General features: G+C 40.4%; 6 protein-coding genes across 21 annotated transcripts in view; 3 read left to right on the top strand and 3 right to left on the bottom strand.

Annotated features, from left to right (window-relative positions):
* ABCB1 (ATP binding cassette subfamily B member 1) overlaps positions 1 to 41782 on the bottom strand; it is a 59468-nt gene extending 17686 nt beyond the window's left edge. The window contains exons 1-18 of one of the 3 annotated variants that reach the window (XM_048510753.1): positions 41608 to 41627; positions 41081 to 41178; positions 37006 to 37060; positions 33495 to 33636; positions 29115 to 29205; positions 24737 to 24928; positions 22394 to 22565; positions 21808 to 21932; positions 20547 to 20718; positions 18389 to 18502; positions 15561 to 15671; positions 14827 to 14952; positions 14112 to 14315; positions 10802 to 10972; positions 8322 to 8483; positions 5964 to 6146; positions 4988 to 5134; positions 2891 to 2995 (exon numbers count right to left, since the gene is read on the bottom strand). In XM_048510753.1, the coding sequence (XP_048366710.1) occupies positions 2891 to 2995; positions 4988 to 5134; positions 5964 to 6146; positions 8322 to 8483; positions 10802 to 10972; positions 14112 to 14315; positions 14827 to 14952; positions 15561 to 15671; positions 18389 to 18502; positions 20547 to 20718; positions 21808 to 21932; positions 22394 to 22565; positions 24737 to 24928; positions 29115 to 29205; positions 33495 to 33636; positions 37006 to 37060; positions 41081 to 41142 (2334 nt within the window). In that variant the 5' untranslated portion in view covers positions 41143 to 41178; positions 41608 to 41627. Of the gene's footprint in view, positions 1 to 2890; positions 2996 to 4987; positions 5135 to 5963; positions 6147 to 8321; positions 8484 to 10801; positions 10973 to 14111; positions 14316 to 14826; positions 14953 to 15560; positions 15672 to 18388; positions 18503 to 20546; positions 20719 to 21807; positions 21933 to 22393; positions 22566 to 24736; positions 24929 to 29114; positions 29206 to 33494; positions 33637 to 37005; positions 37061 to 41080; positions 41179 to 41607 lie in introns of all 3 variants that reach the window. The other 2 variants (XM_048510755.1, XM_048510754.1) reach the window with 2 other exon arrangements.
* Positions 41783 to 62028: 20246 nt separating this feature from the next.
* Positions 62029 to 95313, top strand: RUNDC3B (RUN domain containing 3B). 3 transcript variants are annotated; one of them, XM_048511238.1, is made up of 11 exons: positions 62029 to 62378; positions 66115 to 66230; positions 67206 to 67339; positions 68838 to 68923; positions 70124 to 70210; positions 70822 to 70902; positions 72357 to 72525; positions 73914 to 74071; positions 87785 to 87931; positions 93125 to 93246; positions 93491 to 95313. In XM_048511238.1, exons 1-11 carry the CDS (start codon positions 62275 to 62277, stop codon positions 93634 to 93636), a joined length of 1350 nt encoding a protein of 449 aa, XP_048367195.1. In that variant the 5' UTR covers positions 62029 to 62274; the 3' UTR covers positions 93637 to 95313. The 3 variants fall into 3 exon arrangements, with proteins under 3 accessions (XP_048367195.1, XP_048367194.1, XP_048367196.1); XM_048511237.1 differs by having other exon boundaries at positions 70121 to 70210; XM_048511239.1 differs by lacking the exon at positions 87785 to 87931 and having other exon boundaries at positions 70121 to 70210.
* A 4225-nt stretch (positions 95314 to 99538) lies between these two features.
* Positions 99539 to 118019, bottom strand: SLC25A40 (solute carrier family 25 member 40). 3 transcript variants are annotated; one of them, XM_048510761.1, is made up of 11 exons: positions 117882 to 118019; positions 114244 to 114343; positions 112123 to 112182; positions 111566 to 111672; positions 110078 to 110145; positions 108683 to 108807; positions 106980 to 107153; positions 105648 to 105757; positions 104473 to 104554; positions 103063 to 103143; positions 99539 to 100186 (listed from the first exon to the last, which is right to left on the bottom strand). In XM_048510761.1, exons 2-11 carry the CDS (start codon positions 114332 to 114334, stop codon positions 100068 to 100070), a joined length of 1017 nt encoding a protein of 338 aa, XP_048366718.1. In that variant the 5' UTR covers positions 114335 to 114343; positions 117882 to 118019; the 3' UTR covers positions 99539 to 100067. The 3 variants fall into 3 exon arrangements, with proteins under 3 accessions (XP_048366718.1, XP_048366719.1, XP_048366720.1); XM_048510762.1 differs by lacking the exon at positions 117882 to 118019 and adding an exon at positions 117473 to 117833; XM_048510763.1 differs by lacking the exon at positions 117882 to 118019 and adding an exon at positions 117760 to 117833.
* Positions 117989 to 137786, top strand: DBF4 (DBF4 zinc finger). Of its 2 annotated transcripts, XM_048510759.1 has the most exons (13): positions 117989 to 118131; positions 118479 to 118575; positions 121854 to 122029; positions 122468 to 122662; positions 123103 to 123153; positions 123763 to 123832; positions 123944 to 124020; positions 125934 to 125964; positions 126146 to 126188; positions 127393 to 127524; positions 131298 to 131409; positions 132835 to 132959; positions 136658 to 137786. In XM_048510759.1, the coding sequence occupies exons 2-13, from the start codon at positions 118530 to 118532 to the stop codon at positions 137682 to 137684; spliced, it is 2085 nt and encodes a 694-aa protein (XP_048366716.1). In that variant the 5' UTR covers positions 117989 to 118131; positions 118479 to 118529; the 3' UTR covers positions 137685 to 137786. The 2 variants fall into 2 exon arrangements, with proteins under 2 accessions (XP_048366716.1, XP_048366717.1); XM_048510760.1 differs by lacking the exons at positions 117989 to 118131; positions 118479 to 118575 and having other exon boundaries at positions 121900 to 122029; positions 122518 to 122662; positions 136658 to 137735.
* Positions 137787 to 142093: 4307 nt separating this feature from the next.
* Positions 142094 to 264371, top strand: ADAM22 (ADAM metallopeptidase domain 22). Of its 8 annotated transcripts, none has more exons than XM_048511214.1 (32): positions 142094 to 142447; positions 142856 to 143016; positions 166259 to 166335; positions 197742 to 197808; positions 208468 to 208550; positions 211974 to 212037; positions 213076 to 213145; positions 214788 to 214858; positions 216212 to 216286; positions 219876 to 219947; positions 220371 to 220537; positions 221308 to 221392; positions 222445 to 222535; positions 222899 to 222950; positions 224444 to 224543; positions 228561 to 228632; positions 229437 to 229529; positions 230428 to 230508; positions 230702 to 230752; positions 230880 to 230943; positions 232035 to 232140; positions 233698 to 233820; positions 234201 to 234369; positions 235636 to 235738; positions 237786 to 237876; positions 239091 to 239108; positions 242490 to 242684; positions 245779 to 245879; positions 246733 to 246799; positions 257192 to 257278; positions 262713 to 262836; positions 263438 to 264371. In XM_048511214.1, the coding sequence occupies exons 1-32, from the start codon at positions 142369 to 142371 to the stop codon at positions 263456 to 263458; spliced, it is 2880 nt and encodes a 959-aa protein (XP_048367171.1). In that variant the 5' UTR covers positions 142094 to 142368; the 3' UTR covers positions 263459 to 264371. The 8 variants fall into 8 exon arrangements, with proteins under 8 accessions (XP_048367171.1, XP_048367170.1, XP_048367176.1 ...); XM_048511213.1 differs by lacking the exon at positions 257192 to 257278 and adding an exon at positions 249653 to 249739; XM_048511215.1 differs by lacking the exon at positions 257192 to 257278 and adding an exon at positions 249653 to 249739 and having other exon boundaries at positions 142095 to 142447; positions 142859 to 143016.
* A 9456-nt stretch (positions 264372 to 273827) lies between these two features.
* Positions 273828 to 288358, bottom strand: part of SRI (sorcin) — a 16686-nt gene continuing 2155 nt past the window's right edge. For both annotated transcript variants that reach the window (XM_048511222.1, XM_048511221.1), the window contains 7 exons: positions 285062 to 285145; positions 283548 to 283617; positions 282901 to 282944; positions 281448 to 281595; positions 280572 to 280685; positions 277398 to 277456; positions 273828 to 276321 (listed from right to left, as the gene is read on the bottom strand). In XM_048511222.1, the coding sequence (XP_048367179.1) occupies positions 276295 to 276321; positions 277398 to 277456; positions 280572 to 280685; positions 281448 to 281595; positions 282901 to 282944; positions 283548 to 283617; positions 285062 to 285145 (546 nt within the window). In that variant the 3' untranslated portion in view covers positions 273828 to 276294. The remainder of the gene's footprint in view (positions 276322 to 277397; positions 277457 to 280571; positions 280686 to 281447; positions 281596 to 282900; positions 282945 to 283547; positions 283618 to 285061; positions 285146 to 288358) is intronic.

Below are 288358 nucleotides of genomic sequence, written 5' to 3'. Positions count from 1 at the left end.
TTTCTACAACAAAGCTATGGTCTATGGCAGGGGTCGGGAACCTTTTCCCCTCAAAGAGCCATTTGGCTCACCACCAAATTTGGCTCACCACCAAAGAGCCATTTGGCTCACCCCCCACCCACCCACTCGCTTGCCCCCCCCCGTCCCGTCCGGCTCTCCCCGCCCGACTTGCTGCAGCTAGCCCTCCCTCCCCTCCCCCCGCTTACACCTTGGGCCTAGAGATGTGTGCCCGCAGAGGCGTCACCAGGGCAAAGCGCTTAGGCTTCGCCGAGGCCTTCCCACCTCGAGGCTTCAACCCCCCCCCCCCCCCCTTGGCACGCCACCCACTTCACCTAATCCAAGCTTGAGTTCTGATGGTGCTTTTGCAGGGTGGCCGTGCTAGCACAGAGATAAGAGGGGTGTGTGTGAAAAAATGTGGAGGCTGCCATCCCCCCTCTGCCCCATGGAGTGGGGCAGTTTTCCCTGCTGGGGCAGGAGCTCCCACAGCAGGAGGCAAAGTGGCACCGAACAGGCCACCACCGGGCCATTCCCCTCTCTGCCCCCCCCATGGAGCAGGGAGCTGAGCCTTCTTCTCTGTGGGGCAGAGGGGTCGCTTGGCGCTCCCGGCTCCTGTGGCAGGAGCTAGAGGCCTCAGCTCTTTTCCCAGAGGACACTTCCTGAGAGGGAGAAAAGGGCCAGCAGAAGCTCAACTGGCTTAAGGGTTTGCTCTTTTTTTAAGCCAGAAGTGGACCTTTCTCCCGCTTAAAAAAAGCAAGCTCCATAGTGCGAGGCTAGAAGGCTTCCAGCGCCCCTTTCTCTCCTTGTAGAGGGACTTCCTGAGAGGGAGAAAGGGCGCGTTGCAGCCTCTAAGCTTCGGCGCGCTTATGGGAGCTTGCTCTTTTTTTAAGCTGGAGAAAGGGACCTTTCTCCCGTTTAAAAAAGCAAGCTAGCGAAGGCTTAGAAGGCTTCAGCCTTTCTCTCCCAGAGGGACTTCCTGAGAGGGAGAAGAGGCGTTGCAGCCTAAACTTCGGCTATGGGCTTGCTCTTTTTTTTTAAGCTGAAAGGGACCTTTCTCCTCGTTTAAAAAAAAGCAAGCCCACTCAAGCCCAGCGGAAGCTTAGAGGCTTCAGCGCCCCTTTCTCTCCCAGAGGGACTCTCCTGAGGAAGGGAGAAGAGTACGCCAGAAGCTTCTCTAAACTGGAAGTCGGCATATGGGCTTCTCTTTTAAGCTCGAGAAAGGACCTTTCTCCGTTTAAAAAAAAAGCAAGCCTCATAGTAGCCGAAACTTAGAAGGCTTCAAAGCCCCTCTCTTCTCAGAGGGACTTCCTGAGAGGGGAGAAAGGCGTTGCAGCCTCTAAACCTGGCAGCTATGGGCTTGCTCTTTTTTTTAAGCTGAAAGGGACCTTTCTCCGTTTAAAAAAAAAAGCAAGCCTGCACTAGCTGAGAACTTAAGAGGTTTCCTAAGCGCCCCTTTCCCTACTCTCCCAGAGGGACTTCCTGAGAGGGAGAAAGGCGTTGCAGCATACAAACCCGGCGCTATGGGCTTGCTCTTTTTTTAAGCTGAGAAGGGACCTTTCTCCGTTAAAAGCAAGCCCATAGCCGAGCTTTCAGCTTCAAGCCCCTTTTACTCTCCCAGAGGAACTTCCTGAAGGGAGAAGGAGTGCAGCCCTCTAAACCAGCTATGGAAGCGCTCTTTTTTTAAGCTGAAGGGACCTTTCTCCGTTTAAAAGCAAGCCTATAGCCAGGCTTCAAGCCTTCTCCCAGAAGGACTTCCTGAGAGGAGAAAGGCGTTGCAGCCTCTAGGCTTCGTGGGAGCCGCCACTGATGTGCCCGCCCTGCGCTTCCTGCAGAGGCGGGCGAAGAGTGGCCCGACGGCTCGGCCCTGCCCGTCGCCGCCGGGAGAGCGCCCACCCCCGCAAGCAGCGCGAGGCGAGGCGGGAGCCAAAGCCCGATAATGTCGCCCGGCCTGCGCCGGACCCATGCGGGCTACAAATATGCCCGCCCTGCTTCCTGCAGAGGCGAGGCGAAGGCCGGCTCCGCTCATGGAGCCGCCAGAACAGCTGGGCGGTGAAGAGTCGCGTCGCGGCCCTCCCTTGAGTCGCAGGTTCCCGACCCCTTTCCCGACCCCTGGTCTATGGTGTCTAATAGATGTGTACCAACTTATAACTTATTGCACTGAGTACCTGATGAAAATAAAATAAGAAGAGTTGGATTTATGAGGAGACTCAAAGGGTCTTACAAACTCCTTTCCCTTCCCCCCTCACAACAAACACCCTGTGAGGTAGGTGGGGCTGAGAGAGCTCCAAAGAACTGTTACTAGCCCAAGGTCACCCAGCTGGCATGTGTTGGAATGCACAAGCTAATTTAGTTCACCAGATAAGCCTGCACAGCTCAAGTAGCAGAGCAGGGAATCAAAACCGGTTCTCCAGATTAGAGCGCACCTGCTCTTAACCACTATACCACACTGGCTAAAAGGTGTCTAATATTGTTCAGGTATGCATTATCAGCTCTCAGAAGTTAAGCAGGGTCAGACCCGATAGTAATTGGATGGGAGACCACCAAGGAAGTCCTGTGTTGCTATGCAGGCAATAACAAACCGCCTGTGTCACTTGCCTTGAAAACCTTATGGGCTCGCCATAAATTAGCTGTGACTTGACTGCACTTTCCAGCACCACCATGCAAGCATAGGAAGAGTCTACACAATGTTGTGTCTCAAGGTGCTGTCTGAGGGGCAACAACGGCACACATGTTTATGGAACTGCACTTCTGTTGTCTATGAAACCTTCCTTAAAAATTGCTCTAAAATTATATACATTAAAAGTGTTATTTTTCATTTTGTTTCCAAAGCAAATATGAATTAACATCTCATGACTGCAGCCAAATACTGTAACAGCAAAACAATTAAGCCTACCTGAAGAAAAAAGGTGACGAAGGAAATGATCCCAAGCATTAAGAAGAGCAGTGAGTAAAAATTGGTCTTTTCTCGGACAACGCCTTTATCAGTAATCGCAAAAACCTACAAAACATAGCTTTGCATTATTTAGTGAAATATAAATATTTGTATATAAAACTGTGATTTATTTTGTTTTAGGGTTGGATCCCATCACTTTTTCCACTTGTGGAAAAGGGAGGAAAAGGATCCTCCTTGACCACCCAAAAAAGCTCTGCTGAGAATCACAGCACCTGTGCTATCCAAAACCATCTGACCCAGAATTTTTAGTAAGAAGAAAATTGAGTGAATGGAAGGAGGGAGACAGCAGGTCAATAGCATGCTAGCATCAAGTTGCCTCCTCCCTTATTACACTTCCATGAACACTACAGTCTAGTTATGACCTTGATTGTGTGTGAGTAAAATTGGATATGGATAAAATTGGATACAGACCCTCAAAATGGATACAGAGCTATGTACTGCAGCCCAGTATCTACTGTACCAGGGTCAGGCTGTCAGCTGTAGTGGAGTGAGAAAAGACTGACAGGGGTCTGGAAATTGCCACTTGAAAGCCTAGATGTCCCGATTCCGCTGACAGGGAAATTCTATCTAAGATCAAACCAGAGTTTGTAAAGAAACTGCACCTTTAATCCAGGGTTTCAACCTCCCCACCGCAGCTATAATGTATTCAGCGAAGACATGTAGGCCCATCTCGGATTCCAGAAACGCAGCAGTTGCCACCACCATGCAATCTCCTTTGCAAAATCTCTCTGATGATTGGCTGGGCGTTAAACTGTGTTTTAAAGGTAGCGAGTTTTCTTTGGGGGGGGGGGAACCTGAGGTTAAACTTTCACCTGTTCCACAAGGATAAACATTTAGGTGTTTAAGCGGTTTTTCGCTCGTTTGGAAGGGTGAACGGTTAATCGTGTAAGCGGGTTTTCGTTATGCTAGCGCTCTCCCCACCCGACACCGGAAAGAGGCTGCATGCTTTGTCGCTCAGCATGCTGCGCTGAGAGCTGATTGGTTGCTAGACTTGCGTCACACTCCACTGCAGGAATTTTAAACACGGATTGGACCCCTGTTCTTACCCACGAAACTAGATCAAAAGCATGCTAAGGAAAAATGTTGTACTTGCAAGCAGGTTCTGCTGGGATGTGGGATAAGGGGGAGAACGAGCGGCAGAAACAGGATGAATGAGTGGGGAGGTATTCCTGAAACCTGGTTATTTCACGTGAGTACCACGCAATTAATTGTCAATGGGGAATCGACCTAAGGCCCGGCCATGGGTTAATATGGCCCTGTGTTTTGAAATAAGGCAAACAAATAAATATTTCATAAATTCTTTATCTTGCTTATGAACATTTCTGTATATTATGCTGATGTTCCCTCTACTGACATCATGTAATAAAATAAAAAGAATATTTCTTTAAAAATGTGGCTGTCATCAGATCTCCTAAATCATGTTGAATCTGGCCTTGAGCTTTTAAATACAAAGTTTTCCCTTAAGGAACAATTTTGGATACAGTTGCTAACATTAGTGACAACTGAAATATTCTACACTTAGCGTTGACAGGATATAGCATGAGTTAGCTGCAGGAGTTCGTGGGGTATAGTGTTGTGTGTGCCTTTATGTTACTTCCTGGAAAACCTGAAAGTGACAATGGGTAGCTCTAGGAATCTCCAGAAAATCAATGGTAAAATCATAACTAATACTTTTATGTTTTCAGTGGAAGTGACATCACAGCTCACACAACACCAACATTTCTAAAACAAATCTGCCACTGCCACTTGAAGCAAGGCAAGGAGAAGTCAATCTATGACTACCAATCTTGATCCTCCTTGATCTGAGATTGCAAATGCCTTAGCAGACCTGGCATCTGGTGGGTCACTGCCAAGTAGCAGAGTGCTGGACTAGATGGACTCTGGTCTGTTCCAGTAGGGTCTTTCTTATGTTCTTAAGGCAGGCAATGAGTGTTGCCAACAAAAGGCCTTCCACCATATCAGGAGGCCCAGCAACCCTATTATATTAAAAAGTAATTTTGGAATCCATATTTAAAATAGAGGTTTCTATATACTCACCCCTATGATTTCAGAAAATATTATTGAAAATCCTGGCTGCAAAGCTCCATTAACGATAGCAGAAAGTGTTCCCACCAAAAAGTAAGGCCATTCAGATTTATTCAGCTTCATAATCTTCAAAAATGAAACTGGAGGCAGTTTTTCTTCCTAAAATACGAGTATTTTTTTAGACATGTCATCAATAATACCTCTTTCTGCCACCTGTCCACAAATATCTCGAACTGTAATTGTATAATATGATGATTATGTTGAACCAGAAGACTCAGAAGCTAGAGCTTTTATGTTTTCAGTAGACTTTGAAAAAAAAATCACATAATGCATCGAGGCAAGAAAAAAACTGGTTTTAAAAAGACATCGGGTTGGATCCAAACTAAATTTTCAATTTCTATTGGTTTGCTCTTCCACTGCAGACCCTCTTCATTATGTTGCGGAGATCAGTGAGCTTCAGTGGGCGGGCGGGCGGGAGGGCAGGCGGGCGCAGCTGGGATGTTCCATTCAGCCTTGGGAAAATATAGTCTGGAGCCAATTCTTTGTCAGAGACACTGTCTTCAACAAAGAGAGACTTGCAAGAGAGAACAGTTTAATGGAGAGTGGCTCCACACTTTGCACAACAACAGTGTCTGTCAGGGTGTCACCGCAGCCTGCTACAGCAACTCATAAAGTTTCAGCTACAGATGCCCATTCTTAAACATAAAAGCATGGGGGACTCCCTGCCCAGTCCATGTCCCAAGGCAAACTCAATCTCTGTATGAAGTTGGACCCCATTCTAACAAGAGCAGGCTACTCTTGGGATAGAAAGATAAAAAATATGGCTATAAACACTGGAGGACAAAGAACTCTACAGCAGAAGAGCTTGTGAAGAAAATAGAAGTCAAGAACAGGAAAGAAGGAAAAGGGGACCAATTAAAGACAGAGCAGCGCAAAATGCTGACAAGTCATGGCATGTGTGCCACAGTAATAAAACCAAACTACTTACAGGGTCAACAATTTGCACCTCAGGATCCTCATCCTCTGCTTGTGACTTTTTGACACTTCTACGAGTCGAACGTCTTCTCACTCCATTCGATAGAGCACTTTTGGATGATTCTGCTGATAAGCTCCTTGAGAGATTGGGCTTGCTCTCATCCAGCTCTTCCGACTGAACTTCGGTTTCAATTGACTGAACAAGGCACAGAGTGTTGGAAACAGATTTAAATTTCAAGTATTTGCAAATGCTGTATGTTTGTAGAACATGATTCAGGGGTTTTACGCATCACAAATTAAATTGAACAAGTGGGGACCTGCAAGAAACTTGCAAGGAGGGGATGGTACCTCCATCTTCGTTTCCTCCCCTCTTCCCCTACTCTCCATCCTGCCACCCATTCTCTTCTTCTCTCTCTTTCTGCTCCCCTACCCCAGTTTCTTTCTCTCTCTTTCTGCCCCCTTACCCTAGCTCTCTTTGTCCCCACCTACATCAAGCCTCTTTATCTTTCCACCTTCCCATCTCAGCATTCTCTGGTCCTCTCTTTTTGCCCCCACCCCCGCTTTACTCCAGCAGTCTTTCTTTCTGTCACCCCACTTAAGCAATCCATTTCAGCCTCCCTGCCCCAGCTCTCTCTTTCTCACCCCTCAGATCCATTCTTGCTGGCTTACCTGAAGCTGCTTCAGGTGGGTGCAGCGAGGCCTTATCTGCCCCCCCTCCACAGACTCATTCTTCCACCAGGCCTGCTGTGCTGCCCACCACTGCTGGGTCCCATCGCACCTCTGGGCTGCCCCACCTAAGGTAAGTGCATTTTCTGCACTTGCACAGAGAATGCTTTTTTATTTTGGAGCGGGAATTCAACCCCCCTTTTTTTTTTTACTTTTCAGATTTTTCGGCAGACCTAGGAAGCCCCCTAAGTCTTCAGAAACATCTGGTTGGAGTGAAAGTGCCCTAATCTGTGGATTTATGCATCCGCAAATAGGAAGGCACACTTGGGAATTAGATATATAGATGGGACTAAGATTGTAATTCATATATCACCAGTACCACTGTCAAGCCTCTTTTACATGGGCAAAGCTGGTAGCAGAAAATATGAATGACTGATCTTGTCTTTCAGTTATTTTGTTTTGATAGATAACAACAGCATTTTCAAAACAATTGGCTGTATCTCAAATCCTAATGATTCAGCTTAGCCCAGAAATGGAGAAAATGCTCCAGAAGGGTGAAAAGCCTGACCCAGCAGCATAAATGATGATGTTTCAAAGGCTTGCTTCACATAATAGAAGGGTTCAAAGAGATAGAGAAGAAATCTTTGCAGTTTCCCAAGTACAGGTGAACATTTCACCTGCAATTCAAGAGCTACTGAGGCCTTTCGTGTATGAGCAGGGCTGGTCTTAGGAATTCTATGTCCTAAGGTGGCCTGCCTGAATGCCCACCTGCCCAACCCACCATGCCCTCCCTCAGCCCAGCCCAGTTGACTTGGGGCTCACGTGGGAACTGACAATGATTTTCACAGCAGATGAAAGTTGGTAGGTGGGAAATTGGGTCAACCAGTCTGAGACATCACTTCTGGGGATTCTCCAAATCTTTATGGTAAAGACCACTGGAGGAGAGTTTCCTTCCAGATTCAGATGCAATTCCTGCCCACTTTCTTCTGCCAACCCACCCAGTACTGGCAGCCAAGCGAGTTCTGAGCAGCCTGTCCAGTCAGCTGGCTGCAGCATATCCCAAGGTGTCAACAGCCTGGCAAACCACACAGTGGTGCTGGGACCAGATTTACTGTGAGGCTACCCACTGTTGGTGCTGCTAGAGTCCTACCCTCTAATGCCCTATGGCTACCTAGTAGGTGGCCTTCACCTGTGTATCAGCCTGGACTTGCAGTAGTTTATGTACAAGATATATACCCCACCCCCCTGCAAAAATTTTTACATATTAGTTCGATTCCAGACAGGTTTTTTCCCCATTAAATTTCACTCAATTTCCCTCCTTACTACAGCTCCCATCCCACACAGCTTTTGTCCACACAGGTCTCATGATCTCCAAAATACCCCTTGTGGTGGTCAAGGTCTGCTGTGCAAAGCAAAGAACAGTGATACCCTCCTAGGTTCATTGAAGTCAGTGGGCTTAAAGTAGGCAATTCTGCTTAGGATAGAAGTGCTAAAGAAAGAATAAGTTGAGTGTTAACCTGTTCTGATTACTTAGCATTATCTTTGTTTTAGAGGGGACATTAAATCTTTGTAATTCTTCTTTATACGTATGCAGAATTCACATACATGTTTAAGCACAAGAAGGGGTATAACAGTTTCATGACACAAGAAAAGGTCTACATTTAAGAGAGGTTTAACTTCTGCAGAAAAGAGAGGAGATGGATACCTGCATGCTAACAAGTTTGAAATAAACTCCTTCCTTCTTCATTAGTTCATTATGGGTCCCTTGTTCTGTGATGACACCATCTTCAAAAGCAGCAATGAGATCTGCGTTGCGAACCGTAGATAAACGATGGGCAATGACAATAGTTGTGCGACCCTCCCTGGCCTAAAACACACACACATAATTCAGTGCAAATGCCCATGCTTTCATAAGCTCATGGCTCAAACTCTACAGTGTTAGTACACTTTATAAAACTATTCTGTTCACTTAACACAAAGGGATTACATTTGTCAAAGCAGTAGGGAAGTCATGAAGTCAAGCTTTCTACTTTTCCAAGGCACTAGGACCCAAGTAGAGAATTCTAGAACAAAAAAGTTCAGAAAATGGTGGATTAATATACAATTCTATTGTCATCTTCCAGTGGAAAAGAGTATAACAATGTTAAAATACCAGATGCTTAGAAGTAATCCAATGCTTTTTGGATTACTTTGATGCAATGACACTATAACAGCACCAATCAGCAGGCTTTTTTAGCACAATCTTGAGTTGTTTTCAACCACACTGGATTTCATGAATATTCTTTCTCAAGGTAACTCTTCAAGACATCAGTTTATTATTAAGGTTTTTACCTTTAAAATTATGTAGTGCTTACGAGACAGTTCTTGATATTAAATGCTTAAACCAGGGGTAGGGAACCTGCGGCTCTCCAGATGTTCAGGAACTACAATTCCCATCAGCCCCTACCAGCATGGCCAATTGGCCATGCTGACAGAGGCTGATGGGAATTGTAGTTCCTGAACATCTGGAGAGCCGCAGGTTCCCTACCCCTGGCTTAAACTCTTTTGTAAAAGGAAACAGAACTGAATTTGCTATGTAATGTAAATCAGTTCTATTGTATGCTTAATGACCCCTTAGCACCTTGAGTGTAAATAAGCTCCGAAAAAATCTCTACTTTGAAATTTTGAATACTAATATGAAAATACTAGTCTATGTATGTTCTAAAAATATTGTACATGCTGTATCAGCAGCTATCCATATCTTCCTAATCTGTATTTCATTTTGAACAAGTATTATTAACAAGTAGGAGTCTTATTAAGAGATTGATAGTTTAGTGATTTATTTTAAGAACAACTATGGTTAAGAAGAATTTTAAGTCTTTCAATGTATTAATAGTTTACTGGAGTCTTCGTCCAATTGAAGTGTAATGATGTCTGTCACAACTCAGTTTCTGTCACAACTCAGTCATGAAAGGGTTATGTGTATGTAAAGAAGTTGCCAAGGTCACTGTTTTATGACCTATATTGATTGGCCACTGGTCAGCGAGACTACCTTTGCTTTCATGCTGGCAAGCACAAAGCCAAAAGTTATAAAGTTAACCCTGTTTCTTTATTTGAGCAGATAACAAACTGACACGATGTGACTACAAGGAGATGTCAGATGCACAGCAAGATGTAACCAAGTGTATAGTAATGTAGATATGTAACAGGAAAGAAAGGATTTATTATTTTATTTCCACATAACCCTCCCTTATAGTTAAGCTCATTTATATAAAAGCAACTGAGAATCCTGTCTCTTCTGTTTTACTCTATTAATATATATCAAATTGCCTACAAAGTGGCATGTTCCTTGCACCCTGACCTCAACAGTCCAGGCTAGTCTGATCTTGCCAGATCTCAGAAACTGAACAAGGTTGGCCCTGACCAGTATTTGGAAGGAAAACTGCCAAGGAATTCAAGGCAACTGTGAAGCAGAGACAGGCAATGACAAACCACCTCTAAACATCTCTTGCTTTGAAAACCCTACAGCAGTGGTGGCGAACCTATGGCACGGGTGCCAGAGGTGGCACTCAGAGCCCTCTCTGTGGGCACACGTGCACAGAGTTCATCATGTGATAATAATGTAATTATTTCAGGGAGATTATTAGCATTAAACCTAAGACCAAGTTTAAGCGCTGTTAAACTCCACTGTTAAGCGCTGTTAAACCCCACTGATTTTCATGCGAAGAACTAAAGCACGATCCTTTACCTGGGAGTAAGCTCAGTTGCTGGCAATAGGGTTTGCTTCTGAGTAAACCCTCCTAGGGTCGTGATTCACCCGTTTGAAGCGTTGCACAGTTGCTTCAAAGCAAAGCCATCGACTACCACCAAGCTTACTCCCGAGTAATGAACGCCTTGGAGCCAACCGTTTTTTATACTAAAACCTCAGCATTCATGTTAAATTGCCATGTTGGCACTTTGTGATAGATAAGTGGGTTTGGGGTTGCAGTTTGGGCACTCGGTCTCGAAAAGGTTCGCCATCACTGCCCTAAGGGTTGCTCGAAGTCAGTTGCAACTTGACAACGCTTTCCAGCAAGGCACCAGAGAAAGGCTCCAACATTACAGGAAGAGAACCTTTGATTCCTAGCCTACTTCTGCTTTTGAAAGCCATTTAAATCTATTGCTAATATTAAGTTCTTTATATTTACAAGCATACAGGAGACAGACCTTGTCTAGGGCTGCCTGCACCACTGCTTCACTCTCAGTATCCAAAGCCGACGTTGCTTCATCCAGCAATAGGATCTTGGGATTACGAACAAGGGCTCGGGCAATTGCGATCCTCTGCTTCTGACCTCCACTTAGCTGGGCCCCTCTTTCTCCAACCACAGTTTCAAATTTCTGCAAGATACAATCAATTTTCTTTATAAATGTTGTTGTTCCTGAGAGAAGTCAGGTTAGGCTGAGAGAGAATGGATGGCCTGGGATCACTCAGGGAGCTTGACAGGAGAGTACAGATTTGAACCTTGTTCTCCCTTAGTTGTTGTTTGACTCTTTGCTCTCTACATCACAACTACATCTTAACGGGAAAAATTAAAACGTCACCTTAGTTTTTAAAAAATGAGCTATGTGGGGAAAGTGTGGCAACCTCGATTGTTCTCAATGTACAATATTTCCCCAAACATTACCCAGGTTATTGGAATACAGCTTCTTAGTCTTGCAGAACTAAGAGAACTAACAGGGAATCAGATTGTATCAGAGGAAGCCATTCTCTTTTCAGAAAGGGTAAATCATGCTGTGTGTGAGAGAGATATTTTCAGTCCCTCATTCTGTAGTAAAATTTAATTCAAATGCTGTGAGTTAATTCTAAGGCTTGAAAAATCTGAAGGGAAAGCAAGAGGTGAAATATTCCTTTCCATATAATTATCAGGCACTAGAGTTACCACATGAATATATTCTGTGAAACATCTTGAAAGTCTATCATATTTTACAAGCATTAAGTATTCTGTGACAAACTGATATATTTTCTAAAAGCCAATTACCATTTGTGCTGAATTTGAAAACACCTTAATAGCCTTTCCCTATGCTGACTTTTACTAACTGAAGTTGTTAATCAAATCCCATAATTTATTTGTTAAACTTTAAAAAAGATTTCTTGCATGGTTATCTAAGGTAAAATATAGAGAGAATGAAGGGAAGGGGATCACCCCAGTTCCCTAAACTGGTTCACTTAAACATTTATTTTGAAGTGGAACAGGATGGGGCAGCTAAAGATAACCCCCATAAAGGTTATCCTACTATGTAAAAGTCCAAGGTGTTTCACTTTTTAAAACAGGAGCTGATGGGAAATGTAGTTCATGAGCATACTGGAGGGCCAGACCCCTGCGCCTCCCGGATACTCATGGACTGCATTTCCTATCAGCCCTCGCTTTGGGAGACACAACTGAACATATCTGACTGCAACACTCAATTCTTCAAATTGCAAGGGCTGCTGGAAATTGGACTGCATTACCATCTGGGAGGTACAGGGATCTGGCCCTTCCAGATGGTAATGCACAATAATACCCATCAGTCCCTGCAACTTGAAGAACTGAGGCTGCCAAGTTCTGCCAGTTTCTTTACAAACAGGAGGGGGTGCCATTGCTAACAGATTTACAGTATTGCTGTCCACAACCTTTGAGCTAAGCGCCCTTTTTTCCTAAAAGTGATGCTATTATTGTAGGCTACATTGCTCCAGAAACATTGCTGAATGCCTGAAGGGCAAAGGGGGTGGGTGAAGCCAGGTGGGAGTGGCTGGAGAAGCCTCTATTTTGCCCCACTGTGAGGAGAGTGGGAGAGACCAGGGGACAGACCGCGCTACATTCTCCTGTCTGCAGATAAAAACCAAACAGCTGAGCACTCAACACTATCTTTGGCCTTTTAGCTATTTTTTCATTAAAAAAAACAAAAACCAAGGCCAATCCACATAAACCCAGCAGAAGGAAAGACACTTTACCAAGTGCCACAAAAGCCAGTGACAACTGCCTCCCCCCCCCCCCCCCCCCGTTCCCTGCAAAACTTTCCCAGCAGATTCAAAACCAACCCTTCAGATCTTTAACTGCTTATTTCTGGGAATTCTGAACAAAACATATACATACTTTGGCAAGTGCAACAGAAACAATGCCAAACCACAAAAGCCTGTGACAACTACCCCTCCCACTTCCTTCCTGTTCCCTGCAAAACATTCCAAGCAGGTTCAAAACTAACTTTTAACATCTTTAACGTGATAGAGACATTACTTCCACACATAATGCCACATCCAAAAAAGCAGTGAACAGCAGCCAAGCAAGCTGATGTTAAATGCCACAAAGCCAACTGTGACAGAACAAGACAGCAACAATGCACTGAAGAAGAAAGAAATGCTGGGCTTCAGCATTTGCAGGATGACTGATTTGGAGAGATCTCGACTTCCTGCTCCCCCCCCCCCAACCAACAGTTTTCTAGATCCCGTCGGGTTGTTTTGCACGACAGGCTTTATTGCTGTGGTGTGTGTGTGTGTCTGTATCTCCACCCTTGTGATCCGCAGTTTTTACACCATCATTACACACTATTTGATCTATAGGGCAAACAGCTGCTCCCCAGGGCCACAACAGGTCAGGAAAACAGGGTAATGCAGTGGGTGTGCAATGGTCCTAATCCAAACGTGCTCTATTCACACTTGGGAACTCCCAGAACGTGTCTAATTGAAAGTCCTCATGAACTTTGCAATATATGAATCAGCTGTTAGGAACTCCCAGTGCACATCTGATTGAAAGTCTTCGTAGTAGCTAGGAGGACCATAACCAGTGGTAGGATTCAGCAGGTTCACACCACTTCAGCAGAACCAGTTGTTAAAATGGTGTTTGTAAACAACCAGTTGTTAAATTATTTAAATCCCACGACCGGAACCAGTTGTTAAATTATTTGAATCCCACCCCTGACCATAACATGTGAATCATCCATAAATCCATGGAATTTGAATATTCTGTTTGTTATTCTTGCCCTAATTTTTCTTACTTCTGGTTGTTACTCTCACCTATGTTGAGTTTTTGATTATAAGTTCCTCTTTTTGGCCCTGTCTTTTTGGTTATTACTGGGAAAAGCAACATATGTCTTGACCTGCACAGCCTAGGATAGCCCATCCTTGTCAGCTCTTGAAAGTTAAATAGGGTCAGCCTTGGTTAGTGTTTGGATGGAAGACCACCAAGGATGTCTAGGGTTACTACACAGAGGCAGGCAATGGCTTGAAAGCTTTCACGGTCACCATATGCTAGCTGTGATTGGATTGTACTTTCCACCATCAAAGCTCCAGGTTGATAACGCTGTATAAACAGAAACTAAATCATTTTAATATTTAGGCTTCAAAAACCTCGCATTGTCAAATTTTATCTTAAGTTACAGGAAACGGTTGAGATTTTTAAAAACCAAGTAGGATATTAACATACTTCATTCAACTCATTCATTTAGAACATTAGAAGAAGAAGAAACCCAAAAATGTGATGACATAAATAATTTTTCTCACATCAGGCAATTTCATGATGAAGTCATAGGCATTGGCTTCTTTGACAGCTTTTTCAATCTCTTCCATGGTGACATTTTCCCGACCGTATCGTATGTTTTCTGCTATTGTGGTAGCAAACAAAACAGGTTCCTGGTTCACAACGCCTATAATCTCCCTGAGATACCTTAAATTCAGAGTCTTAATATCCTGTCCATCAATGGTAATCTAAAATGAAACAAAAATCAAGCAGCTGAATCTCAACTGATGTTTTAAAAACAACATATTAAGTTATTGAGATAAGAAACTGGTAACTAAAAGTTAAATGAACATCATGAATGTAGAACCCAGGTCACTAAAAATTATATAAGACAGGAGAAGCATTTAGGTAAAGAGGAGGGTGAGGCGAATCAAAGAGAGGTTAGGGAATTAATCACTACTGGCATCAAAATTTCTGATTCCCTCATACTGGAAAAAATAACACCTTGAAGCATGAATAAACATCTACGGTCCTTTACATGAGTTGCATTAAGGCCAAACTAGCAACGCTCAAAAGCAGTTCCAAAAGAAAGATCTCAATGTCATCTATACTGAGTATTTAATTGCTTAAAAAGATACACCTCTGTTTTTGATAATTTACCCATAGTCTGAAATTTCAAGCTACTGCTGTCATATCAGTGTTAAACACAAAAGATCAGAAGAATTTCAGTGAGCACACAAATTGGATTAAATAGCTTACCAAGCCTTCCTGAGGATCATAAAATCTCTGTATCAGTTGGACAGTTGTGCTTTTCCCACAACCGCTGCTGCCCACCAGAGCTACTGTCTGGCCACTATTAACATTCAGATTTAAGCTTTGTAACACCTAAGTGAGAAAACATAAAAATGAACTCAATTATTAAATGTATCTACAGTAAACTACTTTGCAAATATGCTATGCCTTTATCATTTAGAAACATGACCTGAACTTGGATAATAGATAATTTCAGACATAACACAGAGGAGCACAATATATTTGTGTATATTACATAAGGGCCACTATCCATTCTGCAGGGACCTCAGAGGGGTTCTGAAGCAGCAGTGAACAGCATCTTCATCCCTGGAGTTGAACCCTAATCTCAGTGCAAGAGAACAAATTTTTCATCGGTGCTGGAATCACTATTCTGAATCTAACAAGCAGCTGCCATAGTTCAAGGTCTCACAAGGTTGGCCAAGTTGACAGAAAGCTATTCAGTTGAGTGGAGCCTAAATAGCATTGACCCCTAGGCCACACCCCTGCAAGATGTTCAACATGTACAAAGTGGTTCTCTATTACCATTCAACTCCTATACTATATACCCGTAGATTACTTACAGCTGACCTTTATTACCCACCTTAAATGCAGTCAGAACTGTGCACTGATTCTCTCTTCAATATTTGGGGGGGGGGGAGGGGGGTAAGCAGCAAAGCAGGAAGCCATACTTCTTACAGTACCTTGACATCTGGCCTTGACGGATAATTGAAGCAAACATTTTGGAACTGCAGGTTTCCTTTAATCGTGTCCGGTTTGTAACCAGTTTCTGAAAAACTGTCAATTTGAGGTTCCTATATCAAAGGAAAAAAAATGATACAAAAATCCAACTTGGCCAGGTCTCTTGTGCAGCAATTTGAAAGCAAAGCAAAATCTCACTTGCAAAATTCCACTGATCTTCCCATTTCACAGATAGAACATCTAACCAGATAGAGCACCTACACAGATATAGTCATGCCGATGGCCCTTTTGTGTCCTGGCCCTTTCCACATGCACACACAGTGCTGGAAAAGTATATCAGTGGCCCCTTCCGCACAGGCAGAATAATGCACTTTCAATCCACTTTCATAGTTGTTTGCAAGTGGATTTTGCTATTCCGCACAGTTAAATCCAGCTGCAAAGTGCTTTGAAAGTGGATTGAAAGTACATTATTCTGCCTGTGCGGAAGGGACCAGTTTGAACCAGAACAGAACAGTTCATCCCCCCCACCCCCCACCATCTCCAGCCTCTCTGAAAAAAACAATGATTTCCTTACTCTCCTGGGCGCAAAGTTCTGGAGTTTACCCCGATGCACCCCTTTCTTCTCTGTACAGAAAAGGTAAAATGTACCAGAAAAAGAAGTAGGCAGGAAACCAAACTGCCCTTTCACATCCACACCAGGAATGAAGGAAACAAAGCAGAAGAAACTAATACCAGCTATGGTTAACACAATGACTTGTGCCCCCTCAGCTTCCACGCATCCTCCTTTCACAGTCTGGAGTTGGTGGCTAGTTCCTGATTTGCACTCTTATCCTCCATTCCAACCACAAATTTTGATTATAAACAGTTCTACACCCCAAAATAAGCCCGAATTACCTCAAATCATAAGCCAAATATGCATAACACAAATAAGACATCCTGGGGAAGGGGAAAAGGGCATTTTGGGGAGGAACTCCGCAGAGTGTTTTCCCCAAGACGTCCTGGGACACCTTATTTCTGCTCAAGCCGTCTTTTTTTGAAGTCACTTTTTTTGAAGTCACTTCAAGACATCTCCTCTTGCTGTGCAGAGCTCAGAAGGTGAGGAGTCGTCTTATTTTCCCCAGCCGACCATTAAAGCTCCCTGGACAGTTTCCTTCACCATTCACGCCCAACATTTCACGGTGCTGGAGGGATTCTCCATGCCTGCAGCTTTTTGCTTAAGGTTTTCCTGGGACATTTGCTCTGCAGGCTCCACTCCTAGGAGCCTTTTGAGCCTGAAAAGTACATGGTTGTACTCAGCTTGTCCTGCTAATTCCAGCAATATATCCTATTCCCCTTTTTAAAAATATCCATGAGCTGTCTTCAAAGGTATACAGACATGCCATAAAAATCAGCATGAATTCTGAAATTGTGTCTGTATAGCTTTGAAGACAGCTCATCAAAAAGTGGATATTGCTGGAATTGGCAGGACAAGCTGAGTACAAACATGTACTTTTTAGGCTCAAAAGGCACCAAGCAACAGAGCAAATAGCTTGGAAAAACCTTAAACAAAAAGCTGCAGGCATGGAGTATTCCTGCAGCACCACAGAAAGTCAGGCACGAGAGCTTTAAACTCAGGTAGGAGGAAATGGCAGGTGAGGGGAGGGGGAAGCCTCTTTCTACTTTGACATCTTTTTTGCCCGTGCTGTCTGACCAAAATATCAGGTGACAGTTTTTTTTAAAGACATCCCCAGGACATCTTATTTGTGCTGTGCATAATCAGCCATACATCCTCAGAACTTGGCCCTGTAAAATGATATACACCGGTTCCAGATTTGGGCATTCCAAAGGAATACCATTTTTTTAATTGCTTGGAATTCAACCTAATGGAATCCCTGGGGCATACCAATGCATTGAAACAGGCACAGTTGATAAGTGCAAATGTAAACAGAGTTACACTGGGTTGAAGACTGAACCGCATGTCACTTAAAAGAACAGTCTCCCCCAGTCTAAAACTGTGTAAATTGAGTGGTCTGACTATAATTTTGGGACGCAGAGAGCTTAAATGTCATCAATATTTGTGGCTGAAGAATGAGGTAACCATAAATGGCAAACAAAAAGCTACGAAGTATGCGCCAACCTTAGCCACTCATTCATTCCTCCATATATAACTCCCATTCTAACAGACACCCAGGATCCCACCCGCTATGTTACCCTCAAAAGCAAACTGCCTATAGATTGATCATTTCATGGCAGAGACCAGTCTGAGCTTTCTTCCCATTTGGCATCTTAGCCTTGGCATCTTAGCCAGTAGGTATTGACAATGAGTTTGCACAGCCATTTTTTGTGCATTAAGCAGCGATTAACTACAAATTAGATTGAAGCCATTAACTGTAAACAGAATTGTTAGAGTCCAAAGTATCAGTTTCATGTGGGCATGCCCAATAGAATTTGTGACTCCATGACTTGGAACTGCCTTATAAGCCCATTAACATTTTCCTAAACTCAGGTCTTGTGACTTTGTTGTTCCAACCCGCGATGTTCCAGGATACTAAGCAAATTTGGGATGGAAAATTCGCATTGAGGGACTGGCGTCAGTCCAGTTCTATAAGTTTCTCCAGGGATTTGTTAACATCTGCCTTATAAGTCACTGCTTGTGAAGGACCCCTTCGTTTCAAGCCTGAGGGAGATGGGAAACAGCTGCCATTTGGGAAGGCAGCCCAGTGTCTCCTGGGGTATTCAAAATCAGTATTGCTGTTCTTTGAATTTCAGCCAATGGTCATTATAATTTACTAATGCTGTCAGACTTTGTGGCTCTATGCAATTATAACTATGCTCTCAAATGGATACTTACATTATCAATAATGTTAAAAACTGCATAAGCTGCTCCTCTTGCATTAGCAAATGCCTCTATGTTTGGAGTAGCCTGGCCAATACTAAATGCTCCAATTAACACAGCAAAAAAGACCTAAACAGGAAATAATTTTCAAGGAAAAAAACAAAAACAAAAATGTTAACAAAGATTGAGGCCCCATATCAGGCAACTGCAATGAGGCTACATTTCAAGAAGAAAACAATGGACCTACCAAAGAACAGAAAAAATATTAAACCCTGTTTTTAATATTAAACCTTAGTCTTCAGTTCTGTTTAGAATGAAAAAGTATATACTAGAGATTCTGAAATGAGTGCTAAATTCCAGTATTTTGAAAACTGAAGAAAGATTCTCTTTCTAAAACCACATTTTGTACTACTTCCAGTTTAAAGGTCATACAATGCTTGGCAGTTGCACAGTGCCAGGAAACCATGTATCACTTTCCCATGAAAACCTTGGGGATGGGGCGGTATAAAATTTTAAATAATAAATAAAATAAATAAAAATAATTCAAGCAAGCTGGTTCCAGCAAACACAACAGTTGGCACTGTTGTGGGTTTTTTTGAGCTTTGGGGCATGGTCTGGTGGTCCTGGAAAACCCATAACAATCAATTGATTCCAGCTGTGAATGCCTGCGACAGTTCACATAGGGAAAACTTGTGCCTGTTCAAGGGTTCCAATCATCCCCAGTTGTCCTGGCCTTGGATCTGACAGGCTTCTACAATGGCTTGTACAATTAAGGCAATGAAAATGAGGGAAGGTACCTTCAGAGGAATCTATCCACACCCTTTGTTGGCTTTCTTAAATCACAAGTTACCAACGTTCCTATTAAGCCGAAATCCCTTCTACTAAAAATCTTATTATGAGACTAGCACTGCAATCCGAAGCAGAGTCAATGGGTTTAGAAGGGTGTGGTTCTGTACAGGGTTGCACTGTTAGAGAAGCTTTACATGCATTAATATTTTCTTAAATGTTAGTTTCAATACTGACAGGAAAAAAATTGTAAAATCATAGCTCAAATCATTTTTGGGAATGGTAACCTTTCAAGTTATGCCAGTACACAGGCAGGAGTCCTGTGGAGCCTCCCCATACCACAACATCCAGCTGCTTTTCTGCCATGCGTAACAACTTGAGTTCATGTGGACATTGGCACAAGGACCCAATTAACACAATGCTAGGCTGAACAATGGAAGGAAATCAGGGCATGTGTCAAAGGAGCAAGTTGGAACATTCTTGGCAACAGCAGGACCAGTAGGCTGAAGAAGTAAGTTCAGACAAGGTGAGAAAAAAATGAAGACAAGCCGACCAGGCGGGTACAGACACAGGAAGAGTCAGGGAGGGACAAGACAGACCAAAACAGAGTGAAACAAAATCTGAGCATCTGAGGTAGCCCTTATGCTTCCTTCAGAATAGCAGGTGTTGGGAGCCCATAAGGATGACATAGTAACTTTCAGGCAGATTTGACCCAAGAGCACAAACTGCTAGAAAGGTCTGCAATGCAGCCCCCCTTAGGGGAAGGGGGCTGCCTGAAAGCACAATAAAGCTCTTTCCCGGCACCTGTTCAGTTCAATTACTCTTGCCAGGAAAAACTATTTGGATATTATTCCTCTGATTATTTATTAGAAGGAAATGCCAATTGGATTTTTGTTTGTTTTAGCCACCTAGACAGAGGTTAGCTGAGTTAAAGCAGAACTGTCAACCAGATTGCTAGTAATATGAGTTTTCTTTTCACAGGATAGGATGGCATGGGACAGATCCATCTGGGATCAACCTAGATGTGCCAAGATGACCCAACATGTAAGAATTGTCTCCTCCCACCATCCCTGCAGCAAGTAGGGTGGGGATGGCCAATAACCCATAGAATAATAAATGTTGGCAAAAATCTAACATTACATTCTTGGCATTCCAAACTGTGGCAAGTAGCTATGGCAAAAAACCCTGATATATCAACTTAGAATAGTCAATGGTAAAGGTAAATATCAGGTTTCTATTAAATGTGGCATGACAGACAAGAGGCTGCCCTGTCCCTGAAGGAAAAATCAGCCACTCAGTTGAGCCCATTTATTTTGCTAAACCTCAACACCAAATGTAGTCATCTTTGCTGTACAAGAAAAGTACGCAGCTCTTCACTAATACTTACTGTAAGGATTTTCCCAATAGAGTAACCTTCATATAATACTAAAGTTGATCCATACCAGAAAGCAAGGGAATAAGATGCATATATTAATAAGAAAGCAAATCCAATGGAGATGTTAGCTGTAACAGCCTTCCTGATTCCAATATTTTTAGCATCTTCTAAATTTTTACGATACCTGAAGGGAGAAAAAAATTGGTTAAATATAATTAGCACTGGACAGCCAAATGCACTTTTATCCTAATTTTTATTTGTTTTGACTACAACCCCCATATAATATTTATTACACCTTTTTGTGTTTATATTATTTTAGCATCGGTCATCTATCATGTTATTCCTAGTAACAAATTGCAGCTCTCAGGATTCATTTAGTCTGTCCCAAGTGGGTCCCCCAAATAAATATCCTACAAAAAAGGTTTAGGGTCAAGAGATACACTTTCAAGCCATATTTCTTTGACTTTGGTGAAGAAATGAAGAAAATTATTATCTGATGCAGATGGCTGGCAGACTGAACTATATTCAAGGGTCCAGGGCAGGGGCTTTGTTATTCCTCACATCATGGGAAAGCACCAGATATGTGGTTTGTTATTAAAAGAGCCAGAAGATATGGGGACAATCATGGTCCTCTGTCAGGTGAGCACGTCCCTTTGCCTGTCACATTTTGGATCCAGATGTATCTTGGGTAAGATACCACCTGGTTACTCTGTACTCTCCCCCCCCCCCAAAAAAACCCCTATTCGGATTCATCAGTGGCCCAGTTTGTTATCAGTTCAAGTCAGAGACCACATGTAGGGCTCCAACTGAAGACAGAAGGCCTGATGTACCTTTGTGTGCACCTGCTCAGAGTCTTGGTGCTACACTGAGTAGGCCTGAGTCACAATGTGGAATGGCTTCCACTCAGCATTCTGGTGTTACACTAGGACAGCATGTGCTTTGGAAGTAAGTCACCTCTGTCCAGATGGCAGCCCCATTCTGGATACCAGTGTTGATCATACCTATACTGATCATTTATCTAGCATCTCTGAACAGCAGGTGACAAGTGGATGTCAAAGATTCCTATCCTTTAGATCTGCAAACAACTTTTGTAGACAACAGGAAATTCAGTTGAGAGTCTGGAAAGTCACATTTACACCCTCTGGTCTTTGGCCAGGTCCAAAGACCAGAGGGTGTTCAGTTTGAAACGGGTCAATATAGAGTACTGAATAATCTAAATGCACACAACATATATGGAATGGCCGTTTAAAATTAATAACACAAATTTCCTAACCTCTCAATTTCTTTCTTCTGTCCTCCAAAAGCCATTACTGTCCTGATAGCTGATAGAACCTCATCTGCTACGGACCCAGCTTTTGCATAGGCAGCAAGCTCTTTGCTGGTGAATGCAGAAAGGACCTATAGGAAACATAGTATTTCAGTCCCAGCATCCAAATAGTAGATGTAGTCTAGAGAATTGGCTTCATTACCCTACCTACATGGCATAATACCTCTAGCCAAAATCGAAGACTTTTGTTTAATTGTCAGGACCCAATCATTTAAGGCAATTTTACAGATTTTATGCTAACCAGTATAGTCTTACTTATATAATGAACTAGGAGTGAGAAATAAATATACCATGGGACTGTACTTTGTCTATCAAGGCCACCAGAAAAAATTGCTTTCAGCCTATATCTGAATCTCCATGTGCTAGGAGCACGGTGATGTACAAAAGATAGCATGAATAACTCACTTTTAAGGCAACTGCTAACTCACGGTGATGTACAAAAGATAGCATGAATAACTCACTTTTAAGGCAACATTTTTATAACCAAAAATATTGGTTGTGCATTTTACATTTCAATAAAAATATACATTACCTTTGCCCATATTGCAGCCGAGAGTCCTAGAACAGGACTGACTGCCAGTATTACAAGAGTTAGTTTCCACCCGCGAATGAACCCGACTATAATTCCTGTTAGAAATGTAGAAATTCCTTGGATTAGGATTGAAATCTTGTCTCCGATTCCTTCGCTGATTTTAGAGACATCACTTAAAAAAAAGAAGAAGCAAATTTAAGATGAATTGGTTAATGTGGTATTCAGAGGGTAGAAATATACATCCATACACACAATCCAAAGATACTTCCTAGATGTTCCAGTTGTATCACTATATTTGCATTCACATCCCATATGTTTGACTAAATGTTTATATAAATATTTCTGAATCTGAGGATACCACAATTATTCATTTTTGAAGCAGGCATAAATGTATATAAAAATTATCTTTGTGTGATCCATGCCATTTTAATATACGGTTTTTTAAAAATGTTTGGACTTTAGGGCTCAGGGAACAGGAGATCACTGATCATGAGCAATTGGTAAATTTGTGCATATATTATCAACTGCCAGAGTCCCAGCCCCCTCAGTGTGGCCTGCAGCTTGACTGAGGAAATGGATCGTCTCCTTACAGGTATGTGGTGGACCCAACAAGGAAGAAATGGCATATTAAAATCTCCCCTAATATAATAAAATGGTTTGTCAAGCTGTTAATTATATTATGGTTCAAAATATGGTTTAAAACAGCTCCCTCACTCAATCTGGCCTGCAGCAAGAGTGAGAAAGACCTGCAGCAGCCACCAAAGAGCAGTTGGGGAAGAAGCAGCCCTGCATTTCTAATCAATATTTTGGACTTTCTCCTCCCTTCTTTTACTACTGGGCTCTTTTGGTATTTGTTATTGTTCTGAGGGCCTTTCCCAAAGGGCACTGAAGATCCTCTATTATCTGACAGTGGTGTAGTGCCCAGGGGGTGGGGTGGGGTGGGGTGGGGTGGGGCGAGGTGGGGCAGGGGTGTTCAGGGGTGTTCTGGGATGGGGCAGGGCATGGCAGGGCACACACGTGCCCCGGTTGCAGTTTCCCCTTGCTACAGCTCTGATATCTGAGTTGTGCTGTATTCATAGCTACTATGATTTAGTTGTAATTGTAATTGTAAACTTGTTGCGTTTGTGTTAAAGGTTTGTTACCATGAATGTTGCTATCCTGTTGAAGTAGTTTCACAATTTAGCAAACCACAAGGGTGGTGTCATTTTATTGATTTTAAATCCCCACGTAGAGATTTATGTAACCAGCGATCTGCTGGGTTACCTTTACACTCAGTCCCTCATACAAAAAAATATATTTTCAGATCATAAAAGATGTATTAATGCAGCTGCAAATGGACTTCTCATATTTGCAATAATCCCCTTCTTTATTAAGAGTCGCACTTTACTATCTCTCCTAATTTTAAGACAAAACACACAGTATAGGGAGCTTACTTTAGAGCCCCAACATCTAAAATCTCATCAATATACAAGAAACTCTACTTTAAGAAAAATACACCAAACTAGGAAACGAAGGCCCATTGTGCATGGAATGCTTACCTTGGGGCTCTTCGGGATAGAGCTTCTGTTATGGACGCCTTTTTCCCCCTCTCACACTCACTGCGCAGCAGATCCCATAATCTCCACTGTTTGTGAGAGCAGGCAAAGAGCGACCTTTTCCTCTGTTTCGCAGGGAAGATGAAAGAAATGGCCCTGCATCATTCTTTGCTTCGGGCTTTTTGGCTTCACCCCACCTCCCTGGCTCTTCCTCCACCCTCCCTGATAATGAGGAGGGCTTTGTAAAACTTTATTTCAACTTTAAGCATTTATACCATGTTAGATCTATCAAAAATAATTATAGATCTAATATAGGAATATTGAAATACTAAGGAATATTGAAATAACAAGCCCCATGGCAGCGGCAGCAGCAGCAGAAGGATGAGTGTGTTTGTGTGTGAGGCTTCAGCAGAGTGTGGTCCAGGAAACTGCTTTGTCTCTTTCATTTGCGGGGGGGAATTATTTTTGGAGTGGGGCTACAATATCGATATAATTGCACTAACAGCAATATCAATATAACAGCAATTTAAAGGGCTTTAACACGGGTGTGTTAAGATCTGTGCCTTTAAGAGTGAGTTGATGGGCAGAGTTAAGAGAACCAGGAAAAGCAGGGCCCCAGGAGAATTCAGCAGGCAAGCCATGAAGCGGACAGCGGGGTATCTTCTTGCATGTAAACATGAGGATACCCACTACAACCCCACTGTGCAGCAAAGATCCCCAAGGTAAGTGTTCCATGCATAATGGATGAAAATTAAAACCAATAACTTCTGAAGAAAACATGATAACCAAGCATAAAATATATACTTACTCTATAAGTCGCGTATTTAGTTCCCCAACATCATTCATATCGAACCATCCAATTTCCTGACGCAAAATGGCATGGAAAAAATGTTTTCTAATTTTCTTGATCTGACGGCCCGCTGCCAGGGTCCAAAATGCAATTTGCACATAGGCTACAACAAGAACAGCAAACCCTATTCCCGAATAGTAGTATGCATGGCTATAAACACAAAATTGAAGAGGCAAAGTCAGAAGCAATGCGTTAATTCATAGCATGAGAGAGACAGATTGATTTTAGGAATAGTCTGTTTCATCTGTGAGCTTAAAAAGCAGACAGTACTTTTAATATAGACATAGACAAGTGTTTCCTCATGGAATGATATCATCTGATTCAGAACAAGAAGCTTCAATCAAAAAAACCAAACAGGGACATGCTAGCAAAGTACAGTCCTATGCATACTTGCTTGGGAGTAGGCCCTGTGCAATCAGTGGAGCTGACTTTTGAGTAAACTTGCATAGGAGCAGTTGACAAAAGCAAAAACAGGTACAAATCAAAGATGGCGGAGGGTTGGAAGACCAAGTCCTATGAGGAAAAGTTGAAGGAGCTGGGTATGTTTAAACTGGAGAGGAAATGATTGAGAGGTGATACGATGGACATCTTCTAGTGTCTGAAGGCTGTCCTATAGATGGAGCAGAGTTGAAGCATAGCTGGGCATAACAGCCAGCCCCATTGAAGTCTATGGTGGGAAAAGATTGGTGAACTTTGCTTCTGGGGACAAGGGGAGGGTTGAGAGAGTTTTGAGAGAACTCAGCCAGCAGGCTTCACGTGCAGGAGAAGGAAAACAAAATAAACCTTTTGGGGGCCCAAAAAATTGAACCTCCAGAAGCAAAGTTCACCAGGCCTGGATAATATTACCAGGAGGGCCTTCTGGAGCCACCTTGAAAGTGGTGCCTCTATCATCAAAAATGTGCAGCCTGCTTACACACTCAGAAATTCCCATTGGCTGCAATGGAGCCAAGGCACTGCAGAGCAGAGAATCTTGCGCAATTTCTTGGCATGCCTGTCACAGGTGCATTTTTACAGCTAGTGGTAACAAAATTTCAGGGTGTTATCCGGAGACTGTCCTGATGATACCAGCTGAATTTGGTGAAGTTTGGGGGGCAAAGTTATGGGGTAGCCACCATCTCCTGTTAGCTCCCATTGAAAACAGTGGGGAATGGGGCAGACTGAAATGCAAAAACACCAAAAAAAATGAGACGGACCAAAAATTTTCGGGTATACCCAAATATTCGGGTATATCCGAATATGTTATTTGTCTTATTCGGGTATGCAGATAATTTTATGCCTGAATAAATCTGAATTTTCTGAATTTCTAGGGTATTGAGCAAGCCTAGTCTGGAATACAGTAGAACACAACACAATCAACAAAAGGCCAATTGTTCTGTACTGGCCTGCATCCTAAATCGTCGAACAGGTGGTGCTTATCTGCAGATTCAAGAAAGCTGTTCCACAGTGTACATTACTAGAAGGTACATTACTAGAAGGTACATTACTAGAAAAGCTTGAGACTGAGCAGTGAAAGATTTAATGAGCCCGTGAGAAGAGATAGATAAAAGACCAAGATCAGAAAACTGGATTTGCTGCATACGTTCATACTGGGAGAGAAGCTCCGTGAAGGTTCAGCAAGGATGGGTGTGAAGAAAAAAAAAAGAATACTCCCAGCTTGCAGAAGCAGAGGAGGAGGAGGAGGGAGAGGAGGAGAAGGAACAGTTTGGATTTATACTCTGCTTTTATCAACTGTAAGGAGTCTTAAGGCAGCTTACAAGCTCCTTCCCTTCCCATCTAGTCCACAGACACCATGTGAGCTAGATGGCGCTAAGCGAGTTCTAAGAGAACTGTGACTAGCCCAAGATCAGCCAGTAGGCTTCATGTAATTTAGAAATAAACCTGGTTCACCAGATTAGAGTACGCCATTCATGTGTAGGATCAGAGAATCAAACCTGGTTCTCCAGATTAGAGTCCACCACTCTTAACCACTACACCACCTCTATAAAAATAATGGCACTACCACTGGGAAAACATGGGAATGAAATAGTCTGGAAAAGATGTTGTCATATGAGTGAAGACATAGTTGCAGAAAAGGGGTAGTGTGGAAGCACCTTATGATGAAGGTGCAACAGGATAATTTTTCCCTGTATGTATTTATATATTTAAGGATAAGATTTTCTGCATCCATGCCATTAAGTTTTATTCTATGTATGCAACAGTAACTAGTTTGCTCATATTACACAGTGATAACCCTACACCTCTTTATCTTTTAACTTGCCCTTTGTATGCCTGTGGACTTTTTTTCTAAACCACAGGAAACTGACCTCATTACATTTGCAATGATTAACTGATTTCATAGGCAAGCTGAGGCATGCCTTTCATTCAAGTTGAGTATTCCTCTGTCATGTGCAAGCATGATCTAGCTCTTTCAAAAGGATAAAGGGAAAACTATTCATCACATTTATGTGTAACAGATATTGATCCTGCCCTTTCCACGAGAAGTTCAGAGCGGTACGCCCAGTTGTCTCTTCTACCATTCTATTGATACAACAGCCTGGTGAGATAGATTAAGAGTGTCAGAGCCAAGGTCACCAAAGAACACAGTGAGAATTTGAATCAGTATCTCCCCGGTCTTAATCTGGCATTCTAATCCATGATACAGCACTAGCTCTCAGACGGTATGAATGGAAATAATTGTGCAAATTTCGCTTGCTATACTGGCATTCTCTTTACACCAAAGTCATAAGGAACCCAGAGAATAATGGGGAAAGCAAGAATTCAGAAGGGCTCATGAAATGAATATGAGTGGAAACTTGACCATTCTTTGTTTCTATGCCCTAAATACAATAAGATATGCATGAAATACATGAATTCCATTTTCTTGCAATGTTCTCAGTGGCCTGAGTGTTATAAGATACCCAATCTCCTGAACAGCTCTGATGTACTCTTTTGTGAAACTGTTGCAAATTTTATACTGGAAATTAGTAATTTTAACTGTGTTTCTTAAACTTGTTTTTGTTTTAAAATTTTGTCCTGTTTAATATGCCAATAAAGGCTTGTGTTGTTGTGTTGTTGTGTTGTTGTATGTGAGTGGAAAGAGGAAAAAGAACAAGGAGCAGTAGGAAAAGTAACATAGGTTGGGGGTGGGTGGGGGTGGAATGGGACAGCTAGGCCAATTCAAGTAACAGACACTTCACCCTTTAACACTCCCATCCTTATTGGTGGTTATAGGTTACTTTTGCCACTTGGAAACATATTCGAAGGCAGCAGTTCTACCGGAGGGTCATAGTACAAAGAACTGATAATCACATTCTTTCCTTGGATCAGGAGCCTAGCCTAGCTAGCTCTTTCATGGCTAGGTGTGGCACAGACCTGAAAAGAGCCATTTGGTTTGGTGGAATGACAAGGCATTTCTATATGTTACAACCACCCTTGAGCAGCTGCTGTCATCTACCATGCATTTCCCATTAGCTGGACTAACAAGCTAGTACTGAGAATAGCAGGAGTACATAAATTGATTTGTGAAGTATTTGTTTCAATGCAGTTTGCCAGTGCAAGCTCTGCTTTACCCTTTGCTAGTGAACCTTTGTCTGTAGAATATAACCACTTCCTCCTTGGAAAAGAAAAACAAGAACTCTGGGACATCCTCTTTGCAATCTAACTAGATCCCTCCATGATTTGTTTGAAAGAAGAAGAGTTGGTTTTTATACCGTGCTTTTCTCAAAGCAGCTTACAATTGCCTTCCCTCTCTACCCCCAACAGGTGTCTTGTGAAGCTGGTGAGAAAGTTCTGAGAAAACTGTGACTTGCCCAAAATCATTCAGCAGGTTTCATGTGGAGGAGGGGGGAATTAAACCTGGTTCTCCAGATCAGAGCTCATGTAAGGGAGAAAGGAATCAAATCCAGTTCTCCAGATTAGAGTCTACCTCTCTTAACCACTATGCCACACTCACTCTCAGACATGTTTGGAGACCAGGTTTTTCTCACTAAACATGGCAGTGTTTCAAACCTCCACATATTTTTATCTCTGTGGAGCAAGACAATCAAACGCGTACAAAGTACAATAGATTACATTTCCGCTATACAAACTAGATTGCTAAAAAGCTGTAAATAATGACCCAGTGACGCCAGTGAGAAAGTAGCTATGTCTCATACCTAATCAAAGAACTGTGCCATTGCATACATTGAAGAAAATATTAAATAAACAACCTGCAAGCTTCGTTTCTGCAAGGTTTTCCCACACATCAAACCTTCCTCCTGGTGGGCGACCCTGCCAGTATGGGCCTGATATTTTATTGCATAACAGAAGCAGCAGCAACAACAAAAAGATCAAATTGTCAAATAAAAAAATTAGGTACCTGGTCATTCGGTCTTCTAGTGACTTAAAAAAATCATTTATACTAATATTGCTCAGGGTGATATTGTCTAGAGTGATATTGTCCATGTTTTCTAAAGAGGAAAAAAAAGGGGAGGGAATGAAACAAATGCAACAAGAAAATATATAATCAACAACTCATTTTTTTGCTCATCCTGTGGTCCATCAGTGACTGGCCTCAATCAGATTCCTACTTCCCTGTTACATCACTACTTGTACATTTAGAAAGGTAACAGATCAATGACCTTTCTCCCTTGCATTCAGAATAATCCTTATTTTTCAGAGTAGTCCTTATTTTGGCCACTGAGTTCTTTGCACACCATTGTGACCTATTATTTCCAGCTGAATTTGCATTCGTCCGTCCATTTAAACCACAAATCCTCTATCACCATTTTCAAAAATTAAGCGGAGAACATAGTTGCACTTGTTACCAATCTTCACGATGGGCATCTCTGCAGTCACAGAGTGGGAAGCTCACTTGCACAGACCTGCTGCAGAAAAATGCAGAGGTCTAGGAATGAGAGACCCTTTCCTCTTCACTAACATTTTTTTCCTGCCTCTGGGGCACAAGATAATGGTTTATACCTCATTCATCAGCTTTCTTGCAGTTACTGAGGTAGCAACTTCCTTTGTCACAATGCTCACAGCAAGGTAAGAGGAAGGTGTGTGTTCATTCAATCAATGGCAGTTATTGCTACATACAACGTATGATTTGTTTCTAGTATTGATGGAGTCGTGTCTAATGAATGCTTTGACAATAGCAACAATGGCTGCGGGGTACAAAAAACAGCAGGAACAGTTTCTCTCTCTAGTTTTGTACGTATTCTCAATTATTTTGGGTAGGGGATGGAATGGAACTAACTGTGGCTTTAGCTAAAAGCTTATATACTTCATCAGTTACTTCTCCATAACAAGGAAAACTATAGGATCTAGACAGTACATATGTATGTATGTACTGTAAAGTTGCAACCAACCCCAGCAAGGGGCTTTCAAAGGAAGTGAGAAATAGAGGTAGTTTGCCATTGCCGTCCTCTACAGAATTCTCCTTGCTAGTCTCCCATCCAAGAACTGACCCTGCTAGACTTCTTGAGATCTGTTGAGACTGGGCTATACTCTGCATTCCCTCCCTATAGAGTATAGACTGTAAAATGCCAAAAGCAGGACCCAATGATTGCTGATGTATGTAGCTCATTTCAGTGTCCTAGGGTCTAGACTAGGGGTGGCCAACCTATGGCGCTCCAGATGTTCATGGACTACAATTCCCATCAGCCCCTGCCAGCATGGCCAATTGGGGCTGAAGGGAATTGTAGTCCATGAACATCTGGAGCGCCATAGTTTGGCCACCCCTGGTCTAGACAATAGCCACATGCACAAGATGTTTGCTGTAGCAAAGCATTGAATTTTTACTAGATACTATTGGGTTCACATTAATCAAGGCAATATTTGGAGATGATTCATATGAAGTTTCTGATTTGGAACTGGAGTCGGAAGAAAGTTTTGGTGGTATGTTGAGATTGATGTTGTGGACTATAACAGAATTAGTTAAGTTTTTATAATGATCTTCAGCAACCAAACATAGCTGCATAGAAAGCTGAAAAATTAAAAGGGGGTGATTTATGGCATTCTAGCTCCCTGCAGTTAGGAAGAAAATAAGTAGTACAGAACCCTGGAGTCTTTAGAAATAATTTTAGAAGATGCAGAATTTACCTCAAAGAAACTAAGAGTGGGAGAAATTGTTGGAGGAAATAGACAATCCCTGACTCCTATGAGCTCTAGAATTTTCTGCAGATAACCTCTGCAGGCATAGTTTCTATGTGTGACTGTAGAGACATCACAATAATTAGCTTTATATAGTCATCTATCTGCCCCAGATATCCTAAGGATTTCATTTGCTAATTCATCAAAGTTGTAGTTTTTTATACTGCATAGCTGTAATGATTTTCCTATCACAGCAATATACCCAAATTCTCTCCAATGCTTTCTTTTTCAGAAATGATGGTAGTAGGACTTCAGAAGAGTCTAATTAAAAGGTCATCTAGATAAAGAAATATGCAGTCCTCATCACAGGAAATACTTCATAATCAAGTAGATAAATGAAGATGGTGTGAGGAACCATCAATGCACTCTTGTGCACTGAATTGCCACTGAATTGATAATTATGTATTCTACATTCTATAGCATTAATTTACATTATGACATCTTTTGATAATTGGTAATTATGTATTCTACATTCTATAGCATTAATTTACATTATGACATTTATATAACCAATTAGTTTATAGAGGATTTATTTAGATATTCAGATACTGAGATTTAATTAGGATACACACAGCAAAAGAAAGAGATGGTACAGTCCTAAGCAGAGTTACATCTTTCCAAACCGATTGATTTGTAGAATAGTAGACTATTATACAGAGAAAGAATAGTAGACTATTATACAGAGAAAGACAGAATAATTTTCACCTAGCTCCCACCCTTTCTTTAAAGCAATACAAAATACAGTTTTGTTAAAAGGGGGTTGTTAAGAGAATAGCCACTCTTATCTTCCGGCAAACTTTCAAAAAATCATAAGAACAAGGGATCAATAGTGCCAACCTAAGTAGAGTTAAACCCATTTAAACCTGTTTGTTTCTATGGATTTAGAAACCTGTTACTCAGTTTAAGATTGTACTGTTAAACAGCAACTATTAACATTGCACTGTTGAACAGCATTAAGCTATACAGTCTTTAAATAAAAGCTTTCTGGGTAATAAAACCAAGAACAACTCAAAAGATTCCATATCCTAACAAAACAAACAGCTAGCTGTTTGAAGGGTGTTTTAACATTTTCACTTGAAACAGGATAATAAAAATGTTCACACTTGGCTTCAGATTCTTTGATTTTAGAAAGGCAGCTTGCAATAATAGTTAAAACATCCCCAGCTGAAACCAAAGATAAAATAGCAAGCCCCTAATCCTTTCCCCCTGAAAATATACTTTAAACACTTGAATTATACATTCAAATAATATTAGTACGTTTGCCAGTGGATACAGTGCTTAATATTAACTACTAATCAGAAGAATTTAGGCATCTCCAAACACCTCTGAAGTACAAGGGAGATTAAGTCTGATCCTACAAGTGTTCAGTGGGACTTACTTCCTAACAAGTGTGCTTAGCATCCCATTAAGTTCAACAGGAGAAAGATTCTTAGAGTTTTGTTCACCTTGCTGCAGTTCATTGGTATCTGTTTTGCATACAGTCCTATATGTGTACTTGGTTGGGCCACTTGGTTGGGCCACTGCGAGTAGCAGAATGCTGGACTAGATGGACTCTGGTCTGATCCAGCAGGCTAGTTCTTATGTTCTTATGTTCTTGGTTCAGTCCTATACATGTGTGCTTTGTTCAATGGGACATATTCCCAAATGAGCGGGTATCAAATTACAGCACTGAGAACTTTAGCTACAATTGTGATACTGTAGTTGACATTGTTTTCCTGTTCACTTTTCCCTGAATCAAGGGCACAATCAGTCTTGGGCAGTGGTGGTAGAGACCATGACCAAACTAAGCTATTCACTAAGCACTGTAGCTCTAAAGATAGCCTGAGTATATGCCACTCTCACGTATGGAATCCACCTATGATATGAAAGCAAGAAGTAAGATACTGTTGAGGCTGGGAACGAAACAAACATGGATAGGCTTTAAAAAAAGGAAGCCAGATGGTAAACTATTGAGTGATCATACTAGCAGGGCTATGCCTCTCTGGGAAGACGCCTTGAAGGAGAATATGAATGCATGTTATCTAAATGTTCAGTTGAATGTGTTTGGAAAAGTTAGAGCCAATCCTCAATCAGGGAGGAACTCTCCCAGCTGTGATGAAAATGATTGGAAAAAGTACAAGTCACAGCTGCACAGCTAGAGTCTGAGTTCTAGCGCAAATATCCTTTCTTTTTATCATCACTTTCATCTTTATTGATGTTGTCAAATATTTAGCCTTAATTGATCTTTTCTCTAAGGCCCCTTCGGCACACGCAAAATAATGCGTTTTCAAACCACTTTCACAACTGTTTGCAAGTGGATTTTGCCATTCCGCACAGCTTCAAAGAGCACTGAAAGCAGTGCATTATTCTGCATGTGTGGAATGAGCCTTAGGTTCCTATTGTACCATAGTATACAAAAGTTTCTGTGGAAGCTTTGGTCAAAATGAGATTGCAAAGGCAGGACTGCTTTCCTCCTCCTTCATTCTGGTCAGTGTTTCATATGCACTTGCAGTTTGAGTAGTTTTCATAGGGGTGATTTATCCATAAGATAGACTTTCATCCTTTTCTTTTCTTTTTTTTTGCATCATCGTACCATAAATCTCCTAGTCCATGGGACATCTCATACCTGGAGGCGTTCCTGAAGCAACAAAATCATCTGTCATATCTCCAAAAACAATCATCATGAGTGGAAGGCAAGCTCCATGTGCAGCGGCAAATAAAGTGCCCAGCACCATGAAAAATTTATCCAGCCCATCTGAGTAACGAAACTGAAAACAAAAAAATTCCATGAGTGAACGGACATGTTTCCATGATGATATATTTAAGTGTAGCCACTTACAACCACTAGCATATTCCTGTGGGTGATTACTGCGCAAATATTAATGCCACATATTAAATTAAAATCTACTTTTTTCTCCTATTCCACGACACTGACAGCCTTAAACTACACTGAACAACAGGGTTGCCAGCATCCAGGTGGGGGCTGGAGATCTCCTGGAATTACAACTGTTCTCCAAACTATAGAGATCAGCGTCCCTGGAGGAAACCGCTGCTTTGGAAAGTAGACTCTATGAAAATACCTCACTGAGATCCCTTCCCTATACAAACTCCACCTTCCCTAGGCTTCACTCCCAAACTATCCAGGAGTTTTCCAACCCTGTTAAACAAAGATCCATGACACTATCTAGTACTTATTGTGATCCCTGTCAGAGCTGAATTGGTGGAGCTGCAGGACTCACTGGGGTGAGAATAGTGGGCTATATTATGCAGGGGCCTCCACTCTATAGACCAGGTCAGCCAGAAAGCAGGCAGGTCAACAGTAACTTATTCCTTTGTTCTAAATTTATTTATTTATTTACTATTTTTATCCCATCCTGTCCTGATTGGAGTTTAACTCAGGGCAGCAAACAGGATATTGTAACATCCTGCCTTTCCCCTCACAGTGGTGGGAGGGATCAACTCCCTCTCCCTCTGCCTTCCTTAGATAGTGCTGCACTGTCTCTTTAAGTCCTGCCTGTGCATGCATGGCTCTGTGCACCATGCTGAATTTGCTCCTCCTCCTCGCTCCTGTGGCTGGCTCTTTAGCCTGCTCAAGGAGAACACCTCCATCTCCCTGTGTAATCCCCAGGCCAACCAACCAGTGGTGGAACTCAAATAATTTAACAACCAGTTCCAGTGGTGGGAGTCAAATAATTTAACAACTGGTTGTTTACAAGCACCATTTTAACAACCAGTTCTGCCAAAGTGGTGCGAACCTGCTGAATCCCACCACTGCAACCAGGGTTATCTCAGTCTAGTGGCGAAGTGCAATGCCTGCTGCACCAAACAGTTTCGGCAGGGGTGGTATTCATGTCCAACTGCCCCTTTCACCTCAGCCTGGCAAACTGTCACCGGCTCTTGCAGCAGGGTTATCTCAGTTCCTCAGTTTCCTTGGTGACAGCATTTTCTAGTCACACATATCATTCTTTAACAAGAAGATTATGTCATCCTTGTAATGTTTCTGGGTTCCAGAATAGAGACCAAAAAAATAATGAGTATTTCAGACAGCTGTATTCTAAGAAGCAACTCCAACAGCTTCATGCAAGCACTTCAAACTGATTAAACTGCCTACCTTAGGGACAGTCTTCAAATTAACACACTAGACTAGACTAATATAAGGGAATATCTTGAAAGTGTAAGTTCTATCACAACAATCCTGGAGCCACTAAATATCAGCCTGGTTGTCTGGAGTCACACTGTACTGAAAAAGTAACTCCAATTTAAAGACTGTGAATTTGTTGCTTATTAGCTGTCCCGCTGAGTTTTCCTCTAGTTACAGAAAACCTGTCAACAACACTTTATCAAATAAGTAATTAGAACACCACCACCACCACCCCTTTTAACAATGTTAAAACTCTAATGTCCTGATAGTTGAATTAACATTCCTTAGTTCTAAAACTAAGAAGATTCCCGCAACGTTGGTTCTATTGTACACAGGAATTTATTTAGTGTGTCCTTCCAGGAAAAACCTGTCTTTTGGCAACCTTGGTCCTGGCAGAGATCAAGTGGAACACACTTATTTCTGAAATGTTTATGCTTGTGGCTGATATTCTCTATCTCCTGTGCCTAGACTGAAAACAGTCAGTACTTGTGGTTTAAGTATTAGTCAGTGTTTATGTTATACAGACACATGTGAAAAGCAGACCTTGCAAAACTGCATGAAATGTAGTTTGCAAAATTTATACAACTTATCAAATGGTTGCAGACTGTGGCTTTCTTCATTACAGAATTTTAGTTGTTGGTTTGTTGGTTTTTATCCAAGTGCTACATGGACAGCATGTTTGGGACTTATTTATACACAATATTTAAATATTGGACCCAATGGCCCAATGCAGAAATATGATGACCACATTTAGTGTTGTCACCTCAGTTGGGAAAATCCTGGAGGTTTGGGGATGGTGTCAGAGTTTGGGGAAGGAAGAAAGTGGATCAGGGATGACCCTTTTCTCCAGAAAAACTAAGTTCCATACTCTGTGGTAACTGTGGGAGAACTCCAAGCTCCATCTTGCAGTTGGGAAACCTACCTAAATTGTGGTTAGGAGATCAAAAACATGTCCCCACCCCAGTGGCAGGGGGAGTGCGAAGCACCGGGCGTGTGCCCCTGCAGAGGCGTTGCGGGGTGAGGACGCAGGGCGCACACATGCCCTGGGCGCAGTTCCCCCTCGCTCTGCCCCTGCCCCCTCCACTTTTCCACAAAAAACCAGAAACAAAGGGAAGAGAGTATGACAGGGGTCTCAAAAGTGGTCGATACCAACCCTTGGGGGTTGATGGGACTATCCAAGAGGTCGATAAATGCCTAGGGGTCAAAAAGGTCATAACTGATAAACACCAGGGACGATTATGAACTTTGGGGTCAAAAACTGACATTTTGTACAAGAAATAAAAATACATAAAATGATACAATACATTTAAATTACAACTTTTTGATGCATGGCTGGTATGTAGCCCTGAAAAGACATTACACATTGTTATACACTACATGTCTTGACCATCTTTTATCCATCCAATGGGATTTTTCAGATCTCAGGCTAACTCTTAGCTCTCTCCATCAAATTTTCAACTTACCTTTGTAGAATGGTTCATTATTTAACCTGGGATGCAATTCCAGAATGTTTTTCCTCAGTATTAATTCTAATATTCACAGTTTTCTCATGCCTGCGAACACTTCAAACCAACCCAAATCACAAATGGCATCATATGCTTCGCTTTTGCAATTCCACTTTTGTTTTTAAAAATAAAATTTGATTGCCAGGTGGAGTGCAGCGCCTGGGATATTAATTACATAATCACAATTGCTGCTATTTTATACCTTCATACTCTTTATTTCAATATATTTTGGATGTGGTAGTAAATGTTTTGTAGAGGCATGTTTCATAAGCATATTGCTATTTCTTTATTTATTTATTAAACATGCCTGGGGGTCAATGAGGGATCAATGATTCCACGAAGGGGTTGATGGTCTAAAAAGTTTGGGGGCCTCTGGCGAACAAGAACCCTCAGCCAATCTCTTAACTGCGGTTAAGAATAAATCAGTACCACATGTGCATGGGACTTATATTTGTGATCATTGATTAAAGTTCAGTATGTAGATGGCTTACCATTGTAAGTGGGCTGACCATATTGGGTTTTTCTTTGTTTTTCTTTTTTTCACTGCTAAAAAGCACATGAATAGATTTTATTCAGATTTTGAATGAGAACATTTTTGGCCATTTACGCACTAACGACTCCCCGCAGGTTTGTAGCATTTCATTCCGAAGCTTTTTTCCCCTGGGGCGTCAAGAGATCAATTACCCACACCCCATTCTCCACTATTTCCTCCCTTTTTCTGCACAGCTTTTTGACTAGTCCCCATTATGTCAATCGTGTGTGTGTTTTAAAAAATGTGTGTGTGTGTGTGTGTTTTAAAAAATGCCTGCAGTTGAACAAACTCATCTGAACCTACACCTTCTTATAGGTTGCCAGCGCATGAGCACAAGGAGAGTCAAGTAATGGCCCCTCCATTCTGGATGGAGGGAAAGGGCATCATGGGAGGGAAAAAGTAGGAAGGAAGAGTAAAAAGAACCCAAGGCAGGCGTGGGGCACTTGTGCAAGTTTGGATTCCCAGCAAATTGGAAGAAAAGGTGGGGGTTTGCCTAAATCGGGAAGATTCGTGCTTTTGTCCATCAAAAGCGCAGCGGCGTTGGGATCATTGTGTAAGTGACAACCACAACTGGATAATGTAGCAAATATGCTGCATAATTGAAAATCTGTCCCAATGAAAAGGTAGGTTTGCTGCGTGGAGAAGCCCTGTGCGTAAATGGCCTTTAAAATATACATTAAAACTCCCTTAAGGCAGATATGATGCAAAATAATAATAAATTGCAGGTCATTCTTGATACATTTTTGTCATTGTTTCTAGAAACTACATTGTAAAAAAAGATGTCAAGTCAACAATGTGTGTTTTTAAAAATTCCGCCCTCCAAACTTTCAAAAACCGACATCTATATGGGACAAATTCAAAAACCTCCTTGCATTCTCGAGAGTTTACAGCTCATACTGGAACCAGGATGGCACAGAAGATGGGCCTCAAACCCACCATTGCCCATTACCTACAAAGGAGAAGGCCTCAACAAGGACCAGCTCAGCTATGCCCTGGCCTAGAAAGCATTCTGCCCAACCCCATTTACTTTTGTTATAGGCGATTCCTTTATCACAGACCTGCTCAACTCTACTCAGGGATTCTCTCTTGCCATATTTTCCTTCCTGTTCGTCTCCTCCTAACACAGATTCCGGTAGTATGCCTTTCTTTCCCAATTCTGGTTCCCAAAATCTTTCTTCAATTTATTTTACAGATTATTTATTTATTCATTAGAATTTTTTTCATTTCCCTCCCCTGAAAGGCTTAGGGCGATTTACAAACTCAGATAAAACAATACAGAGTTAAAACTACTCTACAATACATCACATCTAAAACATAATTGACATAAAACCATGAGCCATCAAACAGTCAATGCCTGTCTCTCTCCCTTTACCACAAGGTAATTTGGTTCAAGTGAAGGCCTTGCAGAAAGGATCAGCGAGTGGAGTGAGGGAGAGGTGGCGAAATGAAACTCAAGAAAGAGAGGAAAATTATTTTAAAAGGAAAGAAGATGGGAAAAGGGGAGGGGAAGGGGTGAGAAGGGGGTCATGTTTATCTTTACCTCATTCTGAACTGACCATTGGCCAGCTATGGGGCTTCCAGGTGCTTCCTGGCTACTGGTGGGGAGTCAGAGGACAGAGTTGCCATATCCAGATTGGGAAACTCTTGGAAACTTTGGAGTGGAGTCTCAGAAGGACAGTGATCTTAGTGGGCTCCAATGCCACAGTCCAGCCTTCAAAGCAACCATTTTCTCAATAGGAACTATAGTCTGAAGATTAGCTGTAATTCCGAGGGATTCCCAAGTCCCAGCTGGAGGCTGGTATCCCTACGCTAGTTTCTCTCAGGCTAACTTGCTTAATAGGGCTGCTGTGAGACTAAAATGAGGGAGGAAGGAGGTATTTAAACCACACAGGATATACTAAAAATATAAGACAGCTCATGTTGCATTTCCTTAGTGTTAAGGTCATCAGTTATTTCTTTTACTTTGTTTATCTGGTGGAAATCTGGAACCTCCAACACATTTAGAATGAGGGTACGGTATGCAATGGCAATTTATTCCATACTCTAAAGCAGTGATAGCGAACCTTTTCGAGACCAAGTGCCCAAATTGCAATCCAAAACCCACTTATTTATCGCAAAGTGCCAACACGGCAATTTAATCCAAATACTGAGGCTTTAGTTTAGAAAAAACGATTGGCTCCGAGGCATGTGTTACTCAAGAGTAAGCTTGATGGTAGTGGGTGGCTTTGCTTTGAAGCAACCGTGCAACTCTTCCAACGGGTGAATCATGACCCTAGGAGGGTTTACTCAGAAGCAAGCCCCATTGACAGCAACCGAGCTTACTCCCAGGTAAAGGATTGCACTTTAGTTCTTTGCATGAAAATCAGTGGGGTTTAACAGCGCTTAACAGGGTTACCTACACTGCTTCCCCAAAACTAGGTCTTAGGTTTAATGTTAATAATCGAGCCCAGCAGCCCAGGCCAGCCTAGATGTTTTGTGTGGGGAAACTCTATTTGCCATGCCCACAGAGAGGGCTCTGAGTGCCACCTCTGACACCCGTGCCATAGGTTCGCCACCACCGCTCTATAGTGTATGCATAAAATTTAACTTAAAATACAGGATATTATCCTCTTTGCATGATTTATTTAGGTTTAATTTATACCCTGCCTTTTTCCCCAATGGAAATCCAAAGTAATTTACATCATTTTAGGGGATGTATTAGTAGGACGCCATCGATATACCTGACGTTAGAACGCTGCATTTTAATGGGGTTGGTTTTAACTATATATAGAGCCGTTATTTAATGACTACTGATTTTATTGGGCTCGATCTACCGTTTGTTCACCGCCCTGAGCCCTTCGGGGGAGGGCGGTTTATAAATATAATAAATAATAATAATAAAAAAATAATAATTTGCCTCTCCACTTTTTTAGCCTCACAGCAACCCTTTGAGGCAGGTTAGATTAAGAGTGTATGACTTCCCCAGGGTTGCTCAGTGAGATTCTGTAGCAGAGTGGGATTTGAACCTGTGGCTCCCAGATCCTAATGTAATGCCTCCCACAAAACTGAAGAAAAATTCCACTAGATTAGAAAACAGGGCATTCTAAAATTCAGTGCTGCTTGCAAAGAAAGTAATCTTTCAGACCAAATGGAGGATAAAGTCTAGATTTCAGTAGCTTATGAAACAACATGCAACCTGATACCAATATTGCCTTCCTAGTTTCTCTCACGCTATTTGAGTTTGGTTTCTTTCTAACATACATATAAAGACTTGCATCATCTGGTTATTTCATTATACAGTATCCATAAGGCCATTTGCTCAGCTCAAATATTTATTAAAGTAAAACCAACAATGCCTTCCTCATTACAGGGCACAGATGGCCCAAATGTTTGCTATTAATTCCAATTAGAATCCATGCATTATTCCAGACTTGTCCGCATTTGGTAAGAGAACGCCCCCAAACCTGGCAGTGCTCCCTTTCATACATATATCCAACAGGCTTTGTGTGTTTAAGTCAGACAGAGATTTAACAGGCACAGCTTCACAACGGCAAATGGGGTGGTCAGAAGAACTGCAACTGTTGAAGTCACAGCCATCCCGCAATTATAAAGTCTACATCATTTAAAAAATGAGCACACAAATGGATCATGATGAAGAAATGAAAAACAAGCAGCTCTACCTCAAGAATTGCTCAACGCAACATGAAACAAATACGTACTATAACAGGACAAGATATCGAGAAAACAGGATGTCTCTGTTACAAAACCCAGAGGCTTGTCAAAAAGCAGTCAAGAACATAACAAAAGAAGCTACCACATTGACAACAGAAGGCATTGTGGACCGAGGTAAAATCTACCAAGAAGTCAGTACGTATTATTACATATCTATCTAAGATAAATTAATGAAACGGGGATACTGCAAGCGATTTTAACTCAATGTTAATGTATCTCCTATACCCCATGCATGAGCCAGCAAATCATACACGCACATACAAGAAACCCACAAAAGATGAACTCATCTGTTGATAATGGAAAAGGCAGGAAAAAATACTTACCTTTTACTTTCAGTCTCAGAAACATGATCTGTTGCAGCCATCGTGCCAACCTCTCCGTTCATTTGTGTATATCTGCAGCTTTCAGATGCTGTTTATATCTAACGAGATAATTGAATCTCTTAGGAAAATTAAATTATAAACCAACATGGGGCTTAAAGGAACATACTGTTATTATCTCCAAGGGTATTTTAAAAAATCAGAATGAAATGAAGATTTTTGAAACAATCCATAAAAACCTGACAGTAATTCTTGTGATTTAAAAAAAAACAAAACTATATGAGACACTCCTCACAAAGAGTTAAAAGAAGTGCACTGGAATATCAAGAATACTACTATAGAGTGTGCTTGTTTTGTAAGTGTCTAGAGGGATAATCTTTTTAGGTCTCCCAATAAATTAGTTTTGTAGAATTAATCACAGCTGAAGAAAAAATAAACAACTCCTCTCATCAGTGGCTGCCTTTACTTTGTTCTAGTCTCTAACACTGCACAGTATAGGTAAAGTAAAAATACTAAAAAGCATTACTTACAAAGAGAGGATGGTTCTCTTGTCCCTTCTTTTCTGAGATGTTTAATAGTAGTGGAGTGCTGCGGTAATGTGGCTTGGTGAATGTCTGAAGATGGAGCTGGATATTCACTCAGCTAAAGCAGTGCCAAATGGTTAAAGTAACAAATTATGTGCCAGGAGGTCCTATTCCCCTTGGACCTTGCCTTGGCCTCTGTGGGTTATGTTCATGTATAATAAACTCCACCTCCTGCAAAGCTAATGTTTAACAAAGCCAAACCTGTCACTTATGAACTCTCTCTTGTTAACCCCACCCTAAGAAAAAGTCCCTGCTGCTGCATGAAGGCATGTAAGGTCAGCATTTTCATCTTAAAATAAAAAAAGAGGTGCCTTTTCCTTTTTTGTTATTTTTAAACAGTCTCGTGTATTACAAAGAATATAATAACAAAATATTGTTTGGAAAAGCGGGTGTACAGAATAGATCAGGAGATAAGGGAACGGAAAGGAACCAAATGGAGTGAGGTAGAAGGAATGCACTAAGAAAAAGGTGGTTAAAATGTGTTAAAATAATACTGGTAAAATATATTTTTCTTAGCCTTTTTTTTGTTGCTGTTAAGTCTTTCAAAATGCTCCTTCAAATTATTTGGCAGAAAGAGAAGCAAGCCTTTATCGGCATAGAATTCAAATTATTTGAATGGTCTTTACTATAGACTAGGTTCATTATTTCCATTCATTCACAAATTTCTTTTAAACACTGCTTGTCTGAGAAGGGCACTAGATTTCCAATCACTTACCTCTCTTTCTAATGCAGCCAAATTCGTGCATTCAGTCCAATTTATTTTTCCTGTTTCTAGGGCCTAAATATCAACATGCACTAAAGGCACAATAAATAAATATAACCTAGAAATGCTGCAAATTCATTTCTAGGAATGAGTACGAATTAGTTTGTGTTCAGAACATAAGCCAAAACGTATGTGGCAAAAGGAAGCCTGATCCAAGATGAAGAATTCAGCTTACCAGCTCCAAATAGAAGAGGAGGAGGAAGAGTAATTTGGATTTATACCCCACCTTTCTCTCCTGTAAGAAGTTTCAAAGAGGCTTACAAACTCCTTCCCTTCCTCTCCCCACAACAGACACCTTGAGGCTGAGAGAGTTTTGAGAGAACTGTGACTAGGCCAAGGTCACCCAACAGACTTCATGTGTAAGCGCAGGGAAACAAATCCAGTTCATCAGACTGGGTCCATCACTCGCGTGCAGGAGCGGGGAATGAAACCCAGTTCTCCAGATCAGAGTCCAGCACTCTTAGCCACTACACCACAGTGACCCTCTGATAATAGCTTATCAGAAGTGTGATAAATCTCTTGGCTTTGTGTGGAGCCGAAAAGCAGAAGAGCTGTCAAACATGTAACAAGCTATAATTAGCTGGTGGGCTACACACAAGAAGCCTTCATGAAGGTGATAGTTGATGGGTCTATTAGTTAACAGCTTAATTTCAGCAGTAAGAAAAGATTTTGTCGTTTTTAGCATGTATTTGTACACCTTTTAAACATTAAAAAATTACTTGACTTGTCAGGCTCTATGCCAATAAAGGCTTGCTTCTAAGACTTGTCAGGCTAAAATTAATTAGCACAGCATTACATTTTCAACTGGTGCAAGCCGGATACTTTTAGGGAAGGACTAGCATAGCAGAAAGATGACAGCTTATGCTGCGGCCTCAGCTTCTAACATTCAGAGAAATGCTACCTCTATTTATAGAAGCGCACGTGAGTGATAGCTATCTTTATATGTAATAGCCAAGTGTGACTCCCATATCTGCACAGTGCAGCCCCAGGTTTTTTAAATATTTGAAGGAGTGTCATGTTGAAGATGGAACAAGCCTGTCTTCTGATGCTCCAGAGACTCAGGCGGATTCTGCATGGGCCAAAAACAGTGGTGTGAAAACAGTGTAAAAGGGTTTACACCATTTTCACACCGCTGTTTTTGGCCCATGTGGAATCCACCTCAGACAAGGATTACTGGGTTTAAGGACAGGGAAAGAAAGTTCACCTAAACATTAGGAAGAACTTCATTATGGTAAGGGCTGTTCGACAATGGAATACGCTACCTCAGAGAGTGGTGGAGTCTCTTTCTATGGAGGTTTTTAAAAAGAGGCTGGATAGTCAAATGTCAGGAGTGCTTTGATTGTATATACCTGCATGACAGGGGATTGGACCCGATGGACCTTGGTCTCTTCCAACTCTATGACTTTAGGTTTGCAGAAAAATACAGTTTGTTACAAAACATATTTGTAGACTGAATCTTCCCCCAAAAGTAAAGAGTGATGTTAGTGCATGACAGACATGGGAGTGAAAGAACTGAGAGTTTGGGTGGTACATTGTGTTGCCATAGCCAGAGACAGCTTAAAATCCTTGCGACAATGGTCATCTCAAGCAGGCAAGAAGGTAAAGGCTGTGGCCAACTCTAGCTTGCTTTTTCTGCTTGCTCACTTCCCTTCCCATTTTTCTACACTGGACAGGAATGCAAGAGTGAACGGGTAGGCAGGCAAGTGGCAGAGAGGAAAAGTGGGTGGCTGGAGAGAGGGAACAGAGAAGATGGGGTGGGAAGATTCTGAATCTGCAAGGGGAATAGTAGGGACAATGCAAGGAGAAGGATCAGTGGAGGGGGGCGGTGAAAGATCAAGCAGGCAGTGGAAACTGAAGAAGGCATGGTAAGCAGTGCCAATGCAAGCTGGGGGTGGGTAGGGAATTTCTTCATTCCACAAGTCCATCATTACCTTTCATGGTCATGAACTCTATAGGGTGAAAGGCATGTCATTAAGAAAGAATTTTTTTTCTTAACTAAAAATTAACAGGATATATTACACAACTAGATATTATATGGTACTTTTTATAGCTCAGTGTAATTTATATCCACATTGATGTCTTTAAACAGTATCAATCTGCCAGATGTTTGTTAAGACAATCTTTAAACAACTGAACTTTTGCATGTCACAGGCAGGAAGATGAGCAAGCCTACACAACCTCTTTTACAGAACTTGATTAAGCAACTTTAGTTATATTGCTTAAAGATGGATTGTAAAATTATTACCTGTATTAAGTTTTACTCCAAAAAGCCAGACACCTAGTTTCCTCTTCACACTTGTGCTTCTGTCACAATTGCCCTCCATGGTGGGAAGATCTGTATAACTTTCTTATAATAAGAAATATGAGCCATTCTAACCAATATTTCATTATATTACAACCAGTGGTGGGATCAAAAAATTTTAATAACAGGTTCCAATGGTGGCGCCGCTGCACACACGCACCTCCAGTTCCTATTGGGCAGAGAGGTTGCTTTAGTGCTCTTGGCACTCAGAAAAAAATTAGTAACCACTTCTAGAGAAGTGGTGAGAACTGGTTGGATCCCACCGCTGATTACAACGCAGTTATTCAAGAATAATGTTACAGAATTTCTGGTTAGTTTTGCTTTCTCATATTATGTGAATTCATGTGCATGCACATTATACCTCCTCTGACATTTGTTTATTTAAGGTATACACTGCATTTTTTTTGCTCACAAATACACTGCAATTTTTTTTGCTCACATGAAGAAACCAAGAACATGAGCAAAAAAATTATATGTAATACAAAAGTATTTGTCATTCCGACAAAGAAAATAAGAAAAGCAAAAGAAAATGTTCTACTGTGCAGTCCAGGGGGGTGGGAGGGGACCTGCATTGGAAGTGGTGGAAGGGTTGTGCCAGTGTATGTGCAACCAATGCCATGCTATGGCTTAAATCACCATCATCCAGTTGGAGCTGTTTCAGCAAAGTATATTCTTATTGCTAACTTTGGGAATCAGAGGAATGTTTACAAAGCTACTGCATCACAAATAAGGTACTTACTGCAGCTTCTCTAATCATGTTGCCGTAGCTTCGCAGACATCCCCCTCAAAATAAAAAGGAAAAAAAAACACATGTACGGGATCACTAAGCAAAACAAACAAAAAACTTTACACAGAAATTGTGTGTAGATGAGCTGCAAGCTGAGAAAACCTCTGTGGCGAATCTCTGCTGCAGCACACACAATAGCGCAGTGATGGCGAACCTTTTTGAGACTTAGTGCCCAAATTGCAACCCAAAACCCACTTATTTATCGCAAAGTGCCAACACGGCAATTTAACCTGAATACTGAGGTTTTAATTTAGAAAAAACGTTTAGCTCCGAGGCGTGCGTTACTCAGGAGTAAGCTTGGTGGTAGTCGGTGGCTTTGCTTTGAAGCAACCGTGCAACTCTTCCAACCTAGGAGGGTTTATTCAGAAGCAAGCCCCATTGCCAGCAACTGAGCTTACTCCCAGGTAAAGGATCATGCTTTAGTTCGCATAAAAATCAGTGGGGTTTAACAGCACTTAACAGGGTTACCTACACTGCTTCCCCAAAACTAGGTCTTGGGTCTAATGCTAATAATCGAACCCAGTGGCCCAGGCCAGCCTAGATGTGAGGGGGCATTCTGCTTGCACGTGCCCAGAGAGGGCTCTGAGTGCCACCTCTGGAACCTGTGCCATAGGTTCGCCACCACTGTAACAGCGGGTGCAGGCAGCGAAAATGAAAGTAACAGGTTAGAACAGAAGAAATAAAGCATTTCCTGGCTGCTTTTGTTCCCTCAGCAGGCAGGAAATGTCTTCAACCTGGGTTGGGGGGAAAACATCTCGAGTTTAGCAATTTTCAAAAAATATGGTTGAGAGAACTAGAACGTTTTGAAGCTGTGTGAACTTCTTCCCCAAAACACTTCTTAAACTATCCTAAAGACGTTTTATTTTTGCTGTGCAGAATTCACCTTCAATAACTCTTGGGTGCGGAAATCAGTTTATTGAACAGGATTGATAGCATACAACCACAACCCATTCTTTGCTGGAACTAATGTCAATACAGCAATTCTGGGTTAATAATCCTTCCCTTCCAACCCCATCCCTTGGAATCTCAGCAGGGTGAAGTAACTAGCAACATAGAGTTTGAAGAAGAAGAAGAAGAAGTTTGAATTTATATCTCCCCTTTCTCTCCTGTAGGATAAGGTGACCAGATGGTCACCTTTGTGATCTGGGACGGGGGAGGCGGCCGCATCAGAAGGCCGTGCGCTCCTGTGGCCACATGCGCATGCGCTCCTGCAGCTGGGCACGTGGGAGGCTGCCGCACTGCCTTGCGCCCCAGAAGGCAGTGCGGCAGCCTCCCAAAAATCGTGACCATTTGAAGAACAAGTTGTTTAAAGGCGGGACAAGTTGTTTAAAGGCGGGACGGTCCCGCCAAAAGCGGGACGTCTGGTCAGCCTACTGTAGGAGACTCAAAGGGGCTTACAATCTCCTTGCCCTTCCCCCCTCACAACAAACACCCTGTGAGGTGGGTGGGGCTGAGAGAGCTCTGAGAACTGTGACTAGCCCAAGGTTACCCGGCTGGCGTGTGTGGGAGTGTACAGGCTAATCTGAATCCTCCAGAAAAGCCTCCACAGCTCAGGCGGCAGAGCGGAGAATCAAACTCGGTTCCTCCAGATTAGATACACGAGCTCTTAACCTCCTACACCACTGCTGCTCATACTAAGCAAAGTGCGATCTTAATTGTCACCCCTTAGATAAGACGGGTGTTGCTCAGCTAGAAGGTGAGAAAGCATCTGCACGCTCAAAGAAAAAAAGAAAAACAAGACAGACTTCCTGGCCCACCCCAAAGATCCATGGCAAGAACAAGGGGAAAAACTGACCCCTTAACAGGTTTTCATAGGATCGTGACAAAATGTCCACAAAAATGCTACAGTGGACACCAAGATATGAAACTAACATTAGTCTCAATGCAACATGGATGCCTTTATTGGAAATGGAAAGGAAAAAAATTAACAAAATCTATCAAGTTTCTATTATTCTGCTTTATCAAAGTGAGCTTGGTAAGATACTTATCAGCAGAAATGAACTCCAGTTCACCACACAGAAACATGGCAATAAACCTGTATGTTGTACATTAATCTTTAATCAGGAAAACAGTAAATGTCATACTGAGCTCATCTGGCTAGCTTCATTTAGAATGTTTTCTTTCTCATATGATGTGCTGCATAAACAGAAAAGTCTCATCTGGCAGAATTTGCTTGTACCAGATGTGTCAGGCCTGTGCCCTTTGGACTCAGTGATCTAGAGTCCTCTAGCTTCCCTTATCAGTTTATTTGCCTCCTTCCACCAGCTAACAGGACCACCTACCTTGACAATATTCAGAGCTCTCCCTGAAAGAACTTCTTCATCATCTGAGGTGTTCCTCAGTGTGTGTTATTTTTTACTAGGGGGCTCCTGAACCCCTAAGCCAGTCTGAATGGATTTTTCTCTTCCTTCTTGAGAACAACATACCAACTCTTGTATCAACAGGAAGCCTCTCATTAGCTTTTTTTTTCCCCTCGAAAATCCCAGACTCTTTTGTCCTCATTTTTCCAGATCTCTGTAAGACATCTCAGTCCTACCCTTTCCTCAGGCTTCTGTTTATTTCTATGTTTTCAGTTGTGCTCCCTCTTCCTTCACTACTGTGGCTTTGGACCACTTGCCTTTAGCTTACCTACATCCTTTCTGTGCCTTGGCCACCCAGGTTCCCCTGTCTCTAGTTTTTTTTGTGATGGACTTTTACGACACCTGACAAATATAGGCCCTTTCCCCGCTTACCCTTTTCCGAGGGTTGCTGCGCGCAATCCCCAGCACGTGGCATCCCTGGCGCGCGCCTGGGCGTCCCCACGACCCCGCGCTCTGACCCTCCGCTCTGCGTGGGATCATCAAAAGGCGCCCTTTGAAAGAGCGCCAGGAATGCCTCGCGCTGAGGGGCGCGACAGCAGCAGCGAGTAGCGACAGCAGCAGCGAGTAGCGAGTAGCGCTCCTCGAGTAGCGCGGGGCTTAAGGTAAGTGGGGAAAGGACCATAGAATGATATGAATATTTCATGCCTTACCATTTCCTTCAGAATAAGGACTGTTTACATGAGCTCAAGAAATAGTAGCAAGAGGCTTTAACCCTATCACTGCTGCAACCATCTCCTTAGCAAAATGCTGATATTGTAATACGTTAAAATATAAAGAGGGTTTTCTATTTTGGGACATCACTGTTTTGATTCTTGTGAACTTATTTTTCAAGGTGGATTTTTACCATTTGCACCGCTAAGCAAGTGATATGAATGAAAACTACTGGGCTGTGCTAGAAACTACACATATTTGGAATCCTGATCAGGTAGAAAGACTTCATAAAATGCTTTAAGTAAAAGCAAATAAAAATAAATGGAAACAAGACTAGGCTATGCTTTTAACAAACTATTAATGTTATTACCAAACTGGAAATTGTTTGGCAAATTCAAGTTAGGGTTAAAAATGTAAATCCTTCAATTCACATACAATTTCACATTAAACTGAAAATGGTACCTCAACTGAGATAAATAAAATATGGCTTAGGATGCTGTCATCCAGTGGTAAAATCATGGCATGAGTGACTTGTGGCCATGGATTCACTAAACACATTTCTCATACTACCTAAAAATGAACAACAGGTATCTTCCCTATGAAGAGCTCCATGTACTCACATGTGATGTTCATATAACTGAATAGAGAAGGGGCGGAGGAGACCAGTTTTCCTCAGGGAAGCATGAAAAGCAAATGTACAAGTTATTCTGACACCCCATTGTCAAAATGGATCCTAACATCAGAAGCCATGCTCTTAAAACATAAAACCTGGTCTTTAGAGGAATCCACTGAACTCCGTGGGTTTGAACCTGTTTAATTTCAAGCAGTTCAGTTAAACTGCTTGTTTATGCATCTTTTATATGGCACATCCATTTTTCTCAACCCTGTTCCATCTTATAATCGAATACAGGACATCCCATTCCACACAGGATGTCTGTAAATTCTTTGTACAGCTATCAAAAATCTACTTTCCTGCAACTGAGAAATCCCAAGATATCTAAAGCTTTGAACTCATAGCTAAAGAAACGAATCATTGTTATCTTGAAACACCATGCAAACCAGCCTGTCTGTGTAACCTGCTGGGATTAGGAAGTCGTATTTATACTTAAATGCAACTTGTAGAAAAGCTGCTGATAAGCATTTAGTAGATCTGTTATGGGAATTAATAGCAAACATGACTGCAGTCACTGGAAACAACTGAGCAGAAAATTATTTTGAGATGATAGTTGATTGTGAAATCTCTGGGAGCCAGCAATGTAATGAAGTTTATAAGAAAGAAATGCAATTTATGGATAAATTGGACTCACTCACTGGTTTTATGTATTTCTTTATATTTACACCCTACTTTTCATCCATGACTGGTTCACAAAGCAGCTTATAAGAATTTAAAATTGTACATAGAGGTATAATATATTATTTACTCTGCACATTTTTATGCTGCCTCTCCAGATACCTGCTCATCATGTTAAAAAAAAAGTCATGGAACGGTAAATAATACAAATCAAAACAGCATAGCAATAAAACAGTAACTAAACTTTATTTTTATTTATTTTATTATCAATTTTATATGTTGCCCCTCCCCCGAAGGGCTCTGGGTGGTTAACAACATAAGACAACGAACAAATGGAGTACAAAATAAATTACAAACAAACAAACAAACAAACTTCCGGGTGAAGGTCCGGAGAAGCCACTCACTCGTCTGTGTTGGGAGCGACCTCAGACTCATTATTTTTTTAAACCATCTAAGGGGCAAAAGAGATTTCTTACCCTCATGAAAATAAAACAGTAACAAAGTTCAATAAAATTAATCCCTCATCCATAAAACCACCCCAGTTCACATATATAACAACAGCAGTCAATAAGTCGATAGCATCTCAGCAGAATAAAACAATCTGAAGCATAAAAGGCAGAGGATACAAGCTAAGATCATAAACCTACAACTAAAAGGTGGGATGAAAGTTCAGTTAAAGAAAGCAATGGACAAAAATCTTTGAGTCTGGTTAGCTTAAATACTAACAATGTAGATACCAGACAGGCCTCCAAAGACAGGAAATTCTACTTTCAGGGTACTACTGTTGAGAAAGAACTGTGTTTGGTCACCTCTCAGGCTGCTTCTGCACATGCAGAATAATGCACTTTCAATCCACTTTGCACCTGGATTTTACTGTGTGGAATAGCAAAATCCACTTTCAACAGTCATAAAAATGGACTGAAGGTGCATTATTCTGCATGTGCGGAAGCGGCCCCAGCTCACCTCACAGTTGGAGGCACAGAGTGTAGGCCTTAAGATTAAGATCTTTATTGGCAAGCTGGAAAGTAAAGGAGAATAATTATTAAATATCCCACTCCCAAGTAATGTATGGCTCTGCAAATGAACACCAGCACTTTGAATTGTGCTCTGTAACAAACAGGCACCAGGTGCTGAGTGTTCATGTTACCACGATTTGCCAGGTAACAATAAGTGGTTTCAGCTCAGCAACTTAATGAGGCGCAGGAAGCAGGCGTTCTTCAAAGCAAAGGGATTTTATTGCAGATGGTGGTCACAGCTCGATCAGGAGAGAATCGCGCTCTTGCAATGCAGTGCAAGAACTTTTATTCCCAAACTTCAAAAGGGGGCAAAGGGGAGGGGAGGGGAGGGGAGGGGGCGAGTCCCTCACCCAAAACACCAATCATGAAACAAAACAGTTTACAAAACAGATACAGTTACACTTTTCTGAATGGAAAACCCAAATCTCGCTGTCAGGCGCCTTCCCGCGGGATCTCGCAATGGTTCTGAATGGAAAGCAGATAGCGTCTATTGTCTGCCAAATCCAGATGGGCTTACTGCCACACCCAGCTATCTCCTATCAGGTGGCTGCACCTTTCAGTGATGCCCTAAGGCTGCCGCCTTGCTTTGCTGTAACAAAAGGAAAGTTCAAACTGTCCAATGGTGATTCCTGCACATCTTCCAACGGCTGGATGACCCTTGGGTGCTGGCAGCAGATTTGATTTGTAAATCCAAAGAGGGTCGTTGTCCTTATCAAAGGCTCGGCTGGGCATTGGTCTAAGCTGCATTCCAGAGCCAACTTCCTTGTCCCCTAATATCAGACCTTAACTGGCTATTGCTTTTACTATCAGACACAAATTTCAAAACTAACTTTTCTAACTTAAACATTAGGGAAACCTTAAAGGATAACACATATACTTATAGGTAAGACTTCACAACAACTTATTGGCATGGCTTTCTTAAATCTAACAATAACAAACCTTAAGCTAACTGAAGAACCTAGCAAAACTAACATCCTAAGCTGCAGGCATATCCTAAACTCAACTTAAAGGGGCATTTATTACATCCTAGAATGACACAAACACATGGGAAACCGTATAGCATTGGCACAATCAAACATATACATTCTTTGTGAACCTTATGAAGGCTTCAGAGCCAGCAGGTCTCCGCATCCGGGCATGGAGCCAGTGTAGCCAGGCAAGCTATCTTCAAGAAAATATTTATTTATTTTCTTGTGGCAGTAACATTCAGGACAGATCCAAGACATGGCTGCTGGCACTATTTTAGAGGAAGTTTTAGTTCTTTAGAAATTGTTATGAGGATGAGAGACAACGATGGTTGTAGTGGCACCAAACAATCTTGTCTCTTTCTCCTCCCCCTCCCCCACCTTTTCAAGAGCTGAAACAGTGAGGCTGTTTGGGCATTTTAAAAGGGTAGAAACAAGATCTCTTGTTGCTGCTGCATTGCTATTTTTAAACAGCTAATCTTTTTCTCTAAAATGACATTGGTGGTCACAGATTGGAGCTGTGTTTGCCACAATGTGCAGTTTGACAAATAGGGTTTGACACTGTGGTGACATCCTCAACTAAGAAGAAAAGTTGATTTTTACATCTAATTTTTTCTACCTTTTAAAGAGGCTCAAAGTGGCTTACAGTTGCTTTCGCCCTCCCGCCCCAACAGGCAACCTGGGAGGTAGATGGGGCTAAGAGCGTTTGAAGAGAACTGTGACTAGCCCAGGGCCACCCAGCAGGCTTCCTGTGGAGGAGCAGGAAAACAAACCTGATTATCCAGATTAAGGTCCTTCTAACCACTACACCACACTGGCTCTTAAACAGATGCCCATGGATTCCAAGTTGTGGTGAATGTAAGTAATATTATTTGCACAATACCGGGAAAGGGCAGGATATCAAATGTAATAAACTAAACTAATAAACTTGTGAAAGTGTTTCAGTGAATCTGTTTTTCTGGGTCCTCATCCTTAGATCCTATTCCTCTTAACACAGAAAAGCTCCACCAGATGGCATTATACAGGCGCAATGGTGACAATAAAGTGAGCTAGCCGTACCACCATTGCTGACACACGGTAGAAATAAAACACTGTAATATTAACTTCAAGTTTTCTACCATACGTACACTAACCATATTCCAGTTATTTCTTCATTGCAAGCTCAGTCAATTTAGGCATGTTCTGGTTTCTACAAGTGGACAGAGGAAACTCAAGAGTGATCATGTTCACCACCCATGCAATCTCCACATTCTACTGGTCCACCAGAGAGGGCTTGTGTGGAAACACCAACCTTGATTCCTGGAAAGTCCTCCAGAGACTTCTCAATTATTATATTCCTGGGATGGACCATTATAATCTGTTTCCTGTACTTGAGGAGGTTCTATGGAATCTGATCAAGCAGTAGTCAGTCCATGAAAAGGGCAAAGTGTGAAAATTCCCCCACTACCAAACCATGCACTTTGTCTCCAGAGAAAACCAACTGATCATACACCATGTTACATTTTTGCAAAGACTGGAATATTCTGGATCAGCTCCATGGCTGTCATGATACCCATAAAGACCTGAACCACTCCCATCAAGGTAGCCTTGATTAAGACATTGAAGAGTCCCAGGCCTTCATGCCTTGGCATCTTCAATGCCAAATCCAAGGCTACCTCCTTCTGTCAAGAGATTATGAATATTGTAGGAATTTTCTAGCCTCAACTAGCCTGTAGTCTCTGCCAGGGGCAGAGTACACACTCCTTCAGTCACTGCTTATCTCAAGGACAGTTCCCAGGATAGCTTAATTAAATCATCCAGCAGCAGAGAACAGTTGGGAGGGAATCAAGATTTTTTTTTGCTGTAAAGCCTAGTAAAAATCCCTTTTCCTTTCTTGTGAACTCAGTAGATTCAGAAATTATGTTTAATTGGGAAGGAGTGTACTATCTTTCCAAGGTCATAGCACTTGTTAGAAGGTATGTAATCATCTTCATTAATTTAAAGCAGCTGGAACTTGTCAGGTAGAGAGACTAATTGGAAAGGTTTTGTTTCAGGAGCATTTTACTTTCCTTTGTTCTGCTTTGCCTTCCACTCTACCTGAAAAGCTATTGGAGTTTTGCACATGAACTGACGATATTTAGTACCTTTTGCCAGCAACTATTTCTTTCTGGTTGATTCTCCAATGGCGGAATCGACCTAGGATAGCTGTTGCAATTTTCCTGGAACTCCTTATGGCTCCTGTGTCCAACTCATGTCTGTTCCAGCTCTGCCCCTTCTCACAGGGTGTTTGTTGGGAGGGGGTAAGGGAAAGTAGTTTGTAAGCCCTTTTGAGTCTCCTTACTGGAGAGAAAGCAGGGATATAAATCCAATTCTTATTCTTCTTATGAATGAATGAAAATCATTAATAATAGATGAAGCTCAAATGTAGCCAGATTCTGCCTTTGAATTTAAAATGCTGCTGCTACTTCATAATGTAATGCCAACACTGATGAATTATGGAATGGTGTTGCCAGTTATTGGAGCTTCAAGCATATTGATAGTTAGTTTCCATCACCAAAGTGGCTGTAGAATTACTTCCCCCCTAGACTTTAGCCTTCCTAATGAGGGAGTGCCACTGCCAGGTGCATGTACTAGACTGAGCTGGCATGATTCAGCATGATTGCCAGGTTATACACCAACTGGGAGGCTGCATCTAACCTGGCTGAAAAGTAAGCAAGAGGAAGGAATAATGAGTGGGCATTAAGATTTGGAGCTGCTCAGAACAGCTGCTGCTGTAAGATGCTCCCAGCAGCCAAAGGGATGTAAAAGACTGCCTTCATGCATATTGTGGACTGTTTTCTGTTCTGCAATTAAAGTATATTTATGTTGCCAATGTACCTTGCCTCACTGAGCTTCTTTGACTAACCAAACTAAATCAGCTAGCAGTACCTGAGCATATTTGTAAGTGGATCACAAGCTTCCTAACAGATAGGAAACAGCAGGTGAAGCTAGGAAAAATTACATCAGACACCTGTAAAATGAGCACAGGGGCCCCCCAAGGCTGTGTACTTTCACCACTTCTCTTCTCTCTGTATACCAATGACTGCATCTCAAATCCGATCCATCTGTTAAAAATAATAACTGAAATTTTGCAGATGATAACAGCAGTGATTGGTCCTACATTCGAGAACAACTGATATGAAACCGCATACAGACGGGAGGTTGAACAACTAGCCTCGTGGTGCCACTGGAACAATCTAGAACTGAACACACTTAAGAACTCGTAGAAATGGTGGCAGGTAGATTTCAGGAGAACCCCTCCCATCCTACCTCCGCTCACAATCCCAGAGAACACACTATCAATAGTAGAGACCTTTAAATTTCTAGGCTCCATCATATCTCATGACTTAAAATGGTCACCCTAATATCCAAAAAATGTCATCAAAAAAAAGCACAACAAAGAATGTTCTTTCTGCCACCAACTCCAGGAAGCTCAAACCTTGCCCCAAGGAGCTGCTGATACAGTTCTACTAGAGGAATCATTGAGTCTGGGTTCAAATACTGCACCCTCTATAACTGTGTGGTTTGGTTCTGCAACCCAACAAGATCGACACAGACTTCAGAGAATAATCAGAACTGCAGAAAAACAATTGCTGCTAACCTGCCTTCCATTGAGGGACCTGCTTATTACTGCGACGGGTCAAAAAAAAGGGCTGTGAAAATATTTACTGACCCCTCGCATCCCCTGGACATAAACTGTTTCCAACTCTTACCCTCTAAGCGTTAAGCTACAGAGCACTGCACACCAAGACAACTAGACATAAGAACAGTTTTTTTCCCGAATGCCATCACTCTGTTAAACAAATAATTTTCTCGATAATGTTAAACTATTTATTATATACTTATTATATAATTACTGCACTACTTTTTTCATCATTCCTATTACCCATCTCCTCCCACTTATGACTGTATGACTATAGCCTGTGCTGACATTTTATTTTATTTTATGATTTTACATTTTATGTTTTCATTACTACTGATTGTTTCCTGATTGCTTACTAGACCTATATGACAATCATTAAGTGCTGTACCTTATGATTCTTGACAAATGTATTTTTCTTTTATGTACACTGAGAGCATATGCACCGGAGACAAATTCCTTGTGTGTCCAATCACACTTGGCCAATAAAGATTCTATTCTATTCTATTCTATTCTATTCTATTCTATTCTATTCTATTCTATTCAAATCTATGAAACAACTCTTGCCTTTGGCAAAGCATGAAATAAGAATGTATTGTATTCTCTGAACATGAAAATATTTGGATTATATTGTTTTAAGCTCGGCCATCAGTGCTAGAAGGGGTGGGAAAAGATCAGATTGAAGTGTGATTATTCATGGCAATAAGTTTTAAAAAATAACTTGAATAATGGATTTTTTTGTGCTGTCAAGCCACAGCTGACTTACAGTGACCCCATTCAGAGGTGTTTTGTTATTGTTTAAATTATCATGACCCTGATATTACTTGGAGGTTGTCCACCCAAATACTAACCAAGGACATCCCTGATTAGCTTCTGAAAATGAAATGTGAACCACCTCTGAACATCTCTTGCCTTGAAAACCCCACCATAGGCTCCCATAAGTCAGATGTGACTTGATGGTAAAAGGGGGGACGGGGCGGGACAGGAGGGATGACGTGTTTCTCCAGGCCTCCAGTTGAAGCTCCAGTCTTCCACAGTCTGGTTCTCGTGGCTAAATACATCTCAGACAATTCCCAGGCTCTTTGAAGAAGCCACAGCAAGCTGCCCCATTGCTGCCTTTTACCACTTGTAAAATCTTCCTTCTTGCAAGAGTTTGGCAGCTGTTCAGCAGCTAAGGCAGTAACTTCTGGATCCCATGCTTTGCCCAGCTTTCCTGCACTTCCACCACTCAGCTCTTGTGGCTGTTTCTTACCTCTTCTGGACCAACATTGTATGGATGTAAAATCAGTGGAAATTGCTTGAAATTACTATTATGGTTGATTTCATGTGAAGTTAGGCGATATCCAGATGAACACGTAGGCACTTAACTTCAAGTAAATATGCATATGCTTTGGATTGTTCCCAGGGGCGTATTCAATCAAAAATAATTTACACTGAGTGCAGTGGGAGTTGCATAGTAATTGGGCATATGAGTTTAGCCTTAATCCTTTGAAGTTTAAATCCAACAATTGTATTTAACAAAAATCCAACAAGCAAATCCAACACTTATTGTAGACGCCATGGGAAAGTCAGCATTAAATACACAGAACTGACAGAACCTAGTAAACCAGGTCCCAGTAGGTGAGCTTGGAAGACATTCCTACTGAGTTCAACAGCATTTACTTCCCAGTACATAGAAGGGGAACATGATAGCAATCTTTAAGTTCCTGAAGAGCTGTCACAGGCAAATACTTATTCTCTGCTGCACCAAAGGGCAAAGCTTCATCTAACACGCTTACTTTACAGAAGGGTGTATATCAGTTAATTATTAGAAGAAATGTCCTAACAGCAAATGCAGTTCAATAGTAGAACGAGTTGCCTAGGGATCAGGAGTCCCTCTCAGAGTCTTCAGGGATAGGCTAGACAATCATCCGGCTGGCATGATTTAGCTTCAGATTTTCTGCTTTTCATGAGGGGAGGGGTTGGACAAGACCCTCCCCAATCTATAATATAATTCTATGATTGGAGCTGCCTGGATGTTTTCCACATACACAGTGCTAGTTGTTTCAAACAAAGTTGTCATGTAACTTGCTCTGTCTTAGTTCCCTGAGCCTCATACTAGTAAGATAATGATAATTTATACTGCGCCATCAGCGTGCATGATAATTGAAAACTTTCACAAATGCAAATAGTTTCCTTTTCAATTGATTAATGCAACATTAATAGATGCAAGAACAAAATGATGTAAATATGATAATTTTCAGTGACAGCAGGTTTACAGGTTACTTACAACATACTTGGTGGTGGAAAGCACTGTCAAGGCACAGCTTTCTTATGGTAACCATGTGAGCTTTTCAAGGCAAGAGAACCAGATACAAACTAGGGTTGACCCAGCTTAGTGGCTGTGATCTGACTAGCCAAGCCCATCCAGGCAGGGCATGCAACTTGATTACAATTTTTCAAAAATCTGTGCTTTTAGGATGCAGAGAACCGTTGATCAGCTAGATCAATTGATCCATTTTTAGTGTGCTAACCAATGTACATTAAGGCATGTTATTTATTGTTATTATTTTAAACATTTTATTTTTCCTAACTGGGTAGTGGTATTTTAAAAAGATGTATATGCCAACTGAAGAAAAGCAACCTTACCCAAAAACAGCATTAATTTGGCATTAATTGTTAAATGAGGCCACCTTGTGGCAATGTAAATGCATGTGAATTGAGATCATGTAGCTGTTTCTTTAAATTCAACAAATAATTAAAATAAGTGCTCCCGAGCTGAAACAGATAATGTATTCTGATCCTCTGCAGAGTTGGGTGCACCTCAGCCCATTGATTTTAAACAGCGATGCAGTTATATAGAGTTGGGCATCTAATTTTAATGGAACTTGCTTTCAATTAAATATGTTCAAGACTACAACTTAAAAGAAAAAAACAGGTTAGTTACATTTCATTAGTTCATAACATTATAATAACTATAATGGTACAGTCTGGCAGTAGATAGCTAGTCAGTGGTTTATATATTAATATAGCAGATAATCTGCCAATGGTATTATTTAAACTTCAAAGGAGTAAGGCTAAACTCATATGCACAATCACTATGCAACTCCCACTGCGCTCAGTGTAAATTATTTTTAATTGAATACGCCCCTGGGAACAATCCAAAGCATATGCATATTTACTTGAAGTTAAGTGCCTACGTGTTCATCTGGATATCGCTTAACTTCACATGACTCCATCACTGGTTGATATGTTAGATTCGAGTCCAGTAGCACCTAAGGGACCAATAAGAGTTCTGAGGGATACGCTTCTGAAAGTCAAAGCTCCCTTTGCTATCTGATGAAGAGAGATTCGCTATGTGATGAAAAATTTCTGAAAAATTTTGTTTGTCCCTACAATGCTACTGTACTCTTCTACTGCAGACCAACATGCTACCCTCTGAAATAATATTCCTGATTGATGTGACTATTAGACTGAAAATTGAACTTTTTAAAAATAGGCCAACTGCACGAAATTGTATACATAATCAAATCATAACTCTTTAAGATGGCACTATTTATTACCTATGTATCTAGCCCAGGCTAGCCTGATCTTGTCAGATCTCAGAAGCTAAGCAGGGTTTACCTGGCAAGTATTTGGATGGGAGACTTCCAAGGAACACCAAGGTTGCAATGCGGAGACAGGCAATGGCAAACAACCTCTGAACTTCTCTTGCCCTGAAGACTCTACAGGGTCACCATGAGACAGATGTGACTTGACTTTCAAAATAATAATATCAGAAGAGGAGGAGTAGGAGTAGTTTGGATTTATATCCCCGCTTTCTCTCCTATAAGGAGACTCAAAAGCGGCTTACAATCTCCTTTACATTCCCCCCACAACAAACACCCTGTGAGGTAGGTGGGGGTGAGAGAGCTCCGAAGAACTGTGACTAGTCCAAGGTCACCCAGCTAGTATGTGTTGGAGTGCATATAGGCTAATCTGGTTCACCAGATGAGCCTCCACAGATCAAGTGGCAGAGCAGGGAATGAAACCCAGTTCTCCAGATTAGAGTGCACCTGCTCTTAACCACTATACCATGCTGTCTCTCTATTAATTTCTCACCTGACCATCCATGACTATTGGGGAGGGGGGGAGAACTGATTTCATCTACTGTGCAAATATAAAAAGTCTCAAGGAAGAAGGGAATTAAACTCTACCCAACATATACTGTGCAAATACAAAAGTGGTCAACATACTACTGAAGTTAGGCACTGAACAGTAAAGATGAACTGATCTAAGACTCAGGTCACAAACAATAACAGCTGTCAAAAATCATGTTTGCCTGCTGAACATGTACACTGTGAAGTTCTCAATATGCCTAATGTAAGGACAGTCAAATAAAATGTCCTGTCCCATTTCTCTACCCACCACACTTCTATTAGTGAGGTAACATATAGCAGAACATCTGCAGAAGACCTTAGTGTACCCAGTGTCTCTTGTTACATTACTTTAAATAGTACTTTTGGCACCCAACTGTCTGGGGATCCTGCATCCATAGTCCATGTCAAAGTGATGAGTGCATACAAATATTCTTTAACACTTTAATACTATGCAGCAGAAGCACAGTGGCAAATTGTCACAGAGCTGTGCCTGGCAGTGGTGACGGCAACACTGACATGCTCCATTACCAGCCCATACAGGAACATCTTCTCTTCAGTGCAGTTAGGCCATCACTGGGGATTGGCATTCCCTAGGCCTGGAGCAGCCACAAAGGAACATGTGGGCCACACCAGCCTTGTCTGGACCACAGAATGCATCCCTATCCCCAGCTGGCTTTCAAACCTATTGTGACTGTATGAGAGTGTTTCTGTCCAAATAATTTCTTCAACTGTTTCCTACCTTCCACTGTTATTTTTTCTAACCTCTCAGATGGCAGTTCTTAATTGCTCTTTCAAAACTGCTTTTCTCTTCTCTGGAGAAAAGTGATAGGAACTTCAGCATTTCCAGAATGGGTGGGAAAGCAACTTTGGCAATGTAATTTTGAGAGGATAAATGGTAAGCAGGGAAAAATATCCCCATTCCTGCCTAGATTTGTTTTTATTTTTAGAATGTTTATTTTGTTTTTTTAAAACTTATTTAAAACTTTTAAATTCTTTTAACGTATGACGATGGATCTACTGATTGTAAATAAAATACTATTATAGAACTGCAATATGCAGGGGGAAACCCTCTACTGGGCCCTCTTTACTTGAGGCCCTAAGCATGTGCTTATTTCGCTTAATGGTTAGCACAAGGACTGCATGTAACATTCAAAATATCCACCTATATTCCCAGCCCCTGTTGTTGGTAGTTAAAAGAAGGCTGTTTATTCACAGGACTACTGTTCTGGTCAAACTCAAAATATGCCATCATGGTTAGGAGAGGAAAACAAGAACAAGGGAGATTCTGAGATAACTTATGGCATCTGGGGCTGATAGGAGCAGCCAAGCAGCAGGTTTTCTTAGTATGGTAATTGAAAGGGCATGGGTGGCCACAGAAGCAGGGTCTGCCTACTATCATTACCCATCTGTCTCCACCTGCTTGAGCCAACTGCCCCATGTCTGTTTACTCATGTACTTGGTTGGTATGACCTGAGTTCCCTTCTATTTGGGTTCAGAAATGGGAATTGGTTACTGAGATGAATATGAGAAAACAGACGATGAGGACTGCTGAACAGACCACAGGAACAAAAAACTCTTTCCTGTAGATGAGTGTATATGAGGGTGGGTTCAGAGGCATACTGAGGGGAAATGGTGCCTAGAGGCAACATTTGCTCCGGGTGTCCCCCCACTTCTCACTTATCTTTGCAAGCCGGCGGGGGAGGGGGGGAGGGAGGTGGAGGAGGCAGGTGCCCTGCGGCTAGAACTGCATGAAGTCCTGATTGTTGTATTGTGCTTTATAGAGCACATCTGTAGGCTGGACTATCTGAAACTGATCCAGTGATGAACTGGTATTATCTATTGCTCAGGGGCAGCACACTTGTAAACACATGGCAGCAGCTGTACATTTTAGATGGCCAGAGGGTATTTCATGGGCTACAACTTCATGCCCTGACCCATTTAACCTCTTCTCCCAAACATTGTCTAGGTAGGAAAATGGAAGGTTAGCAATTTCCTATCAAGCCTTCATAATCACCATCAAAAACTGGTAAGTGCAAGAAAGAGCATTTTGATATATGCTTTCACTTGCTGAGAAAATGCACTGCAGGCGTATGTGGGAGAGATAAATTATTCGGAATTATGACTCAGGTACCCAGCAGTATGAGATTATGACGGTGCGGTTGGAGAAAGAGGAGCGACTGACACAAACTGGGGTTGTGCATGGAAGCGCAGCTCTCCCTCACGAACCTCCTCCTCCTCCCATTCAGCCCTATTATTCCCCGTCGGCGGCCACCAACTCGCCCGGCCTGCGCACTCCCCCGCCTCCGGTCGCTCAGGACCTCTCCCCAGTTGACGGTTGTTGCCGTTAGGAGAACGCGCGTGCTCCCAAGCAGGCCCATCCCCACTTAAGCCCCGCCCTCGGGGCTTCTCCTGCCCTGCGATTGGCTGGCAGAGTGGCTGCTCTGCAGTCCCGGCGATTGCCGCTGAGGTGGTATCTCATCGGTGCAGCCGCCGATTGAGCGGCTGGAGAAAAGCGGAGGCGGAGAGCGAGACGGAGCCGCCCCCGCCGAAGCGAGCGAGTGCGGGCCCTTCATCCCGGCGGGACCGGCGACAGTGCCGAAGCTGCGGGTGGTTGCGGAGATTATCAGCCAGAAGCTGCTGAAGGGCTGGAACAAAGGCTCCGCCGGAGCCCCGCGGGCGGCTGCCCCGCTGTCCGTGGGCAGATGGCGTCGTTCGGCCTCGGGGGGCTCAACGCCGCTTCGCGGAGGAAGAGCGTGCAGTCCCGCAACGCGGCCGTGGAGAGGCGGAATCTCATCACCGTCTGCAGGTGAGCCAGCAGGAGCGGCATCTCTTTCAATCCGGAGCGTCCGCCTCCCCGCCCCTTGGCTCTGCCCTGGCAGCCGCTCGCGTGGGAAGGGGGTCTCCAGCGTCTCCCGCCCCCTGAGCTTGCAATGAGGAGGGGGGGAAAGGCCACAAAGGGAACGATTCGTGTCTGTCGACCAGTCTTGAGTGCGTGCCTAGAATAGGAGGAGCATCCTCTGTCCTTTCTGTTTTTCCATCCTGCGTGCCGACAATCTGCCTTTTTAATTGCTGTTTCCTGAACATCTGTATAAGAAAACTCTCTCACCAATTGCTTATTAGATCGAGGATCTGGCACATGCGCTCCACTGAAAAGTCAGGTGCTGTGACAGTTTCTAGGTTGGGATCCGATGTGCATAAATTGGTCCCTCCTCTTTCTGTGTTTCCCTACTCCTTGCATTCAGCATCTATGAACGCCAATGGAAATATGCTTATAGGCGCTGACTTTACATTTTTTGCATTTCTGTCTAAATAATGGGTTTCACCATGCAGCACCCCCCAGTTTCGTTTGAGAGAGTCTGTCTTTCCCTCGTTCTGTAGTTAATAGCTTCTTTGAGAAGAGGGGATTTCTGCCCAGAAAATGGCACAGGGTTTTCTATTCTGCTGTTCTGTAGCCCCTGCATTCTGGAAAAATCGGTCTGGCCATGCCTCTGGCAATTGTTTCAGTGATAGGCAATGAATATAAGTAGATTGATATGGTAGAGGCATATCTCCCCTTTCCAAGCCCATCAGATTTGAGGGTCTGTTAATCTCATTTATTACCTTTTAGCTAATAGCATGGATTGAGTGCCTTAGCTTCTGCATCAAGTAATCATTATTAATGCTCCTTTAGTTGGGCCTGGAGAGGCTGTGCTATTAGGGCAGTAGACATAGTTGCCAGGTAGGCCTGAATCGACAGCTCTTATTTTAAGAATTTGTCAGCATTATTGAATGTAATCTGTTACTCATAATGCTAGTCTGGAAGTGCAAAGAACTTGGCCACTTTAGCAAAACTGACTCTAGTATATAATACACTTTTGGCATGAAATTATAACGCTTATTTCTAATAATATATGCCCCATCTTTCAAAAAACAAAACTATTTGGAATCATCCTACATAGATGGGACATGGTTGCAAATGCTTTAACTGAGAACCACATCACATGTTTAAAAACAAACTTCAACAAAAAATAATGTGTGACAGTGTCAACCATGTAGGCACCTTGTGAATTGATTATGGCTGAATATTAGTCTTTAGGCTTAGTCTCCATATGAGACATATCTCAATGAATTTTCTTAATGCAGGCAGGTTGGGGGAATTTTGGAAAGTATGGTGGTTATGGTAGAAAGGGATAGCAGAATATGAAGTACCATTGTTAGAATTCTCAAATTGCATCATTTAAAAAATTGCCATTAATTCATCTCTGCACTTCAGAAACAGAACAGGTAATGCTTTAGGAACATGCACGATGCAGTAATATTTTGACTGGTTTGTCTTTAATTCAGTTCTTTATTTTAGGGACAGGGCATGATAATGGTTTAGGAACATGCATTATTTCCTGATTTATCTTTTATGCCAAACAACTTTAAACGGGTTTTGTGTGTAAATCAGAATGAGAGTAAGTAAAAGAATGTTCTGGGTAACTTGAAGAACCACGGTGTCGGTACTGTGAATTTCACAGGGCAATCATATGCCCCACAGAATTCAGCTACTATCATTTTCCTGTTCAGTTCTCTGTATCTACTTTGTCTTTGCCACTTTGTATTCATGTTAATTGGTTTGTGTAAATATGCCATATACTTTTAAGTTAACATCTAAAATGGTGTTAGAAGATTACACACACAATTGGCTCAAAAACTAAAATTTAAAAATTTACATCATAGATCTAATTCTCACATTCTGTTACCTGATTATGATTAATGAGTCTTCTTATACAACACTTTAATTAAGCCAGATAACACTTTAATTAAGCCCTTGCTTGGTGGCAAATAAAAATGGCACCCAAACGACAAAGCAAATAACACTACTGCTGCACATGAGAGCTCACTTCAGCCTGAAACGTGTACATGCATAGTAGTCACAACTACCCATTATTTTGTCTGGTTAGAGGGAAACAGTGTAGTGCTGTGTTTGCTGTATCTGCTGACTTGTAACTGTGAGTGAGAAAGAAAAAGAGAAGGGGTTTGGTTCTTTAGCTCATATTGGGTAAATGTAGCAGTTTATTAGGCATAATGGCTGTCATAGACATAGACCAAAGGTTGTATCTAGTGGCTTTGAACATATGGTTTGATACAATTATATTATTCATGTATAGGAAGTAAAATCCTAGAATATTTGAAAAGAACGTGTGATTTAGCTGGTGAAGTCAGAACAGACCATTGAACAACAACAGACAACATGTTAAGCATTTTGTTACTGTTTCCTTGTCAGTGGATTGAAAGTAGCAAGTGTCATGTAAGACAACACTGATTTTAAAAAAGAGTAAGGATCTGGGAAAGCATATTAATTGTCCTAATGTCAGCTACCTTTGAGACTGCTTCAGAAACTCCAACTGATCCAGAATGTAGTGGCGGGGGTTCTTACGGGGACCCTGTGGCAGGCACATATTGAACCAGTGCGCTGTCAGCTGTCATGGCTCTATGTGGAATACTGAATCAGGTTCAAGGTTTTGGTCCTTAAAAGTCCTTAACAATCTGGAACCTTCGTATCTGCTGGACCACCTGTCCCTGTATACCCCCCAAATAGCAGTTCACTGGTCAGAAGACAATTTACTGGTGGTCCCTGGCCCAAAAATCATCTGGCTGTCCTGAACCACAGCCTTCTCTGCTCTGACTTGTCTTGTCTTTCAAGTGAGAACCAGGCCCTGCAGGATGTGATGCAGTTCTGCAAGGACCTACAAGACTGTGATGTTCTCCTAGGCCTGTAGCTGAGGACAGCAAACATGTTCATTCTTCTGACCTCCCTCCTCTTTCCCTCCTTCCTTTTTTTGTTTCCTATTATTGTATTATTGTTTTTCATTTTATTAGTAGTTCCTTTTCCTTCTGGTTGGCTTCTCTTGTTATATTTGGTACCATTGAGTTTTATAAATAGGGGTTTTAATGCTGTGTATATACATATACACAGTACGTAGCACATAACTGGGGGTAAAGAATAGTCGAGGAAAGCACAACAACAGCTTGCCTATGAAATCACTGCTTGCAGTGGTACCCCAGGGTCAAACACGACTGAAGGAGAAACTTTACCTTTACCTTTGAAAGTTGGATAAATGGAATGGAATGATTAATATCTGTATGTCTTTTAGAAGACCGCCAAGCATAGATAACTTTGTACTGTGTTTAAAGGTATGATAATTAGTTGGCCAAGTATGTGAACCCTATGAAGGAGATGACTAACTAGTGATGGTGCATATAGTTAGCTACTGGGGAAATAGGATGCTAACTAGAAAAAAGAATATTGATCTGATCCAGCAGAGCTCTTATTACGTTCTGAAAAATTGTAAATATTTTATTTCCATGCATAACTTATACTCTGACAGCATGTAAGTTGTAATTAAACACTTTTCTATATTCAAATAATACTGAATTTTAATTTATCTGAACGATTTAAAGTGGGTTCTAAATTTCAGTGGAGAAATTTATTTTAATGTCAAGACTTGACTTTCCTTAAAATATTATGTGGTACTGAATGAGCAGATCTAAATAAAATATATTTTTTTCTGTTCCAGGTTTTCTGTCAAGACACTGATTGATCGTTCCTGTTTTGAAACTATTGATGATTCTTCCCCAGAATTTAACAATTTTGCAGCTATTCTGGAACAAATTCTAAGTCATCGCCTCAAAGGTATATAAGCTGCACTTTTATTAGTTTTGGGATCACAGGCTTCCCTTACAAAAGCCGCTGAGGTGTGCACTTGCAAAATTATAAATTTAGTTCTGTATTATAATTGTAGAAAGGTCATGATTATTATTTTCATTAAATTTATCATATTGAAATTTTCCTTTCCCATTCACGTCAGGTCAGTTGTCTGCCCATTATTTCCTTTGTGGGGAAGATGGCAGATTTTGTGAAGCAGCTATTTTTTACCAAATGGCACCAAACTTTCAGTGAAGCTAGTCCTCTCTCTCTCTCCTAAAGACCCCCCCCCCTTTCAGTTAAGTTGGACAAGTGGGTCCAATTTTAGGCCCCCTAAGAAGATAATGGAAAACATTTTATTGGGTTGGTAGTATCTGATTGTAAACTGGTGGAAGCCATGATAGCTAAACTGGGAAAAACCAGTGTGGCCAAAGAACTGCTTCTTGTACATTGACAGGAGTCGGTCCTCCTTCTGCTGAGAAGACAGAGCCTGCTTGAATATCTTCTTCTGAATAGATTTTTTCCAGAATAGAGCCAGCATGGTGTAGCGGTTAAGAGCAGGTGGACCAGTGGTTCTCAACCTTCCTAATGCCGCGACCCTTTAATACAGTTCCTCATGTTGTAGTGACCCCCAGCCCTAACATTTATCCAGTTTACAGATGGAGAACACTGATGCAGAGAGTCTTAGGCGACCCCTGTGCTGAGAAACACCTGCAGGGGTAGCATTGTGTATTGCTGTCCTACAGTTGTGTGCCATTACAGAATGGGGTCTCTTTCAGACAGAGCGCATCAGCAAGTTTTAGACTGTGTTGTTCCTTGGCTTTCAAGTTGTCATTGATGTTAAACTTTGCCATTTGCCTTAAAAGTAACCCTCTCCCAACGCAAGAGATGTATTCTTGACTCACATAAAATATGTATCAGTTTTAATAATTTCTTTCTCTTTTTCCCTGACAACTGGTTTAGGTCAGATCTCCTGGTTTGGCTATGAAAGTCCTCGTAGCTTTTGGGATTATATTAAGGTGGCTTGCCGTAAAGTTTCACACAACTGCATCTGTAGCATTGAGAATATGGAAAATGTTAGTTCTTCAAGAGCTAAGGTCAGAAAATTCTGCTCATGTACAGATAATGCTTCACTTGCTGTTGAAATAAAACGGCTATGAAATAAAACGGCCATGATAGTGTTGATCAATGCAAGCAACATCTATCTGTAATTACTGTCTTAGACTGTGAGACCTATTGACAGTATTTCTCTAACAGTTCTGGTAAACTTGAAACTTCACACTCTAGTTTAAATAAAAGATGTTATGTGGATTGTATTTTGGAATATAACTGCATTCAGTTTTTATTCCACTTGCTGTGGTGAACTATAGAAATATGACTTGTATACTACATTATTATTTTGGCAATATCCTGTAGATTTGATATTGTTACTGAAATGCTGTATTGTTTGCTTCAATTCCTAAAGAATAAGATATACAGTAGCAGGTGAAAACCTCTGTTGAGCTAGTTGTGGTGGGTTTTCCGGGCTGTGGCTGTGGTTTGGTGGATCTTGTTACAGTGTGTAACAGACTTCCCTCTGTGATACACCTCTGAAGATGCCAGCCACAGATGCAGGCGAAACATTAGGAACACGATCCACCAGACCACGACCACACAGCCCGGAAAACCCACCACAACCAGTTGAATCCGGCCGTGAAAGCCTTAGACAATCTGTTGAGCTAGTTGCTGGTAGTTCTGACGTATTTAACATGTTTAGTTATACAGGATTATTTGTCTAAAAGTAGTTTGACATCATTTGAAAATTTGCACGTGGACATTGGAATAAATTATTCAACTTATCAGAAATGTTGCAGAATATCAGTGTTTGAACTCAGAAATGTAGCAGATACTTTGCTTATACATATTACTAATCATAATCATCATAATCATACTTCTCAAAAGTGCTGAAAAGGGGATGAGTAATATCCATCAAAATAAAAGGATTCATAGGTTTTGCTCCAACATAGTGACATAAGTTTGTGTGACTAAGATGTGAGGATTGTTTTTGTATAATAAGGTGTACATATGTCATGTGTAGATACAGTGGAACCTCGGTTTTCGCTGCTAATCCGTCCGGCAACGGGCGGAGAAATGACATACTCCGAGGTACGCTGTTTGTGCATGTGCAATGCAAACAGCTCACCGGAGATATTCAAAAGTCGCCTCGGAAGCTGATGGAAGCCGAGGTGACTGCCAATCTCTGAGGTGACCAAACGACCAGGGGTGACCGGCGAAGACCGAAACTGTTGATCTCCAAGGGCAACGAAGACCGAGGTTTGACTGTATGTGTAAAATGTATTGCAATATGATATTGGGGAGAGGGGAGTCTGGATATGTGCATATATGAAATGCTGGTTGTAATGTTGCCATATGTGGGAATTGATTATGTATTGGAATTCTGATCATAATCGAGTGCTCAGCTGCTGTCCAGCTTGGCCCATATTCCCCTTTCTGCAGTCATTGTATGTCACCACTTACATATCAACTTGAACATTTAAAGTTCTGAAAACAGTTCAGTCTTAAAATGTGTAATTGATTCTATCTCATTTTTTTCAGGGGAGAGCTTGGATTAGGGTAGCACTCATGGAAAAACACTTGTCTGAATATATATCCACAGCTTTGAGAGACTTCAAAACAATCAGGTATTTATATCCTTTGTTAATAAAATATTAAAGTGGACCTCAAAACTCTTCAGTATAATTCTCTTGCTACTTATTCAAATATTGGGCTTGATTCATCAATTGAATTCTAGTAAGTGCCAGTTAAGACAACTTTCATTCGAGTATCACTTTGTATGCGGAATATCCCAATGAAAATCTGTTACTGTTACAACATGGCATACGAGGGAACCCAAGCACAAACTATGTATGCTGGTTGAGTGACTGCATTGAATCAATCATACAGAACTGCAACCTAGGCCCTTGTCTTGATTTCAAAAACAAACAAATCTGGATATTCAGTTTGGACTCCTACTGAGCAAATAACTGTAAATTCAATGTTGACAATATCAGACCTGATCATTGTTGTCCGTTTCTTGCTAACACCCACACTTTTTTTGCCATCAAGTCACAGCTGACTTATGGCAACCTCTGGTGGGGTTTTCAAAGCAAGAGCCATTCAGAGGTGGTTTGCTTCTGTGTCACAACCGTATTCCTGGGAGGTCTTGCATCCAAATACTTACCTGGCTCGACCCTGCTTCAACTTCTGAAATCTGATGATGAGATCAGACTAGTGTGAGCTATCCAGGTCAGGGCACACCCAGGTTAAACTATTGTAGTATGCACTGTGTGGGGCTGCCTTTAAAGACTGTCTGGAAACTTCATGTGAGGTTCTGGGATTTTAGGAGAGACAGATACTTCAGCTGCTTCTCTGGTTTCCAGGGATGGCTCAAATCATTCTACCTCCACAATTACGTGCCTTATTTTATGTATGTATTTGTTTATTTATTACCTGCCTTATTTTATGTATTTATTTATTTTATGTACTGTACATTTATTTCCCGCCCAAATGCCTTGGCCTATCTCATCTCACATCACCCCAGCTACAAAGGCATCAGCACAGAAGGGCAGATTGTCCTACCGTGTCAACCCTGTAGGAACCAAGGTATCTTCAGATGCAGGAATTATGTAGTCTGTTCTGGAACCAGGCAACAGTGGTATGAGTGGGGAGAACATCTGTTCCAGTTCCACAAGTGGCAACAAGGGTGGTAGCTTTTTTCAGTGCCACCCTGATGGATCTAAGGTAGACTCCAGAGCCAGCACCTTTGCTTAGCTTTAATAACTTGCATAATAAGAGTGACTGAATGCAGTTGTTTGAATTTAAAATGATTGTTTTTTTAGAAGATTCTATGAAGATGGAGCAATTGTAATGGGAGAAGAAGCAAACATGCTTGCTGGTATGCTACTGGGCCTCAATGCTATTGATTTCAGGTATCCCTTTTTATTAATGTGGATTTAAGTCCCAATTTTCCTTTGTGAAGGATTAATCTAGGAACAGGGAAAATAATCTGTCTGTTGATTATAATTCATAAAGATCATATTAAAGAATGTTGAAGGGGCAGAGATCCTCCCATACTTGACTGGCAGCCACCCAATAGGACAGGTGGCTCTTGATGATTGCGCTTCTTGCGAGATGCACAAATCACAGTCCACTTTTAAGACTGATTGGGTAGGAAGCCTGTGGCAATCTACTCTATGAGGGGAACTATTAAAAGGAAGGGAAATTGAGACTGAATAAAAAAAACCTGGCTGGATCTGGCCCCTTATCTCTTCAACCAGTGCTGCTTTGCTCTTTTTCTCTTGTCAATTATTTAGTACAGCCTAAGTCAGGGGTCTGCAACCTGTGGTTCTCCAGATGTTCATGGACTACAATAAAAAATTGAATTCTATCTTGGGGCATACATATCAATATGTTTAAAGGCATATTACAAAAACAAACTTTTTCTTGGAAGTAAAATAGTTGGGAATTGCATTTCAGTAGTCTAGATTCTAATCTGTTCTTTTAACTACTGAAAACTGTTACTGATTTCTTGCATTGTCAGCTTCTGTCTTAAAGGAGAAGGCCTGGATGGTAATTATCCAGCTGTGATAGACTATACACCCTACCTGAAATTCACCCAAAGGTAATTTTTTCATCTGGAAACTTCATCTTGGGGTCACACTTCAGTGTCATAGCTGATTAGCTGTCCCTATGTTTATCGTTTTGAAGTAGGTTTCCTGCTCTAATGCTTCCATAATGATCAGTTGAATGTGCTTCTTTTATTTTGTCTTTGGGCTTTGTGAGCTGTAAATACATCTATCAGGGAATTCTAGACAGCACTGAAACTTGTCTCTTTATAGCCTATTGTTATGCCTGTTTACATATTTTGACATTTGGTGAACCTGTGAGAAAGGCCAGCTTCTTTTGAATGGCAATGGAATCCAACTACAGTTACTTTCCATCAGAAAGGTAGCATGACAGCTTTTAAGCAGGCTCCTGGTGAAAGCCTAAGGAACTAGGAGGAATCTGCTTTGGAGTAACTCCTTTTATAGATGTAAATATTTCTGGTAATCTCTGTGGTGGTAGTGCAGAACTGGACACTGAGGATATGGAAAGACTCCACAGCCATTTAAAAAGATCAGACATTGGAAAATGTATATTTAGAGTACATTTAGATAAGACCATCATTTGTTTGATCTAATGAACCTCTGAAGTTTTGAGTACATACAGTTCAGTGCTGCTGCTTCTCCTTATGCTTAATTTATAGATTCACAATTTGCAACATGCTGAAGGTTAACCATGTGTAATGTTTTCTTTCTTGAACATCAACAAGGCTTTTTGTTTCAGATATATATTGTTAACAAAGTAATTTTTATTGTATAAAGGCATCACTCACAGTAAAAATCAAAATGCTGTTTGCTGCCTTTAATGGTGTTCTGAAGACTTGCTGCCTCAGCAGTGGCTTAAAAGTCCGTGCTGTATGTAAGTGCTCAAAATTGCGAACATCTCTGTCCAGTTAAAGGCTTTTAGGATGGGAGAGACTTCTGCTTGAGGCCATGGATCACTGTTATTGAGTGTTGATTGTATTGTGTTGGCTTGTATTCAGACATCTTGGCAAATTTACTGATAACTAGTGTACTGGACAAATACCCAAATACATTCTCCCTAGCTTATTGCCTGTGGTTGTCTCTACCTTATGTCACATGGTGATTGTAAGGGCAAAATGAAGGAAAGGGCAGGTAAATTGTCCTGAGCTCTTTGAAGGAATGGAAGGATAAAATGTGATAGGCTGATATGCCTTGTCATTCCTAATGATGGGGTCAGACCTGCTCTGTTTTTTTCATTAGCTATATGGCCCCTTCTGTGTTTTGATTCAAAATTAAGCAATGTTGAATTCAGAGTGCCTTCCTTTTACAAAGCAGAGAACACAGTTGGTTCCTCTTCGCCATGTCTGCAGCATGGTGGTTAGTGTGTCTATGAATGGACAGATGTTGTAATTGTATTAATGATTATCTGTCAAAGAACAGATGCATTTGGTTTCTAAAACAGCTAAATTCTATAGCAGGTTGTTTTTAGCTTTAAAATTTTGTCCCTCAGTTCTGACAGCATCAGTAGTGATGAAGAAGAACTAAGAACACTGGGCAGTACCGGCAGCGAAAGCAGCACCCCAGAAAATATTGGTCCTCTGTTTTTCTTAGATGAAAACAGCTGGTACAATAAATGCAGAAGAGTTGAACAGAAATATCAACTTACGTTGGAGCAGAAGGTACAAATGGCTGAAAATGTGTGGTCTTTGACATGCACTAATTTCAAAAGAAAACTTAATACATTTGATTTTAGAGATTTCATGATTTCATTTATCTGCAAAATACATACCCTGCCTTCCTGCCTCATCCAGCCTACCAAGGTGGTAAACAGATTGAAAATGTACATAATAAAAACAAGCCTTAAAAACTATTTTCCCCCACCCCCCGCAATATAATTTAAATCAAGGTAAAATGCACGCATAAAAACAATAATATAACATAGGAAGGGGAAGTAACTGAGGAATACCAAGTGAAAAAAATCTTTACCCATTGGTGGAAGACAACAGCAGAAGGAGGTAGATGAGTTTCCCTGGGGAGAAAGTTCTGGGGTTTGGAATTACAACCAAATGAGCCCTCTACTTGGTTATTACCTGCCTGATCTCACGAAGTGGGGGCATCTGAAGCAGGGCTTTGGAAGACGACTGTACTGGTTGGATGGGTTTGTAATAGAGTAGGTGGTTCTTCAGGTATGCTGGTTCCAATAAAGATAGGGCTCTGCATGTCAACAGTAGCACTTTGAATTATGCCCAGAAGCAAATTGGCAGCCAGTGCGGATGGCCAAGACTGGTGTGATCTACATCTCACAACATCCTCATTAGCATTTTGTACCACCTAAGGTTTCTGAGAATTTTTAAAGGGCAGTGCCTTGTAGAGTGCATTGCAATCATCCAATTTGGGTATGCACCACAATGGCCAGAATTTTTGTGCCCAGGAAAGACTGTAGCTGGCTAACTACTTGAAGCTGGTAAAAGTTACTCCTGGCCACATCCACCACCTGCTTATCTAGCAGGAGGTCTGGATCCAAGAACAATGTTTCTTCAATGGGAGTGCAGCCTCATCCAGAATGAGTGACCCCTTAAGTCTTGGATAACACTTTCTGGGACAGTGTTCAGCTAGGGGGAAAAGTACAGTGGCACCACCTCTGTGCTAGCATGTCTTGTGCTGATGTATCATTATAAGTAGTCCTCTAACAAAGGCTTTGCTAGCCTCCCATATAGTTACGTCAGAGATCTCATCTCTTGAGTTCACACTAAAGACAAATCTGCATGTCCCCAAAGCATTAAAGCTACTCCTTTTTTTTGCCAGTAGGTCATAGCTGACCAATAGTGGCTCCGTAGGGTTTTCAAGGCAAGAGACGTTCAGAGGTGATTTGTCGTTGCCTGCTTCTGCATCATGACTCTGGTATTTCTTGGTGGTGTCCCATCCAAATACTTATCAGGGCCAACAAAATTGAGCAAGCTCATTGCGACACTTTTTGCAAAGCAAATGAGAAATCTATTAATGTTAAAATCTTTGCTTGACTTTCAAGTTTGATAGTACCATAAAGAAAATATGTATGTGTTTTCAGGGTTATTTGGAAGAGCTAGTACGTCTTAGAGAGGCCAAGCTGGCTGAATCCATCACACAAAACAAGCTATTACATCAGAAAATAGAAGCTATTGACGTTGCCCATAAAATGGAAAAAGAACAGCTTGAATACATCATAGTGGAACTACAAGATCAGCTGTAAGTTATATGCAAAGCAAAAGTTTTACTAGAGAAATAATATTGTGGAGTTTTTTTTCCTGTATAAAGAACAGTTTGAATATTGAAGAAATTTTAATCTAGTTTAGCCGCCAAATGTAAAATCCTGTTTGAGATAAACATTCTTGCAGCAAATATAAAATTATTTTGAATGTGTGTTACCTTTTAAACTGACATATAATTAACAGAACAATTTGTTAATGTTAAAAAAATAGTATGTGCTATGTTTCAGTATGGAAAGAAATATTATTGGACTGAACCAATTGACTCTTTAAAAAAGCATAGTAAAACATTATTCTTATATATGATGACCTATGCTGCAAAGGCATTTCTCTGAATAAATTCTGCTAAATGTATATGTTTTAAATGTGTGTACATCCATATGTTTTAAATATATGTTTTAAGTGCACTCATAATGCATATAATTGCAATTTTATCTTTATGTGAAGGGCAGTGCATAGCCAGAGCAGAAGTATAAAGAAGTGTTTGGAGGGAAGGGAAAGGCATTTTGTAATATGGATATTAGAAGCCCTGCTAGAAATCTCCTAAATACAGAATCCTTCTGGACCTATTTACAAGGGAGGTTGCGGTGACTTGCACAAGTACTAAGCAGGCTTTACTAATCAGATATATTGGATATCACATCCTGGGAGAAAACATCCTGGGGAAATTTTTTTCCACATCCTGGGAAAACAGTTGGGAACCAAACTGGCACAAACCTATGAGCAAGAGCCTTTTGTGGCATACATTCTTCTGATGCAACAGCCTATGTTACTATGTGCAAATCTGCAAACTTTTGAGTAAATACTATCAGTTTGATTTTTAATATGGGTCTTCCATTCAATATGGGTCTTCCATTTTAATATGGGTCTTCCATTCAAGATGGTGACTGGTGCAGACATCCTGAGATCTTGCTCCTTTTAATTTGTTTTTTAATCTGATAAATTTTCTTCCCTGGGAAGCAAGAGACAGTCAGGAGGGTTCCCTTATATGAGGAGAACATTGTAAACAAATCATTGTTTGTTTTTTATCTCCTGAGCTTTAGTGGAATTTTAATTGAACAGTATGAAGATCTGATTGTTTCCAGTCTGAAGATAATTGACTGGACGCTATCAGCTTGTAGTAAGGCAGTTTATACTGAACTCTGCAATTTGAATTAAGGACACCAAGAGTTACTGCTGCATTGCAGCCATAGCTTTCTAAGGAGGCGAAGAGAATAGGAGGAAGGAGGAGCTGGGCTGGGCTGGGCTGGCAGTTCCCTCTCCTGTTACGCTGCAGGAGGACCACGAAGGAGAAGAACATAGTTGCTGAAGTAATCATAAAGCTGAGGAACAGCGGGTAGTTGGAAGTGCCTATGTGAGCCAGATGTGTTATTCTCTCCATCAGCAGAACAAAATTTGAGAGTTTTTTTAGCTTTTACAAACTGTGCCTACAATGTTCCAGTCTTAATCCTCTATTCAGTAATATCTGCACCAGTTGAAGGTCCTCTGAGTGATGTCCTGCCCTTTGATTATTTATTTATTAGATTGTTATACTGGCTTCCAGGGAGTCTGAAAAGTACTGGTTGCTCAAGGGACCCACTGTAGGAATTTACCATTCTGGCAGCAGAAACAGTGGATAGGATCTTTGGTTAGCTATCTGTGGTAGTATCCAAGCTTGATCATCTTATCCATTTAGCAATGGAACTTATAACTAATATTTGCAGCTGAGATATTTTGACATGTTGTGCCTGCTGAGGGATGTTCTGCAGTTGAACAGTGGAGTCGAATGGATTTTAATACTTCATCTACATTCAGGATAAATACTCTAATCAGCTAGTTTTGCAGCCTCATAGGATATGCCTGATTATCTATTGATTCAGTGGACACATCCCTGATTAGAATTCCAAATCTTGGGCCAAGTACCACTTGAGAACACTTTTTGGTAGCAGAATTCATCCTGGGACCTTAGTACAGTTACGCTTCTTAATAACTCCTTATTGACATTTCAACCATTCCACTATTACTTATTTTTCCATCTAAGAATTTTTTATATGTGAGTTTTGTTATGTTATTATCTCCACTATTTAGATTGGAAACTTCACACCTTCTAACTCTGAAACAAGAGATAAGTACCGAAGGGGTGCCTCAAAGTTATGTTGTACACCGCCCAGAGCCCCTGGGGATGGGGCGGGATAAAAATTTAAATAATAAATAAATAAATAAAAAATAGTGCTTTGCACCATAATCTAAATTGCTCCCATGCAGCCTAACCCCAAACATTTTCTTGATAGTAGTAACTCAGAGGAGATTCTAATACAGTCCTTATCAGCTTTTCGTGCTACTGATAAACAGGTTATATTCAGGTTTTGCTGATCCAAGGTCGTCTTATTGGATCCCTTCTCTTTAATAATGTTCATATCCTGCCCAAAGTCTAAATTGGAACACAGAGAATTTTTAAGACAGATTGATTTTTTTAAATGATTTGCCTTTTCATTGTCCCAGTTCTCATTATATTTTAGATGAATATCTAAATGCCACAATTTGTTCAGGACTATCTGATCTTATGGGGCCTGTCAATGATGAAATCACTGACCAGGCAGTTCTTTTAGACTGAATGCCACATTTATAGTGACATTCCAGATTGCTAGAATTATTATCCCTTCATCAGCTGCATAGTACTAGGTTCAGTATCTAAGGAGTCACATATTCAGTTCTTTCTTCTTGAGGTACAAGCACAATTTATGAAATTGTGCCATCTTTGTGCTTGATTCTTACATACTGTTCTAAGTTCAGTAGTAAGCTAGATGAAAGTAATCACTGCCCCCCTTTTTAAAATAATTTTATTGTATCATTTGAATATTACATTTTATATTAATGCTTTTCTTCATTCGTTTTCAAACAATACATTTTCCCCTTTTTCCCCCTCCCCCCTATATTTTTTCATAGTTTTATCAAACAAACAGCAGTAAGTTCATTCTTTGTAATCTTTTCTCCCATTTCTCCTCATTGACTCCAGCTTCTTTCATCCAGCCTGCGTATATGGTCCATATCTTCAAAATTTCGCCCTGTTTATCTTGCCACAGTTTATTCTTTGTTATTATTTCAAAAATGTCCAGTGTCACTTGTTCCCAGATGTATTCCAACCATTTCTGGATTGTCCATTTTTTCTTTTCTTTCCAGCCTAAAGCTATTGTTGAATGTGCTGCTTTGATCATTATTTTATACATATAGCTATATTTTTTATCTACCCTTCTACCCTCCATTACACCAGTGAACATTAAATCATTATTTATCCCAATATTAATCTTCACCAGTTTCTCGATATATAACATTACGGTTGTCCAAAATTTTTTCACTTCTATGTAATCACTGCCCCTAAGCTAAATGATTGACTGAGGATTGTAGCTCAGCATGTGTTCCATTAGGATCTCCGCTTGGTGCAAGTGGGGACCAGGGTTTAAACAAAGGAACTTTTGAGTGTCATCATTTAAAACAATTGAGAAATAACTCTGATGCCATTACCTGCTTTGAGGCCATAATTCAATTCCTTAAACCCCTGTTTGTTAACAATAAACTCTTTAAAATAACCTCATCTTCATGTCAAGGTTGTTTCACCAAGAATGTTGGACTGCTAGGAAATAATAGAGGTTTCACTGGCAAAAATATGGAAAAGCTCCAAACTACCTCATGCAGTTATGATCAGCTTATTAAAAAAATGTCTTAATGAAGAAATTCCGCTATGCAAACCTTCAGCAGCCAGAGTTAAGCTTAGCTGTTCAAAGTAAGAAAGTCTGGGTTCTGGGAACCAAAGTCATTAGTCTAGATAGATCTATTTTCTGGTTGGGATGCTGGACTATTTTAATTGTACAGTGAAGGTGTGTATGTATTTTAAAATGTGTTTTTAAGAGTTTTTTACATCATTCTTGATCTACATCATTTTTGTCATAGTTATGCATGTCCTTTTGTGTGTCATAACTGTAATGACCTTTGGCCTTATACAATAGATGTTACGTTATGCTATGATTTTTAGTATTTTTAGTATTTAAGTATATCAAGGACTCTTGATATACTTAAATATGAACCAAAATTTGGTCCTTGTAACATCTAGAAATATGATTATGCAGTAACTCAGATTCTTCTCCTGTTTCTGACTGATTCTTATTTCTCCATGTAGCAAAATTAGCTAGATTCCAGAACTGCGCTAGCTAGAAATGGAGATTAAAACATTATACAATAACAATATCCCTCATATCTTGAGGGATAGTAGAAGGTACAGAAAGCTCAAGAAGGAGGCACTCATTAAAAGTTTAATATTTGAATATTTAAACAGAATTAGATATGAAGGAAACCCTTCATGCGTACATTCCAACCACTTGCTTCGCTGCTTGGGTTCTGGATGAATGTTTTCTGTGTCACAGGGAAAAACTACTTAGGGAGCCTACAGGGAGAATAGGTGCAAGAAAGAGAAGGGTAAGTATTCATCAGTCCTAATACTTCTGTCCCTCAGAGCTCATTAGCAAAAACGACAATAAGCAATAAGATGCAGAACCATAGCAAGGAAACATTTAGAAATGTCTCAAAACAGTGATAAAATAAAAATATCTGGCTAAATACCATGACATATCAACTTAATTGCTAAGGCAATTTGTTGTTCTTTTTAAATGCTAGATTAAATGGCTTAACTTAGTTAGAGATCAGTGAAAATTCATAAAAGTCAGGCCAGGGCAGTTTGTTTACAATAATAGTGCAAAACTGGGGTTGATACTCTCTTGGACTGTTCCTCTTTTACTGGCTTGGAAATGAATACTTGACCATTCCCAGATCCATTCTTTTAATTGACAACATTTGTGAATAAGGAATTCAAAATTTTGAACAGGAGCTCACTTCGATTTAAATGTGAAGTTCCTCTTACTGGACCAAACTTGCTGTGTGGCTTTGTTGATATCAGCAACTGCATCCATAATTAATCGTGGGTTTTTTCAGAATAATGATTGAGGTCAGTTCCCCTTCTCAGTCAGCCTTGTCTCTAATATTAATGATGCTTTTGACTGTATGTGTATTGTTATCTTTTCACTTGATATTTCATAAGTGTAGATGTAGCAGTGGTTTTGTCAAGAATTCAATTAATGTGTCTATAAATTTCCTGCAAATTTTAGGTGTATGGCTTCTGAAAATTTCTCCTTTATGTGGGAATTGTTTCATCTGATGACTAGCATTGCTGTCACATCAGCTCATACCTCTTCTATTTTAGCCAGTGGTGGGATGCAGCAGGTTTGCTCCACTTCAGCAGAACCAGTTGTTCAAATGGTGCTTGTAAACCAACCAGTTGTTAAATGATTTGAATCCCACCACTGCCTACACCTGTCCTTTCAACAAAGAAGCACACACACTGGCAGTTAAGCCATCTTTAAAATGTCTGAAATATATGCCCCAAACAGTAACGCCACCTGTGACTTCAAAGATGTTTACAACATTGACAGCTAACTAAAATGTTTGTGTTAAAATATTTCAGCATTATAAAATGACTGGTTTGGTTGGATACTTCTAATTTCTTTTAAAATAATGTCTGATAAAGTTTGATAAAATTTGTTGTAATAATTCTTAATCCTTGATCTCTGACAATACAGTATGGGTTGCAGGATTAATCCTTCATTGTGGAGGATGCCTCAAACAGATATTTAGGGGTTTTTTAGGGAGCGGGAGATTAAAATGCAGCAGAATTTGTTTTGTCAGTGTATTTTAATTTTTTGAGAATTCTAATAAGAAAACTAAGCTGCATTCCTACTCATGCCTTCAAAACAAGATGCATAAACTACAGTTGGATTTTTAAATAAACATGCATATGACTGTGCTGAGAGTGACTTGAATTAGTTGCCCTAGAATGATGGTAAATTAAAACCTCTATTTTCTGAGGAGGCTGTTCTCTGTTGTTGGGATTTCTGTTGTTGGGATTTCTTTCTTTTTCAAAACTTATTTTAAAAGAAATTAGAAGAAAACATTATTACATAGAGTGACACACGTTGCTTACCTAAATCTATCAACATCTTAAACTTTTATCATTTAGCTTCTTGTTGTTCCAGACCTTGAGCTATTCAGTCCCAAAAAAGATTCCATTTCTTTCTATATTCTGTAGTTGACTTGCGTATCAGAGATGTCAACTTGGCTGTAGTTGCATGTTATGTTAGTCTATTCATTTTGTAAGATCCAGAGATTGTTCTGGTTTCCGTTTTGCTACAAATGCAATTCTAGCTTCTGTAACCATATACTTAAATTACTCATTATATAGACTCTTTGTACATTAATTTGCAGAATACTTAACAGCATACTTTTTAGGCCTAATACAAACTTAACTTTCATTATTTTTTAAATTTCATTATGAATCTTAATTCAATATTTTCATGTTTCTTACATGTCCACAACATTTGAAAAAGTTGCATCTGTATTTTGACATTTCTAACATTTTCCAATATAATTCTTATTAACTTTAGCAATATTTTTAGGTGTAAGATACCATTTAAATTTTTATAGCAATTTCCTCTTAACATTTGGCCTTCAGTAAATTTAATTTCTTTAGTCCAAAGACTCTCCCATTGATTCATATTGATTCATACAGACTGAGCATGGGGAGGATGTTAGCTCTAGATTTATAATGTTGTCTCCACGCCTTAGGTGGGGGAAGGGGAAGGAGAAGGGGGGCTGTCATCTGGTCGAAGCCCACCTACCCTGGGGGAGGGGAGGGAGGAGGCCTGCAGCTGGTAAGGATGAATAAAGGTTAAAGGAATTCCAGTAATCTGTAGAAGATATTGTGTGCTTCTAAGAATCTTGCAGTATAAACTTTCCTATGATGAATAATCTTAAAGCCATTTTGAAGAAAATCACTGTCATATTTGCTTTGCGTTTAGTATATTCCCTGTAAGAAGAGGGTCAGGATCAAAAGATTGAAAGGGCAAAAGTAATTCTAACATCAAAGATTAAAAGAAACCACACTGATAACTTCTGACAGATTGACCACTAGATTATGCTAGGTAAGGTAACATTTCCAGTGGCAAATTGCACATGTTAGCAAGATATGCGAATTGGTCATGTAAGAAGAACCAGTCAGTTACCATTCTACTAACTGGCTGGATGTTTTGAACTAACAGCCCAATCCGGGGGGTGAGGGGGTGTGGTGTGGGCCCACGCCAGCAGATTTGTTCTCCCTGGGGCACCTACCCTCCTCTGGTGGAGAGGCAAAACCCACAGCATTGGCGCAACGGGGATGTACTGGAGGTGACGTGATTCCATTCAGCCCAATGGAGGGCTTTCAGGCGACTGGGGTGTTCTTTTCTTTTTGGCTGCACCACTGTGCCACCTGAAAGCCCTTTGGGAGTCTCTAGATTGGGCTGCCTGAAAATGCACGTTTTTCTTGAGAAAATAACCTGTGGCTGGGTAGTATGAACTTCAGTGAACAATTGCTGGGAATAGCTGTATCTGATGCTAATGGTCATTGTCAAACTCGTTTGCATGGCAGTAACTGGATTTGAAGTGCCTGAGGATTTCATGAACAGAGGATAACATTCTGTAATTGAAACAGATGCTTAGCAACAGTTGCAGCTTGCTGTCAGTGATTAGAAAAATGCTTCATTCATACTTTTGTGTTTCATGATGAGACCGAATGATGAATGAGATAGGACAAATAGATGGAAGCCAATATAATGAAAACTACTTTCCATTTTGATCTTGACTACAACATGGTGGTTTAAAATTCACTGCTTATTACTGCAAATGTCCTGAATTTTTAAAATCCCTCTGGCTTACCTCCTTTGTTCTTCACAGTGGGTCACTAAACGCCATGACATTTGGATTGGTTCTGGCTTCCATTTCTATCTGCCTGAGGTTTTAAAATGAAATATGGATATGAGTCAGTGTGATGAAGAGATTTGAAACACGATGGAATTTAAAATTAAATGTGATTACATGAGTCGTTACTTGATAGGACAGCTCTTTACAAGATCTAATTCTAAGAAAACCGCCAGAGCTTAATGTTCAAAAATGTGCTCTCTACATAAGTAATATGAATCACAGTTCAGGGTGCAGGTATAGATCCCTATATTTTGGTAGTGGGAAGTTCTGTCAAGAGACAGCTGACTTAAGGCGACCCTGTAGAGTTTTCAAGGAAAGGGACATTCGCAGTTCGTTTGCCATTGGCTTCCGCCTTCTGAGAGAACTGTAACCGGCTCATGATCACACAGCAGGTGTCATGTGAAAGAGTGGGGAATCGAACCCAGTTCAGCTGCTCTTAACCACTACATCACGCTGTCTCTTCCTCATATTTTAACATCTTCATAAACCCGGCCCACTCGGGCAGCATCCACTGAAAGTGGCCCACAAGCACAAGAAACGTTGTTGTTGAATGTAGGTATTGCCAGGAATTTGCTGGACGCTGTTGCTCTGCTGTTGCTCTTTAGCAAGGGAACATCCTTTGCAACCATGTCCACAGTGTGTGTGTTTGGAAGTCAACCCTTTTGGCTGGAGTGAAATGTATTTCCAATTGCTGTGGAAATACCATAGTCTTAATTGGTGAAGTAATCAGCAGAATCAAATTCAGCAAATGCTTCTGTCAGTGATAGGTACGTGCTTCGTGAAATTAAACAAAATATTCAGTATGTTAAATCAACAGTGACTGTGTCAAACTATCTGTTGCATGTCATCAAATAACTACACTTTTAACAGTGCAGTGCAGTGCAGTGCATTTTATTTCTTTAAAATAGCAGAGAACTGAATGTTAAAGTTGCTTTCTGTAAGTGGTATTTAGATACACATACAGAAAACACTCTATCTGATGTTTTATATTTCTAACAAATTCAACTTTTGACTAACTGCTGCTTCTTTGAGCATCTGTTCCCTGAAGCTGATTTTTCACAGAAGTTTTTTTAGAAAAGACACTTTGCAGTGTTACTGTAATTTGTGCCCATTGATATTTATGTATTTATTTGAATTTATATCCCCATTGGGGCTCAGGGCGGGTTACAATATAAAAATATTAATTCTGTGCAAGATTTTATTGCTGGCCAAGGAAGGGTGATCAGCTGGTAGCCCCCCAGATAAAATTCACAGGACGCCAACATTTTTGTGCTGTTTACTGATTGTAGGCTAAGGAAGCAGAGACAGCATAGGGGGCAGATCCATGCCCTGGGCAGCATGCTTGTTGAACCCAACACCTGCCTTCCTCCTGCCTCAGTGCTAGAGGAACCAGGAGCAGCAAGTCAAAGGGAGCGATCTGGGTTATGGCCCCTAAATCGACCTTACCTTGCTGCCAGGTGGCATGCAGCAATGAGGCTCAATCCAGCCCCTACACCCCTTGCAAGAACCCCCTCTGATGGGGGGGCAAGCATGCAGACTCTGACCCCCACTTAAAGGAATCAGCCCCTATGTGCAATGTGCCTAGCTATGACAGAATAACACACTAATAAAGCCAAACCAGTAACAATAAAACAATGCTAAACTTTGTACAAGGAGGGCAGATGGGAAGAGCTGAGGAGCACGGAGCCAAGAGTCTGCAGCCCAGCTTGTCTGGCTGTTTTAAAAGACGTGTGTCCCAGCTCTGCTCATCAACCACATCACTCACCTGTGCTGACAGGTTTCTAACGGCCTGACCTGTGGACCGCACATGGCTGGTGGCATTCAGCCCTCCCCCCCCCCCCAGGGCAACAACGGCAGTGCAGGTAAGTCTTGTGACTTTTATTTATGAATTTCTTTCCTCTGGTCTGAAGTCTCCATAAAGATAAGGTCACATATTCCTTTCTAAGAACTTTGTCTATCTTTTCTCTGTATCCCTTATATAACTGAGAAATCACATATTTAGGGGAGGGGCCAGTGACTCAGTAGTAGAGGCTCAGGTAGTAGATGATATGAAAGATTTCAGTCTGAGATCCTGGAGAGGTACTGCCACTCTGAGCAGATAATATTGATCTTGCTAAGACCAGTGATTTGATTCGGTATAAGGCTGCTTCATATGCATTAAGAGTCTCCCCACCGTCTCTCATTCTATCCTGTGGAAAAATAATGACAGCAGTAATATAGGCTCCGTTGGTAGTGAACTGTGATGCTGACTTCTGAGAAGAGCACAGTGGAAAAGCTCTTCCTAGAAATGTCACAGTACAGTGACATTTAGAAAAGGTTATATTTAATTTTTTTCATGCAGTGAGTATAGCTGGGTCTGTATGCTTGGTTAATTGTGATAGTTAATATTGCTCCAAAGATTGAAGCTATTATGTTGATTTTAGGCTTTCTGTTACTTTCTCACACCATCTACTTGGCAAGCAGCTGAACCAATTTCAAACTCGATATTCACCGGAAACAGTTGTTCTTGTTTTTCTTTTCATAATGGAGCCAGCTAAACTCCTGGGTATTTCTGTAGACAAACCTGAGCTCAGATGTTTTCTTAGACTTCCATTGCCATGAAGATAGCTTTGCACACCCCATCCCTGATTATGCACTTTCTCTTTTGCTATGCTATCATTTATTTGCTTCTCTTTGCTGTTCAGGGTGTGTTAGATATAGCAGAGGTGCTGTTGATGCTGTCACTGATCTCCTGCTTAGCTTTTCATTAGCCAGGTGAAATGTAAGTTTATAACTCGATTCCCAATGAGGCTATCGTCACATTGTTTTTCTTGTGTAGGCCTACAGGGAAAGTGTTTGTTGCTTCAATGCTGCCTGGCAATATCAGTTTGCTAAATTGCTAGTGTGAGGGCGATGGGAATGGAAGAGCACGTGCATTGAGCATCCATGACAGTGTGTGCTTGGCTAATCACCTTGCTCACTGGTATGAAATCCTTTGAGGCTGCTTTTTACACCTCACCTGCATCAAGGATGTCGGTCAGCAGGTGATGAAAATTCGCACATATAAAGTTAACTTGAGAGGGCACAAACAGGCATATTACCATTGTTTAGGAACCTTATTCTGTACGTGCTCAGCCTACACAGGATTATGTTTAACTGTTTAGAGGCAGGTGTACATCTCTCCTATGTTCTCCCATACTTATTGAAAAAAATGCCCATGTAATGTCCCTAAGTATGTAGCAAGCGTGTGGGGTGGGTCTACCATGCTCCATAGCTAATTAAGGCTTCCTGTTTTATTTTCTTAAGTGCTTAGTTATTCTTCAATGTGTTAAACACTGCATAAAACCTTTTCTGGCAGGTGGATGTCACTAGCACTAATGATTTTCTTTCCAGTTTTGAATTGCTTTGAGTATTTTGGCTTACATAATAAGTGGTTGTCCCTTTCTGGACTGCTCTCTCTATATGTTTTGCCTATATTTAGACGGTTTAGTTCAAGTACCCTTGATGGCTAGTGTGGTCTAATGATTAGTTTTGAATACTCACTGGGGTTGTTATGAGGAGAACTATATCCTTGTGAAGTACAAATAAAGTGAAGGTAGGATCAAAACAGGATAATACAGGTTTTGCTTTTACTAATATATAATGGCAAATGCACATAGTAGAATTTAGTCGTCTAGTACAATACTGTGTGGAATTATTCCCACCATCCATGCTATGAAACAACTGTTTCTGCTGGCAGATCTAGTATACCATTTTACTGCTTCTTTTTACTATCTATATTTCATTTCAAAAGAAAAAAAGAGTGGGGGGGGGGAGGAGAAGGATTGTAAGAGTCATTTTTGGAATTTTACCTCAAGTATGAAAATCTCAGACTGGTACTGTTGATTCCTGGTAACGGTCTATAAATCATGAAAACCAATCTAACCCATTGTGTTTAAACAACTATGAGTAAAAATAACAAAGCACTCAGCATGTGTCTAGTCACAAGGTTCAAGACATAAGTCACTTAAGACTTTGAAAGAGGGGGTGGTAATTTCTACCAGCTTCCTTCTTCCCATTACACCTTCTTCCCACTTTGCTCCCTCTGCTGTTCTGAAGGTCTACTGATCCCAGGAACAAGCTTACCAGTGGCTCCAGTGGAAGCAGAAAGTGTCCTTTTTTGTGAGGTCCATAGATTGTTGGATATACCCAGTGGTGGGATTCAGCAGGTTCGCACCACTTTGGCAGAACTGGTTGTTAAAATGATGTTTGTAAACAACCAGTAGTTAAATTATTTGAATTCCACCACTGGAACCGGTTGTTAAATTATTTGAATCCCACTACTGGATATACCGAAACATATTTGTTGGGGTGTCAGATTTTGTGGACTGCAGTCTACTTCATCAGATTCATGGCATGTCCTCATTTTACATATGTGTATGTGGTATAGATGAACACAGCACACGTGTATGTATAGAGGAAAAAATTGTTAACAGTGAGACCAGAATTCTGTGAAATTTCCAGCAGCCTTAATTGGCAGTGGTCCTTAAGCTAACTTATCTTTATTGGGCAACCTTGGTCTTACCTTTTAATTGGGGATGTAATGAAAGTTGGCATCTACTTTCATTACTTTGGATCTACTTTCAACATTAACCATATTAAGTAAGTATGCAGACCTGTCCTGTAGTAGGCAAAATGTTTCATCTGATATTTCAAACACTTCTAAAGAACAGTCTATGCCTTGCAGATAGCTGTAGGTATCGCCTAGGGAAGCTGTGACACAAACAATGAGCAGTGGAAAACTAGGTTGCATTATCAGTGACTAGAATTCTGCTATCGTCATCTCCTCCATAAATCCATATTCAATCTCTGATTTCTCAATGTGTTGGGATTTTTAAAATATAAGCGTTCTAACACTCTGCTAACATTTAGTTAGAGGGCAGTTAACACACCACACACATCGTTGCATGGGCTCACATACATGACATTTGACATTTCAACAGATTTGGGTCGTCATGGTCCTGACAGCTCACTCCATAGAGAGGGGATATGTGAAGGAGATTACCCAATAGGAGAATTCATAGTACTGGTAAGTAATCCACCTGTGATTGTACAGTTAAGTTAAAAACATTCCCATACTTTTTTCCCCATTTGAAAGACTTTTCCTATTGCGAAGCATATAAACAATACTTTATAACTTCATTGGCTGAGAGACATGGTGACCCAACACAAAGTGGGCTTTGATCACGAGACATTTGTTCCATTTATGAGTAAATTGTTCAATACAGCATTAGTAATCTGTTTGGAAGAAGGTTACATAATATAATCTTTGAAGCAAAACTCTGAGAGCTCAGACTAATTTAAGTTTGCCGTGAAAATAAACGATTGGTACGTAGGTTGCAGTGCAGCAAAAACAGTTTTGTAATTTCTGTTCTTCTGTAAAGAGCCACTCCCCTGGTTGAAAGAAATCTCAGAGCTCTCCCACTGACTGCTTGTATGGGCAGGTCAAATTGTCTAAGAGTTCATAACATGGTTTGTTTCTCTGTAAAAACAGCATTGCAATTGTATAGACTTGTGAATTAGGCACTTAGAATTTGGCCTGATAGCTAGCTGAGAATCAAGCATGATAAATATTAGCTGTCTTAGAAGTAGTATTTAATGCCTTGCTTTAATTTCTACTTCATTTGAAATTGACCTGCTGGTGTCATGTAGCGTAATGGAAAGTTCTCACAGTGTAGTTCAATTTGACTCTTAGTCTTATGTATTGAAATTCTGATTGAAAAGTCTCTCCTAGGGAAAACAATGCTTAAAAAACAGTATGTTAGCTCACAGATCTTCCAAATACAGTCCTACTTTCTTTCTATGATTTTAAGACGTTACTTCTAATGGCATGAAATTCACTGTGTGTTCACAGAACTGTGCTAAAGAATAATGATTTAAGATCAAGACAAGAATTAACTACCCATCTCACCAATCAGTGGCCTTCCCCAGGAGCTCTGGATGTTAATGCTGTTGCCTTGGATACGCTACTTTATCGAAAACAAAATAAGCAATGGGATGAGTAAGTTGACATATTTGTGCAGTGCTCCTAAAATTACAGGAATTTAATTTTCCTTCCCTCCATATCGTTACCAAAATGTTAAGGGATTTTATGGATATTCATGGATACCTAAATATTAGTACGTATTGCTTGTGTTAATTTTTTACTGACATCCTTATCTTAAAATATAGCTACATAATAATAATAGTAAGCCTTTAAATAGCAGTTCCTATATGTTCAAAGAATCTGATGTATTTTCATAGTAACTTGAAAATAACATTGAGCTGTACTATGTATTGTCAAAAGCTTTCATGGCTGGAATCACTAGGATGTTGTGGATTTTCCGAGTTGTATGACCGTGTTCCAGTAGTATTTTCTCCTGATCTTTTGCCTGCATCTATGGCTCCCATCTTCAGAGGATCTGGTGGCCGTAAAGCAAGTGGAGTATATATACCTGTGAGATACCCAGGGTGGGAGAAAGAACCATTTGAAATTGTTAAAAGTGTTAAAAGGGGCAGTTAGCAAGTGTAATTTGCATGTGTTAAGTGGAAAATTCAACATTAACAATGATGCCTTTGGGATTCTAGTAGTGGTAACAGCAAAATTGCAGGAAGCAAAAAATGGATTGTAAATGAGTACTTATATGCACAGACAGCTATGCAAATGCCCTTACTAATTGATTATGCAACTTCAGTGTTACATACAAATGCTAAAATGGGGAGATTTTCCACTTAACACATGCAAATTACACTTGCAAGGTGCTGAAGTATATGCAGGACAAGCAGTACTTTAGGGATTTTGTACTACTTTTTCCCCTTCAAATGCAGTTACTGCTCCCTCCCACTCTTCCACTGCTGCTTAGCATCATGTTTGATCATTGTTAGCCACAGTTTAGGGCATATTAACTTTTCTAAATAAACTTTAAGAATGCTTCTAACAGTTACCATACCATTTACAAGTGATTGATGGTCCAGTTTAATGCTATTAGATTAAGGGAGCGGTCCATGATCCCGTTGCTCAGTGCCTAAACTCTGGTTCACTGAGTTAGCACCATTTCTGATTGTCAAGCATTGTTCATATAGGGACAAGCCTCAGTGTTCTAAAGCTCCTGTGCTTCCTTGCATCTCTTTCATGGATTTCTGTGGTAAACCGTGGGTTGTCACATGGTTTAGAACTCAGTGATTTGGAAAGAAGAGAGCAAACCATGGTTTATAATTCAGGCAAAACAAGCCAAAGCTTGCTGCAGAAGCATTTCCCCATTGTGCATGAGGAAGCATGTGTGCAAGCATGAAAATTTCTCAGGCTTCTATATGGAACATGATTATGAATGGTTATGACTAATGAATTCTGGATTTAGTTATAGCAGTGTTCTCCACCATAAGGGTAAACTAATTGTTACTTCACTAAGTAACACTTCACAGTTTGCCCTAATATCCCACTGAAGAAATCCTTAGCTTAGTTATCTGAGCAGTAATTTAACTTTAGAATGATGGTTTATTAAGCAGAAGTCTTCAGCTACAAGCTTTGCCAATGAAAGGAGTTTTTAAAACTGTAAAAAAGGTTTACTGTGTCTTTGTGCTGTAATTGCAATACATTTAAGGCAACAAATTTATGTTTTAAATTTTGAAATTCAGATCATCAGTGATACTTATCATTGTGAAAATCTGCTCTCACGATGCATTTTTATTTGTTTGAAAGGACACTAAGAATCTGCAGTAGAACACTATATTTGGCCTTGTGTTAATGATTGCTTGCAGAATCTACAGAATCTGGACAGAAATGCAGTCTTATGCAGCAAGAAGTAATTCTAGCTGCAGTTTGGCCATCTGACTGTGGTGGCTGGAAAGCGGGAGGCAGTAACTTTCGGAAGTTGTTTCCTGCATAATGCTGCTCATAGTTAGAATATTTCACAATTGTTGGGATAGCTTTAAATCTCACTATTTATATACAATTTATATAAGATCAAGATTGTCCAATAACGATGGTAAAGGCTCTTTCTAGTGTTGTTTTGGCCTTTCAAAGATTCATTGGGGCCTGACCTGGTGGCAGGACCTGACTTGCTACTATCTGATGTCCATGATGTCAGCTGCTTAATTTCCCATTGTGGAGAAAGGCGGGATGTAAATAAATAATAAATATAGCTGAAGAAAGTCAGGGACAGATAAAAGGTAGATTGGCTGGTGGATGGGAGGGAGACAAGGAAGCAGGAAGAGAGGAGAAGCTAGGGAGGCATTCAGGGAAAGGAAAGAAGAAATAGGGGAAGGGGAAAACAAGATACCTCACACAAGTCCTTGAGGGTCCTGCTGCTTGTTACCTTATGATCCATTACTGGCTGTAGAATATTTTTATATAATTTCTGCTTTTTTTAGGGGTGTTTTTTACATGGTTTCTTACTCTCTCACCTCTTCGTAGCATGAGTATATTCTTCCTTAAAACAACATTTCCATTTTGGTATTATTTTATTACAGACTTTTTTTTTTTACTATTTACTGGGCTATGTCAGGTTTTTAAATGGTACCACCATACTTATATCAAAATCTTTGTTAGAAGCTTTGTGGATATCATTAGCTACACAACTGTTCTTTCCAATAGATGCTTTGGAGATTTAGAAATGGACATTTTTGCCACAATAGCTGATGGGATTGTTGGGAACTTTCTCTTCCTAGTGTGAGGTTGATGCATAAAATTCTAGTAAAGAGATGAACAGTGGAGAGAAGAAAAGGCTGAATCATTCAGTTGGCAGGAGATTCCTGTTGGCATTGCTGAGCAGCAGAAATCCACCCTGACTCAGGGTGCTAAGATCCAGTGAGAGGTGGCAAAAATATATCCTAAGGATTCCAGCAATAAGCCCAGTGGCGTAGCTACCACGGGGAAGGGTGGTGCAAGTCATACCGAGCGCACACCTGGGGGCAGCAAAATGTATGTTTGATATTTTTAGCGTTTTTGCTTTGTTGGCCAGCAGGGGGCACAGTTTTTAGGATAGCGACACCAAAATTTCAGGATATCGTCTGGCGACACTCTTGCTGATACCAGCCAAGTTTGGTGAAGTTTGCTTCAGGCGATCCAAAGTTATGGATCCCCAGAGAAGGTGCTCCATGCCCCATTGTTTCCAATGGGAGCTTATAGTAGATGGGGCTACCTTTTGAGGGTCCATAACTTTGGACCCCCTGAACCAAACTTCACTAAACTTAGGTGGTATCATCAGGATAGTCTCTGCTGATACCACCCAGGTATGGTGAAGTTTGGTTTGGGGGTCAAAGTTATGGGCACCCAAAGGGGGTGCCCCCATCTCCCATTGTTTCCAATGGGAGCTAACAGTAGATGGGGATACCCTTTTGAGGGTCCATAACTTTGGACCCCTTAATCAAACTTCACCAAACCTGGGAGGTATCATCAGGAGAGTCTCCTAAAGATACCCTAAAATTTTGATGCTGCTAGCTAGCCTAAAAACTATGCCTCCTGCAGGCCAAAAACTGAAAAAACCACTAAAAATTAAAAAAAAAACAGACATGGGGAGGGCAGCAAAACTCCGATTTTGCACCGGGCTCCATTTTCCCTAGCTATGCCTCTGAACAAACCCAACAGATTAGCAGAGCTTTGAATATGGTGTGTGTGTGTGTGCATGGCAGTAGGTGAATGGGTCCAATGGAGATTGACAAGACTGGATATACCTGCATAAGTGTTTACAAAGATGCATAAAACATTTAAAATTCATAGAATTTGAATATCCTTTGGAATTATCAATGAAAAAGGACTTGGAAATTATATAATGATGTTAACACATTTGGATAATTTTGTGCTGGGAACTACTGTTTGTACTAAACAAATCCATTATGATGTTAGAAAATTTAAGTTATCTAGTTGGCATAAAGGATACTGATTTATTAATTTTTTTATTTTGAGGAATTCCAAAGCTTTTGCTGTTTTGCAAAACTAATTGTGTATTTAATAGTCATGGTATTTATACTAATACTTTGCTTCCTCTGTGATAGATTTCATTCTGCTACTTTTCTTGGCTTCTGAGATTTTAGCAGGCATTGCCACATATACTTTCAAATGTGACTTTGCAGGCATGCAGGTCAGAAACATGCTTGAATGCCAGCATGGTTTAGTGGTTAAGAGCAGGTGCCTTCTAATCTGGAGGAACTGGGTTTGATTCCCTGCTCTGCCACTTCAGCTGTGGAGGCTTATATGGTGAATCAGATTAGTTTGTGCACTCCAACACATGCCAGCTGGGTGACCTTGGGATAGTCACAGTTCTTTGGAGCTCTCTCAGTCCCATCCATCTCACAGGTGTTTGTTGTGGTGGTGGGAGAAGGGAAAGGAGATTGTAAGCCCTTTTGAGTCTCCTTACAGGAGAGAAAGGGGGGGGGGGGATAGAAATCTTGGTCGTCTTCTTCAAACTGTTCAGTGGAGTCTCACTGTGTTAACAAGTCACTGTAGCAGTACTTCAGAGATTTCAGATGCCTTCAGTAACACATTGGTTAAGTCTGCAAGAAACAAATAATCAGTCAGGGATGTTAAAGTTTTTTGAGCCTGTGGGAACCTCCTGACACAGTCTGCTAGCTGCTGCCACAGAAAGTGAATCCAGCCACAAAATGGCTGCTGCAACATACTTTCAGTCACATAGGAAAGATCCTTGCATTGTGGTAACAGTAACTGCCAAAGCAGCACTTTTAAAAATCTGTACAGCCACTTTAATCTCCAATGGCCAATCAGAAGCCTTGCTGGACAAAAGCCCCCCTCCTCCTTTGAAACACCAATTGGCAGATGCCAGGAGAGATGTTGGTGGGCATCATGCACCCACTGGCATCATGTTGGAGATCCCTGCAATACAGCATTATCTTGATAAGGAATTCTGATATTTATCAGTGAGGTTGAGGTTTCAGCCTTTGAACCAATGGGACAAAGTTTTAAGTCCTTGGCTATGCTGGAAGTTTAACTTCTGGATTTACACTGTTGTCTGCAATTTGAAGTTTCTCATGCATACTTTGTAACAGAACTACTATGTTCTTAATCAAGACCATTATTACAATTCTTTAAGGAAAATAATTTTTAAAAATTTATTTCTAACGTTGCACTTCATTTTTTTGTAGCGTGGTTTTTCTTCAGTAATTCCTCTAACAGAGAGGAAAACATATTAAATAAACATTGTCCTTTATATACTGTAATAATGAAGACACTAAATAAAACGGGTTATCATTGATTTTACAGAAAAAGTCTTCATAGCCTGGACCAGCTGTCTACAGATGTTAGCCCCTCTCAGACATCTCTGGGTCCTAGTCATTCCCATGATGGAGATGGAAAACAGGATGAATTAAGTTTACTTAACGAAGGTAAAGTAACTAGTTTAAAGCTAACTTTATTTAGAAAACATATCGTTTTCTATATCAGTATAATGAAGGTATAATAATACAATAATTAAAGAATACCTCTGTCTGCCTAGATGCTTCAACCAAAGTCATTGTCATTACCAGAAGAAGAGGAATGAGGGATGGATACTAAGTGAGGCTGTAATTGGTTAATGCCCCTTACTAATATGAAAAAATAACTGAAAAAAACCCATATTTTCTTAAACAGGGAAAGAAGATACTCCTTCATTATTTGGTCTCTGTGGCTCTCTAACTTCAGTAGCAAGTTACAAATCCCTCACAAGTTTGAAATCAAATGAATATCTTGCAAGTCCAACAACAGAGATGACAAGTCCTGGACTAACTCCTTCTTGAACCAGTCTACCTAGAGAAGACTTTTGTGTTTGTAATAATTTGGCATTCCATAACTAATCTGCCATCAAGACTGTTTAAAGGTCAGGCAAGTTTTTTTTTAATTAACCAATCCTTTTTGTCATCATCTAAAGCCCAGTGACTTACAGTTGTCCTGAAACAGGATACTCCAAGGTACCTGTCTGCTTACAATATTATTTTCAAATCAACCTCTGAATGCACAGTTAAGTCTGTAAATGACTCTTAAGAAAAAACAAAAACTGACAGAATCTGTTTTCATGAGTTGCTAAACTTCAGGGCAGAATATTGTACTAATTTACATATTTGCTAGGATGGTGTAAATCTTGTCAGGTAAGTGAAGATTTTCCAATTTACTATAAACATCAAAATATTTAAATTGTATACTATTAAGACTAATTTTTTTTAAAAAAATAATCGGATTACTTAGAATGCTGATAATCATTAGATCTTGGTTTGAGTTTGCATTATATCATAACACTGTTTTACTTGTGTCAGGAGAACCAGCAGTCTCTCTTCATCAGCTATCTGCACAGCTGATATACTGGCACAGTGAATCACTTGCAAAAGGCAAGAATGTGAAGATAGCATTTAAATTAATTTATACTTCTCTCTGCAAGTTCCCTCCCATAAACCTATATTGCCTCCTTCAAGAGTTTTACCCTTCTGAAAGCAAATATTAGCAGACTTTCAGGTAAATGTTCTTGCTGAATAGTTCTGAAGAACATTATTCTTGCAGTTGGTTCCATACTAAAGATTTTTCACCAATCCAGTAAACACTACATGATTTAAACAAAGCAATGCAAGACATAGGTTTCTTCACCAAAACTTTGCAGACTATTTTTTTTAATGAAGAAACCTTTCTAGAAATATGTTCTTTATTTTTGGTTATAGACAGTGACAACTTTGTAAAAGTTAATATGCACACAAAGCCTCTGTACTTGATGATTAAGCAAAATGCTTTATTGTGCCAAAGAACACCCATATGTTTTTTGTATGTGACAACATAAATTGAAACCTTTAATTAGAGCTTATTCTTGCACTACCAATTGAATTTGTTTTGGCAAAATAAGGAGATGAGCCTCCTGTAAGATTCGCTGTAACAATGTGGTTTGATTGGGAGCCTGTCTCTCCCATTGACACAAAGTAGTGGAGTTTATTGGATTGTGTATCTGCTGAGCTAAATTTTGAAACAAATGCTGCAGTCTTGCACTTGAATGGCCAGAGACTATATATTGGATATCTGCTCAAGTAACATGCATGATAATGCTCTTGTAAAATAGATACTTTCAAGAACATGGGGAACTGGGAACCTATACAACTGAGTTTCCTGAAATGTGTAGTTATACTGGTGGATTTGTATATTAATGTTTAAATGCTTCCTTCAGTCATTCATCAATCAAGAACCATGATATTGTCACACTGGTCAAATGAGTTGTTAATGCAGCCAGGGTGAAAACTTTTACAGATGGCAACAAAACGCTTCAATGTTTGTGTGAAGCCGATTAAGTCAATATTTTGTGCATGAGAAGTTTACTGTCTTGGTTCTGAAATCTTGCCAAGCACTCAGAATTAAAAAGCAGACAAACAAATTGTGCATATTTGTTGCCCTGTTCTGTTGTATCAATATGTTGCATGTGCATTAAACATTTTGTAATATTACTTTTGTAGCTTGTTTCTGTAATCAAGAAAATGTTTTATGTAAACATTATGTAAGGACCCTGTGCCACCAAGAATAGGCATCTTACAGGGATGATCCCAGGGTGGAACCAACTGTTTGGCTTCCAATACCTTTTGGCCTGGGAATGCAGCCCTTTGGCCTTTTTCCAATTGCAGACTTGTGCTACCCAAAAGAGTGGTGTAAGCCTTCACCCACCGTTTTTTTTTGCTGGCCAACTTTTCTTTTCTTGGCAGCTGTGCCACCAAATGCATCTTCAAAGTTGGTGCACTTGTGCCATGACTGGCTCCCGTGGCTCTTACCACCATTCCCTTTTGGATTGGGCTACTTGTCTCGAAAAAAAGAGGAGGAAGGGACTGGTAAAGGTACTAATAACTGATGCATAATTAAGGTTGAATAAAGAGAACTGTCAGCAGAAGGAAATTTAATTACTAATGCAAGTTCTTAAATATTTGGCCAAGGATTTACACAGACTAAGCTATTTCTTCTTGAACAAGAGATTTTGCACAGGAAGGAAAACTGCTTTTTGGATTTCTATTTCACTTTTAACTATCAAGCTGGAATGTTGAATTAAAAAACCCTTTCAGTGGGGAGGTGATCTTTGCATTCAATCCTGTTTTCTCCTAACCAGCTCAGATGAAACTATGGCTTTAACTAGGTTTAGTCTAGGTTTAGACTAGAGTAGGATTGCACTGTAAGGTAACAACCGGTTAATTTTTTGAAAAAAGACAACTTCAAAGTACAGAAAAGGGCATCATCACAGATGTTCAAATACAGAAACAGCTGGGAGAATGAATGCAACATTTTTATCAACATGCAATCTCCTATCAGGGAGGTAAATTGCTATTATCTTTAAAATCATGCAGTGCCCCATTCTGGCTTGTGCCTAGGCAAATTTTCAAATCTAACCGTTGTATGTACTGATAATTCAACACTTTCTGTTTCCTGTTTTTTTAATTCTAGAGTATTTATATCTTTATGAAAGTGTTCATGCTCAGAAATTGGTGGGACTGCTAGAAATGACAGAATGGCCAATTACGTACGAGGTGTTTGCTGCGTGGTGGAGGCGAATGTCTTCCGCAGCAAGATTTCTTGCATGGTTGTATTTTATCTAGCCCCTTTCGCTTTCCACTCTACCTGTAGCAAGCAAATCCACTTATAGCATACCGTATATACTCATGTATAAGTCGAATTTATCAGCACATTTTTAATGCTGAAAAAGCTCCCCTCGACTTATATGCAGGTCATTAAAAATTTTTTTGTGTTTTCACTTTGCTGGCCAGCAGGGGGCGCAGTTTTTATGCTAGAGGCTCCAAAATTTCAGGATACCCTCAGAAGACTCTCCTGATGATACCAGCCAAGTTTGGTAAAGTTTGGTTCAGGGGGTCCAAAGTTATGGACCCCCAAAGGAGCTGCCCCCATTCCCTATTGTTTTCAATGGGAGCTATTAGTAGATGGGGCTACCCTTTTGAGGGTCCATAACTCTAAACCAAACTTCACTAAACCTGGCTGGTCTCATCAGGAGAGTCTCTTTATGATACCAGCCAGGTTTGGTGAAGTTTGGGTCAGGGGATCCAAAGTTATTAGCCCCCAAAGGGGATGCCCCATCCCCCATTGTTTACAATGCAAGCTAATAGTAGATTTTTCATTTCTGATAATATCCCTCTTAAAATCTAAGTTGGGTTACATTTGGACATACAGATGATGATGAGGAATCCAGTTTTAAAGGATTTTAACTCTTGTGTTTTAGCTTGGTTGCTGGTTGAGCTAAGGTTTTTGTACTTTTAAAGTTATTGTTGATACCATATTGTTCTTGTTGACCCTCTTTTCCACTTACAGAGCCAGTTTACTGTTTTTCTTTGAAATAAATATTCAAAAACATTTAACCAACTGATGCCTCAATTGATGCTGTATTTCCCACCCTCGACTTATACCCGAGTCAATAAGTTTTCCCAGTTTTTTGTGGTAAAATTAGGTGCCTCGACTTATATGCGGGTCAACTTATACACGAGTATATACAGTAATTTAAATTTTGCTTCACTGCCAGAGTGGAACAGATTTGCCAGTGGGCACAGTTTTGTCCCGGACTGCTTCCCCCTCACCTTCCTCCCTGTTGCCAACTAGTCCCATTTCTTGTCCTGCCATATCATTTCCCTCCCCCCTCTGCATTTCTTTAGATCTAAAAGATCTTTTTATTAAAAAAATTAAATAGCCATATTGATTGATAAATCAATATTAATACTAACAAAGGTAAAAATAAGGCCAGTTGATCAGTCCAAACACCCAATTTGCCCCAGAATTTGATCAACAAATTGGGACATCTACAGTCTCGTAGTTTTATACGCAAGCAATCAGCAATTCTAGACCGCACTGTCAGGCAAAGTGTACAGATGCAATATTCAAGCCTTTTCTTTAATAGTTCACCTTTTTATGTTGATATATTGCCAATCTATTGATGTTGATCTATTGATAGACTGATATATCACTCTATTGATAAGATTACAGAAAAATTAAAGATTGTATTAAAAATTAAAGCATGCATGTGTGGTAGAGAACCCATGAAACATTGCCCCCCCTCCCAGGTGCAAGCAAAAAGCCAGCTGATGGGTAATGCTTGTCCCACTGCAAACAGGGCAGTGGGTAATAATGCTGAACATGCCCAAAACAAAGTCTCCGCGGCCAATTCTCTTTGAAGTTGCAGGAACCTCACCGTGCATAATCGACCAATGTTTAATTAATTCAAAACAGCCAAATCACGGTAGATAATGTTAATACTAGCAAGTCAGTAGTATGATTATTTAGAATGTCTGGAATTTTCAATAATTTTTAAAGCTTTCATCTGTTTTTCTAAATCCCCTTAAATTTACTTGTTCTCAGCCAATGAATGCTGCATAAGTTCTTTTGCACTAAAACCACAGACACTGGGAGACTGCATTGGCAACTTGATGAATAATGCTGTAGCTTTTCACTTCATAAATTCATACTGGAATAGCAATGTATAGTGTCCACTTGTTCTGTAGTAAGTAGTTTATTACATCTCCAATACTTACCACCAGCCTGAAGTACTACCACATCTGCCACATTTTCCAATTAATTCATTCAACACTTAGCTAGATGCAATCATCCACACACAAGTTATGTTCCAAAAGTTGAATTTAATGTTAAACATATCTCTGAAATAAAAAGCTTATATAAAACAAGTTTTCTCCTCCACTCTGGACAAGTATTTATCACTTCTAATTTCTAACCTGTAAAAAACGGAGTGAATGCTACTCATGTGAATAATTCTGAAACTTTTTATTAACTATTAATGATACCCACCTTTTAGCAACATTGGAATTGGCCATAGGTTAGAACTAGGAAGGCACTTAGAAATGAGGGCAAAATATATTCAGTATTATGCATCGCTGCATCACTAGTATGAGCTTACTACAATTAATTCTGAAATAGTTGTAGAACCGAGATATTTAGCACATCCCAGATAAATAACTGCTATCCAAAAGTTAACTTCTCTACCTGAAAACATAGTTGAATGTGCACTGTAACTGAATTAATCTTGATACAACATGGGTGTACTCATACGTTGACTGATCAATAGTGAGTTCAGAAAAACAGGCATTCCCTTTGCCTGGAAGTGCTATAATTCAGCTTTGACCAGACAGCCACATCTGCATTTGGTAGGGAAGTACATATACCAATTTGCCCAACAGGCAGTTTGCATGATTAGACCAGTTAAAGGCTAATGATCATGCATGAAATGGTGTGTCATTTTTCATTCTCGGAAGGAGCTTTCCCTAACTGAATACAAAAGCCAATTGACTCTTAACTACTACAGTTCTGCGGGTTAAGGGTAGGTAACAATATACAAAGAAAAATAAATCAATTTCCTGATGCAAATATTTTAAACACTTGTATAGTCTTGTAGGTACTGGGTACACAGTTCATGATTCTTCTTGCCTTGTTCATATAATACAGGTAGTCCAGATTAGTTAGACGCATGATAGTAAAATCATCAATTAAAGTAGGTTAAAACAGTTTGCCATAGATCAGGGGTAGGGAACCTGCGGCTCTCCAGATGTTCAGGAACTACAATTCCCATCAGCCTCTGTCAGCATGGCCAATTGGCCATGCTGGTAGGGGCTGATGGGAATTGTAGTTCCTGAACATCTGGAGAGCCGCAGGTTCCCTACCCCTGCCATAGATGAAATGGCAAGTGTTCCTTCAAGGGAAGAATTGACATTTTTGTATTATGGTAGCATTTTAAAATAAAGGAGTCTGGACTAGTATCTCTATGTTTAAAAACACACAGTTTGAAAAGTACTTTTGAAGAAAAGTGCTAAATGCAACTGAATTGTGTACTATTAGATATCTAGCTGCATTTTCTGAGCTAATTGTGAAACCTGAAAATAGGGGAAGGGGTGTAAACCTGGGCTATGCGAAGTAATAAAGTACAATTTTTGCATCGTGTCTGCAGATAACAGCAGCTACACTCCTCTGTACCTGTATTTCCCCTTGTACTGTGGATCATCAAGGTGTAGTTCCTTCATGCTGAGTTAATTCAGTGTGCAGGATTCTGGGCAGGGATCTGCACAGCTACCAAGTGAGGGTGCCTAAAGGCAGGAGTGATGGATAAGGGCCTTTTGAGCCATACTTTAAGACTCAATCTTTTCCCTTGCAGACCTTGTTCAGTGATCCCCTTTCTGCACACTGATGCTACCTGAAGTTTAGAGAAACATCATTAATGGTTATTCATGTCTCTTTCTTTATTTAATCTGCGGAAGAAAGACTTCCCATATTCATAGCTGCTGATCATTATGGCACAAGCAGGAGCAACTTTGGTCAGTCGTGGAACAATACCTACAGAAAGAAGAAAAATTTACTGGAGCTATTCAACAACAAACCGTGATAAAACACTAACTGGACAACGTTAAAATCAGTATATAGTAGAAATACTTACATTTCTTATAAGAGGACAGGTCTATCAGTGGCTGCTAGCCATGGCAATTAAAGGAAAGTAAACAGTGCCAGAAGGCGTAATCAGGAGAAGGCCTCAGCTTCTACACCTTGTTGTCGGCCCTCAAAAATAACTGGTGGGCCACTATGTGAGACAGGATGCTGGACTTGGCCACTGATCTGATCCAGCAGGGCAGCTCTTATGTTTGTACGCTATTCTTCCTCTCCCAGAAGTAAATGGAAGAGGCTATATTAGCTATGGGTCACCATCTGTATTAGGTATAAGTGCCATTTGTTATTTTATCTATTGTTTAATTAGTGTGCTGACTGTTATGTTTTAATTCATATATATTAATATTTATTGGGGTTTTATAGTGTTTTATGAAAATTATTTGTACACTGCCCAGAGCCCTTCAGGGGTTGGCGGTATAACTAACTAACTAACTAACTAACTAACTAACTAACTAACTAACTAACTAACTAACTAACTAACTAACTAACTATAGTCTTCTCAAGACCTCCCCGACCGCTCGCATGGGATGGTCCCAGGAGGGCGGTAGGCATGCACAGCCTTCGCACAGGCTGGCCGTTACCGGTCGCTTGTCTCTTGGCTTCCAGCTCGTCGCAGAAGCCAGGGGACACGCCCCCCACAGCCTGGAGTGACGGGCTCTGGAGCCCAGAGGTCAGGCATGTCCCCTGGCTTCATGCATGTCGGCTGTAGGAGACAAGGTAGGCATTCGGGAAAGGGGGAGGAAATGGCACCTTTCAGCCACTGCTGTTCGCACGGCAGTGGTTGGAAGCCGCTGTTTCCGAAATACCTCGCTCAGGGAGCGAGGTTCGGAAACAGCAGCATTGCACCACTGGGGAGTTGCGAGGCCGCTGCTGCTGCGATGCAGCAGCGGCAGCCGTGCGAACCCCTCCCCAGGGACGCTGTTTTTAGCGTCCCTGGGTCGCTGTATTCCGCCTGTGCGGAAACAGCCAAACTATTCTGAGCCCTGAAACTAAAGCCTAAAACATTTGATAATTATCTTTGTTTTGCTTGGAAATAAATACCATTTGAGTTCATACTTGCCCTTGAGAGAGCAGAGGAATGCAGCTCTAATTTTTTTAGTAGTCTTTTTTATTCCATATAGCTTGTTTCTGTTTTGAGAATAGATCTACTCTTACAGAACAATGTTCAAAGCCTTCCTCCACTCTAATGAATGTTCTTCCAACTTGAGTAGCTCTTTCTTTGGAGGAAAAGCCACAAGATAGAATCACAGAGTTAGAAGGGACCTCCAGGTTCATCTAATCCAACCCGCTGCACAATGCAAGAAATTCACAACTATCTCTCCAAACACCACCAGTGATCCTTGCTTCATTCCCAGAAGATGGTGAGAATTGTAGGATCCCTGGTCAATATGGCTTGTAGGAAACTTGCTTCTTGACGCTGAAATGGTGATTAGCATTACCCTGGTCATGTAAGAAAGGGCCACAAGAGCCAAGCACTGACACAACCCATCCTGTGCTCCTTCTCATGATCTAAGTTCACAGAATCAGCATTGCTATCAGATGGCCATTTAGCCTCTGCTTAAAAACTTCCAAAGAAGGAGAACCCAAAGATGGAGGAACACTTCTTAGAAGATGGTGGGATCTACTCCGTTTTTATTAAGGAGGAGACCAAATTTCAATTTGGGGTTGATTCAAATATTGCACTTTAAGTATTGCACAACCAAATCCTCAAACCCTCAAATCCTTTCCTGTGATTGTTTGCATGTATTGTGCATAAATGCCAAACAGTATCTAAGTGGCATAAAAAGAAACAGAAGAATCAAAAACAGTAGTGAAAACTGGGAAATTTACTATGAAATAATTAGTTACACTGTTAGCTCATCTCTAACCAACATAGTTGACTGTTTGAATTTTTACAGTTGATCATTCAAAAGATTTCTCACATGCTGGTCAGTTTCTAAAAATGAAAGTATAACTGTTGCTAGTTCTTGATAATTCCTGTTTAATTCTATTAAAACAGTATTCACTATGCTCTAGCTCTTTTCCTCAGTATTTAAGATGTTTCAGCTTCAGTATTTCTTATGAAAACTCATAATGTAAGCTGCTATAATTTGCTTAATGAGTAGGAAAAGAGAAGGTGGCTATAGTAGAGGTGAACTTCAACCAGGGACTTCAAGGCTTGTAGCTGATTGACTTGCCTTATTAATGTTCCTCTCAAATGGTTAAAGTATTGTGTATCTCCACAGTATGATAATTTTCTTTAGTTATTTTATATGCTAGTGTGCGTGTATATGTGTAAGTACCATCAAATCACTTCCAACTTATGGTGATCCCATGAATTAATGATTTCTCAAACATCCTATCATACAGCCTTGCTACAGGTTTTGCAGAGTTGTAGCTCCCTTTATTGAGTCATTTAATCTCAGGTTGGGTCTGCCTAATTTCCTAATGTCTACAACCTTTCCTAGCATTATTGTCTTTTCCAGTGAGTCTCATAAAATACATGTATAATTTAGTTAAAGGTAATATTTGATCAGAGCTAGCACCTAATACATCCTTGCCATAATAAAAATATGTATATCTCATCTCTTAATTCCTATAGAGTTCCCATCTTAAATCCAAACTTTCATTAGGCAACAGCTACTTCTGTACCAAAAAAGGTTTGCAACTAACTCCCCCATTTTAATAACTTTAGTTTCCGTGGTAGATTGATATTGCTTTGTACATAATACTACTACTATCAAGTAGGGTGGAAATATTTTTTTAAAAAAACTTTAACCAATACTTACCAACATATAAGCCAGTGAATCCATTTTTAGCAACAATTCTCTTCATTACTTCCCATATCGATGCAGGCCTCTTCTGTGATGCTAAGAAACAAAACAAAAAATGCTATAATGGTTGAAAGAAAAGTGGATGTACAATTAAATGTCAATGACCCTTCTGTCTCATCCTCACTGGGGTGGCAAATTGCATTGTGAAGCATTTATTATAGTGAGGGTGATTTCGAACACAAAACCATCTTATCCCATCTACTGTATATAAACTAAAATAATTCTAGAACATAACCATTAGCAATATTTACGTAATATATTCAAATACATAGCTTATTATACTGCTGAGAATACTGAAAAAAAACCCCAAAGTAACATGAAGGGGAGTTGGAGGGCTGCCTTAGGATAAGGGAATTGCCCACCTCCTCCCATACACACACAGATCTTCGATGAATTCCAACCAATGAAGAGGTAGACAACTGGTGGACTGGCAAAGTTTCACCCATATCCCCCCAGCATAAGTGATTACTCTTCCTGCCCTTCTCCCGCTGCAGGGAGGCAAGGGATGCCACCAGGAAGCTGCTGCTTATCCTCCTTGTCTTCCCACACCAAGGGGCAGTGGTGAGGTAGGGCAGAGAACTGCCATGTATCCTCTTTGTAGGGAAGCTGCTGACTGCCCTCCTAACCCTTTCACACCAATGCAACACAGCAAAGTGAGGTAAACAACTGCCACCTGTTTTCCTTACTTACTGGCAAGATGACAGGGTAGAGGAAAGAGGACAGCTGCTGCCAAGGCAACATTTTAAAAAAATCTGCACAGCCAATCAGAAATCTTGCTGGGCAAAATACCCACCTTGCCACACCTACTTCCCAAATACATTTGGTGGGAACCAGAAAAGGTGTGCAAGTGTTTTGGCACCTCGTTTAATGAGTAGGCTGGTCCTGGGTAGCTACTTTTTGCACAAACTGCAATTTCCAAATACAGTCACCCCTCCCATATTGCAACTTTCCACACTGCAGTTTTCCAGATCATGGGTGGAAAATCACAGCTCAACACAGCCATGGAGCCATGCTTATCTGGAGACCCGGGGAAGGGGGAGAGGCGGCAGTGTCGCAATGAGAGCTGATTGAGGCAAGTGCAACGCAAAGCTGTAGCCTTAAAGGGCCAAAAGAAGGAAGGGCCAGAGGGAGGGACAAAGAGCCCAGTCCTGGGGGCGGGCCTTGGCCTCAAAGCTGGTAAATTTTATGTGGTTGTACATATTGTAGGGGGGCACTATGCCCCTAACTCCCACATTGTGGTAATCTATCCATAGTGTTACAAAGATGTAGATGATGGTGAGAACTCTTCAGAAAGGGATTTATTAGGTAATGCATTAGATGGTGGATCTAGAAAAAAACATGCTGAGTAAAAGATTAAGATATTACCGGGTGTTGTTTCAGATTCCCAAATTTCCGTCTGTTTGTGTGTTTTTACTACATCAAACGGTAGTGTTAATAAAGCAGCAATCTGATGGAAGAATTGTATAACAGTCAAATCAAACATTTCCAGTACAGCCTCAGTGCAAGTATAAAATGCATACTGAACATAGGCTGGCTGACAGGTTTATAGTTGCCCTGTTAGCCACAATCTAGCACACAATTACAAGTAGTAATGTCCAATGGAACTGGATGGGACTGCCATTTGTGAGACAGAAAGCATAATGAACAGCAAATTTTACACTTTAAACAAAAAGGTGAGCCCGTTCCTGTGAAATTCAGTGCTTAGCCCAGAATCAATATATTTTATTTATTGTACAACCTTATGTGCTTATGTGTGAAAAGAAAGGAAAACCTGCAAATTGCAATATAGTATATGCATACTTCTGAGCAAATATGAATGGAGTGAACTGTTGAACTACTCAGTTGTTTAAAGCAGCTAAATGATAAACATAATACAAGACCTGTCTCAAAATACTGTTTTGCCACCCCAGACAACACTGCTATGCCTATACTTTAGCGATCAAGCCCCACTGATAACAATTTCCATTAATTTCCAATTTCCATTAATATACAGACTAAGGGTGACTCATTATTATGCACAACTACAATGTCTTCCTGAAAATAGGTACTACGGCTCCATTCTCATAAGATTTTTAAAAATACTTAAGTAAAGTCAGAAGCAGCTAGGTTGCAATCTAACATAATCACATTTCCAATTTCATGGGCTTAAACACTTTTGCGTGATTGTGTCCTAAAATGCACTATGTTTCTCACTTAGAATGGCCTTTAGTGTGTGCCTTTCTTTGCATGTATGGATCTGTTACTTCCATCGAAATAAATGGGAGTAGTCTGTGTATGCATGAATACTCTATGCACCTCTGAATAGCCATAGAGACCTGGATCATAGTGACTGCATCCAGTACAAAGAAAGGAATTCATGCTGATGTTCAATTTCAATGCTGATGTTCAATTTAAATGACCTATCTGTATGTTTAAGTGCTATTTATTTCAATAGGATATAGGCAGGCCTACTTTTCTTTCCATTGTATCAGTCTCAGGCTCCAATATTTTCACATTTTGAGTAAATACTTGCATGTATTTAGCATTTTATGGACACTTACTGAACCAGCTGCTGCTCCTGATGAGAAGGTTATCAGGAATGTTGCCTCATGTTTGCCTGATCTCTTGCACAACCTTTTTTTGAAGTATTCATAGTTACACCAATAGAGTGCTTTGGAGACAAATGGTACAATTGGCTAAGTCAAAAAACTGCGACAAGAACATGTTTTTAACAGAGGATAAGTTGAAAATGGAACAAGTACATTAAATGTCTAGTATTATTGTGTCTATTGTATTGTGTTTTTGTAATTAGAATGCTGTGTTTTAATGGGGTTTAGTTTTAATATGTACAGAGCCATAATTTAATTATTCCTGGTTGTTTGTTGAGGGCGGTATACAAATGTAATTAATAATAATAATAATAATAATAATAATAATAATAATAATAATAATAATAATAATAATAATAATAATGTAAGATTAGTTATAGCAAGCAATTTGATCAAAACCCTATGCTTTCATAAGTCTATTAAGTATTTGTCATATTCTCGGGACCGCATCTCCCCATATTGCCCTACAAGACTCCTCCGTTCATCGGAGGGGAATCTCCTAGCAATCCCTGGCCTGAGGGACATTAAGTTGGCTTCGACGAGAGCCAGGACTATGGCCCTGGCTCCAGCCTGGTGGAACAAGCTGCCTGATGATGACACAGCCCTGCGAGAATTATGTCAATTCCGCAGGGCCTGCAAGACGTGGCTTTTCCACCAGGTCTTTCCCAGCTAGCCAGCCGGATTGATTGAGCATAGTACAACAGCTTTGGTCTCCTTCGGTCTTCTGCTTGAGGCCCCTTATGTACAACATACAATAGCACAAGTCATAAGAAATTAAAAGCCAGCATTTTAAATCCAGCTGAATTATAAAACTAATGTAAAACGTGTAGCAGTTCAAATAAAATCTCATAAAACAGTTATCAGGCTAGAAGCAGGCTGCAAAACAATTTAGAAACATCAACCCATAATTTAAAACCTGGGTTAAAAAATGCTTGGCCAGTGCCCAGTTTTAGGTGCCATGTGAGACTAAATGAGAAGGGCATTCTACAGGCGCCACCGCTGAAAAAGTCATGTATCTGGATACCACCTGATCACTGCAGGTGGAGGAACACAGAGATGTTTGTGAGGATATTCATCAACAGGATGAACAGTACAAGAGGAGGCAGTCCTCCTCCTCCTCAAGTACCCTAGCCCTTCTAATTAAGAATCAGAATTCTGAATGGAATTTGGAGTCCTTAGCCTGCCAAATGGTCAGACTGGTTAAAACATCAAAAGAAAGGAAAAACCTGTACAGCACAAGAATATAATAAATAGGTATTTCTGTTGCTGAAAACCAAATCATACCTGAAAATGGAACATCTCTAAGAACAGTGGGACCCCATCCTTTCCAGAGTGAGAACCAGCCATTTTTGCTTACATTACTACTAATGCAAGCATGCAACTGTGTGTAAGTTAACCGGCGAGACTGCATTCTTGTCCTAATCAATTCAACTGGACTTATTACAGTCGCTGAACACACTATAATTAATAAAATAAGAGAAAGTACTTAAAAGATATTTGGCAAAAAAGCAGTTTCCCCATAGCGTTTATGAGACTATATTTCTTTCTGCAGTTTTTCACACTTTTAAAATGAGTAACCAATAATGAATAACTACATAATATGGATAGCTACTGGTTTAAACATAGCAAATTCAATTTTTAATAGAGAAAATTCAAAATGTTATGAAAAATTGTTTGCAATGCAGGTTTCAAACAAAAGTTTAACTTTAATACTAGATATTAAAGATGGGCATATGACTTTTCATCCCTCAAACAAATACTGTTTTTATTTAAAAATAGAATTTTCATCATATTCAAACCATGTAATCCTTTAATTTTAACAGAGTCCATTTCCATTTCTTCAGAAAGGGAAATAGAAAGGGGTTCAACTCCCCACATCTACATATCTCTTTTAATCTTAAAAATGTTCAACCCCCACTTGGGTAAATCTGATTCATGCAAACATGTTTCCTGCCGTCAAACTGTTTGAGCCTAAGATAGCAGCTGTCCCTCAACAGATGCTTTGTTCAGTCTCTGGAATCTTCATTTAAAGGATTTCAGATTACAGGTGGAAAGCCAATAGAATAGTTGATGTTCAGCTAGATTATCAGAGAACTACACCTATCAGTTGGGCAGCATGGCCAATTGGCCATGCTGGTAGGGGCTGATGGGAATTGTAGTTCCTGAACATCTGGAGAGCCGCAGGTTCCCTACCCCTGAGCTAGATGAATCAATGCTCTGATGCACTGTAAATCAACTTCATGTGTTTAGCTGTGCTCTCTTCTAGACAGCAGATATGAGTACTTCCATGGATGCCTTGGCAGTTTGTGCGTTGCACAACTGCAATGTTTCTGAGGCAGGTTAAGAAGTTACAGCTGGCCCAGAAGGTTGCTAACTAGATTTCTCTTTGTTTTTGTGTTGAAAGCCTACAGATTTGTTGTCTTGGAGTGCATATGCTAGTAACTATTGCTTTTAAAATAAAGAAAGTTCATAACTGTGGAGCTTTGTTGCTCTTTTATTTAGTTATTGTGAACAATTTCTCATTGCTGTTGGTTATAATTAATTGTAAGCCATTTCAATGGCCATGTTTTTGGCTGAGGTATGGAATATAATTGCAGATAACGACAACTATGCTTATTGTTAATCTTGATACAGACATAGCATTAATGGCTAGTGCTGAACAAGAAGGAAGGAGAAATTTGAGGATGCAAAAGCAGGAAGGAACGAAGGGCACTCTTCCTCTTAATCGTTGCTAAGGTTATGTCTGTGCTTGGTAAAAATCTTTAACTCCAAGGAATATAAACTATTTGACATTTGTTTTATGTTAACAAACACTACATCACATAACAAAACAGTAATAGTGCAACTTGACAGTCATGATGATTGGCATATAATACAGTTCTTGAGACAACTAATGTGACTTCACCCAACCCCTTCTTTTTAATCTGTATTAAATATAGAGCAACAGAAAAGATGCTGTATAGGATATTAGAGATCTTTTGACTCACGTCTGGCTATGCCACCTGCAATAAGTGGAATGTAGTCATTATCTTCTCCTAGTTTAGAAATGAAGGCATCGCGTAGTTGATCATAGCAGGTAAAATAAATTACTGTTGATGGAACTGACACTGCTCTAAAATAAATATAAATATTTAGTGAGGCCTGTCAATCATTTAAAATCTTTTTGGTCAATTAACTGTCTTCCCTTTAACCAATCAGCAACCAATTAAAATATTACAGTGATTCAGAACTATTTCAAATTACTTTTTTTGTGAAACATGTCCTCAAGTAATAGTCCTTCATGAAAAGATGTTTTGGTATCATTATAAAGTAGTACATTCCGCTGCAGATCTACTGCATTCTTTCAGCACTCCAGTGAGCAATATTTGTTTGTGAAAAAATGCAGCGCTTCTGGTAATATTATGACAAGATTGAATATTACACAGAACAAGTTTCATGGGCACTTTTTGGATAGCACCAGTGATAATTACTCTACCAAAATTCATTCTACCATGGACATTTCCTTGACGCAGACCATTTTCTTATAATTTACAACTTTTTACAAATTCTTTAAATGCTGAGTGTTCTGAAATATCTGGACACAAGTAATAATTTGCCCTTGAAATATTTTTTTTGTTTAAATACCAGCAACTCTTTCTCTTTCTTGAGTGTGATGCCGTGACAAGTCAGTAATAATCATAGCTGGAAATGGAAAAGTTTTCAACAAGTCTGCACAGAGAGAGAGACAGAGACAGAGACAGACAGACACACAGACACACAGACAGAGAGAGAGAGAAAAGTCTGCAGAGAGAGAGAGAGGCCCCTTCCGCACACGCAAAATAATGCGTTTTCAAACCACTTTCACAACTGTTTGCAAGTAGATTTTGCTATTCCGCACAGCTTCAAAGAGCACTGAAAGCAGTTTGAAAGTGCATTATTCTGCATGTGCGGAATGAGCCAGAGAGAGAGAGAGAGAGAACAAGGAAGGGTCTTTTAGGAGGACCTATTCTGAAGGAATATCGTTCTCCCCTTCCATTCATTTAGGTCTCCTACTATTACACAGATGCTCCTCCTGCCCAAAACTTAGCATTGAAAAAACATTCCCTTTCACACAGAATAGAATAATGCTCCTCAGACTGTGCCTGTGTGATGTACGTGGCCATAATCTAAAATTAAGTAATATTTTTTCTTCAGAATTATTTATATTCAGATGTTATCAGTTGGTTGAGAGACATACAAAGTTTTTAAATTTAATTTTAACAACACTAATTTTGCTATTTACTTCTTGCTTTACAATATGTACAAGTTTGTTTCTATCAGAGATGAGGAAGGTTAATAATATTGTTCCTGCATATACAGTAATAGAAATATACTACTCAAGACAACAAGAAAATATTACTTACAGTGATGGAGGCAGTCCACTCCACAGTGCTTTCGCACCTTCTCTTTGAACAATTTTCACAAAAGCATCCTAAAATATCCAAACACACAGACAGAAATAAATGGCTACAGATTTCTGCAAATTTTGTCGGTTGGTATGGTGGCTAGAAAATGGGAAAAGCTGCAAAAATACGTATGGTCAAAAACAGCCTGTCAGATATCTGAAGAAGTGAGCTGCCAGAAATGTTGCTAGTCTTTTAGATGCTATTGGACTCTTGCTCTTTTCTACTACAACAAACTAACATAGCTAACCATGGTGATTTAACTGCTTGGCACATAAATAGTGTCAACCTAAACTGAGTAATACTGATTCCTACAGACTTAAAAGGGTGCAGTTCTGTTCAAAACTGCATAGAAAGATGCTAGTCTTTGCAAATAATGTGGATAGTTTAAGCTGTGTAAAAATTAGGCTTCTTTGTGCTTAAAACTAGCATGTGTCCATATTTCTGTGGGACTAGTTTGTTTCTAACATTGGGGCTCAAGAAAAGTTTCCTAGATAATGACTATTATAACAGGAGGAAAATATTTGATTAGTATATTTACAAGACTGCCTTTCCCCTGAGCATGTCTGTAGTTACATAGCTGAAATAATGCCTTAATTGAATGTTTCAAAAACCATGGAATGGTGGCAGTCCAACTGTATCCTTGTCCCTTTCTTTCTTGTGACATCTAGGCTAACACAATGCTTGCGGCAATATTATTTCATTGTGCTCTCATTGACAATTGCCAGTGATGTGAGACAGGAGAAGGAAATCACCAAAGCAATAACAGCATGACATATAATGAATTTACCGGGACATTCCAAGGAAGAGGAGAAAGAGACACAAGGCAGTTTCGTGCCTCTCATGATGTCTACTGGAATCCCAGTCTAAAGAATCTTGCTTATCAAGAGAAAGCCAGCAGTCAGACATCTTTGTTTCAAATGGACACTGGGTGATCTACTTGGTTTATTGCAACTATACTGCCTTATAGCACAGTCATCTTGGATTGGGACGTCACAGAACCTGCTGTGAATAAAAATGCCTTTTACTTTAACAGCTCTAATCTGAATTGGTAGGCCCAATTTTGGGCAAAATATACCACAGGTAAATAAAACCATATACTTCCTCAAACTGGGCCTATCTTACTACCAAACGTGAAGCCTGGCCCAAGATCCAGAAACACTTGTCTCTTGAGTAAGTTACATTCAGCTACTCTATTTTTAAATGCAGGTTTGTTTTTATTTGAAGTAGCTTTCTGACTTTCAATCTTCTTTTTGAAAAACAGTAGTATCTCAAAACATAAGCAAAGTTTTACCACAGTAGTGAAAATGGTAAGTATTTAACATATGTGTATTAATTTCCTTTTTTGAATACAAAATACCTCAAATCTATTAAATTAAAATTTTTAATTCATGTTAATTTATATTACAAAGGTAATGTTTGTGGGATTGTGTATATATTTCACCTTACCCTCATGCCAGTAAAGTGCCCAGATGTCTTATGACCAGTTTTAGTGGCTCCATTTTCATAGACACAAACATGATCCGTAAGGCCATCAGTATCCAGAAAAGATTTTCCTGATAAAAGAATGAATAGAAGGCAATAAAGCTGACTTACATGCAGAGTTCAGTTGATAAGGGGAGGGGGGTAGAGGTATGATTTCAAGCACATTTTTATGTGCAGAAAGCATGGAGAAGACATCTTAAGGTTTATGTCTGAATTATATTTCTGATTTCCTTCATACACTGCTACTCTTATTTCTATGTGAAATGTGGTTGCATGTCAGAGGCACTTCATGAATATTGCCCAAGAAGGAACTGTTGATGAACAAATATGACTTCCCATTTCACTTTGCCACTTCATTCCTATATTAAGCATATTTTCACCTTTGATCACACAGAGTTAGTATCACTAACTCTGAATTAAACTGAACATGCATACACTGACTCTCATATATATGTCATCAATATTCCACACTTTCCCTGCACATTACCAAACTGTAAAGCACTACAGCTATGCAGAGGTACCTTTGAGGGATGGATTGCTCTGGACTTGTAGTCGGACTTTGACAACATCTAGGGGCGTCACTAGGGCAAAAAAATCCACATCATATATATTTTAAATGAATAATTTTCTTTACCTGCAAATATTAATGTGTGGCTCAAAATTTAAAAATATAACTACATGACCAAATTAGCATATGAAGTATAGTAGTATATCAGCATTACTATAAACACACTCCATAATATGTGGTTGAAGAATTCCTTGGAAACGAAGTCACAGCTTATTCAGGAACCAATATTCAAATATGATTAATAAGATAAATACTTTGTGTTATCTATTGATTTCCAAGTTCATCTTATGAGCACTTGCAACTGAAGGATTGCAATTCTAAGAACACTTTTCTGGGAGTAAATCCCAATGGAAAAAAAAGGGACTACTTCTTAGTAGACGTGTGTTGGATTGCTCCGTTGTCACCATTCTGAAAGTGGTTTTATCATAATTCCCAATACATAAAGGAATTATTTCCTTCTCAATAAGAAGCATTACACAAGAGTAAGAAACAGAAGCTTTAGAAAATTTCCGTAAGTGCAATAATCAATAACAACATTATACAAATTGTGCTAATTCAGATAGTATTTTGAGTTAGCCCTGCATATTCTTTCAAGATGGACCTTGCTGATGAAGATGTCTTTCCTCATGCACAGCAAGATCAGTGTATCTAATTCTGAAAGTGGCTGCTAGAGAGTGTATTGAAACACCTGTCCAACAAGGCCACAGACATGACAGGGCAATTTTTCTACCTTTCTGAGAAATCCCACATTTCCAGAAAAATTCTGGAAGTTTAATAAAAATCAGAGGGGTTTTAACTCTCCATGGAAGACTGCTATTTATCAATGCAAATGAAAAGGAATCTTGCAACATAGTACTGCAAGGTCTTGTCCACAATATTTGGGACTGCACAGCAATCACAGTAAACACAATTAGGATTGGGAGGTAAAGATGCAAGCAGCTGCTGCTGGCATGTTTCCCCATAAATTTCCTCCCCTGGTCAGCGGCTGTTCCCCTGCCAACACCACCAGGAAGTTCTCAAGTTTTGCTTTGTTTTTAGTTGGTAACTTAATATTGTTATACTGATGCAACATTACAACAATACAAGTAAAAGATCCTCTGAATTCCCAGGTTTCCATTTCTTTAAGCCTACAACTCTAGCCCCTTTCATTGCAGAGATATGTCTTTCTCTTATATCTCAGCAACAAAAGTGGCTAAAAACTTACTTTTCAGAGAACATCTTACTAAGGCCTCAAGCTTCGCGACGTTTGCGCACGCCAAGAGTGCGGGCGCGCGTAGGGCGCAAGCCCGCTCGCATGAACGGGCGGCGGAGAGGCCGGCGGCTGCAGGCGGCTCCATGGAGCCGCCGCTTCGCCTTCATTGTTTCGTACATGCCGAGTCGCTCGTTCATCGCTGCCCTCCCACCCCCTGGAGGTCGGAGGACAGTGTGGGCGGGAACATGCGACGCCCAGCTAGCACGGTTTGACGAGGACACCGTGGAGGGCGGAGACGGAGACAGCGTCTTCCCAGCGGCGTGATTCGCACCGCGCCGCCGGGAAGACGCTTCCTCCCCAACAACAACCCTTTAAAGGGTTGTTGTTTAGGGCGGCCTGAGGCCGCCCTGGGGGGAGGGAAGCGCATCCAGGTTGCCGCTGCTGCGTTGCAGCAGCGGCGCCTGTGCGAACGGCGGCCTGGGGGCAGCGTTTTTACCGCCCCCAGGCCGTCATTAATTGGCCGTGCGGAAACGGCCTAATATAATTATAATGTTGTATCAATACATCGATAGAGTTGTTGATTAAAAAACAAACAAAAAAGCCTCCCCAGTGGCCATTGTGGGGAAAATAGCTGCCCTGGGCAGAACCATGAAATTCTGAACTTTTCTTTCCACATGGTAACAATACAGGCTTTGCTGCTATCTTTCCCAAAACTTCAGCACAAAGAAAATTTAGGAAAATTAGAGGAAAGTCATGAAAACCCTGGGAAGTGCCCATGTGCACACGATCCCATGGAGAAAAGAATGTTTTTCAACAGCAGTGAATCGTAGGCAAATAACCTGTGTGGAAATGACCAAATTGAGTTCAAATATTGATTCTCACCCAAAAGAGATGTAATAACAGCACCACAACAAGAGGAAATTACTCGTTGATAAGTTGCGACTTTGTATAATCCATTTGCTTCGGGATCCATAGTTTAATCCTTGAAAATCATAAATAATTTTAAAAAGTAAAAACAGCACATTGCAGTTTGTTTTTAATACTCAGATCAAAAACTATAACATGTAGCATTATTAACCAGCAATGACCCTTTAACAATACAGGTCATGTTTATTATGCCATCAAATTCTGAAAACTGAGCATTTAAACAGCACACAACTAAAAACAGAATTTGTAAGTGGCCACTTTGGTCCACTGCCATTAACCCTATGCCACCAGAACTTCTTCAGGTCTTTTTTTAAACTAGCAATTGAATAGTGTTATAACAGTTTTAATTTGAAAAAAAATAGTCTTGCTGTGTGTATTAAGTACTGTCAAGTCGATTCTGTCTTAGGTTTACCCTATACATTAATGATCTCCAAAATGTCCTATTAGTAACAGCCTTTATCAAGTGTTGCAAACTGAAGCCCATAATTTCTTTTGTAGAGTGCATTAATATCATGTTGATTCTTACTGTTTTCTTGCTGCCTTCAACTTTTCCTAGCATTTTTTCCCAATGACTCTTGACTTCTCATAATGTGACCAAAGTACAATAGCCTCACTCATTTTAACTATTAATGACAGTTCAGGCTTCACTTCTTGTCTACGGTATCCATAAAATTATCCTCCAACACATTTCAAATTAATCAACTTTCTTCCTATTAGCTTTCTTTATGGTTCAACTTTTACACCCATACACAGTAATGGCATGAATTATCTTGACCTCAGTCACCACGAACACATCTTTACATTTAAGAATCTTTCCTAGCTCCTTCGTGGCTGCTCTTCTTAATCTCCTGATTTCTTGGATACAGTCTCCCTTCCGGTTGATGATGAAGCCAAGGAATGGAATATCTTTAACAATTTCAATTTCTCCATCATCAGTCTAAAAGTTATATAATTTCCCAGTACTCATTACTTTTGTTTTCTTGATGTTCAGCTGTAATTCTGCTTTGGCACCTTCTACTTTGACCTTCATCAGAGGTCACATCACTGTTTTCTGTGGTGTCATCTGCATATTTCAAATTGTTAATGTTTCTTTTACCAATTTTCACTCCGGCTTCATCATAATCCATAAAAACACCAAAACATTCATCATAATCCAGAAAAACACCAAAATATTCATAATACCAAAATAGAATCTAAACAACATTTACTGAAAAGTTTAAAGACCTTGTAAAGAACAAATTTGCATAACTAAGTTTAACTGAACAGGAACTGAAAGAACGATGCAATGAAATCAAAGATATTATCAAGGAAGAATGCACAAAGGAGCAGCAGTGGTGTAATGGTTAAGAGCAGGTGTACTCTAATCTGGAGGAATCAGGTTTAATTCCCCGCTCTGCCACTTGAGCTGTGGGGACTTATTTGGAGGATTTAGATTAGCCTGTGCGCTCCAACACATGGCAGCTGGGTGACCTTGGGCTAGTCACAGTTCTTCTGAGCTCTCTCAGCTCCGCCTACCTCACAGGGTGTTTGTTGTGAGGGGGAGGAGGAAGGGAAAGGAGTTTGAAAGCCCCTTTGAGTCTCCTACATGAGAGAAGGGGGGATATACATCCAACTCTTCTTCTTTTTCAAAGACTATTCCTGTAGCCAAAAGAAATTAAAAGTCTTGATAGAGGACAGATACAGCTTGTAAAATTGGAGATAGACAAGAAGCAAAAGTAAAAGGTGACAGAAACAGAGGCATAAGTGCAGTGGGTAATAAAGAACACTGACAGGAAAAACATTGATTTGAAATGGGATGCTGGAGGAGAGTTTTACAAATACCATGGACTGCCAAGAAGACAAATAAGTGGATTCTAGATAAAATCAAGCCTGAACTGTTCCTAAAAGCAAAAATGAGTAAACTGAGGTTGTTATACTTTCGTCGCATAATGAGAAGACAAGACTCACTGGAAAAGATAATAACGCTAGGAAAAGTTGAAGGTAGCAGGAAAAGAATAAGACCCAACATGAGACTGATTGACTCAAGGAAGTCCTCAGTCTGCAAGACATGCTCCAAGCTGTTAATAATATGATGTCCTGGAGATCAATAATTCATAGGGTCGCCATAAGTTGGAAGAGACTTGACAGAACTTAACACCTGCACACACATCAGAAGCAGGATCCAAAAAAGCTATTGTAAGCATTCCCAAAGAGGCTTCTGATTTCCCCTGCCCCTTGAACCCCAAATCTCCATATAATGTTATAAACTGCTTCTCCAACTCCTCTCAGTTTCAAGGAAAATTTACCTAGCAGAAGGGAGAACTGTTTGAGAAGTCTAAAACTCCCTAAAGCACATACATCTTTGGATCTAGGCCAACAGACAAAATAATTTCAATACAGTAATTCAATTTCTGTGAAATTTGCAGGCTTCTAAAGCCAAACACTACTTTGAACTAAATCCATGTTCTGACAAGTTTGCAGTGAAATAGTGAGATTTAGTGGACTGCTATTAAGATAGAGGTGCAGCCATATCAGTCTGCTGCAGCAAAACAAAACAGAACTATGATGGCACCTTAAAAGACTAGCAGCCTTTATTCTAAGTCAGAGCTCACTTCCTCACTTCCTTTATTCTGTAAGTCAGAGCTCACTTCCTCAGATCCACAAAAGCCCATGTTGGAATAATGTTGCTAGTCTTTAAAACAGACTTCAGTTTTATTTGTTGTTAGCACATGCAGTTACTTTTTAAGCATCAACAATACCACTCTCTGTAACTATTTCCAGATGTGAACCTGGACACCTGGGGATAAACACCAGTAAGGCAAACATCTGCAAGCAATATATTCAGTTGTCATGCTTCTAGTTTAATCGTCAAAGGATACTAGTTAACTGGATTTGGAGCCATTTAAACAGGCAGTTGGCTCACCAGAAATTAGCTCCATAACTTGAGTTCAATAGGGCTGGCTAAAACTAAGGTAAGGAGCAAACACCCACAAACAAATCAATACAAGTGAATAACTGAACACCATTTATATTTGAGGCGACTCAAAAACAAGAACACCAAAAAGAAAGTCTAAAGTTTTATTGCTTTTTAAACTCAAAGGGGAGAAAGAAGAGGCAATTAAGTAAGAGGAGCAGTAGCATCACATTCGATCACCTCCTCAGCGTGATGTTTCAAGAGCAAAAGTGAAAAATAAACAGCACGTACTGAGCAGAGGCTTCCAACTGGTTATATTACTACGCTTAAACTTCTCATGATTCTACAGTTCCACTGTTTTAACCGGCGTAAGGCGCTTTGAGCCACAGCGAGACAGGTAGGTTATAACTAATATAAATGTGCAAAAGGGATGGAGAGATGCCAGCCAGCACGGTCCCTTTTCTCAAGGAACAGCAACACCTCTTGAGGTAGCCCGTCAACCCCCATCGATTTCCTCCGTAAACCAAACCAAAACTCCCCTATAAGAAACGCTCAGGCTAGGAGGGACGCCTATTCACCGGCATTTCGTAACAGCGCCTCACTAACTCCCATAAGGCTGCTTAATTCTCCCCCTCGCCGAAGGCTGAAAAGAAGCCCCTCCTCAGACTCGCACCACTCTCCCCCGCTCTCGCAGCCCGACCTGTCCGAAGGGCTGATGCCGAGTCCCTGGCAGGCCCTTTGGAGACTCGTGGGCCCGCGGCCTGAGGCTCCTCCTAGGTGGGTGGCGCCGCCGCCGCCGCTCAGTCTGAGGAACTAGGCGAGGCCAGCCGCAGGAGCTCCCGGCAGGCCCGGTTGGCCAAAGGCGGGAAAGCGTGGGCAACTATGGCCGGGGGACGAAGATACTGAGCCCGAATGGCCGCGCCGGGCTCCATGAGTCCCGTTACGGTGGGGTAAGGAGATGGCGGCGGGGAGCGGAGGAAGAGGAGGAGGGTCGGCTCGCGCGGCGGGAACGCACATTTCGAACGCCAACCGTCCCTTTGCGGGCGGCGGGTTCGGAAAGGGGCCGCGGGGGTGGGGGGGAAGCAGCGCGGGACACCAGGCGCGGCCCCCGGGGGAGGACAGCGCGGAGGGGGGCGGACCGAGGTGAGTGAAATGTGGGGAGGAAACTGGGCTAGGGGGCCGCCGTGGAGAAAAGCACGAGACGGCCGACCCGGGATGTTCAGCTGGCTCCACCTCTCCCAGCAACCCTTTAAAGAGTTTTTTAAAAGTCAGTTCCAGTGACCTGTTTCCTCTGTAGGCAGTAACCGTCACGGGGAGGTGGGGAGAGAAAATGTGACTTCCCAAGAAAATGAAACCAAGTGGCTTGAAAAGCAGCAGCAAAGGACAGTTTCCCTGTAAGTATCTCGAGTCTTCTTTCATATTGAAATAGGGGAGCTTTTTCCTTAGGAGCGCTCTTTTTGCACGTTGGCTGGAGCACTTGTTCAGTTTTTATTTATTTCATGTTTCTGGTAATTCCTGGATAAATGTTAAGGCGGTTGTGTTGTGCTTGGTGAGAAGCGTGCCAGAAAAGAGCCGGTTTGCTTTCGTTCAGAGAGAAGCTCAAAGGTGTGATTTGTTTTTGTTCAAATAGTAAATAAGCAGCTAATTGTATAAAGTAGATCTAAATGTTTACACAGCTTATTCTCTGTATGGAAATTACACCTAGAATTAAAAACGCCTATGTGGAGCAGCTGGCTGCAATTAAGGCTTTAAATGTAGTTGCCTTGAAGGAAGAGTTGCTTTTGTGGAAACTAAAGTGATTCCCTTTCATTGTTCTCTTGTTGGTTTTGCCACTGTCCTAGGCTATATTTCCATTTAGTCCAAAAGTTAGGAAAAAACCACAGCTTTTGTTATTCGCTTATAAAGCACTTCATGATTGGGATCTGTACAAAAATTATAGTTAAATGAGCCCTTCAAATCATGGGTTTGTGATCTGAATTAGTTTGTTGGATTCTGTCACTATATTTTAATACTAATGTCAATTTGAGGCCACATGCTGTCCCAAAAAAGCAGGCAAAGGTTAGTTCTCAAGTAATAAACATCAAAAAGGCACATTGTGGCTTATGCAAAAAATAGTATTGTTAACTAAATTAGCAGGTAGTGTTGAGAAGCTTTAGAGACTTATATTTACATGCTTAGGGAGGTGGTGAGCATCCCCTCACTGGCAAACTGGTAGTGGTTGGTGAACACCTGCAAGGGATGCTCTGATCTTGCATTGAGCAGGGGGTTGAACTAGATGGCCCTTCCAATTTTATGATTCTGTGCTTTTGAGACAGACAGTGAGCAAGATGGCCTATTAGATTCTAATCTAATTTGCTTCTTAGATTAGATTCTAATCTAATCTAATTTGCTTCTTCTGTGTTCCTTAGAGTAGCCATATATTAAGTGGCTTCAGTGGTTAAAATGCTGGGCTAATGTCTTGAGAGACTTTGGTTTGAATCTTCACTATGCCATAGAACAGGGGTCGGGAACCCGCGGCTCGCGAGCCGCATGCGGCTCTTCCGCCGCTGTTCTGCGGCTCCAGGAGCCGAGCCGCGGGCCCCCTCTTCACCCGCCCTGCGAGGAGCAGGGCGGGCGCATCAATCGCCCGGCGGCCGGCAAGGCCGAGCTGCCGGGCCCCTCTTCACCCGCCCTGCGCGGAGCAGGGCGGGCGGATCAAGCGGCCGGCAAGGCCGAGCCGCCGGGCCCCTCTTCAACAAGCCCTGCGCGGAGCAGGGCGGGCGGATCAATCGGCTGGCGGCCGGCAAGGCCGAGCCGCCGGGCCCCTCTTCAACCCGCCCTGCGCGGAGCAGGGCCGAGGCGCCGGGCCCATCTATGCCTGCCCTGCAGGCGTGGGGTGTGTGAGCGGGCGGGGGGGGGCGAGCGAGCAAGTGGGCGGGGGAGCGGAGGGGGGGCGAGCGAGTGGGGGGTGGGGGGGAGCAGGGGAGGGGGAGCCAAATGGCTCTTTGAGGGGAAAAGGTTCCCGACCCCTGCCATAGAAGTTTGTTGAGTGACCTTGAACCTCTCAGCTTTGCCTACCTCACAAAGTTGTTCTGAGGATAAAATTGGCAAGGGATAAATCATATTTTGAGCTGCTTTGGGTCCTCGCTGGGAAGAAAAATTATTATATTTATATATAATAAACTAAAATATCAGGCATCACATTCAACTATGTGCATGAGCCCAAATTGTTGTTGGATTAATGCCCCAGTTGCTGGATTAATACCCCTTGCCGCAGTTCTTCTCGTGCAAAAAATAGCAGTTATAAAGTAACTCTTGACTACCTGCATCATACAAGTGCAGTTGTGTGGGCTAACTGGAGTTAGCTTCAGACCCCATTGGGATCCTAATCTGGTTTAGAACTCTGGCTAATGGGGAGGAAAGTAACTGTAATTAATTTGTACAACTACATTCATATATTCTTGGGAAACTTGACTTAGTTTTTACAGCGGTTCTTAAGGGAGGAAAGCTAATGACAAGCAGCGTTTATATAACCATGAACATTTCTAGATCATGAATTTTTTAAAATTTGCTTGCCAACAGGCACTTATATTTCTCATTTGTGACATATTCACAGGATGAAGAGGGAGATTCCATTTCAGTGTATAAAAATTCTCTTAGAACCAGAGAGGTTGGATAATTTTTTAAAATAATCCTGTGTAAAGATCAAGCTTGCATTCAGTTCACTGGAACTTCAAAATGTTGCGGGATTGGCATTAACTTTATAACTTCACATATCTATCCCCCTTCTGTGTGCGGAATGTAATGTGTGATCCAAGAGGTACTATGTATATATGAGTACAGAGTGTGCATATTTATGTTATTCCAACTGAGGTTCTTGTTATTTATTTACATTACTTTACTTATAGTCCACCTTTCTCACAGAGACTCAAGGCAGATTGCACATAATAAGTCGGTACAATCAACTATTGTAGTCAGCTTGCTGAGAATAAAGGGTAGACAACTGGGAAAGGCAATGGCCAACCATCCCATAAATCCCCAAAACCATCCTAGTAAGCGTCCTGATGTCACCTCACCACATGGGTCAGTAATGACCTGGTATTTGCACAGGGCAATGCATTTACAATCCATAAAATGGGACATTCAGTAGCCAATGCATTAGGATTTTAAAAGTTTGAAATCACTAGAAAGAACTGAAATATGACATGAACCTTAACATGACATATTAAGTGATATGTAAATTACAAAATAGGATCCTACTTACTTACAATAAGGTATATGCAGCAGTATAGACCACAGTCTCAGCCATTTATCCAAGTACGTCTGTGAACTATTTGGTGTAGTGTAATCCTATTCCCTGCATGGAGAATTCCCTCTTGAATTTTACATAGTTTGTGGAAGGCCAGGAGAGTATGAGCCATTCTGATCTCTTTGGGCAGTGGAAGCACAATGGAGAACGCATGTGTACAAGCATTGACATTGCTTAAGGAAGGTAAGAGAGCAGGCATGCAAGGCTGACACCTGCTGATTATCTTACATGCATGTATGAGAAGAAGATAAGCAGAGCCTCAATAGATCCAGTTTTTTTCAAAGATGTGGATTTGTGTCCCTCAGCAAAATGCATTTACTTTGATTATCATACATATGTGCAAACAGACTTCAGTCTTGATTAAAATTTCTTTTTCGATTTTAGGTGATATGCAAGGAAGAACAGACAGAAGTAGACCTCCCTTGAAAACTGTGAAGAAAGCTTCCACAAAATCAGATAAATTAAAATGCAAACCACTTATTGGGAAGGTGTTTTATCTTGATATTCCATCTAATATCCTCTCTGAAAAAATAGCGAAAGATCTTAAGGAACTGGGAGGTGTAAGTTCATATTTCCTTTTTTTTAATGAAGATTACCACAAACTCTGAGAAAGTAGGCTGTACTATTAAGCCACAGCATATGAAGTAAAGATTTTAAATTTTTCTGTTCATTCAAAAATTCATTGTAAAAGTGAAAAGATCCAGGTGAAATCTCTAGTCTCCCTTGAGACTGTGTCATGCACAGCCTAAAGACACATTATATTCACATTGTCCCTATCTAGTGAGAGACCCATGCCAGCCTTCACCCTTATGTTATTCACTCATAGCTCAAAGCCATGAGATCATCACATTAAGGTAAAGCTGTTCTTTTGTGTGTATGGGGAAGGGAAGCACTGTTGCTTATTAAATTGATGTCAAATGCTTTTTTATATCGATTTTGCTTTGTATAAAATAGTACAGTGAACTTCTAAAACAAAACTTTTTTGCATTTTTGTTTAGAGAGTGGAAAGCTTCTTTGGCAAAGATATCAACTATCTAATCTCTAACAGGAAGGAAGCAAAATTTGCTCAGACTCTTGGACAAGTATCTCCAGTTCCAAGCCCAGAATCTATATATAATGGAGGAAATAGTTCCCCTCATCCAAGTAGCAGAAAAGATAAGAATGATGGAAGTTCATTTAAGATGGTGGATACAGTAAGTCCTGTTCTGTCTCCTGAAGATTTTAAAATTAAGTGCACAAATATTTTCATTTCCCCCCCCTTTTTTACAAGTTAAAATTGCGTTCATCAAAGCAGAGTGATGCAAAGGATCACTAGGATGTGGTCACTCCTACCCAAGATGCACTTATCAGCGATAGAAAGTACCCTCAAATTGCAGCTGGTTTATGACAGCCCTGTAGGGCTTTCAAGACAGTATATGAACAGATGTGGTTTGCCATTACATGCCTCTGCACTCTATTAGGTTTCTCCCATCCAAGAACTAAGCAGGGCTAATCCTGCTTAGCTTCTGAGATCTGTTGAGATCAGGCTAGCTGGGCCATCGATGATGTTTAATTAGATTTCATTATATACAAGTAGTGTAAAATCTAATGTAATGTAAAATCTTTAATATGCATATATTTCTTTTTAAATAAGGTGCTCATGAGCAGAGGGAAATCCTTAGTTGAAAAAGCAATCAAAGAACAAGTAAGTATCATTAAATAATTTTATTTTCATTCTTCTTTCTTTGAGTACTCAGTGTCTTAAGTGGACATGATTATCAGCCCCATGCTTGGGCAAATAGCCATCAGATTCACATATGCACCTGGAATTTTTTCCTACTTTTTTGTCACTTCGTTTCTCACAGTTTGTCTTTTACACATATACCCCATTTATAACCTCTAGATTTCCCATCTTCATCAAGTGTCCCCTTCCTTCCCCCCTTTATCCATCCCTTCTTAACTTTCTTGTTTTATTCATGTTCTACATAAAAAATAAGAAAACTTGCAAAAAAATTTAAAATTTGAATGGTTCAAAAAAATAGGAATCAGATTTTGACCCTTGTTTTGCCCATCTACTTGTTTTTTCACTGTGAAGGGGAAATGGTAGTGGGCATAGTGCAGATATTCTAAAATATCGTAACTACTAAAAACAGCACACAATTCTTTACAGCAGCCTTGCTAAAACTAAACAGGCCTATGTCTGGTCAGTCCTTGGGTGGGAAATCACCTGAAAATACTATGTACATTGCCTTGAATCCTATGACGGAAGAAGGTGAGATGTACATGTTAAAAATAACAAACACCTGTCTTTCAGGAATTAATCCCTTCAGGTAGTATACTATCCAATGCCTTGAGCTGGGGAGTGAAAATACTTCATGTTGATGGCAAGTATTTTTTTTTTCCGGTTTGTAAACCATATTTTTTTATTTTGTCATTAACATTCTTTTAGGAGAAACTAGATACAATATTTTCTAATCTTTTTCCTTCTTAAATAGATATTAAGAACTATATCGATCAAAAGAAAAAAGATCTCTGTCTGATCAAGAAATCCAGCCCAGAAGTCAAAGATGCAGTAAGTAGACATCTATTTGTAGTCATAAAATAGTGGCAGAAAGCACTGAATCTAGGAATATTGACTAGAGGGGCAGCTCCTCTCTCCCCTGAAATTTGTTTCTGTTGAAAGATACATTAAGTTGTATCCAGTAGGTTTTTTTCTCACTAAAACTTCTAACTGACAAAGAAAGATGTAAAGAGGGGGTTGGAATGCTGGCAGTTAACTTTGGCACCTGTTATTTTGTCTTATCTGAGCTTGGCGTTTCTCCCAGGCTGGCCATCTAGTGTGTGAACCAAGCTGTATAGGCTAAAGTTCTCTTGATATCTGTCTGTACTTTTCATCTCAGTTCTCGCAAGGACTCTGATGAAGCTTGCCATTTTAAATAAAGATCTTTCTGTTTCTAAGAAGATTCTATTGATATGGTCTCAGTCAGATCCAACTCATTGTACTGTGAGTTAACTTCTGAACAGGTGATCCAGACTTGCAGAGAAATTTACCAAGCTGCAGGTCTTGCCTTCTGTTTGCTAAAGAGCCCTAGTGGTATAATGGTTAAGAGTGCTGGACTACTATCTGAGAGACCTGCGTTCAGACTTTTCCCATCCCCCTGCTTGTGCCATGGAAGTATGTTGGTCAGCCTGATCTACACCAAGAGTTGGTGTGAGGATAAATTGGAGATGAGAATGATTACGCCCATTTGAATGATTACTTCCATTTGAGCCTTTCTGGCAGAAAAGCCAGGATATAAATGGATTAATAAATACAATACTGGCACTTTCCTACAGCCCTGTCACTGTCTGTCTTCCACTCTTATTCTCAGACCTTGTGAATGGGTTGGCGTTCAAGTGACATATGCAGTCCCTTACTTATTGTTAAGGCAATAGGTCAAGGTTCAGTTCAAGCACATACAGAGCCCTTCATAGCCTCAACTTCTCATATCTGCAAGACCGCCTATGGTCTGTCATGATAGCTTCATTAATCTGAGCAGCACCTTCTGTAGGGGCCCAGCCTGCAGATGGACAAGATCAACAAGTGCCCATGTGCATACCTTCTCTGATAGGATAAATTTCTGACTAAACTTTGGCCCTTTCCACATGGGCGGTAAAGAGTGCCCCAGGGACGCTAAAAACAGCATCCCTGGGGAGGGGTTTGCACGGCCGCTGCATCGCAGCAGCGCCAGCCTCGCAACCCCCGAGCGGCGCGAAGACGATGCTTCCGAACCTCACTCCCTGATCAAGGTTTTTTGGAAGCAGCGTCTTCCAACGGCAGCGGTTGGAAGGCGCCATTTCCCCCCCTTTCCCGAATGCCTTATGTCCCCTCCGGCCTTCCGGAGCTTTGCACAGGCCAGGGAACACGCCCCCCTGCCCTGCGACTCCAGAGCTGTTGTGCAGGTCCCCTGACCTGTGTGACGCGCAGGAAGGCTGGAGGGGACGGTAAGGCGTTCGGGGGACGGCGCAGCCTCTGCACAGGCTGCACCGTCTTCCCCACCCCTACCAGGACCGTCTGTGCAAACGGTCCTGGGGGGGGGGTGCATCGGCGTCGTTTATGCCAACGCACCCCCACAGTGTGGCCATGTGGAAACGGCTTTTGTTACGATACCTTTGTTATTCTTAGAAGGTCTGTTTACGCTGATGTTTACTTGTTAATAGTCTGATTTGGCTGTTTCACCAAATTACTGTGCTTGTCCCCATTTTAAGTTTCCTAGCATGACTATGTCCAAGTTGTCAGTCTTTCAAATAAGGTGGAAAATCTGTATGAATCTTGTAAGTAAGGTTACATTTCTCATGTCCTCATGATTACTGGGAACAGTAGTTACCATTCTGCAACTCTCATTTTATATTTCGCTCCACTTTCTGTGCAATTAACTGTAAAAATTTGTTACAATTTGAGGCTCAGCAAATAAAAATGCTCACCCTAGTCTTTCTCCTAATTAGGAAAAGAAGTCTTCTGCTCAGAAAACAAAAAGTAAGTATTAGAGACTTGACTGAGACTATGTTGTCTATTCCATTAAATAAAAGAAAAATATTATTAACGAACAATTTGATATTAAAAAAGTGATCATTGCTTGTAATATTCAGTGTCAAAAGGAATGTGCATATATTTTGCTTATGAACAGTTTTTTACAGACTTCAATTTATTTGAACAGGTATACTGAAAAATCCTTTTCTGAAAGTAGAAGATAGACGATGGTAAGTGGTATTTTTCAGCAGGATTAATATGCATTCAGAAGTGTATTAAAGGTTTTCAGTGGTAATCTATTAAGTCATGCTGTTAAATATGTTTCTATTAATTAAGAATTACTATTAATTGTACTATTAAGAACTAAATATGTGTGCACAAGAAAGAAGGTAAAATGGATAATAGAATTGGGAGAATGGAAACTTAAAGTACATCAGATGTGTTTCCACACTCCTTCATTACTGCTGCTTGGGCTAGTCACAGTTCTTCGGAACTCTCTCACTCCCACCTACTTCACAAGGTGTCTGTTGTGGAGAGAGGAAGGGAAAGGAAATTGTAAGCCACCTTGAGCGTCCTTACAGGAGAGAAAAGTGGGGTATGAATCCAAACTCCTCTTATTCTTCATCATGTCATATATAGTGAGGTTATTGGATGGTAATATGCATCCAGTTTATCAGTAGGATTGCTCTATATGTCCTATGCAGCTGTTTAACCAGTTGGTTGGTCTCAAACATTGTATTGCAGCTGAATTGTGTTGAAGAAACATGTCTGTGCATTCATACACAAAGGACACAGTTTCCCAAAACTTTATATTGGGAGGAGGACAAGTAGAAAATGAGGAAGGAAAAATTGGAGGGCATAGCTGCTGTTTAATTTTCTCTTAGAACAAACTCAGTTGAATTATGAATGTTCCACCAACCTGGGTCAAAGGAGTTACACACAAAAGGCTAGAAAAGAAGTATGTGGAGGCAGTCTATTGTATGTTGTAATTGCAACTTCCCACATTCCTGGGTGAATGGCAAAAGCTTGTATGGGGTCTGAACTCTCTAAGGCAGAATGTGGCGTTGGCATAGAGAAAGAATAATAAATCTATTATTCTACTAATGCCATTTCGTGTTCATAGCAAATAACAATAATATTGAGAATGGAGCAGGGAGGGAGATAAAAATTGAATTACCTTTTAAAGTGCTAATGAATGTATGTATGCTTACCCTGGTTCCCTGAAAATAAGACCTACCCCAAAAATAAGACCTAGCATGATTTTTCGGGATTTTTGGAGGATGCTTGAAATATAAGCCCTCCAAAAATAACCCTAGTTACAGAAAAATAAGCCCTAATGCATCTTTTGGAGCAAAAAATATAAGACCCTGTCTTATTTTTTGGGAAACACTGTAGTAGCTCAGAGATAACTGTTTATTTTCCCTTTTAATCTAGTAACTACAGACCATTTTACTTGCAACTGTCCACCTTTCCAGTCGTCAACTATTCTAATCCAAATCCTTACAGTCCATTTGATGCTGACAAGAAGAATGTTAATGGCCAGAAGCAAATTCAGATGAGGCAAAGGTAAGTGAAGGGGACTAGGGTAACAATAGTGGTGCCCAATGGTAAAATCTGGTAAATTGTTAGAAAGGATGGAAGCAGGCCTGGATTTTTGGGAAAAACCCCACCACCTGCTAGATAATAGCATGCAAAAGTAGACAAGCCACTTTCTCTATTTGCTGCATACTTCTCTGAAATGAAATATCACTTTTGTTTCAGAGTAGGCGGAAGACTTACACAAGGTACAGACACAAAGGGGAATATGTACACAGGAAAGGAGTTTGGGGCTGGAAACTAAAGTAATCGAAGGGACAAGTTCAAAAGAGGATGGTCCTTGAAGGAAGATACAGAGTATGCCCTGAGCTGAGAAACCTATAAAAGAACTAGTGGAAGAAACAGATGCATGTAAGGGAAAAAATGGAGTAAGGCTTACAGTTGAAAAGAGAGAGAGGTGAAAGGCTGAAAAACTTTACTCATGCTAGATTAAAAAAGGGCACAATGCACTGTTGTGTGATTCTATGGACAAGGAGCTGAATTTTGAATATTGACTTGAATCAGCACGTCTTTTAACTTATTCCGCAACTGTCGATCTGGTGGCACTTTGCCAGTTTTATTTGTCCCAGACCTCAGGTTTTGAGTAGCCATGTATCAGGCAATCAGAATGTAATTGAACATCCTGTCCAATAACACTTTATGTAAAATTACATTGGTATAGATTCTTTCTCCACTCTAATGCAGTTTTTAATGGAATGCTTCTTGCCGAATTGGGCTTCCCCAATCCAGCATTGGGTCTTTTTCCAGTAAGTGAATCTTTCAGTCATATTTACAGTTACTTCAAAGTTTGGATGTCTGAGTAATCCCAGGAAGTGAATGAGAATGCACCAGCCTTTTTGCAATATTTATGTACTTTTTTGGCGGGGAACTGAATTTAATGCCCTATCTGGTCAGTATCCTCAATAAATCCGAAAGTAAAAAACGTAAGCCCTTGTATAGTTCAATTCCCTGCATGTAAAATATATCACTATTTTCTTACACTGCATGAAACAATTTTGCTGCTTGTATATTCCTCATTTCTCACTTGCTTTCCTAGTCTTTAGGAGAGAGGAAGTGACAGAAGACAAGCTAGCTCTGTATATGATAGATTCTTCATTTCACAAATTCCAGAATACATTGTTCAGATCCTCTACATATTTCCATGTCAGCTTGTTGCCTGCTTTTTGTTCCAGTGGAAAGAAGTTGCTGTTAACCACTGAGGAAAAGCAAGGTTCTAATTCCTGTGAAATTAACTGATTATCAGTATGTCACAGAATCTCAAGTGAGATTCCTACAAAAATATAGTGGCTAGGCAGTGTGTTTATAACAACTTGTGAAAATGCTAAATGGAAAATTGTACATGACTCTCATGTGGGAAATATTAATGCCATGTTTTATGAGGGTTTCCTTTTATACAGTAATTCTTACTAATTGATCCTGTACAATGTGATGAAAAGCACCAGGGAAGATATTTTAGCTTGAATGAATGTTGTACAGTGGAACCTCGGTTTTCGTTGGTAATCCGTCCGAAAAGAATCGATGAAAACCGGAACCAATGAAAACCGAGGCAAACTTTTCCATAGGAATCAATGTAAATCCAATTAATCTGTTCTAGGCACTCCAAAAAACATACACATTTTTGGTGAATAAACATAATGTTTAATGCTGAAAACAGTAACAAACAATAACACTAGGACCAGCTTCAGAGCCAGTGGACCAATGTCACACCAGAATGCTGTCCAAAGAGGTCTGTTTCTGACACCTTTTTAAGATTTGTCTGAAATGGGACAAGACATTGTCATTAAATAAGTTGCAGACACAGCCTGCAACAGATTTGTCTGGGCTGATTTTTCTCCACAAATCCCTGCACCTTACTGCAAATTGATGAAAACCGAGGAAATCGATGAAAACCGAAACCGATGAAAACCGAAGGCAATGAAAACCGAGGTTCCACTATATTTGTAGCCTTAGAGTTCTTAAGATCCCTTTCTATGGTGGAGAATTTACTGCTTTTTACATGGGTTCATAAGTATGTGAACTTTTTTTAACATCTAAAGTTAGCACTCTGAAACTGCTAGTTTTGAAATGTTTTCTGAATTCTAACTTCAGAGGTTTTAATTAGACACACTAGGATGCTCATACAGAAACAGAATTACTTCATGTGTACTTTACTCCTTCAGAAATAAATGTGTGAATTGGTCCTTTGTCTTGAAACTGATATTTGTAGTTTCATTTCTAGATGTGATATAATTGAGAGGGCTAGATCAGGGGTTGGGAACCTGCGGCTCTCCAGATGTTCAGGAACTACAATTCCCATTAGCCCCTACCAGCATGGCCAATTGGCCATGCTGACAGAGGCTGATGGGAATTGTAGTTCCTGAACATCTGCAGAGCCGCAGGTTCCCTACCCCTGGGCTAGATAGTTCTAACTTCCTCAATACACTTGGCCTTTGGCACCAGCATGGTAAAGTGGTTAACAATGATAGTTAGTCTCTAATCTGGAGAGCTAGGTTTGATCCCCCACTCCTCTGCATGAAGCCTTCTGGGTGATCATGGACTAGACACAGTTTCCTCTGAACCCTCTCAGTCCCACCTACCTTACTAAGGCCCTTTCTGCATGTGCCAATAAACATGGGTTAAGTGCGGGATAAAACCCAGGTTTGGGGAAAACTTCGCATGGATACTGCATCAGAATCTGGAGTCGAAGTCTGTACTGCAGAAATTTTGAATATGCTGTTGAGGTCCGTCTCTGTAACCTGAGGACATAACCTGAGAACAGCAGTGCTGTAGTAGTTAAGAGCAGGTATACTCTAATCCAGAGGAACCGGGTTTGATTCCCTGCTCTGCCACTTGAGCTGTGGAGGCTTATCTGGAGAATTCAGATTAGCCTGTGCACTCCAACACACGCCAGCTGGTGACCTTGGGCTAGTCACAGTTCGTCTGAGCTCTCTCAGCCCCACCTACATCACAGGGTGTTTGTTGTGAGGGGGGAAGGGAAAGGAGTTTGTAAGCCCTGTTGAGTCTCCTTACAGGAGAGAAAGGGGGGATATAAATCCAACTCTTCTTCTACTTTTTATTGATTAACATTAATTACAGAGAACAACTATTTACGCATATGTTGCCCAAACATAGACAGAATTTTAGCAACTAAAGCTTTAAACTAGGTGTAATTTGGACTCCAATATTGATAAAATTTGTTAATGCCAACTTCAGAAAATTTATCCTTGAGCATGGCATCACACTGCAGACCAGTTTTTTAATATCTGGACCTCCCCTGGAATCTCAGGACATTCAGAGAAAATGCATTGCAGAAAATTCCAAGATATGTTTTTTCCATATTCTATTCTTGTAGTAGCCTCTTGTCCAGAGTACAGGTTCTGCCTCAAAACTGTTGGATGCTGTAGTTTTAATTACCAATTTTCATGGTGTATCGTTTAGATTTTATTTTGTAAGCCATCTCAGGGAGCTTCCCTGGAGTGATAGCATATAATCTTTCCACAGAAAATAACAGCAACATTTCAAAGAATCAGCATTTACATTTAATTGCTACCAGGGGTTTTTGTTTTTTGGTGCTGGCTTATTTATCTTGATTATTCTTAGTACTTTGAAGCTGAGTGTATTAAGTTGGTCAGGTGCCCCAATTTGTCCGTGGTGTTATGTCATTAAACAAGATGATGAGACATGTTTGTAAACAGGTAGATGGGTCTTTGGCAACCATATTGTGGAATGTAGAATAAGAGGTGTTTTGTTTCCCTTTTGACTAGAAATCTAGCAAACAATGACAAAAAGACCATTCCAGCTCAGCTGCCTGCAAAACACAAGAAGAGAAAAGGATATTGTGAATGTTGTATGAAAAAGTATGATGATGTTCAGACTGTAAGTAACTGTCTTATTTAGGTGATGTGAATATGCCTAAATACTAACATTTTCCGAGCATTTGGGGACAAGTCTTTCTATCATTTTTTGCTTTTAAAGAAAAAAATCAGCATTTCGTTTTATGGATGTGTAACAGACTTTCCTCTGTGATACACCTCTGAAGATGCCAGCCACAGATGCAGGCAAAACAAGAACAAGATCTACCAGACCACGGCCACACAGCCTGGAAAACCCACAACCAACTTCTAAACTGAGATGTATTATTATTTTATGAGAAAATAACTCATTTAGTGAATGCTTAAAAAACTTTTTCCAGTTTGATATGTGATAACTGAGTTAGAAAATATAAGGAAGTTACAGCTGAAACAGTCACTGCTCATGTAAGGGTTTTATTTCAGGGATTTTTACATTATTGATAAAAACGAGACATAAAGTGCTAGATTATATTAAAAATTAGAATAAAACATAAATTATCAAAGGATCTTTGAGAATGGCTATGGATTCATGTATACGGAACATTTATTTCAGCTGACATCAGATAATTTTTTTTGAAAACTTCTTTTTCTGAAATTGCAGTTCCTATCTTTTCCAGAGCATCATAACATTATTACCAATATTATTAGATTTCAAGAGTGCAAAAGAAAACTCCTCCCCCACACACAATCTCAGCCTTCACCGGATTTTCTTTTCCAGCAGTGGAGAAGAATTATAAGAACTGGTTTCTTTTTTGGAGGGAGGAGGGTAAAAGAATAATGACAAGGAGATGATCATAGAGTTGGAAGAGACCACAAGGGCCATCAAGTCCAGCCCCCTTCCATGCAGGAAAACACAATCAAAGCATTCCCGACATATGTTCATCCAGCCTCTGTTTAAAAACCTCCATAGAAGGAGGGCACTCCACCACTCTCCGAGGCAGTGAATTCCACTGTCGAACAGCCCTGACAGTGAGAAAGTTCTTCCTAATGTTTAGGTGGAATAACTTTTTCTACCTAAAAATCAATAGTTGAAAAGATTCCTTGAGTAGAGATCTCTTTATTTTATGCCTATGCTGCATATGAATGGAGACATGTTTGTGTTGAGGTTTTTTAGGGAACAGGGGACGTTGTTTTGAAATAGTTATCTAAAAAATGGGTGACTGATGTTCGTGAGGGCGCAATTTAGCTCTTGCCCCAGGTGCCATTTTCTGTAGATATGTCCCTGTGTGGAAGCAAGTTGGCTTTGGTTGCTCATAGGTCTAGCCCCTGTGAGTCTTCTCTTAAAGGCCAAAGCATCCTCTGAAAGGGCAAGTTTACAGAAAGATTTGTCTTGCCCGTTGATGGCTACAGTCTCTGTATTTAAGTATTCACTGATTTGACCATGTTAAGAATTAGATGTATTGATTATTTTTTGTATGGGTGCTATCAATACATTGCTTGTTCTTTTCAGCATCTGGAAAGTGAACAGCACCAAGCCTTTGCACAAAGTTCTCACTATCAAGTTGTGGATGACATTATATCCCAGTTTGCTTGTGACTTTGTAGAGTTGAGAGAGAATACACCAAAAACTAAAAGGTAAAAATCTGATTTATGTAATCTTATTATGTAATCAAATAATTTTGAAAAAAATTAAAACAAACTGTCTTAAAAACATCTTTTGTTTGAAACAGTTTATTAATTCTTAGTACAAAATAATACAATTCAATCATTAGACGGCAAACAGTAGAGGCCTGCACTTCAGATGAATATTTTTTAGTTTAATTTTGGTATTTCAAAAAGGACATGATCATTGTTTTCTGGAAATTTTGGAAATGTTGCTATCATTTTAGGTAACTTCTTGGGTTTAGGAATATCTGTTACCAGTAGACTGAGCATCCAGCTCTAAGCCAGGTCTAATTCCAGAATTTTAAATGGTGGTAGACCTGGTCTTCAGTCTCAGGGAGATACATTTTGGGAATCTTGAAATTCTGAGTTTGCCTTGCTTTATTTCAGGGTACTTCTGAAATGAAATGGAATTTTAGTTTCAAATGAGAAATATCCAAATGTGCACCCATAGCAAACATTTTTAAAAGATCAAAGAGGGAGAGTTATGATGACCACACTCTCTTTTCCTTTGTGAATAAATATGTCATGTGCAAAATCCTTCCTTCCTTCCTTCCTTCCTTCCTTCCTTCCTTCCTTCCTTCCTTCCTTCCTTCCTTCCTTCCTTCCTTCCTTCCTTCCTTCCTTCCTTCCTTCCTTCCTTCCTTCCTTCCTTCCTTCCTTCCTTCCTTCCTTCCTTCCTTCCTTCCTTCCTTCCTTCCTTCCTTCCTTCCTTCCTTCCTTCCTTCCTCCTTCCTTCCTTCCTTCCTTCCTTCCTTCCTTCCTTCCTTCCTTCCTTCCTTCCTTCCTTCCTTCCTTCCTTCCTTCCTTCCTTCCTTCCTTCCTTCCTTCCTTCCTTCCTTCCTTCCTTCCTTCCTTCCTTCCTTCCTTCCTTCCTTCCACATTCCTGTTTCTTCCACATTCCTGTTTCTTCTGCATGTTGTACCTATGAGGTATTGTAAAAAAAAAAATCCTGGTCACAGCTACTTTCTTTACCCTAGTACTTTCATTTCTATATATGGATTGGTGGAAGAGTTTGGGGAAAGGCACCATCACAGTGGCAGTGCTAAGATTAGCCAAGAAAGATATCGATATAATATTTAATAGACTAAAGCAACCTTTGTGGTCATCATTGTCTCTGGACCTCTGTCTTCTGATACCTGTACTTTCACCCCCCAATACTACCTCCATTTTGCTGCCATTCATTTTGGCATTATACTGCTTCAGGTTATACCGATTTCCACACATCCCTAGATTTATGACTGTAGTTTGCTCTTCTTCCTCCTCCTCCCTGTTTTTTTTTTCAGGTTCTTTTGAAACTATCTTTACTTGGATCTTTTTCTGAAAGCCAGAAGCCTATTGAGGGGAAATGGTGCCCATAGGCAACACCTCCTCTGGGCACCCCCCCCCCTTTGCCTTTTTGCAGGCCTCCTGCTGTACCCAAGGCCTGTGGAGGACGGAAGGAAAGAGTGGGGCTCAGCTGTGGCCCAGGTGGGCACTGCAGCTGGGGCGCATGCTGTTTCGTTATATGGGGGGGGGGGGGGTGCCAGGCAGAAGGGCGTGCGCCCGGGGACATGGGTGACAGAATCTGCTGAAAGCTTATTCTGAGTCAGATTTTTTCTTATGTGTAAAGTTTATTTCTTTTTTGTCCACTCAACTTATTTTTCAATTACTGGACTGTTGTCATTCCACCCTCCATCCCCAAGATGAGTGGTTTCAGTTTTGATTGTTTTTTAAAAGGCTGTAAAATATCAATATATTGATATGGCATTGTAATGATAGTGTCAGCATGTTCTTTGAATTCCCAGCTTTCATTAAAAAAAGTCACTAGCACCTTTCCTCATGGAAATTTCCCTTTGTTGAAATGGAAGCTGGGAATTCAGAGAACCTTCTTAAACCATTATTGCAACACCATATTGATATTTCATGGCCATTTTTTTAAAAAAAAGGATGTGCTGTGATGCCACTGATGATGCCACTAATGACAACAGCCATCTCCCTTAAAACTTTTGATAACTTAAGCCATATGTTGAAGACAATAAATTGACCCCACAACTGAAAATGCAGAGGGGAAGGCACACATGTGGAAGAATGGTGTACAGATTCCAGTGATTGTGGACTGACTGCTAAGAAAATCAGAGTTAAGTTGAGCATGTGAAAAAGCCCAAAACTGGAAGGCTAAAATCAATACCCGTGCACACACCTATCTTTTCTGAGCATCTTGCTGTGCTAGACAGAGACTTTTCACTTAACGCTAAGGTGCTGTACCTGATTTTCATGTTTTCCTTCTTTTAAGAACAGTAAACAAAGGTTAAAGCCTAACTTGATGGTGGCTGGTCCCGGGTTTCTCTTGAGTTGTAAATGCAACCATCTCCCCACTGCCCTTATTAAACACAAGGCCATACTTAACCCAGCTTGACTTCTCCCTCTATTTGGGGGTGTGCAATATGTGTTCAACAAACAAATATTTGTTTTCATTTTGTTACATTTATCGCCAACCCTCCTGATTGAGGTCAGGCTCAGGGCAATGTACAAGCATTATTAAAACCACATGCAATTTTTTTAAAAAACCCAATTAAAATCCAAGATGGTGAAAACTTTTAGCCCATAAGCAATTTTGCCCAGCTTAAACACAGATTCCTCATTTAATCTGACAAGGATGGGAAATAAATGCTAAAGGGGGTAATTCTAAATAGCATTAGCATTAATGATGGCGCAGGTGGTACAGGGAGGTGGTACAGGGAGGTTGGCAGTTGGCATCGGGATATATGAGTGGCCTCAACCAAAGGCCTGGTGGAACATTTCCATCTTACAGGCCCTGTGGAACTGTTTAAGGTCCTATAGGGCCCTGAGGTTAGCTGATAGAGTTCCACCAGGCTGGAGCCCAGGCATAAAAAGCCGTGGCTCTGGTCAAGGCCAATCGCATGTCCTTGGGGCCAGAAGATTTTTTATTAGAGGACTGAAGATCTTCCGCAGGCAATATGGGGCAATGCAGTTCTGGAGATATGAGGGTCCTAGACCACTCAGGGCCATGAAGGTTAGAACCAATACCTTGAATCTGAATTGGAATTCTACCGGCAACCAGTGAGTAGTCTGACCGTTGCATCCTGCACCAGTGTTAGTTCCCGAGTTATAATAGTCTAGTCTGGAGGTGACGATCACTGTGGCTAAGTCAGGGCGGAATAAGTGGGAGGCCAGCTGCCTAGCCTGCCAAAGATGGTGAAAGGTGATTCTCCCCATTTTGGTGACCTAGGCCTTCATGGAAGGAGAGGACTCCAGAATAACACCCAAGGCTTTTAACTAATGTGGCTGGATATAAAGTTGCCTAGCCAAATTTTGGCAGCTGGAAATCCTCCACAGAACCACCCCGATCCAGCCACAGGACCTCAGTCTTTAAAGGACTCCATCTCAACCTGCTCTTTTCCAATCAGCCACAGCCTACAGCGCTGTGTCAGAATATCTGGGGTGGTGGCTGGCGGTTTGTCACTTGGTTTGTGAAACAATAGTTTGTCATCTGGCTTTCTATAGGATTAGTGGTGACTTGCCTCTAACAGCTTAGAGGTAAACAAAACTCTGGATTAAAGAAGTAATCTGTTTACACCTGATCTGTACTTCTTATGAACAGTTTTATTTTGTCTGTTACGTTTGAAGGTTCCTTTTGAATGTTTACTTTGTAACTTTCTTAATATTAGGAGGAAATGTAGTGTTGGACAGTTTGCTCCTCTTATTGGAACAAACACAGATGAACTGAAAGAACGACTGAAGAGACAAGACTTCCCGTTGAGATGGTACTCTCGGAAAAACATTAATATGCAGATAATGAAAGAAGATTTTCACCGCACGCAAATAAATAATAAATCTCCACACAAAAACTCTCCTACCTCTGAGCCTGCCTGTTCTGTCAAGTCCTGCCATACCAATTGCTTTTTTGAAGCAGCAAGAAAAGTCAGAGTCAATACTGAAGGTAGTAAAAAGCCAAAATCTTCAAATTTGACAGATGTTGCTTTATCTGCAAACTTGGTACAACTTCCTGTCCAGAAAGAAAGTAAAGCGTGTACAAGAACCTTGCCTGAAATTTATGAACATTGTGAGCCTCTGTCAAGACAGACTTTACTACAGAACTTTCCATCAAACCCACTACATTCTCAGATCCAAAAATCCCAGTTTGGTGAGAGGAACAATCCAGCAATCCCAAAGCGAAAGATGAATAATTCAGTTCGTCTGCCAGCAAAATGTTTGAAGAAGATAAATTCAAAAGCTGAAAAAGACCTTGCTATCCTTGATGTGGAAAGTGATTTCCAAAGAGAACTTTCAGTTCTTCTAGAGACAGAACCCCTTCCACTTAGTTTTCCTGCAGACAAAGAACCCAGCGAGTTGACAGACAACAGCTCATCTAACATAAAACTTAGTAGAAAAGTAAAAAATCCCATAGGGAGGAATAACAAAACAAATCAGAAACAAAATACAGAGTTATACTTAAGGAAAACTGATGAACCATCCATTCCAAAAGAAACAACAAATTTACACAGCTCATCAACACAAGCACTGTTAGAATTGTTTCAGACCAGTGATGCAAATTCAGATTTTGGGGGGTTTTCTAGTATGACAGAGAACAAAGAGTCGAGTCTGATAAAAGATACTTGGAAAGACCAGCGTACAGATGCTCTGTGGTCTTTGTTCTCTACTTCTGCCACCTCATCACCATTTATTGGATTTTAATGCTGCTTTATTTGCAACCATGAGTTTTGAATAAACATGCAAAATGAAAAATTTTACTTGAAAACTTCGTTTTGGTAATAAACTATATAGTGATTATTCTTATAATAAGCCCATATGTGCATATTATTCCAAATGTTGGTACGTATGTAAAAAGGCTGGGGAAAGAAGAAAGAAAATATACCTTTTTAAAATATCAACTAGGCATTAGAAATTTCCCTATCCTATGATGATTGGTTGTTAGTTTGGCGTATTTGAGGGACAGATGAGATTATGCAAAGAGGAGGCTGAAATTTACCAAAGGGTTTGCAGGAAAAAACATTGATTAAAAATCATTTTTGAGATAGGGAAGAAATTAAAAGAGCTCTCCTTGCAAGTTTTTCCTGCAGTGGTGAGACTTCTTGAGTAATTGGGATAGATTATTGACTGTAGTCTGTTGCAATCTCGTCTCATTCAACTTTTTTTTCTGAGAGAGAATTGGAAATACAATCTTGCCTCACTATAAAACATTCTTGTTCTTCTGGAGCAAACTCCACATTGTCGTTAATTTTTAAGATGAGTATCAAACAGAGTATTCATTTGCAGTCTTTCAAAGAACAGGGATTATTTAAAATCTTCAGAAAAAGTCCTGTGATTTACCTAGTTAAGGATCTTCTAAAAATGTAGCTGATACTGAAAGAATCTTGTTACAGGAGACATACTAGAATATTCCATTCCTATCTGTTGATTTAGAATGAATGCTCTCGATAATGCCTTTTAACGTTTGGACAATCTTTTTATGAATTTAAGCTGAAAATTTCAGTTTGGCAAATACTTCTACCAAAGAAAAAGGTATGGAGGCAAACAGTTCCAGGTAACGGTATTCACACTTAGTCAACGAAGCATTACATGGGGAAACAAAATATTTATAAGGCATCAACAGCTAGTGTGATACATCAAACTACAATTACCCTTCTACATTGCTGGAGTCAGGCACTCCTTGCAATTTTGGCCCTCTTTTCATACCAGAGAATAAGTGAATTTTTCTTTTCACTTTAAAAAATAAATTGTGTATATTCATGGTATTAAAAGATAAAATATGTTGTTATTATACAATACTATGCATATATTTTATGCATTTCTGAGTTTCTTCACTTTTTCTGCTGGCCTTCTGGTGTCACCTGCAGCTTCCACAAAACTCCCCCCCACCCCCAAATTCCCATTTAATTTCTTATGCTGACCCATGATGTATCAAAACTCTGATGTGCAAAAGTTGTGATATGGATGGGATAATTGTACTCATTAGACACAGTTGCTAGCCATAATTCTATAATTAAAGCAGATATAGTTCATGAGAAATGGGGAAAAGTAAAATGGGAGATAAGGCGCCGAACTGAAAAAAGTAGAATGGAGATGAGGGAAAGGAGAACTTAGGTTAGCAAATTTATAAATTATTCTTTTAAGGTAATTGATATATGAAATGGTACAGTTATCAGGACACACGAGGGAAAAAGTGCGATATAAAAAGGCAAGAGGGAAGGAGTGTAAGATGGCACACTTACCCAAAGTAACTCATTTCTAAGTCCATACTCAATATAGAAATTGAAGAAATTTAATGTAATTCCTTCAATAGATGTAAAAGGGTATAACTGATTTAGATTGCACTGTCAGTTGACTGCAAAGCACGTGGAAAGCTACGAAGATGGAGAAGGGAGATGTGGCCAGGCTGGTGGATGGGACCACCATCCAAACAGATGAATGAACAATAGTCAAAGAGGCTGAAGGTGAGGAAGGGGGGTGGAAACACCACTGCAATAGTGGGTAGATATGAAATCCAGGGCAACAACTGGAGTCCTGGCTGGCTCAAGATGTGGGGCAAGACATCTACTGGACAACAGCTTTCATTACTCCACAGCAAATCAAGACAGAGAGCAGAATATGGGCCCATGGAACTCCAAACCAAGCTTAAGGCAGGAGGCTGCTTTCTGTACTAAGGTATTAGAATTCAAGGGCACATGATGGCATTGGCAGGGAAACAGATTCTGTACTTAACAAGTAAAATTAAATTGTGTATTGGTCACAAAGATAGATGGCTTTAATGGGATTAGATAGATTTGTTGGAGACAGATCCAGAGATGACCAGCAGACTGTGATTAAAGGGAGCCTCCATAGTCAAAGGCAGGAAACCTTTAAATGTCAGAGCTAGGAGGGAAAATTAAGGAAAATTTTGGCTTCTGCTTGCTGTTCCCCCACCCACCGGGCAACTGGTTGGCCACTGTGAAACATGATACTGGACCAGCTGGGCCACTGGTTTGATTCAGCAGGGCTGAGGCAGATAAGAATGTATACATCTCAACTACATTTTCTTCAAGTCCTTGGACAGCAGTGAAAGAGGATTTTTCAGTGACAAACAGGACTGTTTGTTTGCAGAAAACCAGCTGAATACTTAAGCATCTACATACTTAATATTTGTTCACTGATATTCCAAAAGACTTTTACATATATTAACTTTTTAAAATACTATTTTAAACCTTATTTTATTCACTTTGAGCCTTGTGTGGGCTTGCAACTATAATTAACGCCAGTTGTCAACTTTATAAAAATACTATCGTATAATTCTCATGTAGGAGTACAAAATGAGTCATATTTGTACAAATCTTTCTGGTAAGGTGAGATGCTTATGGGTATACAATCTCTGCAAGATAATGCATTTTACTGAAGCCTTGCAAATGTGTGTCCTTTTTGAATAGATACAAGGCAGTCACAAAATTCAAATAAAAGAAATGAAATAATGAACTGGTGCTTTATTTTGTATTCCATTTAAGACTTGGATAATTCTTGCTGAAATTCTTGGATTTTAACATTACTGTATATGTAGTGTATACATGTGAGAGGCAAGAAAACTACCCATGGTTAATCGATACACTGATTGTGCAGATGTTTCTTCTAGACAATGCGACTATATTTGTTTTCTTCTTGTAAGAGAAAGAAACAGGTGGCATAATAGAGTCCTGTACTCACAAACTTGAAAATGAAATTAACACAGTAGAATGTTTTTCTAGTATATTGTACTTTGATCACATTATGAGAAGACGAGAATCATTAGAAATGACGACAATGGTAAGAAAAGTGGAAGGCAGCAGGAAAAGGCTAAGACCCAACATAGGACTGATTGGCTCTATAAAGGAAGGCATGGCCCTCAATCTGCAGGACCCGAGCAAGGCTATAACCATAAGACATTTTGGAGGACATTATTTTTTTTTTAATGTGGAGGCTGTTTCCAAGATCTCAATGGCTCACTCATGCTGCTGATTCTGGATTTTTTCAGAACTAGTGGGTTTAAAATCCAGCCCCTTCCAGGCTACCTGTCAAATTTAAGTTCTCCAATACCTGGGAGATGAGAGCTAAGAAAAACTTGCTCTGTCTACAGCCACAAAAATTATCAGCAATGTGTAGAGGCTCAACCAGAATGAAATGCCATTCCATTCGATTCATAGAATTTCTATAATTCCAGTTTGTGCTGTGCACAGATTCAAATAACTGCTACCTTTTGAAAATATGACAGGAAAATGGCCATTTTTCCCTCAGTCTCAGTAGGTGATGTGTCTAGGAATATTTACATCAACTATGTTCTTCTGAGCCCTTGCCCAATTAGAACTGAAGAGGCGAGAGGTAAGGTGAAATAAAAGAAATGTTTTTGCTGCAGCACCAATTTTCAGTTAGGCAAAAGTGCAGAATACAGTGGGGTTCCAGATTTTATGCAGTTAAGAGTGTCATAAAATTAGCAGCATCACTGGTGATATCAGATATGCCTTCCCTGCACATACTAACACGTATGAAAACCCAAGACACAGGTAACCAATGGATGGTCATTTAAAGATTAGATTGCTCTGGGTTTAAATTAACCAAATTAGAGAAGAACTTTCAGAATAAACATTTAAACATAAGACAGATGATAAGAATCTTTAAGGTGTCACAATCCTCCTGTTTATCATTTTAGGACAGTCAGAACAGCAAGTTTTAAAAACTGGCAATCTTAAAGCCAGGCCTAATTTAGAAATCTGAGAAAGGGAGCATTTGATTCTTGAACACTCCAAAGTGACCCTGAAAATCTTGTTGGTCTCTGCTACTTTTAGATGTTCACTAGAGCAAACCATAGTGTGTCCAGTGACCTACTTAAAATAAAGAGTTCCTCATTCTATAAACCCTTCTAATAAAGTCCTAATAGCCTGTTTGGTACTGGATTTCTTAGGATGAGCCCCCTAGGGCAGATTTTAAGCATCCTCCATGAAGGGAAGAAAAAGGTGTAAGCTTGAAAGACCCTCCGCAGGACTTTGACAACTACATTTCCCAGCTTCCTCCTGTCTTGGATTATTTATTTATTTATATATACATATTGCAGAGAGAGAGAGAGACCGAGCGCGCTCCTCGCTCGGCTATTGATACCTCGGCTCTAGGGCTGGCTGTGCATGTGGATGAGGCGAGTGGGGCGGAGCTTGCCGCCTTGAGCTACGGCAAAGCACCCAGTGCAGTAATCGCCTTGGAAGGCAAGCGAGCACAATGCAGCAGTGAGGCGGCGGCAATAATAATGCGCGGCCGCCGCTAGGAGAGGCAGGAGCGCCTTCCTCGCCACCATGCAAGCCTGCCTGTAATCCTGACTCTTCGCCGACGGGCTGGAGGAAGGAGAGGAGCCCCGCAAGAGTCAGCCATGCATCCCGGGGCTTCTCTGCTCTCCTTGATGCTGTGCGCCTTCGGGACGTTCTCTGGAGCTCGCTCCAGGCATGCAGGTAAGACCTCCTCACCTTGCCCGGGGATTGCAGCATCAGGCGCGGATGATGGGGAGAAAGGGGATGCATGATGCGTGGGCGGCTCGCGCTTAGCATTCCAAAATGCGTTCGGGGGACCCGACGAGATCGACCTGCATTTCGTGCGCGTGCGTATTTTTGTTTCTTTTTTAAAAAAAATCTCCTCAAGGAAACGTAATTTTTTTGGTAAACCATGAAATGACCTCCCCCTCTTCCCTCGATGTACCTCTCTCCTGAAGAGCCCCTCTTGCTTTCTGTCACTGCAATGGAAATGTAATGCCCGACTCCCACCCCTCCCGGCGCCTGGTCTTTTCTTTTTGGGGTGGGGTGGGGGTGGCAAATAAAACGCTTCCCGAAAGGCCGGCTCGTGACTTTCCCCTTCTCTCCGAGGAGACGCCTTGTTGACGGAGATGGAGCGAAGGGATGGGGATCGCTTCATGGAGCGGCAAAACATCGTCCCTTTCCGGCTGATCTACAGCACGGACCAAGGCAACGAAACTCAGCACGAGCTACTCAGCACCCGCATCGGGAGCGACTCGGGTGGGAAGCAGGTGAGCGGCACCTCCCGGGCTGCGGGTGGCGGCAGGTGAGCGGGAGAAGCCAGCCCGCTCGTTGCCCCGGAGACGTGCGCTTGGAGCAAGAAGCGGAGGCGGCGGCGGCGCCTTGCAAAACGCTCGCGCGGGTCTGATGCGCCACGCATAGAAATTGCAGGCGGAGGGGAGGGGAGGTCGCCAGCAGCACCCATGGACCCTGGGCCGTCCGGCTGGGTGGGGCTGTTTTCCCTGTCAGATGATGCTCTGGAAAGACCAAAGCACCAGCGCAGGAAGCCCTCATTGCCTTCTCAGACTGGGTCTTCTTAGCAACAGTATGACCTGAAAGGGAATTGTCACAGAAACAGACTATAGAAGCTGTTGCTGATCCAAAAGCTTCCCTGGGTGGAGCCGGTGTCTTTTCGCTAGCTCCTTAACAAACTTCCTCACAAAGGGGCCTCTGAATGTGGTGGATTTCAGGCGAAGTCCGTTTATCTTTAGCACTTAAGGGTGTGAACGTTCCAGAGTGCTTTCTAAAACTTGTTGAGGAATAGTTGCCCGCAACAATAAGTTCTGAAATCTCTCCACCTCATATCAGAAGTAAAGAAGAGATCAGGGTTATGTCCGTAAACTATTCAACTAATTTAATAGACTGTGGTCGACTAACCAGGCTTCTAAAGTAATGCTCAACGGAGTAGATGTGTTATAGAGTTGTGAAATGGTGTAGAAAACAAACCATGGTATATAATTTTTTCTGCTTTAATTTATTTGCAAGGTTTTAAAGGTATCTTATGCCCATAACTTTTAAATTGCGAGTCATAGTAAATAACTTCCAATCTTTCAGCTTTCAATTAGAAAATATTAATATCAGTATGATAGTCCAGCTTCTTTAAGAGTTTTGTGTGACCTTTATTCAAAACGTTTGGAACAGCTCATCAGAGGTAGACTGAGGAAAATCTGGTCCTGAACCCTCCCCACCCCAGTTAAATCCTGCTCCCCCCCGCCCAGGTGGGATGGAGAGAGAAAGAATCAGCATAGGCTGCGCCATGTACAGCTTGTCTGGGTACCTCCATATGTGTGTGTTATGGGGGGTCTTTCCATGTGCTACACAGATCAGGAAGCTGGGTGTAAATGGATACCATGCACAAGGTGAAGAAGAAGAGTTGGATTTATATCCCCCTTTCTCTCCTATAGCAGACTCAAAGGGGCTTACAAACTCCTTTCTTTGCCCCTCTCACAAACACCCTGTGAGGTTAGGTGGGGCTGAGAGAGCTCAGAAGAACTGTGACTAAGCCATGGTCACCAGCTGGTGTGTGTTGGAGTGTACAGGCTAATCTGAAGTCCCCAGATAAGCTTCCACAGCTCAGGCGGCAGAGCAGGGAATCAAGCCCGGTTCCTCCAGATTAGAGTACACCTGCTCTTAACCGCTACGCCACTGCTACTCCCTGTGGTGGTGGCGGCTAAGGGCTAGGCGGGATGCATCCTCACCCATGATTCAAAAGGAGCATTGGCTTGTGGCAGGAGCAGATCATACCCAGCCCCCCACCAACCCCGCAGCTCATAAAGTGATATGCGATGCAATAACATTGTAAAAATTAGCATACAAATGATCAGCACTAAACAAGTTGGGAGCATAAAAACTGCAGCTGTTTTCATGATATCCTTAAGTGATATCCATAAAACAATCCCCCAGGCTAAAAGTTTTGTCAGGTGACATACTTTCTGAGACAAGCCTTTGAAAAGAAATTTTTAAAAACGAATCGTGATATTAATTCTTTAGGTTTTATATCATTAGTAATTATGCATTCTGGAGCTGTGTTCAGTATCACTAATGTGACATGTGAACAGCATTGCACAGAATGTGTTTCTTTGGAAGTGTTCTCTGCAGCCAGTTCTACTGCCCAAAAGTCTTCATATAGTCTTCATGCAGAAGGTCACTCATTCAATCCTTGGCATCGGCAGTTAAAAGATGTCCTGTAGCAGATATTAGGAATGACTCTGTGAGACATGAGAGCAACTGTCTGAGTAGACAATACTGAACTAAATAGACCATTGATGGCTCAGTAAAAGTTAGCTTCCTATACATGCTGTAATGATGGATAAAGAATTATGACATAACATCCTCAAGCTGCATATGCTGTCCACACATTTCACTAAATGTGATCCTTATCCAGAAGAGCCAATGTGGTGTGGTGGTTAAGAGCAGGTGGATTCTAATATGGAGAACCGGGTTTGATTCCCCACTCCTCTACCTGAGTGGCAGAGGCTTATCTGCTGAAGCGGATGTGTTTCACACTCCTACATTCTTACTGGGTGACCTTGAGCTGGTCACAGTTCTTCAGAACTCTCTCAGTCCCACCTGCCTCACAAGGTGTCTGTTGTGGGGAGAGGAAGGGAAAGGAGCTTATAAGACACTTTGAGTGGGATATAAATCCAAACTCCTCCTCCTCCTCCTCCTCCTCCTTTTTAATATGGCTCATTTCAGAGTTTTGCAAGATTATTATTGTAAAGTAGTCTGAATATCCCACTTGGGGCTTGGGAGTTAAGCAGGGTCAGCCAGTCTGTACTTGGATGGGAGACCACTAAGGAAGACTGACATTGCTACACAGAGGAAGGGAATGGCAAACCACCTTTGCTCCTCTTTTTCTTTGAACGCCTCGTGGTTTGGGTCTCCCTACATAAGTCAGTTATGACTTCTTTTCTGTTGCTGTAATGTTTCTTTCAAGGTGACTGATGCAAACCAAGATCAATAATATACTCCTAAAAGAATCAATATATGCTTTCTTATTTGGTTTGGGCAGTTTCTTATGGTCTTTGACTTCAGCTCTCAAGGCCTGGTGAATTGTTTATACCTTCTGTAGTATGGTGAATTAGCCTAACATAATCTGCTCTTGATTTTCAGTCGCCCAGTACACATTTGTCATGTAGTTTAGCAAGATGTCATGTTGGCTGATGTGAAGAATATGCCTTTATCAAAGGCAATGATCACACCTCTGTTTTCAAAGATCTTCAAGCTTTTCATGCACTACTATGTTATTGTAACAGAAGCTGAAGATTGTTCCGTATAAACTGGAACCCGCAAGTCATTTTCTCTTTCTAAACTGTAATTGCCTTTGAAATAGGCTAAGCTGTATTATTTATCAAGTTACGAGTGACTGAAAGCATTTCGTTATACTTTGCACAGTCATGCTTTATGCAATATCTTCACATTTTAGATGTTACAAGAGATACATTAACTCAGAGATGTATCTGGTACACAGTTTTGAAAATTTGAGGAAAATCACTCTGCTGTTGTAGGTGCTCTTTACAAAAAGTCTGCTTGTGAAATTAAGCCACCACATTTACCTGAAAGGAAGACATGAACATACAGTAATCTCCTTGAAAAAAATATTATACACAACGCTTTTCATTACTATGTATAACTTGTGAATGTAACCTATTCCCCTGTTTTTTCCTTGGCTGCCCATCTCGGGGAAGAGGTGTGTTCCGTAATATTTTTAGTCTGTCGATGTAGTACATTTTTTCCTTTTTCATTATTACCTAGTAGAATGGATAAGTGATAGGTAATAGACTGGTAAAATCCCTAATGGAAGGAACTGATAATAGTGTCAGATACTGATGTTCTTTTAAAATTTGGGATATATTTGTATCTGGTCTTACATTACACCTGGACATGTTATTGTTCTACTATTAGAATTCATGAAAATTCTGGTTATCTCAGTCAAAAACATTTCTTCTATTAGTCTGAAATTTAACATGAAAAATCTACTCAGAGTATGGATAAATTTCAGAAAAGTTTGATTAAAAATTGAGTTTTAAAGTTTTTTAAAATTATGTTAATTTTTAAGTTTGCAGTTGTTTGTCTCCAAACTAAAAACATATATTCAATTTCTCGCATTTTTCTGATTTACAATCTGTCATATTCGCAAATGTTCCAAAGGTCTATTCATAAAGTTTCAAAGCATTTGAAGTAATGCTTCTACTCCTGTTGTCTGGCATCTCAGTTAAGATCCTGTTCTGAAACCCTGTTCTTTGAGGTGAGGTGGGTAGCAACCAGAGACAAGGCTTTCTTGGTGTTGGTATCTTGCCTTTGGGATGTCCTCTTCCATATGGCTTACTTGGCACTTACATTTCTCTCTTTCTGGAGCCAGGCTAAAACAATCCTTTTTATCCGCTTTTAACTAAAGGTTTCAAAGCATTCTTTTGAATGCTTTATTGCCTGCATCCTGGCAGAGGATCATTTTATCTACATAATCTTAGGCAGCTCAATATGGATTTTTTGCTGTTGTTGTGCACTGGTTTGTTTTAATGACATCTGCTCATTTTTAGTGGTTTATTTAATGGCCTTTGTTTTTAATGCATGTGTTTATTATCTTTGTTGTAAGCTACCTCAAGCTGGTCTCTGTAGAGGTGTGATATACATCGCAAAAACAAATTATAAAGTTCCCATTTCAAACATTCATTGCTATAAGTTTGAGTCATGAACATGTATGTGACTGAGAAAGTAAGCCATCTCCATGAAATGTGGCTCTTTCATTTAAAGGAGACAAGCCTGAACTGCAGTTAACAGAGCAAATTATTATTTGGGAGTTCATGCTGGAGGGAGAAGTAAGTGAAATAAGTAGGATTCCACCCAGCCCACTCAACTGATTCACATTTTAAAATTGTAATTAATATTTTTGTATTTCTCCTGTTTTTCCTCTCCTCTCCTAGCAACACACCACATGTTGTTCATAGGGGTCACCTAACTCTTGGCATCAGCATTTCTAAGATTAAGGGGATGGGGGGAGCGGGGGAGGGGAGGGAGGAAGGTATCAAAATTACTTCTATAAACTTTCTCTGTTCACAGTAGTAGAGGACCAAACTAAGCAAGGGCTTTTACTTACGACAAGTAGAGTGCAAGTCAAATTGGAGGGGGGGGGGGTTTAAGCCCTGGAAGTAGCATGTGGTTGTGTCTACGCGGGTGCCCATTCTGCCGGTGCAAGGAGCAAATACCCTGGTGGAGAGGCTATTATGCCAGTAGTGGGGGGGGGGGTGCTACTATGTAGTGCCCAACCAAAAAACTGCCACATAAGCTGGTGCCCCTCCACTATGGGAACCTATGTCGGCATGGGTAGGGGCAATCCAGGGACATTTCTGGAGGTGGTGCCAGTTTTAGTTGGCTTCCATAGGGCTGTCGGCCCTGGAACACCATCTACGCTTACTGGAGACATGCACCATGTTTTAGTAGCCCATTGGGCGACAATAGGGGTTTTCAGGTCATCCAGGGTGTTTTTTTTCCAAGCTCCCCATGCTGCCTGAAACCCATTAGGAGGTGCCCAGCTGTTCTGTAGTGATGTCATCCCTGGCCACTGCAGATCTACCCACCTCTTTGGATTGTGCTGGAATTGTTTGTTCATTGGATGGAAAGTAATTGTAGATGCTGTTGAATAAATATTTGAGAACTGACTGCTTTGCAGGGCTTAGGTAACTGGAGGTTATGAAATATATGGTGGGATTAGGTTCCTGAATTCACAGGATGATCTAGTCCTCAGCCTTGTTGAGCCAGTGGCAGTTTCAGAGTATTGAGAAAGGGTAGTGAGTGATATAGGAAATGTCTTCCATATTGGCGTAGGAGGTTAAGAGCTCGTGTATCTAAACTGGAGGAACCGGGTTTGATTCCCAGCTCTGCCACCTGAGCTGTGGAGGCTTATCTGGGGAATTCAGATTAGCTTGTACACTCCCACACACGCCAGCTGGGTGACCTTAGGCTAGTCACAGCTTCTCGGAGCTCTCTCAGCCCCACCTACCTCACAGGGTGTTTGTTGTGAGGCGAGAAGGGCAAGGAGATTGTAAGTCCCTTTGAGTCTCCTGCAGGAGAGAAAGGGGGGATATAACTCCTCCTCCTCCTCCTCCTCCTCCTCCTCCTCCCCCCTCCCTCCTCCCTCCTCCCTCCCTCCCTCCTCCTCCCTCCCTCTCTCCCTCTTCTTCTTCTTCTTCTTCTTCTTCTTCTTCTTCTTCTTCTTCTTCTTCTTCTTCTTCTTCTTCTTCTTCTTCTTCTTCTTCTTCTTCTTCATATTGATGGGGCCTTGAGATTGACCTATTACAGTAACTAATGTCATTTCTCAGAGATGCCAGACTTAAACAAATGTACCTACCAAATATATTGCTTTACTTTCATTCAGGATGACTTCATTTTGCAGCAACCCATTGAGAAACGTTCAGTAGTTTTCCTAAAGTCATGTCCAGGAAATGATTTGAACTAACACATGGTGCAGTTCCAAATCTTACATTCTAATCCCGGGGTCCCCAACCTTTTGAGCTTGTGGGCACAACTGGAATTCTAACATGGCACGATGGGTACACAATAAAATGGCTGTCGCAACATGGCTGCTGCAACAAATTGAACCAGTCACAATATGGCCGCCACAGCTTAACTTCATCATAGAGTGAAGATCTTGTGCTGTGGTGACAGCTACTGCCAAAGCAATGTTTAAAAAAATCTGCAGGCAATCAAATTTCCAATACTAGAAAAGGTGTCCATCACCTATTAGTACCTCACCGGGAACTCCTACCCTAATTAATATACCAGTCCATCTCTGATCTGTTCTCAGTGTATTCAAGAATTTCATTTATAACGAAGCACTCACTTAGTACACTAATATATAACAGTTGGATGAAATTTAGGGTTCTCTGCAACAATTCTTAAAAGCAAAAAAATAAAAACAAATAAACAGGACTAACAAAACTAACAGTCTGCTATTTGCTATTCTGGACGGAATCTTTTTTTTCCCACTAAATAAACTTCAAACCTATAAGTATACCAACATTTTTTGATATGCCAAGTTAGAATTTCAAGTCTGTTATTTATTTTTCTGTTCCTTAAAAAAATCAGGATTGCCTAAAATAATCTGGACTAGTATCTTCACTTCAGCTGAGATTTTAAGTGAAATTCCCTGCATTAGATCTTACTTAACTTTTAAAAGTTGTAAGTTCAGGATTCTAGCACAATCACAAAGGCAAAACTATTTTTCGCTATGGGGTAAGTGGATTTGTTTCAAGCACTGTGTTGTCTAATTTGGGACAAAGAGGAATGCCCTGCTAGCAGACTAAATGGATAGTTTTCTAGACTGTTGTCGTTTTGGCCCAGACTGATCTTTTGTTTTGCCCTAAGCTGCATGATAGATTTATTGCAAACTTAGGTCTGGGCTTCTTTTGGAGTCATCAGTTCTTTTCCAGAACGCTGAGAGGGACAAAAGAGAGCAATTAGTCCCCTCTCTCACTCTGCTCCCTATCAGCATGCACTTATATATACAACTTAGCAGGCAGAATCGACTCACTAGTGAGTGAGTGTGTGTGTGTGTGTGTGTGGGATGAATTAGCAAATTAACAATTAAATACCAGCTGGGGCACTTACAGAACATTTAAGAGAATCATGAGAAAAATGAGTAATACAATATGCAGAAACACGAAGAACCTGCAAATCTCTTTTCTATGGGAGGGAAACATGTAAAAGAACATTAAATCAAAATATGGAGACAGTTTGGAATCTATATTCCAAATGAAATATTTTAAAATAGAGATGCAGCTGAAAACATATATTATTTCTTGGTATATATTATTTCCCATATTCACTCCTAGAATACAACAGTGAACCAGGCAAATTTGAAAAGTAACCAGAAGTAGCTGTCTATCTGAAAGCAAAATTCTTTTTACAATTGCAAAAAATATAAACTGTGTTGTGGTGAAGCAAAGCACTACTGACATTATCATGAACTGGCAATTTCCAAGGGAAAAAAGTATATAAAGACAACTTGGAAACTGAACCTTATTCCCAACAAATATATAAAATATTGCAAGCCTTTAGAATCGAACATTAATTTTACTATAGAACTTTAGACTACCCCATAGTTTAGTAGAGAACCTTCTCCTGGAAAACCAAGACTAAACTTCTTTTCTCCAGGTCAAACAGACATTTCAGTAGTATAGTAGAGCACTTTGTATCATGATTACAAATGGTGCATATTTCAGCGTCTGACATTTTTGTGTCCATCTTACACTCACATGATCCCATTCACCTTGTTTTGTACTATCCCTAAGTTAAGCTCAGAAGCAAGGAGTTCTAATTGCTTTGAAACTTATGGTGTATCCAATAAATACAAATATGAACAAACTGCTGTAGTTGTGATGTGAAGGCTACAAATGCTTGAAGTTTTTCTGAAGATGCATTATGGCACAGCTCCTATTGGGTAGTCTGGTTTGGGATTGAACACAAATAAAACAGTCAGATTGGCTGTTTTATGATTGCAGGTGATCTCTGTGGCACCAGCTTCAGCCATGCGCTCATGACATAATTTTTGGTTGACTCCATCACCCTTGCTTAAAGGGAATGGCTGGCTGGAATGATGTTCAGTATTCACCAACACACAGTGAAAGCTATGGCAGTGACTCTTGTTGCCATGTACTGTGTTTCCCCGAAAATAAGACCTACCCCGAGAATAAGTCCTATCATGATTTTTCATGATTTTTGGAGGAGGCTTAAAATATAAGCCCTACTCCAAAAATAAGCCCTACCGGTAGTTGATAAGGATGGTGTGATCCAGCAGGGTGCTTCCTGCCAGTGAGGATGCAGCTTGCATCACACGTGGGGCTGCCGAGAGCCTGCCTTAATGAATTGTGAAGGTAGAAGGAGAAGAGTTTGGATTTATACCCCCCTTTCTCTCCTGTAGGAGACTCAAAGGGACTTACAATCTCCTTGCCCTTCCCCCTCACAACAAACACCCTATGAGGTAGGTGGGACTGACAGAGCTCAAAAGAACTGTGATTGGCCAAGGTCACCCAGCTGGCGTGTGTGGGAGTGCCCAGGCTAATCTGAATTCCCTAGATAAACCTCCACAGCTCAAGCGGCAGAGCGGGGAATCAAACCCGGTTCCTCCAGATTAGAATGCACCTCTCTTAACCACTATGCCACTTCTGCTCCTGGTACCGTATTTCCCCTAAAATAAGCCCTACCCGAAAATAAGCCCTAATTCATCTTTTGGTGCAAAAATTAATATAAGACCCTGTCTTATTTTCGGGGAAACATGGTACTTTGGTGATAAGGAGAGGGGGATGCATGCCTTAAGGTAATTTGTCTGAGAGCTGCCATTTCCAGAAAACATTTGTAATTAATGTTTTTGTGTTATCTCTGCTGGTTTTTTAAAAAAATATGTGTGTGCCTGTCATCAACTTTGGGATAAGAGTAATGACCTCCTCTTTTCTTACACTTTATCAGGGTTTCTGCAATTTGTGAGGTTTTGTTTTGGGCGTGATTATTTTGCTTCTGTAAATTATATCTAGTATCTTGTGTTGGGATAGAGTGGGGGAAGAGGGCAGCAAAGCAAGACAACAGTGTTTTCAGAGCATCTTCCTGCAAACTAAACACTAGTATTTGTTTGTCAATGAAGATTTGGAACAGAGATAATAGCTCAACAGCTCTGGCAGATAACATCGTTTCCAGTATCCAAACCCTCTTAGGTGATTTAGGAAACAGCTGAAATACGAAAATTAAACCAGGTAACCTTCATGTTAAGAAACATATGCAGTTCTTGAAATTTTGAACCAACAAGGGCAGTTCCCCCCCCCTCCCACCCCAAAACCTCTAAACAAATCCAATGTGGTATAATGTTTACAGTATTAGACTAAAATCCGGGTTTGAATCTCTGTTTGGTCGTGACATCTTCCTTGGTGACCTTGGGCAAGTCCCACACTGTCAGCCTAGCTTACCTCAAAGGGTTGCTGTGGGGATAAAATGAAGGAGAAGAAAATAATGGGAGCTTCTTTGGGTCCCATTGGGGGAAAAGTCAGAGTATAAATTAAGTAAATAGAATGTTAAGTAATTTAAGAATGTTAAGTAAATAGAATGTTAACAGTTAAAGACAGCTGGTTAAGAACAAGTATTGCATTAATATTGGGCCGTGTGTAGTTTGACATTCACTGTTGATGTCCACGATATGGGAGCAAGTGGTAACTTTCTGGCTCATAAAAAGTTTATAGTGTTGGCCTTGATTCCCTACTTTCCTATACTGAATAGTCATATTGCCTGCAACAAAACTTTTGGGCATAATTTGAATCTCATTATTGTGAATCAATTATTGTGAATCAATATTTAGATGTGGAATGTGAATGCTGTTCCCATATGCATAGATCTGCCCTTGTGAAGGGGAAAAATGATGCCAAAATATTTATGCATCCCTCAGCATGCAGCAAAGGACAATGCAATTACAGAAAAATGCCCTTTGATCACTGCTGTGCTGGGAAGCCATCCTTCGTATAGTGGTGCTGAGACATCATTCAGTGAGGCCTAATATTTCCACCCTTATAACCCATGTTATATGGGTTCCAAGCAAAGAAAATGGGTGCTTTGGGGTATATACTCTTATTCAGTGGTGAATAAATGCTGACTCCCAGAGGTTAATAGGTATTTTGCAGTTCTGCAAATATTTGGTCTCTACTCTGTTGCTTTTAGGAAATTAGCTCAGCTTTGCTCCTGTCTAAGACGGATTCCGCATTGTCCAAAAACAGCGGTATGAAAATGGTGTAAACCCTTTTACACCGTTTTAAACCCTTTTACACCATTTTCACACCACTGTTTTTGGTCCATGTAGAATACGCCTAAGAGTTATGGTGCCTTGATTTGCAAGCTATTTCATTATAATCAGTTGTGTTGTATAGTGGGGGAGGGCATAGATATCTAATGAAGAACAAGACATACCGAGTTGGGCCCTGGAGTGACCTCCAGATTCAATAAGAGGCAGTCATTTTTACGGGAAGAGGACGCTGCTTTTGGCATTCTGCTTTTTTGTAATAGGCATATATAAATTGAATGTTCACTGTGCTAGACGCAACTTATGAATAGAACAAATAAAATGAAAACGATACACTGATACCCAGTGCAAAATCAGCAGTGCATAGTGCAGTCCTAATATATAATTTATAACATGTCATGTGCGTAGTGACCCCTGAATTGCTCTTCCATAATCTTAATGTATATGAAGGATGGCAAATGACCATAAATGATTTAGAACTCAGAAAAAGCAGATGACAATTTTTTCAGACATCAGTTCTTACAGTTTATGAACTTCTTATATATGTCCTTATGTAAACTGCAGAGGGGGTAACAGCAGGCTTTAGGTGGCTTCCTCTAAACAGGCAGCTCAACATAATGGCTAACTGTTGGATGTGGCTGCATGAGCAGGATGTAAAGTTAGACCTCCACAAATGTGTGTGTATTACATGCCATCGAGTCCCTTTTGACTTATGGTGACCCTATGAATGAATGTCCTTCAAAATGTGCTGTCATTCACAGCATTGCTCATGTCTTGCAGACTGAGGGCCATGACTTCCTTTATTGTGAATCCATCTCATGTCGGGTCTTCCTTTTTCCCTGCAGCCTTGGAAAAAAAGAATGCTTGAGATAGTAAAAATAATAATGTCTGTTGCCTCAGTGCTTTTAGGTTTTGTGATTTGCTTTGGCTTTCCTTTGCCTCTCCAGTCTTATAGACATGTATAACAATTATTTGGAAAAAAAATAACACTTCACTGTGAACGATAGTATGTGCTTTGAGTTTTTCAGAGAAATGGCTGCTTACTGAGATTTGATAATTGACTCCTTTTCCCATATAATGTCATTGTTTCTGCACTTTGTGGTAAAATTGAGTAGCTGTACAGCCACACCCTGCTGCATCTTCCAACGCCTGCGCTCCAATTATTCCTGACCTATACAACATTAGAGTATCAGGAAAAATGAAGTTTGGTTCCCCCATTTGAACACCGGGGGAGGGTGGTCTCTTGGCAGATTTTTGTGTTTTTCTTCTCTCTTTTAAATCTTCCTTTACTGTTAGCGAGGTTACTGCATTACTCCAAAGACAAAGATTCTTTTCCAGCCATACCTTTACAGTTGTAATATTAGCTCTCCTCATTCTTACTTCAGTATTTTAGTGGTTTTTAAATATTTTATAAATGTGTTATCTTCAGATTTACCCATCTCTGGCATTCAGGACCTACTGAGGTAGAGATTCAAATAAGGAAAAATAAAATACAAGGTTTTTTGGTACCAGAGGAAAAAGAACAGAAATAATACATTTTTATCTTAATCTTGTCACAGGGTCTTTAACTTCAGAAAGAGACTTCCTTTTCCTGTGAGAATAAATCTGTAACCTTTTCTTTTATTTGTGTGCTTATTTATTTATTTTGCAATGTGGGGGTTCAGAGAGTTCAAGTCTAGAACATTGCTTGCTGTAGCTGCATTCGCTCTTCTGATTCAGCAGAAATGTCTGGGTTTTGCCTTGTTTACTGAAACTGTAAATTACATTGCTGAATTTGCATGAACTGCTTGATCATTGCAAAAACGTTGTTTAATCCTGAAATGAAGATCTTTGTCTCTATTTAAGTGTTCAGGTTAAAACATTTTCATTTAGCATGCAATCTAATGCATTCTTACTAGGGAGCAAACCCCATTTAATTCAGTGCTGCTTAACTTGCAAATGAAGATGGACAGTATTGGGTTATGCGAAAATTTCTTTGTTTTAAAGACTGCAGTTTTCTACACAAAAGTGGTTTTGCCTTAATCTTTACTAATGACACTCCAACACATTAATCTATTCTCATAACCAGCTTTATACTAATATCTGGCATGGCCTGAAAAAAGAGGCACACTGAACTTCTCCATTAATGGAAGTTGCCTTAAACACAGTGTGGTTTAGCACTCTACCAGATGCCTCTCATATTTCAGAACTTCTCTGTCTTTGCCTGGCCATGTCAGCACCTCCTGCCTATTCCCTCTCAGGGCTGCATTTTAGCATCAAGGAGGGAATTTCTGCATCCTGTCCTCATCTGTCCCTAGCCCTCCTTCACACTGGTCCTTCTTTTTAAATATGTCTTTTTGTCCTCCAGGACAGACGAAAACCACCTGGCATGTCTGTTCTCCACTTCTCTTAGCTGCCCTGCTCTGCTGCCTGCTCTTCCTCCACTAGAGCCCTTACATTCTCACCTATGTGTTCTTTGCTCAGTAAGACTAGTCAACGTTTATATGGAATCATGTATAAAAATCTTAGTTCATACAACTCTACGACAAGGGATGGAGAAAGAAGGCTGAGACATAAGACAGTATGTGCTGATGCTGGAAAATAGTCCTTTAAATCTTGAATTATCAGGTAGATCTGATAAGACAGTAGTGAACTGGTTCCATATGTCTTACAAATTGAGAGATATAGCAATGCTGGCCTTTGTTATGGCTTGCTGAATCAGCCAAATATGCCTTGGTTCTGAGCTGTTGCCCTTTCCTTTCTGAAACAAGTTCTGGGAGGTTGCAAGGGTATGACTAGGTATCAAGGTTTGCCATAGGATCAGTGATGGTCCAATCTTTTAAAATGTATTTACTTTATTATTTTGCCTGCTCACTGAATTATTCCAGTTCTTATAGTATCTTATAATAAGTAGTTGAGAGTCAGCGTGGTGTGGTGGTTAAGAGCTGTGAACTCTGATCTGGAGAACTGGGTTTGATTCCCCACTCCTCCACATGAGTGGGATACTTTAATCTGGTGAACTGGATTTGTTTCCGTGCTCCTACACATGAAGCCTGCTGGGTGACATTGGGCTAGTCTCAGAACTCTCTCAGCCCCACGTACCTCATAAGGTGTTCATTGTGGGAAGAGGAAGGAAAGGAGTTTGTAAAGCTGCTCTGACACTCCTTACATGAGAGAAAGGTGGAGTATAAATCCAAACTCTTCTTCTAGTTGACTGTATTTTTCTTCATTTGTACTCTTTTGTTTAATTAAGTTATACCCAGCCTTTCTTCCCAGTGGGGTTGCAGCACTCTTCCCTTTCTCCGCTTTATCCTCATAACCGACCTGTGAGGTAGGTAAGGCTGACCAAGAAGGTTTCAATGGTGGAGTTGGGATTTGAACCTGGCTCGCCCATGTCTTAGTCTGATACTTAATAAATCATGCCTTTTTAAAAGTAGAGTTGCCATCTTTACATTTATGAATGTATGCAGCTGCCTTAGACTGGGTCAGACCATTGGCAGCAACTGTTGGAAATGCAGTCCAGAATGTTCTGCAGGCAAAATGTGTGGTTTAGCCATGCTATTCCTGCCATCATTTCTCCTTTTGAATATAGGCCCAATGAGCTCAACAGTCATGATTATACAACCTGGTTGTCAAAAGACCTTATCTTCATTTTGTATGTAGATTTTGTGTTCACGTTATGAACTCCTTCCAGGATGACCTTAGAGAAACTTTGCCTATTGTCATTTTTTAGTCACAGACATTTATCCATTGCATTCATAAATGCTATTTTGAAAGACATTTAAAATGAGGAACTTGCTGCCAGAAGATGTAGTGATGGCTGCAGGAACAGAAGGCTTTAAAAAGGGATGAGACAGATTCATGGAGGTTAGGTCCATCAGTGGCTGCTAACCATAGTGACTAACAGGAACCTCCACTTCAGTAAACATCCAAATATCAGTGCCTGGAGGCAGCAGCAGGGGAAAGCCTCAACCTTAGTGCCCTGTTGTTAGCCCTCCAGAGAAACATAGGGCCGATTAACCATTGGCTCTCTGGCGTGTGGTGGTTCCGGAAGAAATCTTTGTGGTGTGCTGAGAGAGGAGGTGTTATCGGGGCAAGATTTCTCGTCCTGAGGTGCTTCCTCTTGCCCTGTATGTGCTTTGTGCTTTCCATGGGGAAAGCAAGATTGCTTTCGACTCAGCTTTGGGTCTGGTTTATATTTTTATCCTCCTAATAACTGCAGCTGAGGCAAAAAAAAAAGGTCTTGTGTAAACTCAGGGTGTGGTGTTAAGTGTAATGAAATGGCTGTTTTTTTGTGATTAAGGACTGGTCTTGCATAGAAAGTACTTTGAAAGTTCTTTGTGACAGTTTACGGTGAGACTTTTTGTACTTAGTAAATCAGTGTGACTTTTCTTGCCACCTATATACTTGAAATTATAATAAAAATGTCCCTAACTGATATGGGAAAATTTGCCTTTATTGTGAAGTGATCTACTTCATCTATACAGCAAGTTCTGTTGGACAGCTTTTGCATGGGGCATTTGTATAATGGCTTTCATGGCAACTGTGCACTAATTCTTAGCTACGTTTAAAGCGAACTTTAATATATAAGTAATTCTGCAGTACTAAGTTTATAATTTCCAGTGGGGGAAGCAATCTTGTTAAAATAAGAGGGTAAAGAATGTAAATTCATGTTTAACTTTTATAGCTATTGGATCTATATCAAAGCTTGCTGTAGCTTAGCCCTGCACCCTCTAGTGCTCTAGGCCAAATTATGTATGATAAGAACAACTAGGCAGAAAATGCCTTTGAACATGTGTATTTTGCTTACCCATAGCCCAAATATTTGAGATTGGCGACAACAGCTTCCACAGCTTCTGAGTACATTTGAGCCTTGAGCCTTGTTACCTGTCCGCTATGGAGTCCAAACACTGGACCCAACCCATGCTTCCAGCCATGAATATTGTCAGATAAAATCATTTGACTTGGGGTATTATTAATTAAAATACACTTATGTTTGTTTTGTTTTCCATAAATCTCAACAAAGAGATGAACGTATTCAGGATTTTTATTCCCTAGGGCAGAGATGGCCACCTTGGAGAATACTTTTCTCTCATATTAATTCCCCTGTATATTAAAAAGTTGAGGCTGATCCCTGCTTCGGGTTCTTTTGTTATTATTATTATTTATTTTATGGCAGTTTGCTGTTTTTACCACATGACATTGTACTCAAGGAAGTTCCCAGGAGGACTCCAATCCCAAACATTCTTTACTTTAGTAAGGTTGTGAGGACTAATTCTTGAGTTCTGAGCACTTCAAAGCAGTGAATAGAAAGAAGAATGGGAGATGTCCCTGGTGTATGTGTGGTGGGACCATGATTGGTTATTTGCACCATCTTTGGTTCTTTGCATTTCCCATTTTCTATTGCCCAGAGGAAGTATGCGCAGCTATAGTTGGAAGTTTGTGGTCGCTTTCCCAGAAAATTTTCCTCTCTGTTTTCCACAATCATATATGCCCCAACTTTCAGGAAAAAACACACATTAAGCAATACGATCTCTCATTCTTTGTATTGCAGGTCTAGTGCAGAAGGAACCTGGATGGCCTAGCCTAGATTTATCCTATCAGATCTTGGAAACTAAACAGGGTTGTACATTTAGATATGCCAAACTGAAAAAAAGGTGGAAAAAGCTGTTCTGACTGTTGTGTTTCAAGAATTCAGTTTTCACAGCTCAGTGAGGTAAACATTAAAATCCTCTTGTCCATCACAAGATTCTGCTCTACTGCTGGATTTCAGCTGTTGGTGAAAGAAAAGAAAACTGGGAATAAAAGTGGTGTGGCCCCTTTGAAATGAGCCTGCTTTGGCTACCCTCCAGTTGTTGTTTAAGGTTTTCTTATAGAGTCAGATTTCAAATGTATGTTATACATTTTTAATTCTTCTCCCACACTTCACAGGGGGCTTGTGTTGAGGAATTCTATCTCCAATTACCAGATGACAAAATATGGAGAAGTTGCTGTTTTAAGCTGAGGTAGCAACCAAAAAGGAAAATATTCCTTTTTGTTTTAATTATCAGAGCAGCTGGCAGATGCCCAGTTCAGGCTTTACCGTCTTAGCACTGAGGCTGTGTTGTGGGCTTGAATATTGTCCAAATTGGCTGAAAGCCTTTGCTTGGCCTGGAAAGACAACAGTGTATCCTGGACACAGTGGCACTTTTTAATGTTTACCTCATTAAGGCTGTGAAAACTGAATTCTTGAAACACAAAAGTCACAATCTACATAGCTGTGAAGTCTGGTAATATGAAATAAAACGATTCCCAGAGAAGAATGAGAGAAGAGTGAAAATAATTAGAAATGTGATGTTACCTCCTAGGAATCTGGAATGTTTTGGGGCTTTGATCCAGTTATTTAAAAAAAGGTATCAAATGAAGCTTCATTGGGGAAGTTTGCAAATAAGGTAAGAGGTCCAAACCCTTAAGAACATAAGAACGAGCCTGTTGGATCAGACCAGAGTCCATCTAGTCCAGCACTGTGCTACTCTCACTGGCTCACCAGGTGTCTTTGGGAGCTCAGGTGCAGGATGTGAAAGCCATGGCCTTCTGCTGCTGTTGCTCCTGAGCACCTGGTCCTGAGCACCCTTGTTTGACTTAGGCCCTTTCTGCACAGGCACTGAGGGGTGCTGCTAAGGCATAGTTTATGCCATGGAAAGACTCCCCGTAGGGACCGCTTTGCATGGACGGGGTCCCGCTGGAGGTTGCAGGCTATTCTTACGCTGCTTACCTCCTGTCGCCTTCTGTCTCGTTGTGGAGCGATAACTCTGGAGGATGAGGCCAGGGGTGTGTGTATCTTGGCCTGCACAACATGACAGAAGGCAACGGGAGGTAAGCAGCGTTTGGGAGGGCCGGGGGAGAAATGGCGGCTTCCACCCGGTGCCGTTCGCATGGCACTGAATGGAAGCTGGCATTTGCAAAAACACCGTTTTGGCAGCGGCTGTGCGAACAGTCCCCGCCAAAACGGTGTTTTACCGGCCTGATGCCGCTGCTTTTGGCCCGTGTGGAAAGGGCCTTCGATAGCTAGTTTGCAATTTTTCTGGATTTAAGACCTAATTTAAACTCAACCTCCCCATTTGAAATATAGGATTCACTTTTACTTATTTATAAAAATTATCTGCCTTTTTTAATGTGGTCTTCTCTTTTGCCATATTTGCTTATATAATAATATTGTAAGGCAAGAGAAGAGACTGTATAGATATATTAGCTGGTAGTCTTTTGTTTTTTGAGCCAGCATTTAACTATGTGTAGCAAAATTCTTTATATTTAGGGAATATAATAGAACTTCATGGCGGTCAAAATTTATCTGACAAATTGGGGAAACCAGAGTTTAGAATTTGTATTTGAAATGCTATAGGAGATCTTGTCTTTTTGAAATCATGTAGAAATACCAAAAACAAAAATGTGTTGAGACTGGAAAATAAAATGGGAAACACTTCCTCAATATTTGAACATGTAGTTTAATTATACCATTTTTGTACAGCTGAACCTATGTATTTTATATATTTTTTCAAAATTAGCCATTAAGTATCAATGGTGAATAAGCATATATTGCAATTTACAATTCTACTTGGAGCTTTTGGTGGAAAAGGGTATAGTAGACGGTATCCTGGGATAAAGGGTATAGTAGACGGTATCCTTGGAACTTAATTAATTGCAGGTTGTGGAAAGGTCTAATGATCTATCAGGAGCAAAATAAGGACAGGAGCATATTTGAATTCGCATATCTGTCATTCAGCTGAACCTACTTAATGGGTCCAAAACGTTCTAGCTTTTTAAACAGTTATACGTTGATTTTCTTTAAATATTAAAACATCACCAACAATATTCAGTAAATGTAACAATAAAATCCTTTGCAGTTGCTGCTGATTTTCAGACAGGTTGTATAAGAGCTCTAAACATGTTTTTGAATCTGAGAATTCCTCCAGATTGTTAGGTTTTTATCATATCCATTTATGTACATTTTGATTGGTGTCTGTAGTTATTGATAGCAGTGCTGGTGAGTGAAATTTGAATTAAGTAAGTAAATAAAGTGTGCCATCAAATTGCAGTCGATTTATGGTGACCTCACGAGGTTTTCAAGGCAAGAGAGGAGCAGAGTTGGTTTGCAATTTCCTGTCTCTCCATAGCAACCCTAGTAGTCTTCTATCCAAATAGTGACAGTGGTGACCCTGCTTGACTTCCAAGGATGAGATTAGAGTAGTTTGGGCTATTAGGGGTACTGCTGTATTTTAAATTAAACATATGAATGCATTTTAAATTAAACACAAAACAATAATGCAAATATATTAAACAGGACTAGTCTGGAAAAGTTTATGTCTGCACCAATTGTAGCATGCATGACTGTCTAGAGTAGAAGGTAGTGCTTCAACCGTGTTTTGCACTGAATGCTAAGGTTTGGGTGGCAAAAGCATGTATCTGGATAACTCAGTATTGCTGGGCTTGTCTGGAACTGTGGCACTCATGCGCAACTGTGGCAATATCAACACTGCTGTCTTTGCTGCATTGTTCCATTCTGTAATCTCCTGTCAGAGTCTGGCTACAATTTCAGACAAAGGATCGGAGGATAGAGTGGAACAAGGTCGAGTTCAAGCTGAGAGTCAGAAATCCAAAGTGAATAGCCACAAGTAAAAGGGTCAGAGTGGAAGAGGTGGGGCTGTAGCTCCGTGGTAGTGCATATGAGGTGATACAGAACGTTCTCTAAGGCAGATTCTGCATGGGCCAAAAACAGCGGTGTGAAAACGGTGTGAAAACGGTGTAAACCCCTTTACACTGTTTTAAACCATTTTACACTGTTTCCACATCGTTTTCACACAGCTGTTTTTGGTCCATGCAGAATCTGCCTAAGATACAGAGATATTGTCCTCTTGCTGTGGGCCACATAAAAGCCCAAACAGATGAAGCACCTTCATATGTTCAAACTTTATTGTGAAATTATTTGGAAATTGTGAACCTCGAAATAATGAAACAATAGAAGGAATCTTAAGTTCCAAAACAGATTTAATATTCTGTAAGGCTCAGCATGCGCTATTAATGTGAATAGTAAAAATAGTTCTGAGTTTGATTAACCCAGACTGTTCCTGGCAGACTCATCACCTGGGTCTTTCTCCTTGTAAAACCTTCAGTACCTTTTTGTGATGATTCCCACTATCAACTTACCTGTATCTCTTAAGAACAAACAGGTTTGCTGGACTTGATACATTTTTCCCCTTTTAGGCACACACACATGCAGAATGAGCACTTGTTCCCAGACAGCCGACGCTTCCCAGTTTCCAGTACCAGACTGGATATTGATGAAATCGGCAAGCCAGCATGAACTGCTTAGTCACTGAAGTTAGGATGATGTTCTTGAAAGCTTCATTTTACATTCCTTTCTGCAAAGCAGTCACGTTTGGCCAGATTACTCTCCAGTTTGCTGACATATGAGGTCAGCCAGTGAGACTTTCCAGAAGCATTTAGCTGTTCAGCAGCTTTTGGAAACAGGCCATCTCTTTTCCCAAGTCTCTGCCCCTCCCTTTACTTCTTTATAAAGTCTTTACTGGTACTTTAATATGTGCATCCATACAAATGTAACATATTGTATTGTGTGAGGAGATTCATAACTCTGATTATATTATTCATATTTTATCGGACATGCTTTTGATTTAGGCTGTTTCCTACCACCAGTCTCTTGATTCTGTCAGGTTCTTCATTTTAGTCCCAAAGGTAGTATGTCACCAAATGTTATCAGTTGGTATGAAGTATGATTTTAGAATAACTGTGCAGTCTTCCTTAGTTTGTGCATGACAAGAATGAGTCAAAAGCTTCTTTGGGTTTGTGCACACAAACTCCATCCCTACCCTGCCTCATGTGTAGCTGACAAACTGAAGATTTCATGGTTTGCAGCTAGCTGTAGATTGATTATTTGACCTCTGAACTGGGTAGAAAAGCAAAGTATTGCTTGTATTGGCCTGCAAACCAGATTTCTAAAGGAGGATTCAACTGTGGTTGATGTCTGAATGCGGCAAGTGTGTTAGAATTCCATGGGTACAAATAAGAGAAGAAATGCTTGATTCTTGTTCCACATGTAACCTTATGGAGAATAATTGTCTGCAGGTGTTAATGTTTTACATGAACTGGACTTACATAAGATTTTCACCAATGGCTGTATGTCGCTAACTCAAATAGATCAATCACTGGTTGATAGGGTTACCAACCTTCAAATGGTGGCTGGAGATCTCCTGGGGTTACAATGGATCTCCAGTGACAGATCAGTTCACCTGGAGAAAATGACTGGTTTGGAAGGTGGATCCTGTGGCATTAAGCCCATTAAAGTCCCTCATAAGAACATAAGAACAAGCCAGCTGGATCAGACCAAAGTCCATCTAGTCCAGCTCTCTGCTACTCGCAGTGGCCCACCAGGTGCCTTTGGGAACTCACATGTAGGATGTGAGCACTTAGTAATGGCTGACCTTTCTTGTGGCTGTTGCTCCCGAGCCTAACCTATTCAGGTCTGTTAAAGGGCATTTTGGCAATCCTTCAGATCAAGGAGGATCAAGATTGAAGGTAGCCATAGATCTAATTCTCAATCCATAAATCTGTCCAAGCTTCCCTTTTAAAGCTATCCAGGTTAGTGGCCATCACCACCTCCTGTGGCAGCATATTCCAAACACCAATCACACGTTGCGTGAAGAAGTGTTTCCTTTTATTAGTCCTAATTCTTCCCCCCAGCATTTTCAATGAATGTCCCCTGGTTCTAGTATTGTGAGAAAGAGAGAAAAATTTCTCTCTGTCAACATTTTCTACCCCATGCATAATTTTGTAGACTTCAATCATATCCCCCCTCAGCCGCCTCCTCTCCAAACTAAAGAGTCCCAAACGCTGCAGCCTCTCCTCATAGGGAAGGTGCTCCAGTCCCTCAATCATCCTTGTTGCCCTTCTCTGCACTTTTTCTATCTCCTCAATATCCTTTTTGAGATGCTCCGACCAGAACTGGACACAGTACTCCAAGTGCGGTCGCACCACTGCTTTATATAAGGGCATGACAATCTTTGCAGTTTTATTCTCAATTCCTTTCCTAATGATCCCCAGCATAGAGTTTGCCTTTTTCACAGCTGCCATGCATTGAGTTGACATTCCCATGGAACTATCAACTAAGACGCTTAAATCCCTTTCCTGGTCTGTGACTGATAGCACTGACCCCTGTAGCGTGTATGTGAAGTTTGGATTTTTTGCCCCTATGTGCATCACTTTACATTTTGCTACATTGAACTGCATTTGCCATTTCTGAGCCCACTCACTCTAATTTATCAAGGTCCGCTTGGAGCTCTTTTGCAACTCTTGTGGTTCTCACCACCCTACATAATTTGGTATCATCTGCAAACTTGGCCACCACGCTACCCACCCCTACTTCCAGGTCATTTATGAATAGGTTAAAGAGCACTGGTCCCAAAACGGATCCTTGGGGGACACCACTCCCGACATCTCTCCATTGTGAGAACTTCCCATTTACACCCACTCTTTGTTTCCTGTTTCTCAACCAGTTTTTAATCCATAGGAGGACTTCCCCTCTTATTCCTTCATTGCTGAGTTTTCTCAACAGTCTCTGGTGAGGAACTTTGTCAAAAGCCTTTTGGAAATCCAAGTAGACAATGTCCACCGGTTCACCCCTGTCCACATGCCTGTTTACACCCTCAAAGAATTCTAGTAAGTTTGTAAGACAGGATTTGCCTCTGCAAAAGCCATGCTGACTCTTTCTCAGCAGGTCTTGCTTTTCTACATGTTTTATAATTTTATCTTTAATGATAGATTCTACTAATTTACCAGGAACAGATGTCAAATTTCCCTCCCTCTTGAAACCTTTCCCAGGCTCCACCCCCTCCCCCCAAATCTGCAGTTGTTTTAGAACTCAGAGCTGGTAGTACTGTTAGTTGAATATTAATAACTTTGAGGCAAGGTCCACCTCCCCCTCTCCAAACCGCCCCCCTGACCTTGTTCCTTGGGCCATAACAGCATATGGGAAAACACAAGAAGCAGCCCCCAGCACTCTCATTGCACCATTATACTCTGTATTCTTTGGGAGAAGCAATAATGGTAAAAGTTATATAAAACTGAAATAGGTTTATAGTATAGATATGCCCACCTAGATGGCATGAACTTCAATTTGCTAATCTCCAGGCAAGATTTGAAGTTTTCCTGAATTTATAATTGATGTCCAGATCACAGAGATCAATTTCCCTAGAGAAAATGGGAAATTCAGAGGATGGAATCTGTGATATTGCATCCTGACTGAGTTTTTTCTCCAAACTCAGTCCTTCCAAACTTCAGGAATTTCCCAAACTAGAACTGGCAAATTCGTATGAACTGCAATTACAACTACAGTGCTAGGTGAAAAATATGAGTTTTGTTCATTTTTAAAAATGCTTGGAAAATATCTAACTGCACGTAATTTAGCAAATTCCTTAATTGTAGGCATCCTGAATATGACTTAAAATGTAGGAAGGGAGATGCTGTAAAATTTTGTAGAAAAGACAGAGACATTACAATCTGGGGGAAAACCTTGAAGTAAATAATTCAGCCTAATTGCATACATCTGAGTTGATACTATGTACATTTTCTTCATTATATATTTACAATGTACATTTCTTCTTATATATTTCCAGAATACCCTGGGGATAGTTGAATGCTAACCCATTTCAATTATTTTAACATTGCAGTCTACTCATATTGCCCGAGCCAGCTTCCAGGTTGATGCTTTTGGATCTTCTTTCATCCTGGATGTAGAGTTAAACCAGTAAGTACATGAATGTATAAATACATTGATATTAGAACAGTACACTTGCATTCTTAATACGCTATGCCTTATTTTTATGTGTTTCTAATATGGTACCGGTTTTATTGGAACCTTATGTGGTCTCAAGCTTGGGAATTCCTGTTGATGTGGAGTGAACAAGAATTCTGGGGGCCAGGTGGGGAAATTTTGTGAAAGAAAAAAAACTAATATGGTATGTTTGGATAGGCAAGTGAATAGAGGCTCAATTCAAGATGGTAAATGGGTATTATAAATGCATTGTATTTTTTTTCGGGGGTTTGAATATAAGCCTAAAAGGTGAATGGTTGCATTGAGAAAAATACTTTCTGTTTTTTTCTTTTAAGTGTCCTTGCAAAGCTGTTGTCATCTAGACCTCTCTGTTAAAAGCAGGCACAGAGGAATCGTTGTTTCCTGAGCTGAGACTGAGAGCCTGTATTCAGCCTTTGACATTAATCCAGTTCAGTTTGTAAGAACCCTGTGCACACACCATAGTCAGCTTTTCATTTCCCCTTTGCAGTGTGTAAAGATAATTTAAACTCCTAACTTAAATAGTTTCTTCTAGCATTGTATTGTATTGCAACTATAAAAGATGTAGCTGTGGCTGGTTCCATGTCCCACCCAACTATTTCCCACCTGCTAATAGAGAGTGGCTCATTCTGCACATGCAGAATAATGCACTTTCAAACTGCTTTCAATGCTCTTTGAAGCTGTGTGGAATGGCAAAATCCACTTGCAAACAGTTGTGAAAGTGGTTTGAAAATGCATTATTTTGCGTGTGCGGAAGGGGCCAGAGTGTCATGGTAAAAGATATGGTTGGGCAGGATTCACGCATACAGATTTGATGGCGACAGGAAAGGACTGGAGTTTGCAATCAGGATTGCTGCTGTTAAGATATAGCATCTAAGTTCAGCTCTTTTTGTCTAAGCGCTTGCATAGCCTCCTTGATTTGGGAGTCTGCTGTTTTTGGAATTTGTGTCTCACTTCATCCTAGCTACGGTAGTATCCAGTGAACGCTGTGTCTTGCGAGGCATAGGATTGGACCCTATAACTTTCTTTTCCACCATGTTCTCCTCTCACTAAGAAAGACTTTAATAAACAAAGACAGACTGTTCTTTACCAGAGGAAGCATCTCTCCATGAGAAAAAGTCACCCTCCATTGAAGGAAGTCTTTATTGAAGAAAGACTTAGTAGAAGAGAGCCCTTGAATCCAGTTTAGTGGTAGTAATGGGAGCCATCTGAAGGAGGAAAGAAGAGAAGATAGCAGCAAGTGAAAGGAAGACATTTCTCACTTTTTCCAGTGTCTTTTTGTGTCTCTTTTTTGTGGTTTCAAAAAACAAAAATCCAGAAGGGCATAATTTGAGGGTGTTTTGTTTTTTAAATACAGCTTATCTCTACACGTCAGGTTTCAGTAAATAAATAATGTTGTCTATACAGTGCACTATATTTTACTGAATAGTAGTGAAATATGGCTGACGGCAAAAATAATATAAGGAGGGATTGCTGTGAATGAGCTAACAGCTTTTACTTTAGTATTACCACCTTTCTCCAACAGGCCATGGAATCAAACACTGATGTGCCATTTTAGCTCTTTCCTCAGTTGTTTGAGTTGTTTCTCTGTCTCATCTCTGACTGGGATAAATGAAGGGGCCTAAGGTGGGAGAAAGGTGCATCACTTCCATCTTTGGGCACCTTTCTGCTAGACATTTTGTTTTGGACCTGGTGCAGATGAAGACATTCTCTTCATTGAAATAGTGAGTGAAAATCACACACCAGTATTTAACTGTCCAGTCTGCCAACATTAGAAATGAATATAAACAGGAAACTGAAAGCCTGTTCAATGGTGAGCAACTGCCATTTAGTGATTTCAGAACTAAGATCTGGCCAACCTGAGTTCAGATCCCCACTCTGTTATAGAAGCTCACTGAATGGCTAGCTGCATGCTCTCAGCCTAACCTACCTCACAGGGTTGCTGTAAAGATAAAATGGAAGATAACAATGTAAGCCGCTTGGGAAGAAAGATGGGGTACACAAGAAGTAAAATAAATTGCAGAAATAAAAAAAATTCAAAACACTATGAGTTAATTCTTTTGAAAATTATATCTGTCTTTATCCTGAAAAGAACAGCACTTCAATCAATGGTGAGTACTTGCATTGTTAATCACAGAAGGAATTCTGGTTGTTTAACTTATTTACAAAATTACAAAATTTACAAAATGTTGTTTTCGGCCACTGTGTGTAATATTGTTTGGCTTGGTGTACACCGCCCAGAGCCCTTCGGGGGTGGGCGGTTTAAAAATCTAATAAACAAACAAACAAACTTATTTACAAAATTGGGTAACAAAACTTGGGATATGTTAGTTAAGGAAGGATGTACATAAAAAATGAAGTTTGTCAAAAATCTGCAAAATTTCATTTGACTTCCATTCCTAAATCTTATCAACAGGGATTTCACATTCAGAGACCCCACCTAATCAATATCAAACAATACTACTGTTGATTAAAAATACAATATAAAATAAATACCTGTATATATGGCAAAGATGTGTTTCTCTCCATGGCACAGTGTGGATTGTTTTATGTAGTTGTGTATTTGTTTTGTCCACTTCTGAGGTAGGAGCAGGATAAAGTGTATTTGCATGTGTCAATGTGGAGTTCATTTGTACTTGCATTTGTATGTGTCTGGGTGGAGTTTGTTTACAGTTGAATTTGTAGTGGTGTATCCTAGTGGTTTGAATGTGTGTGTCTCATCTCAAAAATCCATGAGGTACTGGAGGCAGTGGAGGGAAGATGTCTGTAGTATCTGGTGTACTGGTGAATGGTGTTTGAATTATATTTGTATATTATATTTGCATTGTGTGAAATAGTGGAAACAAAACTGTGTGATAAGTGTATTTTTATTGTTTCCTTAAAGAATGAAGGCTCTAAATATTATGTAAACACAAATACTTTAGCTTTGACTTCTTGAGAAAGTTAAGGAAACATTTTAAAACCATTTTGGGGAAAAAACTTTATCAGATATAAGCTGTATCTTGAAAAAGGATGAAACACCATTCCTTGCTTGGTATAAAATGACATAGTTGTTAGTTGAAGAGGTACAGATTATATTTTGCATGAGTTGAGAGAGATGGCCTCTCCTATGAAGATTGCAGTTGCTCATTTTAATGTAGAACATGTGTAAAGCTAAGCAAAGGACAGGTCTTTAATGAGGGATGTTATTTTTACATGTGTGGAACAGGTGGTGGTTGTGGATCAGTGTGTGTTCTGGGGTGGGTTGCAAGATGTGTGCTGCTATTGTGATAGAGAGATGATACCACTTGCAAATAACCAGATGTCCATGGAGGGTTTTATTTAGATTGCAGCTTCATTGGACACTTGCAACTTTTGGGACATTTGGGGTCTAGAATAAGTTGGCCTACTTGACATGTGGAGCACATTAGAGTAATGGGATTGGGCAAAATAATACTTTGGTGCTTGAAGTGGAGAATCTCAATGGCAGCTATTCTAATGGTAAAAATATTATCATGGGCCGTTTCCGCACGGGCAATGAATGGCGACCTGGAGACGGTAAAAACACTGTCTCCAGGCTGCCATTAGCACGGGGGGGGGGGGGGGGCGCCGCCCACCCGGCCTGAAGCCGGAGTTTCCCCAGAGCGCTTCCCAGCACTCTTTTTAGGGAAACGCCGCAGTGAAGCCGCTGCTGAGCGAACGGCAGCGGCTTCACGCCACCTCCCCCCACCCGGCACTCACCTTGTCCCCGGGCCTCCAGCGCGTCGCCGAGGCCTGGGGACACGCTCCCTTGCCCTGTGCCGCTGGAGCAGGTGCGCAGGGCCAGGGGGGCATGTCCCCAGGCTTCGGCGACGTGCCGGAGGCCCGGGGACATGCCGGGTCGGCTGGGCGCCGGCGTTCCGTCGCGCCGGCTGCCTGGCTGTTCCCAGGACTGTCCATGCGGACGGTCCCAGCGTCGTCGGGTCGGCGTCATAAACGCCGACCAGGCTGTTTCCGCCTTCGTGCGGAAACGGCTATGGACTGAGGTGGCAACTTTCTGCCCCTTTTAGTGAAATCCTAAAATCCACTGCCTGAGTTATTATGTCTAACTTTACCTAATGATACGGCTGACACTGAAGTGGAAGCTGAGTTTCACCTTGCCTGTTTGTCCAGGGGGAGTTGTTCTCCTTTCTGCCAATGCTAGTTGGAATGATGTCTGTATGGGAAGGTGCATGTTATTGTACAAGATGGTTTCAGGTAATGAGTAGAAGCACAATTCATTGAGATTGTGTGGTAATGAGTAGGAGCACAGTTCATTGAGATTGTGTGCAGATTTTGCTTCAAAAAATGAGAATTGCACAAAACTCAAACTTTGTATCTTTGCATGAGAAAAGTACCATCAAGTCACAGCTGATTTATGGTGACCCTGTAAAGTTCTCAAGGCAGGAGATGTTCAGAGGTGGTTTGCCATTTCCTGCATTGGGTCACGACTCTGGAATTTCTTGAAGACCTCCCATCCAAATACAAGCTAGGACTGACTATGCTTAGTTTCTGAGTTCCAACAAGGTAAGGCTGGCCTAGGCTATCCAAATCAGGGCTGGGAAAATCTTATACGTTTCTTATTTAGAAAAAAATAGCCTTGAAACTTTTTGTTGAAGTGTCATGTAAATTGTAAATCCAGAACATATTTTAAATTTGCCCTACATCATGGAAACTCTTAACAAGAAAAAACAATAGCACATGTGAGTTTGATGGCGACTTTGATAAGTGGCTGAACCTGGATCAAGGACACTTGGGTTTGAATCTCAGCTCTTCCCTGGTTTTCTAAGATAGTCTTGAGTAAATATTTAACTAAGGCTCAAACTGGAGATGACAGAGAATCTGAATATCTGTTATTAAGATCAGAGATCTTGAATGGTATAAAAATCTCCACTGTAATCTTCATGCTTCTGTGTCTCAATCACATTTTTTTAAACTATAAGTGTGCATGAATTTTAAGTAAGATTGATTTGCTAATTAATCTGGTCGCTTGTCACTAATACTACTGTTGTATAGATTTTCGCTTTATCTATTGTATTATTCTCTGGGGTAAGCAAGGCAGCAGTTGTCTAATTAAAGCTTCAAAATGATTAACTTCTCTGTACAACTTTTCTCAACGAAAGTTCTGAGCAAGCCAGGTGAGTAAATTTTGAATTAGCAACTAGGAAGGGATAAAAATGTAAAGGTTTGTAAAAAAATGGGGGGGGGGGATTTCTCCATTTCCCTTTAAGGACTTTCCCCCCCAGTTTTCCCCCTTGAAAAACTGGGAAATTTTGGTGAGTTCAGAAAAAGTTATAAATGATGCATTTGTTATTATTAAATCAGTGGAATATGTTTATTTTTGATAGAAAATAAGTGTTACATGGATTTCAGTTTTTACCAACATTTCTGTGTCTTCCCAATAAATAAACTTGCATTTCATTGTATTGTCGAATACATTTTATTGTTGAACACATTGTATTGTCGAATACCCCCCCCCTTGCATTTCATTCTCTCACACCTTGCTATACCTTTTTCAAGATAAAAATGACACCAGATTTGAGGATTCATCCGCCATTCCCTGGCCTGTCTTTGTTCTCTGCTTGGGTCCTAGCCTTGGGGACAGAAGGAGGTAGGTATCAGGACCCAAACAGAGCATTCTAGAACAAAGAGTTGTGACCTTTAGGATTAGATCATAAAGTCTATTATATCATTTAATAATCAGAAAGTGTTTTAATGAAGCCAGTACACAACTTCAGTTGACATGCTGGGGTTGGCTGCCCTTGACGGCCAACCCCAGGGACATTGGGAGAATGGAGAATTCTAAGATTTCAGTTCCTGTTTTGGAATAGAATGTAATATCACGACAATGTAGAAATTTCAAAATCTCTGTGGTAAAACCATAGAGGTTTTTGAAATTTCTTGAGCATCATGTCTTGTTCTCATGGGTTATTACATAATCCTCAGCTAAATATCCCCCAATGGGAACTGAACCGAAAACAAAGTATTCTTAATAGGGAAACCATTTCTGGAGTCAGAATAAGTAAACTTGTCTTATGTTCCTTCAGTTTAGTTGTATCAAACCACTCCTTGTGTGTTCCTCCCGAAGCTGCACACTTGGTGGAAGAGGACGACCATCCCAGATGCAAGGATGTTCTTTGGTCTAGGATTTATAATAGCTGTGATGTAGTGCTTTTCCACTTGACTAATGTAGTTGCATAATTCTGTTGAAGGTTTTCTCTAGCCACAAAAACAGAATTTGTAGTGAATCTCTTCTTGATTTCTTGCTGCTTCTGCTATGTCATGATTGCAGTAACATACCTGGAAGCCAATTTTTGTTAGCGTGCATTCAATAAAGCATTTTTTTCTGTTGCTGACAACTCTTCCAAACTACATGTATATACACAGTTTAGAAATCATTGGGTGGCTATTCTTGGAATTTCTTAATCTCTGTTAGAGGGCAGAATTGTTTCAAAATTACTAGAATTACTAGAATTCAAAATTACTAGAATTTCTGCTATGAACACAAACCTGTGCAAATTTGTCATTTTCAGCTATGTCTTTCCCCCCCTTTAATGGACCAAATAAAAGTTTTTCCTATGTAGTACTGAGCTTCTCAGTACACCCTTCATTTCTATTTCTTAGTAAATGATCGCGAATGTTGGATCGTTTTTGCTCTCAAAACAGTATTGCTCTTTGCCACCAAATTCTTTGGTCATTACTCATAAATATATTTTTTCAGATATTTCTTCTCCTTAAAAGTCAGGTTTGATTTATAATAAATATTGTTCATTCCTAATGGAGCATTCCTTTTGAGTTCCTATTTATAGTTGTAAAAGTATATTATAGATTTTGCAGCTAAGCTGATTCTGAGACACTTACAGCTGTATTTTAAAATCTTTTTTGCTTATAAAAAGCAGCTCTGTAGCAATCTGATCCCTAGCAGTAATCCTGCTTTGGTATATTCTTAATAAATCTGAGCTTTTAGTAGAGCATCTTCACCAGAGTGACCTCTTTAGGTGACTAAAAGCTTTTAAAACTATGTACAGTATTGAGCTGAACTGTTATGCTTGTACCGTTGTACATATTGATTATAAGTACACTTGGGACTTCATTTTAGCCAGGTCTGTTTGTTTAAATAGAAATATGTTTGTCATTTATAAAACTCTTTAAACATTGTACCATAATTATGTTATAACGAACAAACTCTGCCTGCAGGTTTGTATTTAAAAAATGACATTTAAATTTAGCAGAATAAGATTAATTGAATCAGAGAGTGTTATTTATAGAACATCTACATCGGTTTCCTTGAATCATGCATCTCAGAAGAATGTTGGTACTTTTGGTTTCTGAGTGTTACTTTTGGGGTGGAAAAGCAATTTCAAATTTTTTTCCACACCCATTTTTTAATATTTCATTCGTGAGAATGGAAAATTGCAACTCCCTTTTAAGCATGTCAGTGCAAGTGACAGCATAACATCTGGATGGAATTTCTTTATTTTGCTGCCAATATTTATGCAGTGTAATAAAATATCCTGCAAATCAGCATTAATTGTTCGTTTAGAAATTTTCTTCTACTCTTCAGATATTATTACTTTCTTTCTTGAATGGCACAGTTGCACTGGAACTGACTATTTGGCTAGTTGCAAATCTGAGCAATAACCCACTTTAACATTACGTCTTTTGTTAGAACTGAGAGGTGGATCCCCCATGGGTCTTGAGCAGGGCTCTTACTTTGTTCCTCTAGCTCTCTTTAGAAAGAAGGCAGATATGCACTGCACTCTTTAGAAAGAAGGCAGATATGCACTGCAAAGGCATTGTCGATAGCAGAAGCAGGTAGGTTTCCCTGTTTCTCAGTATACCTGCCAGTTTTTCAGAGAAAAATTCACAATGCCATCTTAAGCAGAGCTGAACCCTTCTAAATTCATTGAACTCTGTGGACTTAGAAGAGTCTAGCTCTGCTTAGGATTGTTTTGTGACAAATAGTGCTACTGAAACAAATGGGGATTTATGATTTTGGCTGTAATGAGAATCCACAATAAGTATTGCTCACAGTTAATGAGCTAATTTTAATTTTCACTCCAAGTCCTTCAAGTCTGGAGTGCAGTGTTCTTACATTAGATTATCAAGGCTTGTAGTTTCAGGGCTTCTCTCTGCCTCTTATTGTAGCAGTATAAATTCCATTTCTTCTTTATTAGTCCTGCTGAAAGAGGCATTCACAATGTAGTATACTTTTTCATGAAATAGTACTATTTCATACTATTTTTCGTAAAAGCGTATAGTGTGAACGATAAGCACATATTCACAGTTATGAGAACTGCGGGCTGACAGGATTTTTTGTTGTTAATGCTTAGTGGCAGACTCAGGCTGGTGCTAAATAATTTTCACATGTGCAGGGAGAAAAGAAGAACTGGAAACATTGGGTAGGATCCAGACAAAGTTGGCAATTCAATCAATTCCCCTTTCCTACTTCAGACTCCTCTTAAGTTGTTCTTCAAGGTTCCCTGTCTTCAGGAACAGTATTTTGTGACAGTCCGTGGGTCTCATTAGAAGGATGGAGGCAAGACAGTTCACTGATAGAACAGTTATCCACAGTGGGCTCATAGTCTACATCTGCACCTATACTGGTTCATTTCATACATTCAGCTGAATGTGTGGCATTTATTTATTTATTTGTTCAATTTAATATACCGCCCACCCCCCGAAGGGCTTTGGGGGCATGGTATGTTCCCACTTCCTTCAGGTGTTCAGGGTACCCATATATTTTGAACAGACGGTGTAACAGCTGTCAAATACAATAAAAAATTCTAAGTAAAATTTAGATTTCTGCATATGAGGGTTCTTTCTAGAGACATAAATGTTTGAAAAGTCTGAAAAACTGAAGATTTCAATCACTTGTTGCATGTTCAGGGTTGTGGCAGAATTTCATGAAATATTCCATTAGTTCACTTCAGTAAGCCTTTCTTTATGATGGCACAGAGCTATAGATTTTTAAAAAGCAAAATTAATCACAGCATACCTTAGTTTCCATCTTTAAAGTGTTGCTTTTAAATAGTGTAGCTAGAGTGTTTTTTAATGTCTTTAGAAAGATAGGTTAATTATTCACTAAGGCTTGCCAGTTGGCACTATTTATACTGAGCTTGGTGTTGAGTAGGAATAAAATCTGACTATATAATTACAAATACATTGCTGCATAATTACAAATACATTGTGGTTTTACAAAACTATGATCCACAGCTACAAAGCTGAAGGAAATTCAGTTTGCCATTCCACAGAGTAAATGGAAGAGGTCTCTGTCCTGATCTAGTGATGCCTGCACTGTTGCTTTTAGTGTAGTTTGGGTTCCCATGTACTAAAAATGAAGACCTGTGTTCCTTAGTACATGTGGATTGCATCTTTTCATTGAAAGAACTGCAGATATCCTTTTGTTTTCCAAGAAAGTGGTACTCTTTTTTGAATACAACTTTCGAAATTGGGTTCGTGGGTTTATTCCATGCATTAATAATGAAAAAAGGCAAAAAAGTGTTGTAAAATAAGAATGTGATAGAAATAATAAGTCAGATCCCATCCTTTGTTACTCTTTACTTTGTGAAAGAGTCATTCCTGCGTGACCCATTTTTTAAAACAGCAGTACTTAATTGTTGAACTGTCTCTTATTTTAGAAAAGATGCGGTGAAAAGGTGAAATAAATTATTAAGAACATTGAAATAATTAAAAGATTGGGAGCTAAAGCTGTTTAAGGCAAGATGAAAAAAATAATTCAAAATAGTTTAATAAGTGAATAAGCACGTTCATTATCGACTTTGGTTGACCTCCTTTTCCATTTTTGAAGAATAAAGTACTAACAAAAGCTGATAAAAACTAGCATTTAATTATATGGAACTTTAATAATTACTGAACAGAAATGATATAAAGAATATCCAACATGCTTAAAATTTTGAAATGAAGTTTCACTCTTATTCAAAATACTCAAGAACTATCTCAACATAGCAACCTGTTCCTTATTGTAACTTACGTTTACAATAGAAGTGCTTATAGTGTTAACATTCTGCTCTCTTAACACAGAGCAGGATATTTAATGTTGGTGTTAAATAAATTATGTTGGAATTATTCTAAAAACACATCCCATTTTCCTTTCTCATTATTCAAATAGTAAAAATAAAAACATATTTATATCATTTACAGATTTCTTTCTGTGGTTTTACATTTTTAGATTGCATCTACACTTTTATGTTACACGTTTTCCACATTTAATTTGTACAAGTATTCCACATTTAATTTGTACAGAAAACATTCTACTCTGTGTTCTTAGCCAAAATTGCCTTGGAATATTCCATCCTGTTTGTGAAACCAGTTCAGTTTGTTTAGGAAACCCGATCAAGGAATTTTCATTGTTGAGTTACTCCAGTGTTTTTAATTAAATTTTTGCTCTTGGCCGCTGGAAAAAATCATGGTCTCTTAATGGAGCTACAGTGTTGCAATGGGGCAAGCACTGAAACCCCTCCCTCCCCTCCCTCGCATGCTACCCCTCCCTCTCCCTCCGCTAGGGTGGGTGGGTCATGTCCAGATGCCGGGCCCACTCCCTCTCCTCTCTTGCATGCCACTCCTCCCTCCCCTCCCTCCCCTCCCCTTCCCTTGCATGCCACCCCTTCCCCTCCCTTGCATGCCACACCGCTTGTTTTAAAATTTTTACAAGATCCCCACTTCCATTTTTAGATGTGAGAGCTCAACTGCTACTTGATGAAACTTATTGGTTTCACATCCTATGAGAGTTGGTAGCTCTTTTCACCAGCTGCTTTCTTCTGCTGCAGCATTTGCTTCCTCTGTTGCTAGCACTTTCATAAGGTGCTAGCATAAAGTCTCCTTGGAAAAAAGATTAATATTACACATGTCAAAGGTTTAGTGCCTGAGAAATCAAGCCCTGCAGCAGAGGAAGGCCTCTGCCATGGCTGGAATGAGACAGGGGGAGAAATCCTATCCATAATTTGCTCCAGCCTGCATAACTGCATTAATTTCACTGTGCATTTGAACAGAGACTCTCCCTGTCCATTAACTTTAGTGGTAGAAGATAATCTATATCAGAGTTCCTGTACCCTGAAGTGCATATCCACTAAAGACTTAAATTGATTTAATAATCTCCCTAGGGTTTCCAATAGGGAGGGGAGACAATTGTGGACCAGTATGTATCTCTCACCCAAACATAGGTGCTTAAAGTGATGATTCTTTTAACAAGGATTCTGTTTATTCAGGTAACTGGGAAATGAAAATAACACAATTGACGATGCTATAATTCAGAATGGTTCAGGGAAACCCTTCCAGCCAGTCACTTCATGCGTACACTTACCCAGAAGAACAGTGCAGTCAGGAGAAGCAAATGAGGGACATCATTGACTTTTCCCAGATGGTTCCTATGTACAAACTTTGTACAAAGTTTATCAGCTGCACATCTGGCTACACGACAAACCTTGCTTTTTAACTAACCTCAAAGTATTTCAAGTACATGAACATATATTTCAGGTATACATGTGCCATTATTCATGTGACCTTGATGCATTTTCATGTCTTGGAGTTCCCTGTTTTGTCTGAGTTTTTATTAATTTCAGAGACTCTTGTGGGCTGGTGTGCATGGAAATAGTTGTACAGATTCAGACATCTCTGTCAGGCCTGATAATCATATTTTCCTTTCTAGCAAATATGTCCTTCTCTAATCTATGATAACCAGTGGCATATTTACCTTGGGGACATGGGGTACCCTATATACCCGGGCGCCCCCTAGTAAGGGGTGCAAAAATTTCAGGTTCATTTGTGTGTGTGTTTTAAGTGTTTTTTTCAGTTTTTGGCCTGCAGGGGGCGCAGCTTTTAGGTTAGCAGCACCAAAGTTTCAGGGATTTTTCAGGAGACCCTCCTGATGACACCACCCAAGTTAGGTGAGGTTTGATTCAGGGGGTCCAAAGTTATGGACTCCCAAAAGGGGTGCCCCCATCCCCCATTGTTTCCAACGGGATCTAATTGGAGATGGGGGCTACACCTTTGAGGGTCCATAATTTTGGACCCCCTGAACCAAACTTCACCAAACCTGGGTGGTATCATCAGGTGAGTATCCTAAAGATATCTTGAAATTCTAGTGCTGTTATCGTAACAATTGCACCCCTGACAGCAGGCACCCTCCAAATTTCCTCAGCTTCTCCTTTTAAATCCACCCACTTTGGCATGGACTTAAAGGGAGAATGCGAGGTCCCCAGTTAAAACAACATTGAAAGTGATGCTGTTTGGGGGTGGATTCCACTGAAGGTGTTTTGTGAGAGATCATGCTGACATTTGTTTGGTAAATGTTTTGTGAGAGTTTTACATGCTTAATACCCACTTGCACTGGCTGTTTCTTAGGCTATCAACTACCTCATAGGGTTGGTGTGAGGACAAAATTAGGAAAGAGAATTGGTGGGGAGAGAGCCATGTATGTTTTGCTGGGGGTGGGAGGTGTTCTGTGAACTGGTGCAAAAAATCAATGTTTGATCGTGGTGGGGGAGGGTGGCCGCCCAAACTCAGGTTTTGTCCCTGGGCTCCAGTTTGCCTAGATACACCTCTGATGATAACTTAAGTCCATATGTGTCCTGACTTTTTTTCCCATTGGAAGTCAGGCATGGCCCTGTCCAGCAGTAGTTTGTGGTATGGTTCGGTACCTTAGCAAATATCAAGCCAGATATATTTCCAAGTTTTTCTTTTCCATTTTCCTGATGCCTTCCTTAAAAGTCTGAACAGTTTAACTTCATTAAATGCCTGCGTGGACCTCACTGAGTTTCCTCAATACTCACTGTATTTCCTGTGGGGGCACCACCAGGGGCTTAACTGCAGAAAACCACAATTGGGGCAAGCACTGAAATTGTGCCCCCCCCCCAGCTGGACTCTGCTGCTCCAGTACGGCCTTCATGGGGCAGTGGAGTCCAGGCAGGAGCAGGGAGCACCAAGCAACCCTAGTAGTGTTGAAAGAAAGGAAGGCAGGCAAGAAAGGGAGCGAAAGGAAAGAAAAATAAAATTTCTTTATTAGTATTTCAAGATTTTTTTTGCTTGTTTGCAGAAGTCCTTACTTCTATATTAAAAATTACCAAGACTTAAACCTTTTCAGCTTCATAGTGAATACCTTTCTTAGTCTGTTTGGTTGCTTAAGTAAATAACTTGAGGTTTCATAAAGGAACACTTTTTAAAAAACAAAGTTTTGGAATATTCTTCCAAGGTGAACAGCTGTTATGTGTCATCTTGGCTTATGATGAGGATCTTATAAATTAATACTACCACCAGTGGAATTGCTTTCAACAAATTTTCCATAGCTCTCTGGAAAATCCCTAGGGCAAAAGAAAATTTCAACAGGCAGTCAGCTGAATTCCTATAAATCTTCATGAATGTTTGTTAGTGAATTGTTTACATTCATGTTCTAACATCATCTGTTGATAAGCTTAGCTCCCCGCCCTCCCCAGTAGCATTGGCCACACCGACAAGGGGTGATGGGTATTGTAGTTCATGAACATCTGGAGGGCTTGAGTTTGACACCCTTGATCAATAGTATCAAAAACCACTGAGAGATTAAAGAGAATCAATAGGTAGCTTTCCCCCTTTCATTCTCCCTAAAAAGGTCATCCATCAGGTCAACCAAGGCTGTTTCCGTGGTGTAACCATGTCTGATTGACATGGGTCCAAAAATCAATTTCTTCCAAGCATTTGAGCTGCCACCATTGTCTCTAGGATGTTGGCCAAAAATGTGGTGATTATCACCAGGTGATAATTGCCTAGCACCATACGGTCCAAAGAAGGTCCCTTCAAAAGGAGGTGGACCACAGCCTCTTTCAGAAGCTCTGACAGTATCCCTTCCATCAAAGAGGTGTTTATCACCTCCTGAGCCCACCCCTGGCCAGCTTTTATCAGTCAGAATGGACAAAGGTCCAGGAACTAGTAGTAGGCCTCATATTTGCAAGCAATTTTCCCATGTCCTCAGACCTCAAAAACTGAAATTTTTCAAATGAAACCAGACCTGATGGTGCTCCAGATACCTCCACAGGATGCTGGTTAATAGCAGAGACCAATGTCATGTTGATCTGAGCAATTTAATCCCAAAAGTGCACAGGAAATAATCAAAGCCGATACTAGGGGGCACCTTGGCCATAGTCCTCTGAGTGGAGGACAGCAAGCTATTAACCACCCTAAATAATTCTGCTGGATGGCAATTTATGGACGCAATGAGGGTGGAGAAATACATCTTAGCCACTGCTGCTTGGTAGGCCTGATGGGCTCTCACTAGTGTCCAGTCAGACCTGCAATATGATTTCTGCCACCTGTGCTCAAGCTGTTGCCCTTCCTGGTTCATTGCCCTCAGATTCCCAGTATGCCATGAGGCCCAAAGGAACCTCGTGATCTTACCATTTCAAAGGGAGACTAGAGCCTCGATAGGAGCACTAACCGTGCCACTAGGAATTCTTGGGATTCCATATTCCTCCAAGCATTGACCATCTTAATTGGTCCCCCACTCCTGCAGTAGAGAACATGTCCAGCTGAATGTGTCAAGCCAGAAACAAACTGAGACAGCCCCATGGTTGCTATGGAGGCTGCGAGGTCCCGAGTTGGACCATCACAGGCATTTTTGACATGGAGGTTGAAATCCCAGAACCAGAATCCCAGAATCCCAGAACCACTGTGCTGGGAGCTTCCAGTGCTGCCTCTGAGACTGCCTCCACCAGGGAAGCAGCTGGGCAATGGGTGAATGGTACCAGGAGCATTCCCAACTTGTCTCTCTGGCCAAGCACAAAGAACAAACTCTACACCGGCCAAAGGTTGGGAGGATCGTCTGGTGAGGGTGATGGATCACAGCCACTTCCCCACCCTTCTCCACCAACTTAACCTGGCACTGCACGCTGAAACACAGGTATCAGAGCTGGGTAGCACCAGGCCTCCCAGCTCACCCACCCAGGTTTCTGTGATGCACAGGTGGTTGGCACCCTTATCCAGGATGAGGACAGATTTGTTTTGGACTGACCTGGCATTCACAAACAGCAGCACCAAGCCAATGGGCTGGATGACACCCCCCCCCTGCTCTCTCAAGTCTAGACATCTATGACCCCTTCTCTTTTTTTCATAATGTGGACTACCTCCTTTGAATTTTCCTTCCCCTCCAAGTAAAAAGCTACTGTAGGTATTCCAATTTCTCTGGTTTTCTTTGAGTTTGTTGTTTATATTTTATATTTCCTGGTCAACTGGCCAATTTTGGAGCACTGGGGATGGAACTCTGCACATTGAAAACATCTTTTCAGACTTTCAGGCTTATTTCCTGGAGAATTTGTATCTGATATATTTGATTGCCTGGAGTATCATTAAAGTCTAGAATTAAGTCTTGTACATTATATATAGCAGCCTCTGTTGCCAGTTCTAACTCCACTGCTTTTGCTGAGGTTAAATCTGTCTCATCTAGCAGTTTCTTGGACATTCTCATCATTTACAGTACAGAAGAATCACCTTCAGATGAGGGAATACATATCCAGCCCGGGTATGTTCCTAGTTCCATCCCTATCTGTTCTGAGTGCCTTTGGAAGCCTCATCCAAATGTACTAGTTGTATTTGATGTTTTTAGGGATCTGCTTGCTTTTAATGGGACTTGTGTGAATATTTGTAAATAAAGTGATTTATCCAAAGGAAACATGCTGTCATTGTGCCTGAATTGCTGTCTTTCTTTATGTGGGGAGGTGGGGGGTGGGGGGTGGAGAAAAGTTAAATATTTAATGGGTATCAATAAGGCTGAGTCAGATATGTCCTTCAGAAGACTTCCCAGAACCCTTCATTATGAAAGAATATTTTTCAGATACAGGAGCCCTACTGGTTTGTGTTATGGTTTTAAGGAATTTCTGCTTTACTTTTTGTTATTAAGAATTCTCTCTCTCACGTACTGGGTAGCATATAACAAGATGACAGCAAAATGTCAAATTGTGGCATGGGTAGTGGCCCTTGGGTTCTGGTATATGCATAATAGTCTAAGACATTTCCCCTTTACATAATTTGGTTCCAAATCAATGAAGATTACAATGTTGATCTGCCATCTGTAATACAGAAGTTTAATAGTGCAGATTAAATCTTGAATACTTAATTTGAAGCATTTATATTTCTTTAAATGGGCAGTCCTTTCATTTCACTCTATAAGTATAAACACACTAATTATAAAATGGAGCTTAAAAATATCAGACAGCCTTTTGCAGATGTGATGAAGTTCTGGCCTGTTCAGCCTTTGGGCCTTCTTCAGTGATGATTCATGTAGATAAACATTAGAAGAAATCTTTTTGCATTGTGGATTTGAAGCAAGCAGTTGAAGGAATCGGATTTTTCTCCTTCATTGAAATCAGTAAACCAGTTTGATGCTGAATATAGCTTCTGTAAACCTGTTCTGTGAACTTCTGTTACACTTGAAATATGAACACCCAAAGTTGAAAACAAATTTATCTAGTGACCCCATTCTGCTATCCTTGTTTTATCATGTCTCCAAAGAAAGACTAGAATGGAAATCTGATTCAGTATCCCATTTGATAAAGGAAAAAGTTTGTTCTTTATTTGTAGCAAAAATTTGTGACACAGCGTAGATTGGGAATACCTGGAAATATCTAAACTGGAATAATATGGATTTCCTTTTCTATCTTAACTTTTGGAGACATTGCTAGAAAGAGCATGCACATTTTTTTTCAATTATGGTAATTTACCTTTAAATAAAAGTGAAAAACACAAGTGTGGGGTTAGGCAAATATATTTAGAAGAAATCAAAAGAGAATTTGTATTCTTCAAATGATTCTTGTATTCTTCAAAAGTTATAGTTAGATGATACCATTATAAGGACTAACCCAATGATGGCGAACCTATGGTACGGGTGCCAGAGGTGGCACTCCGAGCCCTCTCTGTGGGCACGCACACACAGAGTTCATCATGTGGGGGTTGGAAAATCACCCTCCCCCCCCCCACACACACACACATATCTAGGCTGGCCTGGGTCACTGAGCACAATGTGCGCGCATTGCAGTGAGCAGGGAGGACTTGGCTGGCGGGCCTGGTGCCTGTGCTCCAGGTGGCTGCTGCCCGAGAGGGGGGCACAGGGGAGGCAGAGATGCTAGAGAGGCACAGAGCATTGTGCGTGGGACTTCCTAGAGGCTACAGTAAGCTGACCCCTACTGTAGCGGGTGGGGCAGAGGAAGAGGGAGCCAACCATTTTTTTCTAAACTAAAACCTCAGTTGGGTGCTGTGTGGTTTTCTAAACTAAAACCTCAGTATTCAGGTTAAATTGCTGTGTTGGCACTTTGTGATAAATAAGTGGGGTTTGGGTTGCAATTTGGGCACTCAGTCTCAAAAAGGTTCGCCATCACTGGACTAACCAAACTAGTACAGAAGTGAACAGCCTTTTGGAAAGGCATTTATTAGGAACATAGAAGACCAAGTATTTAGAATTCAAGATGAAAAATGATTGCTGGCTAATATTGAGTTCAGTGGGGGTTACGCAGGACCATAGCAATTCATCCTTGGAAGGAGGGGTTGCCGCATTTCCGTGAAATTAATGAAAAAAAATCATTTCCTCACCACTGTTAAAAACAATTAGGATGTTACTACCAAGACAGATTATCAATGTGTATTTTAATACATCTGAATATTTAGCATCAAAGATTTGCATGTGTGACCCTTGGCTCAACTACTGATTGGTCTGGCACCCAGACAGAGTCCACATTACAGGGTCCTGGAACCCAACAAAACCCCTCAGAGGAATTTGACTTCTTTCTGCTACTCTGCCAATCATATTCGAGTACATTCAAGACTCTGCCACTCTTAGTCACCTACTTACAAGACTCTGGAATGGGACTACAGTTTTTTAAGTCCAGCCTAGTTAGCCCAAGCTGTCATTCTACATATGGTAAATGGTGGGACGAGAGGTGGTGGTGAACCTTGAAAGCCCCATGAAGGTCAAGGCTCAGGAAGAAGTAGTTGGGTATAGACCCAAGAAAAGGGGCTACCCCATGAGCCTCTTGTCCATTTCATGGGCTTATTCCCAGGAGGAAGTAGTGAATGCATAAAGAGATTCAGTAAAACTTTTGATATGAAGCATCCTGTCCCCATCTGCATCTCTGTAGAAGGTTGTGGTAACATTCCCTCTTTCACTCGGGGCATCACCGTATTTTCAGTAACTCCTATTATGTTTGCCTTCATTTAATCAAATGTGTTACTTGGAGCATTTAGCTGCTTATAATAATCATATCTTCAATAAAATCATAAAATAAATTACACTTTACTCCATTTTAAAATACTCAGCCTGGATCACATTAATAATATCTAATAGGATGATTTAAGAGGATTTTGAAAAAGCCACTCAGAGCCAGAGTGAGCACAGCTGGACCAGATAAGTGAATGAACTGTAAAGGTTCACCATAAAAAACAAAACACCAGAAATGGGTCTGTTTAGAAATATGTTATTAAATATAGATTGTGATGTCACATATTCAAAAAACAAATAAAATGATCGTTGCAGTACTTATTAGCTTTCCAAAAGCTCCTGATAGGAGTAACAGGAAGTCCTCACTGAGAAGTGCTCCAGGTTCAAATATAACCCTCGGACCAAACCTAGCCTTTTACGTTTGGGGAGCCAGCATGGTGTAGTGGTTAAGAGCAGGTGCACCAGGAGAGCTGGGTTTGATTCCACTCTCTGCCACTTGAGATGTGGAGGCTTATCTGGTGAACCAGGTTAGCTTGTGCACTCCAACACATGCCAGCTGGGTGACCCTGGGCTAATCACAGTTCTTTGGAGCTGTCTCAGCCCCACCCACCTCACAAGTGTTTTTTTTTGGGGGGGGGGAAAGGCGATTGTAAGCCCCTTTGAGTCTCCTTGCAGGAGAGAAAGGGGGATATAAAGCCAAACTCTTCTTCTTCTCCCTCCCATCCAGAGACGTGGGAGGGGGAGAGAATGGCGCCCAGGGCAATGCTTGCTCCAGGCGCTCCCCTGCGCCCCACTTACCTGCTCTGGCAGCAGCCCAGCCAGGCTGCTCCTTCAGCCAGCAGAGGCTCTGCCGACTGGAGGAGAAGCCTGGCGGGTGGGACCAAGGGGAGGAGTGTGTGTGTGGGGGTGATTCTTTGTCCCCCATGTGACCTGCTGGCATGTGCCCGCATGTCCCCGTGAGCTCTTTGTCACTGCTCCCATCCCCTTTCCAGGAGGTTCTCAGCACCATGGCAATCAGTCTTGCTGACTATCCTGCAGCCCTTATTATATAGCAAAGAGACAAGTAAGAAATTAACACAACTTGCTTTTGTTTGGAAACAAGAAATACACTAATCTCTTAATCTCAAAATTCACCACTGACTATCTTTGATTTTATGTAGCATTTTTAGAATTTGATGTGTGATACAAATTTTTACAGGTAGGTTCTTCAGTGGATGAGTCATGTGATACAGCAGGTAATAGTGACAGATTTAGGATGGGGATATTTTCAGGTAGCTCCAATTAATGATCTTGGAGCTTTGTCTAAAAATGTAGATCTCTCTGGTGTAAAGTCTTCCACCCTTGTTCTAGGTGAACTGAACTCAACTTGGCTATGGACCTGGACTTACACAGATTAAGGGTGCATAGTTGTAGCTTTAATTAGTAGTTTTCACTGTTAGTCGCTTAATCCTATTTCCAAAGAGCTGTTATAACTTTTTTCAGTATGGGTTCTATGGGACAGAGTGAGAATTAAACTTGCAAGACAATATAAGTTAAGAAATATCTTTTAAATCAAAACCTTGCAATAGTAAAACAATACAGCTTTCTTTTAACATGTAAGTGCAACAAGGAACTGAATCGGGCAGGCAATACTGTCTTAAGTTCAGCGGAGTAACTAGTTGTCTTTTGAAACACTGTTAAGGTAAGCAAGGCCTGTGTTAAGTAAATTAATTTTAATTTTAAAAGTAGCTTGCAGTAGAAGGAAAATTCAGATTGTGTAATCCTAGATAAAATTTAGTTTTAAGATATTTTTCTTTCCAGCAACATCTTTTTGTGCCTCTCCCAGCCCAGTATTATTAAAGCAGGAGCAGCCTGAGCATTTAACATCTGGTTGTGCATGATCTTAACAGATGTGCAAGAAGCATATCTAGAAACTGGAAATACTGTAGTCATGTGTATGTGATCTCTTGCTACTTCTCATTTCAGAAAAGCGTGCAAATCTGTCTGGCAGATGGTACAAAGAAATCTGTTTAATTGACATAGGTCACTCAGTAATGGAAAGTCATGCATTTTTACCTTTTGTGAAAAATAGTCGTAGACCAAGATCTCTATCATTTTACAATGAATCTGAAAATACTTTTCCATCCAAACTGTTGTATGATCATTCTGTAGTTAAATACAAAATTATATAAATATAAAATAAAATATGTGTCTTGCAGCACAAATGAATTGTTTGAAAAATCTTAGCTCTTTCTTGTATGTTATAGTTCTGAGAAACAGGAAAGCAGTTGGTTCTGGTGGGTTTTCCGGGCTGTGTGGCCGTGGTGTGGTGGATCTTGTTCCTAACGTTTCACCTGGATCTGTGCCTGGCATCTTCAGAGGTGTATCAGAGGGAAGTCTGTTACACACTGTGTTCAGACTTCTCTTATAACAGACTTCCCTCTGTGACACACCCCTGAAGATGCCAGCCACAGATACAGGCGAAACATTAGGAACAAGATCCACCACACCATGGCCACACAGCCCAGAAAACCCACCAGAACTAGTTGAATCCAGCCGTGAAAGCCTTTGACAATTCAGGAAAGCAGTTGTTGGGTAATTTATATACAGTAAAGAAGAAATTTAATTGGGTAATTAGCTAGTGTCAGTTGGGAATTTTGATGAATTTGCCTTAAGTAACATATGAACAAACACCAAATGGAGTCCAATCCTCAACAGTAGTGAACTTTTACCATTATTATTGGCCATGTTAGCTACTTTGGTTGCAGAATCTATAAGCAAATTTTGCTTATACTTTGGTTGCAGAATCTATAAGCAAATTTTGCTTATCAATCTATAATCAATTTTTGACTTTCTAGTATGTGAAAAATGTATTTCACTTTCATTACTTTTTTGTGTGCTTTATCACTTTACTTCCAGAAGTAACTTAAAATGGAACAGTAGCACAACATTATACTAATTCTCATCAAAATAGTGATTGCTGTGAAAAAGGTTTTATGGATTCTTGGAAATTTAAAAAAAGGAAGGGGTAACTACACTGAACAATTACTTAATTTTGCTAATTGTATTAATAGGAAAATGCAAAAATTTTATACAATTAGCAAGTACTACTATTCCTCCCTTCCCCAACAGAAAAGGGGATGGGGGAGAGAGAAAGAAAAATGTGTAGCTATTGCCTTTCAGTCTGCTTTAATATTTAATATTGCTGTCTAGATGATTGTGTAAAAGCTTTGGCTCAAGAATTTATGATTGATTATTATTGTTTCTAAACCACTGTACCATGGCTTCTTCCTCCTTTCCTCCTCTTCTTACTTAAATCTTAGTTGATCCACAGGATGGTGTTCTGATTTAGGGAAAAAGAGTAGCTAGCTGTGAGTGGTGTTAACAGTTCTTCCATTTATTAGGGAAGAGTTTGTGTGTAAGTAAATGTCCTTGCCCCTTAGTAGAGTTTATGAGAAAATGATTTTTTCTAGGGTTGCCATCTTTGGGTTGGTAAATACCTGGAGACTTTGCAGGTAGAGCCTGAAGAGGGACCTTAGGGTATAATTCAATAGAGTCTATTCTCCAAAGCATCCATTTTCTCCAGTGGGAACTAATCTTGGTTGTCTGCAGATCATCTGTAATAGTGGGAGATCTCTAGGTGCCATTTGGTGGTTGTCAATCCTAATTTTATCACTGAAGGGAAGCTGTAGGAGGAATTCTGAGGAAAATGGGAGAGGAAGGCTTTTGAGGTGTGTTCGGTACAGCAAACAGTCAAACTTGGTGAGGATACTAGAAGAGAATGGTAGACTCTGAGCATCAACAGCTACATAATCTAACTCCCCAAGGAGCCAGCCAACCAGCAGAAAAAACTGAGAGACTTTCTGAAAGCTGATGATGGGGTCGGGAGAGTAAAAATAAGTTTTTATGTGTGTTTCCTGTGCTGATTACCACTCTTACTTGTGGAATAAACACTGTATTTTGAGTTTTGGTGTGTGTGTGTGTGTGTGAGAGAGAGAGAGAGAGAGAGAGAGTCTTGTCAACTTGCTTCCGATTTATGGTATCCCTATGTTTTCTTGGCGAAACATAAAAGTGGATTAGAAGGTTTTAAAATGGTACTCTTCTATCCTGCTCACTGGTAATTTTTCCCTTCCCTCTTGTTTATATGGTAGAAGACTCAGGAGACACTGTTACTTTCTCCTTTTCACTCCACCTGTTCCATTAACCAACCCAGGACCCTTGATTTCTTTCCTCTGCTGAAGCTGGTGGGAGAAACAGATTATGAGTGAAAAAACAGATATGAAATCAGTTGATCCATCCAGCTTATTTGTGGTCTACTCTGTCAAATAGAAACCTTCCTCTGTTTTGTTGCTTTAGGTCCTTGTAGGACTATAATCTGGGCTTTATGTATGCAGAGCATGTTTCAAGCCCTGAGCTTTGGCTCCCTCCCTGATGTAGCTCCCTCCCAGGGAGGGGATCATTGGCTGATTCCGCATGAGCCAACAAACACAGGTTGAGGGCACTGCATCACCCTTTTATTGGGGGAGGGACTTTGCACAGGTCCCACTCCCAAAACAAACCTGTCCCATTTTATTTTCCCCAATCTGGTTTTTTTTTAAATTGCTAAACTAGTGATCCTAGTTGGCCAACCCAAAAAATGTTGGACACAATCAATGAAGACCTGTGGTCAAAGAACCTTACCCCAGAAGACACTCAAAATTGTTACCTTTGGAAGAGACAGTTACAAAACTGACCCTGCATGTGCAGGAAACCAGATCGGAAAGAAGAAGAAGCTGAACTAGTGATCCTTTTGAAAAATCCTGGGTTGGAACCTTTCCCAAGCAAATGACCAGGCACTTTATTTCCCTCTACGCCGTCCATAGCAGGGAAAATCCGTCTGCCATTGCCCTGCTGTTGCAGGGATGTCCCTTTTATTTTTTAAAAAAAAATTGTGTGGGTTGCATCTGCGTAGCTACACAGGTGCAGCCGGTCGTATGTTTTGCCAGAAATTTTTTTAAAAGAAGTGTCTCTGTGCAAAGGTGCAACAGCAACCCAGATTGTTTCCATGGGCTCCAATCACTGCCTGCACGGAACACATGTGAACAGGAAAACTGGTTCCTTTATTGTGACAGCAACCAGTTATACATTGCTGTGTGGAATCGGCTATTTATAGATTCACTTGCACAGATTCAAACAGTGGGGACAGTTGTTTTGATCCAAGGGCTGCCTCCTGCTTAGGAATTCTTGTTTGCATACGAGACTATTTCTTCCAAAGGAAGGAATCTCCTTTTAATGGAAGAGAGCCATTGGGTCTAACTTTTTTCCAGTAGCATATTAAGTTTACATAATATAACCTTCTTCTGAGAAGAATATAACCTTGCTTCTGAGAGCTGAGGATGAGAAAAATACATCATACACATTCGATCAAATTTAAACCATGTACTAGAAAAGGCAAAGCCTACTGTCTAACTACACTTATTCCCTCCCTAGATGTTACTTCTTCAGAGTTTCTAGACACAGCTGTAGTCTATCTGTTGCATGTCGCTAGGAAACTGTGAAGGCTTTGAAGCAGCACTGCTTAAAAATTACAATGTGATGCCATAGTAAAGCAGAAGCTTTCTTCAGAAGATTGTTGGCGTTCTTCCTGGGTTGAGTTGCCTGAACTGAAATTGTGCCGGCTGACAACGGTGCATCCTTTCATGACTTGCCAGGACCGAGATCTTGCTGGCTGAGAGGTTGCATTCCTGCATGACTTGCCAGTGCTGAAATCGTGCTGGCAGAGAGGTTGCAGTAGTTCTTTTGGCATAGCCCCCTGATTCCCAGCACCTTGCTGAAACAGCTCTTACTAGGCAAAGAGTCTCGTCTGCAGAATAGAGCTGCTTTCCTGAATGGCTTTTGTGGGAAGGTTTCCAATCCAAGGCTGAGAGGAAGGCCTACAGCACCTAAAGCGGCCAGAAGAAATAACGCTGGCCAGAAGGGAAACAAAGCTTAGTCTTGCATCTTTTGTATTTGCTAATTCATAAAGATATATGTACTTTCAAAACTGAATATTGTCTGGCATATATGTTTGCCATATTAGTTTGGAATAAAGGTTTGCAATTTAAGAGCTTAAAATGCTGAACGGACTTCATTACATATTTGATTTAATTTGCTATTGCTTGAAAATCTCCATGATTCCCGGTTCATTATTTCATTTTTGTGAGATCTTGGTTTTAAATCTGATATGTACTGTGACTGTCAGCTGGATAACAATCCAGGGCCGTTGAATCCTTATTTAGTCCTTCTTTAAATGTATAAATAGCACATGATACATCAGAGTGGCTTTTTTTAGAAACATCAATATTTTAGCGGTATTGAGGGAGATTTCAGAGTGTTGTAGTGCTGAAAATGCAGTTGTACAGAAAAAGGAGCCTCTGGAACATTTGAAGAGCCAGAATCGTCTGAACAAGGTGGGAATACTATAAAATCACAATGCTAGTCAGTTGGTTAATTTAAACAAAAACATATTTCCTGCAGCATTAAAATTACAGATCAGCAATGCTCTAGGTTAAGCTGTTTCCATTGAATAATGGAATCATGATCATTTGCTTTTATTTTTACACATTTATATGCCACATTCTTTAAAAAAAAATTACCAGTGCAACTACACATACTTTAAATATTATTGTTTCCACCAATAAGCTTCAGTGGATCTACATTGTAAGCATTCAAAGCATATATATGCCAAAGCATTCAATGGATCGATATTGCAAGAAGTAGGACTCAGTTGATTCTCCCATTTACATTCAATTGTTATTTAGTTGCTAATAATCAGAATCAAACTACCTATACTTTAAGCTTAATAACATTTGTTGTGGTAAGGCCTATGGATGAAGAGAAACATGCGCTTAGTTCCTGGAGCAGAAGATTAGATTTCTCAATGCAGTTGATAAAATCTGCTTCTAAAATAATTTAAGCGTTCTGTAGGGGCTTTGAAGCAGTCCTAAAACTCTGAAAGCTACAAAATAATTCCAGGTTTGGGGCTTTTGAGGAATTTATCAATGGAAAAGAGGAGAATTGGGGGTGGGGTGGAGGAATAAATAGGTCGCTCAGAAATTTTTCCAATTTGTAATGATATAATCTAGGGTGAAAAATAACATACCTTTTACAATACTAGATCCTCTAAAGAAGATGAGTAAAATCAGTAAGGTTATCAAACCAACAGTTACTATTAATTATTGCTAGGTAACTTAGCTGCAACTATTATGAAGCCAGCAAAATTTATAATTAAGTCCCTTGAAGATCTGTGTTTTCCAACTGCAGAGTTGAATTACACTGTGGTGCATGCATTTCTTAGTAAAGCCTTCCATTTCCCATAAAAATCTAGCAATGTGTATCCCTGTGGGCAAGCTGTATATTTAATAAAATTCTATCAAAGATACTGCTTTTCCTTGCAGTTTCTTAGTTTACAGCTTAATTACTTTCTGAGTCACAGCATTCATGAATAAATGGTTATTAGTTCCTATTCTGTGTGTGTGCTTGAGAATTGGTTTTCTTTTGTTATATTGTTATTGTATTGTTATTGTTTAATATAACAATATAACTGTTATATTATTGTTATCATATAATTGTTATAATATAATTGTTTAATATTATTACTTGTTTGGCTTATGGTTATCATTGGTTAACTATTTGTAATCAGCACTGAGCATTTTTAGTGGAGAATGAGGCACACATGTTATAAGTAGATGTAACATATCTTAGTTCTTTATTGTTTGGACAATGTTACCTAAAGAGCCCATGTGGAGAACCGGATACAATTCCCCATTCCTCCACTTGAAGCCTGCTGAGAGACCTTGGGCCAGTCACAGTTCTGTCTGATTTCCCTCAGCCCCACCTACTTCACAAGGTATCTGTTAGGAAGAGATGAAGAGAAGACAATTGTAAGCTGCTTTGAGACTCCTTAAAGGTAGAGAAAACCAGGGTATAAAATCCAACTCTTCTTCTAAAGGCCCTTTCCGCACCGCAATGGTGCGGGGGTGCGTCGGCATAAACAATGCCGGTGCACCCCCCCCCCGGGACCGTTGGCATGGATGGTCCCGGGAGGGCGGCAGGTGGCAGCGCAGCCTTCGCACAGGCCGTGCCATCGCCGAACACCTACCTTGTTTCCTGGCTTCCAGCTTGTTGCAGAAGCCAGAGGACACGCCCCCGCAGCCTGGAGTGACGGCTCTGGAGTCGCAGGCCAGGGGCCGCGTCCCCTGGCCTCTGTGACAAGCTGGAAGCCAGGAGACAAGGTAGGTGTTCGGGAAAGGGGGGGAATCGTGCCTTCCAGCTGCTGCTGTTTGCACGGCAGCAGTTGGAAGCCGCTGTTTCTGAAATACCTCGCTCAGGGAGCAAGGTTTGGAAACAGCGGTTTCGCGCCGCTCGGGGTTTGCGAGGCTGCCGCCGCCGCATTGCGAACCCCTCCCCAGGGACGCTGTTTTTAGCGTCCCTGGGACGCTGTATTCCGCCTGTGCAGAAACAGCCTGAGATACGCTGTTCTATATTAACAATGATCAATAACTATATGCTCTAGATCTTGTGGTCATGTTCTGGAGTCTGCGGTTGAATAATTAGGATTGTCTAACCTTCATACGTAATTTTGTGACCTGGCAATTAGTGTTCTATTGATTATCAGTTGAAGCAAATGATTAGTCATCTCTCTTTTGTGTATCTTCTCATTGTCTCTTGGGAAGTCGTTGTGAGGATGTTTGTGATTAGGTCTCCTGCGAATTAGAGTAGACAGTGCTGATGTTGATAGACTGATGGTTTGCAGTGATATGAACCAGAGTTGCGTGTTCATAAATATGTAACTCTTTACAGCCCCTTCCCATAATTCAATGTAATAAGCCGTGCAAACCCCCCCCCCCCACCTATTTTCCTGAAATCATAGAAATAGTAGCGCTGATTTGGTCCTTTAGACCCATAAGCCTTTAGAAAATGTACCTCTCCCCACTCCTAGCTTGAGCCCTACATATGATTTCACCAACTGAGACCTGCACATGAAACATCAATGCTCAGGGCCAAGTCATGTTACAAAGGATGAAGAACTTTGGCCTTGTCACTGCTCATGGGGTTGCTGACCCTGCCCCTCCTATGTGTGTTTACCAGATGTTGGCACAGCACTGATACAATCTATAAAGATATGGGTTCCTGTAATGCTGTGTGTGTGTGTGTGTGTGTGTGTGTGTGTGTGTGTGTGTGTGTGTGTGAGAGAGAGAGAGAGAGAGAGAGAGAGAGAGAGAGAGAGAGACTTTAAACTGAGAGCAAAGTTGGAGAGAGAAAGGGGGATGAGAGAGCAATATGATTGGTTGATTCTGGAGTGTGCTTGTGGGAGGACTGTGCTGGACGGGCAGAAGGTGACAAGATTTCAGAGTGAAAGGACTGGAGTGCCAAAACTCTAGTCAGAGAGAGTTAAAGCTCTGTGTGAGCACGGCAGAATGCATTAGGACTTCTGAATGAAAAGACCAAATGAGTAAAAGGCTCTATGTGAGCAAGTTAAAGTGTGCCCAAGCTCTGTGTGAGCTAGTAGTGAGAAGCCATCGGGTGTCAAAAGCTTTGTGAGAGGGTTTGTCATAATGTATATGGAGAAAGTCAGAGCCTCAGTAAACTGTTAGACAAAATAAAGACTGAGTCTGAGAGAACTCTGTGAGAGAAAAAGAAGCTGCAGAAAGTGTCAGAGTGAATTTATGTTGGATGAAGTCCTCAAAGTATTTGTTGTCTCAGGTTGATTTTATTTATTTTGTAAATATATTGCGTGAAACCTTGAAGTTATCCATCAGTTATAAACAAAATCTTACTTTGTTTGAAGAAACATTGGAATCTCAACCTGTTTTTCTTAGTACCATGTAGACCATCCACTTTGCCTTTTAAGCTTGTACACACTATCAAAAGGAGATAAAGGGTTTGGGGGTGAGGTTATATTCCTGGTGGCAACTACCATATGGGGAAGAATTAAGGGAACAAGTATTAGTTGGCACTTATATATTTATTTATAAATTACAAAGGAATGGACATCGCATTTAGTGACCATGGGTGAAAGGGTCACCACATTTGGTGGCAGAGGTGGGATGCAGCTCCATTACACTAAGATCGTTTTCAAATGTTTTTAAGTATGGTTACATGTTCTTAATCATGGGTAGATGTTCTTAAGTATGGATGATTATGCTCATAAAGTCTGTATGTGTTGTGTCTACTTTAATGAATGTATGAGAGTTTGCTCTTTCAAGCAGGGAATAGGGCCAGCATTCTCTCAGTGCCTCTCTATGTGAATTGACTCTGTACACTGGTATGTTATGTACACAAGGCTCTGCTGTTAACTGCTGCATGTATATCTTTCTGAGCATTCTCCTATCAGGGTTCCTAGTGCACCTTACATAACCATAATTTTGTGGGGACAGGGCATGATGATTAATTTAGTGTAAGTCTGTCTCAGCTTAAGTAGGGATTCTCTGTATTTCTAAGAGTTTTTGTATTTTTAAATACTGTTCAGATCTTAGATTATGAGAACAGGCAAAAAGATAAAAGCCGACTTGTATGTGTATATATAACCGTTTCAGTGTATTGTAATGATACTTTTCCTCTCCATCTGGTATCAGTGACGTTCTGAATGGCATTAATATTATTACTATTTAATTGGAAAAATCCCAGTTCATGTGTGTTTTCTGTAAAATACTGTTTGGAATGCACAAAGTACTCTGCTTCTTTTTCTAAGACACTTATCTCAGTGGCTGACCAGATGTTTCAACAATGTTGCAACATAATAGCTGTGCCAAAATGTCTGTGATCAAGAGCCACGATTACCCATATCCAGAGCAGAAAGGATTGCATAAGTCCATTGTGTCAATAATTGAACCCAGGATTCTGAAGTTCACATCTTAGCATTTTAAATATTTATAATTGCCTTGAATGTTTGGAATCTCATTGACTTCTATCAGTGGTGGGATCCAAAAATTTTGTTAACATGTTCCAATGGTCCCTATTGGGCAGGGAGGTTGCTTTAGTAGCCCCTTCTCGGCACTCAGAAAAATTTAGTAACCACTTCTAGAGAAGTGGTGAGAACTGGTTGGATCCCACCTCTGACTTCTATAGAATTCAGACTTGTAATGTGGATTGTGATTAGATATGCCAGCACACCTGCTGGCAGCCCATTGCTACGTTTTGCTATGGCAGTGGGGAAAAATGGGGAAGAATTATCACAAACCAGATGCGGTGGTAATATGCTGAGGTGCCACTCCATCATTCACCCAAATCTCTATGGCAGATTCTGTGGTTCTTTCCAGATTCTCCTTTGTGACCCCGGGGAAGCTAGCTAGCTAGGTTCCCACCCCTAAAACTCCCCTGCCTTCGGCTGGCAACTCTAATTATGACCCTTCAGTTTCAGTATTTCTAAATATTTGGTATTCCATTAAGTACCATAGGGAAAAAAATTCTGATACTCCTTCTTCTGTTCATTGGAGGGAGTAAGTTATTTTACGTTGATTCTGCAACACTGTGTTCTGCACTTTATTTACAAAAGGCTCCTGGTCCTCAACAGTCTCAGAACAGATGGTGGGGGAACTAACTTTCTGTTATCATGATGCTGGGCTTTATCAGTTAAATGGAACCATTCTTCTATCATTGATTCATTGCAGACACCATCTCATTTTTCAGGCAATAAATTGCAATACCTTGGAAAAGTTGTTCCATCTCAGACAAAATTAAGTATTTCATGAAATAATCTTTTCCCCCTTTTTGACAATGACTGGCTAACACTTGTCTCCCTTATAAAACCTGATGTCCACCAATATTTCGTTACATAACATTAACCCCCTTACTATCCTTTGTTTTCTTTCTTGAAATCAGCCATATTCTGCTTTCAAGCTGACAATTAGCTCCCATCCTGTTCTCAAAAAGCAGTACTTTTTTTTAGTAATCAGATGACATCCTCCTCCCATTTTCCTCTCATTATCCTTTGTTCCAGTGTCTCTGAAACTTACTTTGATGTGATGTTTCTGGAAGCATCACAACAAAAACAAGATTGCTTTTGGTATGGGAAGCAAGGTATGGGTTTCTTTGTGCCTCTGTGCCCGCATCTGGAGACGTTTTCCCATTAACCCTCTCATCATTAGTATGCTTTTTGCCTGTTTTTTTCCAAGCTACTTATTTTTTTAAAAAACCTGCAAAAGGAGAGGAACCAAAGACTAAAAGTTCCCTTGGAGCTGTGGACAATGTGAGAGTGAGACACCTTGGATAGCGGAGGCAGAATTGTCAGTCTTCTCCTGTTAAGAGGATTTCTCTTAGGCCGTTTCCGCACGGAGGCGGAAACGGCTAGGTCGACGACGCTGGGACCGTGCCCGGCAAGACTCGAACGGTCCTGGAACAGCTGGGCAAAGTCACCGGGAGCCGGGCGCCAAGAGCTCGGCCTCGTGATGTCCTCGGCCTCCTCGCGCCGATTCCAGGCTCGCTGGGGACACGCCCTCTGGCTCCCGGGACGCCTCTGCTCCAGCGGCACCCAGGCATTGGGGCGGTCCCCAGGCTCGGCGACAGCCGGAGGCCCAGGGACAAGATAAGTGCCGGGTGGGGGAGGCGTCCCAAAGCCGCTGCCGCTCACCGGCAGCAAGCTGGGGCGGTATAAGCTGCTTCAACAAGAGCCGCTTTTGAGCCATTGGTGGAAACTCCAGCTTCGGGTCAAGGGCGGAGCGGGCGCCAGGGCTGGGCGTGGGTTGCTACATGCGTAGCCTGCGCCCCCTGTATCGTTTAATGGTGGCCTGGAGACGACGTTTTTGCCGTCTCCAGGCCGCCATTAAATGCCCGTGCAGAAACGGCCTTAATTTTTCTTTACCCAGTTTCTCCTTGAAATCCAACAATTTTTTTCCTTCTCCTGTTTTAGGAATTGTGAGTCAAGTTTTTAAAATAAATCTTTCATTTTAGTTGAAAGGTAGACAAATACTGCATTTTGTGTGTTGGATCCAGACAATGAGACTTTGTCCAACCTTGTCCTTCTGCTTATAAATTAAATGGTGCCATTTACAGAGGGGTTTCTTCCATGAGCGGAAGTATACCTTTGGATCCAGTCTGTTGTGTTTAGTAAGTATGTATAAATGTACTGAGGAAATATTGGTTTATGTGCATTTGATTATGTGCAGTGTTTGCTAAACCATTTGCTGATTGATTAGCATGTAATGTAACTTTATTTTTTCTGTCATTGCAGTGATTTACTATCTTCAGACTATCTCGAGAGACATATCAAACATGGAGGAAAGAAGGTGGAAGTTAAAGTAAGAACTTACACACTTGTACTTGCCCTACAGCCATAGTTACATTGATGCAAGCTATCAATACAATATTTCTTTACAGCAGGGGTCCTCAGTGTGGTGCCCATGGAAACCATGGTACCGACCGATACGATATGGGGAGCCTCCCCCTCCCTCCCCTCCCTTGCATGCCACCCCTCACTCTATCTTCATTGTTCCTAGCTATCTCCTGGGACCAGCTCACCCCTTCCTAGATAAAGACTCCTTCCATAAGCAACCTCTCCCTAGGAGTGAACCGCCCTCCCTTATGGTCAAGGCCTTTTATGCATTCCACAGAGTAAACCCCATTGCATAGACCCAAGTAGGATTCTGAGTAGGCCCACGCACGATTACACTGTAAGAATTCTAAAAAAGGAGCCCAGTGGCACATTACAGACTGACAAGAATGATTCCAGTACAAGTCATTATGAGTCAGTATTCATCCATGAGACCAAATATCCCAACATGTTGCACATGGCCACCATGGTGCCTACTGATACCTTTCTTGGTGCCCGCCAAGCATTTTTAGAAAATGCGTAGGATCAGGTGGGGCTTTTGCTCAATAAGGCTTGTAGTCACAGATTTGATTAAGTGCTCAGGTACGAAAGCACTTGCTTTTGGCAGCGGCAGCCACCACAGCACAAAGATCTCCACTGTGTGGCTGAAGATAACCTGTATGTATGCATTTGTTGATTTAAAAAGTAATCTATACTCTGGTTCTGGTGGGATACACCTCTGAAGATGCCAGCCACAGATGCAGGTGAAATGTTAGGAACAAGATCCACCAGAATACAGCCACACAGCCTGGAAAACCCACCAGAACCAGTTGAATCTGGCCGTGAAAGCCTTCGACAGTACATCTATGTTTCAGAAAAAGATGTTCGTATGGTCAGTTGAGGTGCAGCGGTCAAGAAGATTGTATGCTTTTGCATTGAAATGTAGTCATTTTTACACTCTGCCTTTGTCAAAACCAGTATTTTGTGCATTATTGAACATGGTACTTTTGATACAAGACTGAATGCCAAAATTTTAACCTTCAAACAAATTTGTGGGGGGCGGGGAGAAGGGCTAGGTAAGCACTAGGAACCAGGCAGAGCATTCTACAGCAAAGAAATTTTGGCATGTTGAGTTCTGTGGTGGAAGAATATACAATCCTTATATCTTTTTCTGAGACAGACTGTAGAAAAAAGAGCTTCTCTCTGAAATTTTGGAAGAGTTACTATTAGAGTTATGCAGTGAGGATAAACTTACTTCCTGATATTTTTTGATGGGCTCCACCTCCTGTGGCAGCCATGTTGCCTGTGCCTCCTATGGTAGTCGTTTTGTGATTGCACCCACCATCCTGTGTCAGAATCCCAGAGGTACCTGAAGATTCGAAAGGGTTGGGGAGCCCTGCATTAGGCAGATGCTTTTATACTACCAGCAAACTACAGAAAAATGGATGATAGGGATGATGTTGCAATGAAAGTCTAGTTTAAAATAATTACTATTTCCCTGAAGGATTGAAAAGTTCCTGAGGGACTAATATCCCCATTCCTTGGTTCCTAAATAATTTAAAAAATTGGCCTTTGAATTTATTTGTCATGGCTCTGTCTGAACAATAATTAATGTCCCACATTTGAATAAACTACAGAAAAACACTTTGAATAAACTACAGAAAAACACTTTTGATTTCTGTCAGCTTTTTGCTCATCCTTGTAAAAAATTGTTATTTTAGTTCTGGTGTGAAAAAATTATGTTCTAGTTTTGAGTTCTTTGCCATCAATTCACTCACTCCACCTTACCGCATTTCCCATCTAAACACAAATAACTGTTTCCTAGTTGTTCATAGCCTTCTACTAATTTATAACCACCTGAAATATAAGTTTTGTTCCCTCTTCCCAAACCTTGGATTGTACTCTAATCCCTACCAAGATACTTGTGGATGGGGAGGCTCTGGGACAGAGGTACAGCGATTCTGTTGGATGTTACTGAGGAGCTACACTCAAGACTGACTGAAGGAGATTATTTTTAGTTATTTTAACAGCAAATAAGGACTGCTTTAATTTGACTTCATCCAATGCTGCTTTTGAGGTATCTTCCATAGGGAGGGGAGGTCGCAGGTGTGAACACTTTTTAGTTCTGAGTTTGGTAGAACTCCAAGGTATGGTGACAGAAATTAGCTCTGGGGCATTAACTGATGTTATCCAAGGAGTGGGAAGTGCATCAGCAAGGATAGAATGAGCCAGGTAAGGAAAAACAGACAATTGGAACCCATCCTAATGTTGTGTTTTGTTGGTGAAGTTATGTTATGTTGTATGCAATTAAATGCCGCTCCACATTCCAGATTTAGGTATAAACCACCTCCAGTGCTGATTCTTTAATTTCTTGTATGTGGTAACTCTGCAGTGCATTACCATTGTTATTTGGAATCTGGCAGCAAAACATGAACAGGGAAGATTATTTAGATTTCACAGAAAGAAGAGGAAGTTCAGGAAGGGAGCATTTGCTGTTTATCTGGACAGTGTGAAAATGATGACTATCAAACTCTATTATATATTGGTATATTTTGTCAGCTGTGAAGTATTCCTTGGTACAATCGTTAGAGTGACTAACTAGGATCTGACATATGCCGGTCTGAATTCCCCGCTCTACCATGTAAAACACATTGGGTGATCTTGGATCAGTCATTCATCTCTCCTAACTTATAGGGAGTTTGTTATGAGGATGAAATGGTGAAGGGGAGAACAGGAGTGTAGCGAGGGGGAACTGTACCCAGGGCACGCGTGAGCCCTGTGCCCATGCCACACCCCATCCTCCCCCACCCTGGAATGCTCCCCACACCCTCGTCATGCCTCTACAGGTCATGCCAGTGCATTGCGTAACCCTCCACTCCCTTGGCGCTACGCTACTGGTGGATCCCCACTGGGGAGAAAAGGGGGGCACAAATAATTTTTTTAAAATGTGAACTAGTATCTGCAGCTCAGTTATATTCCATGCAGATACAACTTGAAGATTTTGATAATGTATCAGCTGTCCCCAAACTTTACTGTGATGATGCATTACAATTCAACTGAATTATTTCAGTTTTTGTGCATCATTTGAGTCTTACTTCTTCCAAGATAAGTCCATCATAAACGTAGACAGCAGGAAACGTGAAGTATTATGCTTTGCATTTAAATTACATGGCCTTTCAGTTACTATTGTGTTTAGCAGTGAAAAATAAAACAGGCTACATTGCTGAGCAGCATTTCTAAACAATCCATCTGTTTGTGCTCCAATTTGCATTTCTGTATTCATTTTGGACATTGTTTTCAAATAAGATAATCCTTTTCAGTTGCAGAACTGCAACATCCTAATGAAATCATGAAGCAGGGAAATTTTGGATCACGCAAGGAAGGAACTTAGATTTTATAAATCACAGAGGCAGTTTACTGTCTAGTTTCACAGTTAGTGTGGCTGGTTTTGCACCCATCATGATAGTGTAACCAAGGCCACCAGTTGATTTTATCCTGGCATACATTTATATATAACATAGAATGTTGTTATATATTTTGTCCCGAATAGTTAATCAATATTCACTTATTGGAAAAAGTATAACAGTGATGTGTAGCAGTTGCTTCTCGGTATCATAAAGTTTGCAGTTCACAGATCTTTTTTTGTGTAGGGTTAATGTCTTACCTTCTGACTGACTGAGATAATGCTCCTACATGCTACAAGGCAAACACAGAATTTCTATCCCTTTGCTTGCTTTGTAACACTGATTTGGGTGTGGCTAGTCATTTGTAGGGAGAAACTGGCAAAGTGAAAACTTCTGGTTGAAGAATGCCTCCTTGCAAATGGTTCCTGCAAGGCATTCCCCCCAATTTTCCACCAGCCTCACTCTGCACATGCGAAATAATGCGTTTTCAAACCACTTTCACAACTGTTTGCAAGTAGACTTTGCTATTCTGCACAGCTTCAAAGAGCACTGAAAACAGTTTGAAAGTGCATTATTCTGCATCTGTGGAATGAGCCTCAGAGTCTTTTTATATACCGGTACTTTACATTTCATGTCCTTTTTCATCCTGTTGTTTATAGGGCTACCAACTTCCAAGTAGGGCCTGAATTCTAAGATTACAGCTGATTTACAAACTACAGAGATTATTTCCCCAGGAACAGCTCCAGAACTACTGAGCTCCCCTTCCCCCACCTCTAGGCAGTGCCCTTAGATCTCCAGGAATTTTCCAAGCTGGGGTTGGCAACTTCAGTTGTTTACAACCTTTTTTTTTTGCAATTGCAAATAATAAATATTTGTTTAGCCAGACCCACTACATGCACTTGACAAACTAGGAACTCTTCCATAGAAGTGTATGCTACAATGAAAAATAGGCTTAGTCTTTGGTTACAAAATTTCTGCTTGTTTTTGCTGGAATATATACAGCTACTTCTCTGGAATTGTTATGCAAGACATTAAGTGTCTCTAGCTGGGGAGAAAACGATAGGATGCGACTGGTGGAGGAAAAATAGAGGCAATAGCATTTCCTCTTGCATACTAATTTATTCTCTCCCACAAATGCCATCTGATCTCCATCCAATGGGCAAATGAAGGTTTGGAGCACACATTTGCTGAAGTAATGTATGGTTCCTTTCAGCCACTGAAAGCTAATTCAGAATATTTCAGTAAATTGCCAGTGCTTGGCTGTATTGCAGAACAGGCAGAACCAAGTACATCTCCTTTTCATATCTGTACCCTGGTGATTTGGATGGCCAGCAATGGTCAGTCAAGTCCTTTCAAGGGAGAAGGAGTGAGAAAAGCAGAGGGAAAAAAGCCATATAACTGCTGTTTTAAGTTAGAGAGGGTGGGAGATCTTGCTCTGTCTCCTGTCACTTCAGGTAGAAAAGGGCTGTTTATGTGGTGGCTAGCATGGCATACACTGGTTGATGGTTTTCACACATAGTCTTTCAGGTTTGTTTGGAAGCTGAAGAGTAGATGGGCATCTGGGGTTTAAAAGGCTCTAGTGAAGAATCTCAAATATTAGGAAACCAAAGGAAAAAGTGACAGCTTTGAAAGTCCACTGTAGTCCAGGGTTTTACCAAGGCAGGGGTGATGGGACAGACCCATCATATAGTGCCAAGCAGTAGCTCAATTTCTTTGACCACCAAAGGTGTGACAAAACTGGTGAAAGGTGCTCCTGGCCACCACTGCCACTTATTTATCCAACCATTTCCCTGGGGCCAGAAACATCCCCAAACTATGAACCTGCTATTAAGGAGGAGTGCAACCCCATCCAGAACTGGAGATATCCTGAAGTACTGGAGATACTCCCTGAAGTAGCACCTCTATCTTGTCAGGATGAGTTTCAACTTCTCAGTTGAACCATCCCAAAAGTACCTGCAAGCACCTGTTCATGGTTTCCACAACCTTGTAGGTTGCTCATTGAAATACTAACAGGACCGACTGTTTTTAGCTTCTAAGATCTGACAAGATCAGGCTATCCTTGGGCTGTCCAGGTCAAGGTATGTTTAAATTAGCAGTTTGAATATCATTGCAATTTGAATACTTAAAGAAAAGAAAATTAGTCAGTGCATCACTAATGCTTTGTTTTTATGTGCATTGACAGCGCCTGCTGTTTTCACACAATGAAATACTTTTCTGAGTGGCACTTGACTTTTGCATATGACATGTGGAAGACCAGGGAGTCTTGGCTCTTGTTCTGTCCTAAGCTACTTATTGCTGTTCTGTCAAATCACACCTAATGCCCGGGTTATTAAATTAAAAATAACCTTTTTTTAATATAACATGTAAGGTGCTGCCTTTTAGATAATGCATGTGGGTAATAATGATTAAAATTATAGTTTTAATTTTACAATGCCCACTTCTCTCTGCAAATCTTGTCGGCGAATTTCTTATGTTTGCCCCTCTGTAGTGGTGCACAGAACTCCTAGTCTTGCGAGACAAGAGGGAGAGAAAGTCTGTGGTTCAGAAGCAAAGCATCTGATTGGCATACAGAAGTTCCTAGGTTTAATGCCTGGCATCTCCAGTTTAAAACGACCATGTAGGAGGTAGTGTGAAAGACCTCTGCCTGAGACCTGGACAACCACTGACAGTCTGAGTAGACAGTACTGACCTTGGTGGATCAATAATCTGATTTAGTCATAGCTTCAGGAATCTACAGAAGTAGGTGGAAGAGGATTGGTACCTGCTGCTGATACTGCTTTGCCCTCTTTTTGGAGGGGAGGGAGGACAAAACGTTATGTCATTTCAGCAGTGCTCAAGGGACCATTCAAGCCAGACAGTCTCTGTGGTAGCTCATCTGAAGACCCGTAAGCATTCCTCTTCACAGTGAGTGTGCTGCCCTTTTGCTTAGTGCCACAGAATGGTTTTGAGGGATCAGGGCATATGTTTTCAGCTCTTCCATGTTGTGTCGTATCAGTTTTTGGTTGTTGTAATTAAATGGAAAGTTACACTGACTTTTTATAGTCTGTTTTATAAGTAAGTGGTATTCACTAAGAAATTGCTGATGGCATAGTTCCATGTGGGAAATGTGTAATAGAGCAACATTAAAAAACGTAGTCAATAATTCAGAAGATAATTATTTTTACTTTTTAAAAATGCAGTGGCAGAAAATGGCTAAAGATTTTGTGTTTACATCTTTTTATGCTATATACAAGTTGCAAAATTCCCCACCCAGGCAGCCGCCATTTTATTGTCTCTGATCAGTCCCTTATGCCAAGAGGATGCTTTTCCTATGAAGCTACTACTTGTATCTCCAGGACAGCAACTTTGCTCATTTAGTGCCTACTATCTAAACAGCCAGCTTTATTTTTTTAAGTCACACTCAGAAGTACTTGAGAATGAATGGTCATCCAGGAGAGAAAGCTGTGGGCGATGCTGCTGCTGCTGAGACATGACATGGGGGTTTGGGGAAAGGGAGGAGGTATTGTGATATCAACAGACATTTGTCCCCCTCCCATCTCTCCATGTAACATCTGATTTCTTCTTCCGCCCTACCCAAAAGTCTTGATATGCAGTGTCCAGTGCCCTGCCTTTCTGTTAGTCCTCAAGTGGCTTGAATGAATGGAATTCTGAGTGTTGTTTTCATAGACAGGTACATTTTTAAGATCAGATTTTTGTAATGGTTTTATAAACCTGTGCCTCTGCTACAAACACATGAAGTGGAGAAAGAAGAGGAGAGAAGTCATGACACCAGAACATATTTTGCTTTCAGGGTTTCTGATTTGCACCACTCATGATAAAGGCCATCCACTGTGATCTACAACTATAACTAAAAATAGCTCATCTTGCTAACCTGATTTCTAAAACTAGTGACCTAGCTTCCAATTTAGTGGCACTGATTTCTAGATATTGTTACAAACCTTCTGAAATACCCATTATAAGATGCTAAAAAAGAATGGTTTTATTGTTGGAAATACCAATTTTTGAAGATTTCTTTCCTTTTTCCATTTGTCTATAACAGGGGTAGGGAACCTTTAACACTCAAAGAGCCATTTGGACCCTTTTTCCATGGGAAAAGAAAACACTTGGAGCCGCAAATAATTTTTGACATTTAAAATAAAGATAACACTGTGTATATTGGGTTTCTCATTCTGAGAAGCGCATGGATGCGTCCGCCCTGCTGCTTGCAGGGCGGGCAAGGATGGGGCCAGCGGCTCGGCCTCAGGAAAGCGCCCGCCTGGCTCCAATGGGGCAGGCGAGAGGGGAAGCCCACGGCGCGGCCCAGCTGGCCGCGGGCAGTTGGTACGCTCGCTCTGCTACCTGCAGGGTGGGCAAGGATGGGGTCAGCGGCTCGGCTCGTAGAGCCGCAGTGCAAGGGCAGAAGAGCCGCATGCGGCTCTCGAGCCGCAGGTTCCCTACCCCTGGTCTATAATCTTGCTTTTGTAATTCTTGAAAGCATACAGCTGTACCTTATTTCTGACCTCAGGTCTCATTTGCAGGCTTGAATTATTTTTAGGCTTCAAGTCAGGGTATGTATTGATTTAATTACCGTATATTCCCGCGTATAAGCTGAGTTTTTCAGCCCTGTTTAAAGGCTGAGAAAAGCCCCCTCAGCTTATATGCCAGTCCCATTTTCTATACATCACAAGGAGGCTGGGGGCGGGGCCGGGACAACCTCCCTGCCCCTGGGAAGCTGCTTGTTGAGGGTGAAGGGGGAACCCTGAGGCACCCTGGCTGGCTGGGCTTCCTCAAACCCCACAGAGGGAGCTCCTTATTTGGGCAGTGACATCAGGGGGAGTTTTGCTTCAAAAATAATTGAGAAATCAGACCTATAGTGATGTTGAGGTAATTACTGCACCTGTAAGCTTTGCCAACAATATTCTGCACATTGTTTAACAGGTAGGACTACTAGATGGTTACAGAAGTGTTTGGGTGGAGCTCTATGTTTCTTACAGATACATGTAAAGGAACAGCAGTGACCTTTTCCTTCTGTAAAAAAGCTTTGAGGGGATAATTTAGAGTGGAGAAGCAGCAATGGAGGGGGGCTTAACTCTTCCCTTGCCTCCCAATCTTCTCCTCTCCATCATCCCTAAACTCCTATTTTCTCACTGCACAGTCCCAGATGAGAATGTTTCTGAAACCTTGAGGGGAAGGCAAGGCAAGAGGGAAAGCAGCTTGTGGGAATTGTTAAGCATTTGCAGTTCAAACTCCATTCTAAATAGTTCCCATCCAGAGATGCCTTTCCTTAGCAGAAACAACTTTATGGATGTAAGATGTAGTTTTGCCTTAATGTATGCCACTGTAGGAGACAGAAAATACTTATGCCTTAACTTATGCCACTGTAGGAGAGAGAAAATACATTTCCTCAAGGTTCCCTGCTGGTAATGGTTATAATTTGTCTTAAAGTAACAGGGCAGGAGAAAAGGGCTTCCGACATCCTTACTTTTCAGTATTTCTTAGGTGCTGTTCAAAACCAGTGTCTTTGACTCTAAAAGAAAGCAATCAGGAGACAGCTTTCCAAGCTGATGCTACTGTATTATCCTTGCCAGATGTCAGCAAACAGTCAAGTGAGCCAGCCATTTTTCCACCCCCTGTGGCTGGACCCACTAAGCATCTCGATGGTAGCTCATGGCGAGGGAGCACAAATTGTTACTTAACCTTAGACCTTGTTCTAGAGAGGCTAGATTACATCACAAGGTCTCTGTGAGTCCAAACTACATCTGCAGTCATGCATTCTGTTTAAAGCAGGCGAGGATAACTGTTGCCTCAAATCCTTTTTTATATTAGGGTGTTTTTTTTTGCTAGTGATCTGAATTTTCATCCTGCATTGAAGTGCTGCAGTACATGTTTGTGGCCAAGAACTGTTCTGTGTTCATTCCCCTGATCCTCTTCCCTTCCCCAATTTCATTTCCCCAGCAAAGAATAAATACGAAACCTGGAAATGGTGCATTATCGTGCTGCTGACTTAAACTTGTGGATGCTTAAGTAATTGGTAATTAGATTTGGCTACATGCTGAGGATGGTGATTTCCAAACCCAGCAACCATGCAATAGCTGCTTGATGCAAAAGGTTAATCATCAATTGGCATTTTATAAATAACAGACATTCATTAGGCCAGTCTGGTAAGGGCACCTCCATGATTAGCAAATAATATTAGGAACTACATTCTTTCTTCAGGCCTGACATGTAGCTGTACAATTTCTACATGAGAAGTGAAGAGAGGGACAGGGTTTTTTTCTAGGAGCTATAGATAAAGTATTGTATTAGATCAGTAGCTGGAATTTTGAAACTGTGGAGCAAGCTTTTTTGTGCTGCTCACTGGAATTTAAAATGGAGGCTGAAATCAATTTTATTTTCAATCCATTTTAATGAGTTTTGCAAATATTGATTCCTCCCCTCCCATACCTTTGCACCAATTTTGAGAACTCTGGCTTAGTTATGTTCTTTTATTGCCATAGTAGATAGTGAGATTTTCAATGTAAAGGGCTTTCCCTTAACTATCAATGACAGTCACACAAATAGACACTTGCAGCTATTACAGCTGTGCTTGGCATTCTTTTACAAGCTAGTTGTCAGTTTGTATAATGACGAAGCCTGCAGCACTGATTTAACTAGACTCATAAGAATGCACAAGGCAAACATTCGTGCCATAAGCAACAGAATATTGTGTTTGATACAAGCAGCTGTTCCATTGGTGAAAAAGGAAGGAGAGGATTCCTTTGACCATGAAAACATCTGTGTTGTTATGTACAGGATTTACTTGGACTAAAACTGTCTATGATAGAGGTTGTAACAAGGAGTGGAATTGGGTGGGAGACCTCCTAGTCTGAACCATTATTCCTTTGCTGCCATTGGATGGGGGGGGGGGGAGGAATGGGAGGAGGTGGTACAGCATCGGGCCAATGTTGCTTCTGGCACAAAACCGGAAGTGATGTTATTGTGGTAACCTGTTGTTCTGGGATTCACTCAAAAATTGTTTAGTTATGAATCATTGTGTATATGTTACAGTAAATGTTCAAAACCTTTTAAACTTGGCAATTCCCAACAATTTTTGTGAATGTTATCATTTACTTATAAACTTTCTCTGTATCCTGTATCTCATCACTAGTGTGACTTCTGTCTGGGCATTCTCATCAACTTTGAGAATTTTGTAATGTAACCTGTAGTTAGCTCGTTAGTGACATGGTAAAATACTGTGCAGCCTTATAGTTTGTTTCTGATTTCAGGGAGGAGAACATTGTTACTATCATGGTCGCCTACGAGGGAAGCCAGAATCTTTCGTTGCTCTTTCAACATGCCAAGGGCTTCAGTAAGTTTAATTAAAATACACTGTAAACTGGTAAAATGACAATGACCATTTTATTAAAAGCAGTTTTGTGCTAAAATTTAAGCCTGGCTTTGTTTGTTTTCTCCTACCATTATTTGACAGAAGTTGTTTTTAATGGCCAGTGTTATTGGCATAGTTAATTGAGTTTGTTTTTATTTGTTTGGGTTGATGTGATTTGTATTTCTTATTGTTTTACTATTATACATGTTGTTTCCTTTTGCTGTCTAGAAAGGCAGCACACACATATTCTAAATGTATAATTGGCTTACAAATTACCTTGATTACTTAGAGAGCAGTTTGTTTAACACTCTCAGCTTCCTTTCCCAAGGCAGCTTCCAGCAACCTAAAAACAAAGGCCTTTCCGCACAAGCGGAATAGAGTGCCCCAGGGACAGCAAAAACGGTATCCTTGGGAAAGCGTTTGCACAGGAGGTGCTGCTGCTGTCCTGGCCGCCCCAGAGCGGCGTGAAGCTGCCACTTTAAACCTCGCAAAACTAGTGAGGTTTTTGCAAAGCGGCGGCTTCCTGCCGGCATGGTGCAAACTGCACCACCGGGACGCCACCGCTTTTCCTGTCTCCTCCACTGACCTGCCTGTCCAGCGTTGCTCTGGAGGGCTGCAGAGACCTGCCCACGCTGTCCTCCAACCCCTGGAGGTCGGAGGGCAGCGTGGGTGGGTTCCTGAAGCTCTTCAGAGCGATGCTGGAAGACGAGGTCAGTGGAGGGGACCGGAGGAGAGGCGGCTCTGTGCAGAGCCACCAAAAGCTCTAAGGTTCACAATTGCAGAGCCGCCTCTTCTGTGCAGAGCCGCCTCTCCAGCTGGGGGCGGGGAGTCAGGCGCTGCTCGCATGCTGCAGTGCGAACATCCTCGGAGCCTCCACCGGCATAATTCATGCTGGTGGAGGTGCATTTCCGTGCGTGTGCAGAAAGGGCCAAAGGGTTCTTGCTTACTTATATCTGGTATTAATATCAGAGGGACACACAGTGTCAGAGCAGATTCATTGACACTACAGTCCTACACCCTTTTAAGTTTACTGAAATCAATGGGCTTTGTGGGTCATAACTATTTAGGATTGTACTGCTGAGCTCTGGTTCACATCTGGTTTCAGACATGTGTATCAGGTAGGCATAGGCTGAGCTGTCAGATCAGTTTGAGATTGCTTTCAGCAATGGAAAGAGTCATACCTCTGATGAAAGATTCCTTACCTAATGGAAGAAGAACTGATGCTTCTGACCTTCGGTTCAGTCAACCTATTTCTCAGCGTCAACCTATGAGATTCAATGAACCTGGCGTAGATTGGTAGTATGGGTTATGAGATAACGCATGAGAAGCATTTGGAATCTCTAAATGTATCATTATTTACATGTTTATATTTTGCATATGTTGGACGGCAGGGCAGTATTGTTTCTAAGGTCATGCAGTGAATGTGGTTTTCGCCCTATAAATAGAAGCACTTACCTCAAGATTCTTCGTCATCATCACTCAGTTCCCTGCAAGGCATGCACTTATCTTATGGGATCTTCATTGATTGGTTTTATAGTATCACTTTTCTAAATATGTTTTAAATAATTATACATGTATTTGTAGGTCTATGCTTATTTTAGGTCAATAATTTCCCCTTTTTTCATAATACACTAAAATATTAAATAATCAGTGCTTGGGAATGGGACACAGTTCTAGAAATGTGATTTCAAGTTAAGGCTGAGTTTCTATGTTGAAAACCCCTGCAGAGTGCATTAACTGTTGGACTTCTTTTAATTGTTAAACATTGATGTTTATCCATAATGCTTTTTGCTAACTGGATGAAAATAGAGATATCTTGGGATGCTAGAGACAGCTGATATTTTATTTTGATGGTTGGTGATTTGCAATGAAATCTTTGAGGTAGCAAATATCTTGACTTTGGTTTTCTGCATTTGTTTGAAACATGAAATTTATAAATGGGTGAAAAAATATTAGGACAAAATACTAAGTTTAGTGCAGAAATGTTTTTGTTGAACATTTTAGACCTAGTATTGGACAAGAAGAATGAAAAATTAGTGTCATATATGGTCATAGCAGTGAGAATTTTGTTAGCAAAAAAATAGACATTTGTACAGAGTCCAACTATAGAGGAATGGATACAGAAATTAGTAGAATATGTCTACAGATAAATTTACAATGTCTGTTAAATATCACAATTTGGACAAATTCAGAGAAGATTGGGAATGATTAGTGAAATTTTCGAATGGAACAAAGAGTTCTAGATTTCTGCCATTGGGTATTCAGCGTTAGTTAATGAGTAAGCAGTATTTTTTTAAAGCAAGTTGTAATGGAGTTTGAATGTATTAAGGGTTTCATAAACTTCCTTTTGTTTAAATGTTGGTGAAAGGAATTTAAATAAATAATGATATAAATATAAGGTAAAATTACCGATAATATGATATAATGATATTTCTAGCGGAAATTATGAAATATGAAATTATGGGTTGGGTAATGAAAGTGGATAAAGGGAGCTTTTTATCCCAGTCCCATAGTAACAGAACTTCAGACTTTTTTTTGCAGTATTCCAAACCACAGATGGGGCATACTATACTCTACAAAACACTCAGTAGGAATTGTTGCATGATTAAGGACTACAGCCGTTTATATAAGAAGAGTGCTTCTTAATATTACTGTTAGCAATTATAATGGTTCTGTGAATCTCTTCAAGCTGGCTGTGTAATCTTACTAAATTATGATTTTTGCCGCCTACTGGTGGCAAAGGGAAGGCACTGCTGCTACAGTAATGAATGGACTGGAATTCTCAGACTGATTACTGTCAAGACATATGTTAGGCACAGAATTACATTTGCACATATTCCATATTACCAACGTGCACTTCAGTCCAAAAAGGAACTACAGTTCACCCATGAAGCTTCACTTGCTTATCTAAGAACCAAGAGCCCATCTAATCATGACAGGCATCTCTAGATTTGCCCCAGAGATTGTGCTACCACTTTAAAAAAAATGAATTTCCAGCTGCACACTCCTTTGAACTTTGCCACAGTGGCCAATTCTGGAAACAAATTTCTAAAAATGGCAGCAAACTGGGGATACCCAACAGATCTTGATGGGTCCTGAAAGGGAAGGTCATCTAATGTCCCTGATTTTTTCCTCTTGCTCTTTTGATTCCTAGCCTGAAAAGTGTAAGTCTTGGACTGTGCATATAAATCAGAAGTTAAATATGGTAATTATGGTCAATAATTCCAAAATAAATTATTGTTTGGATAACACCACTGCAAGCATGAGGAACTGATCATGGAAATTGGCAAGGAGCTTCCAGATGTAGTATTTTTATTGTTTTGATCTCTGAGGTTAAATTTAAAATGTTATATACATTTACTTTTATTTTAGTATGTAGTTGATACTTGTATTTTTTTTAAATAGTGGCATGTTCTACGATGGAAATCATACGTATCTTATTGAACCAGAAGAAAACTACACCTCACATGTAAGTCGAACTGTAATAGCTGTACTTTTTATGCAGATATTTGGATATTTCAAGGAAGAATATGTCACAAAGGCCAAACTGTGCTTTTAGTAAAAAGCTTAAGAGTCCTTGTATGTCAACTACTAGGTAATGGGAGATTTAAAACACAGTACTGTTTTGAGCATTTGAATTGTGAGGTATGCCAAGTCAGAAGCATGGATTTTATTTACTTCCTTTATAGCCTGCCTTTCTCACTGAATCTTAAGTGGATGAAAAAATATTAATCGTTCTATCAGACAGTGGTATCCAGTGAGCAATGTAGTAGGACAAGGGCCCTTTCTGCACGGGGCCCAAAACACCGGCCCAGGGACGGAAAAACACCTTCCCGAGGAAGGTTTTTGGAAAGCGCCGCCTTCCCATTGGCGTGGTGCGAACAGCACCGCTCTGAAGGGGCTGCTTTCCTGCCCCCCCACTCACCTTGTCCTCCAGCATCAGTCTGGAGGGCTGCTGGGACCCCTGGAGGTCAGAGGGCAGCATGGGCAGGTCCCTGCAGCCCTCCAGACTGACGCTGGAGGACGAGGTGAGTGGGGGGGGAAGCTCTTCTGCACCGGCCTCTGTGGGGGCCACTCACACGCTCCCGTGTGAACGGCCCCCTCCCCTCCACCGGCATAATTTCTCCCGGTGGAGAGGCGCCCTTTCTGCCGTGCGGAAAGGGCCAAGGATTAACAAATCAAAAACAATGCCAATTGAACTTATAAGGATAAAGAAGAACCTCCCTAATACATGGCTTACCATGCAGAAAATGGGTTACAGCAGTAGAAGATAATACATTAAAAGCAAGGTGATACATACAGTTCAGTCCTGTTTCCTTATAAAGTGACTTCCTGAATTGTTCTATAATATAGTGATAAAAATGCCAAATATTTTGTGGCATAATGTTTAACCATTTCAATTGGGTAGCTCATCTTCATTAATCACAGCTTTTAATGCACTCTTAAGGGAAAGATGGAGTTCTGTGACAGTTTTATTTTGCATTAATTTTGATATATCTTATTTCAGGATGAATTCCATTTACATTCTGTTTATAAATCCAGATTATTTGAATTCCCTTTGGATGATCTTCCCTCTGGTATGTTTTTTTAATACTTTGCTTGAAAATAATTTGATATCCTGATTAGGGGATGGACATTTTTTTAATTCCATTGTGATCTAACGAAGAACTTTCCCCCACCCCCCAGAAAGGGCAGTTTCAAAAGTAATTGGAGAGTGAAATACTTCTGATATTGCATAACAACATCTTCTTGTGTACCAAAAACAGAAACAAAGCTCTCATTATATACTCTGAATAGATATCAGCAAGTATGGAACTTGTAGCAAAATGTGTATAAAATACTTTGTAATTTTTCAGGGTTTTTATGGTTTGGGTAGATATACTTGCTTTGTACTTATTTGTATGTTTTTATTATATACATTTTTATTGATTCGAATAATTTATAAAAATGCCTCAACAAGCATTTGGATATTTCCCACTTCTGTGCATTTTTTAAACCTCCCAATGTTTTTTTTAGTTGATCTTTCTACAAACTTTTAGGATGCCCCAGATTTGCAGAAACATCTCCCCTAATCCTGAATGTCCCTTTTTATATGGATTTTTTGATCCACGTGGCAGTGTCCTCATAGAAATTAGATGTGGGATTGACTGTATGGTATCTTGTAGGAAATACTACAGAGACTCATGGAAGATTCACTGTGGATAGGAAGTATTTTGAAAGGAAAGCATTCTAGAGGAGAATAATCAGGGTACTGTGAATAACTTCATTAGTGAATTTGTTGTGTAATGTGTATCTTCACCAGATTAATTATTGTGGAAGCTTCATGGTGAGTTGCCATGTTTTTAAAGTGTCACTTTTCTTTACGGATAAATACTACATTAAATAGTGTTATTAAATAGTGACAGTTGCTTATGATTAAATTTTATATTATGGCTTCAACTAGACTTCTTGGGTGGGCAATTAGGGATTCTTCTAATGTCTGCAATCTTGCAGTATTCCCAGGGCCATCCCTTGTATTGTTATTGTACTCAGTGGGGTTCACTCTTAGGTAAGTGTGTGAAGGGTGCTACTAAATTTCTTCCATTTGTGTGAGAAAACATTTTGAGGGATTTCAAATGTAAATTGTGTTTTGAATTAATCTGGAAATGCTAATGTAACCCCCATGCCCAGAATGGGTTGGCCCAGAATGGGTTGACCCAGTAAGGGGGTGGAGACTCAGAGCAGCAGAAAGGCTGCAAGAGCTCTTCGCAGAAGACAAGGGTACCAGACTCGGACCTTGATTTCTATAAGCCCTTAACACCTTGTTAAGGGTTTTCTTTTGTGGTTGTAATGGGTGAGAGTTCTCCTGGAAACCTTCATCATGTTGCATCCTGTTCATCAAGCCCTTGGAGTCTTCAGGAGCCAGCCAACTTGCAAAGAAGAATTGGACTTGGCAGTATCAGTAGACTGTAACTAGAAGGACTTGAAATGCAAACTTAACAGGACTGCAAAGTGTAAATGTTAAATGTTGATGTTTAATGTCAATTGTAAAGAGAAGTAAACTGTTTTGTTTAAATTTCGTTCTTTGCAACTCCTTCCAAGTACTGCCCCACAGAACCCACAAGCTGAGGTTACACTTACAGTGTCTAGTGACAGTGTATTTGTGGCTTCGTTCTATTGCTGAAAATGCATATCTTTACTACCAGTCTTATATTGGCTTCAATGTATATTCCATTTTAGAGTTGTGGCGTGTGAATACCACATCACAAAGATTTGTTGTGAGACCAAGACACAGAAGAAGTAAAAGGCAGGTATGACTCCTTATGCTGCAAACGTCAGTTCTCCCTCTCCCCTGGTCAAACATACCTTCAAGCATAGTTGGCAGTATATAGATAATTTGATCTACAGTTTTTTGCCTACCAGGAGAAGACTGTTTTTAGGTTAACTGAATAGTGCAAATCAAACATTTCTTTTCCAACGCTGTTGTTTTATCATGTGATTTACCTCACCTTAAGAACATAAGAACTAGCCTGCTGGATCAGACCAGAGTCCATCTAGTCCAGCACTCTGCTACTCGCAGTGGCCCACCTTAAAAATTTCATTACACCAGAACTTTGAATTCTCTTCAGAAAAAATTGGTAGCTCTTGAACATTTCTCAGAAATGGGTGGCTTACCCCTAGAAAAGGCAGGGACTTGTATCCCTGCAGGATTTAGAGCAAGGGTTCATCAGGCCTTTATTATAGATATTATATATAGATATTATAGATATTATAGTTTGTAATCCTTTGGCTCAGGTACAAGCTTTAGCAGCTCTTCTAAGTGAAGTTAGCGATACTGCCCCCAAAACCTTGTTGACTTAGATTATATATCTTAGCCAACACATTTGTTTATTTATTATAAAATTTATTTTAGTTTATATATAGAACCAATATTGACACGTTACCTGCTTGAAATAAAGATGCAAATGCAAGAGGGGGACCTGAGAGAGAAAACTCTGCTGCATCAACTATTTACTTGATCTTTGTCCTGCAGTAGTGCCAGAGAGATTCTCTGCCTCTCCACACACAGTGTGGACTTGTGCTGGATTTATAGCCTCAATTGTACAGTTCCTCTGGGAAATATCTTGCAAAATGGGGATATACTGCAAAAGCATGCTGTGCATGATATTCATCTATAAAAGGGAAAGGAAGTGTGATACAAAAATAACTACTAAAAGCCCTGGGGGTAGAATGGTGGTGTGAAAAATCTAGCAGAGAGAAAAATTCTCAAAATCAACAGATTTGCTTTTTTTTGTGCTTCTTTTTAGCATGCAGATTAACAATTGGATTGTAAAGCCTTATTTGTTATGTAATAAATGTAGGGATGTTGTGTAGTAGAAAGATTGCAGTATTAGATTGGGGTTGGGCAACAACCAGAGTTTTAGTAAAAGACTTCCTGTCATGCTTTTACTATGGAGACATTCTGAGGGTACTGTATTAGAATTGTTAAACCTGTCTAAAACATATTGTTTAATGCTAATTTGGTGTCCAGAAGTACTTTTAGAAGTTTTTAAAAATGAGGTCACAATAAGGGAAATAAATTAGTCTAAACGTGATTTGTTCAGAATTGGATGTTTTCTGCCCCTTGCAGTTTGAATATGTACAGCATCTTATTTTGTCTGCAGGTCCATCAGAATCCACATAAGGTTGAAGAGGAAACAAAATATGTTGAATTAATGATTGTAAATGATCATCTGATGGTGAGGTTTACATACTGAGACTTTTTAAAATCATCAATAATGCAAGTGCTTGTAATACATTAATGATAAAGTGCCTACGGCAGAATGATTCTAACTGTACAGCAGATGTTGTGCAAATCTGAGCTCTTTGAAGTTATGGCTCGGGTCACTCAGGGGCAGCTTTAAGAAGAAGTAAATATAGACTATTCCAGTCTTGATAAAGCATAAGCCTATCATTCCTTCTTGATTCTTTCCTCACTAGTGTATTATGCTATGAAAATTCACCAGTTAAGTTTGAAAGCAGTCACAATTGTCATTATCGTCCCCTTCCTATGGCATAGATTTTTTCCCAAATAATTTCTAGGTATGAACATATGCATGGTTACATTAATTTTTTAAAGGATTGCAAGAAGTTCATCTGTTCCTCAAATAATTCCTTGTTCAAATAATTGGAATTTGTTAATGTTTTAGTTTTTGAGGATAGCGATCTGTGGTTCCTCATGTCGGTTATTTTTGTACAAGTCTTCTCTCTTTGAGAAGGTTTTCCACATATGAGAAGAAAAAAAGGTCAGATTTATTACCCCACCTTTCTCTCCTGTAAGGAGACTTAAAGGGGCTTACAAACTCCTTTCCCTTCCTCTCCCCATAACAGACACCTTGTGAGGAAGGTGGGATTGAGAGAGTTCCGAAGAGCTGTGACAAGCCCAAGGTCACCCAGCAGGAAGGTAGGAGTGGGGAAACAAATTTGATTCACCACATAAGACTCCTCTGCTCATGTGGAGGAGTGGGAAACAAAACCTGGTTCTCCAGATTAGATTTGTCTTCTGTTTATCAGTACACCACATTGGCTCTCATGATCCATTGTATGCTTCATTCAGGCACTTTAAAAAACAATCATCCTCCAAATTATTACATAGGACATCTGTTCATGGAATAAAAGGTTATTGATTCTTTTCTTTGTATCCCTGAGAAACAGGAAAGAAAGTAGTCCTCTTTTATTCAGTGTACTTTGGGATTATTTACTCTCCTTGCATTTATACAGCTATCTAAACTAGAGGCTGCCAAGGATGTATTTTTTCCCTTCATAATGGTTGCAAATGTTAGTTTTGCTGCCAAAAGCAAAGGAAAATATCCATTTCTGAATCTTCAGGAGCACTTATTTATGCCTATCAAATATCTAAAAGACTGCTGTGAAGGAGAGGGAGAATACCTCTTTATAAGTGACTTTTGTTTTAAAAGAGAGATTTTACTGATGGGTTTTTTCACAACGCTGTAGCATTTTCAAGGCAAGAGATGTTTGGAGAAGGTTTGCCATGTATCATGACACATCATGACCCTGGTATTCCTTAAAGGGCTTCCATCCAAATCCTAGTCAGGGCTGATCCTGCTTAGCATCTGATGAAATGAGACTAACCTCTATCCAGGGTAGGACATTGAAGATCTAGGGCATACGAATTTATTTTATAGTTTTGAAATTGTCTTTTTACTGACAATACTTTTCCTGGCACCTGCCAAGCAGATTTAGAGTGGACAAGGCCATATTTTTGGTATATTTTAAATATTTTTCATTACAAAGATCTTTTGGGATCTTTAAAATAACAAATAATATTTTATACCCATCCAGGATATCCTCCAATCTTTGCCTTGTTTCTTTTGCTGCCTTAAGGATGGGTGCATGACAATAGGCCAGCCTGCATGCTGCAGTAGTTTCTGGAATGGCCAAAAGGATTTTCTCGTAGGGTCTGGTAGGGTGCGAATTTTCTTCAGGAAACTCAACTCCAAGACTCGTAAGATCTGATTCAAATCAACATCATAGCACGTGGGAAGGGTGTTGGGGGGGGGGAGCGTTAAGGCTTCCCCAGTGCTGATCTGAAATAGGTGACCACTGTATACCCTGCTAAGAGCTGCATGTATGATCCGATGGCGCATGTGCTGCCCCTGACAGGACAAATGATGGCTTCCCAGGGACATTGTAGATCAAAATATGACATTGAGGAGAAAGGCTAAAGTTCCCTTCCTGCATACCAGACTGTCTCCATCCAAATTGGGTTCTCAGCTCTCAAGAGCTGCATTCCCAGCAGGGAGTCCATAAAGCTGTATCTGATTGAAAATCCTTGTGACTGATCTAGAGATGGCCGTAATGTATAATTTGGCCTTATAATGTTTTTTGGAAGAAGAAGAATATTATAAAAGTGAATGAGCGAAGCTGTTGTAGTTGGCATAGGAAAAGAGGCAGTCCTGCAGTTAAGACACTCAAAGGCCATGCAGGGCTTTTCATATGATAGCCAGTGCCTTTAACTGAGACTGGTACCAAACAGGCAGGCAATGGAGTGACTGCAGAATGGGTATACTATGGATGGATGTTCCACCTGGTTTCTGATAATAGCTGAGTTGCAGCATTTTGCAACTGAGTCTAGTGTTCATGTTACCCTCTGAAATGGGATGATTGGAATCCAGCCGTCTTGAAATTCAGATAGTAGTTCCAATATAGTGTTGTAGTTCTGTTCCTGTCACAGTACTGTTTGTTTTTATGGATAGAAAGAGAGGGTACTTACCACATACAGGTAATGAAGGGAGTTTGACCGAAAAGTAGCATCTTGAATTCAGTCTTGATTCTTGTAATAGGTAGCTAGTAAAAAAGGCAAAGGTAATCCCCTGTCCAAACACTGGGTCATCACCATGAGGTAATGCCACATCATGACATTTACTAGGCAGACTGAGTTTACGGTTTGCCATTGCCTTCCCCAGTCATCTACACTTTACCTCCCGCAAGCTGGGTACTCATTGAACTCTGGTCATGAGCAGAACTTTGATTACATCATTGAGCTCATCTTCTAGTCCCGTCTAGCTTGTGGCTTCCAGAAAAAAAGGTAGAGGGACCCCAGAATTTTAGGAGAAAGCATGTTGGCTTTTGGCAAGAACTGCCATAAGTGGGCTAGATTGTTCTGGAATTTCAGATGTTAAATCGGATTTATAATAACAATTTGGACTGCTGATGCATTATGTCAGGAGACATTAACTTTTAAAATGTTATGTGGCTTCAGAACATTTAACTCTGGGAAAGAAAAAACAAGGAATTGGTAGCATGTATTAGTTCTAAGGAGTGTAATTGAGACGTGACTGTGAATCATAATGTACATTATAAAAAACAACAGTTTGTGAAATAGCACAGTTGAAGCCAAAAATTTCAGCTTAAAATGTTTCAAGTTCAAATTTTTGTCATTCTTGTTTAACACAATTGCATCATGGACATTTGCACTACCACATCTACTGGCGAGCAGATATAATGTCACTACTTCAAGGTTGCATTTTTGGAACACCACAATGCCATAGCTGTTGGAACTGTCCCATCCTAAGAACATATGTACTGACCCAGTTTTGTTACAAATTAGTGCTACTCTATTTTCTTACTACCTTTTGTTGGCCACGATTAATAAACTTAGTTTTCACAGTTATCATTGTTTACAAAATATCATTATTTACAAAAGTTAATAATGTTAATAGCTGATTTGTTTGCCAGTCATAAGCAAGCAATGCCTTTAATAAAGTTGTTTCTGAATGTAAATTGTGTTTCAAAAATGTTTAGAATTTGTCTTTTTTTGTTTCTCAGTTTAAAAAGTATCGATTATCAGTTGTCCTCACAAACAACTTCGCTAAATCAGTAGTGAATGTGGCAGATATGGTAAGTATAATTTACCAGCTCGTGTCCTAGATATATTGTGAGTCTTATCATAGGTATGGTAATTTCAGGACAGAGTGAGAGAGAGAGATAGCAATAGCATCTTTCTTTGTCAATATCAATGTAGCCAGACTCTTAAGGGCAGATGGTCACGCTTATCTCCATAGAACCATCCATGCATGTAAGCTTAAGGTTATTGTAAAACATATTGCTGAATCAAAGCTGTGATTTTAAAAAAAACTATTCTTTTTTTAATATGACCTTTAAATATATTCTGACTTTAAAACCATGATCACAATGTGTTCAGTCTGTTTGAAAGGAGATGGTAATTGTTCACCATTAATGTAATATTCTCTATACTCAATATATATTTTCAATGCGGCAAAAGTTACTGTTTACTGTTTGTTTCATTTGTTAATGTGCCAGATTTATAAAGAACAACTCAACACCAGGATAGTATTGGTTGCTATGGAAACGTGGGGTACTGATAACAAGTTTACCATATCTGAAAACCCACTGGTGACTCTGCGTGCATTTATGAAATACAGGAGGGATTTTATCAAAGAGAAAAGTGATGCCGTTCATCTTTTTTCGTACGTAATTTCATTTGGCTTTTTTGTTACTGCATGGGATAGGGAGCCCTAACCCTCTTGTTCTATTGATAGTACTGGCTGACACATTTTTCCATGTATACTTGTAAGACCACTGAACAAAATACTCAGAACTGAGCTAGGAAATAAAGTAAAACTATATTTTTATTGTGCTGTAATTCTGTTTTTTTAAATACCCAAGCCCAAACAGCAGTTTCTATAAACATCTGTTGGGGTAATCTGAAAAAACACCCCAAAAATACAAAAAAATTCAAATGTACCCGAATTTTTCAGATATACCTGAATATTCGGGTTTATTCGAATATGTCATTTATCTTATTCAGGTATACAGATAATTTTATAAATAAATTAATCCCAAATAAATCTGAATTTTACTGAATTTCTAGGATATTTACCAACCCTAATTTTAAGGCAGGATTTCTCTAATCCTATTCTCTGTAGGAGTTTCACAGCACATATGCAGCCCTTGTGATTACTACACACAGCACTGAAACTATGCAGCTAATAATATGGAACTCTACTGGTTTACATAACATGCAGAAACAAACATGGAAGTGGGTAGCACAGTCTACCTAAAAATACATTTTCCCATACCCATGGTTACCTCTTTCCATATGTTTCCATTATTATGAAAGTGATGAATCAGCAAAGTAGGAAACCCTCACACACCTCCTCTTTTCTTTGCCTGTTTTGAACATTATAGTTTTTAGGTAACTATTGTTTTCTAATTGTTTTCTTCTGTTTTTTTTAAGAGGGAGTCAATTTCAGAGCAGTCGCAGCGGGGCAGCTTACACTGGTGGAATTTGCTCATTACTAAAAGGTGGAGGTGTGAATGAAGTAAGTCTTCACAGCTCTAGAAATACCCACTGGCACTGGCACTGATCTCAGCATTTCACCGTATGTTTTGACAAAACCATCTCTAGTTCTATGTTCGTTATGTGTAAATGCTCTGGGCTAGGAAGTTTCAAGAATCAATCCCCTTTGTGTCGGGTTCTAGAGTTCTCCAGGCCAGGGGAAAATACCTAAACCATATTCTCTCTAGATCTCTTAACAGTCTGTTTTGATCTAAAAATAATGAAAACCTGAATTTGATGAACTTTTTATAATGGGAAGTTTAGACCAAGCTACCATCTTTATATGCCTTTAGAGTTCCTTTACTGGGTGTTAGATAAAAGTGCAAGCATTGATATACTTTTCGATTTCAACTTTTAAAGAGCAGTTTGTGGTTTCATTTTTAATTCCACACTCACAATTTCAGAAAGCCCTGAGCTTCCTAGGGTAAGATGATGCTTGATAATATTGACACTAAGGCCCCTTCTGCACACTTTCAAACCACTTTCACAACTGTTTGCAAGTGGATTTTGCTATTCCGCACAGCTACAAAGAGCACTGAAAGTAGTTTGAAAGTGCATTATTCTGCATGTGCGGAATGAGCCTTAGAATCTGCCTATGACATAATAGGGCAATATACTGTAGCTCTCCAAAATCCTAGCATCTTCAGGTAATTTGTTTAGTCTTAAACAGTGCCATCCAAAGCAGAGTAACATTATTTGAAGTATACTTGCAAGTGACTCTACTTAGGAATGCACAATTACGAAGTTGAGTGCTCCAAGCAAAATTGAGAGTGGCAGATGCACATTTCCATGTATTTGCTGCTTCCAGGAAATGATATACCGTAATTAATGCTGTTTGTTTTCAACGTGATTTTATTTGTATAAATCTGCTTGTTTGTTGTTCATCTGCAATTGAAGAGTTCACCTGTAAACTGAAAGCTCCAAGCTTGAGCATTCTTTTTTTTTCATCAGGACCATTATTTCATAAACTGTTTAGAAAGCTGTACTTGAAGGTTGATATCTTGCTTCCAAAGCAATTACTTTCTTCTTTTTCAGTTTGGAAAATCCGATTTAATGTCCGTTACATTGGCACAGTCCTTAGCTCACAATCTTGGTATTTTCTCAGACAAAAGAAAACTTCAAAGTGGTAAGGTTTTTCAAATGAGTATGGCTATTATTTTTCAAAATGTTAATTTCTCTGCATCCTTTAATACATTTTATGTCCTTCACTTTTTCAGTCTTTATAATTTTACATGTTTGTTTTTAAGAAAGTGCAGCGAAGGGAATCCAGCTGAATTTTTGGGGGGCAAGAGTCTTTTATTAAATATGGAATGGGAGATAATTGATTGTGGTATCATAAATGCAATTTTGGCTTTCTTGACACTTCAGAGGGAGTTCATTTTAGGAATTTACCTGGGCATTATTAATTTAAAATATTTCTTTAAAACAGAATGTGTGCCAAAATAATTTAGAAGCTCAAATTGAGTGTGACTTATTTGTTTATTTTTAGGTGAATGTAAATGTGAGGATACATGGTATGGATGCATAATGGGAGATACCGGGTAAGACATTTAATTAGGAAAATTGCCATGAAATAGAAATGTAAATTAATTGTTGGTAAGTTGTGAAAAAAGTAACTATGCTGAATATATGGTCTCAGTTGTGTCCAGGTACTCAAAGTTACTAAAATGAAATATGATGGACACTTTTAAGCTGACATAGGATGTGAGTGAATTACTGTATTGGCTTAAGTAGTATTACACTTCATAAGTGATCAACAAATCACAATGACAGAACTATTATAACAATCACAAAATGATGCCTTGTTATTCTCTAAAGAAGCTGCAGAATTTAAAATGGTTCAAGGTTTTCTCATGTAGATGGCTATGAGTTGGATTCAGCCAGTTTTTTTCAGTCTCAGTTCCTGAGCATAATACTGGCCCTAGCCACATGATTTTTGTACGTAGAATCCCATGATTCTCAGCATACCCTTTTTGGATGGTTAGTATGTGAAACTTATAATGAATCAGGCCGTTGGTCTATCAGATTCAGCCAGGATTGTTTACTCTGACTAGAGACAGCTGCCCATGATTTTAAGTCCATGTTTTTTTAGATAACCCACTATCCGATCTTTTTTTTAAACTGGAGATGCCAGAGATTGAATCTGGGACCAGTCGCTTGCATAGTAGATTCTTTGTCACCAGCAAAAAAGCTGCTTGGACTCAACCCATGTTTTAATGGCTGCTGATCACGATGGCTAAACATTAATTGGAAACAGTGTGACCTGAAGCAACTTATTGGAAACAGGATGATCGATCGAACAGACCCATGGTCGGATCTAGCATGGCTGTTCTGCTAGATTCCTTATCATTGGTTGAGGAAGCTTGTGGGTATCTTTTCTTGTCTGAGGAAGACCAACGTTTGTCTAAAAATTAATCTGCACTTTTCAAGTTCTGTTTAACTAATGTGTAACAAAAGCAACAATAATCTCTTCAGTACTTCATGTTGTTTTAGAGCATCTTAGAATATATTGGGTCTCCTTTTTCTCTGAAACTTTGAAAAGTGATCAGCAGCATAAATATGAAAACAAGCAGTGCTCTTTCAGGCTAATCATTCTTCTTAATCATATGTATAGTCTTTGCTGCATTGAGACCTCATAGAAATATTCTAATCTGAACCATACTTGTGTTTTGCTTTTATACTATTTAAACAAAAATATAAGTGCCGCTATATTCTGTGAATATTTATATGGGTTTTACATGTGAGGAATCCTTGCATGTGATCATATTCCTTGTAATCTTTCTATACCCATGGCTGGTCCAGATAATCCACCAATATAACAAATAAAAGCTAGATGTAGGGGTAAACTGCAGTGTCATTTTGATTACACTGTTCTTCCTGGGTTTAATTTATAATGAAGCAGATCAACAAAACATCCCCCCACCCTGAATTTTCCATGAAACTACTTTAAGCCCTGTGTCACTTCAGATATTTCAATCATTAATGAATTCAAATAATCAATCAACCAATAATAAATGTCTTTCTTCATTAACAGCTATTTCCTTCCATCCAAGTTCTCCAAATGTGATGTTGAGGAATATCATGAATTTTTAAATAGTGGAGGTGGATCCTGCCTTTTCAATAAGCCTTCCAAGGTAATTAGAGGAAGGTAGCATCCCACTGTTCTGTTGTTCAGATAGAGGTTACTGTCATGGCCATTGTTCTGAAATGCTAGCTAAAAAACAAGTATGAGTTGTTACAGTAATAATTGTTATCTGTTATCAATTCCCAGTGTTGCATGTGGATGTGTGGAGACTCATTCAATTGATAACCATAATGCATGTTTTGTTGGAAAAGAAATTGGCCGCAGCCCAAATTTATGTAACATATAACCAAAACTTTTGAAGCTGGGCGAGCATAACAGAGCACATCCTGGCCCCTAGGCAGCAAACCGCTGTACCTGGTTATAGGGCAGCCCCAGCTGACCCCTTAGGCCAGGGGTAGGGAACCTGTGGCTCTCCAGATGTTCAGGAACTACAATTCCCATCAGCCTCTGTCAGCATGGCCAATTGGCCATGCTGGTATGGGCTGATGGGAATTGTAGTTCCTGAACATCTGGAGAGCCGCAGGTTCCCTACCCCTGCCTTAGGCCCTTCGGACAGAACCCTTGTCCAGCACATCCCCCAAGGGAACTGGAACAGAAAGTTACTAGGTGCCACATGGACGCAAATCCAATTTGTGACACCCCTCCCTGCCGGGCAGTGAGCTCTCGGTGTGGCCCCAAGGCTTGCCTTCAAGACCTCTATCGCCACCACGAACCTCATATGGAGGCCCCCGAGGTGGGAAGGTCCAGCATGCAAGCTACTACCTTCCCGAAATAGGATGTGCTCTTATGCCCAAACCACCCAGTGAACTGCGACAAAACATAACAGTCAATAAATTCCTATAACCTGTCAAATCTGGGAGGGAAGGGAGGGCCTTCTCAAGCTGCTGGCCTTGAAAGAGGCTGGACCCTGCCGACGCAGCTTTTTATAGGCTGCCCAGGCCCCTGTCACGTGTCGGTACCCGGCCACGTGACATGTTCAGGCCGGCCGGCAGGGAGGAGGAAGCTTTCCTTCGTTCCTCCCCTGCTGCAACGGCGCCGCCAGGCTGAAGCCTGGGGTGCGATTTATCAAAGGAGCCATACATATTAGTGTGTGCCTTCACTGGATTCCCACTGTCTGCCAGCTGCAATATTAAGACTGCTGATTTTGAGCTTCATTGCACTAAATTGCTTGGGCACCTTTGTTACGCAGGAGGAGAAGCAGTCTCTCAATAATGTGGGGAAAATTAGCTCAGAGCAGACTGCTTATTAATAGTTCAAGAGGCTGGGTAGGGAATCTTTTATACCAATGTATAGAAAGATCAGCTCTTGGAAGAAAATTCACAGGGAGGAATATAATGCAAATTTGACAAATTTGGATAATATGGGTAATACGATTGCGACAGGAAAAGGATCTGGGATTCAGAACCAAACTGCCAGCAGCTGGTTCCAGGGAGCAACATGTTGGGCACAGTGACAAAGAGGGAAAGGTGTGAATGGCACTGGGTGATTGGCCCTTTGGAGGGTAGGATAGGGTGAAGAACCACCTCTGGGGGGGTGTCAGGACAACCTTTGGGAGGTACTACGACAACCTCTGGGAGGTGTCCAAATGGATTGTTTGAGAAACAATAGAGTGCATTGTAAAGTGGTCAGGAGATGTTAGTTATAGAAGGGAGTACGTGGGTTAAGATAATCAGGGGAGGCAATGTCGTCAGAGATCTACTTGTGGCTGGAAATGAGTACCCATTCAGCAAGGCTACTGAGGACACATTCTTCCTTGGCTGTGGAACTGAAAATGCGCTGCTATGGCAAGCAAGGTTAGAGCATGAGAACAGAAAGAAAAATTCCTGGAAATTCCTTGTAGGTAGACCAGGCTATTGCCAGAGAGTGGGCTCCCCTTCTCTGCAACAGCAGTATCACCCTTTAGGCTGGCATGCAGGCAGGGATGTCTGTGAATAAGCACTCCCCCCCCTCAAGGCCAGGGCAGTATGGTAACACTTTAGAGATGCCAAGTGTTTTATTGTGATCTTTTGATCTGTGAAGAATATCCTCTTAATTGCTCTATTGGTATGCAAACTGGTATAATAGGCTTGTACGAGCTATCATGATTGTTCAGCCTGCCTTTGTTGGAGTAGATATATAGGTATATAGGTATAGACACACACACATAAGTTGTTTGAGGTAAAGAAAGTTGTGAAGTTTTGTATAATTTTGTGTTTTGCTTAAAACTTTAGATAAATTTCTACGGTGGTAGTACTTTTTTGGCAGAATGCAGAGAGAATGCAGAGATCAGTAGCTTCCTCCTCTTAGAACATGGTAACTAGCCCATATGTAAACATACTGCCAATGTATAGCCACTTACACTTTCTTTCTGTACACAAAAAGTGACCTGAGATACAAACCAACCCCAGCAAAATTGACATTTGGGATACCTTTTTACTTTTGCGCATAAAATACATTTGGGGTAAAGCTAAATACCTAGTGAGTTTTCCCCTACAACACTGCTCCAGGGAACCAGAAGGGAAGATAAGTCCCTCCTTAAAAATCCTGAGAACAGCTGCCTCACGACAGAGAAGGATGTTCTTGGGGTTCAAAACTACCCTTGACTTAGACAAACAAATTTTGAAATTTTCATGTTATAATTGCAGTTATCTCCCACCTGAAGTAAAAGTGTTATTCCAGACTCTTGATATTTAGCCATTGTAAAACCCAGTGTCTCCTCTTGCCACAAACAAATTGTTGTAATATACATTGGAATGTGACCTAAGGTTGAAATATACCCCCGAATACATTTTTTTTCAGAGCACTGCTTTAAAGATTATGTTAGACATTGTTGAGACTGGAAAGGAACCTCCTGCAGCTAAAAAGGAAACGGACAATGGCATGCAGACAGTCATTTTCCTGAGTCTTTCTTTCAAAGCACTCTTGCCCCTACCAACAAAATGCTTTTGGGTTGTCCAACTTTTAGAGGAGTAGCTTGGGGATTTCTGTGAAGAGAACTTTTGAAATAATAAAGGGGCAGACTGGGCAAGCATTTTAAACATAAATGTGCCTGTTTGGATCCTGGTCATGGAATACATGTCCCGAAACCCCTGATTTAAATGTAATTTTGATTGTCCGTTGAAGTATTATAAAACAAAGAGTGAGTCTTTTCAACAACATTCATCTTGTTACACATAAGACTGATTATCCTTGGCAAAAAATGTTGTTTATGTTTTTTAAGCGTTAAACTGGAGAGCTGTGCCATAGCTGCGTGTGTTTTCTTTAAACAGCTAGTGGCAGATGGAGAGGATAGTTAAATCCTCTTTATTCAGTGATTCCTGTAGGTTTACAGCTATCTGTTCTTAAGTAAAAACATCTTTTTTTCCCAGTAGTCTTGCATAACTGTATTATAAATCATGCTGTATAGATTATGTTTAGCATCACAGGACAGATTATAAACATTCAGATTTTTTTCTTATGCAGTACTGAAATATACCCTGACCTGGATGGTCCAGGCTAGCATGATCTCATCACATCTCAGAAACTAAATAGCATCAGCCCTGGTTAGTACTTAGATGGGATACCACCAAGAACATCTAGGGCTGCTGCATAGACACATTCAGTGGCAAACCACTTCTGAATGTTCATTTCCTTGAAAACTCTATGGGGCTGCGATAAGTTGGCTGCAATTTGATGGCACTTTCCCCCACCTCACCACTGAAATAAAGAAAGCAAAATTCTGAAAAGGAAGAATAAACCTGCAACTGAAACATTAAAACTTCTTCCAGTTCTGTATCTTTCCCGGCACTGTACTTATAACACATGTAAAAGGAGAATGCTTGTTAAACTCACAGATAGGGAAAGATACATTATAAATCTCTCAATAGAGGGACAAGTCTTTCCAAAGGAAAAAGAAGGTGCTAACTCTTGCTTAACACAGAAAAGAACATTTCACTTTATTTTGTATAAGTTATCACAAATGCGATTTGCCTGGTATGAATGATTAATGGAAAGAACACGATGCTGACTTTTTAAGTTACTTTTAAAACTTAATAAAGCGTTTCCATATCTGTAAATATTTTCCCCACTGTATCTTTTTCTACTGCAGCTCCTTGATCCTCCAGTATGTGGCAATGGTTTTGTTGAAGCTGGCGAAGAGTGTGACTGTGGTATTCCTGCAGTAAGTCCTCCAATGTGTAGTTACAGGAGCAGCTCTTCTAGTTAGGTGCAGAGCCCTTCATTTCCAAATTGAAATAGTTAGAGATAAAGAATCCTATATGAGGAAAGCTCTGACTTGGATAACTCCAAGTCTAGCCTGATGTGATCAGATCTCAGAAACTAAGCAGGGTTGGCCCTGGCCAGTTTTAATCTTCAAGAGTCAAGCTTGCAGTTTACTCGACCCTAGCCTCATTGAGGCTAGGATCAGACTGAGCTTCTGAGCTCACCAGCTCCAGTTTTATACTGTTGGCCCTGCCTCCTGGTAGCATTTTCTTCAGGAGATTAAAGGAATCCAGATGAATTTTTGGAGTGGCAAATGGAACATTAAATTCCACTCCAGTGCACATTCATTACAGCACACCAGCTATTACCCAAGCTGGAAGGAATGTCTGCCATCTATTTACTTTTGCAGCCTTTATTGTTCCCACCCTCTGAGAGGTGTCTAGAGATCTTTTATTACAATTGTTCTCCAGACAGCAAGACCAGCTTTTTCCCCTGGATAAAATGGCTGCTTTGGAGCGTGGACTCTCTGGCATTATAACCTGCTGAAGTCCCTCCCCTCACCAAACCCACTCTCCTTAGGTTCCACCCCAAAAATCTCCAGGTATTTCTCAACCCAAAGCTGGTAATTCGAAGTCCTCCATTTCCTAATGCCCTAATCCTCAAGCTATTCCTGCCGACAGTATTTTATTTATAGGAAGATGCAGATGCTTTTGATGAAGTGTGTTTTCCAATCTTACATTACATAGTTTCTTCTACTCCTCAGGAATGTGCTATTGAAGGGGGTGATTGCTGTAATAACTGCACACTAATGGCTACCTCCCAGTGCAGTGATGGACTTTGTTGTAAGAAATGTCGGGTATGTATGTAGGTGGCTTTTGTTTTGGTATTTAAATAGGCTAGCTTGTCTGCTTTCATGAAGATTAGCAGGCCTTGCTAACTTTCTCAAGCTTCATTTTCAGAGTTTAGTAAAAATTATTGAAAATTTTTCTTTGCAGGAAGGACATTTTTGTAATAATCACTTTGTTCCCATGCCTGCAAATTGAGAGATATTTGCTAAGATACAGGATCAAACAGAAAGGCGTTGACACCATCACAGTAGTTCAGCTTTCCAGAAAAAACTAATTGTATAGAGAGTCAGTGTGGTATAGCAATTAAGAATGGTGCATTCAAATCTGGAGAACTGGTTCGATTCCCCACTCCTCCACATGAAACCTCCTGGGTGATCTTGGGTCAATCACAGTTCTCTCAGAACCATAGGTGTAGCTGCCATGAAGACATCTGGGGACATACGCCTGAGGCCCCTGTGGGAGTCATGTGAGGAGCATAAAAATCACCCCCCACACTTCCAGAAAGGAGGAAGGGCGTGGCTAGGCCCCATGTGATGTGCATGTGCCTGGATGGCATGTGCACATCGCACCGAGGCCTAGTCATGCCCCTCCTTCCCAGAAGTGGCTGGGCCTCACCCCCCCCACAGTGCTCCCCCCAGTGGGAGTGTAGCCTGGTGGGAAGTGGGAAGTGTAGTGGGCTGGGTGCTGCGGGGGGGAGGTGCCATTTTTGCCCTGGGCGCCATTCCCCCCCCACTCCTCTGCTCAGAACTGTTCCTGCCCACATAGAGGCCGTCAATGGCAAACTACCTCCAAACATCACTGCACCATAAGGCAGCTGTGACTTGATGGCTCTTTCCACCACCACATGATGTTCTGCTTTGAACTGTTGACAAGGTATATACATGTTCTGATCTTTCTTTTCCCCAGTTTGAAGCAAAAGATGTTGTGTGCAGAGACGCAGTTAATGATTGTGATATTCCGGAGCGTTGTACAGGATCTTCAAGTCAGGTGAGGTTTCAAAACAAAAGAAATTCAAACTATGAGTAACATGGAGTTGCTTAAAACTAATTTTACGGGAGGGAAACAATATATAAAAACTATGTATGAAAAGCTACATTTGCATTAATTTTAGATATAATACAGCATTAAAAATACCTTCACTGTCCATCTTATCAAGTGGCTCCCTTCACTTTATCTCTAGTGTTCTCCAAATCTTCACAAAATGGATGGGTACTCATGTGATAATAAGCAGGTATGTGTGATTTTTTAATTTTATTTTTAGAATTGTAACAATATAGGATAAGCAAATCTAAAATGGATTTGTTCATATGTTTGAAAAAATGTTAATGTTTTATGTCCTTGTGTTGCTTTCTCTTTAGGGCACATGTTTTGGAGGACAATGCAAAACAAGAGACAGACAGTGTAAATACGTTTGGGGAGAAAGTGAGTAAATACTCTAAAGATTTTTAGCTGATGCCCTTTTGAAATGCCACTTCTTTGGCCTCAGGGCAGATGACATTTAATGTAAGAGACAGACAATATGACATGCCATGATGAACACTGATGGACTTTTGCATCCTTTACAACTATTTTTTAACAAGACTCTTCCCACCTTAAGAGAAGTCAGATCTGTACTTCTGTCCTACTATGCCTGATGAAGGGAGCTTTGACTCTTGAAAGCTTACACCTTATAATTCTTGTTGGCCACTAAGGTGTTACTGGACTCAAATCTAACCGTTCTGCTGCAAACAACACAGCCACTCTCTGAAACTAATCACACATTCTCCTCTACATTATCCTCATAACAACTTTGTGAGGTAGGTTAGGCTGAGAGCACGTGACTGGCCCAACATTACCCAGCAGGCAGAGTTGGAATTCAAACTTGGGTGCCTAGATCCTAAGCCAACACACTAATCATGAGGCAACACCTGGAGGCTGTCCATGTGTTTTTGTGTATCCTCTGGTGCTTTTTAAGCCACAGGAGTCATAGAATACAATGCAAGGCTGCAAAAAGAAAAAGAAATTTGTAGAGAGAGCCAGTAAGACTGGAATTTCATAGAAAACAGCCATTCATTCCACCTGAAGCACCACAAACTGCTAAAAGGAAAATATCTGCCAGCTTGTGTTCTTTCATGAAGATGCAGTACTTTATAAACTCTCCATTAATCTTTCCATATTCCAATTACATTTTCTTTTATTTCTCCCTATCACTGAGGTTTTGGGCCTTGTGTATGCTTGAGTTGAAAGCCTTCAGTCAGGGATATTTTTGTTTTTAAATTCTCTGTGAAGCACATCATTTATTTAAAAGGTAATAGAAGTATTGTGTTGGATCCTATGGATTCATTCTGCTAGCAGAGGTAGAAGTCTCCAGAATGGAAGACTCGGACAGATTCAAAGGATCAGCCCAATGAAATTTTTGAAGTTCCTAGAGTATATTTTACAGTTTATACTCTGGTTTCAGTCCTTGAGATTACAGTTCCCGTTTATTTTTTAAAATATACATCATTAACTAAAGAAACATATTTCTGTTTTAGATGTGGCAGCTGCTGAAAAATATTGCTATGATAGACTGAATATAGAAGGAACTGAGAAAGGTAACTGTGGCAGAAATAAAGATACTTGGATACAGTGTGAAAATCAGTAAGTTTAATTATTTTGTTTGCAAAGTTAATTTGTTTTAGAACTCCTTGCCCCAAGCATTGTTGGCTACATGCACCCCTCCGGAACATTCTGTCTCAAACACACACATCCACATTTGCAATCTCTAATCTCTGCGGCTGAGAATGAGCAGGGTATGAATACAATACAAACAAACAAATAGATAAAAAGCTCTCCACAGTATGCAGCTGCATCTGTTTTTCTAGCCACTTTCATTACTATTAACTAGCAACCTTGCCCCCAGAGGCTGAGTTTGGGGCAAAAATGATAGCAGACCATGTGGAATTTTGCCTTTTAGATGGATTTCTGACAGTCGCACAACAACAACAACAACAACAACAACAAAAATGTCATATTCAAGACCTGTTTTCCACATTCAGTTGTAATGTTGGATGACCTCCGCATGGTAGAAGAAAAAAACAACCCCAGCTGTCTGGGAAAATAACATGGGCTTCTATTGAAGATGTACAGAAAATAATTCTTCACACCAGTGGGCTGGTGGTGGAAACCGCAGATTAAGTGGGAGGAAAGATTCCTGCTGTTATAAGATTTTTTCTTTCAAGCACTTTTAAAAAAGGCTTTTGATGAGTAAATTAGATGTGATGCTGGGAGTTCTTTGAACATTTCCTTAAATTGATCTTTTAAGGGAAATAGTTAGTGTATGAATACAATGCGATGCGGGGAGAGTGTGGGTATACTTATCCCATGTGGTTTTCCTAACCGAAACTAACATTGCCCAAGCTATCATTAGGAAGAGAAGGGAGGGAAAGTTGGCACCCTTCTGTTGCCTATCTTTTGTTCCCTTTCAAAGCTATTGAGCATGTGCGTGAGTGGGTAATGTTTGACTTCATTTGACAAAACTATAGTCGCAGATGAAAGAATCAAACGTTTCTTCTCTGCACTGTTAACCCAATCTGAACAGAGAACCTATGTGGGTACTATTCATTGAACTCCTTATTTGCATTTACTTTGGTCCTATATAAGTCTAAGAGTAGTGGATTTTTTTAAAAAAAGAACTGATAGTATATAGAGGTTTGGTATATTTTACCTTTTTAGGGATCCCCGGCTTTTTTCAGCCCACAACGCCTTTGAAATTCTAATACGGTGTAGTGGGTGCAGTCACAAAATGGCTGCTTCTAGAGGCTGAACGAGCCACAAAATGGCTGCTGCAGCTTACCTTCAACTACACAGTGAAGATTCCTGTATGGTGGTGGATGCTGCTGCAAAGCAACATTTTAAAAAATCTGCATAGCCTTTAAAATCTTCGGTAGCCAATCAGAAGCCCTTCTGAGCAAAAGCCCCACTTTCTAAAAACACTTGGCAGGTGCCAAGAAAGGTATTGGTGGGTACCATGGTGATCATGGACACCACACTGGGAACCCCTGACTTGTTTTCTCCCTCCTATGAATGCAACTGTTCCCTATTACACTGTGTTTAATCATATTGACTTACATGCAATTTCCCATGGACCTTCATGAGAAAGACAGACTATAAATAACGTAAGTACATAACTAGTGCTTGTTCAATCTTTCCTTACAGGGATGTACTTTGTGGCTATCTTCTGTGCTCCAACATTGTTTCTAACACCCCAAGACTTGGTGAACTAGAAGGTGAAATCACATCATCTTTTTTCCAGACTTCAGGGAAATCCTATAATTGCAGGTAAAATTCAGTATGATATATACTATATAAAACCCTGGTAGCTGAATACTATAACTTTTGGGGGGTTGGGCATTGTGCCCTACTATGAGCTTTCCCATTTAATCTTGGCCAGATTCCTTTCCTAACTGCAGTTACGATTCCATGTGACTTTTGTTCATGTGGGTCCCTTTCAGAGGTCAAAAGTTCCCTCTCCTTCCTGTCTCCCCTATGGAAAAGCTCCAATTTTTGAAGCTTCCACATTTACTGTGGAAAGTAAACTAGTACTGCTGTTATCTAGTTTTATCACATTATGAACCTTTTAAAAAAAACGAAGAAAATATTTTGGATCGTTGTAAAAGTGAGCTTCGTTTGTTAAGGCATTGTTTTTGTTTGTTTTGCAGTGGTGGCCATGTTAAGCTAGAGGAAGATACCGATCTTGGCTATGTAGATGATGGGACACCCTGTGGTCCTGAAAGGATATGTTGGGAACACAAATGTCTTGCTGTGGATTCGTTTAACTTCAGCTCCTGCCCAGGAAGTACAGGAGGCAACATTTGTTCAGGACATGGAGTAGGCTTATTCTTTTGTTATGGTATTGTACGGGAGTGATGGATTTACTTGATGCACACTGAACCTTCAGCATAGTAAGGGTTAAGCCTCCTAACAGCTGACTGGAATGCAGAGGAAATAAGAAAAAGAGAGAGCTGACAGTTGTCAGAAGGGAGCTAGCAGCCCAAAGGCTGGGTGTTAAGGAGGAATTTAGCTGTGGATGGAGGAAACATAATTTTTTAGAAACCCCAAGGAGGGAAGTAAATACTGAAGGTAACCGGCTTCCTGGAGGGCAGAGAAGAGGGTTTTGATGAGTTGGACATCAAAACTCTTCAGTGAAAAGCCCATGATTTGAGATATTTCCAGGGTGAAGCTATTCTCCAAGAGAACCAAGAACTTCAGTATCACCCTTTTGTACTGTTCTCTCAGAGGTACAGATTATATTAGGTATAAAAGCTCCATATCTAAGGGGTCAGGCAGAGAGTCTGAGACACTCCTGTCCTGTACTGATATTGATACATTTACCTTATCTAAGAAGAGAAAATATGCTGTTAACAAATCTGTGTATAGTTACCTAAATCATGCCTTCTCTGAATGTTAAAAAGAAACTGAAAGAAAAACCCCTTTACTGTTTATAATGTTTAGCATGTTCTGATTAGCTTATGTCTGTCTCTGTGTGATGACGTTTTGTAACTTAACTTATACACAAAGGTAACTAGTGTGACTGAAATCTTTCAGAAGGAAATCAGTGGAAAGTAAATAATTATTTTGCGGGACTTCCTTACTCCTCTCCTATACAGTAGAGGGAGAAGGGGGACTTATTACAACTGGCCTCTCTGAATGAATGCCACATAGGGATCTCCTAAATAGAAATTTCGAGGATGAAGCAATCTGTGTGATACTTCTAAGTAATCCATTGTCAACCGGGCTATAAGGCAGTTAGTCTGAAAATGGTAAACTGGCTATTCCAATGGAGTCCCCATTTGTGTGTGTATGTTCTGGAATCTGAACTTCTTCCTGGTCCTTTCAGGAATGGTTCTTGATAGGGACCAGTAATCAGCATTACAACATGTCTGCAGTCCACATGAGATCAATGTAGCAACAATTTCTACATTATCTTGGACTCCTTTAAAGGCCCTCTGTTGCTCTCTCTTTTTTTGCATCCTTTGTCTTTTGAGTAGAAATTGATGTTGCAAACTGAACACAAGACCACGTGGAATCTCTAAAATAAAATATGTCTATGTCTGTATTATGTCTATTTTAATCTCTGGGTTTAACTTCCTGTAGGCTTGCAGTAATGAAATACAGTGTGTCTGTGATCCATTATGGACAGGTGAAGATTGCAACACCAGCCTCGCCGAACAACGAAGTGACAACAGTGTTATTCCAGGTGAGATGTCAGTTGTGTGGCAGTATTTGTATGCCTCTGAGCTCCACTGATTGCAATAAGAGCTGGATATAAATGTTTCTGAATAAAGAAATACTTATTTTGATGAAATGCTTATAGGCATCTCTTTGACTTCAAAGGAAAGATACAATGATTCTTCCGTTTCCATACTGTGAAAACAACAGAGCATCTTGTTAGTGTTTATAACGCTAAGGAATGTCTGTGTCATAAGATTTTATAAGCTGTTGCCTCTGATGCAGTGGGCTCTGTTGATGAAAGACTGTGTTGCATTGCTGAGCAAACAGAAGTTTCACAGGCCCATTTCAGGAACATGGCACATTTATTTGTTTTCTGACTAGGCCCCTATATAACTTCTTTTTGCAAAGAAAAATGTTTGGGAGCTCTGAACATGATCTCATAATGTTTTCTAGTTAACCTAGCACATCTGCATTTAGATTTTTGTGCAGTTAGATTTGGAAACAGAGGAAAGATGCAAGGTTATACAATTACATTCATCGGAGAGGAATCTTCTGGTGATCCCCTACCCAAAAGACGTCCGGCTGACTTCTGTGAGGGCCAGGACTTTTATTGTCCTCGCTACAGCCTGGAGGAATAAGTTCCCTAATGAGACCAGGGCCCTGCCGGATTTAAATCAATTCCGCAGGGCCTGCAAGATGGAGCTATTCCACCAGACATTTCCATCAAACCAGCCTGGTTAGATTTCATCATAGCTGGCCTCCCGTGGGCAAGAGTTTTTGGTGCCATCCTTACTAGGTTGGTGTTTACTATACTGAATTTTATTGGATTTAACTATTTTATTGTTGTTTTAAATATATTTTATTTTAAGTGGTTGTTCGCCACCCTGAGCCCTGTAGGGAATTGGATGGGATAAAAATGCAAAAAATAAAATATATGGTCTTGACGCTGTGTGGCACTTGAAGACCACTGGCCTCTAGCTTTTATGCCACCCTTCCCCCCAGTATTTTGATAATTAAGAACCTCTTTTTTCATAATTGGAGGGATTCATTGCTCTTACTCTGAAAAGTCTGTTTTAGAGGGTGTTGTGAGAATCACCCAACCTTAAAGCAAACCATACTACAGAGAGATGGTAAGCCCAGAACAGTGATTCATGCAGAGGCAAAACAGACAACCTCTACTGACACGAGTAATTCTGCTGCATGACTATTGAGCAGAATTACAGATATATACATGTTCTCAAAGCAGATGCTGATAGGAAGGAGTTTGGCCAGTAGAAGTAATTGTAGGAGTGATCACATAAATATGCAGTGAGAAGACATCTTTTGGGTCTCTGAAAGACTTTGTTTAATTTATCCCTCATGGAACATTACATGTTGTTTTGCTACCCATGGTTTTGGAATTATTATTGTCTTAATAGTGAAAAACCCATAGATTTTTATGAAGTAGTTAAGCATTTGAAATAGCTTTATTTCTATCGTCTTGATTCTGAAACCAGGTATAATTTAGCTAGTTTATAATTACCAGGAACACTAAGCACCGTCTTACATTTTATGATGCCTAGCAAGAACCTGGGGCAGTCTAATGATAGAGTTGACCAAAGGCAGCAGACTCTGAATCACTGCTAAAACACCAAGTAAATTCCCTCAGATTACGCTAGAAATCTAGCTGAGCTGCAGTCTTCAAAGCAGGATATGTCGCAATTTGGTAGCTTCCTAAAGATAAGAAAAATCAATTCTCTGAGTCATGAGAAGGAATTTTATCAGGTATCTTCCAGGACACGCACTGTTCTGCCACTAGTTATAATATTGGTGTATGCATCAGAAAAAATTAAGTGGGAGAGATGGTAAACCAGAAGAAGAAAATTGCCAGAGCCCAGAATGTTGCAATTCAAACATCAGAACACAACATTTCTTTCCACAAACTAACTAAGCTGTCTTGAATCCCACATCCCTGTACCTAAGGAAGATCGTTTCAGAAATTTACACCTGTAATGGCGCATTTTTAAGAATCTTTGTGATGTTATATATTTTTCTAAAATAAACTGTTCTCAGGTTCTTTTTATTTTCTGCAGGTGTGGCTAGCACAAATATTATCATAGGTGCCATTGCTGGTACCATTTTAGTGTTGGCTATCATTCTGTGCATAACCGGTTGGGGTTACAAGTAAGTAATTTCTATTTTTTTTAGTAAATTAGAAGCATGAACCAGTTTACATGTGGGCAGGTTGCAGTATTCTCAAAATATGCAGCTGAAAGAGAATACCATGTTTCCCCAAAAATAAGACAGTGTCTTATATTAATTTTTGCCCCCAAAGATGCACTATATCTTATTTTCAGGGGATGACTTATTTTTCCTGGTGTTCTGTTCGCCGGGCATGCTTCCAAACAAAAACTTTGCTATGTCTTACTTTCGGGGGAGGCCTTATATTTAGCACTTCAGCAAAACTTCTACTATGTCTTATTTTCAGGGGATGTCTTATTTTCAGGGAAACAGGATATTAGACAGTTCACTGAACAAAGCAAACATAATGATGGGGAATAAATTAAGCCATTCAACTTTTTAAACACCTTTAACTAACTTTCCAGTCTGCTTATGCAGTTCGTTGCGTTAGGGATGCTGGTAAAAGTGCTACTGGCTTTGTCATCAGAAAAAATATCAATTGAATCCAAATGTTATGTTTTACTGGTGGCCTTTCTCTGTTGGAATGTGTCTTGTTCATTAGAAGAAGGCTGTGCATGGAAGGAAGACTCAACTGTTAAAGGGCCCTTTTGAACTGAGCCCTATATTCTCTAATTGTGACAACTATTTTCCAGTAGAACTTTGTCATCATTTCAGTACTTTTTGCTTTTAATTAAGTGGTTGCACACTTATATGTAAGTGTGTCCAGAGCACCATTAAATGACAACTGACTCAGACAATTTTATTAATTCCTGGAATTTGTTGCTGCGAGGTGTACTGATGGCCATTGGCTTAGATGGCTTTTAAGGAAGTCTGGACGTATTCATGGGAGCTGAGTTTATTGGCTATGATAGCTGAATGGAACCTACTGGTTCACAATAGCAGTTGCTGGGAAGATGTATCAAAATAGCTGTATCAAAATAGAAGAGATTATGCTCTTGCTTCTAGAACTAAAATCATGTTAGTTGTTTTCCATGTGGATTATCCAGAACAATATATTTTATACTTTCAGTAAAGCAGAATTTTTGTTTCCCAAACAGGGCATTCCTTTACTAAGATTACACATTTCAAGCATAAACTGATGCTTCCTTGCATGCATTTTCCCCACAATTTTATGAAATGTCCTTTTATACACTGAATAGAGTAATAGCAAAGATGATGTGGTAACTTGCTCTTTCTCTCTTCCCTCCTCTTGTAAGAAACTATCGAAGACAGAGGTAGGTGAAAAAGCAGTGTGGCTACATGGTCTGAGCAGGCTTGAAATGTTGGATCCTGTGTTTTGTTTACCTTGGGATATACTTGTTTTGAGGAAGTCATATTTTGGGGAGGGGCTATGACTTAGAATTAGCCATGCTTTATGCACAAAAGGTCCCAGTTTCAATCTTTGACATCTCCTGTTGAATAAATTACCTTTGGAATGTGGTATAGGCAATAATGAGAAGAATATACAGTGATCTGAGTCAGCATAAGGTAGCTCTGTATACCATAATAGGACTCAGCAGCCTTCCCCTATTCAACTCAGTTTGAAGGTGTTTGCACACACAGAGCTTTTTTCCTCCTATTTGCTGGGCTTCTCTCTTTGCAGTAATGTATTCTGCCTTAATACTTGGATTCTGTGTTCTAATTAAAACACAACTTAAAGTGTTTTCTGTTACAGCTTTACTTTCTTAGAAGCCCTAATGTTGAACTTTGCTTTCAGACCAAATTAAGGTTTGATTACTGGGTAACAATCCTTCCCAAAGAATTTTCAAATGACCCCAAAATATAATAATATCAGAAGTGAACTTGCATTAGACTTTGCCTTTATCAGATTCTGTTCTTGCGGACAAAGAATAAGAATGTCAGCTAATGCCAATAGCCTCTTTTAGATACATGGAATTATCCACTTCTCTACTGCATGCTTGGAACTTCTTAAATTCGCCTTCTTTTTCTGGAGCATTGTTCTGTAAAACACAGTTTGTCACTGCCCTTTTGGAATTCTTTGCTCTCCAAAGAAAGTCATCCATGTCTAGAATGGTCTGTTGTTATCATTCAACATGCTACAGGTCTTTCAAGATTAGAGTTGTGTTCACATGGAGGTTTTGCTCCAGTTGGGCATTCAACTGAAACAAATGAGGGGTTGAATATCCATACAATGTTGTACCCTAATTGCCCACTGTCCAGGTTTCCTCTTTGTATTAATCTTCCTCAAACCTGGTTTGATAGATCTTTTGGAAGCAATCACAGTCAAAGCATCTTTGCACACCGTATTATCCAGGTGGTGAGCATTTTTGCAGGGGCCATTTGTAACTTCACCATTTTCCTTGACTCAGCCCCATGTTTTTGCCATTTTCTCCTCATGCCATCAGAGGACTTTGCGGGTTTTTTAAGGATAGCAATGGGGGGGTGGGGAAGGATAGCAATGGGGGCGGGGGAACTGAGTCAGGCAAACTGTAAGGAAAACTGTTGTGTAGATGTTCAGCTTCTGCTGTAAATGCCTCTGCATTGGAATGACAGTGAGAATTATACACACAATCATTGCCATATGGAAACAGCCTAGGAGTAGAATTAAATACTGATTAAATCAGCGGTGGGATTCAAATAATTTAACAACCGGTTCCAGTGATGGGATTCAAATAATTTAACAACTAGTTGTTTACAAGCACCATTTTAACCGGTTCTGCCGAAATGGTGCAAACCTGCTAAATCCCACCACTGGATTAAATGTTTCCTTTCTAGTACATAGCCAGAGGCCCCTTCCGCATATGCAGAATGATGCACTGTCAATCCACTTTCAGTGTACTTTGAAGCTGTGTGAAATAGCAAAATCCACTTGCAAACAATTGTGAAAGTAGATTGAATGTGCATAATTCTGCATGTGCAGAAGGGGCCAGCGTCCTCCTTTATTTTCTCATTTATTCAGGATCCAAAGAAATGGAAATGTTTGAGAATTTGCACAGTCTATTCTTATCTCCCCCCCACCCCGAGACCTATCTCTTCTGAAACCCCCCTCTTTTATATAAGAAGAAGAAGAGTTTGGATTTATATCCCCCCCTTTCTCTCCTATAAGAGACTCAAAGGAGTTTACAATCTCCTTGTTCTTCCCCCCTCAAAACAAACACCCTGTGAGGTGGGTGGGGCTGAGAGAGCTCTGAAAAGCTGTGACTAGCCCAAGGTCACCCAGCTGGCGTGTGTAGGAGTGCCCAGGCTAATCTGAATTCCCCAGATAAGCCTCCACAACTCAAGCAGCAGAGCTGGGAATCAAACCCGGTTCCTCCAGATAAGAGTGCACCTGCTCTTAGCCACTACGCCACTGCTGCTCCTTAAAAAGCTGTGATAGAAATACAAAAAGCTCCTTAAAAAGCTGTGATAGAAATACAATTTAACATTTTAAAAATGAATAAAAGACTAGATTTTAACTCTTTTAAACTTGTCAAGGTAGTCAGAAAGCCCTCCCCCCCAACTTTATTTGGTGGTAAGGGAAGCTGTGTTTCTACAGATCCTAATAGGTATGAAATAAATGTTTGATAGTGCTATGTCACTACTTTGAAACTAAACATAATACCCTTTAAGAAATGCTTACGAAATCTACTAGCTATTAACTCGACTTAGATAAAAGACAATATCTCTTTTTTCAAAGGTAACAAGTGTACTTTGATTACAAACAAATCTAGTTAAAATGATTCCTACAATTAAACTTGATACTTGTTAAACAATCCATTCAAATATTAATATTGCAGGAAAGAAATATTTCCCCCCTCTCTCCCTTTGTCTCAGGGAAAGAGGGGAGAAAAAGATTTGAAACAAACAAAAAACTTCATAGTAAGTAAAATGTACAAACAAATCTCTGTTATTACATTTGTGTGGGTTTTTTTTTTTTAAAGGAAGGTTCTAGTCATCCCTCAGATGGTCTTTTTGCTGGTTTGGAGGGAGGGAAGTAGGAACCAAATGTCTTTCTGGTTACATGTCAGTTGTAGGAGAATCACTCAACTATCAAAAAGTTACACCTGGGCCCCTTCTGCGCATTCAGAATAATGCACTTTCAGTCTACTTCCAATGCATTTTGCAGCTGGGTGGAATAATAAAATACACTTTCAAACAATTGTGAAAGTTAATTGAAAGTGCACTATTCTGCGGAGTGGAAGGGGCCCTGGACACAATTTGATGTCTTCCAGTTTTTACTGGTTAATTACAAAGAACTTTACAGATTCTTTCAATTGGCTGTTTGTTGGGGAAGGGCAAGAGAGGTAGGAAAATGGGAAGGAAAAGGAAGGGCAGACATGAGAAGATATGGTGTCACTAGTACTTCAGTAGCTAAGTGAACCCCACTTTCAACTCTAAAGGATTCCAAATCTAATAGTTGAAACTGGTTTGTAGAAACCTTAAATTTAACTTGCTCAGTATGCAAGATGCATCTTAATTGGATGTTTAATTACTTCAAGGAGGATCAACCTGTTTTATTCTTTTGTCTGAGTCTTTTATATACATATTTATGTGACAAAATATTTTAGCCTCATCTCTTAACTCTTTTTCCCCCCCTGTGCTGAATATGTATGTTACATATATTGGGTATCTGCATGTGTTTGTTTTCTGACTTGAAAATGTTCATTATGCTTTAGACAAATTCCTCAGGGAGATTATGTAAAAAAGCCTGGTGAGGCCGACTCCTTTTATAGCGACATGCCTCCTGGAGTCAGCACAAACTCTGCGTCTAGTTCTAAGAAGAGGTCTGCTTTTCTGTCGCATTTTCAGATTTCTACCTGTTCCATCACACATTATTCCATTAGTCAGAACCTTTCATTGTTTTGCAGCAGGTTTGATTACTTCCTTCCTTCCTTTTGTGGAATTGTGTTAAAAGTGACTTCCCTCAATCTTTGATTACTGATTATGTGCATCCTCCATCTTGCCTGTGGAAAAGTATATATTTTTGAGAACTAAAACTTAGACCGCAAGAAATATCATTTCCTAGGATCTGATATTTCAGCCTAGCTGCCACACCTGAGCTCAGTGGGTTAACCATGCATTTGGTTGGGTCCTTAGTTCCAACTGCCATGCTTGGAAGGAGTTTATTAGCTACGTATTAAATGTACCAGTTCATAATCAAGCAAAATTATAGCAGACTCTTGCCTGTATATTTCCATATATTTTATATTATGATCAGATAATCAAAGAATGGGGATGTTGTCATATGTACATTAACAGTTATGAAATGTAATGGATTAATATAAACGTTAGAACATGATGCTGAATTTTATCCTTAATGTTCTGTGCTTTTTGTTACTAGCAGCATACCTAGTTGACTTCCCCAGCTTGCATTTGTCTCTCTTTTCTTATGAATGAAGGTCTGATTTATGAGTGCGGTAATCAGAATGGGTGGCAGCCTGCAGTGTGGCCCCATGGCTGCTGCATCACATGATCTAGTTATTTTTGGGGAGTGGCTTCTTACATGTTTGGACCAAGGTTGAAACAGAACTGCTGAGCCCGTCTGAGAAATGCTGAACCTACTTCACGCAAACAGCCTCCTGTGTGATTATGGGTCACAGGGTTGTATAACAGCGGTCCATGTGGGTTACTGCATCACGGCTCAGACCATAGTAATATCTCAGATATCAGCTCTTTGATTCTGCCGATTTAATTCTTAATCCAAAGCCCCAAGGAAGCAAAGGTTTCATGTAGTCTTCTAAATAGGGATATCTTCATGGCTTGAATGTGCACTCAGGTTATGACTCTGGACCTTTGTACATGAAGAGAGACATGCATAGCCCTTCCAAGCACCAGACTTGCTTGCATGCTGCATCATTATTAAATGCTAACTGCCAAAGGTTAAGTAATGCTTTAGCTGACGCCTTGTTTGCTTCATTTGTGAGAAAAGGCATATATACCATTTTAAAATTATGGGCCCATCTTTGTGCATGTAATATATTAGGAATAGTTAACAAGGTCTCCTTGATTCGCAGCTTTTGTTCTTTAACAGTAAGATTTCAGTTATGAAACTGCTTTTTAATCAGCATCTTAAAACAATTTACAAGAATTGTCATGTAATAAAACTAATAATGGACAGACCTCAATTATTCCATTTGTAAACTTCAAGGGTTTTTTTTAATGTTCAGGTGTTTTTACATCTGAGGATTTTCAAATGATAAATTAATTTTAAAAAGATATTTGCTCATGTGAAGCTTTGAATGTAGCTGTTGAATGGTACAGGTTTTTTAAAAGAATTCAGATATCGATGCAATTACAAAATTGTTACAGAGGAGTATAATCCTCCCCAGTGAGATTTCTGTTTGTTTTAATGTGGCAGGCAACCATTAGAAAAAAAATACTTACAGGCAGTACTCAGTTTCTTGATTAAAACGTCTGTGCATGCGGGGAAATTAACATTGTGGTTTCCTGAAAATCTCCTTAAAATGATGCAGTTTTCCACTGATAAAGTTTTCAGATACTAAATATATCAACATTTCTGGAAAATTATTTTCCCAAGATTATGGTTTTACTTATGCACAATGGAGCAAAATTTTGTTCCTTTTGAGAAGCATCAGTTTGATTTTTAAAATGGGTATTGCTTAAATTTCATGTATTTACGCTGAATGTCTTTTCTCTCCCCCACTCCCATATTTCCATGTATTGCTCATTTCAGTCACTTGTTTGTTCTTCAATGCACTACATTATGAAATTTCTAAGGTCTGTCTGCACTAGAATGTTTTATGCCTCATTCTCTTGTCAGTTACCTGCAACAATTAAAACAGGTCCATTGCTTGTATAACAGGTGTTTATTTTCAGATAGGTAAGTTGACATCAGAAAGGTCTCAGGTAATAACTGTTGGAATAAAGAGCAGTAAAAATTCTGTTGGACTGGTCTTTGTGACTCCCTTGTGTCCATAGCATCTGGTGGAGATGAGAGCATAAGAAATATTTTAGAGACAGCAAAATACCACTGAAAGATAAATGGTATCTTGCAGTTTTGTATACAGAAGAACTAAGCAGTAGAATGGCTGATGTACATTTTTTCTTCAGAATTTAGGATTTATGCATAAGCCAGTCCTGAGATGTAAGTTTCTTTTCAGATCAAAGGGTGAGATTTGCAAGCATGTTTGAGTTCAAAGACATCTCATTTTAAAAGTGAGTGATTTTTTTCTTCCTGGCTATCTTTGGAGATACAAAGCAGGAAAAGAAAAGTCTCCTCAGCCATGTAGTTTTCTCAGAAGGAAGGAAAATGAGATTGGACATCTTAGTAGGAGGAGAAACTTGTTTCCTACGTTCTTGTATGATTTCAGAACTTCAGAACTCCAGGCCCTAATGATTACCCAGTATCCAGCTCTTTGTACCTCTAATTGGAGTATAATATGCATCTTAATTACCATCTAGTCCAGTGGTTCTCAACCTGGGGGTCGGGACCCCTTTGGGGGTCAAATGATCCTTTCACAGGGGTCGCCTAAGACACTCTTCATCAGTGTTCTCCATCTGTAAAATGGATAAATGTTAGGGTTGGGGGGCACCACAACATGAGGAACTGTATTAAAGGGTCGCGGCATTCGGAAGGTTTAGAACCACTGATCTAGTCTTATGTTGCTGCCTACTTGCTTGACAATCAATTTTATACAACTTCAGGTAGAATGGAAACAAACAGCAAAGTGAACCACAAACATTAGTGAACAGGGCAGCCTTGCATCTAGAGGTAGTCCATATACAATGTATATATGTTCAACAGTAGGTAGATAAAAGATCCTAGTAAATACATCAAACCATTATATTAATAACTACAAATAAAGGAACCAGTTGCTGGACCAGTTTTAGACAGACCATTGAGGTACTGAAGACAGACCTTTAAAAGGCCAATGAATGGTGGAATTGTTATAAATTAATCTGCCAGAATCAACAACTACATGCAAGTCTTGCTATTTGCTTTAGGTCAAACGGATTATCTCATTCATGGAGTGAAAGAATCCAAGATGCAAAGAACCTTTCAGACATCTGTCAGAATGGGAGACCAAGGAGTAACTCATGGCAAGGTAAGAAAGACTATTGTATAGCAAACATTCATCACTGCCACAAAACCACTTTGCACAGAAGCATGCCTCATGGACACATTTAAAGGTTTTAGATCATTCTGTGCTCTTGAACACTGGAGCACATTAGACTTTTAAATAGATAGCTTAAGCTTTTCTTTGCTTGCCAACAACCAAATACAGTGAAAATATGATCCCAAAAAAGCATGATTTAAGATAATAGCTCTCTCAATAGAAACACATGTGTGCAAGGCCGCAAATCTGATTGGGGTCATGCAAGAAGGAATAAGACTGAACTCTTCAGCCTCCACTTACTTTGGGTAATTGAAATCAAGCTTCATGCAGTGCTAGCTGCAAAGGCAGGGCTTTTTCCTCCTTTCAGCCCCTGTATTAATTGTGTTTTGGTCAGCAAAATTGAGTGGGGCTTGAAGGGTTAAATTACTTCTTTTCAACCTGAGCAAACCTGTTTTGAATTGTAACTGCATGGGCAATTTATTTTTTATAGATTTATGGAGATCCTTTTGATCTTCAGTTTTGGCCCTACATTGTATAAAATTTCATGAATACAGCAATACTGATGTGCAGTTAAGAATGATAAAAGACTGAGCCGTGGTAAATCAAAATGCAGACAAGCAAAGATCTTTTGCTATATTGTAATTTTATGTGGAAAGTGTGAATGCAAAAGAAAGAAAGAAAAAAGAAAAAAAGATGGGAATAAACTGCCGTGTATGGAAAGGTTACTTGTGCTGGGGAGGGCAAAGGGGCAGAAGAGTATATAAAAAGGCACAAATGCCTCTAGGTGCTACATTTCTGGATCTGAAGTGTTTTAGCTATCTTTTCTTCTGGTCTCTTTCAGGTAATATAGGAGGAAACAGAAAGAAAGGCAAAGGCAAAAGATTTAGGCCACGATCCAATTCAACTGAGTAAGTTTGGTCTTCTAGTTGAAAGAGCAAACAGAGAAGTTCCCCAACTGATTGTTTCATTTCTTATGAAGTTATTTGAAACAGGCCGTTCAGATATTACTTTTATTCTTTTTCAAAGTGCCAGTAATAGTATGGTAACCATTTTTTGTTTTACCTCATGTTCAAAAAAAGTTTTAAAAATTCATCCCTCCTCGCACAGGTTTCTTTGCAAGAATACCAACCCATGATTACAATCTCCTCACTCCCTCCATATATTTTGGTATTATGAATAAATCCTGCTTTAGTGGGATTTTGATGAACTCTCTCTCTGTACCCCCCGCCCCCGTAAGAAAAACAACACAATGTTAGTTTCTTCTCTTGAAAGAAATGTGTGCAAGTTTAATTAGCACTACACTGTCATTAAACACTAAGAGCACACTCATGAACAATTCAGCTTAGGAATTCTTCGATTTATTGCCAAATGGACTGTAGGCTGCCATTTGAAAACACAACTTTTAACAATATTCAAATTAAATGTTGTGCTGCCCACAACTATAAATGAATCCTACACATTCTGTGCATAGCTTTTCTTTTTAATACAACTTGGTAATTTTTCACAAAACATTATAACAACAAAGCAACAACAACAACAACAAAAAGAATACAGGGGAAAAAGATAATAAGTATACAAACACACAATAGATGGATCTGCACTGATTATCAGTTATACTAAAGGAACATAAAGTACAATCTAAGAGGAAAAACAATCTTGAATTGACCCAATCTGTTCTGCAATCATATAATTATTACATTTAAAATTAGTTATCAATATCTGTATGTATTAAAACAGACACGCTTAAATTTATGCGCTTATACTTTGACTAATTAAGTCCTTATTCCGTCTCGAACGTTTCTGAGCTATGAGATTTTGTAATCCATTCAGTGCATAGGGAGCTCTGTTACTGTAGAAATCCAATCCAAAAATAAAGGAAAAAAAGTAGAGCCGGTCCAAAAAGCAAGGCAGCTTGCAAACAGAATGCTTCCGTAGTCCTCTACCACTTTAAAAGTCTTCTTATATTGCAGATCTCACAGAAGAAGAAAAAAAGATAGTTGAATGTGAAACTGAGAAGGTGGGATTGGGGAAAAATAGGCAAATTCTAAAGCCAAAGGCAGCTCACACTTACTGAATCTAGATGTTTTCAGAACTAGCAAGTCTAAGATAAGCCCTAGCTAAGAATTTCAACATCTCCAGACATTCTAGAGAGGCTAGAGTGCGCCCAGTGCGCACTCTGGTTTTTTCGGCCCCCCCCCCTGCGGCCCCCCCCCCCCCAACACTTACTTTAGAGCAGGCTGGAGAACAGGCCTTCTTGTTCTGATGGGAACTACATTTCCCAGGGTCTCACCATCAAAGAATTTTCCCTTTTCCCTTTTATGATTTTATCTTGGCACTCTAGCACACCATCAGTTTAGGATATATGTGTTCAAGAGTTGAATCGTGGGCTTTGGAGTTTCTGTTCCCTTCCTCTATTGCTTTCCCTCTCTTATTCAGTACTGAATGACTGGTCAGAATAAGTCAGTGGTTTTCAGCATTATGAGTAAGTTTTTCTAAGCAGTCATTATTCACCACAGAATCATGAATAAAATGAACCTTTAACAACTAAGCATAAATCCTAGAAAGCAGTGTAGTCAGATAACTTTAGGCAGAATACTGAAACAAAGTATGAAAAGGTAACTTGATAACTGAACTTTAAACTTACGATCGCCTCACAGTCCCCTCTTGACTATGAGCACCTGGCAGCGCCTGTCACATTATTGACACAATTCTGGACTATGTTTTTGACACCCCGATCTGTTTTAGGTTGATTCCTCACTTGCGGAATTGTCCTAGGATAGATTTTTCTGGAGCCTTGAAATTCTGTTTTTAATCAATGTAAGGGTACAGGCCCAAAGTTTCCCTCCAAGCATTCTTTTGACCAGTCACTTCAAAAACAGGGATTACAACCCCGGTAGCGATCAATCTCAGTGGCAAATGGAAACTGGGATTTAGTCTCCTTTGATTACTCCTAGATCACCATATACTTGTCTTTCCCACTACTGGGGATCCAATGTTAGGGCTTAATTGTTTCTAACTCACAGATACACTTATGTTATTCTAAGGGTATATTAATCCTTTCATAACAATCTCTACTTCATACTCATAATAAAGTGTGTGGGGGGGAGTAATTCACTATAATTATTGTCAGAATATAAGTCAGAAAGCTAATAGTCTGAATTATACTTTTAAAGTGTGCTCTTAATGGGCCTCCTAGTATCCTATCCTCTCTAGTTTCAGTACAGCTTTTTACATTCTTTAGCCCTAAATTGTGTGGCCAATAGTTGGATGCTGTAATAAATGTTAGGTTGCACCAGTTGTATGATAGAGGAGATCAATTCCCTTCTCCACTGAACTCCAGCTTTATTTTCCCCTGTCGTTTTAAGAATCCCAAATACAATTGGCTAGACCAATTGACAAATAATGCCGATTAGTAGAGGGGATCGCTGGTATTCGCTTGTACTGATCACTTGCTAATGTCTGTTAATGGCTTTAAACAATCATACTTATTGCTGAATTTTTATAAGCAGGAAGCCTGAGTTCAGCAGAATAATTGAAAAAAAAGACAATATAATAGGAGAGAGGTTAGCTTACCCAGTTAAGAAGAGAGAAAATAGTAGCTTAAACTCTCAGTCTCCTGGATATCTTCAAAATATAGTGAGAGCTCTAATAATTACAGAATATAGCATGCAAATAATCATGGAGGTTAAGACATAGTTTTGCCAGTATAGGTATTGTGCAAGAAACCACATAGTTCATTATTCCATCTTCTTTTTCAACAGTGACTGTCTAGCACCATTTGTAAAACTGCCTCTGTCCCCTGCAACTGAGCACAAACATATTCAGACTCCAAAAAAACTGGCTGAGAGGCAAGTCTGTATGTAGCTTGTGAATAGCTTATTTGGACTGATCTTGTGTCTGTGGAAGTGGACATTTCATTATAAACCATAATATGTACAAGCATAAATGTTTTGTTTAGGAATATTTATATTTTTTTAAAAAAATGGGATGTAAATAGTAAATAAGGATTCAGAGTGGCCTATGGGGCCTACTGTATCTCATCTTTTCCTTTTCTACCTTCATGACTGAGAGATCATAAGTAGATGCCCCATTAACAGGAGGAGCAACAGTCAACAAAGGGAGGTTTTCAATCTTAAAAGAACATATGCTACGTGGAACTTACTAGATACTTAATTTCATCTTTGTGCCTTCTGTGTAGACCCACATGAGACTTTGCATTTGCAGGCCAGCAGAGAAGATTCTCAAGATTTCTAGCTCTTTCTAATGTTTCAGGAGTGTTTGTCTCCAGTGCATGCCGGCATTTTCCTTTCAAAGCAGCACATGACGGAAGTTGGGGAGAGTGCTCCTCCCTCAGTCCACTTTTCGTTGCTGTGGAGAAAGGACCATCTATAGAATTTTGCCTGTGCTACCACAGGTCAGCCCTCCTTTATGACATTAAAGGCCCCCATGTCTTACTATATATGTTGCACAATTCTTAGTACCTACTGATTACAGCATGTGAACTTCCATGACAAGCATCTGAATCCTGGTTGGCAAAAATATGTGCTCTGTTTCCACTGAAAGTCCACTGAAAGTCCACTGAAAGTGGACACTAATGCTGTCCTGCAAGAGGGCAGAAGATCAGGTGAGGTAATTCAGAATTCAGTTAGAAATATTTAACCGTTAGCTTTGACATTCTGTAAAAACAACAAATGAAGATACGCACGATATTTAATATGCTCTAAAATCTAGTATTTTAACTAGGCTCTTGTAATCTGTATTGTTTCTAATGCTAGATTTTCTTTGCCTCTCATTAGATGTGCAATTAAGTATACAGTAACATTACTCCCTAGTATGGTTAGCAACTTTTTGATTTAGCAGGTATCTGAAGTATGGGAAGGTCTCTGCTGTAATACAAATAGGCTTTCCTACATGGTAATTTGTATGGAAGGTCTCACAATAATAAAAACGTGATGAGAAAACTATTACTAAGATTTGTTAAAGTCACGTGTTTGCCGGAATGTCATTGATATGCACATAAACCTAGTATTTGCATGTACAATCACATTATTTTGTATCAAACTAGCCAGATGTACACAAGCATACTTCATGTGAGTATGTGGTTGCTACAGTCTGTCACTGTTTGCAGTGACGTAGCTGCCAAATTGAGCTTAAAAAGAAGTGATTCTCTGTTTTCTAAGAACTAGTGGCATTTATTGATGCTTTCTGTGAAATATACCACAGCACAAATGGGTAACACATGACATTTTACCTCCAAGGATATTTTAATTCAAGAAAGTAGCCGTTGTGCCACAGATTCAGGGAAAGTGGATTTCCAGTGTGTTTTAAGACAGTGGACTTCTTTCTGAGCTCTTTGTGGGAAATCAATCAAATGAGTCTTGTACATAGAATGCGTAGCGTTATTGTCATGTTGGTCTCAAAGATAATTGCTGCAGAGAAGATAACACTGTAATTTCATTTGGGTTGAAATTGTGGCTGGAATAGAAACACAGTGCTCTGTACGACTGTTTTTAACATCTGTGCAAAATATATTTACAGTATAGAATTGCAAAATTAAAGCATTAACAGTTTAGCTTTTTTTGGAAATAGAAAGGAGTGGTTACATAGAATAATATTTTTATCTATGAAAACCAAGAGCTGGGCAGTTGGAGTATGAGCATGTGTTAAAGCATGTTGCAGTGGATTATTTTCCCAGATACCAGTCCCAGTTTTCTTTGTTAATTTGTACTAACGTTGCCTCTAGGTGTGCATCTTCCTCATTGTTATAAATGATACAAACTTTGGCTTAGATTTTTTTTCCTATTATATATTGTGTTTTTGCAGCAGGGGATCCCATGCTTCTGAGCCTGGGCTTTCCCACACCAACCAAATCCCGACCCAAGGCATAAGCCAGGGGGGTTCCCTCCACTCCCAGACAGGGAATCGGGATCACAGGTCAGTTTCAATTGCCCTTCTGTTTGGGGCAACCATTTTTTTCCAATTAAAAATTCCTACCCAGTAGTTTCACTGTGGCAAAACGAAACACCTTTGATCGCTTGGAAGTTCTTCCGTGGATGGCAGCGTGAGCTAAGCCCTTTTTCTTGCTGGCCTGATGTGTAAATTTTCAGTCCTAATCTTGGAACTTTTGCATCGTGGCATGTTGCACCGCAAGCCAAGTCAAGCCATTGGTTTCGTTTCAGACATAGGCTTAAGCAAAGTTTTACCATTTTTGATGTGATGAGTTCTAATATATCAATGATGACTGATGCACAGTTATGCCACAGATTCTATGCTCTCTTGATTTAATACCGTGACCTGGCATGAGGTTAAAGTACAACAGTAGGTTGATTGGAAGAAAAATAAGTAAATTGTTTATCATTGTATTAAGGAGCCTCGAAACTCTCTTGGTCCAACAGCTGCATGCTTTGATGCCGTGTTAACTTTCTCTTTTCTCATTTGTAAAATCCAGATCAGGAGTGCTTCATGGTTACCAAATGGGCCTTTCCAATAAAAAGTGTAGGTTAAAGGTTTAGGCATTTTTTCTTGCACGAGCCCATTAAAATTTGCAAGATATGAATTGGTGCATAGTGTTCTGCCATCAGTCCCCATTGCTTTTGCTAGCAATTTTGTCTTGCAGCTACGCTTTTAACTTTTACTTTTTAATTAGGAACTGACATGGGAAACATAAAGCACTCCTAGTTTTTTCTTGGCCTTAAGTAAGTAGACTAATTAAGAAACAAATTCTCACTGATAGAAAACTGTTCCTAAGCGACAGGGTTGGGAGATGGAGGGGGTAAATTTTATTAAGACAAAATTTTATTATTAGACAAAATTGTACAAACAGCATTTGATTATTCAATTTTGTAAAGTCGCCAGGTTTGATTGTTAATACCAAGGATATTAACATTTAGCAGAAGCGAAAAGCATATGCATTTCATCCCAAAAACTGCCACTGCTAGTTGCAATACTATAGAATAGCAAAAAGTGTAGGAAGTGTCGAATTTCTGAGATGTTTAGAAACAGAAACTGACGGTAGTGCGAGAAAGGTGCAGCCTCTAAACTATTCTGTTAAGTAGGCAGTCTCCACTTTAGTTGGGGAATTGGTGGGAGATAGAGAGCAAGAAGGGTAACTGGGATGGATAACCTGTGTTTCATCTTTGTGGAGCTTCTGTGCAGTTCCACATTGGGGATTGTGCATGCGCAGGCCTGCCTTTGACGAATGGAAAGCTTATTTTAAGCCAGGGGTCCCCAAACTAAGGCCCGGGGGCCAAATGTGGCCCCTTAAGGCATTTATCCGGCCCGCCAGGCATGACGGCGATGGCTCCATTCATGTGCAGTGGGAGCTCGAGGGAGAGGAGGAACCGGCCCCAACGGCTGTTGATTGCAGTTACATGATGGCACCCCCAAATCTCCATGAATTTTCTGACCCAGAGTTGGAAACCTTACATGTGGCAACGCCTGCTCCGCCCTTCCCTCTTGGCTACGCCATGTGTTGCTCTCAGGCTTTCTGTTCCGCCTCACTCCCATTGGCATCAGCCAGGCTGGCGAATCGCTCGCTGCTAGGGAGGAAGATACCTGATCCTGGGTTAGATGGAATGCTTCATTGGGAAAGTTCTGCTTTTTTTTTTACAGGGGAAGGTATTCCACAGCCTCCCCAACAATATTTGGAGCCCACCCTGTACTTGACATACTTTGGTCACTGTTCTAAAAATAGACCATGACAGAAAGGCTGAAAGGTGAAATCAAACATTTTACAATCATTTGTGCATAGGAATTTGTTCATAGTTTTTTTTAGTCCGGCCCTCCAACAGTCTGAGGGACAGTGAACTGGCCCCCTGTTTAAAAAGTTTGGGGATCCCTGTTTTAAGCAATAAACATGCACACATGAAACATGCAAAAGCTGGCTGAGAAAAAAGGGATGAAATTGGATAGGGTTTCAGTGATGGGCAATTGTTACCAGTCTTAAAGGGATGTTCAAGGAAAGCCTTGCTGAAAAGGAAAACAACTAACATTTCCAGGAGCAAAGGAAAAAGCCCACGTACAAGTGTGGGTGTATGCACAGATCTAGAAGAACCAATATTTATATCCCAAAATGGGTCCTAAGGCAATGTGAGGTAAGCTATCAGGAAAGCCAGAGACAAAACATTGATTGCTTGTCTAGGGTTCCCACAAAAAAGATCAGAGAGACTTGATGGGTTATCAGGACCCAAGAGAATACCTGAACTATTCTCTTGAATGCTGATTGATTGCTGGGATAGTTGCAGAGTAAATGCACTGATTAAATCACTCTAGGATGACACAGTGGAGATTAGCTAATCCCATTGTCCAGACAGGCGCACTTTAGGGCCAGGGGAAACTTTCAGTGGCTAACCACCTTCCTGGCCAGACTTGACACACAATATAGATACCAATGCCCTCTAAGAGGCATCAGTTTTGTGGGAAGCAGTATCTTGTTCTTATGCTATCTTTGGCCCCTGCCCCTCCATGATACCCCTTAGCAGAAGCAGAGATGGAGCTACCGGGGGGGCGCATTGCCCCATACCCCGTGGCGCTCCCCCACCTCCTGCGGCACCCCTCCCCCCCACACACTTACATTAGTGAAACAGTGCAGGCTGGAGAAGCAGCCTGTTCCGTTCAGGCTGAAAATGGCCGGGTGGGAACTATACTTCCCAAGAGACCTTGCAAGCCCTAAGGTCTCATGGGAAGTGTAGTTCCCACCAGGCCATTTTCAGCCTGAAAGGAAAAGGCCGCTTCTCCAGCCTGCACTGTTTCACTGAGATGGGGGCAGGGGGCAGGGGTGGAAAAAACAGAGTGCGCACCGGGTGCAGTATGGCTCGGCTCCGCCACTAAGCAGGAGTAGGGGTCCAATCACATACAATTCTATCTTCTCTATTCTCTTTGGAAGCTCCTGTAACATTTAACAGACAGTGCTTTGACCTTTTCACGACAGCACTAAAGAAATACAAATGACTTTTAAAAATAAAATAAATCCCAGACTTGGTGGACAGACTGAATGCTGCAAATTGTAGCAGGATAAAGACTATTTTTAAAAGTGATTTTTGTTACCAATCTGTTCTTGTATTGCATTGCCTTTTAAAAGTTATCCTAATATTTATATTACCATGTTACCATCATTTTTTTGTGTCACAGCTAGCTTTAAACCACCCTAAGCAACAGTTTATGTTATCTAAAAAAGGAAGAAAATCTCCAGTACAAACAAGAGAAGCAGCTACAGTTAGATCCATCCTAGACTGTCCAGTCCTGTTGAAATGCTGGGGGAGAGGGGCTAACAACCAGGAGTAGAACTGAGGAAATGGTGAAAATTATCACTCATTTTGGACAAATGCTACATATTGTTTGAATTTATAATTACCTAGTATGCACATTATGTCCTTTGTATGGGACAGGATGGGTATGATCACAAAACCCTATCCTGGAATTCACTAGGTGAAGGACATTACTGTGGCATATCTGTATGGGTCCTAGTTTAGAAACTCTATTTAGTGATATGGTACTGACAAATAATTGTATTTGTCAATCTAGCCAGAGAGAAAACAATTGGAATAGGTCATCCTAGAGACATGTATTCAGGTTTAATCAGGTGGTCAGGATTCCTTATTCTTCCTTCACAAAAGTGGCCCCAACCTTTATGAGTTTGCAGGCCCATTTTGAATTCTGACACAGCATGGTAGGTTCAGCTGCAAAATGGCTGCCACAGCTTACCTTCAGTAACACTGAGAAGATCCTTGTGCTGCGGTGGCAGCTGCTGCCAAACTGACATTTCTACAACTCTGCACAGCCAGCCTGAATCCTTGCTGGGCAAAAGCTCCCCCTGCCCCCACTCACTTTCTGAAAACTCTTAATGGGCTCCTGAAAAGGTGCCCACTACAGCACCCACAGCCACCATACTGAGGATCCCTGATTTATAAGGTATAAAAATATGTTTTCACTAATGGATAAAAATGTGCTCATCACTTTGTCTGCTGGCCATCAGAGTGAGCCACAATCTCTTCAACTTATCTACATTTTTTTTTAAAAAATCAGAATTATACACCCACAAAATGTAGCTTTTCATCCTATGAAGTGACACTTGGGCTCATTCCGCACATGCAGAATAATGCACTTTCAAACTGCTTTCAGTGCTCTTTGAAGCTGTGCAGAATAGCAAAATCCACTTGCAAACAGTTGTGAAAGTGGTTTGAAAACACATTATTTTGCGTGTGCGGAAGGGGCCATACTGAGGTAACTAAATCTCTTCATACAGTGCTTGCCACCATATGGTGAGTTGTTCATGTGTGTTCATCTCACTGATCTGGTAGGGTTCCCTCTCTCCCCTTCGGCACTACAGACATTTTTCATGGACTATTTGCAGTAACATTGAGGAAATCTAATGTGTGGTGAACCTCTGCATAGAGACCATTTGCCATGTGAGAACTGCCATGTGTCAAATGGAGGAGAGTTGACTGATTTAAACTCCTTTGGGAATTCCCACTGGGGAGGAAGCCAAGGTATAAATAAAACAAGTAAAATGGAGAGCAGCTTCCATGTGGCAGACCTAACGGATGGGCCAACTTTACACAACTGCGTTGGGTTGCAAGTCAAGATCCCCCATCTCAGATATGTTGTTCATCTATTTGCAATCACAGAAGAGGCCAGAAAGGCATAAAGGACTCCCCCATCCCCCATTTCAAAACAAGGACCATATGCCCGCTAATTCCTTTGAGCTGCTTTGCACTTGTCCAGGATGGCACATCTACTTTACTGCGTAGCTGTATCTCAAGGCTGATAAAGGCATATAACAGTATTGTCTTGCACTTATTCTGTGTTAAGTTGAATATGTAGCACTGAGATATGATTCGCCCAAAGCCATTCTAGGAACTCTGTCCAGCCCTTGGAAATCCTCTGGCAATGGAGACTCATCATTTCCCTTCTTACTTTGGACATTACACTGCCTAAGTGCAAATATTTGTATTTCCTTTCTTTCTGCTCTCCCTCCGTATTACCTAATGTTGAAAACCTGTTTGTAGCCCAGATGAGCTCTCCTTTGAAGATTTAAAATCTTCGGGCTAACCGTCCCTGAATTACATGAATATGTTTTCTCTTAAGGAGACTAAACTGACTATAAAAGCCTAGTTAATTAACTTTGAACCCTCAGATTTTCTCATGTTCTGTGCATTGCCAACCTCTTGTGCAACATGCACACCGATTTAATATAATCCCTGATGTTTAGGGGATGGGAAACATCCTTGCTGAGCTTTTGCTGTGTTTTCTGAGATATTTCTGTATTCTGCTTTCTCTATTCCTCCCATTGCTTTTTGCAGGTATTTAAACCCATGGTTCAAAAGAGAATATAATGTAGCTAAGTGGGTAGAAGATGTGAATAAAAACACTGAAGGACCCTACTTTAGGTATTTTTGTAAATTAATTCTCTGTCATCTTTAAGAGCTTTTCCAGCATATTTCAGATATGATGGGACCTCCTATCTTGTATCTTCCAATACAAGTGATTTCTGTAGGTGCCAAGGGCCCTTGCGCATTTGCTGCCTTCTGATGTCTTTTTTGGGCTTCATTGTGCAACTACTGTTCCTTTTTGAATGTTTTGATGAAGCCATTGAAAAGGGTGTTCATAGTGCATGTATTTCCCATCACCATTTCTAGCTTTCAGTAGTCATTTCTTTATTTGATGCCAAGTAGTGTTTTATAGGCATGTTCCATATCTAGCACTAATCAAGTAATGTTTAATCTAAATAATCTAAATAATAGAATTTAGAGTACCAAAGTTAGTCTTTCTCTTCAGAGAAAATTATAAAATGTTCAGTCAGCCAGTGGTAAAATTTTATTTTGGAAATAAAATACAAATGACATCATCTGGGCTTGAGAAAGAGAACGTACCTAGCATATCCACTGGAGGTCAGTGTAGCAATATGCTGGGACAAATGAATTTCTCTCTGTAGAAGGTAAACTTGGCTTATATTTGAATTGGATATTGATCAAAACAATAAGATCAAAATGAGAATGACCCCAAAAGTGGTGTGCATATGAATTACATAATTAACACAAACAACTTGGCACAGAAACGTGATCCAATCTTTTATCGAATAGAACTCAGAACCTAAAAAGTAAGTAGATATGCTAGCACATAGAAAATCTAATATGAAAAGACTTAATATTTTATTTTACACCTTTTATTAAGAGCAGGGAAGGCAACATGGTATAGCCCGGTCTTGTCAGATCCTGGAAGCTAAGCAAAGTATTTAGTACTCTTAGCAGGTATTTTGTAGGGAGACTGTGCCAAGGAAGATTCTGCAGAAGGTGGTAATGGCAAACTAGTCCTGCTTCTTACCTGCCTTGAAAGCCCCTTACCAAAAGTTGGCTGCAACTTAAACATTTTACACACACACACATTAAAACCAGCCCAAATAACACAAGACAATCTGGAACCTTCTAGTCTCTAGAACTGTTAAAAAGGCTAGATGTTTGAAACAGAAAACAATAAATAAATAAAACATCATATTTTCCATCCTTAATAAAAATACTAAAGTAGACTATTGTTTACTGATCAACTCTGTCCTAATCCAATTGCTGAGCCAACCTATATTCAGAAATTTGCAGATGGGAGATAGATCTAATGCCAGGTGAAGTCAGTGAGGTTTGATGGTGGTGATTGTCTACATCCTTTCAAAAATGTGAAAAAAGGGATGCATAAAAGAAAATCTCTTGATTGGATCACAGTTTCCTAATTAGACTTCCTTTGCCCATATTCCTACAGAGGAAGAAAAGTGTATGCCTTGATAAAGATTTTTTTTTACATGTCACAAAAATAAGACCGAAGAATTGCAGGACTAGAGAAAACACTTCATTCTTCATTTATATGTTGCATTGGCTCTTGTTGTCTGTTTTCTTTGTTGCCAGTTCCCATTAGGTTAACTTATTAAGACATATTTGTTTTGTGACAAGCAAAATGCATTTGTGACAGGCCATAAGGAGGGGGGCAAGAAATTTGATATATGACAATATAAAGTATGTTTGTGGAAGAATTTACAATTAGAGTGAAATACAGGTAGGTAGTTTGAAACCCAGTGGAGCAAAAGCATATGAGCAAACTTTGATTAAATTTCCATCTATTAAGAATGTTGGGATTTTGAAATATTTTTTGAGGTTAAAGATAGCGTTTCCATCCTTAAAATTTTCTCTTAAAATTCCGATAGAAACACATCAAGATGCACAGCAGGAAACGTACAGAGTTTTTCAGTGGAAAGTTAAGATCCTTTCAATATTTTTATTTCTAAATTTAACACTGAAATTATAAAAAGGGAAATCAGTGAAAAGCTGGGTCAGGACGGAAATAATCATATAAGAGGATAATATGATGGGAATCTGTTGTATGTTGGAAGTGAGTTAGTTGCTAGATAACCAATCTTTTGGAAACGGTGGGGGTGGTATAGGGCTCAGCTACAGCTATGGCTTATAAGTGGAGCCCTGACTAGGGCTAATGGGAAAGGAGGCTGGTAAGATGGGTGCTTGAATTTTTGCTTATAGGTGGAATATTTGGCTTTCATTCAGGGAAAAGTTCTACAAAAATTAGTTTTGTTCATTTTTGTATTTAGTTGAATGCAAAGTACTGGGTGCCGTATACATGACAAGATTCTGTAGAGAATCAAGCTACCTTGCACGTGACTTTGTTTACACTATTTTGCAAAATGACTTTATATACTTAGCACTGATCAAGATTTAGTATCTTGAAACATTGTTGAATGAGGCAGCAATAAGTAAATTACATTTCTAGGAAGACAAGTTGGAATTGGATACGGTGGTCGGCAAATAGATTGCCAATTAAGACTCCTGTTCTAGATATGCATAACTTGGAAGCAGGCGCCACTGAAATAGGTGGCCCATTTCAGATAAATCATGTTTATGATATGTATGTAAATATGAACCCTGGAAGTCAAATCCCATCCTTTAGAAACATCTTCAGAATGTCTCTGGGTTGAATTTGGTAATCCTTTCTTCTAAATACTTCTGCCCCATTAGAGTAAGAAGGGTTGTCCCCAGTCATCTCTTTAGGAAAAGTTACGCTCCATTTTAATGTCCCTCATATCAAAAATTAAAGAGAGAGAGAGATTTTCTAGCCCTATCTACTTTTTAATTATTTTTTCACTTGCAATGAATTGGTTTTGCAAGGGAATATTAAAAAATTGATTTGACTCAAACCATTTATTAACAAGTTTGATAGCAATAATTCCAGTATGAACCCTTTTGCGGTTTCTAGAGCTTTTGTTTATTGCAAGAGCTGTCCATTTAATCATCTCCTCTGATTTCTTTTCTTTAACTAATTAAGTAGTTAACTGATTTATTGTAAGAGTATCCCCAATAGAAAATGGTATCTCATTTGAATAGGGGGTGTCTGCTTCTTTCTCATACATACATGCATACATATGCTGGTTATTTAATAAATAAATAAATAATTTTATTGTGCTGATTTGGATAATATTAAAAAGGGATTTCTTTAGAATTGAAATTGTTTCACTGTCTTTTTTGAGGAGAACATGTGAGCTGCTGAATTATTTTAGAGCCATTACTTGTTCAAGGTGTGACAAAATATCAAACTTTTCTCTGGTTGAGTATAGTAACTTTGGAAAACTCTCCATAGCATTTATGAATAAAATAATCAATATTATCTGTTCCCTCTCCCTTGATTAGTTGGGTATACACAACAGCCTTTGTAATGGTTCACATGGAGACACATTTGTTACAAATTGTGCTCTACATATAAGATTACTCAATATGTACTTTGTATGAGCACAGAATTAGGAGATAAGAGGTCCAGTAGCATATTGATTTTGGATAGGCAGGTGTACAGCAGCTGCTGAAATCTGGGGTGTTAAGATTTCATTTACATGTTGTAGTTATACCATTGCTACTTTGAGTAACTTCTGCTTCTTTCACTTGAACGCTTACCTGAACCACAAATGCCTTCTAAAATGTGGACACCAATCTACTTAAGCATGTGGTGCGTGAAAAATATAGATATTATCTGGGAGTGGTGGAAACTGCCGTCCTTCATTAAATTACAAGCAAGATTCTTGGATAGATAAAGAGGAGGAATGAATCAGGGATACAAGGAGGAGTCTGCTACACCCATAGGAATTCAGGATTAAACCTGTGGGGTTCAATACCAGTGATCAGAGAGCAGTGCGTAACAAAGGTCTGTGATATGTAGAAGAACTGGGTACAGTGGAGAGATGCTAGTATATCATCAGGATACTCAACTGTCTGAAGGTCAACTTTCTACATATTTTCTTGCATACATTCTAGACATGGTTTTTCCTAGGTCTGTTTCATTCTGAAAGGATCTAGAACCTCAAAGTAGTTCCTGTCTTTGTGTGTAAAATTCCAGTCAATAAAGCTCAGAAGCCTTATTGACCTAAAAAAAATAGACTGCCTTCCATGTAATGCAGACATTGACTTGCTGCTGCTTTACTTTACTCACTCTGTACAGAAATGCTGATTGCTTTTACTAATCAGTCCATTTTTGTCTATCTCCCCATCAGACCCTTTCTTTGGCTGGAACAAATGTGCACTGGATGATGCCTGCATGTCCAATAATTTGGGTGTTTTTAGCACTTTGGATTTGTCTTTGTTTCTTCATAATTAACAATTTTGGCATCTAAACTGCATGCCTTTTGTGTAACCTAACCCACCCTTTATTCATTGTGATAAATGTATCTGCTATGTTGTTTAAGTTATGAGCCAGTGATAAACCTATGTTGATGTAGCTGCCAGTGGGACTTGCATCAACATAAGTGGTTGTTGAAGTGACCTTTTGCTATGCAACAGCTTTTAAAAAATACTTCTGTTTGTTGTCGCTCTTTCAACCAGTATACAAATAAGTGCATAAAGTGAAGGTTAACATGTCCCCTTATTTTAAGACTAGTGGAAGTACTTATATTTATCAGACTGTTCAGGGCATTCCACTTACGTGGTCTTAGTGATCCTTATAATAAATCTGTAAAATATTGTCCCTGGTGCAGGTAGGGAATTAAGACCAAGACAAAAACTACATGTGATTGGATCACCTGACATCTGAACTTTATCAGTCAGAAGCAGCTGTGTGTAGGGAGGGCAATATGTTTTGTGACAGCAGTGCCAGGAAACAGGAAGTAACTTCTTGCCCCCTGTAGACCAGTAAGTTAATAAGATGGGTACAATACTGAGTGGACAGCTCTCCTGAGTCTTGATTCAAGCTGAGCTGATCTGTGGCTATTTTTGAGGCTAAACTGGATATCAGGGGATCCAAACAGCACATGTAGTTTGACTCTGAAAGGGAGAGGCCTGCCTTAAGGCAACTGATGAGTTCATGGCTATGTTGAGAGCCTCTTAGCCATTATGCTATTCTAGTTCCAGTTCACAGCTCATCATAAATCACAAAGTCCTTTGTCTACATGGATTGTATAATTTGTTGCATAAAAGAAATACAAGAAGTGAGTTTGTTTTGTGTTACTTACATTGCCATCCTAAGTAGAAGTACACACTTCTGTGTCCCTTGATGATTAGCTTAGAAGGGTGTAGCTCTACATAGGATGGCACTGTTTGTCACTTTCAAAGAGTAAAGCCCTCTGTCTCCTACACAGCTCCAATTGCTGTCAGTGGGAGTTGCATTTGTGTAAGAAGGCATTCTGGCGAACAGTGCCATGAAATCACAAATGATAGTCTTTGACTTCCCTTCCAGCTTCATAAAGCTGCATGAAAGTCTTAACAGGGCTTCAAAGTGTAGTTACTACTACTGCAGAAAGACTGCTTATCCCAAGATGTTCTGTTTATTTTATCTGTTTCAATACTTCAGGACTCTTTCTCCTGCAAAGTCCCCATCCTCATCTACTGGTTCCATTGCCTCCAGCAGAAAATACCCATATCCCATGCCTCCACTTCCTGATGAAGAGAAAAAAGCCAACAGAGCAAGTGCCAGGGTAAGTTCTATCTATTGTTACTGGTTAAAACCATATGTGTGCTGTTACACTCTTAGCAGCTGGTGGAGATTCCCTTTAATAAAGTCCTTACCCCTGTTAGGCCAGTAACACTATGATTGCTGGTGGCTGCTGCATTCTCGGGTACAAGCATAACAGAAGTTGTAGGCAGGGATCATTTTGAACTTTGTAGGTCTTGAAGTGCCAAATTTTGGTGACAGGGAAGAAGAACACCAATTGTGTTGGTGTTCAAACCTGTCTTACTTTTTGTGTCCAGGACATAATAGCAGGATTCTCTTAGGCCCCTTCCTCACATGCAGAATAATGCACTTTACAAATGTTTGCACGTGAATTTTGCTATTCCGCACAGTTTCAAAATGGATTGAAAGTGGATTGAAAGTGCATTAGTCTGCATGTGCAGGAGAGGCCTTTGACCATTTTACAGATAGGGGGCCAGGGCTGAGACCGGGGGGGGGGGGGGGAACTTGGAGGCATACTTAAATCTGCGGCTGGAGTAATCGCTGCCCACTGGATCACACTGGATGTAAATTCTAAAACTTGTACAAAATTAATGCAGTAATGAGTGTTTTTTTCCCCCTTGTAGCTATGGGAGACTTCCATTTAATTCTGCTGTCTACCTGAGCTGATGACAGAACTGTTTACTTCAGATTTTATACAAACTTAGCATCACTGAGTCACTGAACATTCATCTGCTTCTTGGACAGTTTGACAGGACAAAGATGTGCATCGACATGGAGCAAACAAGTTCTCCTGATGATGGAATAGTCAGTTTTCTGCAGCTGACTAGGATTTTGTTAATGGCAAGTGAAAGAACAACCAAACCATAGAAAAAATATTAACCTGTGGGACTGAACGTGATAAGGTTATTCCGCATGATGACTGATAATATGTAGACAAACTTTAAAACTAATTGGAGTCCCCGCTGTAGGTTTTCTCTGGTCTAATATAGTCCCAAATAACTAAAACAAGGCATTCAGAATTTGGTATGTAAACATTTATGCTATGTGCATGAATCCCTCTGTTCTCCACTTTCTATATGTAAAGGATTAATTGTTATATCATAATAGAATTAGCATGCAGGAATATGAAAAGGAGGACTTTTCCACAGGTGGAGTCTAAAGCAACGAGACGCAAACATTTGGCATAAGCATCCAACAAAAAAGTGACTTTTTTACCTTTTTGTGATTATATTCTCAGTACAAGAAATGCATATATGTGTAAAAAGTTGTAAATTACCAACAAAACAATCATATATAATGTGGTGTTCATTTGAAAAATGGTTGTGACTGAACATTATTATGTACTTCAAAGATCTAAGCGCTGAAAAGAAGCAATTCTAAAAATACTGTGGTTGGGATACCGGGACACTGTCTCTCAGAAATGAGCTTCGGACCAAAATCTATATAGTTTATTCAAGCTCTGGGGAGGGGACAATTCAGCTATTGTCCAGCCAAAGTTAAGCACATTTATATCTCATTGATTTAAATGAGAAGATATTAAGTAAATGTTTAATTCTTCCTTGGCTCCTAGAGGTTATTTTTAATTGTTTGGGTTAGCACTTCTCCTTTGGATGTTTTGCCTTTATATCTGTGAGGGTTGGAATTTCTCCGCTCTTCCGGACAAATCTGTCAAGAGAGAGGAAACTGTGCAATAAAAAGTAACAGTGCTGGAAAATGTATCAGAACCTTGAAAACGACAACTCGAACGTAACTGTGAAAGAATGAAAACAGGATCAAAGGACTTCCACAACTTTTTCTTCCCTACTTCATCAGTAGAGAGCCAGCATAGTGCAGTTGCAAAGAGCAGTGGAGCTGGAGAACCAGGAATAATTCCCCACTCTTCAACATGAAGCCTGCTAGGTGACCTTGGGCCAGTCACAGTTTTCTCAGAACTCTTTCAGCGGAGGCTGGCAATGGCAAACCATCTCCAAACATCTCTTGTCTTGAAAACTCTACTGTGTCACCATAAGTCAGCTGTGACTTGAAGGCACTTTCTACCACCTCATCAAATTCATATGGAGAATCAGAAGACTTGAGATGCACTGGTGTCCTTCAGGTGGGAAAACGCCCTTTGAGGGTGGTGGAGCTCAGAACTTCATGGTAAGAAATATACCCATTCTCCTTTGACTCCATGACAACATATTAGATCCTTTAGGATTTGTAAAACAACTCCATCTTGAAGTAGGCTTCCTCTGCAAAAGTATCTTCTGAAGGGCAGAACATACATTGATCTTATACTACTTGGTAAACAAACAGACTTAAGCTCATGTTGCAGCTTACTAGAAACCAACAATACTCCAGCCAAATCCCTCTCTTCTTGTCTGCTAGGAAGGGATTAATGCCGATGCCAGCCCTGGGGCTGTTCACACGAACGACCCTATGGGCTGCACAGCTGGCGGAGCAGGCTCCACATAGCTGTGCAGCCCCCCAAATGCCTTCCTACCTTGCCCGGGCATCCGTCGCTCTGAGGAGGCTGGGGACATGCCCCCATGGCCAGCGCGATGGCTGCAGCGACGGAGGCCAGGAGACGTGTCCCCTGGCCTCCTCAGAGTGCCGGAAGTCTGGACAGGGTAGGAAGGCGTTTGGGGCTGGTTCAGGGAATACGCCAGCTTCCACCTGCTGCCGTTCATTCAGCAACGGGTGGAAGCTGGCGTATTCTGAAAACCTCAGTCCCCAAGCGAGGTTGGAATACATTGTTTGGGGAGGGAAAGAGCGGCGCTACATCGTATTTGCAGCACCGCCTTTGCGAAGCGTCCCCCTCCAAACGATGCTTTACCAGGCCGGAATCTGGGATTCCGGCCTGTCGTGCAGAAAGGGCCATAGTCTGAAGAAGTTTTTTAAAAGTCAGGTTCTTGTATCAGTGATTAGTAGAGACATAAGGAAAGGTAGAGAGAAAGTTATCAGTCTTAGAGTGAAATCTCTTGCCAAAAAACCAGAGGAAATTAAACAGCCAGCCTATTTCTTGTAAGGATTAAAAACTGAGTGAAAACGGAAATAAAAAAGGCATTTGCCACAATGATGATCACTGTGCTTATGGCCTCTGAAACACCTCTGTTGCTTTTTGAATGCTATTGAGTGGTTCATAAATGATCTTTGGGGGGAGGGGAGTAACTTTGTGGGTGGAACTTAACTTTTCAGATCTGATCTATCAAGACATCTCTTAGTAATTATATCCTTGCAAAATCAGTGGAAACTTTCCAGTTGGAGGGATTTTAGTGATCCATCCTTAGCTCAGCAACAACCTGCTTGACATATAAGAAGCTGAGAAGCAATGGCTGTAGTAACTATTCAAAATATTGGCTACTTTTGTAGGAGGAGTTTCTGTCATCAAAGTACAGTTAGTTTTGGAAGGTATGTCTCACTTTCCAGGAGAGAAACAGTAGCCTGAAATTTTTGCCAGAAGCCCCAATGCTGACATTGAAATGGCAGAATGACTGTCCAGAAGAGTGTCTTATTCTAGACAGACATATCTGTTCCCATTAATTCGTGTATATAGGTTTTCAGAATGCCCACTTTTGTTCCACTATCCAATGGTACATGTTTTCACTTTATGGAATCTGAATTTGGTTCCAACTGCTATGGTGGGAACCTTTGAATACAATGAACGTTGAAAATTCTCACACAACCAAGTTCTGGTAGCTATCATTTTCTTGTTTAAATATTATTTTGTTATTTATAAAGTATCTGAAAGGGTAAAGAACTATGTTTTTCTTCATATGTTTTCCCCTGTGCCTGTGTCCAATCCAAATTTGTGATGGCAAAGTGCTGTTTAGGCATTTATGTGCATACCCCAAAGTTGCAGCTTTGCTGTTTTTCTGAACCTTATTCTGACCTGTGAAATATTAAGGAATTATTGCTGGTTGAAATCAAAACAGACTTCATTGCTGGAGGGTTGAGTTAGATCAGTTTTGGGGAAATATGTATAGTTTTGATATTTGGTTCTAGTCCATGTTTACCAGGCATTATAAAATTGATGCTTTCCCTCTGCAGATTCTGCCTTTAGGAGAAGGGTACTGCAGAGGAGTAAAGTACCACAAGTTCAACTGGAAGCCCACTCTGGGATGGCATTGCTTTCATTCATCCTGAAGGTTCTAAAATGTGTTCAAAAAGCTATTGGAGAAAACAACATTTCTTACACTGAGTTTTGCCTCTCCATGTATTCACAGAGCGCTCTGCCCTCAACTGAATTACATGAGATTAGGATATAACCTGGCTTCTGCCTAACTGTGTGTATATGTGGGGGAGGAATGTCCATCTATCCTTTGTCTTCCTTTAAATGGGTTGCCCTGTTCTGGATGTCATTTTCATGTTTCTGTCATATAGAGTGTTGTAGAATTTTTCTTAATTGTCATTCATTGGCTGAAGGATTTCTTGCTGAAAATATGAAGAACACTTTTTCACTTATACCCTGCCTCCTAATTCAAGGTGCTAGCCCAAAGGACCTAGAATTCCCACTGGGAGCCATGGGGAATTCATAGTAAGAAATTTCATTCTCTCTCTCACTGAACTCAATAGGTGTTTAAATGTGGTTTCCTCTGGCCAAATCATCCTGTGTCTTCAACAAAACAGTTTTTACTCTGCAGTCTGAGGAACAACAGGGTGATGATGCTCAGAATGGCACTCTTGCTGTACAAATTAAATACCCAATTTATGAAGTTCAGCTGTATGCAGTTTATCTTATATGATGATATAATACTTTGTAGAAAACACCATTTCAATCAAACAGGAAACATCATCTGAGTAATTTGATAAAATTGCTAGAGACTATTAATCTAAGTGGATTGTATGTTATGTATAAAGCTTCTTAAACCATCCAGTAGTAACATACAAAGGCAATATTTCATTTCTAGTTAAACAGAACAGACAACATTCACATTCAGACTGTTGTGCAATTACCAGTTGCAGACTGATGGTGGGCATGAATGGGTATATTTTCATTTTAGTGAAAGATACAGATGAATCTCTTCCCTTGAGTTCTTATGAAAAACTTCATGCACTTTTAATAAACACAGAAACTCACTGAAGGTAGCGTGATACTGCCAGTAAAAATTCAAGTAATAATCCTGAATGCCAGGCAGCTGTGACATACAATTGAAGCAGACAGCATAAAAGGTTTTTTATGTCCTTGGAATTTTCTTAATGAGGTGGCACAAAAACATCTTTAATTTTTGCTGCACAGAAAAAAAGTGTTCCAATCAGTTGTGCTAAGTTCCAAACTTATGCAAGATCAAATTATAGGAAAGGCAGCCCAAATTCAGAGCTCCTTGCAGCTGGGGAAGTCACTGCTACAGATGTGCCCCACTACCTCCAGAGGGGTTTCCAGCACCCCTACCCCTGCTGGAAAGTTCTCCATAGGGTGGAGCAAGTCCAGGATCTGGGCTGCACCACAACTAGCCGTAAATCTGAGGTAGAATGCCCCAGCCCCTTCACACATACTGGCGTCCGATCGGGATGCCAGTGCAGCTCCATGGTAGCCCAGATTTCCAGGTTTCCCCACTGCAGAGCTGAGGCCATCAACAGTCACCTTTGTCCCCTCCTCTGGTGCAGGTGCCCCTTGGGATGGCGGAGGAGGCAACAATGGTGCAGTTCTGTGCTGCCTCTGAAGAGAATTCAGCCTCCTCCCCCTGCCCCGCCCCTGGATTGGGCTTATTGCAACTGTGGTATAAGGTTGTCCTCCCAAGATACATGTTTTACAAGGTTTATGTATGAGCACTTTGCAGCTGCAGTTTTCACTGCAAACATACTGAAATGAAAGAGGTGTACACTTCTTTTGAACTCTGAAAGGTTTCACCATGGTGCTTCCTCAATATTTGGAAAGAAATCCAGGGGAAATAAAATAGCAAAAATATCAGTCTTTGGAAAGAAGTCGAGGGGACTGCCCTATGGCTGCTGAAAAAAAAAGTCTCAGTTATAAGACTACTTAAGGCAAAATAAGTCTACTTAAGGCAAAAACAGCATCCAGTCAATTTATAGTATTTGTGAATGGGTTAAAAAGTGATATTTCAGAACTTCCTACCTCTTTTCTGTGATTCCTTTGGTACTTCTTGCCTGCTTACATGTAACTGGGTTTGTTTTAAGAAATTCCATTTATCTAAGAATGTCCATTCTGTGAGAATATATAGTTAAGAACATCCCTAATTGTAAAATATTCAAGACTTTGAAAGTATTATATTTATAAGAATTTGCAAGCTAAATTTATACAACTCTGGCCTTGCAGCCATAAATATCTCTGTAAGGCAAAATGTTTTGGTAAGTATTTTTATTTTGTAATGAATATGAAATAATAAGTGCAAATACATGAGAAATGTCTAAGAGATTGTTGCTTATATATATAAGAGATTAGTTTTGGAAATATTTAAAGTAGGACTGATACTGGACCGTGGAAGGTCTTGCCACTAGGGTTCAGGCAACTCTGCTGAAACTCTGCCTTTCAATAAGTTTTCTAGAGTTTTGTTGGATGTGGAGTCAACTTCTAGAACATTTCCCATTAAATTCAAGAATACTTAAGGTAAAATGGACATTTCTGTGTTAATTCTGGAGAACAACCTCCTTACATATTAGCTTTTTATGGTCCTCCATAGCTAAAATATTTAGATATTTATCATGTGCCTTTTCCAATATTTTGATTTGATAAAACCCATCTGCCACTTAAAATAGTTTGGTGATCCTCATTCTGTAGTTTTCTGAATCCATTCAGCTTATTTTCAGATTATTAAAAGACAAGAAATTTTAAGGGAGCAGATAGCTGAATGTAACTTGGTGGGCATTGAGACAAGTCTTCCTTGAGAAAAGTCTTATTTTAGAAATAATGATGTGCGTTGTGCTCACCAGTTTCATTGTCTTCCATTCATATCATTCATTTGTAAGATTTGAATCAATCATCCTTGGATCACTGCTAATAATTGTAAATATGCAGCCACTTGGTAATTTCAGTGTAAAACTAAATAATAATTTTAATAAATTTTGGCTTTTACTTCCGTGATCTAGTACAGCTCATAGCCTTGCCTTGATGTGTCAAATGATGATTTGTGAATGATGGTCTGTAGGAATGTTGTGAATGATGGTCAGTAGGAAGAGATGAGTATTTGACCAAGAAGTAGAATAAAAGTTTGAAAAGGTAAGATACTAGCCCTGCTTGCAAGTTACAGTAATTACACTTACAGTTCATGTACAGTGTACTCGAGCTTGGTTTATTTCTGTATTGAGTCATTCTTTTACCAGTGCATGTACTTGTGATAAAAACTGCAGAATTATCCAGGTACCAGTTCCAGGTTTAATTTGGAAAGTGAATTTGTATTGGCTCTTTCGTGCAAACAGCTGCACACCATACAGGATGTATGTCCATTCAGTGTAATGTGAGCATGGCTAACTTAGAAACATGGTTTCTCTGTCTAGTTAATTACTATTTTCAGTACATGTAGAAAATGTGTCAATTTTAATTGCTAGCATGAGGGCATGAAGCTGTTAGGCATTTGAACATAAAATCAGAGTTCTCCTAATACCAATACTTTTCCATCATTAATTTAAACCCATAAAATCAGAGTTCTCCTAATACCAGTACTTTTCCATCCTTAATTTAAACCCATTATTGTAAGTCTTATCCTCTGCTACCGGAGGCAGTGGAAAGTTTCTCTCAGTGATTTGTCTGTCTTGGGAAGAAGTAAATCATGACTTACATCCAACCTAAGCTCCTTAGACCTTTAGAGTCTTTCAGTGGAAAATATTAGACTAAACTAGGATTGAAATTAGTCCTGATCTGCAGCCTGGTTCCTATGAACTGTTACACTGGCAAAGACAGACACAGAACTGTAGTGTTTTTAAGATTCCTCATATTGCCCCCACAATAAGCCATACAGTGTAGAGGTTACATAGCTATAATAATCCATGCCTTTGAATTGTAACAAGAAAAAGTGCATTTGAAAACATAATGAAGTCCTCCATACTTTTCTTAATCTCACGTACCAGAATGCCAGCTATGCCATCGGATAAAGGGAGCTTACCTGATATATCTTAAAATGGGAAACACTTGCCTCACAGCCATAGTTGCAATGGTGCAAGTTGTCGGTATGACATCGATCTATAGCAGGGGTCCCCAACCTAGTCCCCAATCCAACCTAGTCTTATGGGTGCCATGGTGCCTTCTGACACCTTTTTTGACACCAAATGTTTTTAGGAAATGGGTAGTGAGAATTCTGATTGACTGAGATTTGATTGGCTGTGCAGATTTTTAAAAATGTTTCTTTGGCAGCAGCTGCTACCAGAGTACAAGATTTGAACTGTGATACTGAAAGTGAGCTGCAGCAGCCATTTTGTGGCTAGCTTCATCTCCTTTGTCAGCCATTTTGTTCCTGCACCCTCCATTTCATGTCAGAATTCCAAATGTGTCCACTTATTCACAAGACTGAGGGCCCCAGTGTTAAAATGTACCTGTAAGTAAGGCTTGGGCCAATCCAAATTTTAAAACTATTCTGTAAACAAGGGTTTCACAGGATTAAAATGATTGCTAAAAACAAGACTTTCAGTAAAACTAAAATTGTTTGCTTCAAAACTTGTGAAGATTTCCAATTTAATTTGAGTTTTCTGTAAGCAGTGAAGTCTTATCAATGAAGACAGTCTGGCACATAAAAGTGCTTGCCTTTTAAAACAAGAGTTCGATGGCTCTATAGAGATTAAAAGAATTTCTTCTGGCGTAAGCTTTCCCGGTGAAATTATTAATCTGCATTATGCATCTTTTGAAGTAAGCTCTGATTCATGAAAGCTTAGCCTGGAATAAATGTTAGTATTTAAGGTAACTCTGGATCTGTTTTATTTTGTTGCAGCAGAATAACTGCTACCCATCTGGATTTATCAGCCTTTTAAGTGTTTACAGCTCCATCCTGGTCGGATGGGGGCAGGTGGAAGGGCTTGAGGGAGCAGTGCAGCCTTATGCAGGTGTACTTGCCCTCCCCAGGGCACTTACCCCAGCAGAGGAGGCAGACATGCTGGCGGCCACCTGCCCCTCAGTTCCGCCACCCCAAAAAACAGAAATCCAGGCTGCAGCAAGGCTGCACAGGCATCCCAATTGGATGCCAGCAGTGTGGGGAGTTTCCGGGGTGGAGCTGACATTACTTGGCTCCCACCTGGGGTTTAGGGCTGGGAGTGCTGCACCCTGGCCCTTGAACTTATGTTACTACTGAGGACTTTGATGGGGCTGAAAGTCTCATTAAGAGAGACAACAGTCACAAATATTGCAATGTTGGTGACTTGCCTGTACTGTATTTCTGTACAAGATCTTGTATTAGTGGGTTCAACAAAACAATAATCAAGTAGGGGCTTAGATCCATTGTAGATTTAAGTGGATGCAAGGAGGGTGATGATTTTCACCTACCTGCTCACCTGTATGAGATCTCCAGTCTCCTAATGTAGGTTCTCAACTGGTCCCTTGGGAGCAGCATTTCAAGGTGTGTGTTGGGCTGCCACAGGAGGCAGGAATTGGTAAATATCGCTCTTCTTTGTGATGGAAAGTTCTGTCTAGTCACAGTTGATTTATGGTGACCCCATAGGGCAAGAGTTGTTCAGAGGTGATTTGCCATTGGTTGGTCAAGAGAGATCTGAGACAATTGTGACGGGCCCAGGGTCACCCAGCAAGCTTCATGTGGAGGAACTGGAAATTGAACTCAGTTCCCTAGACTATTGTCCACTGCTCTTTAACCACATTACACTGGCTTCCCCCTCCTTCTGGTCCTATAGAAATCTAGATGGGATCCAAGCCTACACCTAAGTTTGAAAATTTGACCACAAATTTCAATCCCCCCCCCCTCCCCGTTCATAAGTAGGTATAAAATGCTGCTTATAATACACTTTTCATACTTTCAGAGAAGGATGACATGGTTAAAAATGTTTGGCTGTTCAATTTGAAAAGATTTCCTTTTAAACCACAGATAATGCTGAAGAAATTAGTTTTGTCTTTGGGCCTGAGAAAGTATTATTTTCAGTCTGATGTAATTCTTGAGCCTCTTACAGCTAATCATACTATATTTGGATGAATTCTCTGTAGAAAGCCCTGGGATCAGACTGTGCAAAATAAAACTAATACATAAAGCATGGCAAAGTACATCCAGCCCTGTCACGTTCTTTTCCAGCTGCTTTAAAATAACTATCGCACTAGAGGAGCATGAGAACTGGTTACTGTAGCCTCATGCTGTGAAGGATACAGATGTGCAGCTGGAAACTACAAAGTACAAATTTTAACTTTTGTAAAGCTCTGGTGTTACATTTCTTGCAATTGTTGATATCAGTGATTGTACCTTACAACTGTCCTATTCCTCGGGGCTTCAGATGCTACATGCCAATACTGTATGTGATCAAGGTAATATATCCATGAAGGCTGAGACTGGGTGGTTTTGTAATGGTATCTCTATGAGTGATTTCCAGGTATTTTCATATTTACTAGTAAATGTTGCCATCTTCTATTGTAGCTGTATATACAGTGAATGTTATTTCTGTTTTACAGACTTTCTGTTTTGCAGAAAAAATCATGTGGTATGAGTAATGCTTTTCCAGTTGCAACTGCGATTAGAAGTTTACTGATAGAGTTCTGATAATGCCAGTCTATTATTGCTCACAGCAAGCATTTCTAAATCCTATAAGAGCCAGCATGGTGTAGTGGTTAGAATGTCAGACTAGGATCTGGAGCACCCAGATTTGAATGCCCGCTCTGCCGTGGAAGCTCAATGGCTGACCTGGGGCCAGTCACCCTCAGAGGAGTAGAGAACGCAGTAGGCCATTTGTGATCTCTATCGGTAAAGAAAGGCAGGGTGTAATTATAGAAGTATACTGACAGAGAACTGCCTGTATTCTTGATAATAGTGCCAGAGAGAAATTCCTGTCAAGTTTATTTAAGAATGTAATTGGGTTAAAGGATTTTTTTAAAGATTTACCACATTTACCCCAAAAGGAAGATGATCCTGAATGTAAGATAGCTCACCATAAAAATATTTTATACACAATTTTTTAATTATGGTACATGTAATTTGTATTTAAATGTAAGATAATTCCCTCTTTTTCTTGATGGCACATCTTAAAACGCATCCTGGTCTTCCTTTTCAGTAAATAGTATTCTCGTATTGTGTTGCTTTGTAAGATTTTGTATGTATAGTCAAAACTGTTTCCCATCCCACTTTCTTTTCTGGAAATTGATAAGAATTTTCTCCACCTAAATTGCAACAGCCATTGGAAATTATTAAAAAAGCTATAAATAAACCAAGAATAGGGTGGGGGGGGGGGAGGGGGAGTGGAAGTATTGGATTGACATGATCATAGTGGAAGGTGCTGGGTTTTATTGCCTCAGCATACTGGTCAATGTGGCTCAAAATTGTCTTCTCCAATTGGTAGAGGTTTGTTATGATCTAACAAAGTTTCTACTACCAGAGATCCCTTTCATTGGAGTTGCCATGGCCTGAATGTGAGATTCTGGCATGCAAACTAGTGGTGTCTTGCTGAGCCTTATTGCCTTCACCAAAGCTATGAAATATTGGGCACCACTGCATTAGGTTAAATATTAGGCAGATAGAGAATATGGCAGAGCAGATGTCTGGCCACTAATTGGTTGGATGGAAGTTAAAACTAAAATATATATTTTCCCTCTAGTTTTGAGGTTCAGAAAAATAGACATAGATTGTAAGTATGAGAAGCCTTACAAATTCGAGTTTTGCAACATATATTTTTACAAACAGTTTAGAAATACTTGTATATATGCTTTACTGCCCTTGAATAGAGTGGTGCTAGCTGACAGCTATAAAATCACAGTTGTAATTTTGCAATATACCAAAAGCATTAATACAGTAATTCTTGTGGAGCACTTGTGTTCCGAATCTGTGGGGTGTTTGCTAAGACATGCAGTCTGATATACAAACTGAATCTTCGAGTTGTCTTTATATCATAATATTATTTAGAACAATCCCAGCATAACTTGTATGCTTTTGATCCTTTTGATTTCCATGAAATTAAATGACTGTGTTAAATGTGTCCAGACCCATTTCAACTTTTTACAATCATTACAGCAACAATTACTACATTTTTAAATCTGCTGCTGAAAACATTTCCAGTGTGACAATCAATTTCAACATTGCTCTGGGTGTACTAGTTATGCTTTACCTGGTATTGAATTCTTGCAAAAGCAAGTACTTGTGTTTACGCTGTTAGTACCGTAAGAGGATACTTACATTACACCACCCCGTGGAAATTGCCTACTATTGTCTCATACTTTTTTTTGCTGTATTATGATATAACTTCCTAATTCTTCCTGGTATGCTGCTAAAACAGATTTTTTTTGGAAATATGGATACAAAAACATGCCCATTCATAGCACTGCAGCTTTTTGCCATAAACAATAAAATCCATTAAGCTAGATTTCCTATTAACTAAAAATGTTCCTTTTTATAAAATGCAATTTGTTTATCATGGCAATTATGAGAATATTTACTACAAAATGCTTTTTTGTTTTCATTACTTGCATATTGTAAAATCAGTAAAAATGGCTTTCAAATGAATGGTTTGTGTTTGGTATTTTTTTTAAAAAGACCCTTAATTTGATGTGTGTGCATGAGAAGACTTACACTGAAATTCCTGTCTTATATTATAAGCAAGATACATATTTGTTTGTTTAATTAGATTTTACACCACCTCTCCACTGTCTGATTTCACATGCCATATAAATGCCATAAAAAGACAAAAACTATTATTTGGAAACTGCTCAGCACTATTGTCTGTTTCAACCAAGGGGAGGAGCTGGTTTTAACAACAGTGTTTTTCCACCTCCAGCTGTTTCTGCACGGCTGAGGCAGCGGCTGCCCACAGGCTTAAAGTAAGGCGGTAGAGCATCGGGAACCGCTCGCACAGTTCCATGCAGGCAGTCCTGATGCCGCTGCTGCCCGCAGGGGCGGCTCCACAAGAAGCCGCCCAGGGTGTCTGCAAGGGACTTACCTTGCCTTCCTGTGCAGCTCGGGATGACTGAAAAGACACGCCCATGCTGCCCTCTGACCCTTCCCAAATTATGTATTTGGAAAGCCACACCTGGATTTCTTAGGAGGTCTTGGTTGTCCCTGAACATCTAAAATAAATTTCTCTACCACTTCATATAGTATTGTTACACATCTAAATGCCAAAGCAAAATAACAAGAAGGTATGAACAGTTCTCAGTAGTACAGGAAGAGATGATAAAAACTGGATAAATATGTTATTACTTGATACAAAATGAATTACAAATATGAAAGACCAATCAACTCAAAACAAAATTTATTTCATGTTCCTTCTTTTGTTAGTTATCAAAACTATAAAGGCATATAAATCAATATTAATAAAATATGCAACTACCACTTAGTTACTCAGCCATGATTTTTTGGTGGAAAGCTACAAACAATGTGGAATGTTGATCATGCTGAGTTTCTTCCTTCATTACAAATTAGATGCTCATGATACACTGAATGAACTGCAAAAAGAACAAAACAAAACAAGGTATGCGTTAAATCCTGTGTAGTATCACACCTTTTCCTACTTTTCCTTTAAATATTTTTCCTTAGAACCTGCTGACAGGGCTGGTATAAAGGTTTTTGAACACCACAACTTTCAAACTGTATCCCAGGAGTTCTGAGACTTTTTGAAAGGTAGCTTAAAACTACAAGGCAACCTTTCATGAAAGACATTTTTCTTTCATTATTGATTTCCCCTTGAATGGAGGAATAGAAGAAACACTGGGTATGTGAAACATATCCAGGGGGGACAACAGGGCCCCTAAGTCTGCAGGTGCTGCTCCATGTGAATTGAGGGCATAACCATATGTCCCAAATCTTCTTTCATGCCTCACTCTGTGAGCAGAGGAAATCCTCAGCAATGCAGCACTGTAGAGCCAGAGACAGGACTCTTGGACAAGTTAAGAGACAAGTTAATTAAAGACCTGTGTGGGAAAATAGCTACTAATTTAATTTGGTTTACACTAAAGTAATGGGCTACATTAAGGGCTGAGGAGGGAAGCGTGTCTTGTCTGTTCTTTGAGCCATGCTAATCAATTACAGTTAGGCCCAGCTCTAAGTGAGGCTTTGGCCTCTATGGCCTGCTTGTAAAGCCTCTCAGCCACAGGATGTGGGACTACGTCTGCTCCAGCTGCCATGTTCTTATTTTACTCTGTCCAGGAATGCTATGGAAAACACACATGAGCTTGGACAAGCTAATATGGATACAGCTCTCCAGGAACAAGAGGTTGGGGCACCTCCTAAACACTGCCCACACATAGCAACATGCTAATTCTCATGCTCCTTTAAAAGTGTTCAGTTTTCTCAGCATAATGAAGCTAACTGGGAAATTTTAGTCCTATAACTATTTTTCAAGAAGCTGGCTTATAGACTAAAACTGCTGCTCTAGTCTCTGGAAAAGGACAGGATAAGAGACAACAAATAAACTCATGGCTGGAGCTCTCAGCTTGGCATACAATAAAGGGTAGTTAGACATATATAGATAACTGTTTTAGTCTGCATCTCTCCTAGCCAAACCAGATTTAGATACACTTACATCATCATACTGGAAGTTCACTATTCCCTGCTGGGCTGCATCCCTTCTTCGAAAGCTATCTGCAAAAATATATAGGAAGAATGGTACAATGAGAGAGGACCCAGCATATAAAAAGCATCACCTGTACAAATATGTGAGATGCCTACTATGTATAAGATGCCCTGTGTGTTATTAAATCACTTGTTCAAAGTGTTCCAAAGGTCTTGTTCACGACCTTTTCCTAGTGGCAAGGTTTTTCCATAGCTTGTTTTATCTAATTGGCTGTGTTACCTTAGTAATTAATGGGACAATCTGGTTGTTTTAAAACTGTTGCTTCTTGCAGCAGAATATAGTACAGTCTTCTGAGGCAGAAGTCATTCATATTCCACACTAACGCAATTGCTACTGTTTTTAAGTGTGCTGACAGACCAAAAGATAGAGTTTAGGTAAATATTTATGATCAAGCAAATGAGGACATGGAGAAATAAGCTTGGAAATGAGTAAATATTTAGCCATAATAAGTAATTAGGTGTTATTGCTTAATATGAATCATAACATTTAACCTAAGTTTATTATGTAAAATGTTTTGAGAAAGTTAACTTAGGCCCTTTCCGCACGGGCCATTCCGGCGTCCCTGCACTGGCAGGAATTCTGCCGGTGCAGGGGTGGGGGCCGTTCGCACAGAAGCGTGCGAGCGGCCCCTGCAGAGGCCGGCGCAGGAGAGGCGGCTCCACATGGAGCCGCCTCTTCCCCGTCCCTTTCCCACTCACCTCGTCGCCGTCGTCGCCCTGCTGGCCTCCGTAGACCCGCCCACGCTGCCCTCCGACCTCCAGGGGTCGGAGGACAGCGAGGGAGGGTCTTCGGAGGCCAGCAGGGTGACAAAGGTGACGAGGTGAGTGGGAGAGGGACGGGGAAAACAGTGCATTCCCGGTGGTGCCGTTCGCACCGCGCCGCCGGGAATGTGCTGTTGTGCCAAAAACCTCCCTCCAGGAGGGAGGTTTTTGGAGGCAGCCTGAGGCTGCCCTGGGGGAGGAGGATGGGAGCCAGGTCGGCGCTGCTGCGTTTTCGCAGCACCGCCTGTGCGAATGGCTCCCTGGGGACGGCATTTTTGCCGTCCCCAGGGTGCTGTTTATGGCCCGTGCGGAAAGGGCCTTAGTCAAAACTGGTGAAGCTTCAAGGCAGTTTCTACAGCAGAAAGATAACCAATTCACAGAGCAATTTTTGGACAGACGAAATCAACTTAGGTTGCTTAAAGACATGCATGTCCTATCTTTCCAACAGACTCAGGGCAGTTAAGACCAAGAATTGGAGACAGAATATTTACAATTCAAAAGCAAAGCAAAACCTCACTCCATAGTAAATTGCTAGAGATAGTCACCCCTTCTCAATGTGTACACTCCACTATATTAAGACTACTGACAGGGGTCAGTGCTATCAGTCACAGACCAGGAAAGGGATTTAGGCGTCTTAGTTGATAGTTCCATGGGAATGTCAACTCAATGCATGGCAGCTGTAAAAAAGGCAAACTCTATGCTGGGGATCATTAGAAAAGGAATTGAGAATAAAACTGCAAAGATTGTCATGCCCTTATATAAAGCAGTGGTGCGACCGCACTTGGAGTACTGTGTCCAGTTCTGGTCGCCGCATCTCAAAAAGGATATTGAGGAGATAGAAAAAAGAAGAGGTGCAGAGAAGAGGGGCAACAAAAAAAAGGATGATTGAGGGACTGGAGCACCTTCCTATGAGGAGAGGCTGCAGCGTTTGGGACTCTTTAGTTTTGGAGAGGAGGCTGGCTGAGGGGGGGATATGATTGAAGTCTACAAAATTATGCATGGGGTGAAAATGTTGCGTAGAGAGAATTTTCTCACAATACTAGAACCAGGGGGCATACATTGAAAATGCTGGGGGGAAGAATTAGAACTAATAAAAGGAAACACTTCTTCATAGCTGATGTAGTGATTGGTGTTTGGAATATATATATATGCCTGCCACTGGAGGTGGTGATGGCCACTAACATGGATAGCTTTAAAAGGGGCTTGGACAGATTTATGGAGGAGAAGTCGATTTATGGCTACCAATCTTGATCCTCCTTGATCTGAGATTGCAAATGCCTTAACAGACCAGGTGATCAGGAGCAACAGCCGCAGAAGGCCATTGCGTTCACATCCTACATGTGAGCTCCCAAAGGCACCTGGTGGGCCACTGCGAGTAGCAGAGAGCTGGACTAGATGGACTTTGGTCTGATCCAGCTGGCTTGTTCTTATGTTCTTATGTACTTTAATTCAACAGGTGATATATATTTTAAAAAATCCCAAATTCTTCAATTAAGTAACCATAATTAAAAAGTTCTCCAAAATAGCCATCTTTCATAGACTTTCATGGAGGCTAAAAAGGTAGCAATTTGGCATTTAGCTTTAGAGGAGCTGTTCCTCAAAAGAAATAACCACTGCGTGTGTCCAATTTGACAGAGGTTAGATTACCCATGATGAAGGGATAGTCAGCAATTACTGGGTCACTATGAGCATGCAGCAAATTCATGTGTGTTGACAGTTCTGTGAATGGTGTAATCTGTTTACTTTAATGCACTTTTGAAAAACATGTGAATTAGCCACATGATGTTGCAGGTAAGAGGGAGGGTTAATCTGCTTATATACAAAGGGGGTGAACAGAGGAAGATGAAAAAGTACCTACCATTGAAATACCAATACTAAGTCATTCACATTGACTTGACTTTATGATTTGTGCATTTGTACTCTCTCTCTCTCTCTCTCTCTCTCTCTCTCTCTCTCTCTCACACACACACACACACACACACACACACACACACACACACACACACACACACACACACACACACACACGGCCTGAATAAACAACAGCGAGCTACCAAGTTCACTTACATGAACAGCTCCCTATATGAAATTTAGACAAAGGAGAGCCAGTATTTAATATAAACCCATTAATTCCAATAATAGAGGCATGCACCAAAACACAGGGTTCTTATGAAGACAAAATGGAGCAGAGAAGAATGAAATAAGCTACTTTAGGAACTGAGTGGGGAGAAAGGCATGATATACATTTATTAAATATATATATATAAATAAAACATATCAGTGAGATTGACTGTTGTGGGTTTCCTAGGCTGTATGGCCCGGAAAATCCACAACAGCTAGTTGATTCTTCAATAATACATACCAGTGAGAGCTCTGAGTTTAACACAGCAGGCAATATAGTCATCAAATGCAATCTTTCCATGAGAACCATATCGTTTTGTTATTGCATTCATTGCTTGTGGAGTCAACCTAAATCCTAAATGGAAAAAGGGACAGAAAATACAAAGATAAAAATGAGTTCAATACAGTCACTGTTTTTTCCTATGTGTGCTTCACATTACTTACTAATGTAGTACACTCCACCAAAAATGGTACACAACTGGGCACACTGATTAGTCAGAACTTATGTCTTGAATCTTCCAATGCCTATCATATGCATTTTCTATCTGTTTTAGCCTATATTTTTTGTAATTTCTGCAATTTTATTATTTTAATTTTTTGTACTTTGCTGGTCAATTACCATAAATAAAACTGATACTGATACTGGCACACAAGTACCATTCAAGTCACATGGAACAGGATGGGGATGCCTGGTGGTCAGTTCAGAAGAAACACTTAGCTCCCCCTCCCATACTACAGGAACTTAGAGGTACCCAACAAAGTTGATGGATGGCAGTAGATTCTAGGCAGACAGTCAAAAGATACTTCTTTACTCAACAGTTAATTAAGTTGTGGGATTCACTGCCTGCAGATGTAGTGATGGCCACACACTTGGAATGGGTTTAACAAGGAGATTAATGGAGAATTGGCTGATAGCTGTGGTGATTAAAGGGAACATCTATATTCCAAGGCAACATACCTCTGAACACCAGTACCAGGAGGCAACATCAGGAGGGAGCATTGGCCTCTATGCCTTGTTAGTTGGCCCTCCTGGGTAACTAGTTTGCTGCTGTATGAAACAGGTTGCTAGACTAGATCAGTCTGATCTGGCAGGGCACTTCTTATGTTCTCAACTTACCCATGGTTGCCAAAGCTTTCTGCATCTCCTGAGAATCCATTGAGCCACTGCGGTCTGAATCAACACTCATGAAATGCTGCCGCCAACCACTCAGCCCAGCCCAGAGCTCTTTGAATTCATTAAAGCCCATCGTGCCAGACATGTCTCTCTGAACTATGGCTAAGGATCACATCATTTAGTAGCAGAACAAATGCAAGATAAATATTATTTAATGCAAAACTGTCAGCTGCACAAGAAAACACAACACAAGAAAAGTCAACCACAGATCTCCTGGAACTGTATTTCTCTAAACAGTAGGCTGTCATTCCATGACTAGTTTTTAGTCAAAATTCTAATTTAATTATTTTGTTTTCAAGGACAAATGAAACTACATTGCAAAGTTATTTTTCTGCTAATATGCCAGTTTGCATTTAATTTATTCATGCCTTGCCTTTATGCCACAGCAATCTTCACTGTGGCTTAACTTTTTTTTGCTTTTTAAATTCACATGCAAAATAGTCACCAAGTTACTTGTTACTAATATGAGATCCAAAGTCTAAAAGTACATGTAACCAAGGTCTCATAAATCTAAAAAATTGCTGAGGAATACATATGTCAAGATCTATTTCAATGCAGCAGAGGAGTTGAACGAATATACAAAGCTTACAAAAACCTGTAAGGTATCTATTTTTCTGTCTGGATACTCTTCTTCTCATTGCTACTTTATGTCTTAGGCCGTTTCCGCACGGCCACCTCGCGCCCCCACGCCGGCAAGAGTTCTGGCGGCGTGGGGGCGGAAGCCCGCTCGCACGCAAGCGTGCGAGCAGGCCAAGCAGAGACCGCCGCAGGAGAGGCGGCTCCGCATGGAGCCGCCTCTTCCCTTCCCTCGATCGACTCACGATGTCTAAATGGAAGTGATGGCCTGCTGGCCATCTAAGCCCCGCCCACGCTGCCCTCCGACCTCCTGGAGGTTAGCGGAGGACCAATTATTAGGCGGGGCTGCGACTTTCCAGCAGGCGTATCGTGAGTCGGACAAAGTGAAAGCGCCTTCCGGCGGCGGTTCGCGCAGCGCCGCACGGGAAAAGCGCTTCCTCCCCAACAACAACCGCTTTAAAGGGTTGTTGTTTAGAAAGCGACCCTGACGCCCGCCCTGGGAAGGGAAGGCGAGTCAAAGATTAAGCCCGCTGCTGCGTTGCAGCAGTGGCGCCTGTGCGAACGGCGGCCTGGGGGTGGCGTTTTTACCGCCCCCAGGCCGTCGTTTATGGGCCGTGCGGAAACGGCCTTACAGATTTCAAACTCAGGAAATCTCTTCTGTAGGAAATGCAGAAACAATGTAGTGACCCCCAATGCAAACTTGCCTAGCAATTCTGACCTGCATTTCTTTTTTAAAAAAGCATTACAAGTCATTTCAGTCATCACAACTTCCTCCATAACCTCAGAACAAAAAAACAAATTCAAATAACTTAAAAGATACATCCAGCATGGAGATCATGAGTCTGCATGTCTCTAAGTTGAAAGCTGTTGTAAAGGCAGGAAAAAGAGAAATGCATCAGTTAACAGCAATATCTACGCTCTTATCCAATATGCATTATTTCCTCCCAAGTTTCCCCCGCTAATTCCTGAGAAAAGTAGTTTTGAAGGCTGGGAATTAAACTCATGATTCAAGAAGTCAACTCTGCCAAAGTTATTAATTCTTCAGGGTTTAACTAATTTCATTTTTTAAAGTATGCTACAAAAGGAGTATAATTGTAAAATATTATGTTCTGTGTTTAAATTATTAGACATTGAGCTATGGAGGAGAAGTCATAATAAATTATTAGACATTGATTTATGGAGGAGAAGTCGATCTATGGCTACCAATCTTGATCCTCCTTGATGTGAGATTGCAAATGCCTTAGCAGACCAGGTGCTCAGGAGCAGCAGCAGCAGAAGGCCATTGCTTTCACACCCTGCATGTGAGCTCCCAAAGGCATCTGGTGGGCCACTGCGAGTAGCAGAGTGCTGGACTAGATGGACTCTGGTCTGATCCAGCAGGCTCTTTCTTAAGTTCTCATGTTTATACAAGAGTCTTAACAATTTTGCTATGTTAAAGATTTAAATTTTTAAACCTGCTAAACTTACGTTTATATGCTCCTGCAATGCCTGATTGGGTAAGACATCTTTGAAGCTCATCAGCATCTATTTGCCCATCCTTAGGAAAACAGGGAAAGAATCACTCCAAATTTACTTGCTTTTTTGCCCAATTTATTTAGTATTTATTTATCTATTTCAAAACATTTATATGCCACTTTCCAGCTCAATTACAGACCTTAAGGCAGCAAGCAATTAAAAGCAATTAAAAATTTACTTTTGAAAATAGAAAATGACAAAACAAACAAGGAGTAGGGTCAGTATTCCCTTGTTTGTTAATGAACATGCAACCATCACTAACTTTCTCAAGCTAATAGGTCCCTCTTAAGATCAATGACCAGGCTACAGACAAGAACTGATAGATTGGATCCAGACTAATCAGCAATTTCCAGTAAGCCCTTTTCCTAGCAGAGTGTAGCAGTTAAGGCCAAAAGATTCTAGTCTGGAAGTTCAGTTCCCTATTCCTTCACATGAAGCCTGTTGAGTGACCTTGGGCCAATCTCAGAACTCTCCCACCTGCCCCTATCCCACAAGGGTGTCTATTGAGAGTAGGAGGGAAGCGACTGTAAGCTGCTTTGAGACTCCTTGCGTTAGTGAAAATCAGGGTATAAAAACCAATTCTACTTCTACCCACTATACACATCCCTCAGATTGTTCCTCAGGGTCCCCATTCCCAAGGAGCATCAATTCTTAAAGATCAGGGGGCTGAAGTGGGAGTGCAGCACCCGGAACCTTTTGTTCTACTGATGGACAATCCAACCCAAAGTCTAGTTCAGTTCTCCTGTGCTACCAGTAGGTTGTATTGTGGTATCGGGAGATGTTTGTGGTATCGGGAGATGTTTGTGGTATCGGGTTCATTTGTGCATGCCTGCAGAGGTATGCATCGGTGGCAGGTAAGTTTTTTAAAAACAGACCCGCTTCCATGTGAAGGCATGACAGCAACCCAGATTGTTTCCATAGGCTCCAATCACTGCTTGCACAGATGCATGCAAATGTGAAAACAGGAAAGCGGGTTCCTTGATCCCGACTGCAACCTGCTACACATTTGCTGTGTGGCGTGGGCCTTAGAACAACTTTTTTGAGCTTGTAGGCACCTTTGGAATTCTGACACAGGGTGGTGGTACAGTCAGAAAACAGCTGCTATGGGAGGTGGAGCCAGCCAGAAAACAACTCCTACAGCTTGCCTCAAGTCACACAGTGAAGCTCCTTCCACTGTGGTGGCAGCTTCTTCCAAAGAAACATTTTGAAAGAACTGCACAACCAATCAATCCTCCAGTGGCCAATCAAAAGACTTGTTGGGCAAAAGCCCCACCTGACCCCATCCACTTTCTGAATACACTTGACAGGCTCCAGGAAAGGTGTCAGTGGGTACTGTAGTGCCCATGTGCACCACGTTGGGAATGCATGACCTAGAATAACGATTAATTAGGAATAATCTCACAATTATATCACCAATAAAGAGGAACTAGTGTGGTCATTTTAAATGGAAAAAAAGGAGAATATACCTGCCCAGCAACTGCTGCAAAATAACCATATAAGGGATCTTGAGCTTGACCAGGAAAAGCTGGTCTGCCTGGAGCACTCCCATACTAGTAAGAAGAAGAAACCAGGAATTAAAGTAAAGTCAATACTTTTGTGGTACGTTGGATACATAATACTCCTCCTTGATCTTTTCAACAAAGTGTGTTTTGAAGGCTGCTCCATAGCAACTGCAGTTACAACATGCTCTACTACACCTGACTGATATCAAAAGTTATTTCTCATAAAGATTTAGCATTTCTTCTTTTTAGGAGTGTACACGGGCGGGGGGGGGGGGAGGCAAAAAGTTATACACTGAAGATTATGGTTGTTGCTTGCTATTTCATTTCTGCTTTCTCTTTTATCATGAAGTACTGGCTTATTCCACAGCAGAGATTCACTGTAACTATTCAAACAAATCCAAAACTTTTGTGTATTGCTGATCATGAGTCTGTGCACATATGCCTTTAGAGGCAACTGTAGGCCCAGAAGTTTCCAAAAACAAAGGCAAGTACTTGCTGGGCAGAACAGGGCATTTTCATCCGAGGAGGAGGAATAGATTTGTTTAGAGACAGAGCCAGGTAAAATGTCTTTTTCCTGGTTTACCAGGCCATGAAGCTGGTTGTGCTTAACTGTCACCCTTAGAATGTTCGTGCAGCATGTCTGTGGCCTGAGGGGTTGGAATACCCTTAGAATGTTTGCACAGATGGGCAGAGATGAGCATTGAAAACAGTAAATAGGTAATACTGTTAGGTAATACGAGTGGAAGTGAAACACATATATACTTTGCTGTGTGAGACGTCAGGTGGGGTTCCCCCCCTCACACGCAGGTAACTTTCACTCTCTGTGCCTCACCCACTGCTACCACACAACACACATACTCTCATACACATCCAGCTCATCCTCACACACCTCACTCTGCCCTCCCTTACATCCAACCACCACTTATCCACTTCCTCACCCATATTCGCCACAGCTCTCTTTTACTAAAAGCGAGCTGGAGTTTGCCTTTTTCTTCTAAGAAAATCCGCGGGGTGGGGGCGAACCAACACTACCGGCTCCGCTTCTTTTGCACATGACCCTTTAAGAACCCAGGGAGCTGGCCTCAATCCAAGCACCTCCCACCCTGCCTCTGCTGCCTAACTGGGATAGCCTCCTTGCCCCGGTTCTGCCTTACCCAAGCCAGGACTGTGTGTGTCAACCAGCCTCATGGACAGCGGGATTCACACTCTGGACAGTTCCGTTGTGGAATGGAAAGGGTTACCTTATACTAAAAAAACAAGACAGCACCATATAACAATGTGAATTGAAAAGGGAAAGAGGGATTCAATTTGACCACCCCAAAAGACTGTGCTGCAGATCATTGGACCTGCATGGACATCTGTGTGGGTTGTGGACTGTGATGAGAAGGACAATCGATGAGATTGAAAGAACTCCCACAAGAAAAGTTTTTGATAACTTGGGGAAAGCTAATTATATATCTAGAAAAGAGTTCAAAGGATAAGATGATTGAAGAATATATAATATGAAATGGTTTACAAAATTATATTGCAATAAGTTAATCTGCAAAAAAGTTGTATTATGAAATAAATTGTATACCTTTATTAAGGGAAAAATAAATATGGATTCAGTCAATTAACAGGGGAAGTCCAAAGCAATAAGTATTGGGCAGTTACATCACAATAAAAGGGATAAAATCATGATTATGGGATATTGAAAGGGCCTAGATAAGAAAAGAAATTTATTTAAATTACCAAAGAATAGTGAAGTAACTGATTTGATTTAGATGTATTGAATTATGTGTTATTGTTATGGGTAGTTGGGGTAGGATAGATTATGTTTGGGTAACTGTAAATGTGGGTCATTTGTTACATGTTAATATTTGTTGACGTCTTATGTGTTTCAATGGTTTCATGTATGTTTTATGTTCAATGTGTTTTTTAAAGAAGGAAATTAATAAAAAGTATTATGGAGAAGGACAATTGCCACAGCAACGCGTGACCGGACCCCGCTAGTCATATAATAAAAGCTAGAGACTGCATAAAGCTTTAGAATTAAATGTTAACATCAACCTTGGGATAGAAGCTGAATGATAGGTCCCCCTCTCTATATTCAAATAAGACTCACACGTAGGAGCCTGGGCTTAAAATGACTGCTTTTATTTATTATCATCCAACACAAGTTACTTTGTTTACAGAATAGCAATCAATGTCTAAGCTAGATTTGAGATTACAGAAGCCAGGTGGAGGAAATAATGTAAAGGAATTACTTCAGCAAACATTTGAACACATACCATAAATGTCCTGGTGGACAAGAAATCACATCTTCACAGCAGAAATCACATCTTCTAGCTTGGTGAGCACTCTCATAACTTTCAAAATGTGGAGTGTGTACCTTCACAGAATGGCTGTCATGGGGTATGGGGCCTAAGTGCTGGAAGGCTGCAAGCCGACCTCCTATGATAGTTGCTGCTATTTCTAAACGGGTGCTCCCTAAAGACACAAAGGGAACGCCTCCTGCTTTTAGGAGATGGAGGAAAACCAGGCCTGGTTATTTGCTTTAGGGAAAAGATGCTGCTTGGTTTCAGTGTTTAAAGGGGGAGGCTTTCCTTCCCTATACCCCCACAGGGAGAGGCTTCTATGCCCAGAAACAGAAGGCAGGTGGTGGATATTGCCAAGCTAAGGATATACAGATATAACACACCTGCTTGGGATGGGTTCAGTGCTTTGCTAGTCAGTTCACTGGCAAGGAGTGGCAGGAAGTTCCCGGTTGTTGTTTTCTTCTGTTTCATTAATGACCTTTTGAATTTTATCCCCAAGGCTCAGGAAGAAGGAGCAAAAAACACACTGGCAGTGATGGCCCTTTTGGGGATCACTGGCCTAGAACGTACATTTAGACAGACACAAAAATCCTCTATTTACTTTATGAAGGTTTGCACCTACACACAGATGATCTGCACACCAGAGGGAAGCAAGTACAGTCCTCTTCAGTTTTTTTTAAAATTACTATTCCAAAGTGATATTTCTGGGAGTCAGGACACACAGATCATTAGATGCACCTGTATGCCACAGATTCTCATTAATTCAAACAGCTGTCTTTTAGTTGTGTGGTCTCCTCCTTAAAACACAGTAAGGAGGACCCTTCAGTGAGAGTGCAAAGTTGGTTTGCACAACACTGGGCCTAAACTACCTCCAGAGCAATTCAGGACAACATATTTTCCATACCTATGGTGACTGAACTTGAAGATGGCAGAATGCACTTACTTCAGACTGCATATTCTGAAA

Source organism: Sphaerodactylus townsendi, linkage group LG11 (genome assembly GCF_021028975.2).
Source record: "Sphaerodactylus townsendi isolate TG3544 linkage group LG11, MPM_Stown_v2.3, whole genome shotgun sequence".
Lineage (NCBI taxonomy): Eukaryota > Metazoa > Chordata > Lepidosauria > Squamata > Sphaerodactylidae > Sphaerodactylus > Sphaerodactylus townsendi.
This window is presented reverse-complemented; position numbering and strand designations above follow the sequence as displayed.

Bases quoted from the DNA above. Each gene is read 5' to 3' on its own strand.
- RUNDC3B (XM_048511237.1), top strand. From the start codon at position 62,275: ATGGCGTCGTTCGGCCTCGGGGGGCTCAACGCCGCTTCGCGGAGGAAG. The intron at 70,211-70,821 runs GTATCCCTTTTT...TTGCATTGTCAG, and splicing joins CTCAATGCTATTGATTTCAG to CTTCTGTCTTAAAGGAGAAG. The intron at 93,247-93,490 runs GTAAAGTAACTA...TTTCTTAAACAG, and splicing joins ATTAAGTTTACTTAACGAAG to GGAAAGAAGATACTCCTTCA.
- SLC25A40 (XM_048510761.1), bottom strand. From the start codon at position 114,334: ATGGATCCCGAAGCAAATGGATTATACAAAGTCGCAACTTATCAACGA. The intron at 110,146-111,565 runs GTAAGGTGAAAT...TGGATATTTTAG, and splicing joins GGCACTTTACTGGCATGAGG to GATGCTTTTGTGAAAATTGT. The intron at 107,154-108,682 runs GTGAGTCAAAAG...TATTAATTATAG, and splicing joins TGCAGGTGGCATAGCCAGAC to TGTGTTCAGCGACTGTAATA.
- DBF4 (XM_048510759.1), top strand. From the start codon at position 118,530: ATGAAACCAAGTGGCTTGAAAAGCAGCAGCAAAGGACAGTTTCCCT. The intron at 122,030-122,467 runs GTAAGTTCATAT...ATTTTTGTTTAG, and splicing joins ATCTTAAGGAACTGGGAGGT to AGAGTGGAAAGCTTCTTTGG. The intron at 124,021-125,933 runs GTAAGTAGACAT...TCTCCTAATTAG, and splicing joins GCCCAGAAGTCAAAGATGCA to GAAAAGAAGTCTTCTGCTCA.
- ADAM22 (XM_048511214.1), top strand. From the start codon at position 142,369: ATGCATCCCGGGGCTTCTCTGCTCTCCTTGATGCTGTGCGCCTTCGGG. The intron at 219,948-220,370 runs GTAAGTATAATT...TTAATGTGCCAG, and splicing joins TAGTGAATGTGGCAGATATG to ATTTATAAAGAACAACTCAA. The intron at 235,739-237,785 runs GTGAGATGTCAG...TATTTTCTGCAG, and splicing joins TGACAACAGTGTTATTCCAG to GTGTGGCTAGCACAAATATT.